We start from the raw sequence: 247,150 nt of genomic DNA, 5'->3' as shown, positions 1-247,150 counted from the left end.
CCCCAAGCTATCTAAAATCTAGGCTTGATTAAAGTCTTTGCTATTGATACTGACACCAGAGGCCCAGAGTTTAGGAGTTTGGGGAAGGAAGAATTTGCTTTGACTGACACCTCCAAATTAACCAGTTAGCAATTGACTAATGTTGTGATCATAAGAGTGACTCTAGTTAAACTGAGCTCTTTCCATGTGATGCCTCCCACCCTGCTGTGATCCACCAGCACCCCCTGGACAGATGCTGAAACATCTGCCCGGGGCTTGCCAGTCTTCAGAACGGCGAGACAGGGGGGTCTCTTCTTATCCAGTTTCCTGTTACAGCAACAAAAATGGCCTAAGACAACAAGTCTCTTCTCACCGTGTCACAAGCCTTTCCACCTTAATTTTCCCATCACTTCTTTCTTTCATGCCTCTTTATTGCTTATGGCTCATGCAGAAACTGTAGGAGGTATGCAGTTAGATATTTGGTTATTTTGGTAGAAAATAAATGACATTTTTAGATTCTTCAGTTAGAGAAATTAAAATAAAATAAGTATTTATTCTGATGAATCTCTTGGATGTCCATTTTTCTGAGAAAAAAAAAAGAATTGCCAAATTTTCCAAAGTAATCCAAAGATTAAGAAGACTGTATTTGCTTTATAAGGAGGAACAATAAAATAATGGTTAAAATAGGTATCTACATATCCTAATTATTCAATGTAAAATTAAATTTCTTAAATTGATGCATATGCTATCATACAAATGAAATCTCATTTTAAAAATAATTTTTATTTTAAAATTATTACTTTGTATGTCTGGATGTTCTGTTTTCATGCATGTCTGTGCACCATGAACATGCAGTGCTCTTGAAAGCAAGATGGAGGAAGTGTATCCCCTGGGACTGGAGTTATATGTAGATGTAACCAACCATCTTATTAAATAAGAAACACAGAAACAATGTAAAAGAGAAAGCCAAGAGGTTAGAGCTCAGAGCTAAAATCTCACCCTTCCTCCTGCTGTGTCCCAGCTTCCCAAAAGAGAGCTATTTCCTGGTCTGTCAGTCGTTTCCAAGTCATTCTGCCTTCTCATTGGTTGTAAACCCAAACACGTGACTGCCTCGTCACTGTATGTACAGCCCTCTAGGTCTTAAAGGCATATGTCTCCAATGCTGGCTGTATCCCTGAACACACAGAGATCTATGGGATTAAAGGCGTGTGCCACCACTGGCATGCTCTTTCAATGGCTCTAATAGCTCTGACCCCCGGGTAACTTTATTTATTAACATACAATTAAAATCATGTTTCAGTACAGATAGAATACCACTATAGGCCAATGAGTAACTCGCCAATGTTTCAAATAGATGAATATGGCTATTAAATATAATTATTTATTGTACAGTAAAATATGGTTTTCAAGGAATGAAGTTGGTTCTTTGTTTGTTTGTTTGTTTGTATGTTTTTCAAGACAGGGTTTGTCTGTGTAGTTTTGGTGCCTGTCCTGGATCTCACTCTGTAGACCAGGCTGGCCTCAAACTCACAGAGATTCATCTGGCTCTGCCTCCCAAGTGCTGGGATTAAATGTGTGTACTACCACCACCCAGCTAAAGTTGGCTCTTAACATCACTGCTTTCTTCCAGCTCCTCAGAGTCAGGGTAGACAAACTGCACTCACTTCTGAACTTGTTACACTGTCGAGGCCCTTTAAGGGAAAACTCCTGCTCAAGAATAGAACCTCTGACGTGCCTGGAGACCTAAAATTCCAGCAATTTCGATATCACACAAAGTTTTCATGCCTTTAAAAAAAAAAAAAAAAAAGCAGAATTTAAGAGTAGTTCCAGCATCACAGGAAAACTGAGAGGAAAGTACTGAGACTTTTTACATTTGCTGTCCTTCCCAGATCCATTTCCCTAAGGTCAACATCCTATAGTGAGAAGCACACATGCTCAGTGTAGGAATAAATTTGACTCTGTTATGAAACTGAGCCAGTCTGATTCCTGGCAATGTGACTTCTGTGGGTCTGGAAAGATGGACAGGCACTGGTGTCCAGTTTTCCACACAACTAGCCTCACTGCCTAAGCATCCCTGGGCTTTCAGTGGTATGTCTCCCTAACCCAGGCCAGGAGTCTGGCTCTGCCTATGCCTGTCCTGGGCTTCCTGACTCCCAGAACCGCTGCAGGCCTGGGATAAGAGGAAGACCAGAGGTCCTTATCCCTGGGCTAGAGTTCAGTCTGTTCTCATCCCTGCACCAGGCTACATTCTGTCCTTATCATCCCTGGCCAGGCACAATCTGTCCTTATTATCACTGGGCCAGGCTGCACTCTGATGCCGGAAGAGGTCTATTATCTCTGGCTCAGAGTTCTGGGGTTATAAAAAGAGGCCCCCTCTTAGGGGAGGGTTGAAAGACCTTGTGGCCTTAGTAAGGTCTGCTTTGTTAACAGTTTCTAAGTCGGAGGTCAGAGCTCTGAAGAGAAAAAAAACACAAAGTAAACCAGGAAACAGAAAGTCAATCTCCAGATGGCACCATCCTGGCTGCCAAGGACGCTGGCCCTGTTCCAGCAGGATTTTATGGTCTGGATGTTGGAAGAGAGGGGGAGTGGAAGGCAGGGGGATCAGGGAGGAAGGAGAAGGGAGAGAGGGAAAGAAATAGAAAGGGGGAGAAAGAAGGACAGAGGGGGGAATAGAAGGGGGAGAAAGATGAGAGGCAGAAGTGGGTGGACAGAGTGAGGCAGGGAGAGGCATCAGCATTTGAAGTTGTTAGGTGGGTTTATGGAGATCGAGATAAGCTACTGCCCAGATTAAAAACCTTCCAGGCCTTTATTTTAAGCTGCCAGGCTTTTGTATCAGGTCAAGAGGATGAGGAAGAAGCTGTGATCTAGGAAGGTGACCTTCTTATTACTTAGTTATGGCTCCTTTTCCTATCTGTTTGCCTATTTGAAATATATCTAACTGCTACTCCTTCAATATTACTTCTAAAATTTATGTACAGGCCTGGAGAGACAGCTCAGTGGTTAAGAGCACTTGTGGTTCTTGCAGTAGACCAAGGTTCTTTTCCCACCACCCACGTGTCAACTCACAAGTGCCAGTAACTCCAGTTTGGGCCCGTCCAACACCTCTTCTGGTCTCCTCAGGCATCAGGCATGCATGTGGTGCCCACATGCAGGTAAAACACTCATATATACAAAATAAGAATAAATAAACCTAAATAAAAAGATCTTAAGATGTTATGTACTTATGCTTTTTAAAACAATTATTTATTGATTCCTTGGGGATATCACATCATGCACCCCAATCCCAGTCACCTCTCTGTCCCTCCATATCTATCCCTCACCACTGCAGCATCCCTCCCCTGGAAAAAAAAAAAACAAAAAACAAAAAACAAAAACCTTCCCAAAATGAATTAAAACCAAAACAAAGCAAACGAACAACAACAACAAAAACCCACCTTGCTCCTCCATCTTTCCCATCTCTCCAACACCTCTTCATTTGTTCGAGTGGCATTGGGAGCTGTGGTAAGTCAGGCGTTCTACCCATTTGTCCAGTCAGCCACACCTGCAAAAGTTCATTGCAATGAGTCATTGGTCTGGTTCAAGGCCTCTAGCACTGCATCATCACTGGACCCTCACAAAGATTCCTTTCAGATTTCCTGCTATTGATACCCTTGAGTCATGGAGATCCTGAGGCTATCGTTCTGCATTACCAGTCCTTTCTTCATGCAATCCAGCAAGAAATAGATGGGGTAGATGTTAGGGTGAGCCAACCCAAGGCCCAGGATGTGGGTCTGGGTAGTAGCTGAGCTGGTCAGTCTGGGCTACTGAGACCACTTCCCCCCTCAGGCAGGGGACAGAGCCAGCTCTCCTATGCCCACAACATCAGGGCCAGCTCTCCCACACCCTTGGTGAGGAGTGGGGCCACTCTTCAAAGTGTAGGGGCCAGCTCTCCCATGAGGAGCTGGGTCAGCGCCCCTACTGTAGTGTACAGAAAGGTGCAGGGCCAGCTACCCTAGGGCCAGTGAAGGGAGGGACCGGCTCAGCATGGCCCCCAGATTTCAACATGTATGGTTCCTATTACTCACTGTGGTAACATGAACCATAGACATCAACAAAGACTCCAGTTGCAGCAGGATCACAAACCCAGACGTGGCCCTTGGCAGCAGCCCTGGCCTGGATGACACCACGATCCTGGGTGATAGGCACGACTTTGGTGGTGGCACAGTCCTCAGACACCAGCACAGCCACAGATGGCAGCCTAGACCCTGGGCATCTGTGTGGCCTTTGGTGGAAACTTGGGCCATGGACATCAAAACAGACTCTGGCTGTGGTAGGACCACAGACCCAGACATGGTCTCCAACAACAGCTCAGGCTCAGATGTAACCATGGCACCAAGTAGTAGCACAGGCCACACAGATAAGCATGGCCCCTGTGGCAGCATGGCCCCCAGACACCAATACGGCCCCAGGTGGCAGCCCAGACCCCTGGAGTTGGCATGGCCTTCGGTGGTATCAGGAGCCACGGACATCAACACAGACCCTGGCTGCAGTAGGGCTAAGGACCTAGATGGTCCTCGGCTGGGATGTCACCATGGCCTTCGGTGTCAGCGCAGGCCACTCAGATCTATATGCCCCCAAGCTCCAGCATGACCCTCAGACCCTCCCCTGGCCTCAGGTAACTGCCCAGACCCCACGTATTTGCATGGCCTTTGTATTAACAGAAGCCGTGAACATCACAGATCCTGGCTGTGGTAGAGCCACAAACTCAGACATGGTCCTCAGTCATATCCAGGGCATGGCCTCAGTGGTAGCACATGCTACTCAGATCAGCACGGCACCAGGTGGGTGACTAGAACCCAGGCATTCAGTGGTTACTGAAGTTGTGGACATCAACACAGATCCTGGCTACTGCAGGGCCATGGACCCAGACATGGCCCTTGACAGTAGCTCAGGCCTGGATGTCATCATGTCCTCTGATGACAGCATAGGCCACTCAGATCAGCATGGTCCTGGAGGTGGTGTGGCGCTTGGACACCAAAATGGCAACAGGTAGTGACCCAGACCCTGGGCATCCTTGTGGCCTTTGGTGGATATATGGGCCCAGATGTCAACGTAGTCCAGAGTGGCAAGCAGGCCACCCACGACAGCCTGTTCCTCACCTGCTGCTAGCCGCAGGAAAGTGTAATGGAATTCAGCTACTGTCACAAGCTACTACTTGGAAAAGTCAAGGACTTCTCCAAAGGTCAAGCCATGGCTTAGGAAGTCTCGGTGATAAATGTATTTATCTAAAATGTCTATCAGGCACCCAAGATCAAACGAAACAACACCTGTCTCCTAGGCCAGGCAGATAGCTTTATTTCTTATAGGGTGAGACCCTCCTTTCTTATACAACCTTACTATTAGACCCCTAACTTCTTACCTAACCACTTCTAGGAATGCAGACTGAGCACATAGGTCCCCTTTTTCATATACTAACCGGTCATTAGCACTCAGCTGACCTCCTCTTTTACCACTCCCAGTTTGGGTTGTAAAAGAAAGCCTGGTGGTCACCACCTGAGGAAAATTCTTACTTGCCTTTATGACCCCATAAGAATTCAAGCCTGGTGAACTTGCTCTGCCAGAGGATTGCTATTGCTTGGGTTTATAACTGGATTCTTGGGGATACTTGAGGAGAACAAAGAGAATAAGGAGACCAGAGGAAGAGAGAGAGAGGCAAAAAGAAAACTTAGATGGGGAAGAACTAGATTGAAGGGCTAGAAGAGAGTACTAGAGGAACAAGATGGAAGATGAGGAAGAGCCAAATGGGGAAGAACAAGGTGAGAAAGAAGGAGATGGGAGAGGAGCTGAGATGGGAAGGAACTAGATGGACGAGAACCTATATGGGGCAGAACTATATGAAGGAATTAAGATGGAACTTAGAGGGGACCACAGATAAATGTAGAGAGAAATCAGGCAAGAAGGAAGCTAGACATGAGAGCAGAATAGAAGCTATGCAGAGAGAGAACTGACTCAGAAGAATAACGTGTGTAGACTAAAGAATTTCGTGTGTGTAGATTCATTTCCTATCCTCAAAGGTTAATTATCAGCTGGTTGCAGATTCTTCCCGGACCCTGGGAGGGGACTATGGAGGGGCTGGACCCCCTTGGGTCCTCGTTCCTCACCATCTTCACTTCTGCAGATCTGCCTCATTCCACAGCACATGAATCGTTCTGTTTCTCTGTCTCCCATTCCTCCATCATCTGTTTGCTCATTACAATGGCACCTTCCTTGCGACGCCCTTAGAACTAAGGGTTGGAGAAATGACTTGTCCGTGAATGGCTAGATTCACAGCCAAAAGGACAAGAATTATGACTAAAAAGTCAAATTGGTTACAGAGTCTTTCCATCATGAGTTCCTGAAGATGAAGAAATGAAGGAGGACCAAAACCAGGCAACTTCATTAGTTAAAGACACCAATCAAAGATTGCCTTCAGCCTAGAGGAAAAGATGGTGTCGGGTTACTATTAATACCTCCTGTGCTCTAAAACCTCAGGAGATAACCTCTTATGTTCTTGTTTTGTACCTCAAACTTGTGCTGACATCTGAGGAAATAACTGCTTGTGAACAGACTTTCTTGTCAGACTTCCTTTTGGAACCACCAGCTCCCAATAATGACATAGAGACTTATTATTAATTATGAAAGTCTGGCTCTTACAACTTAACCCATTTCTATCAATCTTCATTCTACCACGTGGCTTTTTACCTCTTCATCATTCTGTGTGTCCAACTCCCTCCTCATCTCGCTGGCATCTCCTCCTTTCTTGCTCTCAGCGTTCCTCTCTCTCCCCAGAAATCCTGACTATTCTCTCCCACCTAGCTATTGGCTGTTCAGGTGCCTTAGGCAGGTGAGGCAAAACACAGACACATTTTCACACAGTGTAAACAAATATCCTGCAATATATTTGGACATCAGAAAATCTGGGTGACACACATCTCCAACTACATTGACAGTTGAGTACCCCAAATAACTGTGTTCAAAACCTCTCTGACTGCATTTCTATTAACTCATATTTTGATAGTATACATAATACATTTATATTTACTATTTTACACTACTGTATTGATTATATATTATTATGTTTTATACACTTAATATATTAAATTTTTAGTATTTTTTTAACAACCTTGGCTGGCCTGGAGCTCCCTATGTAGACCAGGCTAGCTGTGGACTCATAGAGATCCACCTGTCATAGACGCCCCAGTTATAGGATCAGCGTCATGTACTACCATACCCATCACCCAAATATTTTATTCTAGTATTTAAAAATTTTCTGAGATGTTTACAATTTTCCTTGCCATATGTTTCTAAATGATAAAAATAATGCTAAATTTCTTATTCTTGAGGATGATGATATTTCGTTGCTACATTTCTGGGGTATCTGCATTCTAAATCCAAACTCTTCAAGCCTGCGATTCCATCTCTGGAGCACTGTGACGCCCTCTTCTGACCCCTGGAGGCACCTGCACTCATAGGCACAGACCCATACATAGCCAGTCCCACTCACATACATATAATTAAATATAATACAAAGAAAATCTTAGAAAAACTCCAACTTTGCTTCATAAACTGGTCCTGAAATTCTTTTTGGCATCAAAGCTATGAACTAGGTTTGGCTTGAGTCAAAGATCCCTGAAAACCTAGAGCAGAGATTCTCAACCTGTGGGTTGTGACCCCTTTGCGGGGTCAAAGGACCAATTTGGGGGGGGGCACATATCCTGCACATCAATATTTGCATTCTGATTCATAACAATAACAAAATTACAGTAGCAATGAAATAAATTTATGATTGGGGGTCACCACAGCATGAACAACTGTGTTAAAAGGACGCAGCATTAAAAAGGTTGAGAACCCCTGCTCTGCATTTCTTTCACTGCTGAGGGTGGCAGTGGGAGGTATCTGTCCCCACACCACCAACAAAAACATCTCCAGATTGGAGTCTGTCCTATGAGACAGCCTGAATCCATGGTCCTGGGTCTTGGCCTCTCATAATTGGCTTCAGAATAAATGATCTCTTATTCCCAGAGAGGCGAGAAGTGTGTTCACTTCAGCTCTCTCCGTCCCGACTCCGTCTCCTAGAGATTCAGTCTCTGGATCCTTAGCACACAGAATCCTCTGACCTGGCCCTGGTGCCCCTTCTTAAGCGATAATCTCAAAACTCAAACTGGTAGCAACATGGGGCTCTCACCTATCCAAAAGATCACTGCCTGGCTGTGTGGATAGCACACGGAAGGACTGGTAATTCAGAAGGAGGAGCGAACTGCAATAGCACCCAGGCAGGGCCAACCTTCCCCTGAACGGTATTTCTTCAGGAAGGACAGGTATTGTAGAAGGAGGAGCGAACTGCAATAGCACCCAGGCGGGGCCAACCGTCCCCTGGAGGGTATTTCTTCCTCTCAGCTGCTAAGTGTCTATCTTCCTGTGGCTGGAACAGTGTCTAGGCTCCGAGATGTGTACTGCAGAGACTGCAGAGGCTTCTGTGGGCATGCTCAGTACCACAGACCGCCTGGAGGAGGGTATGTATTTAATGCATATTTGAACCGCACTACGAGAGCGGGGAGGTGCTTCCCCAGGGACGGGACCGTACCGGGGAGGGCAGAGGAGCTGAACCTCAAGCCTGTCACAGTGGTTCGCTGCAGAACCAGAAAACGCAGAGAGGAATTTAGCTAAGAGGTTGTTACATTAGTTATTCCATTGGAGCATATAATAATTAAATAGTTCTCGCACAAGAGAAATGAGCAGTGGATTACCTTACAAAAGCCGGCGCCATGGCTTTTTTTCTTTGTACTTAGTGTTCTAGTGCACTCGTTTCCCTGGTAAAATACACTCCGGTGAATTGCACCAAGTCCCTGTGGAACAGGCCTGCTCTACAGGTCTCATAGCAAAGGCAAATTCAAACAATATCTTTGCAAAGTGCATAATGACAGAAGTTGCCTGGGAAGCTGGGGTTTTTGTTTTGCAGATCCACTGTAAAGAAAAAAGGAATGCAAGGAGGAGGCATGGGGCGGGAGGCTGACCCCACCCAGGACTAAATCCTTTGCATTTTGAACTCATTGTAAATTATGGAGAGAGAATATAATAGGATTTTCTACTTCAGTCTTCAGAAAGGAAGCAAGATGGTGTTTTCTTGCATTTTGAAAATGTCTATGTTTCATTATATTTCATTCTTTTCCTTCTTCCCTGTTCCTTCACCTTAATATTGTTCATTTAGGGAAAGAATATTGGATTTTGAGAAAACAAGACTGATATTTACCAAAACACAAAATTCATGACAAATGTTAACGCTTATTACTTACACCAAGTATTCTTCTAACTGAAATTATTACTGTTATTATTAATATTAACTATTGATGTTGCTGCTACAGTCTGCTGTTGTTGATTGATTCTTTGAGAAAGTCTCATACTATATCCCAAGCTGGCTGTTAATTCCTGCTCCCTTTGCCCCAGCAGGTTTGACTTTTGAAACCAGATACTTACCCAATGGGAACATACAGCTGTTGTATAACTGAAGGCATTTGAAACTCCACTCTGTTGAAACCATAAGTGGTTCTGTGAGTGAAGCAACTTTTTTTTCTTTCAAGACAGGGTTTTTCTGTGTAGCCCTGGCTGTTCTGGATGTCATTCTGTAGACCAGGCTGACCTCAAAGTCAGATGTCCACCAGCCTACCTCTGCCCAAAGGCTTGAGCAACCACCACCTGGCATTTTTTTCAAATAAAGCTAAAAATCAGATCAGCAATATTTCACTTTTTTTGAGAGAACATTTCTAATATTGCTTCCTAATAAAGATGTGAAAGTTATGTTCTAAATGTGCTGCTGGAGGCATTTGAAATTAGAAGGAGATACAAATGTATACACTATGGGAAAAGTAGAAGAAAAAACTACCATTTATGTATCAAAATGAAAAAGACATTATCAGAACTTACACCGATGTAAATACAGAGAATTTTCAGTAAATCTTGCTGTTAATAACGTATAAGAAATGTCTGGTATGGCATCCTGTTGGAACCCAGGTGATTAGATGCTTAAAGTTTCTTCAAGAAGACATATCAGGTATTGTTCTTTAACACAATCCCAAACTCTTCATTTTGGTTCTTTTTCTTTTTTCTTTTCTTTCTTCTTCTTTTTTAAATTGACATTTTACAATTAACACACCCTTTTATTGTTTCATTAAGGAGACTGACTACATTAGAAACTCCCTCAACTGTTTTCAGAAACACTATACATTATAGTGAACTCTTTCCTACTGTGCTTTGATACCAGAGTTGATAATATCTTTATAGCAAATATTGCCTCCTTCCTCTCTACTCTCCCAAACCGGTAAGAGATATTTATACCTGAGTGTGTAATGTAACACTATTCACAGTAACCTGCACATGGAACCCACCTGCATCTTGCAGTGAATAAATGGGGAAAATTGTGATACATACTATAAGAGAGGATGAGACAATGTCTTTTGTGATAACATGGGTAGATCTGGGTGACACACTGAGTAAAGTTAATCAGACATTGAAAGTCTAACTCTGCTCATCAGTTAGAGGAATTAGCTAGGGGTATATATTATTTAATCAGAACTTGGAAGAGGTTCTAAGCACGATGCTAAACTCAGAAATCATAGGTAAGCCTTGATATTTCAAATTTGAAGGTGTTTAGACATCTGATATGTTTTAAGAAGTAATCTTAAGGATGGGGTGATGGGAGGAACAGAAAGTTGATGAAAATCAATTTTTCACATGCAGACAAGTTTTGGAGCTGGGTAGTGAGCACATGAGAATTTAGAGAATTTAGCATATTGTTTTCTGTATTTTTGTATAGGCTTGCAATTCCCTATAGTAAATGCTTTGTTTTTAAATGTTAAAAAATAGAAGAGAAGAGAAGAAAACATGAGGACTTATAGATGAATGGACCTTCAGGAGACCAGTAAAACAAATGGGCCATTATTGGGAACATTAAAAGATGCTTTGATATCATCTTAGTAGAAATTTAAAAAAATGGAAATCATGATAATTGAGTTTCTAAAGACATTTTTATCTAATATAAACAACAAAAAAATGAAGGTTGAGAACTTCATATGTAGTCAAAATCCAAAGGTCATTGTATAATGCTTACAATCCTGTAGTCCTAAGTATTGTCTTTCTTACTAGTTTAAGCATAAACTCTCTTCTGACTTGGAGATATATGAAAATGAGCAAATATAGTGGTTAAAGTCAGTGGAAACTTTTTTTTTTAAGTATAGTTTATATTCAGTAAAATTCATTCACTTGGTGTACATTTCTGAGTTTTGAAAACATATACTCATAATGTCTCCATCACAGTGAAATATAGACCTGTAGCTCCAACCAAATTCCTCTGAGGCCCATTGCAGATTCTTCCTGGACACTTGCTTCCTCTTTTCCCAAACCATGGCCACCCCTGACCTGACATTTCCTTTTCGAGAAGCTGTTCACATAGATTCCTACAGTCTGGTAGTTATCCACATGTAACACTTGTGTGTCAAATACAAATAGTTGGTCTTAGATTTCTGTTCCAAGCATCATTGGTCCATGAATAGTTCTGGATTCAGAAATATAAAAGCAGCTCAAGCCGGGTGGTGGTGGCGCACGCCTTTAATCCCAGCATTCGGGAGGCAGAGCCAGGCGGATCTCTGTGAGTTCGAGGCCAGACTAGGCTACCAAGTGAGTTCCAGGAAAGGCACAAAGCTACACAGAGAAACCCTGTCTCGAAAAACCAAAAAAAAAAAAAAAAAAAAAAAAAAAAAAAAGCAGCTCAAAATATATCTTTTATTTTGCAGAAGATTAAGAAAAGCTAATGGGAAAACTTGTGGATTAGACTGGCTCAAGCAGAAACAATTTAGTGACAGATGGAGCTACTGGGGGAAAAAGAAAGAAAAAAGAAAACAAAACCCATAACTCTGTGATCAGATTCTCAAGATAGGCTCAGGACAGTTGTTTTTGTAGCTCACTGCTCTAGAACTGTTGATGACCTAAACCTAAGAAACATTTGGACAGTGTGAGAGATGGTCAGGGGCAAGCAGATGCTCCAATTTTTCCTTTTGAATGTCCTACCCGCAGTGCTCAGTAATACTGATTTACATTGTCAAAGTTGGAGGATATTTGGCTTGTTGCAAGATGTGAATTAAATTTTTTTTTCATTTTTTTTTTACAAGAATCTCCAGAGTTACTGTCAATATTCACATGTAGATTTTATTTTTTAGTGGAAACATGGGTTTTCATTTCTCTTGTGGGAATATGTGGGTAGCAGGGCCAGGGCATATAGTAAGTGTATTCTCATTTTAACAAACTGATGATGTTTTCAACTGTCTTTTCTCAAACCTGGCAACACTGAGCATATTTAATGCACGATCTTTGTTAGCCAGTGTTCAAGTATTTGACTCACTTTTATTCTTTCTCTCTTTCTCTTTTTTAAAACCGATGAATTCTCAGAACTCTTGGGATACAACTTCTTTTTAATCTATGTCTTCCAAAAAATTGTTTTTCAAATTCCCTTTGCAGGACTCAGAGAAGAGGTTTTCTTAATAAGGTCCAAACCCAAGTGTTCCATTTTCTATAAGGTATCGATAAGTATATTGGTATTATACCTGAGACATTTCTATTCAAGACTTGTTCACAGAGATTTTTCTTTTCTCTTTTCCTCAGATAGTTTTATAGTCCTAGGCTTCATGCTTGGATAACATTTTATAGGAGGTAGGAGAAGTGAGCTTTTAGCACATGGATACAGATTGTCTAGGTGTATAGGCAGAAGGCGCACACAGGAAGAAGTAAGAGTGGAACAGCATTCAGTGTGCACAAAGATCAGCCTTTTGGGTCGATGGCATGCAGCAACCTCTGTTGCAGGAAGTTTTCCTGTGTCCAGCCTGTCGGTGTTCTGGGACAAATCTTTCCCACTTTCATCCCCCAAGTAAACATACAGAGGCTTATATTAATTATAACTGCATGGTCATGGCTCAAGCTTTTAACTAGCTAGCTCTATATCTTAAATTAGCCCATAACTATTAATCTATGTATTACCACATGTTCCGTGGCTTTACCTGCGTCCCATCACATGTTGCTCCTAGGGCAGCTCACTGGCGTCTTTCCCCGCCTTCTTCTTGGCTCGCTCTTTGAATTTCCGGCCTACTTCTAAACTGCCTTGCCATAGGCCAAATGGCTTTATTTATCAACCATTCAGAGCAACACCTATTCGCAGCATAGAGAAAGACATTCCCCCATCAAACCTCATCTCCCCAAATATGTCCAACTCAGTTAAATGTCAGGCCCACGTGTTTACTTTTTCTCAAGTTGTTTTATTTTTTTCTCTGTTTTTTTTGGTTTATGCACCTACACTTTGGCCAAAACAGTACTTTTTATGTCTTTGTTTCTGTCACTCTGTGATTAGGTGGTGTCAATTCTGCAAATTTAGCTTCTTCTTCTTCTTCTTCTTTTTTTTTTCTAAACTGCTCAGCTAGACTAATTCTTTTGCATTTTCATGCAATTTGAAAGTTATCTTTTCCTGGAGAGAGATGGCACATGCTTAAAAGCATTGGCTGCTCTTACAGAGGACCCAGGTTTAGCCACAGCCACTCATAACTGTCTGTAATTCCAGTTCCAACACCCTTTTCTGGTCTCCTTGTAGATCAAACATGCACACCCTGCTCAGACATGTAATGAGTCTTTCTTGGTTCCTCCAGCTCCCAAATAATGACACAGAGTCTTCTTATTAATTGTGAAAGCTTGGCATTACCTTAGGCTTGTTTTAACTAGCTCTTTTTACTTAAGTTTACCCATTTCTATTAATCTATGTTTTGCCTTGTAGCTTTTTACCTTTCTTTCATTCTGTAGGTCCAACTCTCTCAGTGTCTTGTTGGCATCTTGATTTCTTCTCCTCTTCCTTTCTCTCCTCAGCAATCCTACCTATCTCTCCTAAATAGCTACTGGCCATTCAGCTCTTTAGTAAAACAATCAGAATGCCCCTTAGCAAAGACACATCTTCACAGTGTACAAATATTCTACAACACAGACATATATGCAGACAGATCAACCATATGCATAAAATAAAAATAAGTTTAAAATGAATAAAATAAATAAATGTCTTATTTATTTCTTTGAAATGCCCTAAATGTGTTGGGAAGAGTTCCTTCAGTTCCTAACTTGTTGAGAGTTTTGTTATTTTGGACTAATATTAATTTTTTTTCACAAGATTTTGAAAAAAATTGTTAAAATGCTCCCATATTTCATCCATTAATTATGTCAATATGTTCCATTACATGTATGTGTGTGTGTTCATTAATTTATTTACTTACTAGGTTCTTTGAAACTGATCCTTATGTAGTCCAGGTTGGCCTCAACCTCCTTATGTAGTCAAGGCTGGCCTTGAACTCCTGACTCTCCAGCTTCTGCCTCTTTAACACTGGAAATGCACAAGTGTACCAACATGTCTGTCTCTTTGACTGGAGCAGGAGATACACAGGCAGTCATGAGCTGCTGCATGTAGGAGCTGGGAGCCAAACTTGGGTCCTCTAGAAGAACAACAACTGTTCTTAACTTCTCAGCCAGCTCTCCAGTCACTTGTTGATCCCTCAGTCCTAGCCAGTCTGTTCTTATGTAACGAGAACAATGGGTGTTTTTTTTTTTGTTGTTGATTCTTTTTTATCCTAATCTTCACTCTTTCTGTTTCTTGCTCCTTCATTGGCTCTTGGTTCAATAACTGCAAGACTCCTTGGCAACAATTCTGTTTCCCTTTCTTCTAGTGAGAGATAAAGATCATTTATAGACCAAGAAATTCTGTGAAGGGCATTTGCAACAGGGGACTACAAGCCAGACCTACAGGTGATTCTGGGCAAATTTATCTTTTTCCCTAAAAGGTTCTTGAGATTGATGTTCTGATATTCATATTTTACAGGTGAAAAGCTCCAAGTACAATGTCTCAGGATCATCTCTCCTGAGTCCCCTGCTAAGCTTTACTGCTGCTATACAGTGATCGCCGTCCTCACTGCAGCTGTAATTGCACTGTCTGTTGCATTGTCAGGTGAGTGACTCATCTCCAGATTCTGCAGTGTTCTGTCCACATCCACATTGTCACTTAGACTTACTGACCACTGTGAGCCAGGCACTGTGGGGAGGGCTGGGGAGAAAACTCACTGGAAATTACTGTTCTCTGGGAACTTGGGGTCTAGCAGGAAGATGCAGTGAAGGAACAGCACAGGCTGTGGTGTGCACAGGAGGCCAGGATCAGCATCCCTGGGAAGATGGCATTCAGCAACCTCTAGACAGATGCAGGAGACATATGTCCACCTGGGGGAACTATTCAAGGTGGAGAACAAGGAGAGCAATACCTAAAGGAGGAACCTTAAGGAAGTATGAGAACAGAGAAGAGTAATATGGCCAGGAAGATACAGCACCTCTCGCCATTACCCATGGTTTTAGTTACCGTGTTCAACTGTATTTTGAAAGTATTTAATGAAAGGTTTTTGAAATGATCAATTAAAGGATTTTAGTACCACACTCTTCAGAATACTGTTAGAGGTCTTGTACTGTCACCATCTGTGGGGTGGCCTCTTTCCCTCTATTGGCCATCAGGTTGAGAAGGGCAAGATTGAGAAGAGGTGACAGAAAGTTTTGTATGCAGCCCATGGGCATGGATGAAGGGAGGCCTCCCAGAGACAGACTTGGGGGAATCAGCTCAACTTATTCCAGAGTATAAGGAATATATAGGACTTGGGAACCTGGAGACAAACCCTAATTTGTGTGAAGTGACATTCTACTATCACAAGGCTTGGCATGTGGCAGTAGGGTTCTATATCAGAACTCCTAGCATAAATCTTCTTAGCAGGGATCTGTATCAAGGGTCAAGCTAAAGATGAAGCAAGCATCTGGTTTTAGAGACAGCTTTCAGACAAGGTCCGTCCTCCAGGCCCCAGGACACCCTTCAGACAAGGTCAGGTAGAGAGCAGGAAGTTCTGTTGGAGGGGGAGGGAGTTCTATATTGTTGAGCTTGTAGAGAAAGATGCTAGGCTATGGCAGACTGTGCTCTCTAACAAGCCAGCAATGTATTCCAAGATATGAACAATCCCTTAGTGCAACACATCCACACTGTGTATACAACCTTCCCAATAGTCCTCCTGTTACCTCAATTATCAGTCTGACTGTCCAAGTCGGTGTCCATACAGAGTGCTTGTTGCTCTAGCAACTCCTACTGCAGTGAACAATCATAAAGCACAAAAAGTGATGATATAGAAATTCACTTCCTGGGAGCTCTATTTTCTGTGAGCACCCAGAGAGATTGGGGCACAGCCCCTAGATGGGATGTTTTTAGATAAAGGACCATCATGTTAAGGAGAGGATTTCCACAGATCAGTTAGGAAAACTACAGTCAAATTCACACCTCACAGCTGAGCTTAGTAGGCTATGCCAATTCTTGTTATAATTCATTTTATTGTCCAAATTCTAGTAAAGAAAGAACAAATCTCAATCAAAAATACCTGTGCTGCTTGCCCAAGAGATTGGATTGGATTTTGGAGTAAATGTTTTTATTTTTCTGAAAATACAAGTAATTGGACATTCAGCCAGACCTTGTGCATGGAACTGGAGGCCCAGCTAGCTCGATTTGACAGCCTGGAGGAGCTGGTAAGAAAGGACTGGGAATTGGTTTGTTCTTTGTTCTGTTGAATGTGTATTGCCTTGAGGTAGAGTGGTTAAAGATGAGGCACGAGGATGGATCCCACCCCACACAGATGGAGACATGGGGAACATGTGAGTGTGTGTCATTTGCTGATGGTGACACTTCTGATTGGAGCCCTGAGGCAGACATTCAAGAAACATTCTCTCATGTAGTGCTCATAGTCAATGTGGAATCCCAGATATGCCATTTTACTGAGATACCTGGTGGTCTCATGAGCATTTTGCTCCAAGCCACCATATGTTGCATCCTGAAGGTGATAACTGTTAATAACGGCAAGGAGAGGCTTAACCAGAAACTACCCCAACCACGGAGGGATCTGCCATTAAAATCGGTACTTTAACTCAAATGAGGTACTTATGAATTATAGCTGTCAACTGGATCCACTGAGACCTGAGGGCTATTATAGCTCCCAAGTCTGTGTCCCTCAGTTACACCCTTCTGTCATCTAAAGAGGAAGCCGTAGGGTGGGGACACTCAAGGGTCATCTGAAACAGAGACACATGTATATTCGCTTTGCATGTTTTATGACAGAATTTCCTGAAGAGATACAAAGGGACTTTTGACTACTGGATTGGCCTGCGCAGGAACTCACCAGAGCACTCTTGGCGATGGACAGACAACACTGAATATAACAGCTCGTATGTTTTAAAATCACTTTTCCTTCTACCATGTTCATGTGTTGTGTTTGCGTGAGCTGTGGTTATGAAAGATGAAGGCTGTGGCATGTGAAGCCAATGATACTGCCTCGGAGGTATATTCGGCATCATTTTTAAAACCTTTACTTAGTGTGATTTTACTCAAAATCTTTATCATGATGATGGCATATGAGGTAGCTATTGTCTGCTCCTGCACTATTTTAAAATGTTTTGTTGTTGATAAATGCCCTGTTTGGAATGTAGACAGAATCTCAGATGGTCAATGAGGGCTCTGAAACCTCAGGAAGCCACTGCAGAAGTGCTAGCCTGAGGCTCATCAGTCCACTGTGTGCATGGGTGCACCAGTTCACAGAAGCAGAAACTCTAAGGACATCGGAAACCTCCTCTGAAGTCTTGTAATCAGAGCGCACCCAGACAGTTCTTGGATGTGAGCATAGCTGTTTTGAACGGAGCCATTATACTGGAATGGTAGATCACAGACTCAGTCTTGTCCATCATTAAAGCCCTTTCAGCATTTTACTAAGAAGTGGGTTTCCCCATATGTAAAATGCTTCAAAACAGAATTGAAAATCACCCTTAGTGAGGCCACCCATGGCTGTAGTTTATTTGAACGTGGCAGCAAGCACCAGTCCAATGCTTTGTACACGCAGTTCAGGGTTCAATATGGACAAATGACAAAGGTGTGGTGTTCGAATCACCCCTGAGAATGTAAAAGTCACTAGGTGTAAATCTCTGCAGATGATTCCTCCTGGGCTCTGCCTTCCTTTGATTCATATTACAAGCAGTGGAGACAGGCAAGATTTCATTGCGGGGGCGAATGCAGTTCTGCGCTCTACAGATTTACTGTTATGGATTTATTTTCAGGGTTCCCATCCGAGGAGTGGAAGAATATGCTTACCTGAACAACAATGGCATCAGCAGTGCCCGGGTCTATGCAGAGAGGAGATGTATCTGTAGCAAGCCCAACAACTAAACACTTCAGTGCCGAATCCCTTTTTCTTCTTTCTAGTCTTTGCCAAGAGGTGATTTGTAACCTGCCATCTACAGTTGGTGCTCCATCCCCTATTTGCCAACATCGCTATCAAAAATTCTCCATATCATAAATGAAAACCACCATGGTGACACCCACCTTTATTGCCAGGAAGCAATGGCAGGAAGCAGAAAGGTATATAAGGCATGAGGACCAGAAACTAGGTCTTGTTAAGCTTTTAGGCTTCTAGCAGCAGTTCAGCTGAGATCCATTCAGATGATGACACAGAGGCTTCCAGTTTGAGGAAACAAGATCAGCTAAGAAGTTATTGAGGTGAGGTTAGCTGTGGCTTGTTCTGTTTCTCTGATCTTCCAGTGCTCATCCCAATATCTGGATCCAGGTTTGTTTTCATTAATAAGACATTTTAAGATTCATGCTACATCTAGCACCCAACTTGCTACTTGCCTGTGGCTTTGTGGGCCCCAGATCAGACCCGAGCTACACATTGCCAGTTGTGGTGGCATACTCTAGTGGGATTTGCTGAAGGAAGCAGAGGCAGGAGGATCCTGAGTTTGAGGACAGCCTAGGAGGCTTTCTGAGGAGAAGCTGCAGCCAGGCTGATCTACAAACAATGGTGGCGGGACCATGGCTTCTGTTCTGAGCTACAAGCTGCTTCTCATCGTGTTGATGCAGCAGTTTACCTCTGCTTGTTCAGAGAACAATTGCCAGGCCCATTGTGTTACAAGAAAGCATCCACAAAGGTCAGTTTGGAGAATTTTGGTGAGGCAAATGGTGGGGAGAAATTGCTGTGAAGATATTCTCTTCTAGAGAAGAACTTTGTGGTTCTGAGAGACAGACATTTATCAGACTGTGATTACTCCAAACCACAGAGGAGGCACACACACACACACACACAAAAAAAAAAAAAAAAAAAAAAAAATCTACAGGGAAACATGACCACACCTAACAGCAACTTTGAAATCTTCAAAAGGATGATGGGATCCCACAATGATGATTCCACATGGATTATCATTAAAGCCATTAAGCAGATTAACACCACTGAAAGATCTGCTTTGGACTACAAATTGCTCAGGACAATTTTGAGATGGCTAACTGAGATGAGTCAGCCTCACTACTCTAATAAGGACTTGAGATAAGCCTTGCGATTTTGCATTATTCAGAGACCGGACAACAAATGATACAGCTACCTGTCTCAGGTTAAGACTTGACAATATACCAAATTTTCTTTTCAGGGTCCTCTAAAGATGCCTTCACCCCCAGGCAGCAAGAACTAATTTTAAGAAAACTATGTCCACATTCCCAAGAGGTGAAGTGGGCAGTTTTTGGTAATTTGATTTATGGATATTGTCATTACTTATGATGGTTGATTACAAGTTGTTAGTTTTGTTTTAAAGACTTATTTATTTATTATGTATACAGTGTTCTGCCTGCATGTATGCCTGCATGACAGAAGAGGGCACCAGATCTCATTATAGATGGTTGTGAGCCACCATGTGGTAGCTGGAAATTGAACTCAGGACCTTTGGAAGAGCAGCCAGTGATCTTAACCACTGAGCCATCTCTCCAGCCCACAAGTTGTTAATTGTTAATAGTTAAAAAAAAAAAAAAAAAGCTAAACAAAGAAAATTAGATTCAGGGTTCTTGTTTAAAAAAAAAAAGAAAGAAAAAGAAAAAAGACACAGATGAAAAGGTATATTTTTTAAAAGGGAAGATATAGAAATCATTATTTCTTATCTTATTACCTTTATCTTTATCTTCATCTTTATCTTATTAGATAAAAGGTAGACTTTTGAATCTACTCAGAAAAGAAAAAAGAGAGAATATGGATATGATAAGATAAAAGGTAGATTATTGAATATACTTTTAAAAAGGAACTACTTGTTTTAAATAGGATAAGAAATGAAAATTTTTGCCCGAATTTGTCAAATATTAGTGGACAGGACATTGTTAATGATATAATGGAGTTTTTTGTCTAAATCTGTCAATTGTGAATGGACTAGACATTGTTAATGTAATTCTTGACTGTATATATGGTATATATATTCTTGTATATAATATAACTTTTTTTAATTTTAAACAAAAAAGGGGAAATATGGTATATATATTCTTTTATCTGTTATAACTTTTTTATTTTTTTATTTTTTATTTATTTATTTATTTATTTTTTTGGTTTTTCGAGACAGGGTTTCTCTATGTAGCTTTGCGCCTTTCCTGGAACTCACTTGGTAGCCCAGGCTGGCCTCGAACTCATAGAGATCCGCCTGACTCTGCCTCCCAAGTGCTGGGGTTAAAGGCGTGCGCCACCACCGCCCGGCATAACTTTTTTTATTTTAAACAAAAAAGGGGATATGTGGCCGTTCTTGAAACAGTTTCTAATGGCTTTTGTGCACAACTATTTCATTCAAAAGGCAATGAACATATTCTGTATGTTTTTCCTAAACATCATCTTCAGGGCCTGGGGAGATGGCCCCATCATTGAAGTGCTTGCCACATAAGTGTGAGGCCATGAATCACATTCTTCAGAACTGACATAAGAAAGCTGGGCCTGGTGACATGAGCTTGGAAACTCAGTCCCAGGAAGGCAGAGTGTGGGCCCCATGGGCCCTGGCCCCCGACTATGAGTGGCTGCCGCCTTGCTTGCTGACCTTGATCAGATGTCCTCCCTATTCAGATTCCCTGCCGGTATCCACCCTTCTGAATGCTTAAGGAAAGTTCCTTGTTTGTGTATCCTGCATATTGGGCGTTAACAACTTAGATAAAAGAATGTAGAACATTGGGTCTGGAATGTAGACCATTGGCAGCGAACTTCTGCCCTCCGGGGGTTCCTCCATTTGTGTTGTAAGCCTGTATTTAAGGTTTCTTCCCTCTTTCAATAAATGGCATTCGGCATTCAGTCATGGCGAATGACTCACTGTCTCTTGTCTCTATTTTTAATCCGCAGCCCTTCGCTCCGACATGGTAAACGGGTATTGGTAATGCGGGCGTTACCGCTACAGCAGAGACCGGTGGACCCTTGGGATTTGCTGGCCAATTAGCCTAGCTTAACCTGTGAGCTCTAGATTCAGTGAGAGAACCTGTCTAAAAAAAAAAAAATAATAATTAAGGAAGTTACATGTCTTTATCCTTACCTACAGAGGACAAGATATTGAACATGGTTCCAGGATGGGTCAACCTGTGCTAGGTACTTTATTATTTCTTTTTCTTTTTTCTTTCTTTCTCCCCCTGCCCTGCCCCTGATTACAGATAATAGGCAGGGTCTGGCTGTTGCTTCCTAGTGAAGCAAAGTCAGCATGCAGGGTGATGCAGTCTAACTGCGGACTCTTATCCTTTGGAATTTCAAAGAGGAAGGGAAAAAAAAAAAACAGGAAAAAAATCCTCTAATGTTGCTCTCAGCCTCAACCACTCCTTCCCATTTTTGGAAGGGTATTTAGAATTAGTTAGAGATCCAGATTCCTCATTGCTTATACTTTTATTTCTCTTTTGCCACAAGCTCTTCAGAGAAACGAAACACAAAGAGCACGAAAAGTCCTTGGCTGGATGAAGCAGTTGGTCTGTTTCAAATCCCGAGGCTGCCTCAAAACAAAACCAACCAAGCAAAACCCTAACCCCTCAGAACTCCAGGACTCTGGCTGAATGGGGAGTTTGGGGGGAGTCCTATTTCCTTCCTTCCTTCCTTCCTTCCTTCCTTCCTTCCTTCCTTCCTTCCTTCCTTCCTTCCTTCCTTCCTTTCTTTCTTTCTTTCTTTCTTTCTTTCTTTCTTTCAGATTTATGTGCATGTGTGCATGGTAACAGATCCTCTGGGACTGATGTTATAGGCAGTCATGAGTTACCCAGTGTGGGGCCTGGTGATAGAACTCTGGTAAATTCTCCTAACTGCTGAGCCACCATCTCTCCAGCCCAGAAAGTCCTAGTTCCAAAAAAGTAATTTGTGGTCGGAAGATGAACGTTCCTAATAAATCATAAAGAAACACTCGCTACTGTATTTGCGTATATTAAATAAAGAGTGGGCAGTTTTCTTCTGTAACTGTAACCAAGGCAGAAAATATAACTGAGTTACCATTTTATTTTTTAAAAAAGAGATGGGCAAGGGAGATGGTTCGGGGCTTTAAAGCTTTTGCCACATAAGCCTAACCACCTGACCTCGATCCCAGGAACCTAAGGAAGCAGTAGAGAACTGGCTCCTGTGACCACATGACCTCTGACATATGCTGTGGCGTGGATGTGGCCCCCATCAGTAGTAAGTAAACTAATTTTTAATGGGCCAATGGATAACTCGCCAATGTTTCAAATAGGTGAATATGGCTATTAGATATAATTATTTATTGTACAATAAAATATGTTTTTCAAGGAATAAAGTTGGCTCTTTGTTTGTTTGCTTGTTTTTCAAGACAGGGTTTCTCTGTGAAGTTTTGGTGCCTGTCCTGGAACTCACTCTGTAGCCCAGGCTGGCCTCGAACTCACAGAGATCCACCTGGCTCTGCCTCCCAAGTGCTGGGATTAAATGTGTGTACCACCACCACTGTCGAGGCCCTTTAATGGAAAACTCCTGCTCAAGAATAGAACCTCTGACGTGCCTGGAGACCTAAAATTCCAGCAATTTCGATATCACACAAAGTTTTCATGCCTTTAAAAAAAAAAAAAAAAGCAGAATTTAAGAGTAGTTCCAGCATCACAGGAAAACTGAGAGGAAAGTACTGAGACTTTTTACATTTGCTGTCCTTCCCAGATCCATTTCCCTAAGGTCAACATCCTATAGTGAGAAGCACACATGCTCAGTTTAGGAATAAATATTGACTATGTTATGAACCTGAGCCAGTCTGATTCCTGGCAATGTGACTTCTGTGGGTCTGGAAAGATGGACAAGCACTGGTGTCCAGTTTTCCACACAACTAGCCTCACTGCCTAAGCATCCCTGGGCTTCCAGTGGTATGTCTCCCTAACCCAGGCCAGGAGTCTGGCTCTGCCTATGCCTGTCCTGGGCTTCCTGACTCCCAGAACTGCTGGAGGCCTGGGATAAGAGGAGGACCAGAGGTCCTTATCCCTGGGCTAGAGTTCAGTCTGTTCTCATCCCTGCACCAGGCTACATTCTGTCCTTATCATCCCTGGCCAGGCACAATCTGTCCTTATTATCACTGGGAGAGGCTACACTCTGATGCCGGAAGAGGTCTATTATCTCTGGCTCAGAGTTCACAGGTTATAGAAAGAGGCCTCCAGCGAGGGGAGGGTTGAAAGTCCTTGGGGCCTTAGTAAGGTCTGCTTTTGTTAACAGTTTCATTTCTAAGTCAGAGCTCTGAAGAGAAACTAAACACAAAGTAAACCAGTAAACAGAAAGTCAATCTCCAGATGGCGCCAAGGACACTGGCCCTGTTCCAGCAGGAATTTATGGTCTGGATGTTGGAAGAGAGAGGGAGTGGAAGGCAGGGGGATCAGGGAGGAAGGAGAAGGGAGAGAGGGAAAGAAATAGAAAGGGGGAGAAAGAAGGACAGAGGGGGGAATAGAAGGGGGAGAAAGATGAGAGGCAGAAGTGGGTGGACAGAGTGAGGCAGGGAGAGGCATCAGCATTTGAAGTTGTTAGGTGGGTTTATGGAGATCGAGATAAGCTACTGCCCAGATTAAAAACCTTCCAGGCCTTTATTTTAAGCTGCCAGGCTTTTGTATCAGGTCAAAAGGATGAGGAAGAAGCTGTGATCTTGGAAGGTGACCTTCTTATTACTTAGTTATGGCTCCTTTTCCTATCTGTTTGCCTATTTGAAATATATCTAACTACTGCTCCTTCAATATTACTTCTAAAATTTATGTACAGGCCTGGAGAGACAGCTCAGTGGTTAAGAGCACTTGTGGTTCTTGCAGTAGACCAAGGTTCTATCCCCACCCCCACGTGTCAAATCACAACTGCCAGTAACTCCAGTTTGGGGCCCTCCAACACCTCTTCTGGTCTCCTCAGGCATCAGGCATGCATGTGGTGCCCACATGCAGGTAAAACACTCATATATACAAAATAAGAATAAATAAACCTAAATAAAAAGATCTTGAGATGTTATGTACTTATACTTTTTATAACAATTATTTATTGATTCCTTGGGGATTTCACATCATGCACCCCAATCCCAATCACCTCTCTGTCCCTCCATATCTATCCCTCACCACTGCAGCATCCCTCCCCTGAAAAAAAAAAAAAAAACCTTCCCAAAATGAATTAAAACCAAAACAAAGCAAACGAACAACAACAAAAACCCACCTTGCTCCTCCATCTTTCCCATCTCTCCAACACCTCTTCATTTGTTCAAGTGGCATTGGGAGCTGTGGTAAGTCAGGCGTTCTACCCATTTGTCCAGTCAGCCACACCTGCAAAAGTTCATTGCAATGAGTCATTGGTCTGGTTCAAGGCCTCTAGCACTCCATCATCACTGGACCATCACAAAAATTCCTTTCAGATTTCCTGCTATTGATACCCTGATTCATGGAGATCCTGAGGCAATCTCTCCGCAGGACCAGTCCCTTCTTCATGCAATCCAGCAAGAAATAGATGGGGTAGATGTTAGGGTGAGCCAACCCAAGGCCCAGGATGTGGGTCTGGGTAGTAGCTGAGCTGGTCAGTCTGGGCTTCTAGGACCACTTCCCCCCTCAGGCAGGGGACAGAGCCAGCTCTCCTATACCCACAACATCAGGGCCAGCTCTCCCACACCCTTGGTGAGGAGTGGGGCCACTCTTCAAAGTGTAGGGGCCAGCTCTCCCATGAGGAGCTGGGTCAGCGCCCCTACTGTAGTGTACAGAAAGGTGCAGGGCCAGCTACCCTAGGGCCAGTGAAGGGAGGGACCGGCTCAGCATGGCCCTCAGATTTCAACATGTATGGTTCCTATTACTCACTGTGGTCACATGGATCATGGACATCAATAAAGACTCCATTTGCAGCAGGATCACAAACCCAGACGTATCCCTTGGCAACAGCCCTGGCCTGGATGACACCATGACCCTGGGTGATAGGCACGACTTTGGTGGTGGCACAGTCCTCAGACACCAGCACAGCCACAGATGGCAGCCTAGACCCTGGGCATCTGTGTGGCCTTTGGTGGAAACTTGGGCCATGGACATCAAAACAGACTCTGGCTTTGGTTAGACCACAGACCCAGACATGGTCCCCAACAACAGCTCAGGCTCAGATGTCACCATGGCACCAAGTAGCATCCCAGGCCACTCAGATAAGCATGGCCCCTGTGGCAGCATGGTCCCCAGACACCAATACGGGCCCAGGTGGCAGCCCAGACCCCTGAAGTTGGCATGGCCTTCAGTGGTATCAGGAGCCACGGACATCAACACAGACCCTGGCTGCAGTAGGGCTACAGACCTAGATGGTCCTAGGCTGGGATGTCACCATGGCCTTAGGTGTCAACGCAGGCAACTCAGATCTATATGGCCCCAAGCTCCAGCGTGACCCTCAGACCCTCCACTGGCCTCAGGTAACTGCCCAGACCCCACGTATTTGCATGGCCTTCGTATTAACAGAAGCCGTGAACATCAACACAGATCCTGGCTGTGGTAGAGCCACAAACTCAGACATGGTCCTCAGTCATATCCAGGGCATGGCCTCAGTGGTAGTACATGCTACTCAGATCAGCATGGCTCTCAGACACCAGCATGGCACCAGGTGGGTGACTAGACCCTAGGCATTCAGTGGTTACTGAAGTTGTGAACATCAACACAGACCCTGGCTACTGTAGGGCCATGGACCCAGACATGGCCTTTGACAGTAGCTCAGGCCTGGATGCCGTCAGGTCCTCTGATGACAGCATGGTTCTGGATATATATATATATATATATATATATATATATATATATATATATAACATATATATTAGCTGGTTCCTAAAATGATTTTCTTGTGTGCTTCCAAGAACTCCTAACAGTGTATTTATCTAAAATGTCTATCAGGCACCCAAGACCAAATGAAACAACACCTGTCTCCTAGGTAAGGCGGATAGCGTTATTTCTTATAGGGTAAGACCCTCCTTTCTTATACAACCTTACTATTAGACCCCTAACTTCTTACCTAACCACTTCTAGGAATGCAGACTGAGGACATAGATCCCCTTTTTGACATACTAACCGGTCATTAGCACTCAGTAGACCTCCTCTTTTACCACTCCCATTTTAGGTTGTAAAAGAAAGCCTGGTGGTCACCACCTGAGGAAAATTCTTACTTGCCTTTATGACCCCGTAAGAATTCAAGCCTGGTCACCTGCCAGAGGATTGCTATTGCTTGGGTTTATAACTGGATTCTTGGGGAGACTTGAGGAGAACAAAGAGAATAAGGAGACCAGAGGAGAAGAGAGAGAAGCAAAAAGAGAACTTAGATGGGGAAGAACTAGATTGAAGGGCTAGAAGAGAGTACTAGAGGAACAAGATGAAAGATGAGGAAGAGCCAGATGGGGAAGAACAAGGTGAGAAAGAAGGAGATGGGAGAGGAGCTGAGATGGGAAGGAACTAGATGGATGAGAACCTACATGGGGAAGAACTAGATGAAGGAATTAAGATGGAACTTAGAGGGGACCACAGATAAATGTAGAGAGAAATCAGGCAAGAAGGAAGCTAGACATGAGAGCAGAATAGAAGCTATGTAGAGAGAGAACTGACTCAGAAGAATAAAGTGTGTAGACTAAAGAGTTTCGTGTGTGTAGATTCATTTCCTATCCCCAAAGATTAATTGTCGGCGCCATGGGCCCTGGCCCCCGACTGGGAGTGGCTGCGGCCTTGCTTGCTTGACCTTGATCAGAATTCCTCCCTATTCGGATTCCCTGCCGGTATCCACCCTTCTGAATGCTTAAGGGAAGTTCCTTGTGTCCTCCCTATTCGGATTCCCTGCCGGTATCCACCCTTCTGAATGCTTGAGGGAAGTTCCTTGTTGTGTATCCTGCATTTTGGGCATTAACTAACATTGAGTCTGGAATGTAGACCATTGACAGCGAACTTCTGCCCTCCGGGGGTTCCTCCATTTGTGCTGTAAGCCTGTACGTATTTAAGGTTTCTTCCCTCTTTCAATAAACGGCATTCGACATCCAAACGTACGAATGACTCGCTGTCTTTTGTCTCTATTTTTTAATCCGCAGCCCTTCGCTCAGACGTGGTGAACGGTTAGCGGTGACGCGGGTGTTACCGCTACAAATGGAGGTCCCACCAAGATCTGAGAAAGAAAGGACCAGCTGACGGACACTCTTGGAAGGCCGGCCGGCATTTTACAGGTAAGAGTGGATTGATATGGGTGCAATTAGCTCACAGTCAGTTAAATGGACTGTCGAAGCAGGAAGGCACCAAAATTAAGAAAGGGCAAGACAGCTAAAGATTTTAAATGAAAAAGGAAATCTTCCCAATAGAGAGGAGGGAAGGAAAGGAAGTTTCCCGTTAGAAAAGGGAGAAAAAATTTTAATCAAGAAAAAAGGATTTTCCCGGTAAAAAGGGGAAAAATTTTTGAAACTAGGCCTAAAGATTTGGGCCCTGTAGAGGAAGGAAGAAGGAAAGAGAGAAGCCTCTTCCCAGTGGTAATGGAGGATGTAAGGATTTTTTCCAGTTGTAGAGTTTTCAGGATAGCTGAAACTCTGAGCTCTTTCTTCCCGCCAGTGCAGAGCGGCAGCATCTGAATTACAAAGAATCGACAGGTAGGCCTCTGCTGCTGCCTGAACAGCAAGAGAGCCCAGAGCTTAAAGTTTTGCTGTCTGTTTGCTTAATTTGGGTTCAAATGTTTTTTATTTTTCCCTCAGAGTGGGAATAATTCAATATTTAGGATCCCTTCGTGGGAAATGTTTTTCTGTTTTTCCCTTATGGTGGAAATAACTCGTTATTAGATAGTCCCTTCATGGGAGTAGAAAGTTTAAACATGAGTTTGTGTGTGCGGGGCGCGCCCAGCGGCTGTGGTGGACAAAGGTGTGCATGAGATAGCCTGAAGCAGCGGGCGGACAGATACACAGGTACACGCCGGTGGGAGGAAGGGCCGTGATGGAGTGCGGCCCAGGCAGGCGCTGGCAATAGAGCCTGAGCAGTGGGCAGAGCAAAGCTAAGCTACAGCCTCAGCTCTCGCCAAGTGAGCAGAGGCCTAGAAGGAACTAGCACTAAAAATTTTAAACCGGGCCTAACTTCTGGTGAAAAATGGTTTCGGTCAGGACATCGAATGCTAAGTCAATGCTGTTTGAAAAGAGGATGTTCTGTTCTTTTGGTTGTCTTGATGAATGTTTGGATAAATGTTTGGATTTTCATGGTAGATAAACTAGAGAAACAAAATTCATAATTTTAAACTATATATTAGATGTGCTCTTGTCTGTTGATCATTACTGAAAATTTGGCTCTGCAATTTAAGTTGCTTTCTAAAAATTCTTGGTTTAGTTCTATAAAAATATAACACCTAAAATGAATTGGGTTATCAGCTTATTAAATAATGTTGCTAAGATAAACCCATAAATGATAATCTCTTACTGATAAAGAGGTTACAAAATTATTTTTCCAGTAAATAAAATACAGGTAAATTGTTTGGTCCACATTGTTAATAATTGGCTATTTGTGCTAATGTGTTACTTGAAATCTATAAAAAAGAATCTTTTTAAGATTTTATAAAAATACTCAAGAGTATTACCTAAAGTTTACCTTTTCAAATCCTATAGAGATTGTATTTAATGCTTTTATAATTGGCATATGTAATAAGGACCATGGAAACAGAAGCTGGTGATAGAATTGCTCAATTATTATTGCTTTCATATTTTAAATTCAAAATGGCACCGATATATAGAACTGGAGGCTTTGGAAGTACAGGGATAAAGGTGTTTTAACAAACAGTTATCAATGATAAACAGCCTAAATTAAAAATAAAATTATATGGGATTGAGATTGAAAGATTATTGGATTCTGGTGCTAGATATATCTATAATTTCACAAGAATCCTGAGATCCCAATTGGCCCCTTAAAAAATTCTACCTCTAACCAAAAGGTATCGGCACAGCTCAGACGCCATTACAGAGCAGGCTACTTTTAAATTGGAAGGATGAGGAAGGTCATGCAGGAACTTTTCAACCATTTGTGCTACCTGACATTCCAGTGAACTTGTGGGGACGGGATGTGTTGGATGGCATGGGAGCGGTGCTTACTACACAGCCTGTACAACAGATGCTAAAGAGTCAGGGCTACTGCCCGGGCAAAGGCTTAGGAAAAATGTTGCAAGGAGACCCGCTCCCTGCGGCAGACAAAAACTGTGTCACTAGGGGTCCTGGCGATACTAGAGGATTAGGATCTTTTCCATAGGGGTCACTGCACAGCAGCCTTCAATAATACAACCGATAAAAATCACTTGGAAGAGTGATGACCCTGTATGGGTGGAGCAGTGGCCCCTTGCTAAGGAAAAATTGGAGGCTGCGTATGCATTGGTTAAGGAGCAGTTAGATGCTGGACATATCATTCCTTCCACTTCACCTTGGAACTCACCTATATTTGTTATTAAAAAGAAATCAGGAAAATGGAGGCTGTTACAGGATCTTAGAGCTGTAAATAAAACCATGCTTCTCATGGGAGCAACACAGCCTGGCTTGCCTGCCCCTGTGGCAATTCCTAAGCATTGGCATTTAATTGTGGTTGACTTGAGGGATTGTTTCTTCACCATTCCTTTGCATCCCGAGGACAGTCCTCGCTTTGCTTTCAGTGTTCCTTCAGAAAATCTTAAGGAACCTTATCAGAGATCAGTGGGTGGTATTGCCTCAAGGAATGGCCAATAGCCCTACTATATGTCAAATTTATGTGTCTTTGGCCCTAGCTCCAGTTCGAAAAGCTTTTCCAGGTGTTTATATAATTCTCTATATGGATGATATATTAATGGCTGCTAAAGATAAAAAACTTGTTTTTGATGCCTTTTCTTATTTACAAGAGGTTCTTAGCTTGGCTAATTTACAGATAGCCCCAGAAAAGGTACAGGTATCTTTTCCCTATCATTATTTAGGTCATGAATTGTTATGCACGGGCATACGCCCACAAAAGATTACTCTGCGTATGGATCAGCTACGCACACTTAATGATTTCCAAACCTTTCTGGGAGATATTCAATGGCTTCGGCCCACTTTAAAAATTCCAACAGGTCAGCTTCGCGCCTTGTATGATGTCTTAAAGGGCGACCCTGACCCTTCATCTCCCTGTAAATTAACAGCTGAAGGACGTGTAGCCCTACAACGTGTGCAAGAGGCCCTGGAACAGGCTCACGTACAGTATATAGATCTTAATTCTCCCTTATTGTATTTGATATTTTGTTTTACTCATTCACCTACTGGAGTGTTTTGGCAAACAGGTCCTATTTTATGGGTACATTCCCCAGCTTCTCCAGCAAAAATCATCACTCCTTATCCACAGGCTGTCGCTCAGATTATATTTAAAGGAATCAAGATCAGTGTTCAAACTTTTGGTAACGAGCCAGATATTGTGGTGACCCCATACACCCAGTCTCAAGTAGCATGGTTGCAAGCTAATGATAATGATTGGGCCATATTGACATGCCCCATGCAGGGTCAGTTTGATACTCACTACCCCTCCAATGATGTGTGTCAATTTTTTAAATTGCATCCTGTTATATTTCCCAAGATAGTACAAATGACTCCTATTCCTCAGGCCCGTGTGGTATTTACTGATGGCACTTCACGTGGTTTTGCTGTGGTGGTTTCTGGTAACATAGTAAAGAGAATAAAAGTCCAGGGCACTTCTGCCCAGGTGGCAGAGGTACAGGCACTGTTGCTTGCTTTACAGATGTTTTCTGATGAGAGTGTAAATATTTATACTGATAGTCAATATGTGGCACATGCCATTATGCCTTTGGAAACAACAGCCTACATACCATCCATTTCTTCCATTCATGAATACTTATTGCAAGTGCAAGGACTTATATGGTCTCGCTCACATAACCTTTATGTGGGCCATATTAGAGCTCATACTCAATTGCCTGGACCTCTAAGTAAAGGTAATCAGAGGGCTGACGCCATTACTCGTATGGCTGTCACATTAGTCTGTTCTGCCTTTGATAAGGCTACTCAGTTGCATCAGCGTTATCATCTTAATGCTGGATCTCTCCGTTATCATACAGGCATAACCCGGGAACAAGCCATCCAGATAGTTAAATCATGCCCTATTTGTGTGGAATTTTTACCTGTTCCTCATTTGGGAGTCAATCCTCGAGGACTTTTACCTAATCATGTGTGGCAGATGGACGTCACACACGTGCCTTCCTTTGGAAAATTACAATATGTCCATGTGTCTATTGATACATATTCTTCTCTAATTTTTGCTTCTGTCCATTCAGGGGAAAAGGTTAAGGATGTAAAAAATCATTGTTTTCATGCTTTTGCTTACATGGGAGTGCCAAAATGCATAAAAACTGATAATGGTCCCGCCTACAGTAGTACGGGATTTTCAAAATTCTGCCAAGATTTTTCTATTGTTAATAAGACTGGTATTCCTTATAATCCTCAAGGGCAGGCTATAGTAGAACGCTGCCATCGTACCTTAAAAACTTATATTGCTAAAGTAAAAAAGGGGGAGTTAGGGGCTCATCTTTCCTCTCCACATTCTATTCTTTCCCTTGTTTTATATATTTTAAATTTTTTATCCGTTGATTCTGCTGGAGTATCTGCTGCAGATAAGCACTGGAGGGCTCCTGTTGCAAATCATCCTCTGGTGCGATGGAAAGTTCTTTCTACTGGCACTTGGAGGGAACCCAATCCGGTGTTGGTGTGGGCCCGGGGATCTGTTTGTGTCTTTCCACAGGACAATGAAGTTCCTCTTTGGATTCCTGAACGCTGTGTGCGCCCTGTGGCTGCTGCTGAATCCCAACATGGCAGAGACCTATTGGGCCTTCGTAAAAAACTCTCCCCTTCTGATGCCGATGGGGATTGAGAGCCCAATACGGCCAGCCTTGGCAAACATTATTCTAAGCCTAGGAACTGTAGCCATGTGGTTGGATTCCTCAGAAGGTAATGTATGGTAACTTTTTTCAAAAAACATTGAGAATGTACCACACCTTAGAGATTAAGGATAACTCTGAAGGTCAATGAACTTCAGTTGTAAACAGTAGCATACCAGCTAAGCCTTTTTCGCATTTTGCAACCCCCCTCAAGATGGTGCAGTACCTACTTTTCAGGAATGGCTCTGTGCAACATTTATTTGCCTCCTGAAATTCATCTAGCCTTTTTTGAAGATACCTCAAAATTTGTGAGCCTGAATGTGGCCATTATTGAGGCCATTAGTTCTACTCCTTGTTTGCTGTTTTTGTTTTCTGTTTTCTTTATGTTTCTCAGTTGTTCTCTTGCAGACCTGCCAGCCTAAGTAGTGCTGGGATCAAGAAAAATGGGCCTTGGTGGTTCGTGTTCCTGGAGCCATGTCCATGCCAGTGGACCGTGGCAGCTAGACACAGATGATGCTCACATGCTCCAGAAGGGACTCTGACATCGCTGTTGCCGTTGTTGCTGTTATAGCAGTGGTGGTCACTGCTGCTATTGTTTCTGGGATTGCTATTTCATAATTTGTTACTACAGCTAGCACAATGGAGACCCTGGCAGCAAAAGTAGCTACCACAGTTAGTTAATCTTTCTTCTTATTGGGCATGACAAATTTAATTCCACTTTTATACATTATAATTGGCTTTGTAAGTTGTAAAAAATTATTAAAACTCAAGTTCCATTTGCTTATGGGATACCACCTTACAAGGACTCCTATTTACAGTAAGGCTCGTTTAAGAAGGGAATGGTTCAATTGCCTTTAGCCTCTTGGCTATGGGTGGGTTCGGACTTCTGTTGGTCTTTTCTGTGTCGCACAGATTGCAAGCCCAGTGCCACTTTGAGATCTTTGGCAGCAGTCACTCTACAGCTCACATGGTTGAGTCTGTATGATAATGAGTATTCAGAGACGGGTAATGCTTGGGCGGCTGCCACCAACCTAAGACAGAGCATTTGTGTGGCCTGGGCAAGTGTCTCTATGATGGGTAAGGTGGTCTGCTGGTCCCACGCAACCTAAGTCAGAAGCTCATTTAATAAAAAGGGGGGAACTGTGGGCGCCATGGGCCCTGGCCCCCGACTGGGAGTGGCTGCGGCCTTGCTTGCTTGACCTTGATCAGAATTCCTCCCTATTCGGATTCCCTGCCGGTATCCACCCTTCTGAATGCTTAAGGGAAGTTCCTTGTGTCCTCCCTATTCGGATTCCCTGCCGGTATCCACCCTTCTGAATGCTTGAGGGAAGTTCCTTGTTGTGTATCCTGCATTTTGGGCATTAACTAACATTGAGTCTGGAATGTAGACCATTGACAGCGAACTTCTGCCCTCCGGGGGTTCCTCCATTTGTGCTGTAAGCCTGTACGTATTTAAGGTTTCTTCCCTCTTTCAATAAACGGCATTCGACATCCAAACGTACGAATGACTCGCTGTCTTTTGTCTCTATTTTTTAATCCGCAGCCCTTCGCTCAGACGTGGTGAACGGTTAGCGGTGACGCGGGCGTTACCGCTACAATTAATTATCAGCTGGTTGCAGATTCTTCCCGGACCCTGGGAGGGGACTATGGAGGGGCTGGACCCCCTTGGGTCCTCGTTCCTCACCACCTTCACTTCTGCAGATCTGCCTCTTTCCACAGCACATGAATCATTCCGTTTCTCTGTCTCCCATTCCTCCATCATCTGTTTGCTCATTACAATGGCACCTACCTTGCGACCCCCTTAGAGCTAAGGGTTGGAGAAATGACTTGTCCGTGAATGGCTAGATTCACAGCCAAAAGGACAAGAATTATGACTAAAGATTCAAATTGGTTACAGAGTCTTTCCATCATGAGTTCCTGAAGATGAAGAAATGAAGGAGGACCAAAACCAGGCAACTTCATTAGTTAAAGACACCAATCAAAGACTGCCTTCAGCCTAGAGGAAAAGATGGTGTCGGGTTACTTTTAATACCTCCTGTGCTCTAAAACCTCAGGAGATAACCTCTTATGTTCTTGTTTTGTACCTCAAACTTGTGCTGACATCTGAGGAAATAACTGCTTGTGAACAGACTTTCTTGTCAGACTTCCTTTTGGAACCACCAGCTCCCAATAATGACATAGAGACTTATTATTAATTATGAAAGTCTGGGTCTTACAACTTAACCCATTTCTATCAATCTTCATTCTACCACGTGGCTTTTTACCTCTTCACCATTCTGTGTGTCCAACTCCCTCCTCATCTCGCTGGCATCTCTTCCTTTCTTGCTCTCAGCGTTCCTCTCTCTCCCCAGAAATCCTGACTATTCTCTCCCACCTAGCTATTGGCTGTTCAGGTGCCTTAGGCAGGTGAGGCAAAACACAGACACATTTTCACACAGTGTAAACAAATATCCTGCAATATATTTGGACATCAGAAAATCTGGGTGACACTCATCTCCAACTACAGTTGAGTACCCCAAATAACTGTGTTCAAAACCTCTCTGAAGGCATTTCTATTAACTCATATTTTGATAGTATACATTTATATTTAATATTCTACACTACTGTATTGATTATATATTATATTTTATATAATTAATATATTAAATTTTTAGTATTTTTTTAACTTAACCTTGGCTGGCCTGGAGCTCCCTATGTAGACCAGGCTAGCCGTAAACTCATAGAGATCCACCTGTCATAGACCCCCCAGTTATAGGATCAGCGTCATGTACTACCATACCCATCACCCACATATTTTTTTTTTTTTTTTTTTTTTTTTTTTGGGTTTTTCGAGACAGGGTTTCTCTGTGTAGCTTTGCGCCTTTCCTGGAACTCACTTGGTAGCCCAGGCTGGCCTCGAACTCACAAAGATCCGCCTGCCTCTGCCTCCCGAGTGCTGGGATTAAAGGCGTGCGCCACCACCGCCCGGCAACACATATTTTTATTTTAAAATTTTTCTGAGATGTTTACAATTTCCTTGGCATATGTTTCTAAATGATAAAAATAATGCTAAATTTCTTATTCTTGAGGATGATGATATTCCGTTGCTACATTTTGGGGTATCTGCATTCTAAATCCAAACTCTTCAAGCCTGCGATTCCATCTCTGGAGCACTGTGACACCCTCTTCTGACCCCTGGAGGCACCTGCACTCACAGGCACAGACCCATAGCCAGTCCCACTCACATATATATAATTAAATATAATACAAATAAATCTTAGAAAAAATCCAGCTCTGCTTCATAAACTGTCTGGTCCTGAAATTCTTTTTGGCATCAAAGCTATGAACCTAGGTTTGGCTTGAGTCAAAGATCCCTGAAAATCTAGAGCAGAGATTCTCAACCTGTGGGTTGTGACCCCTTTGGGGGGTCGAACGGCCATTTCAGGGGCGTGCACATATCCTGCATATCAATATTTGCATTCTGATTCATAACAATAACAAAATTACAGTAGCAATGAAATAATTTTATGGTTGGGGGTCACCACAGCATGAACAACTGTGTTAAAAGGACGCAGCATTAAAAAGGTTGAGAACCCCTGCTCTAGAGGCATTTCTTTCACTGCTGAGGGTGGCAGTGGGAGGTATCTGTCCCCACACCACCAACAAAAACATCTCCAGATTGGAGCCTGTCGTATGAGACAGCCTGAATCCATGGTCCTGGGTCCTGGTCTCTCATAATTGGCTTCAGAATAAACGTCTCTTATTCCCAGAGAGGCGAGAAGTGTGTTCACTTCAGCTCTCTCAGTCCCGACTCTGTCTCCTAGAGATTCAGTCTCTGGATCCTTAGTACACAGAATCTTCTGACCTGGCCCTGGTGCCCCTTCTTAAGCGATAGTCTCAAAACTCAGACTGGTAGCAACATGGGGCTCTCACCTATCCAAAAGATCACTGCCTGGCTGTGTGGATAGCACACGGAAGGACTGGTAATTCAGAAGGAGGAGCGAACTGCAATAGCACCCAGGCGGGGCCAACCGTCCTCTGAACGGTATTTCTTCCTCTCAGCTGCTAAGTTTCTGTCTTCCTGTGGCTGGAACAGTGTCTAGGCTCCGAGATGTGTACTGCAGAGACTGCAGAGGCTTCTGTGGGCATGCTCAGTACCACAGACCGCCTGAAGGAGGGTATGTATTTAATGCATATTTGAACCGCACTATGCGAGCGGAGAGGTGCTTCGCCAGGGACGGGACCGGACCGGGGAGGGCAGAGGAGCTGAACCTCAAGCCTGTCACAGTGGTTCGCTGCAGAACCAGAAAACGCAGACAGGAATTTAGCTAAGAGGTTGTTACATTAGTTATTCCATTGGAGCATATAATACTTAAATAGTTCTCGCACAAGACAAAAGAGCACTGGATTGATTACCTTACAAAAGCCGGCGCCACGGCTTTTTTTCTTTGTGCTTAGCGTTCTAGTGCACTCGTTTCCCTGGGCTCTGGTAAAATACAGTCCGGTGAATTGCACCAAGTCCCTGTGGAACACGCCTGCTCTACAGGTCTCATAGCAAAGGCAAATTCAAACAATAGCTTTGCAAAGTGCATAATGACAGAAGTTGCCTGGGAAGCTGGGGTTTTTGTTTTGCAGATCCACTGTAAAGAAAAAAAGGAATGCAAGGACAAGGCATTGTGGGGCGTTTACCCACCACCCCCACAGCTTCCCAGAGTTTTCTTTAGTGCGATCAGCAGGAAACATTAGATAGAAGGATTTATAGCAGAGAATATCGTGGAGATAAACAGATAGAAAATAAAGGACAGCCTCGAGAGGGCCTGGAACCTATTCCAACGGGCCCGACTGTCTCTGGTCCAGGGTTTTTATAGAGACGCCAAGGGGTGGAGCAAAAGACCTCCTCCCCCAGCACAGCCAAGTGCAGGCCATCTCAGACACCTGCACTCAGGCCCGTGGTCCTGATCATCCTCTATTCGGACCTGCTGGGTAAAGCCACGAGGAACCCCAGAACGGGCTCCCACAGGTCCCCCCTTCTTAATATATAAAAAAAAGTAACTATTAATGGCTTACAGCAATCTCCATAGCTGTTACACCTCCCAGTATGGGAGTAGAGGATGATATAGATGGCATTTCTCTTTTGAATTAGGTCCAAGGTGACTACAGCAGTTTTAGCTGCCTCAAGCCCTTTCTAAACCAAAACTCGGTGACTACAAACTTAAAGAATCCCTTAGCTTCATCATTACCATTAACAGGTTAACATAAATATTGCTATACATAGTCACAATTCTCTCAATCTTACAACTCAAAGCAAACTCTTAACAGAACCATTTGAATTAGCATATATGGTGCTATATATAGTTAACAATTTTCTCTGTCTTACAACTTTAACTCAATCATTTGAATTTTCTTGTTAACAGAACATAGGAAAAACCTCGATGTATTCACATCAAACTTAAATATTTCCTTAACTCCACAAAACCAGAGTGCATTAATATCAATAGGTTTCTGCGAACATAATTCAATCTCATGACTCCTCCCTTTCTTTATAATTTTTTAAACAAAGTCTCAAACCTAGTTAGAGGAACCCAAACTTATCTGTTTAAACAGTTCCATTTGTAACACAAAACCAGTTCCATAAGTAATTCCATTTTTACATAAACAGTTCCACAAAACAACTCATAAATCACCAGTTAATAAAGCATATACGCATACACAAAATTGCATCATAATTCTAAGTAGAAATACATTTCTTCATTTAAACAGTTCCATTTTTAACCCAATTCCAGAAAACCGTTCCTAGGTCACTACTCAAAACTGTCCCATTGCAATGAAATCTCTATTGTTTATTTCATTTAAGTCTTAAAATTCAAATGATAAATTCTGGTACTAGCCTTCCAAATATGAGAAATCCATAACCAAAATCTTTTTGTAATTTTATCTCATTTTTAAATTCAAAAAGTTCAAACAAGAAAAATTCTGGTATCAGGCTTTCACTTCCAAATATGAAGAGACGTTTTTCAACCAAAACTTTTTGCAGTTAATAATTTTTGTTCAAATAAGCATCTCTGCAACTTTTGTTCTCACAGACAGACCTTTTTAGTTATAGTAAGATTTTAAACCACACCGTTTTTGCTGTTAGCTCAGGTTTTTCTGTGCTGCATTGATATTCCACGGATCTCAGCTGCGGATGCCTTGTGCTGGTTCTGGTGTGCACCATTCTTAGCTTCTTAGCGGCTTCTGGAGCTTTTGAAACCATTCAGACTGCCTACTTTGCAGTCTACTAGGACACTATTCTCCTGTGTCTCAGGGGTTTTCACCATATACATTAATAGACTCACACTTAACATTTACACTTTTTCACAAACTCACATATAATATTTTTTGCCTTGCAAAGCATTTAGACTCATATTCAACATTTACATGTTTTTACAAACTCACATACAACATATTAACATCTACTTATTTATACTTTAAGGAAACTATAGAACTACTTTAGCAAATATATTTCTTATTAGTTCTTATATACTTATATTCATTCCATCTTATTTCTTATTTAAACTTACAACTAGCATCTTACAAGCTTATTACTACATGTCTTAAGACTACCTTAGATACTTCTTACAAGCTTATATTCTTAAAGGAACTCTATAAATCTATTTTACGAATTTATATAGGCTACCATTAGCATATATCTAACTTAGCAAAACACCTAAGATTTCTTAACACAGATCTAACAAGACAGAATTTTTACAAACTCACATATCTTATTTTCGTCTTTCTACTTCTTACTCTTAATTATTATCACCATCTCTATCAGAAAGATTCTCTTAACTAGACAGGAAGTACGTACATCATTCCTAAAGTTTAGTGTTTATAGTCAGCTTTGCTATAAAGCACTGGGATTTAGTGAGTGTTGTCATTATAGTGTTGTGATAGTTGTTGCTAGGGGATTGTAACATTCTCGGGACAAAGCCACACTCCAAAGTTGCCAGTTCTCTCAGCCGTTCCGGACCGCCAGAGATGCACTGTCAGCGGTAAACGGTTTTTAACTAGAGGCTGTCCCTTCACTCAAATTCATAATAGCTCCCCTAAGAACTTCAATTCAAACAAATGTTTCTATCACAGCAGTACTTTTGGTTTGCTCTGAAAAACTTTATGCTGAGGGTGAAATTACTGTATTTAGCTGCTGTAAAGCTCTTCGCCAACTGCACAGCTATTAGGCGATATAAGGTAGTTTTCTAAAGGAGCTAGTAAAGCCAAAAGTGGCACAGCTCTAACTCTGTTTCCTCACTGTTTGCATTAACCAGTGACAAAACCTCAGAAGCACTAATCGAGCCACTTTTATTTTGGTTCCTTTATAGGAAATGTCATAGGAGCTGACCCTCCTTAGTTCCACGCTCCTTACACCAAATGCTCCGGTAACCACCGAGCTTCATTCTCCTCTTGTGAAAAAACACAAACATGTCCTCGACCCCATATTAACACAGGATCGGGACCCTTCCATAATCCCGAGCAGGGATCTTTCCATTTCACTTGAGTTTCAGGATTTAGTATTTTCACTTCATTAGCTTTAACTCCTGATGTTATTAGCAGTGGTGATATTTAGCATTGATTTCTTATAAGGAACTTTCAGGTAAAGCAACTCTTTTGTAAGACAGCTAGATTTTCTGAAGTTTGTTTCCCATCTATAAAGCAGTCATTTCTTTTCTGAATGCCTGTTTCCTTGTCTCATTATTAGATTTGCAAAGGAATTACTCATTGCAGGCAGTTTGTTCAAAAGGCAAAGAACTTTTAATTTCAACATAAGTTTCTTCATATCTAAGACAATGTTCAGTGTATAAACTGTTTTCCCTTGTTTTAAGGATTTTAAAGTGCCTTGTTTGCTCTTAAAGGTAGCTTTTTGTCATCCAACTGCCATAAAAACTTTGCACAGCTATTAGGGTAAATAAGGCATTTTACCAAGAGCCCCAAACCATGAAGCACCTAGTTCCCTATCCTTTCAATTTTTCATTGGAACTGACACTTAAACTCTTAGACGATTTTCCTAATTCTTTTAAAAGCTGTATTTTAAGTTTACCATGAACATATTTTCGAGCTGACAAAAGTGTTTTAGGGCAATTCCGCCATCTTTAGTGGAAAAACTACCTTTCTCAGAATGCATTTCCCTTATATCAGTCCCTAATAATATCAGTCCCTTATATCAGTCCTTTATATCATTTCCCTTATATCAGTCCATAATAATATCAGTTCCATATCAGTCCCTTACATATCAGTTTCCTTATATCAGTCATTTCCCATAGTTCTTTTTGGGTCTGAGAGTCAACTGGTTCTCTTTTACTAGACTTGCTTACAAATTCTTGCCCGGGAGATTTGAACCAAGTTTTTTGCTTTTGCAATGGGAGACTTGAACAAGCATTTTATATTTTCAGCTATGGGACATTGGGAGGTTTCTGGTCTCTCAGCTGGCTTCAACAGGTGTCTCTCCTTCATTTGACTCTGGCCCCAAATCAGAACCGCACCTGCCTCATTAGCGCGCATTGAGGCTGGCATTTCTGATAGCAACTTTCCTCAGGGCTTGTGTTTGTTTTAGCCAGTCAGTGAAAAACAAAATCATTTACAACAGCTTTTCCATAGCTCCTTCAGAGATTTTCTCCCACTGATTTATCTCATTTTGCTTGTTCCTTCCCCCCAGATGCAGAGCTTCAGGTATCTATCTGCGGCTCTGTTCCTCTGCTAGCTGCCTTTGGAAGAAGGGGCTTTTTTTCTCCCCCCGAATCTGCCTCAAACTCTAGGAGCTTTTTCAGGTCACATATTTTCTGGGGAGGATTATGTCCCGTCTCTGTTTCTTCAGAGTCTTTCTCCCAGACAGTTCCCAGTTTGGTCTCAATTTATCCCCTCTACCCCGGAAACAGTTTCCAACACTAGAGTGGCGGCTTTCCCTGCTACTGAAGGTAGGGGCTTTTTGTCCGTTTCTATTTTTCAGGGTCTGAGGTTTGTGTTCATAAATCAAGCTTAGCAAGGGAGGTTTTCGACATCTCTAAACTCCCATTAGGACAGGTGTTTTGCCTCATCAGGCCTTCACCTGGCCCAGTCCCCCAGTGGGTTGTCTTTGCTTGTCTGGGCGCTCAAGGACAGAGCTTATGCCAAAGGCAATCACCCCTCGGGGCTATACTCCCTCATCTCATCAGGAGTCAGTTGAAACAAAGCTTTTGTCTCAAAGAGGTGCTTTCTCTGACAGAAAAGAAAGCTTTACTCCTGGGTAGTTCTGTTCTGCCCTGGCTGGGCTCTTTCCCCTTTCTGACTCGGCAGCACGACTGCTTCAGACCCAGTTCAGCTTTACTGTTTTCCCAGAAAGGTCCTTTCTCTAATAGGTAAGCTTTTTCTCAGATTTCTTTTTGTAGTTGTGGACCTATCAATCCGGGACTTGTAGGAAAGTGGACAACTGTGCCGTTCTCACCGACTTTAGCTTTGTTTGTTCATTAGCCATCTTCCCCTGGGTCCTGCACCTTCCTGCCTCAGCTCCGTGCTCCAGGAAGTTTACCACTGCAGGAACCCTAGTATCCCCGAAATGCACTCTGACTCAGAGACACTGGCCAGTCGCCTCTGGGTTTTTGTTCAGAAGCAAGGATACAATGCTAACAGTTTGCATGCTTCAGGGGATCTTTGCATTAGGACGATTAGGAGAACCTTTTCATTCTGAAACGCTCACTCAGAACCTTTGCTGCCTCAGCTCGGCTCTAACTGAAAAGCTTGGCTTTTTTGCTTTTCTCAGGTAGTTTCCTGCCTTTTTGGGCTCTCTGTAGCTCTTTACCCACACTCTTCCAAGCGTTTTCCTCAGGGTATTCTGACCCACTGCCTTTTACTAGCTTGAAGAGAGAGCTTAGAAGGGGTTTTTAGAAACTTGTTCCTGCCTCCTGCATTGCAGGGAGGATTGTTAGAGCTTGAAAGAACTTAGAGAGGTTTTGCTGTCTTAAGTTTGTTGTTTTCCCTTAGAGCTAATCACAGGTGGTCCCCATACTAATATCTTCAGGTGATTCTACTCTGCTCTTTCTGAGAGAGGTTAGAGTCTTTAGTTTTTAAGTTTAAGAGAGAAAGATTAAGGCTTTTTAGAGAGATTTTTCCCCCCAAATTTTCCAAGAAAAGCTTTATAGCTTAAGAGAAAGATTTCTTTCCCCCCAGGAGAAAGACCAACTTTTCCCAAAACTTCCCAACTTTAAACTTTGACTTCTTACACCCCCATTTTTGCCTCAGGGAGAAATTACTTTCTCCTGCCGCTTGGACTTAGCATTTCAGCTGTCCCCAGGTCAAAAGCTTCCATAGGAAACTTTTTCTTCCCCATAAGCTCAAAGAAGAGCTTTTTTACTACCCATAAAGCCCAAAGAAAGATTTTTTTCCCCAGTTTGCTTTCAAAGCCCCCAAAGTTAGAAAATTGAAGTTTTTCTGTCTAGTTGCCTTGCTTATTTTTTCCTACACAATCTTACACTTCTAAGTTTTTCCTAAACTATATTACTACCCTATAACTTACTTATTTTTCACAGATAGAATTTGAGAAAGGGATAGAAGATAGAAAATTTTGACAGAAGAGAATTTTGCTGCAGCATCGGACATCCTTTCAGTCCGCTTTCCTTTTCTCTTGAGGATAAAACCCCTGCCTCACCAAAATATATATATATATATTATATATATATATATATATATATATATATATATATATATATATATATATATATATTTTTCATAACACCGGCATGCCTTTCCACTGGCAGGGCTGACTCAGCACTTTCACCAAAAACTCTGTAATAAAACTATTATTTTCCTTTATCTTTAGTCCCTATTACTTTGTCTTTAGTCCCTGTTCATTTGTCTTTAGTCCCCCCCCCTTTTTTTCCTTTTTTTCTTTAGTCCCTTTTTTTCTTTAGTCCCTTTTTTTTCCTTTTTCTCTAGTCCCTTTTTTTCCTTTTTCTTTAGTCCCTTTTTTTCTTTAGTCCCTTTTTTCTTTAGTCCCTGTTCACGGCGCCATTCTGTGGGGCATTTACCCACCACCCCCACAGCTTCCCAGAGTTTTCTTGAGTGCGATCAGCAGGAAACATTAGATAGAAGGATTTATAGCAGAGAATATCGTGGAGAGAAACATATAGAAAATAAAGGATAGCCTTGAGAGGGCCTGGAACCTATTCCAATGGGCCCCAACTGTCTCTGGTCCAGGGTTTTTATAGAGACGCCAAGGGGTGGAGCAAAAGACCTCCTCCCCCAGCACAGCCAAGTGCAGACCATCTCAGACACCTGCACTCAGGCCCGTGGTCCTGATCATCCTCTATTCGGACCTGCTGGGTAAAGCCACGAGGAACCCCAGAACTGGCTCCCACAAGGCATGGGGCGGGAGGCTGACCCCACCCAGGACTAAATCCTTTGAATTTTGAACTCATTGTAAATTATGGAGAGAGAATATAATAGGATTTTCTACTTTAGTCTTCAGAAAGGAAGCAAGATGGTGTTTTCTTGCATTTTGAAAATGTCTATGTTTCATTATATTTCATTCTTTTTCCTTCTTCCCTATTCCTTAACCTTATTTTTTTTTCATTTAGGGAAAGAATATTGGATTTTGAGAAAACAAGACTGATATTTACCAAAATACAAAATTCATGACAAATGTTAACGCTTATTACTTACACCAAGTGTTCTTCTAACTGAAATTATTACTGTTATTATTAATATTAACTATTGATGTTGCTGCTACAGTCTGTTGTTGATGATTGATTCTTTGAGAAAGTCTCATACTATATCCCAAGCTGGCTGTTAATTCCTGCTCCCTTTGCCCCAGCAGGTTTGACTTTTGAAACCAGATACTTACCCAATGGGAACATACAGCTGTTGTATAACTGAAGGCATTTGAAACTCCACTCTGTTGAAACCATAAGTGGTTCTGTGAGTGAAGCAACTTTTTTTTTCTGTCAAGACAGGGTTTCTCTGTGTAGCCCTGGCTGTTCTGGACCTCATTCTGTAGACCAGGCTGACCTCAAAGTCAGATGTCCACCAGCCTACCTCTGCCTCCTGAGTGCTGGGATTAAGGGCTTGAGCAACCACCACCTGGCAATTTTTTCAAATAAAGCTCAAAATCAGATCAGCAATATTTCATTTCTTTTTTTTTGAGAGATCATTTCTAATATTGCTTCCTAATAAAGATGTGAAAGTTATATTCTAAATGTGCTGTGGGAGGCATTTGAATTTAGAAGGAGAAACAAATGTATACACTATGGGAAAAGTGGAAGAAAAAAATTACCATTTATGTATCAAAATGAAAAAGACAGTATCAGAACTTACACCGCTGTAAATACAGAGGATTCTCGGTAAATCTTGCTGTTAATAACGTACAAGAAATGTCTGGTATGGCATCCTGTTGGAACCCAGGTGATTAGATGCTTAAAGTTTCTTCAAGAAGACGTATCAGGTATTGTTCTTTAACACAATCCCAAACTCTTCATTTTGGTTCTTTTTCTTTTTTCTTTTCTTTCTTCTTCTTTTTTAAATTGACATTTTACAATTAGCACACCCTTTTATTGTTTCATTAAAGAGACTGACTACATTAGAAACTCTCTCAGCTGTTTTCAGAAACACTATTCATTATAGTGAACTCTTTCCTACTGTGCTTTGATACCAGAGTTGATGATCTCTTTATAGCAAATATTGCCTCCTTCCTCTCTACTCTCCCAAATCGGTAAGAGATATTTATACCTGAGTGTGTAATGTAACACTATTCACAGTAACCTGCACATGGAACCCACCTGCATCTTGCAGTGAATAAATGGGGAGAATTGTGTTACATACTATAAGAGAGGATGAGCCAATGTCTTTTGTGATAACATGGGTAGATCTGGGTGACACATTGAGTAAAATTAATCAGACACTGAAAGTCTAACTCTGCTCATCAGTTAGAGGAATTATCTAGGAGTATATATTATTTAATCAGAATTTGGAAGAGGTTCTAAGCACGATGCTAAACTCAGAAATCATAGGTAAGCCTTGATATTTCAAATTTGAAGGTGTTTAGACATCTGATATGTTTTAAGAAGTAATCTTAAGGATGGGGTGATGGGAGGAACAGAAAGTTGATGAAAATCAATTTCTCACATGCAGACAAGTTTTGGAGCTGGGTAGTGAGCACATGAGAATTTAGAGAATTTAGCATATTGTTTTCTGTATTTTTGTATAGGCTTGCAATTCCCTACAGTCAGTGCTTTGTTTTTAAATGTCAAAATATAGAAGAGAAGAGAAGAAAACATGAGGACTTATAGATGAATGGACCTTCAGGAGACCAGTAAAACAAATGGGTCATTATTGGGGACATTAAAAGATGCTTTGATATCACCTTAGTAGAAATAAAAAAATGGAAATCATGATAATTGAGTTCCTAAAGACATTTTTATCTAATATAAACAACAAAAAAATGAAGGTTGAGAACTTCATATGTAGTCAAAATCCAAAGGTCATTGTATAATGCTTAAAATCCTGTAGTCCTAAGTATTGTCTTTCTTACTAGTTTAAGCATAAACTCTCTTCTGACTTGGAGATATATGAAAATGAGCAAATATAGTGGTTAAAGTCAGTGGAAACTTCTTTTTAAAGTATAGTTTATATTCAGTAAAGTCCATTCACTAGGTGTACATTTCTGAGTTTTGAAAACATATACTCATAATGTCTCCATCACAGTGAAAGATAGACCTGTAACTCCACCCAAATTTCTCTGAGGCCCATTGCAGATTCTTCCCGGACACTGGCTTCCTCTTTTCCCAAACCATGGCCACCCCTGACCTGACATTTCCTTTTCCAGAAGCTGTTCACATAGATTCCTACAGTCTGGTAGTCATCCACATGTGACGCTTGTGTGTCAAATACAAATAGTTGGTCTTAGATTTCTGTTCCAAGCATCATTGGTCCATGAATAGTTCTGGATTCAGAAATATAAAAGCAGCTCAAAATATATCTTTTATTTTGCAGAAGATTAAGAAAAGCTAATGGGAAAACTTGTGGATTAGATTAGCTCAAGCAGAAACAATTTAGTGACAGATGGAGCTACTGGGGGAAAAAGAAAGAAAAAAGAAAACAAAACCCATAACTCTGTGATCAGATTCTCAAGATAGGCTCAGGACAGCTGTTTTTGTAGCTCACTGCTCTAGAACTGTTGATGACCTAAGCCTAAGAAACATTTGGACAGTGTGAGAGATGGTCAGGGGCAAGCATATACTCCAATTTTTCCTTTTGAATGCCCTACCCACACTGCTCAGTAATACTGATTTACATTGTCAAAGTTGGATGATATTTGGCTTGTTGCAAGATGTGAATTAAAAATTTTTTTTTTCATTTTTTTTTTACAAGAATCTCCAGAGTTACTGTCAATATTCACATGTAGATTTTATTTTTTAGTGGAAACATGGGTTTTCATTTCTCTTGTGGGAATATGTGGGTAGCAGGGCCAGGGCATATAGTAAGTGTATTCTCATTTTAACAAACTGATGATGTTTTCAACTGTCTTTTCTCAAACCTGGCAACACTGAGCATATTTAATGCACGATCTTTGTTAGCCAGTGTTCAAGTATTTGACTCACTTTTATTCTTTCTCTCTTTCTCTTTTTTAAAACCGATGAATTCTCAGAACTCTTGGGATACAACTTCTTTTTAATCTATGTCTTCCAAAAAATTGTTTTTCAAATTCTTTTGCAGGACTCAGAGAAGACGTTTTCTTAATTAGGCCCAAATCCAAGTGTTCCATTTTCTATAAGGTATCGATAAGTATATTGGTATTATACCTGAGACATTTCTATTCAAGACTAGTTCACAGAGATTTTTCTTTTCTCTTTTCCTCAGATAGTTTTATAGTCCTAAGCTTCATGCTTGGATAACATTTTATAGGAGGTAGGAGAAGTGAGCTTTTAGCACATGGATACAGATTGTCTAGGTGTATAGGCAGAAGGCGCACACAGGAAGATGTAAGAGTGGAACAGCATTTAGTGTGCACAAAGATCAGCCTTCTGGGACGATGGCATGCAGCAACCTCTGTTGCAGGAAGTTTTCCTGTGTCCCAGCCTGCCGGTGTTCTGGGACAAATCTTTCCCACTTGCGTCCCCCAAGTAAACATACAGAGGCTTATATTAATTATAACTGCATGGTCATGGCTCAAGCTTTTAACTAGCTAGCTCTATATCTTAAATTAGCCCATAACTATTAATCTATGTATTACCACATGTTCCGTGGCTTTACCTGCGTCCCATCACATGTTGCTCCTAGGGCAGCTCACTGGCGTCTTTCCCCGCCTTCTTCTTGGCTCTCTCTTTGAATTTCCCGCCTACTTCTAAACTGCCTTGCCATAGGCCAACCGGCTTTATTTATCAACCATTCAGAGCAACACCTATTCGCAACATAGAGAAAGACATTCCCCCATCAAACCTCATCTCCCCAAATATGTCCACCTCAGTTAAATGTCAGGCCCACGTGTTTGACTTTTTTCTCAAGTTGTTTTATTTTTTTGTCTGTTTTTTTGGTTTATGCACCTACACTTTGGCCAAAGCAGTACTTTTTATGTCTTTGTTTCTGTCACTCTGTGATTAGGTGGTGTCAATTTTGCAAATTTAGCTTCTTTTTTTTTTTTTTCTAAACTGCTCAGCTAGACTAATTCTTTTGCATTTTCATGCAATTTGAAAGTTATCTTTTCTTGGAGAGAGATAGCACATGCTTAAAAGCATTGGCTGCTCTTACAGAGGACCCAGGTTTAGCCACAGCCACTCATAACTGTCTGTAATTCCAGTTCCAACACCCTTTTCTGGCCTCCTTGTAGATCAAACATGCACACCATGCTCAGACATGTAATGAGTCTTTCTTTGTTCCTCCAGCTCCCAAATAATGACACAGAGTCTTATTAACTGTGAAAGCTTAGCATTACCTTAGGCTTGTTTTTAACTAGCTCTTTTTACTTAAGTTTACCCATTTCTATTAATATATGTTTTGCCTTGTAGCTTTTTACCTTTCTTTCATTCTGTAGGTCCAACTCTCTCAGTGTCTTGTTGGCATCTTGATTTCTTCTTCTCTTTCTTTCTCTCCTCAGAAATCCTACCTATCTCTCCTAAATAGCTATTGGCCATTCAGCTCTTTATTAAACCAATCAGAATGTCCCTTAGCAAAGACACATCTTCACAGTGTACAAATATTCTGCAACACAGACATATATGCAGACAGATCAACCATATGCATAAAATAAAAATAAGTTTAAAATGAATAAAATAAATAAATGTCTTATTTATTTCTTTGAAATGCCCTAAATGTGTTGGGAAGAGTTCCTTCAGTTCCTAACTTGTTGAGAGTTTTTGTTATTTTGGACTAATATTAATTTTTTTTCACAAGATTTTGAAAAAATTGTTAAAATGCTCCCATATTTCGTCCATTAATTATGTCAATATGTTTCATTACATGTATGTGTGTGTTCATTAATTTATTTACTTACTAGGTTCTTTGAAACTGATCCTTATGTAGTCATAGAGGTTGAGTTGGCCTCAACCTCCTTATGTAGTCAAGGCTGGCCTTGTACTCCTGACTCTCCAGCTTCTGCCTCTTTAACAGTGGAAATAGACAAGTGTACCAACATGTCTGTCTCTTTGACTGGAGCAGGAGATACACAGGCAGTCATGAGCTGCTGCATGTAGGAGCTGGGAGCCAAACTTGGGTCCTCTAGAAGAGCAACAACTGTTCTTAACTTCTCAGCCAGCTCTCCAGTCTCTTGTTGATCCCTCAGTCCTAGCCAGTCTGTTCTTATGGAACGAGAACAATGGGTGGTTTTTTTGTTGTTGATTCTTTTTTATCCTAATCCTGACTCTTTCTGTTTCTTGCTCCTTCATTGGCCCTTGGTTCAATAACTGCAAGATTCCTTGGCAACAATTCTGTTTCCCTTTCTTCTAGTGAGAGATAAAGATCATTTATAGACCAAGAAAGTCTGTGAAGGGCATTTGCAACAGGGGACTACAAGCCAGACCTACAGGTGATTCTGGGCAAATTTATCTTTTTCCCTAAAAGGTTCTTGAGATTGATGTTCTGATATTTATATTTTCAGGTAAAAAGCTCCAAGGAAAATGTCTCAGGATCATCTCCCCCGAGTCCCCTGCTAAGCTCTATTGCTGCTATACAGTGATCGCCGTCCTCACTGCAGCTGTAATTGCACTGTCTGTTGCATTGTCAGGTGAGTGACTCATCTCCAGATTCTGCAGTGTTCTGTCCACATCCACATTGTCACTTAGACTTACTGACCACTGTGAGCCAGGCACTGTGGGGAGGGCTGGGAAGAAAACTCACTGGAAATTCCTGTTCTCTGGGAACTTGGGGTCTAGCAGGAAGATGCAGTGAAGGAACAGCACAGGCTATGGTGTGCACAGGAGGCCAGGATCAGCATCCCTGGGAAGATGGCATTCAGCAACCTCTAGACAGATGCAGGAGACATATGTCCACCTGGGGGAACTATTCAAGGTGGAGAACAAGGAGAGCAATACCTAAAGGAGGAACCTTAAGGAAGTATGAGGACAGAGAAGAGTAATATGGCCAGGAAGATACAGCACCTCTCGCCATTACCCATGGTTTTAGTTACCGTGTTCAACTGTATTTTGAAAGTATTCAATGAAAGGTTTTTGAAGTGATCAATTAAAGGATTTTAGTACCACACTCTTCAGAATAGTGTTAGAGGTCTTGTACTGACACCATCTGTGGGTTGGCCTCTTTCCCTCTCAGCCTATTGGCCATCAGGTTGAGAAGGGAAAGATTGAGAAGGGGTGACAGAAAGTTTTGTATGCAGCCCATGGGCATGGATGAAGGGAGGCCTCCCAGAGACAGACTTAGGTGAATCAGCTCAACTTATTCCAGAGTATAAGGAATATATAGGATTGGGGAACCTGGGGACAAACCCTAATTTGTATTAAGTGACACAATACTATCACAAGGCTTGGCATGTGGCAGTAGGGTCCTATAGCAGAACTCCTAGCATAAATCTTCTTAGCAGGCATCTGTATCAAGGGTCAAGCTAAAGAGGAATCAGCCATCTGGTTTTAGAGACAGCTTTCAGACAAGGTCAGTCCTCCAGGCCCTGGGACACCCTCCAGACAAGGTCAGGTAGAGAGCAGGAAGTTCTGTTGGAGGGGGAGGGAGTTCTATATTGTTGAGCTTGTAGAGAAAGGTGCTAGGCTATGGCAGACTGTGCTCTCTAACAGGCCAGCAATGTATTCCAAGACATGAACAATCCCTTAGTGCAACACATCCACACTGTGTATACAACCTTCCCAATAGTCCTCCTGTTTCCTCAATTATCAGTCTGACTGTCAAAGTTGGTGTCCATACAGAGTGCTTGTTGCTCTAGCAACTCCTACTGCAGTGAACAATCATAAAGCACAAAAAGTGATGATATAGAAATTCACTTCCTGGGAGCTCTATTTTCTGTGAGCACCCAGAGAGATTGGGGCACAGCCCCTAGATGGGATGTTTTTAGATAAAGGACCATCATGTTAAGGAGAGGATTTCCACAGATCAGTTAGGAAAACTACAGTCAAATTCACACCTCACAGCTGAGCTTAGTAGGCGATGCCAATTCTTGTTATAATTCGTTTTATTGTCCAAATTCTAGTAAAGAAAGAACAAGTCTCAATCAAAAATACCTGTGCTGCTTGCCCAAGAGATTGGATTGGATTTGGGAGTAAATGTTTTTATTTTTCTGAAAATACAAGTAATTGGACATTCAGCCAGACCTTCTGCATGGAACGGGAGGCCCAGCTAGCTCGATTTGACAGCCTGGAGGAGCTGGTAAGAAAGGACTGGGAATTGGTTTGTTGTTTGTTCTGTTGAATGTGTATTGATTTGAGGTAGAGTGGTTAAAGATGAGGCACGAGGAAGGATCCCACCCCACATAGATGGAGACATGGGGAACATGTGAGTGTGTGCCATTTGCTGATGGTGACACTTCTGATTGGAGCCCTGAGACAGACATTCAAGAAACATTCTCTCATGTAGTGCTCATAGTCAATGTGGAATCCCAGATATGCCATTTTACTGAGATACCTGGTGGTCTCATGAGCATTTTGCTCCAAGCCACCATATGTTGCATCCTGAAGGTGATAACTGTTAATAACGGCAAGGAGAGGCTTAACCAGAAACTACCCCAACCACGGAGGGATCTGCCATTAAAATCGGTACTTTAACTCAAATCAGGTACTTATAGCTGTCAACTGGATCCACTGAGACCTGAGGGCTATTATAGCTCCCAAGTCTGTGTCCCTCAGTTACACCCTTCTGTCATCTAAAGAGGAAGCTGTAGGGTGGGGACACTCAAGGGTCATCTGAAACAGAGACACACATATATTCGCTTTGCATGTTTTATAACAGAATTTCCTGAAGAGATACAAAGGGACTTTTGACTACTGGATTGGCCTGCGCAGGAACTCACCAGAGCACCCTTGGAGATGGACAGACAACACTGAATATAACAGCTTGTATGTTTTAAAACTACTTTTCCTTCTACCGTGTTCATGTGTTGTGTTTGCGTGAGCTGTGGTTATGAAAGATGAAGGCTGTGGCATGTGAAGCCAATGGTACTGCCTTGGAGGTATATTTGGCATCATTTTTAAAACCTTTACTTAGTGTGATTTTACTCAAAATCTTTATCATGATGATGGCATATGAGGTAGCTCTTGTCTGCTCCTTCACCAATTTAAAATTTTTTGTTGTTGATAAATGCCCTGTTTGGAATGTAGACAGAATCTCAGATGGTCAATGAGGGCTCTGAAACCTCTAGAAGCCACTGTAGAAGTGTTAGCCTGAGGCTCATCAGTCCACTGTGTGCATGGCTGCACCGGTTCACAGAAGCAGAGACTCTAAGAACATTGGAAACCTCCTCTGACGTCTTGTAATCAGAGTGCACCCAAGACAGTTCTTGGATGTGAGTATAGCTGTTTTGAATGGAGCCATTATACTGGAATGGTAGATCACAGACTCAGTCTTGTCCATCATTAAAGCCCTTTCAGCAATTTACTAAGAAGTGGGTTTCCCCATATGTAAAATGCTTCAAAACAGAATTGAAAATCATCCTCAGGGAGGCCACCCATGGCTGTAGTTTATTTGAACGTGGCAGCAAGCACCAGTCCAATGCTTTGTACACACAGTTCAGTGTTTTCCCTTACCACACCTTCTGCATACTCCAGAAGTAAGGGGCATTCTGTTGCCATTGTTCCTTGAAGAAAAATTGTTTCTAGGAATGACCTATCTATAGTCCCTTTTCAAATGTCCTTGCTTTCCACATCCAAAACATCTAACATTTCTCAAACCTTTTGAAATTGCTTCTCCTACCCACGTATCATCATGCTCATCAGCCTCAACATTAACTGTGTCTCTAATCCAATCTTCCATAGGTGCAGATCTTGCCCTTAATGGCCTGATTATTCTTTTGCATGCTGCATTCGCATTCTCAAAGGCCAAAGATTCAATTATTGCCTTACCAGCTTCTGAATCCGAGACCATTCTCCTTACTGCTGAAGCCAGTCTTTGTAAAAAATCTGTAAAAGACTCTTTTGGGCCTTGCCTCACCTTTGTAAATGACTCAGATTTTTTTCCTGGTTCCTCAACTCTGTCCCATGCATTGAAGGCTGCCGTTCGACATAAAATTAGGGTTTGGACATCATATAAACATTGTGTTTGTACTGAAGCATATTGGCCTTCTCCAATAAGCTGATCCTGGCAAACTTGTATTCCTTTATCCCTCCATAGTTTTTCTATGTTTTTAGCCTCCTCCTTAAACCAGGTCAGAAATTGAAGTCTCTGGCTGGGTTCCAGAACACCTTGTGCAAGGTCCTGCCAGTCCTGTGGTACAATCCTATTATATGTTGACCAAGAGTTTAACATTTGCTTTACATATGGGGAATGCATGCCATAAGATACTATTGCCTCCTTAAACCTTTTTAAATCCAACATTTCAACTGGAGCCCAAATATTTTGTGTAGCCATTTGATCAGGCATCTGCTGTATGGTTACAGGATAAATTAAGGGTGACTGTGTGGAAACAGGCTTTCTTTCTGTAACCTTATGATCCAGACTTGAAACAACTTCACTGTTAATTTCTTCTGTCTGAATTTTTACAGGTTTAACAAGTTCTTCTAAAGCTGTTATCCTGGCACTTAAATTGACTATCTTTTTAAATATTAAAATGAGGATTAGCATAGTGATAAACTGCATAATTCCACCAATACTAATCTTCTCATATAGTTGTTCCATTGTCAGACTGCTTAAAATTTCTAACAAAAACCAATTTTCTTCCAATGTACACATAAAACCCATTTTTTTTAAATGTGGAAAAAAAATTCTCTTTTAGATAGTTTCCTTTAACATATCTGATATGTTATGACTTACCAAATCTGCGTAGAACAGTAGAAATCCAAGGGGATTTTCAAAACAGCCACCTAGTGTCCGAGGTGTAAATCCAGAGAGAGAGATAGAGAGAGAGAGAGGAAAGAGAGAGAGAGAACGCACAAGAAAGCATAGCCGGCTAAAGCTTAAATCCAGCCACGAGTTCCCTCTTGTGCCGAGTCAAGGCTTGGGTCTGGCTTCCTTAAGCTCCAACCACGTGCGTTGGCTTTACAGGCAGGGCCCTGTTCAGCAGGGCAGGTCTGAGTTGTTTGTAGCACCAGCTTTAAGGAAGCAGCTCAGTTAATCGGGCCTGAGGCCAAGCAGACCTAGGCCCAGGCTAGGAAGCCAACCACTCAGACTAGGAAGCCTACAGCCCGGCCTGCCGCCCTTGCGGGAAAGCAGACCTGCCGCCAAGCCAAGCGGTTTTTAATGGATTCTTGTCACATTGGGCGCCAGATGTAGATGTAACCAATAGTCTTATTAAATAAGAAACAGAAACAATGTAAAAGAGAAAGCCAAGAGGTCAGAGCTCAGAGCTAAAATCTTATCCTTCCTCCTGCTGTGTCCCAGCTTCCCGAAAGAGAGCTATTTCCTTGTCTGTCAGTCATTTCCAAGTCATTCTGCCTTCTCATTGGTTGTAAACCCAAACACGTGACTGCCTCGTCACTGTCTGTATTTACAGCCCTCTAGGTCTTAAAGGCATATGTCTCGAATGCTGGCTGTATCCCTGAACACACAGAAATCTATGGGATTAAAGGCGTGTGCCACCACCGCCATGCTCTTTCTATGGCTCTAATAGCTCTGACCCCCGGGCAACTTTATTTATTAACATACAATCAAAATCACATTTCAGTACAATTAGAATACTACCACAGTTATACATGATTGCAAGCTTCAATGTGGGTACTGGGAACACACCTCGATCTGCTGCCAGAGCATTCAATACTACTAACCACAACAATCACAAAATCTCAATATTATTACCTGCCAGAAATAAGTATTATATTGTTGATAATAACTTTCCAATATATGAATCATCAAAGAATAATTCAATTTGCGAAAATTTTTAGGAAATAAGTCACCTAGGAAAACCTTACAGAGAAAAACAGCACTGTGTGTCAATGGTTAACTACAGTGAAGTTTGGAAAGGGCCTGAAATTGTTAAGAGCATGCAGCTGCCGGGCGGTGGTGGCACACGCCTTTAATCCCAGCACTCGGGAGGCAGAGGCAAGCGGATCTCTGTGAGTTCGAGGCCAGCCTGGGCTACCAAGTGAGTTCCAGGAAAAGGCGCAAAGCTACGCAGAGAAACCCTGTCTCGAAAAACCAAAAACAAAACAAAACAAAACAAAACAAAACAAAACAAAAAAAAAAAAAAGAGCATGCAGCTAAGCAGATGTGAGCAGATGTGAGCAGGATGGGGGCGGGGTCGTGCACACAGTCCTTTTTCTAGTCAGGTACATCCTTCCCAGTGTGATGGAGAGAAGGGGACTATGGCTGTGTCTTGATTGCTGTGTCTCCTGATGTTACAATGCTCCGTTTAAAGCTACAGTTGGGGGGCTGGAGAGATGGCTCAGTGGTTAGGAGCACTGGCTGCTCTTCCAGAGGTTCTGAGTTCAATTCCCAGCAACCACATGGTGACTCACAACCATCTGCAATGAGATCTGGTGCCCTCTTCTGGTCTGCAGGCAAACATGCAGCCAGAACACTGTATACATAATAAATAAATAAATATTAAAAATAAAAAAAATAAAGCTACAGTTGGGCACCTGTAGAAACTAAGAAACTAAGGCACCAGGGGACTTTCCCAATGACCATACATGTCACCAGTGAGTATGGTAATAAGCAGGGAAGTAACCCTGTGGGGACACCTTGGCCCTGGAACAATTTTCTTTAGGAGAGAGGAAGTTCCCAAGAGGTGAACTTAACAATGACATCATATCTTTTTTTAGAGCATAGGTAAAAGTTTGCGTGTGTGTTTGCGTGTGTGTGTGTGTGTGTGTGTGTGTATGTGTGTGTGTGTGTGTGTGTGTGTATCTGAGTAAAAAAATGCATATCCTGTTCAATGGAAAGTGCTGCCTCAAGGATAAAAAACAGCCCAACTGTATGCCAATATTATGAGTTTCAGGCCTTAGGTCCTCTATTAAGTGGCCCCTCTATCATATTTATTCATTACATGGATTATATTTTGCTTGTCCAGTATGATTCTAACCAATTAGAGGAAGACTTTCAATGGTCTCTGACCATTTTAAACAATATCTGCCTTAAACAATTTTGTCTACAGTGGAAAATTACTAGGATTCTTTATAATCCCCAATGTCAATCTGCTGTGGAGACAGCGCAAAACAACTCCAAGAACAAATTGATAAGTAGAGAGGGTCTGAATAAGGCTCACCCTCAACATCTTATTGATGTGGCCTTATTTACTTTACATTTTTTTTTTGAAACAGATGACAGTGGAAATACTGCAATTCATTAACATTGGGCACCTTCGTCAAGGCCTGTGAAGTTACCTCTGGTGACTTGGAAAGATGTAATAACAGGTAAATGATAATCACCAGCCCTGTTACTTATCAATGGGAGAGTCTTGCTTGTAACTTTCCAGAAAATAGCACATCTGGAGCACATCTGGAGCACATCTGGATCCCTGCCCAGCTAAATAGACTCTGGAGAGCTGATATGAGTGATGAAGAAAATAAAATTGAGCAGCTGAAAGAGAAGGCAGCAGGCACCTATCCTGCTCAGGTGTTGGCTTACTGCACTAAGTCCAAGTCATGCCAACGCTGACATTTATTGGGCATTGATACCTAACATCTGGGGTGGAGATCAGAAGATCTTGCCCTCAGCTCTTTGCAAATGGCTCTAACCTGTTTCCTCATAAATGTCCTAGAAGAGAAGATTCTAAAATTTGAAGTGGCATCATCCCCATGACCAGATGCCCTCTTTGTTCTCACAATCCGTCTAATCTATTTGCCTATGTTGTTATCTCTCAGTCTACTTCACAATCAGGAGGCTCTGCTCACAGGAAAGCAACATGATACAGAGGTGGGAACTGTAGGAGACAAGGCAGCCATGCCCAGGGAGCCAGCCTACCTGTCACACTGGGCTTTTAAATAAGACCCATGGCACACCACGCTCTTGAGTATCCCCAAAATTCTGAACACTGAATTCTGAAACAGTGTGAGTAGCTAGTAGCTGGCCAGTTGACAAAGCTGCACTCTATATGTCTCCTTTTATGTGCTTCTTCAACATAAAAACCACAGTGGCATGTGTGCTCACCGTCTAATCTGAGGTAATGTGCTAACCAATCACAGTTCACAGGCTTCCACTATATAAGTAGTTGTTCAGGTATAGTAAAGCAGAGGCTGTTCCCTGAAACTGTCTTCCGAGGGGTTCATCTCTGGGCCCTGTTCTGACCCACTGGCATTTCAGTCTTGGGGGGGGGGGACACTTGGGTAATGACAGCAAGAAAACATCTGTAATCCCAGTGTGGCCCTGTGAGGAAAAGGGAGTGAGGGGCTGCTCAATTTTCAGGTGGTCCTGGGCTGGTTAGTTGGGCTAATGGAGCAGTAAAAAGATATTGTATCCAACAAGGTTGAAAGGTGAGAGGACTCATGCCCACAGTTGTCCTCTGACCTCCACAGCCACATGTGTGCTCTAGTACACGTGTGTCTATACTCAAGACTCAAGAACAAACACACACATATCCACTCCCACATCCACTCTTCACACACACACACACACACACACACACACACACACACACACACACTACATTTGTGGTATTAAATTACTAAGTTTGTTTTGGCCGTTGGGAATAGTTTTAACCAGACTATTCGCTATCAGAAAGTTCACTGAGCTGTACATGGCCCTGCAATGATTTTCACCTAGGTCAGAGGGGGAATACCTCCCTGCTGGCCTAGCAAAAACACTTCCATGACTGATGCTAAGAATGCAGCCTGTGATTCCAAAACATAAGCCTCAAAGGCTGTGCTTGGTGCAAAAGTCAAGGCTGTGATTGATCTAAACAAAGTGCTGGGACTGGTCAGAAACCAATGACCAGGGCTGGTCCAAAGGTCGTTTCTCCAGCTACTCAGGGGGCGGAGCTGAGGCCAAAGAAGGACAAAGGGATGTAAGGAGAGAGAAAAAAGAAACTGCAGGTCCTTGTGGGAAGAGTCCCAGAAAGCTGCCTAGTACTCATGAACAAGGATCTGAGACCTGGAGTTGAAAGCTGTAATGCAGGCCTCTGCTAAGGACTAAAGAAGGGTCCAAAGTCCTGGAGACTGAGGTCTGCACAAGGAATGAGCACTTGAGGGCGCCAGCTGCTGCTGATTCCCAGACAGCTGCTGTGACTCACCTCTGCAAATAAGAAATGTAAGAACTTCTTACCACCCAGGTGGAGGAAAGAACCCTCAGGCAGCTGATCACTGACATTTCTACACACAATGTGCACAATGTGTAATTACAAGAATAACTTTCTTGGCAAGAATAACTTCCTTGGGGACTCTGCATAGATATGGCTCTGACATTCCTTTACCATAAACCACATCAAAATCTGGGGAAAACAATCTGAAAGTTGATGAAGAATTTACATTAGAATAAACATTTTAGGGTAAATAAAATATACTCATATGGAAAGTTCTTCACACTCCAATAACTTAGAGACAGCTTCAATAAAAGCACACCCATAGCAGCTCAAAATAAGATAATAAAGCACAATGGTGGAGGAATAAATGAGCCTTCAGTGGTTAGCAGAGACATGAAAGACAATAAAGACTAGAGAAAGGAGGACTCCATTGGAAATGGTGAATACGAAGTTGATCCTGGTAGCCAAGTTAAAGCAGTGAGAAGGGTAATTGTTGAAAGAATTAAGAGGTCTTGGGAATGTAAAGTTGATATTCCTGAAAAACAGACAGCGGGAAAAGAAGCTGAACTTAAATATAGCAAACTTTCTGGAAATGACAAGCAAGTCTGAGCAATCCATGGCACCCCCACAGCCTAATGAAGTTCTTTACTTTCTGTATAAGGAATAAGTGAGTTGAGACCAGTGGAAACATCAGACATGATTCAGACTTTATCACAGTCACCCCAATGGCTAGAAATAAAAGTCTCATGTGTTTCCTCTCTGGGGAGTCAGTGAGCAAGCCATGTTCTTATCCTGTCCAGGTCTCAGACTCATGTATTAGTGAAGTCATCACTTCCTATAAAGAACTTACTAACTACTGTGCAATGAAACTTACACAGCACTTTGAACCTCCTACAAACCCTGACTGTCTGATTAGAACTTCAGTGATAGTGGAGAGCAGGGATATTGCAGGTCCAGAGCCCCATTACAATTTATCTTTAAAGTGATATCCACTCACTGCCCGCCTCTGTGTCTGACTTGTCTTACTTGTAGCTGACAGGTGAAGCATGTTTGGAAAGTGTTAGACTCCTAGCTTCCACTGACCAAAACCTGAAGAATGTCACCAGGTAGCATGTGAGACCTATAGCAGAGGTTTCCCCATATTGCTGTAACCTGCCCATCTGAAGTTTCCACCATATTTGAAATGTATCTTGATTTGTGGCATTTTTTGTTCTGTTAGTATAAAAACTTCAGATCATGGAGTTTGGGGTAACTTGAATCTGTGCTACTGGGCCACGGACATTCATGTTTGGCTCCAGAATAAACTATCTTTCACCCCTTTTAGGGGAGAGCTATGTTTTTCATACTGACAAATGTATAGTCAAAACTATCTCAGGAGAGGGCACAGCATTCTATACAATGACAGAAGCTATAGGTTTTCCACTAGGGCTACAGATGGTTCTTGATAGTGAAATTTAAGCAGAACATGACCAATAGGGACAAAACACACCTGATATAAAGATGTGAAAGCATAAAAATGGTTAGGGTGTTAATGTGACAGGCAGAAAGAAGGAGGGAAGGAAAACAGGAAAGAAGGGAGGGAGAGAGACTAGCAGGGAGAGAGGGACTGGAAGGGAGGGACATTAAGGTAGGAGATGGATTGAAAAGATGTAAATTAAAACTTGTTTGTAAAATGAGAATGTTGCCTGCATGTGTGTCTGTGCATGACTTGGGTGTCTGATGCCTATGGAGGCCAGAAGAGGGCATCAGACCCCCTGGAACTCGGGTTACAGATGGTTGTGGGGTGCTATGTGTGTGCTGGGAATCCAATCTAGGTTCTTTGGAAGAGCCGCTTGTGCTCTGAATCACTGAGCCATCCCTCCAGCTCCTATGTATGGGATTTATCCAACCATCTCCTGTTGAACACTTGGGCTCCTTCCATATTTTGGCTTTGTGAGCATTCTACCTTGGACAGTGGTGTGGAACTACAGTATAAAAGCAGACATTACCTTCCTGGCCTCTGGTGTCTAGTGAGGACTTTCTTGCTGCCACTTACATGGTAGAAAGGGATGTAAAGGCAGAGGGATGAATGCTCTGTTCCCACTTAGCAGGACTCAGTAAAATGACAAAAAGATCCTGAAGTTGCTTCAACCCTTTTATAAAGTTCTAATCCATCTGTGAGTCATAACTAAATCACTTCCCCAAAGGCCTCATATCTTTTAAATGTTTTATCAATTTTTTATGTTCGATAATATGCTTGAATATAATTAGTCACCGTGAGCACGTTCACCTTTTCCTCCCTTTTCTTATCCCCCTTTATTCCCACTGACCCCTTGTTCTTCCACATTTCCCCCCACCTACCTTTATTTCCCTCCATTCCTCTCTTATTTTCTCCCTCCCTTATTTTCCTTCTTTCCTTCCCCTTCCCAGTTCCCTTGCGAACATATGTGCTCATGATTACAATGGCCATGCCATGTCCAGCGGACAGCATCCCACCTATCACTTAGCTCTTACAGCCCGACCCTCTGAATATATTCCACTGCATTCTCTTGACGTTGGAGTAGACGACATGGATGTCTTGTTTGAGGCTGGGCACTCCGCACTTATTCTCAGCACTTGGACCGTCTAAGGTTGCTCTGACTCACTAAATCTACTGGCAGATGCAGCTCTGTGCTGCCTCAGGCCTGCCCAAAGGCCTCTCTTGAGTGGCCTTTAATTGCCTACACTAGGCAGTTTAGGTTGAACTAATAACACTAGGAAGTAGCAGCGGGGACAACTGAGAGCAGGGTTGATGGCTAAAGCCACGGAGATGCAAGAGGCAGGGAAGCTGAGTGTAGTCAGGCCCCACTGTGGACAGAGGAAAGCAGCTGCTGCTTGACAGCTGAAGAAGAAGCAGCTGATGAGTTTTCTAGCAGCCAGGGCAGGAGGGAGAAGGGGAAAGAGGACAAAGTGGGTGGAGCTGAGGCCGAAGAAGGACAAGGGGCTGTAAGGAGAGTAGAAAAAACAAACTGCAGGTCCTTGTTGTGGGAAGAGTGGGGAGAGCTACCGAGTCTTCATGACAAGGGCCTCAGACCTGGGGCTGAGAGCTGTAGCTCCAGCAGAGATGGGGAAGTGTGATATGGTCTCAACGTGTTGGTGACATTGATGTTGGGTTTGATGCTGAGCATTCAGCACTCACTTATTCTCAGTATTTGAACCATCTATGAGTCACGACTTTGACCAACACCCATTCCCTAAAGATACTTGTCTGAACAAGGCTGAAAGGTGACTCTTCCAAAGAGATAAAATAAATACTTAGAAGGCAGTTTCTCTACATGTCCATTTGGCAAAATCTCAGTAGTAGATTCCTCCATAGAGGCCTCCTCGTCTCTCATAACTACACCATGGGATCCAATCATGATTAATTTCAGATGGGATGAAACTTCAATATTTATGGTCATATAACAAGAAGTAGGGCTGTAGCTACCATGCCAATCTATTCTCTTTCTTTCTTCTTTTCCCTCCTTCTCTCCTTCCTTCTTTCTCTCCATCCCTCCCTTCTTTTTTTTTTTCCTTTTTTGATGATTTACCACAGTTTTCTACAGTGGTGGTACCATTTTGCTTTTCCCCACCTCAGTGAATAATGGTTTCAATTTCCCCACAGTTAACAGTCCTTCATTTTCTTAGTGGGGAAGACGATTTCTTAGTGTAGTCATCCAATGGATAAGTGGTGATGTCTCATTGCTCCCCCCACCAACCCCTGGCATGTCCCCCTCTGAAGGTTCTTCTGGATCTTCCAGTCACATGGTTTGCATTGAGCTGTGCCTTTCAGGTTTTCTAGATGAACAGACACAATGCTCCTTTAGCATGTAGTTGAGATGCAAAGATTGGAAAGTGTGATAAGGTCTCAGGGTTTTGGAGACCTTGTGCTTTTGACTTTGAACTCCAGTGTTTCTTTACTTATTCCCTCCCATCTTATGTGGGAGCAGATGGGTAGCTCCAGCAGCTGAAGATGGGTATTCCTCTTCCCCATAGAAGGCCAGAGTCAACTCAAGTTGCCTTTCCTTCTCTGTATGTATTGTATTACAGTATAGTATAGTATAGTATAGTATAGTATCTAGATATATAGTATATATGCATATATATTATATTAACTAGAGTATGTATTTTCTAACTCCTGCTCTTCTGTTCTGAGTTCTTAGGGTTTTGTTGTTGTTATCTGTTTATCTATCTGTCTATCTATCTATCAATCATCTATCTATTTATTTTAGACAACACTTTTGTTAAGAGCAGAGTGTTCAGCCTTATATTTTATAAATTGTTTTTCCTCTCTCCTATTGTGATTATAAGAAGATTGTTTTGTGATATTTCCTGTGAGGATGTAGTCAAGTTTCTGGAGGCCAGTCCCATAGGTTGTGGATGCCTTCCAACTGGCTCTTGCAAGTGTTGTAACTATCAAGTTAACCACACTGAGCCCATAGTACATTCTTAATTACAGCTAAGGTTTTATGGCTCTGTCTTGGCTCTAACTGTGGGAGAACAGGTCCAAAATGAGCTTCCATGAGCTATATGGCTTCCTGCTACCCCTCCTCTGTCTCTCCAGTACGTCTTTGTCTTGTGTCCTCTCCTCTCTTAAATGGCCTAGAAGAGCTGTTTGGTTTCCAGATGGTTCACCTTGGTGTTTGTTGTGAGGATGAAGTCAAAAATTCCAAGCTCCTTCATGAAGAACTGGAAATGTTTCCCGACTTCAGAATTCAGACTTTCTTTGAATCCCATGGTATCATCTGTTGTATAACAATTCCAGAAATAGAAAGATATGTAGGGAAAGAGATGAAGAACGACAGCACCTCATTACACTTTGCCAGTGCCTGACCAGAAAAGTCACATGCACCTGGGGAAGCTTCTAGCTAACTTCATGAAGGTCAGTCTTTGTTATGGAGAACCAGCCTGCCTCCATCTTGGGCTTAAAAGTCATCTGATAGAAAAGACAAAGTAGGTTCATTCTTGTTTGTGGTTAAACCTCTGTTCTTCAAGGATTGGGCTATGCCTCATCTGTAACCTTAACTACAAATGGTTCTGTACTGCCTGTTCCAGGAATGGCAACCATGTCTTTGTTTCAGTTATGTTGTTTATAATTATCTTGAAACAATTGTTTCAAAAGGTTATATGACCACCTCCTGTTATGACTATCTCTTGTTATGATTACCTTGGTATGCCCCCACCTTGCAACCATGCCTTGGTATCAAGAGGTCATTAGGACTAACTTGTTAGTTCTGCTCCTGTATCCCCATCTATTTTGTCTGCCACATCCCTTATAGTAGGAAGCTCCCTACCCCTGAGCTATAAAAGCCTTGTCTTTCTCATGTCCAAGGCTGACCTCCTCAAACCCCACCTTAGCGGGAGGCAGCCCTTGAACATGAATACAAAATCTTACTTTATTTAACTGCTTGCTTTAATGAATTTGGCCATGATGAATTAAGTCAGTGGTCTTTCTCCCCCATCTTCAGGATTAACAATTACTCTTCCTTACAAAGAGATTTTAAATATTTAGTGTCATCAGGAACAAAAACATCTGACTCCTGAAATTTGTCATCTGGTCTTTTAATCTATGGACTCTTTCCTCTCTGCCTTCCTGTCAGGGTCTTGTCTATCTTCACTTTTATGACTTGTGATTGCAGTCCTTACAGCATGTACTGACCTTAGACTGAGATAGGAAGAGATAGTCAGGCACCGTATGAGTCATAATCCCAGAAAAAATATTAAAAATAATGGCAGTGTCTATGTACAGACCTAGGTTCCTACCTAACTCAAGGTTTTCAGAGGAGGCAGACATGGCCCAGGCTGTGTGAAAAATGATTTGAAGTCAACTGAGAATCAGAAGAGGTGAAGTTGGTGCAGGTTTTGGCTTTGCCATATTGGGTAAGCTTCATAAAGCTGCAGCCTCAAGAAATACTGATATTTTGGGTTGGAAGAACAGAATCCAATTTGAACTGGGAGCTGACTTGAGTTTCATTTTTTTTGTAAACAAATGATCCAGTATTCTTGGGCATTTCAAAGCATCTGTTCTCTTAACCCTTCCTTTTCATGCACTGCATACTTACAATGTGTTTAAATGCACAACTTTGAACTTGGTTAAAAAAAAATGAAACTGTTTCCCATGTATTCCATGACATCTCACTTCTTAATAGGATTTTGAGGTTATTCATGCTGTTGCCTTGCATGAATGGGTTCTTCTTCAGTGATGTGTGGTATGCAAACCATGTAACTAGAACATAGTGTGTTTCTATTCTGCTATTAATGAATATCTAGTTTTCTGATTTGGCTGTTAGAAATAATACTAGTATGTCCATTTTTCACATGTCCATTGTGCACATGTAAACAAATAACATTGCTATAGCATGGTTTGGTTACGCTTAACATTAATAATATGCCAAAGTTTTACAACATAGCTAGGTTTGATTATGTTTAACATTAATAAATATGCCAAAGTCTTACAACATAGTTACAAATATTTATTCTTCCATCAGATGTAACATGTCACCTCTGAAAATTTATATAGTGGTCTTTTTTATCCAAAGTAATAGGTATGTAATGGTCTCTAGAGCTTTTTTCTTGCTTTCTATTAAAAAAAAGCAAGGCAAAGTACACATGAAATGTCATTACGTTGTTGGTGTAGCAGGACCTTACTCTCTATTATCACTGTCCATCCTATTAGGGGAATATAGCACAGTACGTTTCTCTAGAACTCTACATAAATTACACTTCCCTGTATGAACTATATGCTCATTCCTCTCTTATCTGTTGTACTTAGTTCTTTGTTGCACTCTATCACACTGCTGACAGGAATGTTGTATCATTCCAATTTACTTATCATAAATCATAACTCAATGAGACCTCTCATACGGATCTGTTCCTGTTCTCTTTGTGGAGCACCCACAGAGGAATGAAGTCATTCATTCCAGGATAGATCCCTGCATAGGTCATGGCTGTCTAGCTCTGTGTTCCCTTTACCACCATTTCAGCAGCTCCCTCATTTTTCTAATGAACATCACAATTACTGAATATTATCAGAACGGACAAATCTAGAAATTCTGTCCAGCCTGAGTGTGGTGGCTTACATCTTTACTGACAGCACTTAGGAGGCAGAGGCAAGCTTATCTCTGTGAGTTTGAAGCCAGCCTGGCCTACATAGTGAGACTCTTTTTGAAATAAATAAATAAATAAATAAATAAATAAATAAATAAATAAATAAATAAATAAATAAATGCATGCTTTCTCCAATTAATAACAACAATTTTCATCAAAGCAGTGTTTTTCTTAAGGAATCGGTGATAAGTGCAGGATATTTTCAAGTTCTAAAGTATTTACCAGTTTCATTTATCATGTTTAAGTTAAAGTCCACTTAATGTCATTTCACAATTGCCTAATGCCGATGGCGACGTCAAAGGAGCAGCAGATGGCAACTGACTTCAGGATGTTGACCCATCAGGAAACAAAACCCTGATGGGAAAATGGGCATGGAGAGATCCCCACTGCTCTTAAGGCAGTATGATCATCTCTTGGAAATATCCCATGTTACTGGTCATTTTTTTTTTTTTTTGGCTGTAAGCTTAGCCTTTAACGGCTGAGCCATCTCTCCAGCCTAGCTACTGGGCATTTTTACCCGTGGATTATTATGAGAATGAATTCCTCCTAAGCTGTACTGTTTAACTGAAACAATGATTGTATACAATAATAGTGTTAGTTTAAATAGGATTTTGATGATTGAGGGTCTTTAATAAATATAGTAAGGGATTATGATAGAGGTCAGTTTAGTGGAAAATTTAATATAGGTTAATATAGGTAAATATAGGATAAAATATTGTCCCTGCCTCTGATAAACCAGAGGCTGCAGAGGATGAAACATAAAACAAAGAAGTGTCACACAGCTAGAACACATGAGTTTCTATTGAGGAGCCTTATAGACTGTGGCTTAGGTTAATGATGAAGAAAAACAACTGAGTCCCAGCAGTCCAGCCAGATCTAATTCTTTTAATCTTAATATTGGGAGATGTGTTCACAGGTTTTTAAGTTCATCATAGCTGAAATGAAGCTTGGAAAATAAGTTAGTTAGACTAAGATGCTTTCGTTAAATACCTTTGAGGTGGCAAACCCAAGAAGAGAATCTAAAGTTTAGAAAGGCACATAATTCAGTGAGGGACTCGTAAAGGTCAGGGAATAAGAATAAAGTAGCCCAATTATTATTAGTTGATGTACCTTTCTTGCTAGAATGTTTTGGTGACCAAAGGTGATGATTAATTCCTTGTGCCCATTTCTACCCTCAGCTTCCTGATAGAAAAAAAACTGTTGATGAGTGGGTATGCACCCAAGGATTTAAAATAGATCTGATTTTTTTTAACATATCCAAAAGTTTAGATTTGTGATTCTTCTAAGATTTCTTATAAGATTACCTTTTGAGATAAATAATAAGATGATTTGTAGAGGTGGTTGTCTGTGCTTCACCCCTAAAGCACCACCCCTAGTAGGCAGCAGGTAACTGCTAGGTACCTGTCCCTGCCCAGGGCGTGGCTGAGACTGAACCTCTTAAGAACGGAAATGTTTATGTGCTCACTTTCTTGGCTATGCAGTGATCCTGGATGCTGGATACTGGACTGCAGACAAGTCAGAGTTCTCCAGAGAACCTCGTTGGACTGCACCTCACTTCTCCTGGATCCCTTAACCGACCCCTTCGATTGCTGTAAGTTGACTCAAAACTTTTTTGACTATCAGATAAATTACTTGGAATTGCCTCATTAATTGCCACTATAATGATTAGTCCTTTTTTTGTAACCACAAAATACAGACTACCAGAAAAAGAACTGGCTGAGAAAAATACTTTTGCTTGCTCACCCTCTGTTAATCAAAAGCAGGTTGTTTGGACATGAATCTATGTGGGTTTGGGGACAACTTGCTTTACACCTGTAAGATGTAAAATGTTTAATTATGTAAAGAATATGGAAAAATGCTGGTTTTTACTTGTATTCATTGTAGTCATTCACTTGAAAAGTAGAATGTAACCATATTGTAATCTTTATACTGCTTGAAAGATTTTTCTGAGGTATATAAGCTGTAAAGGAAAAAATAAAGAGAGTTAGATGGGAAACATCCAGGATGAGAGAAGGAAATCACTAGGAAAAATAAGAGAGAGAATACGGAAGAATAATGAAGAAAATGTCAGAAGGAAACCATGAAGAAAGTATATGAGTGTCTTCCTCTTACCCCCTCAGATAAAAAAAAGTCTTAGTAAGCCAACTCTGTGGATTCCCTTTGAGCCCTGTGCTGTTGGAGGTTGATCCTCATAGAGGCGGTACCTAGGGCCAGGAACAGGGATACTGAATTAGTAATCAAGAAGACTGTCTGTGGGAGAAAGACAGCTCTTCTTGGAGACTGTCCAAAAAGAAGATGCATTCCTTTAATGATTGCCACACATAAGATCTCCCTCATGGTGCTGTATGCCCTTGGCTAATGACTGCCAAATAAAGAAGGGTTAGTAACCTAGTAGTTCCCTAGTTTCCCTTACATTTTTTCCCTTCTGTTTGTCTTTCCCTCAAGATGGTCAAGGAGAGTCTAAAGAAAAACAATTCTTCATTGACATTATTAAACATACACTTAAGGAAAAAGGAATCGAGACCAGCATTGGTCAACTGACTGATTTTCTTACGTTTGTACAGTCAGACCCTCGTTTCCAGACTGGGTGACTTTAGATGTAGAAATTTGGAACACAGTAGGGAGAGATATTAAGAACTGGTATACAGAGAAAAAGGAAAGAGGGATAGGACATGCCTCCTTTAGCATTTTCTAATTGTAGTGTGCTTAGACTAGTCCTCAAGGTGACCATAGCCTACTCTAATTCTGTTTCTCCAAGAAATAGAAAACTGTGCTGAGAGATCACATGTTCAGGACTGATAAGGAGTAGTTAATGAATTACCCAGACAGGCTGGGCTAAGCTTGTAAAATATTTTATTAGGAGCAACAACATACAGAACACAAAGTCCTTTTTCTTCCACAGTTTCAAGTTCCAAACGTCTTCCTGGATTCAGTTGAGTCTTTTCCTCTTGGCTCATAGATGAAGGCTGCAAAGGCTGAAGAGGCTTCCATGGGCATGCTAGAGACAGACTTCACTATACCAGACTGCCTGCAAGATGTAGAAATAGGTATGTATTTTAATGCAACCTAATTCAAACTAAAAGATAGAGGAGATAAACCAGGGACCCTCAGAGGAGCTGAACCCCCAGCCTGTTAGCCTGTCACAGTGGGTCTCTGTAGAAGTGGACATGCATGAAGGCCTCTGTTACAGTAATTATTCTAAAAGAAAATATACTCAAACATTTCTGAGCAAGAAAAATGAACAATAAATTAATTACAAAATTCTAAGACATAGTTTTTGTTTGGTTGATTGCTTGCTTGGTTGGTTGGGTTGCATTTGTTTGTTTAATTTGTTTTTGGTGTATGTGGCCTATCTTAGGGACCTCTGGGGACAGCTGGCTGAGGATCATTTAACCAGCATAAGACATGGGCATGTGTAAGCATGAGCTTCAGTTTCCCTTTCCATCATTTTCCTCAGGGCTGAGTAATGTTGGTTTACTTTGTCACAAGCTCAGGAATATTTGAGCTGTTGCAAAATACACGGTTAACTCACAAAGTTGCTGTAAATACAGACAGGCTTGTATGTAAAGAGGAATTTCCCAAGATCCAGACCATGAGGTAAAGGTAGTCTCACTGTAACAAAATGTTAAACTGTTTTTCAACTATTTTCCCCTGAATTTTGGCAATATTAAGCACAGTTAATGCATGTATTTACTACATAAGCACCATTTTATTCCATATTTTGGCTCATTTTTCTTTTTAAAAATCAATGTATGTTTATAGTGTGTGTGTACATGCACTGTAGAGCAGGGAAGGTAGACAATTCTTAGGTGGGGAAAGGATGAAAACTCTTCTGCATATGAGATTTAGACAGTGGGTTTTCATGGTAAGACTCACACCTCATCCTGTGCATTATAATAGACTCAGAATGGATCACAGACCCAAACATGAAGCCTAGAACTTAAATCTATTTGAAAAAAAAAATGAAAAAACATCTTTATGAATGAGAGCTTTGTTTCAGGCAAAGATTTCTTGGTTGCAATACCAAAAGCTTTATCTACACACCAGAAAAATAACTGGGATTTAGTGCAATGAACACTCTGCTCTGGTCCCTAAAAAAGGATAAAAAGATAAACAATGTGTGGGAGCCCATTCTCGGGTTCCTCGTGGCTTTACCCAGCAGGTCCGAATAGAGGATGATCAGGACCATGGGCCTGAGTGCAGGTGTCTGAGATGGTCTGCACTTGGCTGTGCTGGGGGAGGAGGTCTTTTGTTCCACCCCTTGGTGTCTCTATAAAAACCCTGCGCCAGAGCTAGTCGGGGCCCGTTGAAATAGGTTCCAGGCCCTCTCAAGGCTATCCTTTATTTTCTGTCTGTTTATCTCTGCAAGAGTCTCCTCTATAAATCCTTCTATCTAATATTTCCTGCTGATTGCACTCAAGAAAACTCTGGGGAACTGTGGGGGTGGTGGGTAAATGCCCCACAACAATGGACTGTCAGGGTCCCTCCACCCTGCCGTGTGTGTGTGTGTGTGTGTGTGTGTGTGTGTGTGTCCGTGTCTGTGTCTCTGTCTGTCTGTCTTTTATCTCTATGAGGCTTGACTGTTATTTTTTATTCTTGTCCCACTGTCCTGGCTAGGACTCCCAGAGTCACACTAGAATGATGAGCAGACACTCTTACCTTTTTCTTGGTCTTTATCTGCCCTTATAGCCTCTTGAGATTGATGTTCTGATATTTATATTTTCAGGTAAAAAGCTCCAAGAAAAATGTCTCAGGATCGTCTCCCCTGAGTCCCCTGCTAAACTCTACTGCTGCTATACAGTGATCGCCGTCCTCACTGCAGCTGTAATTGCACTGTCTGTTGCATTGTCAGGTGAGTGACTCATCTCTAGATTCTGCAGCGTTCTGTCCACGTCCACGTTGTCACTTAGACTTACTGACCACTGTGAGCCAGGCACTGTGGGAAGGGCTGGGGAGAAAACTCACTGGAAATTCCTGTTCTCTGGGAACGTGGGGTCTAGCAGGAAGATGCAGTGAAGGATCAGCACAGGCTGTGGTGTACACAGGAGGCCAGGCTTAGCATCCCTGGGAAGATGGCATTCAGCAACCTCTAGACAGAGATGCAGGAGACACATGTCCTCCTGGGAGATCTATTCAACACAGAGAACAAGGGAGAAAACTTGCAAAGAGACTCTCAGAGAGATTGCTACAGCTAAGGGAAGTGAGAACAGTGAAGAGTAATGTGGTTGGGGAAGATACAGAACCCCACCCCCAGACCCATGGTTTCAGTTGATATCTTCAGCCATGTTCTGAAAATATTAAATAGAAAGTTCCAGAATATGTGATTTCTAAGCTTTTAGCTGTAGACAGCCAAGGGCTGTAGGAGTATACAGCAGGTAACAACTAGTATTCAACAGGTTGACCTCTCAGACAAAAAATTCTCTGATGGGGAGCCCTACTTGGCAAAGCCAAGGGTCATTGACTGAATTTTCTGTCTGTATTTTTTCTCATATGCCACTTCACTTATTTTGTGTTCATCTCATGTAAGTATTTCATCTTTGGGCACATATATAGCTATGGGTCATCAGGAAGATGATTTCTGCTTAAGCTGTATAATTATGATGAATAGAAATAATACTAGGATATTTTTCATAAACTCAGACTAACATAGGAAAATCTCAGCTACAAAGACAGCCTTTTACACATTTTCAAAGACCTTAGAGCAAATCTAAAATAGACTAAGCTGCCCTTGCAGAGAATACTCAAGAGCAAGTTTCAAGTGTCTGCTTAACCAAAGTCAGGCTGACAACATTAAGATGTAACATTCCTGCAGCATTTGGCTTTCTGCACGCACACCCAATGATAGAAAACTCAAGGCTCAGCCAACTAATTGTTTCATTGCTTAGGTCCTTAGGTTCAATGTCACTCTCTGTCTGGGAACCCTAACCACTCAGGCTATGTGCATGGCCAAGTGTTACTCACTGGCCAGTCGGTGTGACCTACCTGGCCTGAAAGAAACTGTGTCATATATCATGTGTTATGAGGATGGGTTGGACCCTAAAAATGTAACATATAATTGTCCTGAGTTTGGCTGTGAGAGGGGACTGTGTACAGAGCTGCTGTGTAAAGAGCCTTGAAGAGAAGTGTGTGTGTGTGTGTGTGTGTGTGTGTGTGTGTGTGTGTGTGTGTGTGAAGAAGAGCTGTGTGAGCAAGAAGTGTGAGAGGTATAAGAAGTGTGAAGAGAAAGATGTGGCTGTATGGTGAGAGAGCTGATAGATGAGATGTATAGCTAAGTAGAAGAAGTACATGGCTGTGTGGAGAATGTAACTGTGTAGAGAGGGATGTAGCTGTGTGGAAATAGATTTTCAGAGGGAAGTTTTTTTTTAAGAGGAAGTAAAAGAGGAAGTTGCCATCAGAAAGTATATTTCCTTATTTTCCCCTTAGATAGAAACTGGTCCTCGCAGCATTTGTGGGTTGTTTGGTTTTTTTTCATACCCTGGTGCTGCCTATGGGCTGGCTCTCCAGTTAGCTCTAGTAGACTGTTCTGAATACTGTGATAGAATCTTGTACAGCTTTGCTGCCACAGCTGGAGCAAATGTTCCATGATATCAATATATATATATATATATGATATATGATATCTCATGATATATATATATATAGATAGAGAGAGAAAGTTTCTCTATGGATCCTGGCTGTCCTGGAACTCACTATGTAGACTAGGCTGGCCTTGAACTTGGGGATCCATCTGCCTCTGACTCCCAAGTGCTGGGATCAAAGGTGTGCACCACCACCACTCAATATTGTCTGATGAAATCAATTTTAGTCACCCCAAAGAATAATACACACATCTTAAGAGGAAAAACATTGACAACAAGTCTTAGTCAATGTAACCTAAACTATTATGTAGCTCTGAAAAGAGTCAGATAAATAGAAATCATAGTCGTCCTCACTGCCCATTGCATTTGAACCTGTCACTGAAGCCTCATGGTACTGGGTATAAGAACTGGGAACAGCTATAACAAATTCCCCTTGACTAAATATAATTGGTGGTCATTTCTGATATTTAGCATTTCTAATCAAATCACTTGTTTCTAAGACTCACTAGATCATTGAGACAGCAACATATTCATTCTGTACTGCTTAAAAAAAAGTTGAAGTTATGAAGGAAAAGTGTCTGTTGTTCTTCTAAGCTGTCCTCTGAAACCTTGCTGCATTCAGACCTTCTTATGCACACATGCACACGCACACACACATATACACACAAATAAACACACACATACATGTACCCACATAGACATACACACACACTTTATTATAATAGACTTACGAATGAAAACATCACAGGGCTCCATTAGCATAACCACTCAACACTTGTCAAGTCCCAAACCCTGTTGAACTTTCACATGGTTAGAACAGCCATGCTGAAGCCATGGAGCTTTGGTCCTGGTTTTTGAATCTCACTGTCAATCACATTATTAAGTACTTATCCACCACAGAAAAAGAAAACTGGCGGAGTTGAAACTAGAAATACTTATTATTCTCTTTATGAACTTTTTCATGACTTATGGGCCCCTTGCTGCATCCTCTCCTTCTTCTTCACCTTATAATACTTCCTGTTCTCCTTTGTACATGTTATACCATGCCTATACTCACAGCTGTTTACACTGTACATCACATACTGGGATTGCATGTGAGGGAGTACATGGAGTCTCTTTCTTTCTGAGTTTGGGTGACCTCACTTACTATTAAACTTTCCCTGTCCACCAACTTTCCTACAAATTTTATTTTTCATTTACCGCTGAATAACATTCTGTTTTGTACATGTAACACATTTTTATTTTCTGTTCATCAGTTGATGGACATCTAGGTCAGGTCCATTTCCTAACTATTGTAAATAGGGAAGCAATAAACATGGTTGTACAAGTTTCTCTGGGGTAGGAGATAGAATTCTCTTCTTAGATACTCAAGAGTAGCAGAACTGAGCTACACAACGGGTATATTTTTATATTTTCCAAGGATCCTCCAAACCTGTTGTATCAGTTTGTACTCACACCAGCAGTAAATAAGTGTGCATCCCTACTTCTGCACATTCTTCTAAACGGGCTGGCCTCAGACTCGCAGTGATCTGCCTGGCCCTGCCTCCCAAGTACTGGGATTAAAGTCAAGCATCACCACTGGCCAGCATTGTTGTCAGATTTCTTAATGATAGCCTTCTGGCTGGCTCTAACAAGACCCAGGATATGTTTGTGTACATTTAATGTGTGTCTGATAGAATTATAGGATGCCCATGATCAAAATTTTGGTACTAAAATACCATTTTTCCCATGGCATGGTTTGCAGGCTGGCATTTCTTGATAGTAAAATCCAGACAAGTAGGGAGTTTTCTTTCTTTAGTCAAGAGAAAAGCAGGATGCGAAAGGAGTATGGGAAAGGAAGCTGTAGAATTCCAGGAATCAGGAGCAGTCATAAGGGACAGATGGCCTAAAAATGATTTCCTTGCAGGGTATGGTGTCTTTAGTCCAGCACTGAGGAGGCACAGCCAGAAGGATTACTACAAGCTCCAGACAAGTACAGTCCACATAGTGAGATCCAGGCCTGGCAGGGGACACAGCGAGATTCTATCTCAAAACACAAAATACAAGTAAGAAAGTAAAGCATTTCCTCAGAGCCCACTGGGAAACTCTGGGATAGGGACCATCATGCTAAGAGGGGTCTCCTAGGGATCAGTTATGGAAGTATAGTCCAAGCACACACCTCACAACTGAGACTTGGATAGGTAGCCAAAGGAACCAGACGTGGAAATGTGTGTTTATTATATTACATGGTACTGTCTGTATTTTAGTGAAACCATCCATTGAGAGCCCTGGATCTTACTATGCCACCTGCCCAAGAAACTGGATTGGATTTGGAAGTAAATGTTTTTATTTTTCTGAAGACATGAGAAACTGGACATCCAGCCAGACCTCCTGCATGGCAGAAGGGGCCCATCTAGCGCTATTTGAGAGCCTGGAGGAGCTGGTAAGAAAGGATCAGGAATTGGTTTGATGTTTGTTCCATTGAGTGTGTATTCCCTTGAGAGAGAGAGATTAAAGCAGAAGCATGAGGAAGAACCCCACCCCAGTCAGATGGGGCACATGGGGCACATGGGGAGCACATTAGTGCATGCCATTTGCTGGTGTTATTGCTTCTAGCTGGAGCCTTGAGACACTGCAGAGACACGTTCTCATGTAGTGCTCATACTAAAACCTGTAAGGCCAGACATACTGAGATACCTTGTGGTCATGTAAGTTTTCCTCCAAGCATTCATATGTTGTATACTGAATGTGGCATCTGTTAAAAATTTCCAGGACATTTTTCATCAGGAACTTTCCAAGCCACAGTGGCAAGGGTGGTCAGCAATATATTTTGGATTATGGGTGTAAAATGCATCCACTGCTGAGGATCACTATGCCTCAAAATTGATGACCCTCAAAAGCTGCCATCCCTAGAGGAGGCTATAGGACAGAGAGACTCAAGAGTCATCTGAAGCTGAGAGACACATGAATTTGCTTTCCATGTTTTATGACAGAATTTCCTGAAGAGATACACGGGGAATTCTGACCACTGGATCGACCTGCACAGAGAGTCACCAGAGCACCCTTGGTGGATAGAAAATACCAAATATAACAACTTGTATGTTTTCAGAACACTCTTTTTTTTCTACTGTGATCATTTGTTGTGAAGAGTGTGAATTGTGTCTGTAAGAGATGAATGACTGTGCCATGTGACAGCAACTGTATTGGAAAGGAAGAAATATAAACCTTCTAAGTGGAAGTGTGCCTCAGAGGTAGAGTGTGTGCTTACATGGAGAGCCAATCCCCAGAAACTCCACATACCTTCAAATTTAAATCTATTGCATGTTCTCCCATTTATTGGCCATCATTTTCAAAGCTTTTACTTAGTGTGATTTCACTCAAAATCTTTAGCATGTTGATGGCACCTAGGGTAGATGTTGTTTGCTCCATCCCAAGTCAAATTTTTCCTTGATGATAGACACCCTTGTGAGAAGTAGACAGAAGCTAGGATGGGCAGTGAGGGCTCTGAAACCCCAGGAAGCCACTGCAGAACAACTGGAGTAAGACTTGTCAGACAGCTGTTTGCACAGCTGTTCCTGTTCACAGAAGCAGAGACTCCAGGAGCATTGGGAACCTCCTCTCAAGTCTCATCATCAAAGAGCACTGAGACAGCTCCTGGATGTGAGATAGCTGTTATGAGTGGAACAATAAAACACAGGCCAAGTCACATCCATCATGAAAGATCTTTCAGTAATTTACTACGGAATGGGTTTTCCCCATAGTTTTATACATGTGTAAAATGCTTCAAGATAGAACTGAAAATAACCCTCAGTGAAGCCACCCATGGACTGTTGCAGTCCATTTGAACATGACATCATGAACCAGTCAAATATGACATCAAGCACCTGTCAAACACCTTTACAAACATTACAAGACTCAACATAGACAAATGACAAAGGTATGGTGTTCAAGTCGAACCCTGAGCATGTAAAAGATTCTAGGCAAGAAACTAGTTCTGGTGTTTGAATGTAATATGGCTTGTGTGAAAATTTTTTTGTTTGTTTTTTGCTTTAGGGTTCTCATCCAAGGAGGAGGAGAATATGCCTACCTGAATGAAAGCGGGATCAGCGGTGCCAGGGACTACATGCATAAGAAGTGGATTTGCAGCAAATCCAACAGATACACTTTACAGTGCCCAGAAATTTTAAATCCAGGCTAGGGAATGTGCCAAAGCATGCATGAGAAACAGATGCTTTGTGACCTGTTATCTACAGTTGCTGCTCTACACCTAATCTGCTAAAATCATCAAAATCCATCTATAATATTGGTTGACACCAAAGATGAAAACTCATTTAGAGGATCATAAATACAGGATATTGGAAGAACACAGATGATTCTAAATTAAATAGGTGATTGGGTATGAGTTAGTATTCTTATCTTAAACCTAAAGTACAATCATAGTGAGCTCCACTTTTATGTCCAGATATGAATTTTTTCATTGGTTGTTGTATTGAATGTGTAGAACCTAAAAGTGTGGGTTGACTGAGCCCATGGAAATGATTCAATAATCACAAGAAAGATGATAATTGGTATGTAGTCTCCAAATATTATTGTAAACATGGTCATCATTTTTTTTTACAAAATTCAATGACCAATATGAAATGAGATCTAGACAGAATCACATTCTGTGATCTAATACCACTGTCAAAATGTTTTTAAACTTTATTTCTCAGTGTTCATTTTTAATTAAAATAGACTAAGAATATTTTATAAGCAAATGTCATTTTAGTTTCCTAATTTAGCTTTTCTAAGAGTTTCATAATGAGAATGTCATTTGAATTTTATTCTTTATTAGGCTCTTTTTAGATCAGGAGACAGTTAATTACTGAACCTCCTGCAAAGCATTTGATGCCTAATCTTGCAATCATTTACACATTTTTAAGTTTCAGGAACAAAATATTTTAATTTTTTTGATCATATGCTATACTGTACTGATGAGTCCCAAAAAGGACGAAATAACAGGTCACAAGCATCTCTTCCATTAACTCTGTCTTCTTACTTTATTGGCATATAGATTAAACCTTCTCATGCATGCTAGGCAAACACTGTACTACTGATATTTACCACCATTCCTTTTTATAAATTTTTTCTTGTAACAAGGTTGCTATGGAATCCCTAAATGGCTGGAATTGGAACTATGTATCACCACATAGAACATATCTTTACCCTTTATTGAAGTATTTGTTCAGGCCCAGTTATATGGTTCTGAAGCTAAAGGCACCAGCCACTAAGACTGATAACCTGAGTTCAACACCTGGATCCACATGTTGGAAGCAGAAAACATTACACAGCAAGTTTGTCCTATGACCTACAAACTTGTATTGTACATATACACACCCACAAATAATGAAATGAAATAAAAAAATAATGTTCATTTCTCTGTAGTAGACTGCACTTATTTTGAGTCTGTACTTTATTTTTCTATTGTTTTTTCTTTCTTTCTTTTGTTTTGTTTTTCAAGACAGTATTTCTCTGTGTATCCTTGGTTGTCCTGGACCTTCTTTGTAGACCATTTTGTCTTGAACTCAGAGATCTGCCTACCTCTGCCTCTCAAGTGCTGGGTTTATAGGCATATGCCACCACCACTGTGCTTAGTCTGGATACATTTCAGGAGACATACAAAGCAACCTTTTGGAGATTGAAAGCATATCTCAAATTTATAACTAGCAGTAAATAGAAAGATGATAGAAAACATTGAGTGCATAAGGATTAACATTAAATTTATATGTATGAACTAACTACTTTAAATGCACAGAATAGAATGGTCAATTGAGGCTCAGCCCACACAAAGAACTACAGGCAATTAAGAAATGTTGAGGGGGAAGAGGACACCATTAGATTATCCAGTGCCAAATTATCTGCCCTGAAAACATACATACAAGTAACATTATACTAACAAAGTATATATTATATATATACTTTTATATAATATAATATACATTATATATATTCATATATATAATGAAAAATAGGCCAATAATTTGAAAGAGAACAAGAAGGTGCATATATAAGAGGGTTTAGAGGGAGTATAGGGAAGGTGGAAATGTAATTATATTATAATCTCAAAAGAGTTTAAAAGTTTATTTGAATTGTAATTGTAATGTTTTAATTAATTTTCAATATTTATTTATTTTTCCTTTATTTTATTGAAAATAGATTTTTTTCATGCAATATATTCTAAATATGGTTTCCTTCCCCAAACTGCTTCCAAATCCTCCCTATCTTCCCACTCACTTACATCCACACCATTCCTTTCTCCCTTTCTCATTAGAACACAAGAATATTGAATTTTTTTTTTTTTTTTTTTTTTTTTTTTTTTTTTTTGGTTTTTCGAGACAGGGTTTCTCTGTGTAGCTTTGCGCCTTTCCTGGAACTCACAGAGATCCGCCTGCCTCTGCCTCCCGAGTGCTGGGATCAAAGGCGTGCGCCACCACCACCCGGCGAAAATATTTTAATTAAATTTAATTTAATAATAGAAAATTTAAAAACAAGCCAAAATAGGATAAAGCAAAGAAACAAAAAAAGAACCAAGAAAACAAGACACATACAGACACAGAGGTACACATTTGCACACACATAAATTCCATAAAAACACAAAATTAGAAACCCATAATATATAACTGAAACATCTGTAAGCATAAAAAAATTTCTAGGCAAACCAATATGAGACAAAAATACTTTGAGTTTGTTTGTATAGGCCATCTCCTGCTGGGCATAGGTCATAGCCATAGATGTGATTTATGTACACAGTAAGACCAATGGAGAAAAACAGTTTTTCATTTGCAAGTGGCTATCAATTAGAGATAGCTTCTGGATTATGGATGGGAGCTAATGTTCACGTCTACTCTCAGGGCTGAGGCCCCCATATGACCTGGACCTGTAAAGGCCCTGTGCATGCTGCTCCAGTCTCTCTGAGCTCCAGTTCTGTTGTATCTAGAAGTTCTTGTTTCTTTGGTGTCTTCCATCCCCACTGGCTCTTACAATCTTTCTGCCTCATATTCTACAGAGTTCATGGAGCCTTCAGAGAAGATATTTTATGAAGACGTTCCATTTAGGGATAAGTGTTCCAAGGTCCCTCACTGTCTGAACATTGTTCAGTTGAGTCTCTGTATTTGTTCCCATTTACAGCAGGGTGAATCTTTTCTGATGATGGCTGAAAAAGACACTGATCTATGAGTATAGCAGAGTGTTACTAGTAGTCATTTTATTGCTGTGTTCCTTTAGCAACGTAGCAGTATTTGGTTTTTTCTTAGGTTCATGACCTGTCTGATCTCAGGTTCTTGACCACCTGATGTCTCAGGCATGGGTTCCAGCTCATGGAGTAGGCCTTAAATCCAATAAGATAGTGGTTGGTTACTCACACAACTTTTATAGCACTATTGAACCAGTTTATGTTCGTTACCATTGTAGACCAAAGGGTTAGTATCTGGGTTGGTATTCACCTTTCTTCCAAGGCAGTGTACATAGTACCTTCCATTATTCATGAACACTAGTCAGTAGGGGTGAAGGCTCTAGATAGGCACCAGTTATAATTTCATATTCATTGAGTTATATAGGCATTGTCTTTAGCAACTGGGCCTTAAAATCAGTTTCTGGAGAGCAACCAATAGTCTTAGTAACAGTATGAGTTGTTTAGGAGTTTTCCACTGGGCCTCTTTGGCTAAAAACTTGAATAGATGTAAACTATTCTCAACATTGGAGATTCATTTGGTGGCTTGGGATGTCTATTTGGGTCTTAGCCTTCCCTGTTGTTTGATTATTCAATTTAGATTTATTTCATATTTGTACATATTTTAAGAAGCTTCTACTGTGACAGACTTCCATGCAATCCCTCAAATGGCCTTCCCAGTAACCCCTTACTTACTCCCCTCCTGGTTTGATCTTCCCTTATAGTCCCAGCACCCCCATCTATCTATAAGTATCTATTCTGTTTCCTTTTCTAGGAAGATTTTTCCCTCCCCTCTGCTCCTTTACTAACCTCAGTGGTTATAGGGATTATAACCTGCTTATTAAGGACTTAACAGCCAACATCCATATAAATGAATCCATACCATATTTGTCTTTTGGGGTCTGGAGTTATGCTGTGGAATAATCCTTCTGTACATTGTGTGGATGTATGTCACTATGATTGTTTTAATAAACAAACTGACTGGCCAATAGCTGAATGGGATAAATTAGGCAGGAAAGCCAAACTGAGAATGATGGGATGAGGAAGGGTGGAGTCAGAGAGGATGTCTGCCAGAGGCAAAACAAGCAGGATGTGTAGAAAATGAGGTAACAAGCCATGGGACATGTGGTAGAATTTAGATAAGAAGTATGGGTTAATTTAAAGTGTAAGAGTTAGCTAGTAACAAGCCTGAGCTATCAACCAAACATTTGTAATTAATATAAGTCTCTGTGTCACTTATTTAGGAGCAGGCAGCCAGGACAGGAAAACTCTGCCTACAGGGTTAGATCACTCAGGATAATTTTTTTCTAGCTCCATCCATTTACCTGACAACTTCATTATTTTTCTTTTTTAAATAGCTGAATAATATTTCATGCATAACTGTACCAGTTTTTCTCATCTATTTTCTGTTGATGGACATCTAGGCTGTTTCTAATTTCTGCCTATTATGAATAGAGCAGCAATGAATATGGTTGAGCAGGTGTCTCTGTTGTAGAATGTAGACTCTATTGAGTATATGCACAGGTGTAATATAGGTGGATCTCAATGTAGATTGATTACCAGATTCCTTAGGAACCACCACACTGATTTCTTTAATGGCTATCCAAGCTTCCACTCACACCAGCAATGAATGAGTGTTTCCTTTAGACCCACATCTTCACCAACATGAGCTGTTGTTTGCTTACTGATCTTGGCCAATCTGACTGTTGTAAAATCAAAATCTCTAGTTTTGATTTGTATTTCCATGATGATTAAAGATATTGACCATTTCATTAAAGGTTTCCCAGCCATTTATGTTTCTTCTTTTGAGAACTCCATGGTTAGATATGTGTGCCATTCAAATTGGGTTATTCATTTTATTGATGTCCTGTCTTTCAAGTTCTTTATGTATTTTAAATATTAACACTCTATTAGACATGTAGTTGCTGAAAAAATATAAAAATCCCTTCTGTAGGCTGCCATTTTGTCTAAATGATGGTGTCCTTTATTGTGCAGAGACTTCTCGGTGTTGTGGGGTGCTATTTACTAATTATTTATCTTTGTTCCTTTGCTAACAGTGTACTGTTCAGAAAGTCTTTTCCTGTGCCAGTGAGTACAAGGCTATTCCCCACTTTCTTTCCTATATGTTCAGTGTATCTGGTTTTGTTGAGGTCTTTGATTCATTTGGAGCTGAGTTTTGTGCAGGGTGATAATTATGAATGTATTTGCATTTCTCTACATGCAGACATTCAGTTTGACCATCAGTATTTGTTGAGGATGCTGGCTTTTTTTCTAGTGTGTATTTACAGTTTCTTTATAAAAACAATCAGGTGTCTGGGGACTGGAGAGATGACGCATTGGTTAAGAGCACCAGCTGTTCTTCCAGAGGACCTAGGTTCAATTCCCAGCACCACGAACAGCTCACATCTGTTTATAATTCCACTGCCAGGGGATCTGACATCCTCACACAGACACACATGTAGGCAAGACACCAATGTAAATAAAAATAAATCATTTTTAAAAATCAGGTGTCCAAAAGTGTGTGGACTTATGTCTCTGTCATCAATTTGATTTTGTGATACATGTTTGAGGTTTTTTGGGTTGTTGTGGGTTTTTTTTTTTTTGCCATTGTGTATTACTATTGTTCTATAATACAATTTGAAGTTGCAGATAGTGATACCTGCAGCAATTGTTGTTCAGCATAGTTTAACCATCCTGGGTTTTTTGTACTTCCATATGAAGCTGAAGATTGTCCTTTCAAGATCTATGAAGAATTGTGTTGGAATTTTGATAAGTATTACATGGAATCTGTATATTGCTTTATGTAGGATGGCCATTTTTACTATATTAATTCTAGCAATCCATAAGCATAGGAGATCTTTCCATCTCCTGATTCCTCTTCAATTTCTTTTTCAGTGTCTTAAAGTTTTTATCATTAGTCTTTCACTTGCTTGATTAGAGTTACCCCAAGACATTTTAAAATTTTTAAGGGTATTATGAAAGGTGGTATTTTCCATATTTCTTTTTCATGCCATTTGTAGTTTGTATATAGGAGGACTACTAATTTTTGTGAGTTAATTTTGCATCCTGCTACTGCTGAAAGAGTTTATCATCTATAGGAGTTCCCCAGTGTAATTTTTAGACTCACCATATATATATATATATATATATATATGTATATATATATATATATATATATATATATATATATATATAAAATCATATAATTTGCAAATAAAGATATATTGATCTCTTCTTTCCAGTATATAGCCCCTTGATTTCCTTCTGTTGTCTTATTGCTCTAGTCGGGCCTTCAAGTACTATACTGAATAGGTATGGAGATAGTGAATAACCTTATATTGTTCCTGATTTTAGTGGAAATTCTTTGAATTTCCCTCCATTTAGGTTGATGTTGGATGTGGGCTTGCTGTAAACTGCCTTTATTATTTTGAAGTATATCCCTTGAACTCAAACACTCTCCAGGACTTTCATCATGAAGGGGCATTGGATTTGTCAATAGCCTTTTATTCATCTAATGAGATGATCATGTGATTTTTTTTCTTTTAGTCTGTTTATCAAGTGGATGACATCAATTTTCGTATGTCAAAACACCCCTGTGTCTCTGGGATAAAACCTACTTGATTATGGCGGATGATCTCTTTGATGTGTTCTTTGGACTTTAGGTGGTTTGGGTATCAGGGTAATTGTGGCCTTGTAAAAAGAACTGCACAATGTCCCTTCTGCTTCTATTTTATGGGATTATTTGAGAAGTATTAGAATTAATTCTTCTTAAAAGTTATGGAGGCCCACAAATTTTCCTAGTGAAATCTGAGCTTGCTTTACCCAGCAGAGCTGCATTAGAGGATTGCTTGACCATGTGCATGGTTTCTAGGTGATTGGAAGGGTCTATACTTGGCTGAGTTGGGGGAGGTCTTTGCTCCACCCCTTGGCATTCCTATAAATAGCCCTTTAGAGGAGACAGAAGAGGCCAGTGGATATGAATCCAGGCCCACCTGAGGCATCCTGTGTTTCTATCTGTTTCTCTCCCCTCTATCCCTCTATCTAATATCTCTTACCCCTCACTTCTCAAGAATACCCTGGTGTAAAAATGTGGGAGCCAGACTCCCAGCTGGGCTCCAACAGATGGCATTGAGAACAGGGAACAGGGACTTGGTGAAAGGAGTGTCAGGGGGCATCACAGGTTTAAGGAGACATGCCTGATAAGGAATTAAAATATAAAGGTGATGGTATTTTATTCTCTGGAGTGAAAGCTAGTCAAAGTTAAGAATGAGTGAGGCTGCAGTGAAGATTTCTATCTAGATTTCTTTCTTTTTTTCTCTCTCTTAATTTCTATCTATAAAAATGAAGAAAAATGTAAGTTAGAACATAGGAATATAGTATAAGAAAAAATTTAGAGTAAGAATAGAATTAGGAATATTGGGTAAAAAGAAACTTATGGTAAGGTAGAATAAGATAAATAGCAAAACAAAGGAACTATGTCCTTGATTTCCAACTATGGGACTATGAACACAAACTCCTGAGAGGGAATATGGATATGATAAGATTAAAAAGGTAGATTATTGAATCTATTTTTAAAAAGGAACTACTTGTTTTAAATATTTTCCTTGGATTGGATTTTTGTATATTACATATAAATTTGTGTTGAACTCACCAAAATAAGATAAATAATGAATTTTTTTTGTCTCAATCTGTCAAATGTTAATGGACTGGACATTGCATATATATAGTAGTTTTTTGTCTGAATCTGCCAAATGTTAATGGACTAGATATTGTTAATGTAATTCTTGACTGTATATATTGTATATGCTTATTATATATACTTTTTCTTATATTAATTATAACTTTTTTATTTTAAACAAAAAAGGGAGAAATGTTGTTGAGATATTGTGCACACCAATAAACTTATCTGGGAATCAAAGAACAGAACAGTCACAATATTAAACATAGAAGATAGGCAGTGATAGCACATGCCTTTAATCCTAGCATTCTGGAGGCAGAAATCCATCAGATCTCTGTGAGTTCAAGGCCACACTGGAAACAAACAGGCATGGTAACACACTGTGGTGATATTTTATTTGTGCTGTAATGTGATTTTATTTGTGTGTTAATAAATAAATTTGCCTGGAGACCAGAGGTCATAGCCATTAAGCAAAAGTCTGGCAGTGGTAGCACATGCCCTTAATCTGATCACATGGCAGACAGAGTCTCTGTGTGTTCAAGGACAGAGCCAAGCATGGTGACATGAGCCTTTAATCCCAGTACCAACCATAGAGACCTGGAAGTCTGTATAGATAGGCAGTTATGAGGAAGTCCTGTGGTTGGGTTTAGAGCCAATGAGAAGGCAGAACAGAAAGACAATAAAAAGACAGGACTAAGGAAGAAGGTCTCTCTCTTAGGGGAAGCGACGGCAGTGGGTGGTAAGCTAAAGGGAGTCATGGCTCTTGCTCTGATCTCTTAGGCTTTAACTCTGTATTTGGCCCTGTGTGTCTTACTAAGAACATTTAGAATTTCATCTACAGCACACACTTTTAATCCCAGTACCAACCATAGAGTTCTGGAGGCCTGTACAGACAGGAAGTGACAGAGCTCACCAGGAAGAGGAAGTGATGTAGCTAGACAGAAAGCAAATCAGGTGGCAGAGCAGCAAGGCATATAAGCCTGGGTAGACAGGAAGTCACTCTCTTTAGAAGCTGCAGAGTTGGTGAGGTGAGGTTAGCTCATGGTTTGTCCTATTCCTCTGATCTTTCTCTCAGGCTTTAACCCAAATTTCTGGCTCTGTGTTTTTTATTTATTAAGACCATTTAGAAATTCATCTACACATACATGATAGAACAAGCATGAGACAGCACAGGTGTGAGTTCTCCTCCAGTACAAACAATTCAAAAGATGTACACTTGGTTAAGCCATTAATGAAAGCAAGCTAGGTAGTCTCTGGGTCTGGATATATACACTTGACTGCCTTTCCTGGCATTATCCCAATGTGTATGACTACAATAATCTGCATGGGGGAAATAAGTCAGGAATATCTTGGTGACATTAAACAGGCACCCTTCCCATGGAGATCCTCCAGGGTGAGCTTAGGTTAGTCTCGTTTATAGTTGTTAGGGTTGGAAGTGGAACGTAAGTTCCATTCCCAACATAGTCTGGTGGCCTGGGATCCAGGCACAGCCAGCAGTCCTGATGTATGTCCATTAGGAATGGTTAAGGAAATGACATACTTTCTAGCATCCCAAACACTGAGGGCCTGGCTTGCACTGCCTTCTGGACGTGTATCTTTGAGATTACCAAAGGAATTCCTGGGAAAATTGGAGTTTTGTGACTTGTCATCATAGAGGGCTTATTCCAGTGGTAACAACATGAGTTGGATTGGGCAAATAAGCTGGATGACTCCAGGCACAGGTTCCTTTTAGGTAGTAAATTTGCTGACTGGGTCTGGACCATTTAAGTATAACCTGACTTCTCAGATTCTACCAGTTTCCCAATAATGATCCTTGGCTTCCTGATAGGCCCTAACCTTTATGGATATGGAATTGAAATGCCTGTGGCCACAGGAAGGTGATGATGGTTTCCTTTCTAAGACTGTAGAGGGCTGGAGGTGTCCCCAATAGGACTGTTTCACAATGCCATCCAGCACAGTGGCATTCACCTTGCTTGTGGCAGCTGGAGAGTCGGGGATGGAGAATCAGCCAGTAAGCACAGTACTCGATAAACCGGAGCCCTTTCTCTTCGCCAGTGGACCCACAGCCCCAGGCATATGCTCCTCCACAGAAGGCCTCTGTGTACAATGTTTTACATAAAGCTACCTGGAAGGCAAATTGGGTCTCTGTGGATAGGTTGGCTATGAGCAGGTTCTAGTATTTCTAGAATAAGCTCTTAAGGAATTTGAAGTTTCTATTGATCCACACACACTTGGCCTGGGCACACATTCTTGTGACTCCAATATAGGGGTGGCCCCCAGATGAGTGAGCAGGGAGTTTATAAAGACAAAACCCACGAGTTCAGCACTTTCCCTTGGTGTAGCTGTGGTGGCCGCTGGCAAGCATGGCCGGATATTAACTATTAATAACAATAGGGCACGGTGGTGTCCCCGTGGTGTTTCTGTTTGACTGGGGGGCAGACACCTTATAGAGATAGAAGCAGAACAATGCAGATCAGCAAACCTTGCTCTAAGTGCTGTACATTCCTGAGGGTCACGCTGACCTAAGGCGGAGTCAGGATTTAGCAAATACGTTTTTGTCACTTCAGTCTGGCAGCTCCAGAGCTGCGCAGAGTGGAGGGTGAAACGGTCACAGCCACAGTGACAAGGCTGGGAGCAGCCGGGCCCAGGCCCTGCCTGAGACAGGAGCTGAAGCTGCTCAAGTCCACCTTTCTCCTCAGCCACAGGCACTTCCACGTTGCCAGCACCTTCCTGGACAAGCTGAGCTGCAAGCTCCTGTTGGTCAGAGTGAGGTTGGAGAGCAGAGTGGTGTGGTGGTATTGTGTTCCCCAAAATATTGTGTACTCTAATAAATTTATCTGGGGTCAGAGAACAGACAGCCACTAGATACAAAGGCTAGAAAATGGTGGCACTCACACCTTTAATCCTAGCATCCCAGAGATAGAAATCCCTCTGGATCTCTGTGAGTTCAAGGCCACATTGGAAATAGCCAAGCATGGTGACATACGCCTTTAATCCCAGAAAGCCAGCCTTTAATCCCAGGGAGTGGTGGTAGCAAAAAGATATATAAGGCTTGAGGACCAGAAACTAGAAGATTTTGGCTGGTTAAGCATTTGGCCTGGTTAAGCTTCAGGCTTTTGAGCAGTAATTCAGCTGAGACCCATTCCGGATGAGGACTCAGAGGCCTCCAGTCTGAGGAGACAAGACCAGCTGAGGATCCGGCGAGGTGAGATAGCTGTGGCTTGTTCTGTCTCTCTGATCTACCAGCATGGACCCCAATAACTGGCCTCGGGTTTGATTTTATTAATAAGAACTTTTAAGATTCATGCTACAGAGTGGAGAGAGAGAGCTCATGGACTGCATCTCCATTCACGAGATTCTGTGCTCACGAACCTTGTCCATATCCACTGCAACATCACATGGACTGCATCTCTGCTCTCAGGAAATCTGTGTGGTTGGACCCTGTCTGGTCCATAATCACTGAAACATCACAGAATCATAACTCGCTGTGCCCTTCATCTGGTTGGTGGAGTCTGATGACCCTAATTTGGCTGCTATCATGGAGAGACTTTGTTGGGTTATCTTCTGGCAGCAGGTTGGTTGGGCTGATTGCCGAAGTTTTACAGAATAGGATACAGGCTGGGCCAGGAGAAATGCCTGATAATGAGGTATTTGGATGTTGTAAATGCCACTCTCTGGGGTTCCCCTTGTCAGGTCCAAAGGAACCTGGGCACAAATGTCTGTCTGTGATGCCTCTCAACATACCAAAGCATGTGCTGGCCTCTAGGCTCTCTCAGCAAGGCCCTGATACAGAGTCCATGCTGCCATCATGGCTCTTCTTACTTCATCTCACCCCATGGGCCTCCCTTCGCTTCCCCAGCTTCTCATTCCCATATAGCCCTGTCATGTCTGTCATGCACCCTCTTGGCTCTTGGATCTATCTTTGCTCTCTGCCCACCCCCACTCTCTTCCTCTCTCACTCTTCTGTCCCCGCTCTTCTCTTCTCATAGCCTGATTCAGTCTACTGATCATCATGTTCAGTCTATACTTTCTCTCCCTGCTCTGGACTCTTCCAGAGGTCTCTGGCTGTACTCTCCCTCATACCTACAATAAAATCCTTCTCATCCACACCTTGGAGCAGTCATGTCCTCATTTCATCCAAACCCCTTTCCACCTGTTACCATTCCTCCTGACTTGATCTCCACAGCACACCGGACATGCATGTTCCCCTACAACATCACAGGCATGCTCTCCCTTTGCCTTTGCTGGTCTAGCTTCCTAGAAGACAGACTAATCTCTCAGATACTCAGCTTTTATCTCTGGCATCTTTCAGGGCGGAAGTCCAGGATCATCTCTCAGTAAGGCCAGTCATGATTACTCTGCTTGACATGATGCCACCTCTAATGGCAAAAAAAAATTAATATCCATTTAAATATTTTTCTTGCTAGCATTCAACATCACACAGTCTCTGAGTCAGGTGTTCATGTCTCTGACTGCACAGCAACACCACTATAGAAACTACCAAGTCAAAGAAAAGGACAGTCTCATCTGTTCACAGCTGAGTCCTCATCATCCAGAGCAGTGATTGACACATGTTAGGTGCTTATTGCTGAATTAATGAATGAGCTCTGTACACATTTCATCTATCCTAACATCAAAGCAAACTTTTGGTCATTTGTCCACAAAGCAGGTCACTGCCCACGTCCTTTTTCTGTGTTTGTTTGTTTGTTTGTTCACTGAGAGATCTACTCACTACACTGTGAATTACCCACAGTTTGAGCTGTTTAGCTAATGGATCCAGGCAGTTTCATTTCTTTCACTACTGGGTCAGTGTTTTCTCTTCACAGGCTTTGCTCTGGCTTTATTCTACTGCTTGTGTCCTTCTGGTCTCTGTTCAAGCTCATGGTATGTGGGATAATAATCATAATGAGGGAATCATGGATAGCACTGTTGAGGAAATCTCATTGTCTTTCTCAATCTTCATTTTCTTACATCTATTTCAACAAGGCCTTTCCCATCCTTTTGCTAGGAATGACCACAAGGAAAAGAAAAACATGCTTCTTCCTATCGTGCTGGCTCACTGGAATCCCAGCAGGGTCACAGCCTCAGTTTCCCCTGACCCTGATGTGAAGATGATAATGAAGCAGATTTGATGACTCTAAGATGTTTTCCTGGTTTTAACTTTTATACTTTAATAGTTCCTAACTGAAAGTGCTTTAATATTGATAATCACATAGTTTTCACAACATAGGACAAATGTTAAAGTGAAAATACAGCAATGATGTCAGTAAATTCAGTTAGGCCACAGAATACAATCTATCTCATGACAGTTTTAGCCAAGTTTTCTTCCTCAGTTTCCAGTCCCTTTTCATACTCCCTCATGTCATGTTACCCTTTGAGTATTACCTCAGTCTTGCACATTTCTTTCACTCCAATTACTAAACTCTCTGGCAGAGGAGAGGGCTGGTTTACCCAATGCTGACTGCTAGGGGTGCAACTGCAGTAGAGCTGAGTCAAAGTGTTTGTTCTGAACCTGGACCTGGACTGGGCAACTATTACAGCAAGTCTGCAGTGTCTCCAAAAACACGTTTCTGCTTGTATATGTGAAATATTATTTCTTCAGAGTCTTGTAACTAAGGCTGAATAGGAGAAGCCCTGTTCATGTTTCATGAAAACCACTTGAATAAAATGGCAATGTGTAAGCTTTTCTCTCTGACGTTGTAGTTATTTTCAGGCAAGCTGTCCTGCACTAGTCAACACTAACAGAACCACTGCTTCAAGGCAATAGTTTTTAATGAGTGTGTGTGTGTGTCTGTGTGTGTGTGTCTGTGTGTGTGTGTGTGTGTAACTATGTGTGTATGAATGTGTGTGTGAGTATGTGAGTAGAAGAGCATGTGTAGGAGACTGCAGGTGTGTGTGCATGGGTGTAATTGCAGGCGTGTGCCTGTGTGTGACTGCAGGGGTATGCAAAGCCACACTAGATGTAGAGATCAAAGAACAACTTTCAGGAGGTGATTCTCTTTCCACCAAAGGTATTGGGAACTGAACTCTGGGTGTCCGGTTTGTGCAGCAAGTGCTTTTATCTGATATGTCATTTCATCATCCCAAAGCAGTCATTTAAAGCTATAATCTAACAAGAGACACTTAATTCTAGAATATATTCAAATGCCCAAAGGAAAAGTAAAGACACTTACTTTGGGGAAGAGATTGGATGCTTACACACTGGGATCCCAAATGTCTTTACATGGACTCTTGATGTGTCCATTGTAGACTGCAGATGGGAACTGTGAACAGTGACAAGTTCTGTGAGACAAAATGAACAAAAGGAAATCTGCTGTGGACATTCTGCTGTCTGAGCGCTCCACACTTGTAGCTGAGGGTTTCTCCATAGTCAATGAACTTTGGTCCATTAAGCTTACACAATTTACACATTCTCAGCTTTCAAAGAGAAGATGTAACATGTGATCTACTCTGGATTTTTTGTTCTTTATTTAATCATCTGAGTTACTCTCTCAGGACCAGGGTAAATAAAGCACTTAATCTTGAAGTTAAAATTTGAAGGCTCATTCTCCCACCAAACTCACAGAAATTATTCTGTGCCACATTGTGAAAATAAAAATTAATATGTGAAAGTCCAGGTTTCGATAAGATGTGAACTGAAGCTATAAAATCCTCCTAAAACATACATGTTATAAAGGAAGCTGTGAAATGTGGAAATAAGGACAAGAATGTGGGGGAAAACATGACTGACACAATAGGAAAATCAGTGAGGAGGGAAACACACACACACACACACACACACACACACACACACACACACACACACACACCTCAGCTTTACCCTGAAGGTCCACATGAATATAACAACATCCACCAGAGTGAAAGGATTCCATCCTTTAGCTACAGAGCGTGGAGTGCTTAGGTCTGTGGGATGTGCTAACTACTCCAAGGATTTTCAGACATAGATCCTTAGGGCAAGAACTACAAATTCCAAGTTACAGATTCTCACATTACAAAGAAGTAGAAGAGGAAAAGCAAAGATTTTCTTGTAGTTGCTTTCTGTGGTCAAAGTGGAAATGTACCAGGCTCTCACAACCACATGACAGTGGCAGCATTATATTGGTTATAATTTCCAGAGGACAGGAAGTGTGCACCTACAACATGGTGCTCAAAATCATCCCCCAAGACCATGATTATTGCAAAGTTAATGGAAGCCTATAGAAGGGTCTCACAACACACTTAATACTCAGTGGAACCCCTCAGCTGTCACTGTTTGATGAAAGTCATTTCATTAATGCCAGTCCCCAGTTCTGCCTCATGCTTCATCTAAACCTAAGTTTGCAAGATTTTTCAAGAGTTGTCTGTCTTAAGTTATTCTATACATTTCAAGAAAAATGATCAAATCTAGCATATAGAAATTTCTGTGTATGTTTTATAGGAGTCTCGAGTTTTATTATATGTAAAAATCACCTGAAAATTTGTTAACAATACATATTCCTGCCTCGTGAGCCCCTTCCTTTGTCAAGATGGTACAGCCTTACATAGGGAAATGTGAGAATAAACATTCCAGGTATTAAGTTCATTTGTGGAGCACACTTGAATAAACAATCCTGCAGCCAATGAAAGCTGTGGAGATGAATTAGAAATATCAGTAGAGTGAAGAGAAGTCTGATGCTCTAAGCAGAAGATTCAGATGATGCTATGAGGACACTGAACTTCAGCTGTAAGTTCTGAAGCCGTCTGTGGTTACCAGGAATCCACCATAGCTCTGCTAAGAATGGCAGATTTGAGGTGAGATAGTTTGTGGTAAAGATGATTACAAATGCCTCTGTGCGACAAATGGTGAATTCATGCAGGCCAGCAGTGTGGTTAGCATGGTGAAAGCCGGGAGAGCAGGCAGCACATATGCCCCTGGGGTCATGCCCAGAATCATGCAGCTAACTGTCCATTGGCCTTGCCAAAAATGGGTCAGGGTCTTCAGGGCCTTGCCACGAGGAGAGCCGTTAATGCCATTCTCAGGCCTTGTTCCCCAAAGAAGTCACATGGCTCCTGCCATGTTCCCTCCAGGCCAACGTGCTTACACACTTTGTCTCTATCTCATGGGGCTGTCTCGGGAGGTTTGGAACCTTTGGTAAGCAGCTCCTAGGTAGAGAGAGCTGATTGCTGCAGGTGGGGGCTGAGGTTCATACTCCAGCATCGGGTCCAGCTCTCTGCATCCTGGTTGGGGTCAGGCAATAAGCCCTTGCTGGACAGTCCTGTCACCGCAGGCTGGTCCAGTGCTTCTGCTAAGGTCCCCATACCGTGATGGACTGTCTTCTTGGATCTGTGAGCCAGAATGAATCCTCCCAAATGTTCCTCTGTCAGTCAGGTGGTCTCAGGGAGAAGAAAATTAACCCAAACAGTGTCTTACTCTACCATGTCACTGACACTGAATCCCTCTTTTAATTTTTTTGGTTAACACTTAAATACTTTTTATTTCCTTAATATTACTGGATTTAATACATGACATCATATTTACTAATGGTTTCATTTCAGTCCATAGAATCATTTCGTCATTTTCTGTGTCAAGTAAAAGCCATGTGTGCTATTGAATGGACTAGTCCAGTCCAGGCTGGGGAAAGAGCCAACAGGGCTTGGGTCTACACTGCTGTGCTTGTTTTCTATGGATTTAAGGCCAAGCTTTCCCAATTACTTATTCTGGGAACTTGGATGAAATTTTTAAAATACTTTTAATGTGTTTATTAATTGGTCCTAGATGGAGGTAACAGTGATCTGTGGAGAGTGTAGTGGTATTTGCAGTAAGATGAGCAATGTATGCCAGGGCAGGCCAGTCTCTGACAAGCTCAATTTTATGTTATACTGTCTACTTTAGTTAGTCAGAGCAAAATACAAATTGGACTATGCACACAAAATGTATGTGGCATACTTCAGTCATTCTAAACCTGTTATTTCCTTCAAGTAATTTATGAGGTGATTATAAAATCAGTTACTTCGAGTTTTACACAGGAAGCACTTGTGTCAGGGAATAAAGCCTGCTCTGACCATCAGTGACATGATTATTGATGGTATGATATGGATTCAGGTGGTTACACACACCCAGCCCTGGCCACAGAAACCCTGAAGCTCACCTGTAAGGGGCTCCCTGGAAATTAATCTACCCAGCTCCAGTCCACAAGCCCCTTATTAATTAATTTTGGTTTTCTGAGATAGATCAAACTCCATATCCCAAACTGATTTCCAATTCACAGCAATCCTCCTGCTTCAGTCTCCCAAGGGCTATAATTATGGGTGCGAACCATCATGTCCAGCTCTACTTATTTAATTAACCTTATGTTTACTATTTTTATTAATTAAATTTATTCATTTATTTTACATCCTGATAATACTTCTCTCCCCTCCTCTTCTCCTATTCCCTCCTACCTCCCCCCAGTTCACACCTTCTCTGTTTCTGTTCAGAAAGGGGCAATCATGCCATGGGTATCAAAAAAGTTTTGCATATCAAGTTGTAGTAGAACTAACCTCCTCCCCTTGTATTAAGGCTGGACAAGGCAACCCAGTATGAGGAATAGGTTCCCCAAAACCCAGCCAAAGCATTGGGGACAACCCCTATGTTTCCACTGCTAGGAATCCCACAAGTACACCAAGCCATACAATTGTCACACATATGTAGAGGGACTAAGTTGGTCCCATGCAGATCCCCTGGCTGTCATTCAAGACTCTGTGAGCTCCTATGGGCCCAGGTTAGTTGTTTCTGTGGGTTTCCTTGCGATGTGCTTGACGCCTCTGGCTTGTACAATCCTTCTTCTGTCTCTTCAGCAGGATTCCCTGAGCTGTACCCAATGTTTACATGTGGGTCTCTGCACATGTTTATATCACTTACTGGATGTAGGCTCTCTGATGACAATTGGGATAGTCACCAATCTATGTGTACAGCAGAATATCATCAGCCATCATTACATTGATATTTTTTTCCTCCAATCATGTTTGGTTCTATCCTAGGTCTCTGGGTCATTCAGCTTCTGGATACTGGAATTCCAGGCAATGTCAGGGGTCAGTTCACTCTCATGGTATTGGGCCTGAGGCTGACCAATCAATGGATGGCCACTCCCACAATCTCCAAGCCACCCTTAACTCCTCCCCACACAGCACATTCCATAGGCAGGACAGACTGTAGGTCAAAGGTTGTATGGCTGGGCAGCATCCCAATCCCTCCAATGGAAGTTCCATCTGGTCACAGGAAATAGCCAGTTCAGGCTATGCACCCACCATTGCTAGTAGTCTTAGGTGGAGTCATCCTTGTAGATTCCTGAGAGATTCCCTTGTGCCAGGTTTGTACCTGACCCCAAAATGCACTTCCCACCACATTTCAGTAATCTTTTTTAGTACTCTCCCCCTCCATCCACCCTGCAAACCCATCCCTCATGTTCTCATCTTCACCCGCCCACAGTTCACTCACCAGATCTCTTCTATTTATTTTTCCCTGGGAGATCCAATTTTCCCAACTTGGGCCCTCCTTGTTACCCAGCCTCTCTGGATCTGTGGATTATACCCTGGTTATCCTTTGCTTTATAGCTAATATTCACTTATAACTGAGTACTGTGTTTGTTTTTCTGGGTCTGTATTACCTCACTCAGGATGATTTTTTCCAGTTCCATTTATTTGCCTGAAAATTTCATGATGTCCTTGTTTTTAACAGCTGAGTAATACTCCAGTGTGTGAATATACCACATTGCCTTTATCCATTCTTTGGTTTAGGGGCATCTAGGTTGTTTCCAGATTCTGTCTATTAAAAATAACACTGCTATGAACATAGTTGAGCAAGTGTCCTTGTGATATGACTGAACACCTTTTGGGTATATGCCCAATAGTGGTACGGCTGGGTCTTGAGGTAGATCAATTTCCAGTTTTCTGTAAAACCACCATTTTTATTTCCAAAGTGGCTATACAAGTTTGCACTCCTACCAGCAGTGGAGGAGTGTTCCCCTTACTCCACATCCTCTCCAGAATAAGCTGTCATTTGTAGTTTTGATCTTAGCCATTCTGACAGGTGTAAGGTAGACTCTCAGTCATTTTGATTTGCATTTCTTCAATGGCTAAGGATGTTGAACATTTCTTAAAATGTATCTCAGCCATTTGAGATTTTCCTATTGAGAATTCTCTGTTTAGATCCATATCCAATTTTTAAATTGGATTATTTGGTATTTTATGTCCAATTCCTTGAGTGTTTATATATTTTACAGATCTGCCCTCTGTCAGATGTGAGGCTGCTGAAAATATTGTTCCATTTTGTAGACTGCTGTTTTATCCTATTGATGGCGTCCTTTATCTTACAGAACTTGTTAGTTTCATGAGGTTCCATTTATTAATTGCCAATCTTAGTGTCAGTGCTACTGGTGTTCTGTTCAGGAACAATGCAATCTCATCAAAATTCCAACACGATTCTATACAGATCTTGAAAGAACAATACTCAACTTCATTTGGAAAAACAAAAAACCCAGAGTAGCTAAAACAATCCTGTACAATAATGTAGAAGTATTACTCTCCCTGATTTCAAGCTCTATTATTGAGCTATAGTAATAAAAGAAGCATAGTACTGACATAAGAACAGACAGGTGAATCTATGGAATCAAATCTAAGACCCAGATGTAAATGCACACACGTATGGACACCTGATTTTTTACAGAAGCCAAAATTATACAATGGAAAAAAGAGAGCATCTTCAACAAATGGTGCTGACATAACTGGATGTTGGCATGTAGAAATGCAAATAGATAGAAATCTATCACCCTACACAAAACTCAAGTCCAAGTGCATCAAAGACCTCAATATAAATTCAATTAATATGAACCTGATAGAAGAGAAAGTGGGAAATAGCACTGTAGTCCAAACTGAGTTCATTCTAGCTGTCTTCTTGCTTTGACCTCTTAACTGCTAAGATTCTTACTTTATTTTATTTTTTGCAAAATGTATATTATTATCTCTAAGAAGTAAGAATGGGAATCCTTTCTTCAAACCTTCTTTCTTTTATACATCTGAAGTTATATTGATTTTTTTCTTGTTTTTACCTCCTAACCAAAGCTTTTCCCCCTCCCTTCTTCCCAGCCATGTTCCCAAGCTCCTGCCCCATCTACTCCTCCTCCACTATTTCTCTTCAGACACAGGTGGTCATTCCATGGATATCAGCTAGGGAGGTTAACAAGGAGGATTCAAGATATGGATGCATGAAGCTCACCATGAAGGGGAAATAGAATAGACATTGTCAGTGGATGGGGGAGGGTTCTAGAAGGAGGAATGGGGATAGGAACAGGAGGGATCTGGTGGGGGAAGGATGGAAGGAACGAGTACCAGGAGGGACAACAATCAGGGGGCATCTGTGGGATGAGCCAGGAGCCTCTGCAAAAACTGTCACATGTTCCTGGGGAAGCTTTTAGCTAACTTCAGGAGGATCAGTCTTTACCATGAAGAACCAACATTCCTTGCACTTGGAACCCATCTTATAGTAAAGACAAACTAGGTTCGTTTCTGTTTATGATTAAACCTCTGTTTTTCAATGTGCCCCACCTATAACTGTAACTATAAATAGTTCTGTACTGTCTGGTCCAGGTATGGCAACCATGTCTTTGTTTCAGTAAGTTGTTTATAACCATCTCGCAGCCCTACTTTTGTTTCAAAAGGTTATATGACCACCTATTGTTATAACAACCTCTTGTTATGATTACCTTGTTATGCCCACCTGCAACTATGCCTTGGTATCAAGAGGTCATTAGGACTAACTTATTAGTTCTGCTCCTGTAACCCCATTTGTTTTGCCTACCACATCCCTTATGGTAGGAAGCCCCTACCCCTGAGCTATAAAAGCCTTTTCTTTCTCACATCCATGACTGACCTCCTCAAACCCTGCCTTAGGTTGAGGCAGCCCATGTACACGAATTCAAAACCTTGCTTTATTTAATTGCTTGCTTTAGTGAATTTAGCCATGATAAGTTGGGTCAGTGGTCTTTCTCTCCCATCTTTGGGATTAACAATTACTCTCCCTTGCAAAGAGATTTTAAATATTTAGTGTCATCAGGAGCAAAAACATCTGACTCTAGAAGTTTATCATCTTGCCCTTTAATCTATGACCTGTTGAATCTATGAAAAGATAGTCTGGGTCACAGTCCCAGAAAAAAAAAAAAACATTAAAAATGATGACAGTGACTATGTACTGAGCTGGGTTCTTATATGGGTTACTAACTGACCCAAGATTTTCAGAGGAGGCAGATGCCACAGAAGCTGTGTGAAAAATTAGTAATTTTGAAGTCAACTGAGAGTCAGAGGAGGTGTGTAGCAAGAATCTTAAAAGTTCTTATTAATAAAAACAAACTGGAGCCAGATATTGGGGTGAACACTGAAAGATCAAAGAGACAGAACAAGCCACAGCTAACCTCAACTCTGCCAACTTCTCAGCCAATCCTGTTTTCATGAATCTTCAGACTGAAAGCTTCTGAGTCCTCACCTGAATTGATCTCAGCTGAACTGCTGCTAAAAGCCTAAAAGCTTAATAGTTCCTGGTTTTCATACCTTATATACCTTTCTGCTTCCTGCCACCACTTCCTGGGATTAAAGGCATGTATCACCATGCCTGGCTGTTTCCAGTGTGACTTTGAACTCACTGGAATCTCTGCTATTTGGATCTCTCTCTGCCTCTGGAATGCTAGGATTAAAGGTATGTGTGCCACCATTTTCTGGCCTCTATGTCTGTCTAGTGGCTGTTCTGTTCTCTGACCCCCAGATAATTTATTAGGGTGCACAATATATTGGGGAACACAATATCACCATAGAGGTGAAATTGGTGCAGGTTTTGGCTTTGCCATATTGGGTAAGCTTGGTAAAGCTGCACCCTCAAGAAACACTGGTACTTTGGGTTGGAAGAACAGAGTACATTTCAAGCTCTCTTGAGTATCATTTATCCTAAACAAGTGCTCCAGTGTTCTTGGGATGACATACTTAACTAAGCCACCCACTGTTTTCAGAACATCTATTCTCTTTGCTCCTCCTTTTCCTACACTGTATTCTAATGCTGTGTTTAAATGCATGGTTTCGAAATTGATAAAAATGAAACTGTTTCCCATGTAGTCCATGACATCTCACTTATTAGGATTTGAGGATATTCATGTTGTTGCCTTGCATGCATGGGTTCTTCTTGAGTGATGCCTGGTATGCACACCACATAAATACAGCACAGTGTGTTTCTATGTTCTATTGATATTAATGAACATCTAAGTTTCTGTTTTGGCTGTTAGAAATAATACTAGTATGTCTATTTTGTACATGCCCTTTGTGCACATGTAATCAAATAAAATTGCTATAGCATGGTTTGATTATGCTTAACATTAATAACTATTCCAAAGTTTTACTTACAATATAGTTACAAGTATTTATTCTTCCATTAGCTGTAATACATCACTCCTAAAAATTTATATACCACTCATTTTTTAGCAAGAATAATATGTTTACTGATCTTTTTTCTTGCTCTCTATTAAAAAAAAAAAAGAAAAAAACAAGGCAAAGTACACATGCAATGTTCTTATATTGCTGGGTGTAGCAGGACATTGCCCTCTGTTATCACTGCCCATCCCATTAGGAAAATATAGCACAATACTCTTCTCTAGTACACTGCCTGTATTACACTTTCCAACATGCACTGCCTGTTCATTCCTCTCTTATCGGTTGTACTTAGTTCTTTCTTGCACTCTATCACACCGATGACGTGTATCCTTTCACTTTACTTATCATAATAATGCCACGAGACCTCTCATTCAGATCTGTTCCTGTTCTCTTTGTGGCGCACCCACTGAGAAATGAAGCCGCTGATTCCAGGATAGGTCATGGCTGTCTAGCACTGTGTTCCCTTTACCACCCTTTCAGCAGCATCCTCATCCTTCTAACAAATGTCACAATTACTGAATATTATCAGAATAGCCAAATCTCAAGATTCTATAAGTAAACATGTTCTAAAATTAAAATATTTAGCCTGAGTGAGGTGGCTTACATCTTGACTGATGTCACTTAGAAGGCAGAGGCAAGCTGATCTCTGTGAGCTTGAAGCAAACTTGGTCTATAGTGAGTTCGAGGCTAGCCAGAGCTACACAGATAGACTCTTTTCGAAAGAGTGAATAAATAATAAATAAATAAATAAATAAATAAATAAATACTCTCTAAAATTAATAACAATTTTAATCAAAGCACTATTTTTCTTAAAGAATCGGTGATAAGGATATTTTCAAATTCTAAAGTATTATTAGTTTCACTTACCCTGTTTAAAGTATACTTAATATCATTTCAAAAAAGAAACATAAAACTATATGCTAAGAGGTGGCTTGTTCAGGACTGATAAGGAGTAGCTGATAAATCACCCAAACAGGCTGGGCTTTATTATGAGCAATGACATACAGAACACAGGCTCTCTCTCCTCTACAGTTTCAAGTTCCAAACCTGAATTCAGTTGAGTCTTTTCCTCTTGGCTCACAGATAAAGGCTGCAAAGGATGAGGAGGCTTCCATGGGCATGTTAGAAACAGACTTCACTACACCAGACTGCCTGCAAGAGGTAGAAATAGGTATGTATTTTAATGCCATTTGATTCAAACTAAAAGACAGAGGAGAGATTCACCAGGGACCCTCAGAGGAGCTGAACCCCCTGCCTGTTATCCTGTCACAGTGGGTCTCAGATGCATGGAGGCCTCTGTTACATTAGTTACTCTAGCAGAGTACGTAACCGTCAAATATTTCTGGGCAAGAGAAATGAACAATAAATTAATTACAAAAGACTACGACGTGGGTTTTTGCTCACTTGATTGCTTGCGTGGTTGGTTGAATTGCATTTGTTTGTTTAATTTGTTTTTGGTGTATGTGGCCTATCTTAGGGACCTCTGGAGACAGCTGGCTGAGGATCATTTAATCAACATAAGATATGGATAGTTGTAAGCATGAGCTCCAGTTTTCCTTTTTCCATCATTTTCCCTGGTGTTGAGTAATGTTGGTTTACTTTGTCACAAGCTCAAGAATATTTGAACTGTTGCAAAATACACGGTTAACTCACAAAGTTGCTGTAAATACAGACAGGCTTTCTATGTAAAGAGCAATTTCCCTAGATCCAGGCCATGAGATAAAGGTAGTCTCATTGTAATGAAATGTTAAACTGTTTTTAACTATTTTTCCCATAATTTTCACAATATTAAGCATACTTAATGCATGTATTTACTACATAAATATCATTTTATTCCATATTTTGGCTCATTTTTCTTTTTAAAAATCAATGTGTTTTTATAGTGTGTGTGCACAGTATTGTAGACTGGGGAAGGTGGACAATTCTTAAATAGAGAAAGGATAAAAACTCATGCATATGATGCTTAGACAGTGGGTTTTCATAAGACTCACACCTCATCCTGTGCACCATAACAGACTCAGAATGGATCACAGACCCAAACACGAAGCCTAGAACTTGAATCTATTTGAAGAAAATATGAAAAACATCTTTATGAATGAGAGCAAAGATTTTCTTGGTTATAATACCAAAAGCTTTATCTATGTACCAGAAAAAAATAAATTGGATTTAGTGCAATGAACACTCTGCTCTGATCATTAAAAAGGGGGGGAAAAAGTTAAACAGTGGACTGGTAGTGTTTCCCTTCCCCCTCCCCACATCTGTCTGTCTGTCTGTCTGTCTGTCTATCTGTCTGTCTCTCTCTCACAAGAAATTGTACCTACATTGTACTGAGAGTTTTTAAAACCCAGTGTTTCATTAGATGTATAATTGTGTGTTTGGCAGTGCTGTGAACTTCTATCCTCATACAATTTTTTTGCATTTGACAATTGCTGGTGTATGAAAATGAAAATTATTTTCTGAATTGACATATTTTCCTGCAACATTGTAAATTTGCTCGTTACTTTTAGAGCCCTTTCAATAGACTTCTTAGAAATTTTATACATATATATATATATCCATGTCATCTGAATACCAACAATTTTATCTCTATGAGACTTGACTGTTATTTCTTATTTCCTGCCCTGTTGTCCTAACTAGGACCCCCAGAGTCACACTAGAATGATCAACAGACACCATTACCTTTTGCTCAGTCACCTTTACCTGCCCTTGCAGGTTCTTGAGATTGATGTTACAATATTTATATTTTCAGATAAAAAGCTCCAAGATATATGTCTCAGGATGGTCTCCCCTGAGTCTCCTGCTAAGCTTTACTGCAGCTATGCATTGAACATCATCCTCACTGCAGCTGTAATTGCACTGTCTGTTGCATTGTCAGGTGAGTGACTCATCTCCAGATTCTGCAGCGTTCTGTCCACATCCACGTTGTCACTTAGGCTTACTGACCACTGTGAGCCACGCACTGTGGGGAGGGCTGGAGAGAAAACTCACTGGAAATTCCTGTTCTCTGGGAACTTGGGGTCTAGCAGGAAGATGCAGTGAAGGAACAGCACAGGCTGTGGTGTGCACAGGAGGCCAGGATCAGCATCCCTGGGAAGATGGCATTCAGCAACCTCTAGAGAGAGATGTAGGAGACATATGTCCACCTGGGAGACCAATGGCAAGCAAAGAACAAAGACAAGAGAGTAAAGGAGAAACCTCCTGGAGGCTGCTGCAGCTAAGGGAAGTGAGGGGAGTGAAGAGTAATATGGTTGGGGAAGGTACAGAACCCCCTGTAACTCTTGGTTTCAGGAAATTTCCTCAACCACTGTCTGAAAATACTAAATAGAAAGTGTTAGAAATATGTCATTCCTAAGCTTTTAGTTGTGGACTGTTCAGAATTACTCACAGCTTTTTGTCATAGCTCGAGTATATGTTTTATAATATTGTTTTATAAAATCAACCATGTCAGAAAATAATACACAGGCCTAAACATGGACAAACATTTGCCAAATGTCTTAGCGTAACCTGAAAAGAGTCAGATACAAAGAATTACAGTCACCCTCACTGCCCATTTCATTTGTCCCTTTCACTGGAGTCTGGTGGTACTGGGTATAAGAACTGGGAACAGCTACAACAAATTCTGTACAACTAAAAATTAGTGTGGGGGCCATTTCTGGTATTTAATCTCTCTTACAAAATCAGTTGTTTTTAGGATTTAGAGACTTGTTGAAAGAATAGTGCAAACCTTTTATTTATTTATTTATTTATTTATTTATTTATTTATTTATTTATTTATTTATTTATTTATTGGTTTTTCAAGACAGGGTTTCTCTGTGTAGCTTTGCTCCTTTTCTTGGAACTCACTTGGTAGCCCAGGCTGACCTCCAACTCACGGAGATCTGCCTGTCTCTGCCTCCCAAGTGCTGGGATTAAAGGTGTGCACCACCACTGCCCGGTTTTAGTGCAAACCTTCTAATCTGTCAAAGGAAGAAAAAGCTGAAGGTATGACAGAAAAGTGTCTGTTATTCTTCTAAGCTGTCCTCTGAAATTCAGAGCTTCTTATACACCATTCTGAGTGGCTCTAAGAAAAGCCAGCATGTGTATGTACATGATGTATATGTATATGTATATGTATATGTATATGTATATGTATATGTATATGTATATGTGTATGTCATTGCTTTGAGATACTGTGAAGATGACTCAGGCCTTGTATCTGCTCTGTGCTCTCTCCTTAATCCTTGTTGTCAGAGGTGTTGTTTGTTTAGGAAACTGGAACTTAGACCCAGCTTGAAAAATGTAGGAAATTTAGACCTCTCAGTCCTAAGGCACTCATAGCCTAGAAATGATTTCCTCAAAGGGTATGGTGTCTTTAGTCCCACCACTCAGGAGACACAGCCAGGAGGATTACTACAAGCTCCAGACAAGCGTAGTCTATACAGTGAGATCCAGGTCAGGCAGGGGACATAGGGAGATTCTATCTCAGAACACAAAATACAAAGAAGAAAAACAAAGCATTTCCTCAGAGCTCACTGGAAAGACCTGGATTGGGCACCATCATGCTAGGATGGGTCTCCTAGTGATAAATTAGTAGAGCTACAATACAAGCACACACCTCATAACTGAGACTTGCATGGCTAGCCAAGGAGACGAGACATGGAAATGTTTCTTTATCATATTTCATTGCACTGTCTGCTTTTTAGTGAGAACAGAAAAACCAGTCATTTCAACTCTTGGACCTTGCTATCCCACTTGTCCAAGTGGCTGGATTGGACTTGGAAACAAATGTTTTCATTTTTCTGAAGACATGAGAAATTGGACATTCAGCCAGACCTCCTGCATGGCACTAGGGGCCCAACTAGCTCAATTTGACAGCCTGGAAGAGCTGGTAAGAAAGGCTCAGGAATTAGTTTGTTGTTTTTCTGTTGAATGTGTATTGCCTTGTGACAGGGATCATAAAGCTGAAGCATGAGGAAGGATTTCACCCTTCCTATATGGGGGACATGGGGAACATGTGAGTGTATGCAGTTGTTGATGTTGTTGCATCTGACTGGAGCCCCGAGACTTTCCACAGACAAGCTCTCATGTAGTACTTGTAGTCAACCTGCATGGCCAGACAATCCACTGAGATGCATGCTAATCATGGAAGTCTTTATCCAAGCTGGCAGGTATTACAAACTGAATGTGGCAACTGTTAATGACTGGAAGGCCAGGCTTAATAAGGGATGATTCTAGCCATAGAGGAATGAGTGGTCGTCAGTATACTTCAGCTTATAGATCTAAAATGCATCCACTGGGAACTGAAGGTTATGATGGCTCCAAAGTCGATGGTCCTCAGTTACAACCTGCTGCTTTCCAGAAAGGAGGCTGTAGGGCAGAGAGACTCAAGGGCCATTTTAAACAGAGAGACACATGCACTTGCTTTTCATGTTTTATGACAGAATTTCCTGAAGAGATATGTGGGTAATTCTTTCTCCTGGATCGACCTCCAGAGAGAGTCAACACAACACCCTTGGAAGTGGACAGACAACACTGAGTACAATAACTTGTACGTCTTCAGACCACTTTTCTTTCTACTATGTTCATGTGTTGTGATGTGTGAATTGTGACTATGAGAGATAAAAGTCAGTGTCATGTGAAGCCAATTGTTCTGGAAAGCAAGAAACATAAACCCTTGGTCTTGAAGTTGGCTCTGAGGCAGGGTGTGTGCTTATGTGCAAGAGTCAATCCCCAGCAAGCTCCACACCCCAACAAATTTAAATCTGTTGGGTGCTCTCCTATTTATTTACTGTCATCATCAGAGCATTTACCTTGTACAATTTGACATCTTTAACATGATGATGGTATCAGGGGTAATCTTTTCAGCTCCATCACTAATATAAAACATTTCCTACTGAGAAATGTCCTTGTTGGCTGTCTACAGAGCTGCAGATGGGCAGTGAGGCCTCTGAAATCCCAGGAAGCCATGGCAGAACTGCTGGGGTAGGACTTGTCAGTCCACTGTTTGCACAGCTGCATCTGTCCCAGAAGCAGAGACTCCAGGGACATTGGGAACTTCCTCTAAAGTCTTATCATCAAAGAGGACCCCAGGCATCTCTTGGATATGAATACAGCTAGCCAATTTGAATGGAGCCATTCACTGAAATGATAAAACACAGACCCACTCATTTCCATCATTAAAGCCTTTTCAGCAATTTACTGAGAAGTGGGTTTTCCCTACTTGAATACACATGTAAAATACATGTAAGAAATAATTTAGTATCACCCTCAGTGAGGCAAACCTTGATAGCAGATCTTTTGAACATGGTAGCAAACATCTGTTAAATACCCTATATACACATTACAGGTCAATATGAATCAATGACAACAGGGTAATGTTCAAGTTGAACCCTAAGATGGAAAAGACATTAGGTGAAAAAACAGTGTTGGTAATTCCTCAAAGAGTCTGCCTTTCTTTGATTCATACAACAAATAAGCATTAGAGGTGGGTAAGATTTCATTGCAGGAGTGAAGGCAGTGCTAGCCTCTGTAGAAATTTTATTTTTTGTTTTAGGGTTCCTGTCGAAGGAGAAGAAAAACATGCCTACCTGACTGGTAGTGGGATCAGCAGTAGTAGGGACTACCTAAAGAGACATTGGGTTTGTAGCAAGTCCAACAGCTATACTTCACAGTATTCAGGGCCCAGTAGTTTTTAATCTAAGGTAGGGAAAGTGTCAAAGCATTTGTGAGAAATCTGTTAGATGTTGCTTATGTTTGATGCTCCATTCTTGATCTGCTAATACCATTATCAAAATCAATTCATAATGTGTGGTGATGCCAAGAATGAAAACTATCTTAGACGACTATACTTACAGGTGCTTGGGAGACCATAAATGATTCTAAATTAAATAAGTATTCATGTATGAGTTGGTATTCATATCTTAAACCTCAAGTACAAGTACAACCTAACAGTATTAGTGACCCCTGCTTTTATGACCACATGTGAACTTTTTTTTCATTACTTCCTCTTTTGAATGCCTGGAATCTTAAAAAGTGAAGGACAAGTGAAAACATGGAAATAATTCAGTAATCACAGGAAAGATGATAATTGGTCTGTGGCCTCCAAATATTTTTAGAGACAGTCAACATTTTTTTTTTTTTTTACAAAATTCAATGACAAACATGAAGGGAGATCTAGACAAGATTAAAACCAATGCCATACATTCTTGAATTTAATTCATTAGGAACATTGTCAAAATATTTTTAGACTTTACTTCTCAGGGCTTTAATAAACTTTAAGTTCATGGAGGAAGAGAAGAAAGATTGCAAAATGAACTCCACCAGAAGGAGTTTCTATAAGCTCTAAGTGGGAGCTGAGAGGCAAGAGAGAAGGCCAGGAGGGCATAGAGGAGCTGTGAGACTTTCAGATAGAGATGGGAGACAGGAGGAACAAGGTTTCAAAGACCCAGAAGTGCTTAAGGATGCTACAGGATTTAGCAGGCAGCTACTAAGATGAAGAGGCAAGGAAACAGGAAGTGTTCCAATGGAGGGAGAGGAGCAAGTGTCTTAATAACTAGAGTGTAGCCATTGTGGTGGGGCACTGGGGGGCATAGCAGGCAGGAGGAGACAGAGAGGACACTTACTAAGTAGGTGAAGAGAGGTGGATGGTTAAACCAGATAGAGAGAAGAAACAGCTGGAGGCAGACACTAGAATTTGGAACCAAATATGATGGGCAGAAGAAGCTGGCAGAAACAAATGATCCCTATGCTCCTTAAGAGAGTCAAATCAGCAACTTGAACCAAATCAGAATCTTGGTTAAGAGTGGCCTAGTCTCCATGGTAGTTGAAAGGCATGGGTGAGAGCTGTTCAGCCTGTTGATTAGTGGTTCAGGCTGGGAGGGCCCATTGAAGCTTATAGAGGTTGATTACCACAGGTTGAAGGGGAACCACTGCTGAGCTGATTAAATTGGAGATCCTGAGTCAAGTAGTAGCTTCCATTGGGGTTTTTAACCACAAGTATGGGCGAAGAAGTGAGGGGCACAGAAGAGTCTTAAGAGGTCAGAGATAAGAGACTTAAGTCCCCTAAGACTTTGGAGAGAGAGTGGATATTGAGCCTAGGTGATATAATTAGTAGGGTTTTGCAGTTGGGTAACAAGAGGGGAATGATGTTTGGCCATAGAGGGATTTGGGGTGTCCCATTCTCAGGGATCCACCTGGGAGGCCAGGAAAGGGAAAAGTGTGTCAGATTGTGTGGTTTTGAGAAGGAAATGGGGATGGTGGGGATCCTGTGGTCAAGCTGATGGGGAGCAAAAGAAATAGAAGCTCCCACTCTGGCTAATAAGTACCTTCCCAGCAAAGGGACAGGAGAGGTTAGTATTGCTAGGAAGGAGTGAGAAAAGGGGATACCCCTAAAAATACAAGTAAATGGTGGGGTTTGGTGAAGTTGGTAAGACATCTCCCTACCCTGACAATAGGGAAACAAGGAGAGGTGGGCAACCAAGACTCCATTGGGACTAATTAGGAAGCCCAGGTATCCAGAAGAAAGGAGATGGATCACTCTGATATTGTGATGACTACCTGAGGCTCCCTGTTGGAGGTGGTGGTTGTCAGGCCAAGAGAGCCTGGGGCCCTCAGTCATCCATGGCCAGACCTAGGAGTTGGGCTGGAGGGTGATCTGGGCCTGATATACCCATACCACAAATGACATGAGCCTAATGTCCCTCTTGATGGCACTGTGGGATGGTCTGAACATTTTATGAGGGTTTTGGGAGACCCAGGCCCAATGACCCTCCTGACTGCATTTGAATCAGGGACCCAGAGGTTCTTAGGGCTTTTGGAAGCAAGAGGGGAGCTGCTATGCCTGGATGAAAGGCCTTACATAGTATCAGGTGTTTTTGTTTGGGGACCTTCTTCATCTCTCCCGTGGTACACCTTGAAGGCCAACACTAAGACTTCTGCCTGCGGAGTTAGGGACCCCCTTTCAGGATGCTTAAGTTTGTCCTAATGTCAGGGGAACTCTGGAAGAAGAAGTGGCACTTTCAGAGCAGGCTTACAGAGATAGGCCAGATAGCAAGTTGTCTGGACTTTGTCTGCATGTGCTCTGGCTTGTTCCCACATTCTCCTGCATTCAGGGAGAAAGTTGTTGGTGAAAATTATACAATGGAATTCTTCAATAAAGGTGGAAGAATTGGCAGTATAGAACTACAATCCTTTTTTGTTTGAAAGTGTACACTTAATAAATAGGGGATATGTGGCTTGAACAAGCTGTTCACCCAGGCATCCTCCCATAATGCAGGAACCCATGGCTGGATTAGGCCAGATAGGAGAAGACTCATTAGTATGATCATAATTTGTGAAGGAATCATCTGGTTTGGACTTTATAGCTAGGAGGATTTGCTTTTCTTCAGTTGACTTACACCATGTGGTCAATTTTAATCAAGATGGGAGTAAAGTCACATGGCAAAATCCATCCTTTCCAAACCAAGCAATGATGGTTGTCAGCCATGTGGCTACCTCTATCCCAGTGAGAGGACAGCAGCTAAGATGGCGGAAAGCCACGTTTCCTTTAAGATTACCTACATATAGATTTTTAACTATCAATCTTGGTGTACTAGTTTTAAATTAACCCATTTCTTACAGATTTTTAATCATACCTATATGCTTATAAATTTTGAAGTGCAGAAAGTTTACACAATAATCTTACAAATCTTTTTTTTCGAGCCTGTAACAGTATATATTCATCTTACATGAGTTTTGAAAGAATACAATTACATTTATATGTAAGGAAAATCACAAGTAGAAATGAAAATTATTTCCAAGCTTGAGTAGGCAGAATACTTCTATATTATCAAGCACTAACTGTCCTGTATGATTTACAATTTCTTTTCATTTTTTATTAAGAAATTTTCTACTCCACATACCACCCACAGATTCCCCCCTCCTCCCTCCTCCCTCCTTCCACCTCCCAACCCTGTCTCCCAAGCCACCCCACATCCCCATATCCCCCAAATCAAGGTCTCCCATGGGCAGTCAGCAGAGCCTGGAACACTGAGCCTAGGCAAGTCCAAGCCCCTTCCCACTGCACCAAGGCTGTGCAAGGCATCATACCATAGCCACTGGATTCCCAGAAGCTTGCCCATGCACCAGGGACAACTGATCCCCCTGCCTGGGTGCCCCTGTAGTGGGTAGCCATTCTAGCTTTGACCTGGAAGTTCCAACCCCCATTGAGGCTTTGGTAATGGTCACGCCTACAAGGTGGGGCTGAGAGAGGACACTGAAGACCTGAGATCCGGATGCAGGGGCTCTCTTGGTTCCTGGACCCTGGAAGCTGGAGGCAGACAGAGCAGAGTTCTCCAGAGAACACCGCCGGACTGTGCTACACCTTTCCCAGACCATGTAAACTATCCCTTCACTTGTAAGTTACCCCACAAAATAAACTTCCCTTTTAACTACATGGTGTAGCCTTAATAATTTCACCAATATGCCCCTCAAACAGTTTGAGCCAAATAACCATCTTCCATATCCAGAGGGCCTAGCCCAGTCCCATGGGGGCTCCACAACCACCAGTCCACAGTTCATGGGCTTCAACCAGTTTGGCCAGTCATCTCTGCACGTCTTCTCATCATGATCTCGATGTTGCCCTCTTGCAGAATCCCTCCTCTCTCTCATCAGTTGGATTCCCAGAGCTCAGCCTGGTGCCTGAGTCACTGGACAAAGGCTCTATGATGACAGCTAGGTTATTCTCTAGACCAGTCACCAGAGTAGACACGTCCAGGCACCCTCTGTACCATTGCCAGCAGACCAAAGTAGGGTCATCCTCGTGGATTCCTGAGAGCCTCTCCAGCACCCTGCCTCTTCCTATTCCCATGATGTCCTCATCTATCATGGTATCTCCCTCCCTGCCTTACCACTCTGTCCCTGTTCCAGCTTGACCCTCCCATTTCCCTATGTTCTCATCCCCCACTCCTCGCCCTCTGCCACCCACCCACACCCAGTCTGCTCAAGTAGATCTCATCCACTTCTCCTTCGCAGGGTCATCCATGTGTCCCTCCTAGGGTCTTTCCCTGTTAGCTGACCTCTCTGGAGTTGTGGGTTGCAGTTTGGCCATCCCTTTTCTCATATCTAGTATCCACTTATGAGTGAGTACATACTATGTTTGTCCTTCTGAGTCTGGGTTACCTCACTCAAGATGATATTTTCTAGTTCCATCCATTTGCCTGGAAAATTCATGATATCATTGTTTTTTAATGCTGAGTAGTACTCTATTGTGTGTATATGTCACATTTTTCCTTATCCATTCTTCAGTTGAGGGGCATCTAAGTTGTTTCCAGGTTCTGGCTATTACGAATAATGCTGGTATGAACATAGTTGAGCATGTGTCCTTGTGGCAGGGTTGAGCATTCCTTGGGTATATGCCCAAGAGTGGTATAGCTGGGCCTTGAGGAAGACTCATTCCCAATTCTCTGAGAAACTGCCATACTAATTTCCAGAGTGGCTGTACAAGTTTGCATTCCCACCAACAGTGGAGGAGTGTTCCCATTGCTCCACATCCTCTCCAACATAAGCTGTCTTCAGTATTTTTCATCTTAGCCATTCTGACAGGTGTAAGATGGTATCTCAGAGTTGTTTTGATTTGCATTTCCCTGATGACTAAGGATTTTGAGCAATTCCTTAAATGTCTTTCAACCATTTGAGATTCTTCTGCTGAGAATTCTCTGTTAAGCTCTGTAGCCAATTTTTTAATTGGATTGTTCAGTATTTTGAAGTCTAGCTTTTTGAGTTCTTATATATTTTGGATATCAGCCCTCTGTTAGATGTGGGGTTGGTGAAGATCTTTTCCCATTCTGTAGGCTGTGATTGTCTTATTGACCGTGTCCTTTGCTCTACAAAAGCTTTTCAGTTTCAGGTGGTCCCATTTATTAATTATTGCTCTGAGTGTCTGTGCTACTGGTGTTATATTTAGGAAGTGGTCTCCTGTGCCAATGTGTTCCAGACTACTTCCTACTTTCTACTCTATCAAGTTCAGTGTAGCTGGATTTATGTTGAGGTCTTTGATTCACCTGGACTTAAGTTTTGTGCATGGCAACAGATATGGATCTATTTACAATCTTCTGCATGTTGACATCCAGTTATGCCAGCACCATTTGTTGAAGATGCTTTCTTTTTTGCCATGGTACAGTTTTGGCTTCTTTGTCAAAAATCATATGTTCATAGGTGTGTGGATTAATGTCAGAGTCTTCAATTCGATTCCATTAGTCCATATGTCAGTTTTTATGCCAGTACCAAGCTGTTTTTATTACTATAGCTCTATAGTAGAGCTTGAGGTCAGGGATCATGATGCCTCCAGAGGTTGCTTTATTATACAGGATTCTTTTAGATATTCTAGGTTTTTTGTTTTTCTATATAAAGTTAAGTATGGTTCTTTCCAAGTCTGTGAAGAATTGTGTTGGGGTTTTGATGGAGATTGCATTGAATCTTTAGGCTGCTTTTGGTAAGATTGCCATTTTTACTATGTTAATCCTACCTATCCATGAACATGGGAGATCTTTCCATTTTCTGATATCTTCTTTGATTTCTTTCTTTAGAGACTTAAAGTTCTTATCACATACTTAGTTAGAGTTACTCCAAGGTATTTTATAATATTTGGGGCTATTGTAAAGGGTAGGTGATGTTTCTCTGATTTCTTTTTCAGCCCATTTGTCATTTGTATATAGGAGGACTACTAATTTTTTTGAGCTAATCTTGTATCCTGCCACCTTACTGAAGGAATTTATCAGCTGTAGGTGTTCCCTGGTAGAATTTTTGGGGTCACTTATGTATACTATCATATCATCTACAAATAGTGAAATTTTGACTTATTCCTTTCCAATTTGTATCCCCTTGATCACGTTATGTTGTTTTATTGCTCTGTCTAGAACTTCAAGTACTATATTGAATAAGCATGGGGAGAGTGGACGGACTTGTCTTGTCTTGATTTTAGTGGAATCACTTTGAGTTTATCTCCATTTAATTTGATGTTGGCTGTTGGCTTGCTATAAATTGCCTTTATTATGTTTAGGTATGTTCCTTTTATTCCTGATCTCTCTAGAACTTTTATTATGAAGGGGTGTTGGATTTTGTCAAAGGTTTTTTCAGCATCCAATGAGATGATCATGGTTTTTTTTTTCTTTCATTTTGTTTATATGGTATATTACATTGACAGATTTTCATATGTTGAACCATTCTTGCATCCATGGGATGAAGCCTACTTGGTCATGGTGGATAATTTTTTGATGTGTTCCTGGATTCTGTTAGCCAGTATTTTATTATTTTTGCATCAATGTTCATGAGGGAGATTGGTCTGTAATTCTCCTTCTTTGTTCCATCTTTGTGTAGTTTGGGTATCAGGGCAACTGTAGCCTCATAAAAAGAATTTGGTAATGTTCCTTCTGTTTCTATTGTGTGGAACAATTTGAAGAGTACTGGTATTAGCTCTTCTTTAAAAATCTGGTAGAATTCTGTGTTGAAACCATCTGGTCCTGGGCTTTTTTTTTTTTTTTTTTTTTGGTTGGGAGACTTTTAATGACCGTTTCTATTTCTTTAGGGGTTACTGGACTATTTAAATAGCTTATCTGGTCTTGATTTAACTTTGGTATGGGATACCTATCCAGAAAATCATTCATTTCTTTCAGATTTTCCAATTTTATGGAGTACAGGTTTTTGAAGTATGACCTGATGTTTCTCTGGATTTCCTCATTGTCTGTTGCTATGTCTCCCTTTTTATTTCTGATTTTATGAATTTGGATGCCTTCTCTCTCTGCTTTTTGGTTAATTTGGATAAGGGCTTGTCTATCTTGTTGATTTTCTCAAAGAACCAACTCTTTATTTTATTGATTCTTTGTATTGTTTTCTTTGTTTCTATTTTATTGATTTCAGTCCTCAATTTGATTATTTCCTGGTGTCTGTTTCTCCTGAGTGAGTTTGCTTCTTCTTGTTCTAAAGCTTTCAGTTGTGCTGTTAAGTCACTAGTGTGACCTATCTGCAGGAGGTCTGCACCAACTGGCCTGAAACTAGGACTGCAATTGGTGCTGGTGTTGGGGCACAGGGTTGTGCTCCTGGGCCCAAAGCCTAGGGGCTGGGTGTTTAAGTATGAGGATAAAGACTCACCTCTTAGTCCAGTCAGGTGCTGGTGGGCTCTGTCTCAGGGCTAATCTTACAAATCTTGAGATAAGATTTATAGCTTAGCAAAAGCTTCAGAGAGTTAAACCAAAATCAAAAGAGTATCAGATGAGTAGCAATAGTACCCATTAGGACTGGTCAGTCCCTTTATTTTGTTTTGCTCTCCTTTCTCTGTTACATACCCAGGTGGCTCACCTGATATGGAACAGAGATTTTGGAAGAGACCTTCAAAAAGCATGCATGGGTCTAGAGAAAGGGAAGTCATACTCCAACTTCAGAGCCGGCTTTTAATTGAAGTGGGATAGTGTTGGGAGAATTCCTACAGAGCTACAGCTGGTTTGATTCAGGAGTGTTAGTACATAGCTTTAGTCTGCCTTTTGTCTCCTGGTATTTATTCTCTATGTGAATCTTGTCTGAGAATTTTCTGAAGGTGCAAAGCCTATGCAAATATGGTTGAGAAAGAACCTGGAACCTCACAGGTATTCTTTGGCTGAGAATTTGAATTTGGCATCATCCCTTTGGGAAGCTTAGATGAGAAGTTTTGGGTATGAAGATTAACTTGCCAAAGGGTGTAAATTGGAGAAAAATAAAAGGCTTATTTGCTAAGATACAGTGGACCAGTTTGTAGAGGTGGATCCCCCCTAAAGCTGGGAAAGGCTAAAACCATCCTTGAGGTTCTTCTGTCTCTTGATTCCATGGACCTACATGAACACCCACACCAGATATACAACATATTGATGTGCCAAAGTGGAACTTGAAGAAGAACAGAGGATCTGGATCTTAAAGACTGGAGGAAGTTGCTCTCAAGGTAAGAGGACTACAGGATTGGCAGGGTCATGGGAAACTTCCCATCTCAGGAGCAATGGTATATGCAGTTATTAAAATGCCTGTTAAAACCAGGCTGTGGTGGCGTATACCTTTAATCCCAGTACTCGGAAGGCAGAGGCAGGTGGATCTCTGTGAGTTCAAGGCTAGCCTGGTCTACAAAGCAAGTTCCAAAAAATGTGCAAAGCTACACAGAGAAACCCTGTCTCAAAAAAAAAAAAAAAAAAAGCCTGTTAAAAGGAAATGGAGTGAAAGTGCAGGAAAAACAGCTTACAGAGCTTTTGGTATTAATTAAATGGCATTGTCATTGGTTTCAAGCAACTCCTCATGTTCAATTAAAGCTGATGGTATGGAAGCAAGTGTTGAGAGATTTGAGGAGAGCTCATCAGAGGGGAGATCCCATACCATTAAAAATTTGGTCTTTATGTAATTTAATTTTAAATGTTCTGGATCCATTGCAAAGTAAGGAGTCATTTAAAGCTGGATCTGATGTAGAACAGGGAAACAAAAGGAAGTATGTTCTAGCTAGAAATTGTCAGTCAGCAGAGGAGAATGTTCCTTGGCAGGAAGATAAGAGTGCTGTTTTGGAGGAAAATGGAAGTGAGGAGAGCCAAGACATTGGAGATGACTTTGCTCCTCTTTCTTTGTATGAAATCGGTTTAGAAATAAAAAAGGCTGAAAGGTTAACTACACATTTAAAAATATAAGAGCTCCCAAGACAAAGAATAAAAAAAAAAAAAGGAAAAGGAAACTTCCTAACAGAGAAAAAGGGAAAAAGGAAATAAAAGAGGAAATCTTCCTAGTAGAAAAAGGAGAAGGAGAAATACTTAAAAGGAAAAATTTCTCTATAGAAAATAGGAAAGGGAAAGGAATTTTCCCAATAGAAAAAAGGGAAATGCTTAATTATGGACTTACAGTGCCACCTTATGATGGAATTGAGGAATGGTTGCCTAAGGTCATAAGGACACTCCCACAAATGTTCCTAGTCACTATGCAGCAAATTTCTGTAAATAATCAGTATCTTCAAGGTTACAGTCAGATTAACTGGAGATCTATGGACATGACAGATCTGAAAAGATTAAAAGAAGCAGTAGTAGCATATGGGATGCATTCACCCTATGTAAGACAGGTTTTAAATTATCGGGCTACTCAGAATAGAGTTATTCCACAAGATTGGAAGGACCTCATCGCAGCTATACTAGAAGCTAGTCCTCAATTACAATGGCTCACATGGTGGAGAGAGGAAGCAACAGCCATGGAACAGCATAATCAGACTAGAGGAGTAAATATAATAAGAGGCCACATGTTAGGAGAGGGTTAGATGCTGGTTTACAAAGGCAAGTACAGTTTGATGGTGCTACTATAGTGCAGTGTCATTTAATGGCTTTAGGGGCCTGTGATAAGGTTGGGAAACCAGAAAAAAATCTATCTCCTTCATAAAAATCACACCGAGTGAAGAAGTCTACACTGATGTGTTGCAAAGATTAATTTCAGCAGTGCATAGAGCAGTAGCTGATCCTGGTGTTAAAAAGGTTTTAATTGAGTCTTTGAGAATGCTAACACTGAAGGTCAAAATAAGGCCCTTGAATACTCAGGGAGAGGAATGGATTAAAGCTACTGCTGATATTGGATCCACAGAATACAATGCTAATATAATTGGATAAGCTTTAGCTAAAGGTCTTAGATCTCAGATTACAAGATGCTTTAATTGTGGAAAATTGGGACATATAAGGAAATATTGTTATTGTTCTGTTACTAAAAAGAATACCTCTTTGGAGGATGATCAGAATAGAAAGCCTCAACCCCCAGGAATTTGTAGGAGATATGGGAAAGGTAAACATTGGACTAATAAATACAGATCAAAAAGAGATATGCATGGTAATCTTTTACCATCTGGAAACTTGAGGAAGGATTTAGCGCAGGGCCCAGGAACAAACAACATGAGCTACCAATTTCCTGTCAGCAATGGATTAACTCATCCACAGAGCTATCAGGGGAACATAGACTTAGCATTGGAGATTTAATACATGCTACCTCAGGGAGTGCTGCTTTAGAATTGGCAGTGGGCAAATATATTACATTTTCTCCACAAATTCTTTGTTATAAGATAGTAACTGGGGTGTCTGGTCCCCTTTTCCAAGAAACGGTAGGAATAATTTGGGGAAGTAGAAGTTTAGCATCTCAAGGATTTACCATATACCCAGAAATTATAGATGAAGATTATCAGGGAGAAATTAAAATTATGGCATATGTAAAAAGGACTATGCAAATAGAAGCTGGTGATAGAATTGTTCAATTGCTATTACCCTCATATTTTAAAGGCAAAATAGCTCCTATATGTAGAACAAGAGGCTTTGGAAGTACTGGAAAAAAGGTATTTTGGCAAATGGTCATCAATGACAAAAGACCTAAACCAAAAGTAAAACTAAATGGGATTGAGAATGAAGGATCATTGCATTCTGGTGCTGATGTATCTATAATTTCACAAGAATCATGGGATCCCACCTGGCCTTTACAACAAGTCCCCACTCAATTTGTAGTCCTTGGAATCTTATCTCGAGTAAAACAGAGTGTAGAGTGGATTAAATGTATAGGGCCTGAAAGACAAATAGGGATGTTAAAGACTTATGTTGCTAATATAGCCATGAATTTATGGGGGAGAGATTTGTTACAACAATGGGGAGCTTGAATTAATACTCCTGCAATTTTAGAAACAGCTCATAAAAAGATGTTTAAAATGGGATATATTCCTGGAAAGAACATCAGGAAGAATTATAGGGGAAGGTCAAAGGTTATGCAGGTTGCACAAAAGCAAAATAGGACAGGAACTGGCTATCCAAATTTGAAGTAGGGGCCACTGCTGGTAATTCAACTGCTCTGCCTTTAAAATGGCTGACTAAGAAGCCTGTGTGGGTGGAGCAGTGGCCCTTAAATAAAGAAAATTTGCAGGCACTTGAACAGCTAGTAAAAAAACAGGTAGAGGCTAAGCACATAGAGGAAGCTACCAGTCCCTGGAATTCTCCTGTGTCTGTAATAAACAAGAAATCTGGAAAATGGAAAATGTTTACTGATTTAAGAGTGATAAATAAGTTAATTCAACCTATGGGATCTGTACAGCCTGGAATTTCTTTACTTTCTTTATTATCTAAAGATTGGCCTATTATAGTTATTGATTTACAAGATTGCTTCTTTACTATTCAATTGCAAGAATAGGGTAGAGAAAATTTGCTTTTATAGTTCCTACTTATAATAATGCTCAACTAATAAGGCAATGTCATTAGAATGTCCTTCCCCAGGGAATGTTAAATAGCCTGACTTTATGGCAATGTTTTATACATCAACCACTAGAAATGGTTCATAGACAATCTCCTCAATCTATTATTTATTATTATATGGATGATATTTTATTGGATGCTTCTGATACAGAGATCTTAGAAAAATTGTTTAATGTGATACAGAAAATTTTTACCCTTTTGGAGATTACAGATTTCTTCTGAAAAAAAATACAAAGAGGAGATTCTCTTAGTTATTTAAGATTTAAATTAAATAAACAGAGAGTTCAGTTGCAAAAAGTATAGATTAGGAAAGATCAGTTGTACACTCTTAAGGATCTTCAAAAAATATTGGGTAATATTAATTGGTTGTTTCTTACCATTGGATTGTCTACTCAATTATTAAGTAATTTGTTTAAAAATTTGCAAGGTGACTCAGATTTAAACAGTCCAAGACAATTAACAACTGAGGCTGAAAGGGAATTAATCCAAGTATAACAAAAGTTACACAATGTGGTGATATATTGTGCACCCCAAAAAACTTATCTGGGGATCAGTGCCAAATGTAGCCTTAAGTTTTTTCAGGTCCTCCACCACCTCTTTGATCTATCAGGTTTTCACCCCAATATCTGACTCCTGAGTCTTTATTAGTAATAGAACAACTTAGATAAAAACAACAGATGCCTTTCCTGACCTTGGTTGACACAAGGAATGCACATAATGTACAGATATTTATGCAGGCAAAACACTCATACACATAAAACTTTAAAAATAAAAAAGGAAAGAAATCAAGGCAGTTCTAAACACATAATGGGAATACTCACTATTGTCCATGTGTCAACAATTCCTGAGCAAGTTTATATTTGCAACAGTTTCACTTCCTGGATGGTAATTGCCTTCCAGAAAAGAAATCATAGCATCAAATTATATGAAAATTAAAAAAACTAGAATAGTCAAAAATGATTCTGAAAAAGAAAGGTCGAATTCAGAGATCATTCTGTCTAATCTTATGACTTATGGGAACAGAAATAAAGACAGCTTGGTGCTAGCAAAAGAGTAGACACTAGAACAATAAAAAAAAAGACTCTAGAAGTTAAATCAAACACGTGTGGTCAACAGATATTTAACAGAGATGTATGGTTTTTAGACAGGGAAAGGATTGCTTCACTCCAGTATGTGCTACTGAAACAACCTGGTGTCTGTCTGCTAAGAACAAGACGTGAGATAGACTGTAGACCCAAGCACAAAGCTTAATATTGTAAATTCATTTAATTCCTTAAAAAGTGTAGGGAATGTTTGTGAACTTGTCTTGGACAAAAGTCGTCTTAGATTCAAGAGAAAAATCACTGTCTATATAACAGGAGATTGATGAATTAGATGTTGATGTGAATCTAATGCCTTTCTTTCAGAAAGGCAAAATTGTGCAACCACTATGAAGCAGTTTGTACAGGAACTGCACAATATGGTGATGTGCGCCCATCCTACCCACATATCCCCATACTGAAAGGAAAGCCTGCATTTAAGGTTCAAGAAAAAAGAAAAAGAAACTTTTGTTTTGTTTTGTTTTGTTTTTTGGTTTTTCAAGACAGGGTTTCTCTGTGTAGCTTTGCGCCTTTTCTGGAACTCACTTTGTAGACCAGGCCCCACCACTCGGCTGATAAAGAAACTTTTACATGTATATTTGTAGCCACTTTGAGGATCACTGTAAAAAAAAAAAAAAAAAAATGCAACATTTGCAATCATTCAGATGTCCCTAAGCTGATGACAATGTAAACAAATCTCTCAACAGAAAAAACAAGTTGGACCACAAGCCTGCACTTGCCTATTTCTCATACCACTTTACCAGGCCAAATGTCCCAAAGCTTCTGACTCAAAAGTCCCTAGACTAAACTTATCAGCATTTTTGAGCAAGCTTAAAAGCAGTGGCCACAGGAAACTGTCTCTTCGCAGCTTATTTGAAAGGAAACCCCAAATGCCATGACTTCCTTCCTCCTCTCACTTCTCAAGTTTCCTGCCAGCTTTTCTTAACTTCTTTGTGTAACATTTGATTATGTGGTACTTACACACTTCTGAATTGAGAACACTGCTCCTGTGCCAGTGGTGCTGTGGACAGTCTCTTAGAATCTAGCCAGCAGTGTGTCTGACATGCTATTGATAGACACTGCATTGTCTGAATGCAGAATGTAATACTGCGATGACGTGAAAGAAGTCAAATGTGAAGTCTCTGCTTCCGGGATCCATTTTGAGGCATTCTGGAAAAGTAAGTGTGTAAGGGCTAGGGATAGAGGTACAGAGTGTCTGTAACATGGAATAGGAAGTCAGAGTGGGTAGGTGTCAGAAGACATAGCCACAAGCTATTGCGGGCCAGGATGCAAATACAGCTTATAGCAATTGATAATTCAGATGTCAACCCACCATAAGAATGATTCTCAGATGGGGTACCCTTTCGAGAAGGCTCGCAGGCCACTGACTCTGAATACTGTTGTTTCCATCTGTAATTACTTGTGTAGTAACAGTGATATTTCCGCATTACCATTCATATTCATGAAATGTGTATATGTAATATCTTGACTGCATCTCAATCTTACCAGCACACATATATCTGTGGATAGTCAGGGGGATGACTTTTCATTAGCTGTACAATTTTAATATGTAGAAGATATACTAGGAGATGCTTCATAGCCAGATCTATTGTCCCACATGGACAGTAGACACTTAAAGCCTGCTTTGTTCCTTTTACTCAGACTAACTGAAGAAAAAAGCAATCTCTCCTCAGTCTAACACAAACTGCACACAATTAGCTCATTTTTACCTCAGAACAGGTTCAAACTAGACCAAAGGCCTTTGTAAATAGATGATATGTTTAAAACTTTGCAGTTATGCACAACGTCAGAGTTGCCGGTGTCTCACCAAGTTCACTACCTACACAAAGCGCCCTAAGAAAAACATGCCAATTCTTCACTTGCCAAGTCTGCTAACAATAGACCTACTTCTCAAAGTTTGTCACTGGGCACTGTGCCTTCCCACCCCGGTCTGGTCACAGTCTTAGTCCTGAAACCTGGAACCTTGTGTTGTCATGGTCAATGGCTCTGCACTTAATCGCTTGCCCTAGGAATGTGCTTTTGACCAATGAGAGGTAACTCTGGCAATTTTTCTATTGCTTCAAGCCTCCTGGAGAAGAAGACTTAGGCTACATGAAGAAGAAGCTAGAAGGAATTAGGATTAGAATAGGAATACAGAATCAGAGCTAAGAAATTATAGACAGAGTAAAAGAATTAGAATTAGGACAGAACAACAAAGAGACATGCTAAGGAGCAGACGTATGTAAGCTGACTCATTTTTTTGCCCTCAGATATCTTAGGTTTCCCCCACTTGCTGTAGCATCTTTTCTGGACCCTGAAGAGATCTAAGGGGCTGCCACCTGAAGAACCTCAATAGGTATGGGGGGGTCTATATTCTTTGTAAATTATTGTTTTAGATTTATTTTACGTGTATGAGTGTTTTGTCCGTATGTATGTGTATATGTGTATTACATGCATGCCTAGTGTTGGAGGGGGGGTGTTCTGAAAAATGTGTTGGATCCCTGGAATTGGAGTTAGGAATGGATATATGAGCCACTATATCGGTGTTGGGAATCAAACCAGGTCCTCTGCAAGAGCAATAAATGTTCTTAATGGTTGAGCCAACTCTCCAGCCCCTATATATCTTGATGAATAATGCATTATTAGATGTTTCAAATTCATTAAAATTTATTCCAAATGAATTAATTTTACTGAATGCAAATTACACTATTTAGAAAATTTCCATTGAATTTAACCATTGCGTTTTGCTTGGATTCACGCATCTAAAATACCAGGAAGCCTCTCCTATTAACAACGGAGAAGAAAGATATATAGTATTAGAAGGCTTAAACACTAAACTCTGGCCTTTGGATTTTGGGTCCACACAAAACTCTTGACCTCCATTCTTTCCAGTTATACAAAGATATAGAAAGTAGCATGATAATTCTCATGTGCTCATTTCCAGCTCCAGCACCTCTCAGCATGTGAACAATCTGGTTTCCCTTGGTTTCTATGCCTCATAGCTCCTCACATTCACTATAGAAAGTAAATCTTGGAAGATTTCTAAACTCCTTCATATTTTAAATACATAGACTTCCTTATGATTTCTAGTTTTGCATTGTGCTTAAAAAAAAAAAACTTTCCAAATCCAAGAAAATAATAAAAACTCTGGTCTGATTTTAGCTAGTTAGACATCATCCCATCCTCTCTTATTGGTACATATTATTCTATTATATACAGGAGTATGGATCAGAAAGAGAGATAGACAGAGAGTGTGTGAGAGTGATAATGTGATGCTACATACAAATAATGTGATATTAATAGAAGTAAATCAAATGGTGAGTGATTCTAAGTAATCTTGGGTTTTAGAGTGTGGAAGTAGAGAAAGTAATACTGTGTGTATCAAGAAGAAATAAAGTCAAGTTTTTAATTAGAAGCCTATTTTAATCTCAAACCATTCTAGGTTAATAATGGGAGCTGGGATGCAAAACAAATAGAGTAAAATATAAACAATAGCACTCTCAAATTTGAAAATGAATGTCATAATAAAATAATTTTATGCAAGAAGATAAAAATATGGGCCAGAAAATAGTCATTGGGGGTAAAAATCATATGCTTCTGGGCTAAAAATTCAAAGGAATGACCAACATGAGCAGAATGCTCACTGGGAAGCTACAAGCCCTCCTTCTCCACAGAGGCACTGCTTTAGGAACTGCCATAGAGAGGAGAGCACCCCTGTGGGAGGTTTGGAGAGTGGCTGGGAAGGTGCAGCCCCAGCCCTTTTTAAAACCAAGGAGATACATTACAGAGAAGGGGGTGGGCAGCTGGTGCAGCTCTCTCGTGCTTCATCCTGCAGAAGGTCTGGGGTGAAACTTCCCACACTATTGAGAGCCAGACCTATCCAAGGCTTTCTCAGAGCTGATGAAAGGAAAAGGGAACCTAGTTCTGTGTCCTGGCTCAGGGTTGAATGTGGCAAGGCCAGTCTGGAGCTGGGTCCAGGCCTCAAAGGAGTTTAAGTTTCAGTTTCTGAAAATGGGGCTTCTCTCCATACAAGACTGGAGTTAATCATCCCCAAGGCCACTGTGTGTTTGGTCTGTCATGCTTTCTAGAGTCTCCACATTCCCTTTGCGCATCTCTGTTTGATTAGCTTCCTACAGACTTAGTCTCATTGCATGACAGCTTTCTTCTGACTCTGTACCATTTCCTCCCTGGCAACAGTGTATGAGATGCTGTATTTCTTAATAAGCTCACTTGGTGTAAGACACAGCTTCTGCAAGACCTCCCAAGCTCACTTGTTCTGTTTTCTTTATCTCTGATCCCCTGGACCTTCCTTCTCAGGACCTGTCACTGAAGAATGACCTGCTGGTCAGGGTCACCACAGAGAGGCTCCTTCTTTTCAAAGAAATGAAACAATGGGCAGGAATGAGATTTTCTGGTTTGTTTGCTTGGGGATACCTGAGAACTATTTCTGTCTTGCCGTATTTGGATTGCCAAAGGGCATTTCCCCAGTTTGGAGCCCACAGGTAATAGAGTAAAGCAGCATGTTTGAGACACAGTTCACAGACAGACAGTACAGAAAAAGAAAGAGAGAGAAAGAGAAAAATAGGTTTGAAAAACACAATAAGGTCAATCTGATGAAAGTTTTTTTCAGATGAAGAGCCCATGCAAGCCTAAGAGAGGTGACTGGTTTTTCAGATGCCCAATTCACAGAAAAAGATCAATTTATGCTGACACAAAGAAACAGCAAAAGATTGTACACCAAAGAAAGGAAAGGAATACTTCTTAAACTAAAGCATCACAGATTTATCAGCTGCTTGGGACATAATTTAATTTCTTTTTTGGATATGTATATGGTATATGTGTGAATGTGGAGGCAAGATTTTGATATCAAGTGTTCTCTTTGATCATGATCTACTTTATTGACTGAGGCAGGGTCTCTTGAGAACCCAGAGCTCACTGATTCCATTAGTCTGGTTATCCAGCTTGTTCCAGTGGTCCCATGTCTCTACCTCCCACGCTCTAGGGTTGTAGATGGGCTACCATTCCTCAGGCACTTACAATGGCACTGAGGATCTGAAGTCTGATCTTACTGCTTACACAGCAGGTGATTGACACGCTGAGCCATCTCTCCAGTTCCTGGACAAAGAATGTTTAAAACTTGTCATAAAGATGTTCATGGACACCACAGAAAAACAACTGTAGAAGAGCAATGAATGGATAAATTATACCAATGAAGATGTAGAAACTATATATGGAACCAAATAGAAATTCTGTAATGAAAAATAAAATAATTGAACTAAAAAAAATGTTAGTTTCAAGCAATGATGGGGATGGGACGTTAGGAGAGAGAAGACATAGAGAATGGGTTAACCAAAACTGAGGATGCATGAGAAAGCCTTATGGAAACTCAGTAACTCACAAGCTAATTTAAAACTGATGTTTCTTTTAAAATAATTTGAACTGAGGAATCCTGCATGGGTGGCAATGCTGCTCCCAGAAGACATGGGTTATTAAACCAATATCTCAGGTCCAGATATGGGATATCCTATAAGATACTTGTATGGAAAACCCAGAGGTCCCCAAACACAGGCTATTGCCGTTGTTCTTGATTGGTTGTTCACCATTACTATAAGGCAGGACTCTATTTCTGAAAATAACACATGGTTTCAGGACATTAAAAAAAAAAATGGTCTTGAAGCTGGGCGGTGGTGGCGCACGCCTTTAATCCCAGCACTTGGGAGGCAGAAACAGGTGGATCTCTGTGAGTTCAAGGCCAGCCTGGTCTGCAGAGTGAGATCCAGGAAAGGTCCAAAGTTACACAGAGAAACCCTGTCTCGAAAAACCAAAATAAAATAAAATAAAATAAAATAAAATAAAATAAAATAAAAGTAAAATAGTCTTGAATTGACCAGGAAATCTCCAAGCTGCTGGTAAGCTTTCATAATGCTGGAAGGCACTGTGCATATTGCTGAAGGAGAAGCCAAAAATGGTTTTGCCCTAAAACACCAGTCAACCCCACAAGATGATCACTGGTACAATACTGGTATGAATGTTATGGGTGTGAACAACTAGTTTCCAATTGAATTTGAGTCCTCCTACTCCACGCAAGAGAATTCATGCCTGGTGTTATAAATAGGTTTTAACCCACGACTATGGAGGTTACGGACCCTAAGGAGGAACCCACTATCGTTGTTCTGGTAAATAGTCATGCTGTCAGACTACTTTCTAAATATCTGTGTTTTATCCATAGACTGCTGCTCTCAACCTTGATTATAACAGCTTCTTTTCTCAGTGGGCCTAGGCTAAGTGAGCAACGGGGGTTTATAAAGGCAAAAAACAGCAAATTCGGTGCTTTTGGGGAGCACCTGAGGAGGCTGTTGGCAAGCAAGTCAGAATATTAACTTTGAATAAGAATAGGGCACAGTTGTATTACCACAGTTTCTCTGTTTGATCTGGGAGCAAAACTCCTTGTAGTTACAGAAACAGAGCACAGTTTAGCAAAAGTTCATTTTAAGTACTGTATGTTGCTGAGGGTCAGGTTGACCTCAGTTTTACCCTGAAGTCAGTCAAGATTTATCAAATCTTCAATGCTTCAAGCTGACACCATGAAAGCTAAGTGGGGTTGGTGGTGAAGCAGCCGCAGCCACAGGGGCAAGGATGGTGGCAGCCAGGCCCAGGCCGAGGCTGAGACAACAGCTTAAAGTGCTCAAGTCTATATTTCACCCCAACCACTAGTGCTGGGGACCTTGCTCCAGGAGGGTTCAGGGACCTGGCATGGAGGTGTGGAATCAGCATCAAGAAGAGACTGTGACTGCCAGTTTTCATTCAAGCAAGCGGCCCTGAATAGTTTGATCCATCTTTATTTATACAGTTTCAATGGTTCGTATGAACTGTTTAACAACCCATTTTTTAAATTTAAGTTTCTAAAACTGGTTATAATTATTACCAGCTTGTCCTCTGTCTCTTCCCCTTCTGCTCCCCCCGCCCCATGGATAGCTGTTACCCTTTTGAACTATATCTCTATCATCAGAAGCGTAAGAGTTTGACAAACTACAGGAACTTTTCTAACTAGACACACCCACAGGTAGAACAGCATGCGCAGTAGGCAGTACATTCAGCTACAGTGTCACACAGGCTGAGAGACAGTTTTGTCTCTTGGGATTAATGTTTACATCTGGTAGTGTCTGGATTCTCATGATCAACTCACCAGCCAAAGCTGGTGTTTCCTACTGTTCTAACCCCTCTGGGGGGCATACCAGGATTTTACCTTTGTCCTATAGTCAACATAACCTGGAAACTTACTCTTAATAATTGGTACTGCTCATCTCTTGGCTCTATGTCTATTTCCCTTAACTTCTTAGGGTATTGGCATAGTTATTAGAAATGAGGTAGGGCAAGAGCAGCTCATGGACTGTAACTCCCCTCACAGGGTTCGTTGCCTGGAGACCCTGTCCACATTCACTGAAACATCACCATACCTTGCTGTGCCATCCATTTGGTCAGTGGAGTCTGATGACCCTAACTTGGCTGATATCTTGGAGAGTCTCTGTTGGGTTATATTCTGGCAGCAGGCTGGCTGGGCTGGTGGGTGAAGTTTTACAGAATCAGATACAGGCTAGGCCAGGAGAAATGCCTGATAATGCATTATTTGGGAGTGGTACATACACCTCTCTGGGTCCCCTTCAGAGTACAGGGTACATGGACAGATCCTGGCCCAGAGTCAGCCTGTCAGTTCCTTGTTCTAGCATGTCTGTAGCTGCACTGCCCACAAACAAGCCAACCGAGGTCCCAGTGCCTGGGCAAGTCCTCCTTTTTAATCTGTTCCATGGGATGAGGAGTCCTCCATCATCTTCCTCCTCTGTTTTGTTTTTTGAGAAAGAAAGAATGAGTCCCATGAGGATCTGCAGTCCCCAAGGACTAGAGGCAGAGAAGGATGACTAGCCCCCCCCACAGACGGTCTCCTCATATTTCTTTATTATGCTCTGTTACACTGTGACATGCATGCTGTATCCTTCTGAGATTCACTTATCTAGTGAGTCTGAGACCTGCCACAGCTACACAGTGAGAGCCTGTTTCCAACACAAATAAATAAACAAACACTTCCTAAAACTAAAAGCACCATGCCTTATTGAATGATACATTTTGCTGTTCTGATTATTTTGTTTACAGTACACTTCATTCCTTGTCTCATTGTGTGGTGTGAGCCAGTATTCTGCTAGAGAGGTGAAACTTAACAAGCCACCTGATGAACAGGGTGGAGTTACCAACAGACTTGTTTGGAACTGCCCAAGACTGAAAACCGTAATTCTTCCTCTCTAGTTTCAATTTTAGTCTTCCTGTAGATGAGACTCAGCTCAGAGATGCCTGGGGCAGCGGATACAAAGGATTCCACATGCATGCCAGAGACAGTGTCCATTGCCACAGACCTCTTTCAGGAGGAAGAAACGGGTATGTATTTGATGCAATATGAATCAAACTAAAAGGGCAGAGAGGAGCTTCACGAGGATCTCACAGAGGAGCTGAACCTTTTTCTTGTTAGCCTGTCATGGTGGGTCTCAGTAGAAGTGGAGGTACTTGGAGGCTTCTGTTATGTTAGTTACTCTGGCAAAGTATAAAACACTCAAGTATTTCTGGGCAAGAGAATTGAATAATTAATCCATTTCATGAGCCTAAAGCATATTTTTTAGGTTTTGTTTGATTCTTTTGTTGTGTGTGTGTACGTGGGCGCACACGTGAGTAGCTTGCTAGCCCACTCTCTATCTGGTGATTTGCACTCTGGTGAAGTACAAGAGGTTGCTGTAAAACATGCTTCTTATGTCCCAGAGTGAAGGAAACTCTAACAGCACATCTTTCAATGTGCACAGCTAAGGACCTTCCCTGTGGGACTGGGGCCTGTAGTTTGCAGATCCACAGTGGTTCAAAGGAAAGGTAGGGGGGGGGGTGTAATGGGCGTCTAAGCCCCCACTCCAGCAAATCCTCTGGCATTTCCAGTTTGTGGAAAATTATGGAAATGAATAATCTTGCAGGGTTTTTATTAAATTATCTTCTGTATTTGGAAACTGTCTATTTCATTATTTTATTTTATTACTTTTTTCTTCTTTCTTTACTTTAATTTTTGTTTGCTTGCTTGTTTGTTTTAGTGAAAGAATATGGGCTTCCTGGAAAATTGTTCATAATTACAAAAAAATATCAAGGTCATGAAGAATGTAGATGTTTTTCAGATAGGTCAAATAGTCCCGTAACTGAAACCGTTTTCATTCTCCACACAGAAGCACATACACACCCCATATTTCTGTGAGACACGTTAGCCCAGGCAGAGAATTTATCACACTGTTTGGGATTTTTTGTTGTTGTTGTTGTTGTTGTTGTTTGGATATGTGCAATATTTTCTATAATGAACATTTAGGGATTAATTTCAAAAAAGAAAAACAAGTAAGGAAAGCAAACAATAAAAGTCACATGTATAAGTAAATAAATAACTTTCAGAAGCAAAACACCCAAGTAGGTTTTGGGGGACTATTTAAAAGCAAAGTTGGATATTACATTATTGAAAAAGAAAGTCATTGTAGAAATCTTGATGCAATGAATTCAAAGGACATCTTTGTTTAATGTACAACTGGAAAGAAAGAGAGTTGAGAAGTTTCTATGGAGCCAAACTCCAAAGGACATTGTATATGCTGTCCCAGAAACTTTGGGGAACCCCACATTTAGCAAGCAGCTCCACGGGAGAGGCAGGTAGGTTCAGAGAAAGAGTGAAGGAGTCTGACTTTGGCCAGCATCCTAAAGAGATAGAGAATCAGGACATGGAGAAGCTAAGATCTTCTGATTTAGAACTCAGAAAAGCAAGCAAGCTTCACAGACTGCTTGACTGCAGCTCCACGTGTGACCAGAGTGGAGTTTCAGGGAAGCAAAAGCACATTATCTCAGTAAAATACTTCCTCCTGCCACCTCTTTAGCATGGCTTTGGGTGGATCAGCCTTCCTGAGGGGTGGTCTCTTCGCCAGGTGAGTGACAGGCCCAGCATGACTAATTCTTATGATAGGACACAATGGTATGTCATGTCTACCCAGGACAACAGATTCCATTCTTTTTGACAAAATGAAATAGGACTCAACCAAACATTGGTATCTTCAATGGCCTCAAACACTACTTTAACACTCCCTGCTCAAAAGACCCCCAAATAATTTAAGTTATGGGATAAACCTGAGGAATTGATACAACGTATTTCTGCTATGAGAATCTAAGGAACCATTTAAGCTATTTAGCAGACATATTTAATGTCAGTTACATCTTCAAGCACAGCACAAAGGCAGGGAGCTCACATAGGAGAAAAGAAACGAATTCAGTCACTTCTTGAACTCTGGACTGGAAAGAATCCTGTTTCAAGGAGAATTGGAATGGTTCACCATTGGGACCTCTGCTTCTAAATCTGTTTGGCCCCTTTCTGTCTCCTGTCCTCCTCAGCTTAAGCATCCAGTCCTCTCTCAGCCTTTTCCTTAGTGTAAACTGAGACTCCCTGATATCTTGGAATTTTCTAAAAATGAACAAAATATGGTGGTTAAAGTCAGTTGGAGTGTGGGTTTTTATTGGGGGGCGTTGATTTTTTTTTCCAGAGACAGGGTTTCTCTGTGTAGCCCTGGATGTCCTGGAACTCTTGTTGTAGACCAGGCTGGCCTTGAACTCACAGAGATCCTCCTGCCTCTGACTCCCAAGTACTAGTATTAAAGGCATGTGCAACCACTGCCCAGCCAGCTGGAGATTTTAAAAATGTAATTTACATTCATTAAAATTTATTCATTTGCTGTTTATTTCCAATAATTTTAAAAGCATATATAATCATGAAGTCTCCATCACAATCAGTCTATGGACCCAGACCCCACCCAAGTACCTGGTGCCCTTCTGGAGACACTCCTTTCCTCTGTACCCAGACTATGTCATCCTTGATTTTTCTGCTCTTACACACTTGCTTTTCAAGAATACCATGTAGCTGGATCCCCACAGTAGTAACTGTATTGGAGATTCACCAAAGTGAATTCAACAGCTTTGTGTCAATTCCTGAAAATAGTTTTCCTTCTTGGTTGTCTTGCATATTTCCTACAAACAGAGTTACTTATTTACTTCATGACCTTAGTGATTTTATAATGGATTGGTCTGTTTCAAGTCCTGATTATAGTTATAAATTTTATTTAAATATTAATAGACAGCATTCTACTTGGTCCAAATATGGTTCAGATGCACTTCACCATATACATAATTGTTCTACAGGAGGATGGATTATCCCTATTTTTGCTACTACATCATTTCATAAGTATATGCGACAAAAACATCTTAATAAGTTATTTGCTGCTACTAATTTTAAAAAAATTATTTTTTACTAGGCCCCTCCAGGCAGCCCCAGTTATCTCGGGTCTTGAAGCGTGTGTTGTTGCTCCCTTTGCTATATTAGCTGAAGGACATTAGGGTGATTCTTCAGTTACTACTCAGTCTTCCTTCTTTAATATGACTTGTAGGAATTGTGTTATTACTAATTGTACTAATAGTTCTTGGGGCCTGGTTTCTTTTGCTGTCGTTCATCGGCCTCCTAATGTTTTACTTCCTCCTAATGTTTTTACTGACTCTTACTCAGCTGTGGCATACTGATCCCGTAATGTGTGCTTTGGATCAATTATCTTCTGCTCTTTCACAATCTAAATGTTTTATTGCTGTTCTAATTCTTGGCATTACTGCTTTAATATCTCTTGTAGGTTCTGTGGTAGCCTCTACTACTGCATTAGTTCAACAAGTACATACTGCATATCATGTAAATTCTCTTTCCAAAAAAATGTGTCTTTGGCCTTGTTTACTCAGGAATATATAGATAAAGGATTAGTAGATAGAGTTATGTTTTGGAAGAGGCATTACTCCATATTGGAACCCAGATAGAAAACATCAAGGTTAGATGTGGCATGCCATTCTAATTACAAATGGGTCTGTGCTACTCCTTTGCCATATAATGGCTCTCAATACACTTAGAATCAGATTCAGGCTCATATTAGATGTATTTGGAGCAACACAGATGTAAATTTAGATATAAACACTTTACATGAAAAATATCTGCCATTTCATTTACAAATAACATCACCAGAAGAGATCACTTCCCGTCTTTTAAAGTCTATTACTAGTTACATCTCTTCTGGTTGTTTTTGGAAAAAATATATATATATATATATATATATATATATATATATATATATATATATATATATATATATAATTGTGTATACATATATAATTTTCATGCTGGCTGTAGTTATAATTTTGTTTTACTTTATCATAAGTACATCTTGTCAGGTTGAGAAAGTTTTTTCAATTCCTAATACACTGAGAGTTCTTACTGAGGATCTACATTGACTCTGTGCACATGCCTTGCTGATTTTTCTGAAATGCTCCTTATTATTTTCTTATTCTGTTAATGCACAGAATTTCATTTGGTTAGTTCATTATGATTAGAAAAACAAATGATAAAAGATGATTGATAGATAGATAGATAGATAGATAGATAGATAGATAGATAGATAGATAGATAGATGATAGGAAGACAGATAGGTAGGTAGAATAGAGTCAAATGTAGCCCCTCTTAGCCTTAAACTCACTATTTAGTAAAAACAGTCCTTGAACTCCTGACTCTCATGCCTCACCCTCTCATGTGTTAGAATCACAGTCCTGTGCCACCATACCTGGCACATTGATTTTGTTTCTTTTTTTCTTATTATTATGGTCCAATAAGTCCTACCCAGGTCTATTCTTATGGAACTAAACCTATGGGTAGTTTGTGTTGTTTATGATTTTTTTTCAACTTGACTTTCACTCTTTCAGTTTCTTGATCCTTCGTTGGTTCTTAGTTTATTAACTGGAAGACTCCATAGGAAAAATTATTTTTCCCTTTCCTCCAGTCTTCTGTAAGCCAAGGATATCATTTATGAACCAAGACCTTCCATGGAGGGCATTTGCAACAAGGAAGTACAAGCCAAACCTACAGATGATTCTGAGGTAGATTTATCTTTTTCCCTAAAAGGTTCTTGAGATTGATACTCTCATACTTATGTTTTCAGGTAAAAAGCTCCAAGTACAATGTCTCAGGATCGTCTCCCCCGAGTCCCCTGCTAAGCTCTACTGCTGTTATGCAGTGATCGCCGTCCTCGCTGCAGCTGTAATTGCACTGTCCGTTGCTTTGTCAGGTGAGTGACTCATCTCCAGGTTCTGCAGCGTTCTGTCCACATCCACGTTGTCACTTAAACTTACTGACCACTGTGAGCCAGGCACTGTGGGGAGGGCTGGAGAGAAAACTCACTGGAAATTCCTGTTCTCTGGGAATTTGGGGTCTAGCAGGAAGATGCAGTGAAGGAACAGCACAGGCTGTGGTGTGCACGGGAAGCCAGGCTTCCCTGGGAAGATAACAGCTAGTAACGTCTAGAGCAGTGGTTTTTAACCACTTCCTAGTGCTGTGAACCTTTAATACATTTCCTCATGTTGTAATAACTTGCAATCATAAAATTATTTTCATTGCTCCTTCATAACTGTAATTTTTCTACTGTTATGAGTCATAGTGTAAATATCCAATATTTCCAAAGGTTTAGACACATGTCCACCTGGGGGATCTATTCAAGGCAGAGAGCAAGGAGAGGAAAACTGGAACAGACTCACAAGGATGCTGCTGTAGCTAAAGAGAAGTGAGAATATGGTTAGGAACAGTACAGTAACCTCACCCTCCACATGACTTATGGTTTCAGTTAATGTCTACAACCATGGTCTGAAAATATTAAACAGAAAGTTCCAGAAATATGTGATTCCTAAGCTTTTAGCTGTAGATTGTTCTGCATAATGTGATAAAAACTAGAACAGCTTTGCTGCCATAGCTGGAGAAATATTTCATGATATTGTTCTATAAAATCACTTTAACCACATCAATGAATAATACACACATCTAAACAGGACAAACATTTGCCAACAAGTCTTAGTCAGTGTAAGCTAAACTATTACATAGCTCTGAAAAGAGTCAGGTAGAAGAAGTGACTCTCACTGCCTGTTGCATTTGTCCTTTTCACTGAAGTGTCGTGGTATTGGGTATGGGAACTTAGAACAGCTACAAAAAAAAAAAAAAAAACCTTCGCTAATGGGGGGAGTCATTTCTGATATTTAATATTTCTTATCAAGTCATATGTTTCCTGGAACTCACTAGACCTTTGAAAGAGCAGTGTGTTCATTCTTACCTGTTAAAGTAAAAAATAGGTAAAGTTATAAGATGTCTATTATTCTTCTAAACTGTCCTCTGAAACCTTGTGACATTAAGAGCTTCACACACACACACACACACACACACACACACACATACACACACACCACACACACACACACACACACACACATATATATGAATGTGTGTGTATACATACATACATAATCACCTAATTATAATAGACTCAGATGAATACATCACACAGCTCCATTAACACAGCCAATCCAACACTTGCCGAGTCGCACACTCAGGTATCTCACCTAACTGCCATACAGTTAGGCTAGCCACTCAGAAGCTGTGGAGATTCAGTTGTGGTTTTAGACTTTATATGTCAGTTAAATGAACTGTGGCAGAGTTTAATCTAGAAAAACAATTCTCTTTGTAACCCTTTTTCACAACTTATGTGCCCTTTGCTGCATCCTGTCCTTCCTCATCACCTTACATCACTCTACCTTGTTCTCCTTTCTAAAGTCTTACACCATGCTCACACTCAAATCTGTTTATACTGTACATCACAGGCTGGGACTGAATGTGACAGAGTACATGGGTCTCTTTCCTTCTAAATTTGGGTGGCCTCACTTAATATCATACTTTTCCAGTCCACCCACTTTCCTACAAAAATTTCATTTTTCTTTACGGCTGAAATATTATTCAATTTTGTTGTGTTCCATATTATTATGAATTCTTCAGTAGATGGGCATCCAGGCTAGGTCCATTTCCTTCTATTGTAAATAGGGCAGCAATAAAATGGATGTGCAAAACTCTCCATGGTAGGATGTGTTCTCTTCATATATATCGAGGAGTGGCATAGCTAAGTCACACAGCAGGTCTATTTTTAATTTCTTTGAGGAACTTGCACATTGGCTGTATCAATTTGTACTCCCACCAGCAGGAAATAAATTTCCTTATTTCTGCATATGGTTCTAACATCTGTTGTCATGTTTCTTCATAACAGCATCCTGACTGGCTCTAACAAGAGCCAGCATATGTTTATATATAAGCTTAATGGTTGTGGTAGAATTATAAGAAGGTCTTGGCCTAAGTTTTGGTATACAAGATCTATTTTGACCATATCATGTTTTGCAAACTGACATTTCTCTATAGTAAAATCCAGGCAAGTAAGGAGTTTTCTTTCTTTTGTCAAGAGAAAAGCTGGATATGAAGGAGGACTATAGGAAAGGAAGCTATAGAATTCCAGGAATCAGGAACAGTCCTAAGGGGCTGATGGCCTAGAAATGATTTCCTCACAGGGTATGGTATCTTTAGTCCTTACACTCAGGAGACACAGCCAGGAAGATTACTACAAGCTCTGGATAAGTGCAGGCCACATGAGATCCAGGCCAGGCAGGGTTCCGTCTCAAAACATATAATACAAAGAAGGAAAAAGAAAGCTGTTCCTCATAGTCCCACCGGAAGGCTCTGGATTGGTGATCCTCATACTAGGAGGGGTCTGCTAATGATCACTTACGCAAGTACAGTCCAAGAACACACCTCACTGGGATTTGGGTAGAGCCAAAGGGAATTGCTTCTTTATTATGTTTCATGGCACTGTCTGCATTTCAGAGAGACCAGTCAATAAGACCTGTGGGCCTTGCCATACCACCTGCCCAAGAGACTGGGTTGGATTTGGAAGTAAATGTTTTTATTTTTCTGAAGACTTGAGAAGCTGGACATTTAGCCAGACCTCCTGCATGGCACAAGAGGCCCATCTAGCTCGATTTGACAGCCTGGAGGAGCTGGTAAGAAAGGCTCAGGAATTGGTTTGTTGTTTGTTACACTGAGTGTGCAATTCCTTGAAATGGGGAGCTTAAGGCTGAAACACAAGGCAGGATCCTACCCTAGGCACTGGGGACATGGCAACAGTGTGTGCCGTCTGCTGATGTTATTGCTTCTGACTGGAACCCTGAGACATTCCAGAGACATGGTTCATGCAGTGTTCACAGTCAATATGTAACGTCAGGCATGCAGTCTACTGAGATACCTGATGGTCATGTAAGTCTTCATCCATGGTGGCAGGTGTTGCACACTGAAGGTGACAACTGTTAAGAGCTGCAAGAACAGGCTTAGCAAGGGACTTTCCCAGCCACAATCAGATGGGGAGTCATCAGTGTACTTGATTATGGACATAAATTACATCCACTGAGAACTGAGGGCACTTATGGCTCAAAGTCAATAACCCTCTGTTACATCTGCTGCTGTCCATAAAGAAGGCTGTAAGGCAGAGACTCAAAGGTCATCTGAAGCTGAGAGACACATGTCTTTGCTTTCTGTGTTTTATGACAGAATTTCCTGAAGAGACACAAGGGGGATTCTGACCACTGGATAGACCTGTACAGAGAGTCACCAGAGCACTCTTGGAGGTGGACAAACAACACTGAATATAACAACTTGTATGTTTGTAAACCACTTTTCCTCTACTGCATTCATGTATTGTGTTTATGTGAGTTATGACTATAAGAGAAGAAAGACTGAGTCATGTGAAGCCAACTGTGCCACAAAGGTAGAAAAATAAACCTTAAGTTGGAGGTGTGCCTCAGAGGTAGGCCATGTGCTTATATGTAATAGATAATCCCCAGGAAATCCCACATCCCTGCCAATTTAAATTCTTCTGTGTGTTTCCATTTATTGACCATTATTTTCAAAGCATTCACTTAGTGTGATTTCACTCAAGATCTTTAACATGATAATGGCATCTGGGGTAGATGTTGTCTGCTCATCACTAATTGAAATCTTTTCATTGATGACAGACACCCTTGTGAGATGTAGACAGAATCTAGGATGGGCAGTGAGGGCTCTGAAACCCCAAGAAGCCACTGCAGAACAGCTGGGGTAAAACTTGTCAGACAGCTGTTTGCACAGCTGCACCTGTCACAGAAGCAGAGACTCCAAACACACTGGGAACCTCCTCTCAAGTCTCATCATCAAAAAGCACCCCAGACAGCTCCTGGATGTGAGCATAGCTAGCCATTTTGAATGGAACCATTTCACTGGAACAGTAAAACACAGAGCCAGTCATGTCCATCATTAAATACCATTCAGAAATTTACTAAGAATTGGATTTTTCCCACTTTCATACATGTGCAAAAATACTTGAAGACAGAATTGAAAAATTCACCCTTGTGAGGCCACCCATGGCAGAAGTTCATTTGAACATAACATCAAGCACCAGTCCAATGCCTTTTACATACTTTATAAGGTCAATATGGAGGAATGACAAAGATGTGGTGCTCAAACTGAACCCCAAGCACGTAAAGGATGCTAGGTCTAACAAGTACAGGTGATTCCTCATGGACTCTGCCTTTCTTTGATTCTTATTACAAATAAGCAATGGAGATGGGCAAGATTACACTGCTGGACTGAGTCAGTATGAGCCTGTGCTGAATTTTGTTTGTTTGTTGTTTTAGGGTTCCTATCCGCGGAGAAGGAGAATGTGTCTACCTGAGTGACAATGGGATCAGCAGCGGCAGAGGCTACACATACAGGAAGTGGATTTGTAGCAAGCCTCAGCTATCCTTTACAAGGGCCAGTGGTTTTTAAATGCAGGGTAGGGAATGTGCCAAAGCATGCCTGAGAAACAGATGTGTGACCTGTTATCTACAGTTGCTACTCCACTCCTGATCTGCTAAAATCATCATCAAAATCCAATGATAATGTGTGTTGACAGCAAAGATGAAAACTCACTTAGAGGATTATACATGAGGGTTCTTGGGAAAGCATGGACGATTCTAAACTAAATCAGTGTTTGAGCAAGAACCTAAATTATAGTCATATCTGTATTAGTTAGCTCCACTTGTATGACCAGATATGAAATTTGTTTCTTTGGTCCTTGCTTTGAATGCAGGGGACCTTAAAATTCAAGGTGACTAAACCCATGGAAATGATTCAGTAATCACAAGAAAAGTGATAGTTGATCTGTGGACTCTAAGTATTTCTGTACGCATGGTTGATATTCTTTTGCAAAGTTCAATAACCAACACAAAGTGATATCTAGCCAGTATTGAAACCAATACTGTATACTCTGTGATTAACACATTGTGAACATTGTCAAAATGTTTTTACATGTTACTCCTCAGCACTCCTATTTTAATTACAGTGGACTAAGAGCGTGATCCAAGCAAAGGCCATTTTACTTTCTTAATTCAACTTTTTTTGAGACTTTCGTGCATGAGTATGTCATTTGAACTTTATTCTTTATTAGCTTCACTTAAAACTATCCTAGTTTGAAATGAAGCTAATGAAGAATAAGACAGTTAATTACTGGACATTTTAAAAAGCATTAGCTGCCTAATTTTGCAATCATTTACACACAGTTGAGTTTTAAGGACAAAATAATTTAATTTTTTGGTTATATGCTATACTGTACTGATGAGTCCTAAAAAGGACGAAATAAGAGGTCAAAGCATGTCTTCAGTCAATTCTATCTTCTTACTTTATTGACATATAGACTAAGCCTGATGATTTGAGTTCAACCTGGACCCACATGGCAGATGGAGAAAAATCCCACAAATTGTCCTATGGTGGTACACATACACACAAATAAATAGTTAGGTGTAATAAAAAATTTTAAGTTTACCTTTTATAGAGACTGTGCTTGTTATGTTTGTTTTTGCTGTTGTTGCTGTTGCTGCTGTTGCTTGGTTTTTGTTTTTGTTTTTGTTTTTGTTTTTGTTTTTGTTTTTTTTGAGACAGGATCTTACTGTGTAGCTCTGGCTGTCCTAGCTCTCACTATGTAGACCAGGCTGGCCTCAAACTCACAGAGGTCTGTCTGCCTCTGCCTCTCCAGTGCTTGGATTAAAGGTGTGGGTCACCATATCAGGCAATGACTATGCCTGTCTAGAGTCTGTATTTTTATTATTAGATAAATACAAGCATATCTCATTCAGGAAAATACTTTTCTCAGTGGTTCTTGTCCTACTTCATTTAGCTCTTTTGCTTTGCAGTCCATTTTGTTTCCAATAAACTAACAGAAAAGTCCTATGTGTAACTTATTCTTGTATTCTCAAGAACAGCACAGTGTGTCAAACACATGAATGTTCAAACCATATGCATAAGGAAGGCAGGGTCTCAGGACTGTGATTGTGAGGTTTCTCTATTGGGTTGTATTCAATTAAGTTCTTCATGCAGAAACCTACTTTTCTACAAAAAAAATCAGAAAAACAGATAACTTTATACTATTAAACTATGTATGGTTGTTGTGTGACAGACTTTTCTGGGGAGATTCAAGACACACATGTACTCACCTAAGATAGGGAGGGAATGACAGACCAAAGTACAGATATCATCAAACTCCAACTTGGTGAACTTATAGTTTTATTGGGATTATTTCTAGAAATATAGGTGAGGAGTGAGGAGTTTTGTCTAAGATCAGAATTGACACAGAGATGCTATATCACCAAAATCCACTCTAGCATGAATGACCCCTCATAAAAGCTGGAACCCTTGAACATAATGAACAGATTTCTGGCTTCTCTGCTTCTCCCAGGCAGCTGGGCTTGTCTGAGGGTGACTCTCAGCAGTCTCGTACTGCATATACATTCTTGAAGAGGAGGGGACTTGGAAATCTGGTCAGGTTGAGGGACCTCTTGAAACTATTTTGAGTGGTTTAACTTTTTGGTTTTTTTCAAGGTTGGAATGTTCTCAGAGGAAATTGTGACACTAGAAGATTAACTCAAAAAGGAATTTGATTGACACTGTGACCCTAGCTGGTATAATATTCATGTACAAACTGGCTTCTAAATCACATACCAAGAAAATTAGATTCTCCTATTTACAATCCAATACCTTGATAAATTTTGTAACTCTTATTGCAGGATTTCTTCATATGCAAAATGGGCCAAAGGAGGCAGCATTACAAGCTTATCCAAAATGTGTCTCACTAGGCTCTGTAAATCTGTAAGGCCTAGTTCATCCCCTGTTGAATTATGGAGATGAAAATGAAAATAGCAGTAGTCTTCACTAGACTGTAGCCTCTGACTGACACTGCTGTCACTTACAGGGGACAGCTGTTCAAGCCATCTCATAGTCACTGGAATTTACCACTAGTTGAAGGAAATTATAGTTGAGTTTTACTGTTTCCTGGCTGGTATTAACAGTACATATGCTTCTGTCATACAAGGCAACAGCAGTGAGCCACAGAACCCAGACATCCACACATTCACACTGTTTCCTGTGTCTAGCATTGTTTAGATGCAGTTATTGGACAAATTACAAAAGATATAAAAATTTATAATATAATGGTTTTAGGCTGAATGCATGCTTTTTATTTCAGCACCTGAGAGGCAGAACCACAAAGATGAGTTTGAGGCCCGCCTGGTCTACATAGTGAGTTCTAAGACAGCCAGGGCTATATAGGGAGACCCTGTCTCCAAAATAAAAACCACAGCAAACAAACAAACCTAGTTTTGTATTAGCATTCTGACTTAAAGGCAAAATCTCATGGATGGTCTGGAGATGTGGCTCAGTGGTTTAAAACACTGACTGCTCTTGCAGAGTACTCAGGTTTGGTTCCTAACACTCTGTAGGGGCCCATAACCATCCCTAACTCAAGTGTCAGGTGATCTAGTGCCCTCTTCTCACCTCTACAGGCACCAGGTATGCACATGATGCACATACATATCCAACAGGTAAACAATTATACACAAGAATATAAAATAAATAATTCTTAAAAATGTATAAGTAAGCTTAAAACAACAACAACATGAATGAATCTCTATTAGAGTTATGAAGACCAAAGGTTCAGAAGAGATCTTATTGGACTAAAATTTACAGCAGAGCCACATTCCTTTTGGAGGGTTAAGGGCAAACTCTTCCTTGACCTAACAGTCTCTAGAGACTACCTGCTTTCCATGGCCAGGGCCCTGTCCTCCATCTTCATAACCAATAGTGTAGCATCGTCAACTTTTTCTCTGGTGACCTGTCTTCTCTATTGAGGAACCCCATGATTAGGTTAGAACACCAGCTTGATTCAGAAAAATTCTTCATCTCAAGGTCTTTAATCACATCTGAAAAGTTGTTTTTCATATAAAGCACTCAGTACACAGGATGCAGGTGAGAACAAGTATGTCTGTGGGACCATCGCTCTTGTAACTACACATGTATGAATTTAAACAACCATCAGACTTCAAGGGTCATATCGAATGTGGTCGGCTTTTGCTCCAAAAGCTGTGACCTTTTGCCTCATAGTACACTTTCTTTTATGTTCCTCATTCATCTAGTCTCTCTACCATGTCAGGTTGTCAAAAGCAGAGGGTCCAAGGGCAGTGAGGCAGAGGTAACCTGGGCTGATAGTTTTCATGACATTTTGCTATTTTTGTATCTTTCCAACACAGTTTTTATGAGTCATCACTCACATATGTGTCCAGGACTTTTCTGTAATGTATGGACCCAAAAGTCAACTGTATCCCTTGAGAAACCACATTCAACTCACTAGTTCTCTAAGCTGAACTGGGATGTACCTGTTTCTTTCATTTGCAGCTGATCATTCTGTGTGCAAAAAATAGAAATAGACTCCTGGGAAAGGTCACCTCTCCGTTTAAGGTGAAATTGATCAAAAATGCATTTTTAAATGTCTATACCAAAAGAAATACTGAAGAAAATTCTTCAAGCAGAAGAAAATAATTCCACATAGAAATTCAGCAAATAAATAGGGGAAGAAGAAAGAGAATGAGAAGTAGCCATAGGAAGAATATTGTGAATCATGGTTTACTGTAAAAAACAACAATGAAGAATTACCATTGGTAAGAGGATGGAGATAGAAGACAGAAAACCAGGCAGTCGTGGGGATGGTAACAAGTCTCTTCATTCATATTTTAAGAAGGAGGAGAGAGAGAGAGAGAGAGAGAGAGAGAGAGAGAGAGAGAGAGAGAGAGAGAGAGAGGAGAGAGAGAGAATATGAAGAATGATCGAATGATTTCTGCCCCCTACTCCTAGTAACTGTCAATTGTTACTCCACAGTGAAGGGCGGAGCCTGGAGAGCTCCTCCCCAAAGTATCAGATATTATGCTGGATATATCTTATGCAGCCTTATGCAGTTAAACCCAGCTGATGTGAGTCCATAAGATCTATAGCCATGTCAAGCCTTTGGGGAGCCAGATACACCCAAGACTTTCTCAGAGGCCCTTATGACAGTACAAACAGAACTTGGGTTCTGTGTCCTTGTTCAAGAACACATTTGACAAGGCTTGTCTGATACCAGAGTCAATGCCTTGTAGGAGTCAAGGATGTTGTTTCTAGGGACCTGACATTTCCCCCTGAGCAATGGTTATCAGTCCTTAGGTAGCTGTGCTTGTGGTATCCTGTGTTCTCTTTGCTAACATTACCTGACTTAGCTCTCTACTGACCTTGACAAATTTTCCCCTTAAAATAGTAGATAAGCGGCCGGGCGGTGGTGGCGCACGCCTTTAATCCCAGCACTCGGGAGGCAGAGCCAGGCGGATCTCCGTGAGTTCGAGGCCAGCCTGGGCTACCAAGTGAGCTCCAGGAAAGGCGCAAAGCTATGCAGAGAAACCCTGTCTCGAAAAACAAAAAAAAAAAATAGTAGATAAGATATTATACTTCTTAATAAACTTGCTTGGAATAAGTTGGTTGGGCTGGAGAGATGGCTCAGTGGTTAGGAGCACTGGTTGTTCTTCCAGAGGAGTCGGGTTCAATTCCCAGCACCCACATAGCAGCTCACAACTGTCTGTAACTCCAGTAAGCACACACTACCAGACTCAGTTGTGTGTCATTGAAGTTATAGAACGAGTGCTTGCTGCAATGTTCATAAAACTACTGCCACTTAGGGTTTTGCTGAAGATGTTTTTAGCTTTCCAAACTTACTTATAAAAGTGTGAAACTTTAAAAAAATTTTTTTGTAAGTGCCTACAATAAATTCCTTTGACTGATGAAAATGACTAGGCCTTTTCAGTTAAATAATGGAACTCAAAATATCCCACCAAACCAGACACAGTGGAACATGTCTTTAATACCAACACTCAGGAGGAAGAGGCAGGTGGGTCCTTGATATCAAGGCCAGTGTGCTCATCATAGCAAGTTCAGGGACAACCATGGCTACAAAGAAACCTTGTCTTGAAAACAAGTGTCCAAAATATTTTGGGATTAAAATAAATTTTTATATAATAATTCTTGTCCTAAAAATAAAAATAACAGAAATAACAAAAGGTTTATAAAAGATAAGATTTAAAAACAACATATGTGTGATGAGTAAGATATTAAAGCTATACCTGCATACATTTAATATGCAAAAATTAAAAAATTAAAAGGCTCTACAAATGGGAAAATATAAGCAATTCTCTCTTTTACCTTTATGGTGTTCTTTGTAAAAGTGCTTGAGGAACCAAAACAAATTTGGGAAACAACACTAAAGGGCTATAATAATTATGAACATGAATAAAAGCCTTTAACAATTTTTATTTCTCAATTAAGATAACATATAATATTATTTGTTTAATTCGTTTTATTTTAGCATTTAAAGGGTTGGTCAATTTGAGAGCCAAGGTAAAAGCTTTAGAAAAACCTGTCAAAGGAATTATAGAGATATTCAGACCCAGACAGAAGAATTTAAAGGCAAATTTATCTCAACTATATTGAATAATACAGTTACAGAGAAACAGCCTTAGATTACCAGACAGCAGACTTTAATCTACCAGGTAACCTTACAGAGACTACCAAATGCTCATGTACAAGCTATCTGGACTCCAGTGGAAATGTTAGATTTAAGGAGATTTAAAGAAGCTATAGTATCATATGGCATGCATTCTCCATTTGTTAAGCAATGTTAAACTCGTGGTCAACTTGTAATAGAATTATCCCTCAAGACTAGACAGATTTGGGTACAGCTATCCTAGAGGCTGGGCCACAGTTAAAATGGACAATCTACTGGAAAGAGGAAGCTAAGACTATAGAACAATAATGTAGGCCTAGAGGTATGGAAATTTCCCAAGATCAACTTCTGTAAAAGGCAATTATACTGATATACAAAGACAATCTTTATATGATGACCACACCCTAATTCTATGCCAAATTGAATCCCTGAATGTATGGGACAGAATTGAAGAAGTAGCAAGGAAAATTGAGTCATTTATGAAGTTATACAGGGCCCCAGAGAATCCTTCATGGATTTCTTACAAAGGCTATCTTTAGCAGTAAATAGAATGTTATCAAATCTAGAAGCTAGACAGATAATAATTGAATCTTTGGCTTTTGAGAATGTGAATGCAGCAAGCACGAGAATAATCAGGCCATTAAAGGCAAGATCAGCACCCTTGGAGGATTGGATCAGGGACACAATTAATATTGAGTCTCATAACCATGATGGTATGTAGATAGGAGAGGTAATATCAAGAATGTTCAGAAAAAAATAATAATGTCAGATGCTTTAATCATGGTTAACCAGGTCATCTAAAGAGGGACTATAAATAGGGCATTTCCAGAAACAATGTTTCTTCAAGTAACAATAGCAACAGAATGCCCCTCCCTTCTGTATTATGCAGAAGATCTTCTAAAGGTAAACAATGCACTAGTGAATGAAGATCAACAAGGGACAGACAAGGTAATCTTTTGCCTCTGCCATCAGGAAACTCCCTGCGGAGCCTCCCACAGGCTCCCAAGGCAAATTCAGTTGAAAACTTTCTTAGCATCATAAAAGAAACCCCTTCTCAAAGTAATTAAATAGCCAAATGCCTACTGTAATAAACCAGACTGTTCAGGGTAATAGAACAGCTATAGCAAAGAAAACAGGAAATTCAGGAGAAACCATAAAGCAAATTTTATGGCAAACATCTATAAATGAACAAAGACCAAAACTAAAAATACAAATAAATGATGTTTTCTTGGAAGGTCTTATAGATACTGGTGCAGATGTCATGATAATTGCACCAGAATTTTGGCATCCAAATTGGCCTGTTCAGGAGGTAAATGTTCAGCTGTTAGGGATTGGAATATTATCTCAAGTGAAACAGAGCACAAGACGGTTTGATATATAGGGCCAGAAGGACAGAGAGGGAAATTAAAACTAATACAGCTAGGAATTTATGAGGCCATGATCTATTACAACAATGAAATACTCAGATTAACATTCCTCCAACCTCAGAAACAAACTATAAACTAACATATGTTTCTTAGAGAAATATTAGAGGTTATTATAAAAAATAGTCACTGGTCAGGCAGACTGTACAAAAACAGGGCACAACTGCTGATCCTTCAAAGACACCAACAGCTCTACCTTTAAAATGGTAAACAGATAAGTCTGCATGGGTTCAGCAATGGCCCTTAACAACAGAGGAACTGCAGGCTTTAGAAGACCTTGTACAAGAGCAGTTAAATGCTCAGCATATTGAAGAATCAACCAGCCCTTGAAATCCTCCTGTATTTGTTATTAAAAAGAAATCTGGTAAATAAAGAATGGTAACAGATCCAAGAGCAATTAACAAGGAAATTCAGCCAATGGGCTCTCTACAGTCTGGAACTCCTTTGCCTGTTTTGTTACCTAAAGGATGGCCTCTTATAGTTATCAATTTAAAAGACTGTTTCTTTTCTATACCCTTACAGGAAAAAGACAGAGAAAGATTTGCCTGCATGGTACCTACTTACAATAATTTTCAATGGGTTAAGAGATATCAATGGAAGATTCTCCCACAGGAAATGTTAAATAGCCCAACCCTGTGCCAATATTTTTTACAACAGCCATTGTAAGTAATACATAAACAATTTCCTAGACCTATAATTTATCATTGTATGGATTATATTTTACTACCTGACTGAAATGCAGGTACTTTAGAAAGAATGTTTGAAGAAGTAAAGAAAATTTTGCCTTGTTGGCAATACAAGTTGCTCCTGAAAAGATACAAAGAGGAGATTCATTTAATTATTTAGGATATGAAATAGTCTACAAAAAAATTAGACCCCCAAAAGGTACAAATTAGGAGAGATCAATTACACACTTTTAATGACTATCAAAGATTATTCAGAGTCATTTCCCAGTTATGGACTGTTGGGTTAAAAATGATGAACTGAGTAATTTGTTCAAAATCTTAGAATGTGACAAAGACTTAAATAGTCCAAGAGAATTATCAGCTGAAGTTGAGAGAGAATTGGCCTTGGTGGAAAAGAGTTATTAATGGAGAGTTATTCTTTATATATTAAGAAGGGTGTACCTGTTGGAGCCTATTTGTCCTAGTAGCTTTGAGTCATTAAAAGTCTGTAAACAATCTCTCCTAGTTTACACCTTTTGGAGTCTAATTCTTTGTAGACCTATTTTATATCCTAAATAATTAATAGAATCTCCTCTTTGTATCTTTTCAGGAGCAATTTGTAATCTCCAACAAGGCAAAATTTTCTTTACTCCTTCAAACATTCTAAATTATTTGTATTTGAATCATCAGATAGTAAAATATCATCCATGTAATGATAAATTATAGGTTTAGGAAATTGTTTATGTATTACTTCAATGGCTGTCATACGAAATATTGGCATAAGGTTGTGCTATTTAACATTGCCTGTGCCATTGAGCTCTCTTAACTGGCTGAGAATTATTATAAGTAGGCACCGTGATGGCAAATCTTTCTCTGTCTTTTTCCTGTATTAAGAAGAAACAGTCCTGTATTAAGAAGAAACAGTCTTTTTAATTGATAACTATAAGAGGCCATCCTTTAGGTAACAGAGTAGGCAAAGTAATTCCATATTCCAACCCATTGGCTGAATTACCTTGTTGATTGCTCTTAGGTCTGTTACCATTCTCCACTTACCAGATTTGTTTTTAATAATAAATACAGGAGAATTCCAAGGACTGGTTCATTCTTCAATATACTGAGCATTTAATTGCTCTTGTATCAGCTGTTCTAAGGCCTGTAGTTGCTCTGTTGTTAAAGGCCATTGCTGAGCCCATACATGCTTGTCTGTCAACCATTTTAAAGGTAGAACTGTTGTTATCTTTGAAAGATCAGTAGCTATTGTGACCTGTTCTTGAACAATGTAGATGGCCGGTGACTGTTCTTTTTAATATTTTCTAATATTTTTCTCAGAAACATTTGTTAGTTTGTTTCTGGGGTTGGAGGAACATGAATCTGAGTATTCTATTGTAATAGATCACGGCTCCATTAAATTCATAGCTATATTAGCCATATATGGCTTTAATTTTCTTCTCTGTCTTTCTGACCCTATATGTTCAATGCATCTTGCACTCTGTTTTACTTTAGATAATGTTCTAATTCCTAACAGTTGAACATTTTCCTCCTGAAGAGGCCAATTTGGATGCCAAGATTCTGGTACAATTATTGTTATGTCCAGACCTGTGTCTACAAGATCCTCCAAGAGAATGTCTTTTATTCATATTTTTAAATTTGGTCTTTGTTCATTTATAGAAGATTGCCAAAAAAAATTGCTTTATGGTTTTTCCTGAGTTTTCTGTTCTCTCTTCTATAGCTGTTCTATCACCTCAAGCAGTATGGTTTATTACAATAGGCATTTGTTTATTTGCTCTGAGAAGGGATTTCCTCTATGATGGCAGGAAAGGACTGACCTGAATTTGAATAGGTCCCTCGGGGAGTTTCCTGACAGCAACAGCAAAGGATTACTTTGTCTGTCCCTTGTTCATCTACATTCATTAGTCCAATGTTTGCCTTTACCACACCTTCTGCATAATCCAGAAAGTAGGAGCATTCTATTGCCATTGTTCCTTGAAGAAACATTGTTTCTAGGAATGCCCTGTTTATAGTCCCTTTTTAAGTGACCTTGTTCACTGCAATTAAAGCATATAACATTAATTTTTCTTCAGACCTCTTGAAATCACCTCTCCTATCCAAGTATCATCATGGTCATGACATTCAATATTAATTGTATCTCAGATCCATTCCTCCAAGGGTGCTGATCTTGCTTTAATGGCCTAATTACACTTTTGCATGCTGCATTAGTATGCTCAAAAGCCAGAGATTCAGTTATTATATGTCTAGCTTCTGAATTTGGTATCATTCTATTTACTGCTGAAGACAGCCTTTGCATGAAATCTGTGTATGGTGATACTTTATTTGTATTAAAATGTTATTTGTATGTTAATAAATAAAGTTGCCTGGGGATAGAGCTATTAGCAAGCCATAGGAAAACAGGGCAGTGGTGGCATATGCTTGTAATCCCAGCACTTGGTAGACAGAGCTAGGTAAGTCTCTGTGTGTTCAGGGATACAGCCAGTATCGGATACACATGCCTTTAATTTCAATACCAATCATAGAAAACCTGGAGGTCTATACAGACAGGCCGTGACGAGGTGGTCATGTGGTTGGATTTACAACCAATGAGAAGGCAGAACAGAAACACTATAAAAAGACAGACACACAGGAAGTAGCTCTGGTTCAGAGAGGTAGGACCACCACAGGAGGAAGAGTAAGGTTTTAGCTCTTAGCTCTGACCTCTTGGCTTTCTTCTTTGCATTGGTTCTGTGTTTCTTATTTAATAAGATGGTTGGTTACATCTACATTTGGCACCCAACATGGGGAGAATCCATTAAAAACCACTTGGCTTGGCTTGGCATCAGGTCCGGTTTCCTGCCTGGGCAGCCTGGCTCCGTAGCTCGGGCCCAGGTCTGACTGACCCGCAGCTTGAGCTACTTGCAACTGCTACAAACAACTCAGGCCTGCCCTGCCAAACAAGGCCCCTGCCTGTAAAGCCAAGGCTTGACTCGGCTCAAGTGGCTACACTTTCTTGCTCGCTCTCTCTCTCTCTCTCTCTCTCTCTCTCTCTCTCTCTCTCTGGATTCACACCTTGAACACCAGGTGGTTGTTTTGAAATTCCCTTGGATTTCTACTGTTCTACACAGACTTGGTAAGTCAATTAACATATCTATTTAAAAGAGATTTTTTTTTACATTAAAAAATGGGCTTTATGTGTACATTGAAAGAAAATTGGGCTTTGTTTGAAATTTTAGGCACTCTGACAATGGAACAACTACATGAGAAGATTAATATTGATCGAATTATTCAGTTTATTACTTTTCTTATCCTCATTTTACTATTTAAAAAGATAGTCAATTTAAGTGCCAGGATAAGTCTTAGAAAAACTTGTTAAACCTGTAAAAATAAATTATAGAGAACTTCAAATTCAGACAGAAGAAATTAACAGTGAAGTTGTTTCAAAATTGGATCATAAGGTTACAGAAAGAAAGCCAGTTTTCACACAGTCACCCTTAATTTATCCAGTAGCCATGCAGCAGCTACCTGGTGAAGAGAATGAATAAAAGACTTGGATTCCAATTGAAATGTTAGACTTATGAAGATTTAAGGAGGCAATAGCATCTTATGGCATGCATTCCCCATATGTAAAGCAAATGTTAAACACCTGGTCAACTTGTAATAGGATTCTACCAAAGGCCTGGAGGGATTTGGCACAGGCTGTTCTTGAACCTGAACAAAATCTCCAGTGGAAAATGTGGTTCAAAAATGAGGCTAAAAATATAGAAAAACAATGGAGGGGTAAAGGAATAAAAGTCTGCCAGGATCAGCTTATTGGAGAAGGCTAATATGCTTCAGTACAAACACAATGTTTATATGATGTCCAAACCCTAGTTCTATGTCTAACGGCAGCCTTGAATGCATGGGACAGAGTTGAGGAACCAGGAAAAAAAATTAATCATTTACAAAGGTTATGCAAGGCCCAAAAGAATCTTTCACAGATTTCTTACAAAGATTGACTTCAGCAGTACAGAGAATGGTCCCAAATTCAGAGGCTAGTCAGATAATAATTGAATCTTTAGCCTTTGAGAACGCAAATGCAGCATGCAATTTGAAAAAGAATAATCAAGCCATTAAAGGCAAGATCTGTACCTTTGGGAGATTTGGATTAGAGACATGGTTAATGTTGAGGCTTATGACCATAATGATATGTGGGTAGGAAAAGCAATTTCAAACGGTTTGAGAAATGTTAGATGTTTTGGATGTGGAAAGCAAGAACATTTGAAAAGGGACTGTAAACAGGTCATTTCTAGAAACAATGTTTCTTCAAGGAACACTGGCAACAGAATGCCCCTTCCTACTGGAGTATGCAGAAGGTATAGTAAGGGAAAACACTGGACCAACGAATGTAGATAAACAAGGGACAGACAGGGTAATCCTTAGCCTCGGGCTTTGGGAAACTCCCAGAGGGGCCTCAGGCAGGCCCCCACAGTAAATCCAGTTCAAACCTTTCCTGCAGTTGTAGAAAGCTACAACTTTCTACTACTCAAAGCAACTAAATAACCAAATGCCTATTGGAATAAATCATATTGGTCAAGATGATGAAACAGAGAGAATAGGAAATTCAGGAAAAAACATAAAGAAAAATTTTTGGCAAAATTCTATTAATGAACAAAGACCAAAATTAACAATAAAAATGAATGGTGTTTTGTTGTCTGGTCTGGTAGACACAGGAGTGGACATTATCATAATTGCACCAGAATTTTGGCATCCAACTTGGCCTCTTCAGGAGGTAAACAGTCAACTGTAAGAAATTGGGACATTATCTCGAGTGAAACAGAGTGCAAGATGGCTCAAATGTATAGGTCCAGAAGGAAAATTAAAACCATATATGGCTAACATAGCTATGAACCTGTGGTCGAGACTTATTACAATGGAATACTCAGATTAACATCCCTCCAATCTCAGAAACAAATTATAAAATAGTACATGTTTCTGAGAGAAATATTAGAAGATATTATTCTAATGAGTGCTCACCAGCTCTACCTTTAAAATGGTCAAGAGACAAGCCTGTATGGGTTCAGCAATGGCCTTTAACAACAGAGAAACTCCAGGCTTTAGAGAGCTGGTAGAAGAACAGTTAAATGCTCAGCATATTGAAGAATCAATCAGCCCTTGGAATTCTCCTGTATTTGTTATTAAAAAGAAATCTGGTAAATGGAGAATGGTAACAGACCTTAGAGCAATTAACAAAAAATTCAGCCAATGGGCTCTCTACAATCTGGAATTCCTTTGCCTACTCTGTTACCAAAAGGATGGCCTCTCATAGTTATTGATTTAAAAGACTGTTTCTTTTCAATACCCTTATAAGAAAAAGACAGAGAAAGATTTGCTTTCACAATGCCTACTTATAATAATTCTCAACCAGTTAAAAGATTTCAATGGAGGGTTCTCCCACAGGGAATATTGAATAGCCTAACTCTGTGCCAATATTTTGTACAACAGCCATTGGAAGTGGTACATAAAAAATTTCCTAAATCTATAATTTATCATTATATGGATGATATTTTATTAGCTGACTCAAATGCAGATACTTTAGAAAGAATGTCTGAAGAAGTAAAGAAAATTTTGCCTTTCTACGGATTACAAATTGCTCCTGAAAAAATACAAAGAGGAGATTCTATTAATTATTTAGGATATAAAATAGAGCTACAAAAAATTAGACCCCAAAAGGTGCAAATTAGGAGAGATCGACTACAGACTCTTAATGACTTTCAAAGATTATTTGGAGACATTTCTCATTTAAGAACTATTGTTGGGGTAAAAAATGATGAACTAAATAATTTGTTCAAAACCTTAGTGGTGACAAGGATTTAAATAGCCCAAGAGAATTATCACCTGAAGCTGAGAAAGAATTGGCCTTGGTAGAAAAGAAAGTACAGGAAGGGCAGGTAGATCATATTGATCCAAAGCTGGATTGCATTTTGGTTATTTTACCTTCTAGGCATTCCCCAACAGGAATATTAATGCAGAGGGAAGATATTATATTGAAATGGATATTTTTACCAAATAAAAAATTAAAAGCTTATGTGGAAAAAATCTCTGACTTGATTTGGAAAGGAAAATTGAGACTTCTTCAATTAGCAGGAATAGACCCAGCAGAAATTGTCATACCTTTAACTAAGGAGGACATTGAAAAATTATGGACAGAAAGTGAACCTTGACAAAAATCTTAGAGTAATTTTTTTGAGAGAAATTAACAGCAAATATCCCAAAAGTGATAGAATTGATCTTATAAAGAGAGTTGATTGGATCTTGCCTCTAATTGTGTGGAAAAAAACCCATATCTGGAGTTCATACATTTTATACAGATGCCAACAAACAAGGAAAGGCAGGTTACAAATCAGAAAATTTAAGTAAAGTGGTTCAAAGTCCTTATAATTCAGTTCAAAAATCAGAATTGAATGCTATTCTGTTGGTATTAATGGATTTTTCAGAACCCCTCAACATAGTAACTGACTCTCAATATGCTGAAAGGGTAGTATTACATATTGAGACTGCAGAATTTATCCCTGATGCTTCAGAACTAACTTCACTATTCATTCAATTACAAGATACAATCAGGAAAAGGAGTCATCCTTTATATATAACTCACATTCGATCCCATACTGGTCTGCCAGGCCCTCTAGCACAAGGCAATGATGAGATTGATAAATTATTGATAGGAAATGTGCTGGAGGCCTCAGGATTTCATTAAAAAAAATCATGTCAATAGTAAAGGTTTTAAAAAAAGGATTTTTCCATAACCTGGCATTAAGCCAAAGCAATAGTCAAGAAATGTCCTACTTGTTCCTTCTACAATCAAATGCCATTACCAGCAGGATGTAACCCAAAGGGTACTCAGAGGAATAAAATAAGACAGATGGACATGTTTCACTTTGCAGAATTTGGAAATTGAAATATGTACACCATACCATCGATACTTATTCAGGATTTCAATGGACAACTGCTTTGAGTTCTGAAAAAGCTGATTCTGTAATCACTCATTTGCCAGAAGTTATGGCCATCATGGGTATACCTGCACAAATTAAAACTGACAATGCTCCATCATATGTCTCTGTTAAAATGAAAGAGTTTTTTGCTTATTATAATATGAACCATATTACAGGTATACCACATAATCCTACAGGTCAAGCAGTTATAGAAAGATCAAACAGAACTCTAAAGGATATGCTAAATAAACAGAAAGGGGTAACAAAAACCCCCAGAAATAGACTACATAATGCTCTATTAACTTTGAATTTTCTGAATGCCAATGAGAAAGGAACAACAGCTGCAGAGAGACATTGGATAATAGAAAAGACTACAGAATTAAATCAGCCTATATACTTTAAGGATGTGCTAACCTCAGAATGGAAACCAGGATATGTGTTACATTGGGGATGAGGTTTTGCTTTTATTTCTACAGAAGATAAGCTGTGGGTACCATCAAAATTGATAAAGGTTCGATTTGATCAAGAGAGACCTCTTTATTAGAGGAGATGATAGTTCATCAATTAGCATGAACATCCAATTTAAACTAACTTATACCAATAACACATGCCTTTTCATTTAATCAGATAATAACTTGCCAAAAAGGAACATCCCCAAAAAACCTTGTGGAAAGGTTTTTGTTTTTGTCTTTTAGGAGAATGAAGGTTAAGGAATTTGAAGAACACTGGACAAATGAGACAACTGAAGAAAAGGGACAAATCATCTATCCCAAGGGCACCTGGGTATACATCTTCTAAAAAATTTTATGTCTTCCTAAATGTTTGTTTCTGTTTTTCTTTAAAGATGTAACACTATTGTTCTTCTAATAGTACCAGTTCAATTAAAATTTAAAGCTGACTTTGGAGTTGGAGAATGGCTCTCTCCTTCTTTAAACTCAAGTATGTTGTTAAAAGGAAAAATGCAAACTCCCTGTATCATGCCAGAAGAAAAGACCTATCTTCTGTTATGGGACAGGAGAAAAGCCAAATTAATTAAGGGACTATTCTATTACTAATCTCAACTCTTTGATTCTATTCTGAGTCTTTAAAATTTTCTTAAAGTATGAATTTTATATCAAATTTTACAAGATTTATATATATATATATACATTTTAAACTTTGTTAAGATATTATTGGTCATATAACGTACTAACTAATTCTAAAAAGAAAAAAGGCTTCAATTAGCTGCATATATATGTCTTTGTGTTTGAGTCTCTTATCAGTTTTCTGCAGGAAATCACGGCCAGGCCTAACATCAACTGAAGTCTCCAGGAAGAAGATGGGGCCCCACAACAACAACAATTCCACATGGACAATAACATCACTAAGCTGACAAACATCATCTACAGATCAGCTTTGAACTACAAAGTGCTCAGAGCAATTTTGAGAGAGCTAGCTGAGATGATCCAGTCTCAAAGACTACTTGAATAAGGATTTGAGATAAACCCTGAACTTTGGCATTATACACAGACTGGATAACGAAGGATATAGTTACCTTTCCTAGAATTTGACAATTAACCTAAATTTTTTCTTTTCAGGATAAAGATAACTTTGCCCATACCCAGCAGGAAGCAATTTCAAGAATACGATGCCCACATTCCCAAAGAGGTGGTGTGGAGTGGGTGGGTTTTTTTTTTTTTTTTTTATCTTTTAATGGTTTTTGGGTCTGGGATAATTTTTATGGATTAGGGGGGTTGGTTACAAGTTGTTGTCAAGGGTTAGGAAAAAGGCTAAGCAAAGGAGATTAGATTTAAGGTTCTTCTTTAAAAAAAAAGAAAGAAAAATGTAAATACTTTACATTGGATTGGATTGTTTGATATTGTATAAAAATTATATATATTGAAATTGATATTGTTAGAAATGCTATATGTATATTTCTAATTGTTCTTATACCATTCATTTAACAATGTAATGCAATTTTCTGATCCTTGAATGTTGTTATTACCAACTATTAGAATATAAAGAAATGAAAGTTAGTAGTTAGACATTATAATAGAACTTGTAGTCATATTAGGTATGTTTTCAAGATTGAATAGAAATATTTTAGATAAACAGGTTATCTTCAAACCCTTCAGAGATCTGCAGAATATGGCATTTAAAATGTTTTAATAACTTAGAAAATTTTTCTTTTTTGTCATAACTATGAGACATGTCGGCTCCTGGCAATACCAATCTACTTCAGAGAAAATATGGGCATTGAAAAAATTGCAATTCGAGTTAACTTTCATTGTCGCAAAAGTTAGCCACTGGACAACAAAGTATCTTCGAATCAACTGCTGACAAACAGGACAGACAGGACACAAAACAAAGGATTACTAATTCTTGCCAAAATAAGTGTGGTTATGGCTTTATCAAAAGGCATCTTCTGAGGCCAGGACAATATGGCTCCATCCCTGAAGTGGCCTTTGCAATCCAGAAAAGGCACAGTGCCCTTTTCTTCGAAGGCAGCTTAATAGGCAATGGGCCAATGGCTTCTGGTGTGCAATGGGACAGCAGCTGAAACAGTTATTCTTGAAGAGTAATTAAGCTCACGCCTCTCAATAGTAGAATGGCATTTAATTGAGGGATGTGGAGAAGAACGGGATGCTGAGATGAAGCCACATACACACATAGACAAGAAGAATGGACAGCTGAATTCAAAAAACATCAACAATTTCCAGAATTTAAAATCCTGAATTATTACATGACACTAGTGGAATTCAGGTGTTTCTGGTATATAGACTGCTCTCACCCAATGTGAGGTTGAACTGTTGACCTTGTGTACATTCTACTTCACAGATGAATCTGTCAGATACACTAAGCCTATAGGCTGAAGATGATGCCCCACACTGTGGAGAAACCTCAGATGACTGTCCAGGCAGCTGGCTGTTTCTGTCAACTCACAATTTTTTGGAAGTTGCTTGCATGTACTTCCTGTTTTTATTTTTGTTAGCTAATATTATTTCCTTCTTGGGTCTCTGAGGGAGTTGAAGGTTAGTTAGTTATAGTTGAAGATTAATTAGGATAGATTGTGAATTAGATACAATAGGATAGATAATGGAATTATTTTCTCTGAATTTGTCAAATACAAATGAACTAGGCATTGTTTAGGTATTTATTACTTGTATATATTGTACATAGTTATTGTACTTTTGTATATAGTTTTTCTTATGTTAGTTATAAGCTTTTTCCTTTTTTCTTTTTATTAAAATAGAAAAGGGGAAATATGGTGATATTTTATTTGTATTAAAATGTTATTTGTATGTTAATAAATAAAGTTGCCTGGGGATAGAGCTATTAGCAAGCCATAAGAAAACAGGGCAGTGGTGGCATATGCTTGTAATCCCAGCACTTGGTAGGCAGAGCTAGGTAAGTCTCTGTGTGTTCAGGGATACAGCCAGTATTGGATACACATGCCTTTAATCTCAATACCAATCATAGAAAACCTGGAGGTCTATACAGACAGGCCGTGATGAGGCGGTCATGTGGTTGGGTTTACAACCAATGAGAAGGCAGAACAGAAACACTATAAAAAGACAGACACACAGGAAGTAGCCTGGTTCAGAGAGGTAGGACCACCACAGGAGGAAGGGTAAGGTTTTAGCTCTTAGCTCTGACCTCTTGGCTTTCTTCTTTGCATTGGTTCTGTGTTTCTTATTTAATAAGATGGTTGGTTACATCTACATCTGTGAAGGTTACTTTTAGGCCCTATAAAACTTTTGTAAATGACTCAGTTTTCTTTCCTATTTCTTCAGTTCTGTTCCAAGCATTCATGGCTACCATTGGCCATAGAATTAGGGTGTGGTCATCATATAAAGATTGTCTTTGTATATCAGCATAATCACCTTCTCCAAGAAGTTGATCTTGGGAAATTTCCATACCTCTAGCTCTACATCATTGTTCTATAGTCTTAGCCTCCTCTTTCCACCAGTTTCTCCACTATAACTGTGGACTGGCCTCTAGGACAGCTGTAACCAAATCTTTCCTGTCCTAGGGAATAATTCTATTACCAGTTGACCACGAGTTTAATATCTGCTTTACAAATGGAGAATGAATACTATATGAGACAATATCTTCTTTAAATCTCCTCAAATCTAACATTTCTACTGGAGTCCAGTTAGCTCATATACAGCCTTGAGCATTTGGCAATTACTGTAAGGTTACTAGATAGATTAAGGTTGGTTGTTTGAAAATCTTAGGCTGTTTCTATGTAACTGTGTAATTCAATGCTGAGATAGGTTCACCTTTAAATTCTTCTGTATGGGTCTGAATTTCTCTATGATTTGTTTTAACAAGTTTTTCTAAAACATTTATCTTGGCACTCAAATTAATCAACCTTTTTAATGCTAAAACAAAAATTAACAAAAAAATATATTCATAATTGACATTATGTAAATCCCATCAACATTAATTATCCTCTCATTTAATTGTTCCATTTTTAGACTGCCTAAATTTCCTCCATTGTAAAAATGTTTCCCAGGAGAGTTTCAAAGCAGCTACCTAGTGTGGTAGCAGTCCAAGATGAGCTCACAACCTACCAGGAGAGAAGTCAAAGAGACTTCAGCCTACATGGGGTGGAGACTCCATCGAGCTGTGGGCCTGTAAGGCCATGGGTATAGTGGTATTCTATTTGTACTGAAATGTGATTTTAATTGTATGTTAATAAAGTTGCCCAGGGGTCAGAGCTATTAGAGCCATAGAAAGAGCGTGGCAGTGGTGGCACACGCCTTTAATCCCATAGATCTCTGTGTGTTCAGGGATATAGCCAGCATTGGAGACATACGCCTTTAAGACCTAGAGGGCTGTACTTACAGGCAGTGATGAGGCAGTCATGTGTTTGGGTTTACAACCAATGAGAAGGCAGAACAGAAAGACTATTTAAAGACATACACACAGGAAATAGGTCTCTTTCAGGGAGCTAGGAGCACCGCAGGAGGAAGGGTGAGATTTTAGCTCTGAGCTCTGACCTCTTGGCTTTCTCTTTTACATTGATTCTGTGTTTCTTATTTAAAAGACGGTTGGTTACATTTACACACAGGAAAGCGGCTTTTTTCATGAATATGTACCACAAATGTTGGGTTGCCAGATATTGGGGTAAAAATTGAGAGATCAGAGAAGCAGAAAGAAGCCAGCCACGTTCTTACCACTAGAAATCCTCAGAGCCACTTCCTGTATACCCACGCCTATATCCTTTCTGTACCCTGACATCTCAGTTCCTCTCTCCACCTAGCTACATCACTTTCTCTTTCTGCCCAGCTCTATCACTTTCTGTCTGTGTATACAGACCTCCAGATCTCTATGGTTAACTAGTGCTGGGAATAAAGGTGTATACTACCATGTCTGACTCTGTTCCCAGTGTGGCCTTGACCTCACAGAGACCCAGATGAATCTCTGCATCCTGAATGCTAGGATTAAAGGCATGTTCTACCATTGCCTGACTTCTTTTTTTTTTTTTTTTTGGTTTTTCGAGACAGGGTTTCTCTGTGTAGCTTTGCACCTTTCCTGGGACTCACTTGGTATCCCAGGCTGGCCTCGAACTCAGAGAGATCCGCCTGCCTCTGCCTCCCGAGTGCTGGGATTAAAGGCGTGCGCCACCACCGCCCGGCCCATTGCCTGACTTCTATGTTTAATATAGTGGCTGGCTTTTTCCTCTGATCTCCAAGTAAGCTTTATTTATTAGAGCACAAATAATATATCACCACAGTGACAAGAGACAGTTAATTTACTTTCTTCTGGTAGGTGTCATGGAAAAGCATTCCTACTAACATTTCTTTACTTGATTTCAAATCTAACACCCATGTGCAATGAATTTACCCATCCAGATGGTCTCAGTTCATCTTTGATAGCACCAGAAGGTTGGTACCAACACCATCCCAAGAGGTTGCATGCACATTGTCAATTATGGGAATATTCTCCTCTGGTTTGTGTTCTGATGTTGTCATGTCACTGTTACCAGGTGACAGTTTCTCCGCTATTCTTGTCTTCTCACAAAAGAATTTGCACAAGACACAGTTTGAGAAGAAGTTTTTTAAAAAAGCAAAGTAACTGAAAATGAATGTACACTCCAGAGCAAGATTGGAGCAGGCTGTCCTGAAGACTGAAGTAGCCCACTGAGCTCTGAATGGTAGAAATTACAAGGTTTCTTATGATTCCAATTCTATGATGTTATTGTTAAGTTCCCCTAGTGAGAACTTCCTCTATCCTGTATTAAAAAAATTGTTCCAGGGCCAAGATGACCCCAGGGTTTGCCCTTCCCTGATCATTAGCATATTCATTGGTGACATGTGTGGTCAGTGGGAAAGTCCCCTGGCGACTTAGTTTCTTATGTGGCATGAGGAGCCCCACTGCAGCTTCAAAGTGTCTAACCACAAAGGAACATTGCAACATCAGGAGACACAGCCTCCAGGTCACAGCTATCATCCCCTAGATTGTCTCCCCAGTCAGAGGGTACCTAAATAGAAAAAGGTGGGTGTGTCTGACCCTGCCTCCCACCTACTTCTATCTGCTTAGCTGCATGCTCTTAACAGTTGAAAATTTCACTGTTGTTAATGACTGACTTATAGTGCTGCTTTTCTCTGTAAGGTTTTCCTAGATTTTTATTTCCTAAGAATTTTCACAAAATAAATTATTCTTTAATGTTTGGTACATTTGAAAGTTATGATCAACAACAATATAAGTCCTTATTTCTGACAAGTAATAATATTGAGATTTTTGTGGTGGCTCTGCCATTAGTAGCATCAATTGCTCTTGCAGAGGACCAAGATTTGGTTCCAGCACCCACATGGCAGCTTGTAACATTTATAACTCCAGTCTCATACATGTAAGCAGAACATCATACACAGAAAATAATGATTTTCAATGTAAAAATTATTTGTAAATGACATTTTATTTGGATCACAGTATATGCTTCAATTTCAGTAATTAAAGTTGACATTGAGTAATTAGATGTCTATTTTAACAGGAACTGTATTATGCTGCCTTATAAAGTAAAGTCAATTTTATTCTTTTTATTACATTGGAAAATATGGCAATAATTTTTTAGAATAGCAGACATCTGAGCCAGATGATGGTGGCACATGCCTTTAATCCCAGCACTTGGGAATCAGAAGCAGGTGGATCTCTGTGAGTTTGAGGCAAGTCTGGTCTACAAAATGAGTTCCAGGCTAGCCAGAGCTGTTACATAGAGAAACCCTGTCTCAAAAGACCAAAAACAAAAAGAGAGAGAAAGAAAAATAGACATCCAAGATATTTATCAGAATACTTATTATTTTAATTTCTCTAAATGAAGAATTGAAAAGATGTCATTTATTTTATGCTAAAATAACCAAATATTTAGCTGCATACTTCCTACAGTTTATGCATGAGCCATAAGCTATAGAGAGGTGTGGAAGAAAGGTGTGATGAGAAAATTAAAATGGGAAGGTCTTTGGAAAGGTGGGAAGAGACAAATCCCTGTATTAGTCCATTTTTGTTGCCATCACAGGAAATTGAAGAAGAGACCCTCCTGTCTCATAGCTCTGGAGACTGACTAGCCCAGGGCCAAGCACCAGCATCTTCCCAGGTTCTTCTGGTACATCACCACAGGGTAGGAGGCATCACATGGACAGAGTTCAGTTTACCTAGAGTCACTCTCATTATCAGAACATTAGTCAATTATTAATTGTTTAATTTGGAGGTCTCAATCAAAACAAACTCTTTCCTTACCAAGCTCCTTAACTATGGGCCTCTGGTGTCAGGGTCAAGAGCAAAGACTTTTGATCTGTAGCCCAGATGTGAGATAGCTTGGGATGGGGGGTAGAGATGAGGACTTTGCAAACAATTTTCTGCAACCATCTTCAGATGACCTCATGCACAGACATCAACAAAGGCCACCCAAGGCTTCCAGTGCCCCCTGCTGGCCTGGGCCTCCATCTATAGAACATTCTCTTAGAATGGCCCATCCGTGTCTGTGTACATTCACATTTACAGAATAAAGAAATTGGAAGTGAGTGGTTTTAGAGTCCATGCTCTGTGCCTCTAACTACACTTGGGAGGGCTGATGGCATTGACAGTTCAATGCAGAGATCAGGTGTAGATGGTAAAGTAATAGAGATGAGATTTGAAATCAGGAATCAGGACCCAGGATTTCAATCATGCTTCAGCTTCTTTTGGCAGATCCAACGGTTGTCTGCAGAACAGAAGTCAGAAAATACTTCTGTCTGTGAGATGATCGCACAGCTGTTTTCTTCATCAGTGCCCATGATTCGTAATCTAAAGAGAAAAGAACAGCTGCTCCTAGAACTTAGAATTTTCTTACAATTATCACATTAGCCATTATTTTTCTTTGGACTTTTAAGGATTCTGTAGACTACATAGTGTTCAACCATAGTAAACACACAGTAACAAACATTATAAATGCACGTAAGCATTAAAGACACAGCTGATAGAAACCTCTAGAATTTTCAGTTTCGCCTTTCTGGAAAAGAATTCTTTCAGCAAGAATCTTTACAATAATGTGTAAAAAGGAGAAGGTTTGGGAATTGGAGGTGAAAACCTGGTTCTACTAGTAGCATGTGTAGCTAGAGTTTTCCTGCCTTGCCCACAGTCAGGACAAATCTCTGTCACCTGCCAGTCCCACAGCCGCTCAGACCCGACCAAGTAAACACAGAGACTTATATTGCTTACAAACTGTATGGCTGTACCAGGCTTCTTGCTAACTGTTCTTAAATCTTAAATTAATCCATTTCCATAAATCTATACCTTGCCACGTGTCTTGTGGCTTATCGGCATCTTCACATGTGGCTTGTCATGGTGGCGACTGGCAGTGTCTCTGACTCAGCCTTCCACTTCCCACAATTCTTCTCCTCCTTGTCCCGCCTATACTTCCTCCTGCCTGACTACTGGCCAATCAGTGTTTTATTTACTAACCAATCAGAGCAACACATTTGCCATACAGAACATCCCACAGCAAGCATGTCGTGTGATCATGGAGAAAGCATCTTCATTTTACTAAGCTACAGTTTCCTTAAATATAGAGTGTATTACCAGCTGATGTTTAGGGAAGCCATTGGGACATACATGAATGTATGACAACACTTACACAGAGTAGGTACTCAGTAAATGCATTCAACATACAGAGTGAACACAGTGGGCCTACAGAATAGGGTGTAGAGAAGAAAAGAACCTCAACTCATGGGGAAATGAATGGAGTTCCTACCTGTCTTATCCCAGAGCTGGTGGGTCTTTGCTTTATCACAACACTAGTCCCACATCCAAGGTTCCTGTGATCATTGTAGGTGGGAATAAGACCAGAAGTCAAGCACTAACACAGGCATCTTCTGGGGTGCTTACAGAGAAGGGGTGAGTTCAAGCCTAGCCTGTCTCTAACAGAGGATGCCACACATTAGGCAGTAGGCAGGGCTACCCCACAGCTGATCTTTGCCTCTGTTCATTTCTTCATAGATCCCCTTATCCCTGAGGAGAAAAATTGATGTAACCCTAGTGCGCAGCATGCTAATCAAACTATGAACGTCCCTCAACTACATTTTGTTTTTTCATCTTTTAGCTTCTTTCTTCAGTCTTCAAGATCCTTTTCTTCAAGCCAATTTGTTCAAATTAATGACTTCTTTTCAAAAAAAACCTTTGATGGATTCTCAGGGCTTCCCCAGCCAGGATTCTGGTGAGGGCTCTAACATTATCTCATGTAATGCCCAAAATAATCCTGCTTGTAAAATTTTTATTTTCCCCTGTTTTCCTTACCTGAAAACCAGGGCTCAGGGAGTTAAAATAAATATTTACTTTGTGTATGTGTATGTGTGTGTGAGAGAGGTGGAGGGGGGAGGGAGAGGGAGTTGGGGGAGGGAAAGAGAGAGGAAGGGTTAGAGCAAGTGAAGTCAGAGGATATCTTTTGGTGAGAGCCTCCCTTTCTACCTTGTTTCTACCACTGTGCTGTGCACTCCAGGCTCACTGACCCAGGTGCTTCTAGGTGATTCTCCTGTCTCCACCTCCCAGCTGTGATACAGATGTGTACTTCGGAACCCAGCTTTTTATATGGATTCTGTGGACTGAACTCAAACTGTGAGGTTCACAGAGCTAGAGCTTTTACCCAGAGCCATTTTTCTCAGCCCGGTTAAGACAAAAGCATAATGGCCCCCAAAGTCACCTGGTCACTGCTGTCTAATCAGAGCGTCCTTTCACCCAAGAGTAAAATCAACAGCAGCTGAGCTAAGTCCTCTGCCTGACATGGATTTCTTCACTTATCATCATAGTTTTACTATGAATCAAAATTAAGTAAGCATTTTACATCATAACACAATTAAGACACACACACACAAATAAAACCTTACAATGTAAGAAAATATTTTTAAACATCAATGTCTATACTGATTCTGCCCATAGAAATTCATTTCATGACACATAAAGGTGCAGCTTTGTTACCACGACTCTAACATGCTGCTGAAGAATTTCTGTGTAGGGGATGGAGAGATGGCTTAGCGGTTAAGAGTACTGACTACTCTCAAAAAGGACACATGTTCAAAGTCCAGCACTCAACAGGGCAGCTCACAACCATCAGTAACTACAGTTTCAGGAAATATAATGCCCTCTGTGAGCTCCTGCAATACATTGTACACATATATACACTCAGGCACACACACATAAAAGAAAAGGAAAAAATTTAAATGCTGTGCAAGTGTCAAAAGTATAAAAGTGAATAAAAACTATGTATTCCAGATAGATTTTTTAAAATATTTTATCTCCAACCCTAAGAAGTTAATCTATTTCTTGTCCTTTAAAACTCTATTGAAAATAAATAAATACACACACATACTCTATTATAAAGAGTTGATATCTACTTGTACATGAAAAAATTCAACCAATCTTGGAACTGTCTTTTTAGCCTATTCTGACCCTCTCAAGAATTTATAAACTTAATTAAAATTACAAAATTAAATTTTCAGTGAAATGTATGTGAATTGAATATTCAAATTAGCTCATTTAATACTTACAGATGAGGATTTAAAATAGAGCCATTTATCCACTTCCAGATCTTCTCTGCTGGTACATAATTTAGTCCAATAAAAAATTGCTGTCCTTTTCTCTTTGAGAAATCATGAATGAATCTCTATAATCAAAGCATAGTGGGAGGCTTAATCTACATTCTATTTACTCATGACTTACTTTCTTCTACTAACCTTCTAAAACACTATTACTCCTATTTGAAGTCCTTCCTAGCTCCCCACCAGCATAATTCTCTCTTCTTTGTGAAATTTGTCTTTCTATATTTGTACTTTTAATTGATTCATCCCACTATAGTCAGTTATTAAATCGTAAGTCCAATTAGTCTCTCAGATTATGAGGTATTTAAAATCCAAGTCTTAACTTCCTCAACATAGACAATTGGTTAAAGTCCAGAGATGTCAACATAGCTTAATGAAAGTGTTATGTTCTATTGAGCAATTTACCAGTTCTTCTTCATCTTCAATGAGTAGCAAAGTGGCTTCTTTCACAGAGCAATCAGCTAGACCTTCAGCCCAAGGCCCAGAAGTTTGAGACATAAATAAGCATTTACCCCGGTATGGATGCCAATGTCTCAGGCATGTTAGTATGGTTGATCTTCCTAGAGTAAAAAAGAAGAGACGTTCTATTTCTGCCCTGTTCTTGCTGCACCACAATAAACTACACACAGTAGTTGCTTTATTAGCACATGCTAGAACAAGGTTAATGCTGCCATATGTCAAGAAATCATAATTAATGACAAAGGATTAATTTTATGTTTTGTTTCTATTGATTAACATAGGACCAAGTAAACTGTTCGACATGTTCATTAAAATGACCAAATATTCTACTTTTTAACTTGATGTCTGCCTATTAGGGATTATGTGCACCAGCAGCTTGGGGCAGTATAGTCAGGTACCTAGGATCATTAGACATCAAGGCCACACAGTTTCAATGAAATTCCCAGCACCCACAATTATAAACTGTGTGACTCCATGAGTTCTTAACATTGTATGGTTGTTTTCTCAGACAAAACCATGATGATATAATGGTTCATGGAGGGTTGTATTGAAAGTTGACTGAGGAAACTCACAGTCTGTATCAAAAATCACCTCTTATTCTCAGGAAATTCAAGCCACATAATACCTGTTGATTTGGTCCTGTTCTCTTGAGCAGCCACACTGTATCTTTCTATTGGTGTTTTTTGCACTAAGAATCGCACTAACAAATAAGAAAACAAACAGAGAGAATTAAATGCTGAAACAGATGTTGGAATGTGTATTCTATTTCTCCATTGCAGGATAATTGATCACACTGTGAACCCCAAGGTTGAATTACTGAAATAAAATCAACCATAGGATCAAGTAACCAGTTGACTGGAAGGAACCATAGAGAGTGAAGGAAAGTCAGAGGGTTGGAGAGAGAGAGGCACAGGAAGTACAAGGGAAGGACATCTGGTTGGAAGAGATTTTGTTTCAGATGGAGTAGGAGAAACTATTTCTGGGACAACAGCTGTAGCAGGCTTTTTCTTTGGGTGCCAGCACACAAATAATGACATGGAGGCTTACTATTAATTATGAAAACTCAGCCTTAGCTTAGGTTTGTTCCTAACTAGATCTTATAACTTAAACTAACCCATATTTTTAAATCTATGTTTGTTTACATGGCTCAGTTACCTTTACTCTGTATTGCCCATCTTGCTTCCTCTGTGTCTGGCTAATGACTCTGCCTTTCTTCAACCCAAAGATCTCTCAGTCCCAAGAAGTCTTTCTTAACCTCTTTCAGCCTAGCTATTGACCATTCAGCTCTTTATTAAACCAACCACAATGACACATCTTCACAAAGTGTAAAGGAATATTTCACAATATTTCCCCTTTCTTGTCTAAATAAAAAGGAAAGATTTTTTTTACTCTAATATAATAAAACTATAAACAAATAAGAAAAATTATCAAGTAGGAATTAAATTCACAATGTCCAGTCCATTTGTATTTGGCATATTCAGAGAAAATACTCTTTTATCTATCTTATCTTAATGAATTTAAAGTTTTATATCAAAACAATTTTCTATCATAACTTGTATTACTATCTGAACACTGTCTTTTTAGACCTCAAAACATTTTCTTAAATAAACAATTTAAGCTTTCATGTCTCTCAACCTTATACATTTTATACCTCTTTTGTGAGTTTCTTTTTTTTTGAATTTAGTAACAAAGAAATCTGTAACTATAACTATCTCATCTTCAACTCCATCAGAGACCCAAGAAGGATATATTACCTTAGTAAACATGAAGTACAAACCAAGCAACTTCAAAAACTATAGAAATGATAGAAGCACCTGGATGCCTGGACAGTCACCCAATGTTCCCATTTAACATTGGGGCATTCATCTTTAGCCTACAGGCCTAGAATATCTGACAGACTTTTATATAAAGCAAGAATTTTTGAAAGACTGTCCTACCCTATCTTGGCAACGTTTGGCAGTTGCTTTCTTTTGTGTCCTGCTTATCCATTTTGTACAGTATACTGTCAATAGTCAAGGCAAGGGAAGTTTCTTGCCCAAGTGGCTAGTTTTTGCCTCAAAGACAGCAAACTCTGTATGAAGGTTCTTCTATGCCCATCATCCTTTTTGGAAGTAAATTGGTGTTACCAGGAGCAGATGTGTTTCACTGTCATGAAAAGCCTTATGTAATTAAAACATTTTAAATGCCATATTCCATACGTCTTTGAAGTGTTTGAAGATTACCTATCTATCTAAAATATATCATGAATAACCTTGAAAACATAACTAACATGACTATAAGTTTGATTGTTATATATGACTAATATTAACCTCTTTTTTAATTAACCTAAATACCTTTCAAGGACTAAAACTTGACATTTTTAAATGAACTGCATAGGTATAATACTTTAAACAAGAGTAGAAAATATATACAGTATAACTAAAATAACCTTAAATTTGTATCAACATACAAAAATCCATACCAATGTAACATATTTGAGACTAGTGGTTGTTCAAAAATAGACTAAACAATCTACCCTTGTATCCCATCATTTCTATAATATACCCCCCTTTTTCCTATCAAAAAGAGATCCCTGAATCTAATCTCCCTTGTTCAACTCTTTTCCTGATCATGACCAGTAACAACTTATAACCAACTCCCCTAAATGATGACAAACATTCATAACCCACTTATCAAAACCAACTCACCCCACCTCTTGGGAATGTAGGTGGTGTGTTCTCTAGACTGCTTCCTGATGTCTGAGGGCAATGGAAACTTTGGAGGACCCTGAGAAAACTAAGATGATGGTCAAGTTCTGGAAAAACTAGCCATAACATTTGTTGCCCAGTCTCTGTACAAAACAATATGTGTTTGTAGTACTGGCTAGAATACTCTGTGAGGCTGGGCCATCTCAACCAGCAGCATTGAAGCTGTTCTGGATGTAGAACTCTGAGGAAACCACAACAGAGGCGCTCTGAAAGGCTAGATCACCTGGGCCACCCCTTCACATTGTGTCTGGTCCCCTTGCTCTGAAAACACACAAACTTTCAAAGGTAACATACATATCTGCATAAACACAAGTATGGCATGTGTGTTGTACACAACCCACCGAAGATGATTTTTTGTTTTATGTTTGAGCAGGTCACCTATCTTGTAGTTTTTTAGGTCTATTTATTTATGTCTGTAGTTAGGATTTTCAGGGGGTCTCACTCAATCAAACCTGATTCTCTTTAACCTTGAATGAATCTACAGCCTTTCACTTTCTGTGGAAACAAAAGCCTAACCTTTTCTCCAAAGCAATACATTTTCTGACTTCCATTTTAAAGTTAAGGCATTCCTCAAATATATAGGCTGGTTTAATTCAGTAGTCCCTTCTACAGTCAAATGTCTCTCAGCAGCCATAAGTTTCTGTTTATTAGCTTTCAAAAATTTCAAAGTCAACAAAGCACCATATAAGATCCAAAGTCCCTGTGTTATAATATTTTTCATCCTTACATGGCTTATTTTTTTGTATTACTTTACTCTCCTTTTTTAAACTTTATTATTATGATTGTCTATATCAATTTTCTTTTCTTTCTTCCGCATCTAAGCACAGTTTTAAACATACTACACATTTTTAGAGGTTTTCTGTGTCTGGATCTGGCTGTACTAAGTGCCTGCAGCATTTTCTGACTGCATGGGACGAATCTTAACAGCTGTGTTAGCCATTGTGCAGCTCATTTTAGCACATGGTGCTGGCAGCTGGCTCTAGCCCATAGGAAACTGCTAGTAGCTTGTCTCTGTATGTTGCCAAGCCTACCCAAGAGACTGTCGTTACCAGGAAGCCACATTTGACTCTGAGTTCTGAACTTTTTTAAAGCATTCTCAAGCCTTATGTGGATATACGTGGCCAGATGCTATGTGCCATGTGTAGCAAGCTTTTTCTTTGAGCCACCAGCTCACAAATAATGACACTGAGACTTATTATTGATTATGAAACTTCTGCCATAGCTTAGACTTGTTCTTAAATGGTTCTTGTTGTTGTTGTTGTTTGTTTGTTCGTTTGTTGTTTTTTTCAAGACAGGTTTTCTCTGTGTAGCTTCGGCCTTTCCTAGAACTCACTCTGTAGCCCAGGCTGGCCTCAAACACTCACAGAGATCTGTCTGCCTCTGCCTCCCAAGTACAGGGATTAAAGGTGTGCACTACCACCGCCCAGCTTAAATGGTTCTCATAATTTAAAATAATCCATATTTTTTTATCTACCTTCTTCTTTGTGGCTCAGTTACCTCTACTCTGTACTGCCAATCCTGATTCCTCTGCATCTGGCTGGTGATTTTGCCTTTTTTCTTCCCTGGAACCTCTGTCCCCAGAAGTCCCACCTAATCTCTTCCTGCCTACCTATTGACCATTCAGCTCTTTATTAAACCAGTCACAGTGACACATCTTCACACAGTGTAAAGGAATATTCCACAACAAATAGAGAGAAGGAAAGTGAGCCAGCTGCTTTCTCTGCATCTCTGAGCTAGCAGATTTCACACCAGTGTCTGGCTCCTGAGTCTTTATTGATATAATAAAAAGATGAGACTTAATCCAAACAACATTTGCCTCCCTGCATGGAGGTGGCTGAGGCAATGGCAGAGCTGGGCAGTGGGGTGTGAAGGTTCCCCTGGGCCACAGCCTCAAAAGCAAGGCCACAGCTAGGAAGGTGTAGTCAGTAGCTGAGGCATTGGTAGGTTGAGGTATAGACACTGTGCTACAGATAATACAATATTTCTCACGTCAGGAAATCAAGTTATTTAAAAAAAAATCTGAACATATGGACTGAGGATAAAATATTAGCAAACTGAATTAAGGGACAAGTATGGAGGGAGACAGGATATATGAACAAGAAAAGCACAGAACACAGATTCAAACAGCTCTGAGGTTGCATGTGATCTGATTGACAAGTCAATCTGTGGTTATTGCTGAAACTCTCAGATTACTCACAATCACATCTGAGCTTGCTCATCTTCAATCACATTCACCCCAAGGGAAGGTTTAGAAAGCATGTAATAAGTTAAATATGGGGACCTTTTAGTTTTCTTCATTTCTTTCATATTTTTGTCACACACATAACTTATTTTTCTACAGTTTTAGATGCACATAAGACACACCCCATAATTTTTCTCAGGAAAATTAAGAAACATGAAAGAATTGTGAAGTTTCCACAGTGGACAAGGGATGTTGTCCTGTAACATTTGATGTTATTGACCTTTCCCTAGTCTCAAGGTGGCCAAATGCTGTGAAGAGGACTTAGTTTATGCAGGAAATTTTTGAAGCAAAGGCTCTTGCCTCACTTACCTAAGACACTGAGTCCAATCAGGCTCAAGAAAAGAAAGATCAGTCCAGCACAGCTGAGTTTCAGAGCCAACCGATGCCAGTGTGGGCACCGACAGGCATCTAGGAAGTGCAAAAAATACACTTGTTAAATCCACTTGAGTACAATTTGGATAAAAGTCTGAGGTGGTTTTGTCACTACACAGGACCTCCCTTAACTATAAGGACTCTTTCCAGCACTCCTAGTGGACTGACTGAAACTGGAAATAGTGCTACACTATGTGTGCACTGTAGTGGGTAGCCATTCCAGCTTGGATCTGGAAGTTCCAACCCCCATTGAGACTCTGGCAACTGTCACGCCTATGAGGCGGGGCCAGGGGAGGACCCTGGAGAGCTGGATGGGCCAGTGCTCTCTCTGTGTGCTCTCTCTGTGCCAGGACGCTGAATGGTGGAGGTTGACTGAGCAGAGCTCCAGAGAACACCGCTGGACTGCAATACACCTTCCCCAGACCCTGCGACTTACCTATTACTTAATTTGTGAGTTACGCCATTAAATAAATATCCTTTTTTTTCTTTCTTTTTTTTATTTATTTTACAATACTATTCAGTTCTACATAATAGCCACAGATTCCCTTGTTCTCTCCCTTCCTGCCCCCTCCCCTTCCCCCCAGCACACCCCCCATTTCCACCTCCTCCAGATCAAGGTCTCTCACAACTAAAAATAAATATCCTTTAAACTACGTGGAGTGGCCAAAATAATTTCTCCAATAGTGCACTGTTTTACACACACATACGCACACAGTTTTCCATCTTAACTAAGCCCATACTACATCTGGTGGCTATAACTTTCACAATTTCACCTGTGACAGTATAAACAAATTTTCAGCTAAATGGAGTACTTTGTACTATCACCTTTTAAAGGAATGCATTATGGCTTCTCTTTGGAATGACTGGGCTCTTGGTATTTCTACTTTTGCAATTTGGGGCCATCGCTGAGTGAGTGAGGGTGACTGGGACATAAGCACTGGTGACTAGTGAGTTACTTCTTGACCTAGACACTGTGAGATCTCATCATTGCTTTTAAATTCCAAAGCAAAGTATCTGGAACAAATCACTATTTAATGAAACAGTAGTTTTTCTTCCTTCTTTCTTCCTTCCTTCCTTCCTTCCTTCCTTCCTTCCTTCCTTCCTTCCTTCCTTTCTTTCTTTCTTTCTTTCTTTCTTTCTTTCTTTCTTGAGTGAATGCATGAGCTCCGCGCATATTTTATCTGTCCTACTCTCAAAGCAAACTTTTGGTCATTTGGCCACAAAGCAGGTCACTGCCCACTCCCTCTTTCTGTGTTTGTTTGTTTGTTCACTGAGAGATCTACTCACTAAGCTGTGAATTACCCACAGATTGAGCTGTTTAGCTAATGGGTCAAGGTGGTTTCATTTCTTTCACTACTGGGTCAGTGTTTTATCTACACTGGTTTTGCTCTGGCTTTATTCTACTGCTTGTGTCCTTCCAGTTCCCATTCAAGCTGATGGTTTGTAGAATAATAATCACAATGAGGGTAGACAAAGTTTTCAGTCTTTCAATTTGGGATCATAGATAGTAGTGTTGAGGAAATCTCATTGTCTTTCTCAACCTTCATTTTCTTACATCCATTTCAACAAGGCCTTTCCCATCCTTTTGCTAGGCATGACCACAAGGAAAAGAAAAGCATGCTTCTTCCTATCATGCTGGCTCACTGGAACCCCAGGAGGATCACAGCCTCACTTTCTCCTGACCCTGATGTGAAGAAGATAATGAAGCTGATTTGATGACGCTAAGATGTTTTCCTGGTTTTAACTTTTACAATTTAATAGTTTCTAACCAAAAGTCCTAAAACGTTGATAATCACAGTTTTCAAAATACAGGAATAGTGTCAAATTGAAAATGTTGCGGGCTGGAGAGATGGCTCAGAGGTTAAGAGCACTGACTGCTCTTCCAGAAGTCCTGAGTTCAATTCCCAGCACCCACATGGTGGCTCACAACCATCTGTAATGAGATCTGGCACCCTCTTCTGTGTACATAATAAATAAATAAATCTTTTTTTTTAAAAAAGAAAATGTTGCAATATTACTGATATTAGTAAGTTCAGTTAGGTCACAGAATGAAATATTATCTCATGACAATTTGACACATTTTCTACCTCAGTTTCTGGTCCCTTTTCATACTCCCTCATGCCATGTTACCCTTTGAGTATTACCTCAGTCTTGCACATTTCTTTCACTCCAATTACTGAATTCCCTGGCAGAGGAGAGGGCTGGTTTACCCAATGCTGACTGCCAGGGTTGCAACTGCAGTAGAGCTGAGTCAAAATGTTTGTTCTGAACCTGGATCTGGAATGTGCAAGCTATTACAGCAAGTCTTCAGTGTCTCTAAAAACACAATTCTGTTCATATATGGAAAATATTATTTATTCAGGGTCTTGTAACTGAGGCTGAATAGGAAAAGCTTCATTCATGTTCCATGAAGGCTACTTGAGTAAAATGTCAATGTGTAAGCTTTTTCTCTCTAAAGTTGCAGTTATCTGAAGGCAAGCTGTCCTACACTAGTCAACACTCACAGAACCATTGCTCTAGAGCAATAGTTTTTTAGTTAATTAATGTGTATGTGTGTGTGAGAGAGAGAGGGAGAGAAAGAGAGAGAGAGAGTATTGCTTGTGAGTGCATGAGTGTGAGTGTGTATGTGACTGCAGGTGTGTGTGTGTGTGTGTGTGTGTGTGTGTGTGTGTGTGTGTATGACTGCAGGTATATGTGTATATGAGTGTGTGTGTGTATGTATTGGTATGTGAGTGTGACTATAAGTGTATGCCTCACTGAGTATAGTTGCAGGTGTGTGTGTGTGTGTGTGTGTGTGTGTGTGTGTGTGTGTGTGTGACTGCAGGGGTATGCAATGCCACACTAGGTGTGGAAATCAGAGAACAACTTTCAGGAGGAGATTCTCTTTCTAACAAAGGTATTGGGAATTGAAATCTGGTTGTCAGGTTTGTGCAGCAAGTGCTTTTATCTGAGGAGTCATCTCACCATCCCAAAGCAGTCATTTAAAACTGAAATACAATGAGAATCTTAACTCTAGAAGATATCCACGTACTGAAAGGAGAAATAAAGGCACTTACCTGGGGGAAGAGATGGGGGTGATACATACTTATTCCCTGGAGTCTTAACTGTCTTTACGCTGCCATAGAATCTTGATGTGTCCATTGTAGATTCGAGATGTGAACTGTGAACAGTGACAAGTTCTGTGAGGCCAAATGAACAAAAGGAAGTCCACTGAACACTCTGTTCTCTGCATCCACACCCACCCCCACTTGTAGCTAAGGGTTTCTCCACAGTTACTGAACTTGGTGACCACTGTGATCACACAGTTCACACGTTATTATCTTTCAAACAGAAGATATAACATGTCATCTACTCTGAACTTTTTGTCCTTCTTTCTTTAATTGCCTGTTTTCAGTTACTTTCTCAGGGCACAAGCAATCAATACTGATTTAAAACTTGAGGAATCCTCCCCACCACACTCCCAGGAAATATGCTGTACCATGTTGTAAAAATAAAAATATGTGAAAGTCCCTGGTGCTATTTGACATGAATTGAAGCTATAAAATCCTCCTGAAATATTCATGCTGTGAAGGAAGCTGTGAAATGTGGAAATAAAAATGTGAGTGTGGAACTAAAAATTAATAATTAAAAAAACCCACGTGACTAACACAATAGGAAAAGCGATGAGGAGGCAGCCACACATGTCTTTCAGATTGTCCTGAAGGTCCATGCAGATGCAGTTAAGGATTTCATCTGTCAGAGCTACAGAGAGTGGAGGACACAGGTCTATGGGACGTGCTAACTCCTCCAAGGATTTTCAGGCCTAGAGCCTTAGACCAAGTACTACAAATTCCAAGCCAGACATTTTCATACCACAAGTGAAAAAGAAGAAAAATAAACATTTCCTTAAAGTCGCTTTCTGTGGTCAGAGTGGAATTGTACCAGGTGCTCACCATTTCATGACAGTGGCATCAGTCCGCTGGCTGTGAGTTCCAGGAGTCAGGTGTGTACTCACAGCATGGGCGTCACACCCACTCCCCAAGACTGATGATTATGAAGTGAGGGGAAGCATATGTGAGGGTCTCACATTGCACTTAAGACTCAGGAAACCTCCTCAGTTAGCATTCTTTGATGACAACCGTTTTACTCAATGCCAAGCATAGGGTTCTGCCTCATTCTTCAACCAAACCTAAGATTTCAACAAGTGTACAGGACTTTCCAGAGTTGTCTATCTCAAATTATTCTAGAAAAAATGATCAATTCTAGAAAATAGAAATTTCAATATATATTGTATAAGAGTCTCAGGTTTTATTATATATAATAATCACCTCAAAATTCGTTAATGATGCATGTTCCTGTCACATGAACTTCCTTTGTCAAGATAGTGTAACCTCACACAGGGAATATGTGAATAAACACTCCAAGGATTAAGTCTATTCATGTCACACACTTGAGTACGCAATCCTGCAGCCAATGAAAGCTGTCGGGAAGAATAAGAAATATCAGTAGAGTGAAGAGAAGTCTGATGCTCTGAGCAGAAGATTCAGATGAAGCTGTGAGGACACTGAACTTCAGCTGTAAGTTCTGAAGCCATCTGTGGTTACCAGGAATCCACCATAGCTGTGCTAAGAATGGCAGATTTGAGGTGAGAAGATCTCTACTAAAGATGCTTACAAATGCCTCTATGCCACAAAGTGTGAACTAAGTGGGAAAAAAACTGGAGATGAGCGTCATTTGTCCACATGAGTGTGAAGCAAACTGACCACTTGTCAGTTACAGAATATCAGGGGCAACACCAACTACCCTATAGTTATGTGGCCATCTTTGCACAGGTAAAAGTTAAAACCCTCCTGAGAATGCACTCTGTGCTAATGATGTCCTTTGATCACCCGATTGCCAGAATGATATTTTAGTATATTATTGGGATGTGCATGTATATATAATCAGAATTCAGAATTACCTTGATCTTGTCACAATAAAATAGATGGAGACAGACAGAGAACATGTGAGAGAGATTACAACATGATGTTACATACAAATAATGCGATACTACATCAAAGTAAGTCAAATGGTGAGTGGTTGTAAATACTCAGGGTTTTAGAGTGTGGAAATAGAGAAAGTAACACTGAGTGTCTCAAGAAGAAATAAAGACAAGTTTTTAACTAGAAGCCTCTTTTCATATCAGACCCTTCCAGGTTAGCAATGGAAGCTGGGATGTATAGAAAAGTGAGTAAAATATAAACAATAGAACTCTCAAATGTGAAAATGAATGTGATAATGTAATAATTTTATGCAAGAAGGTAAAAGTATGGGCCAGAAAGTAGTAATTATGAGGTGAGATCACAGGCTTCAGGCTAAAAACACAAAGGAATGACGACAGGAGCAGAATGGCTCACCAGGAAGCCACAGGCGTCCTCCTCCACAGAAGAACTGCTTTAGAGACCAGAGCACCTCTGTGGGAAGTTTGGGGACTATCTGGGAAGCTGCAGACCCAGCGTGCTTTAAAACCAAGGGGATACATTACAGAGAAGAGGGCAGGCAACTGATGAAGCTCTCTCACGCTTTTTCCTTCAGAAGATCTAGAAGGAAACATCTGACACTGTTGAAATACAGACCTACTTATATCTTAATTTGGGTTTTTATTGCTGTGAAGAGACACCATGACCACAGCAATTTTTACAGAGAAAACATTTAATTGTGGTGGCTCACTTACAGTTTCAGAGGCTTAGTCCCTTATCATCATGACAGGGATCATGGCAGCGTGCAGGCAGATGCAGTAGACAGGGAGCAGACAGTCCTACGTCTTGCAAGCAACACACAGTCAACTATAAGTCACACCAAGGGAAGCTTGAGCAAAACAGAACTCAAAGTCTGCCCCCGCAGTGACACACTTCCTCCCACAAAGCCGTACCTCCTAACAGTGCCACATCCTTTGCAGGCCATTTTCTTGTAAACCGTCACACTGCCAAAGGCTTTCTCAGAGGCCCTGATGAAAAGACAAAAGGAACCTAATTCTGTGTTGTTGCCTGGAGTGAGTTTGGCAAGACCAGTCTGGGGCTGGTGACAGGGCCTCAAAGGACTTAAGGTTTCAGTCACTGAGAACTTGGCTCTTCCCCTACAAAAGGCTGGAGTTATCGGCCCCTAACCCATTGTGTCCTTGGACTGTCATGCTCTTTCAACATTCCGTGCTCCCTTTGTGCATCACTGGTTATCTTCCTGCTGATTTCATCCCACTGTATGATAGCTTTCTTCTGACTCTGAGCCATTTATCCCCCAGGAATAGTGTCTAAGATGCTGTGTTTCTTAATAAGCTTGCTTGGAATAAGACAGCTTCTGCAAGACCTCCCAAGCTCACCTATTCTATCTTCTTTGTCTCTGATCTCGAAGACCTTCCTTCCCAGGACCTGTCACTGAAGAATGACCTGCTGATCAGGGTCACCACAGAGAGGCTCCTTCTTTTCAATGAAACAAAACAATGGGCATGAATGAGATTTTCTGGTTTGTTTGCTTGGGGATACCTGAGAACTCCTTCTGTCTTACCATACTTGAATTGTCAATAGGCATGCCCCCAGTTTGGAGCCCACAGATAATAGAGGAAAGCAGCATGTTTGAGACAAGGTTAATGGGCAGACAGTACAAAGAGAACGAGGCAAGAAACTAGGTTTGAAAAATAAAGTAACCTCAAACTGATGAAAATTTACCTCAAAGAGCCCATGCGAAGACTAAGAAAGATGGTACTGGCTTTTCAGATGCCCTAATCATAGAAAAAAATTAAATAGTGAGAGATGGTTCAACAAAAGAAAGGAAAAATACTTCTTAAACTAAAGCATCAAAAATGTATAAGCTGATTGTGACTTAATTTCATTCCTGTTTTTGCATGTGTGTAAGGGATGTGTGCATGTGTGTATGTCTGTTCACATGTGTGTAGGTGCACATTTATGGTACATGTGTGTGCATGTGGAAGCAAGTGTTTAATATCAGATGTCTTTGATCATGTTCTACTTTATTTACTGAGTCAGGGTCTCTTAACAAATGCAGAGCCCATTGATTCCATTATTCTAGTTAGCCAGCTTGTTCCAGCGGTCCCCTATCTCCACCTCACAAGCACTGGGGTTGTAGGTGAGTGGCCACACCTCCCAGTTATTTACACAGGTGCTGGGATTCTGAAGTCTGATCTTACTGCTTACACAGAAATGATTGACCTACTGAGGCATCTCTCCAGTTCCTGAACACAAAATCTTTAAAACTTGTCATAAAGATGTTCATTGACATCACAGAGAAACAACTGAAGGAAAGCAATGCATGGATGAATTATATCAATGAAGATATAGAAACTGTAAACAGAACCAAACAGAAATTCTGGAATGAAAAATAAAATAACTGAACTCAAAAATATGTTAGTTTAAGCAAGGGTGGAGCTAGGGGGCTGGAGGAGAAGAGAGGTAAAGAATGGGCTAACTAAAATTAAGAATGTATGAGAAAACCTTATTGAAGCCCAATAATTTGTAAGTATGGTAGTTGGAATGTAATTGTCCCCCATAACCCCATAATCTCATAGGGAGTGGCACTATTAGGAGGTGTGGCCTTGTTGGAGTGGGTGTGGCCTTGTTGGAGTGGGTGTGGCCTTGCTGGAGTGGGTGTGGCCTTGCTGGAGTGGGTGTGGCCTTGTTGGAGGAAGTGTATGACTGTGGGAGTGGGCTTCGAGGTTTCATATGCTCAAGATACAGCCCAGTGTGTGTCAGTCGACTTCCTTTTGCCTGCGAGATGTAGCACTCTCAGCTCCAGCACCATGTCTGTTGCCTGCACGCTGCCATGCTCCCCTTCCTTATCATAATGGACCAAACCTCTGAAACTGTAAGCAAGCCACCCTCAATTAAATGTCTTCTTTATAAGAGTTGCCATGCTCATGATGTCTCTTCACAGCAATAGTTAACCCTAAGACAGTAAGTCAATTTAAATTTGATATATTTTTTAAAGGAGTTTGAACTGAGTTATCCTGCATAGGTAGATAATGCTGCTCCGAGGAGACATGGATTACTAAACAAACATCTCAGTGCTAGGCATGGAATAGACTCTAATTTCTTGGTCAGGGAGACCCCAGAGGTCCCCAAACCAACACAGGCTACTGCCATTGTTCTTGATTGTCCACAATACCATTAGGTAAGATCCTGTTGCTGAAGATAACACATGATTACCACATAAATAAAACAATCTGTAATTGACCAGGAAACCTCCAAGCTCTGGTAAGCTTCCATGACGCTGGAAGGCACTGTTCAAGCTGCTGAGGGAGAAGTCATCAATGATCTTGCCCTCTATCAACCACCCACACTAGTTCAGTATTGACCACTAGTACAAATGCTGGTATGAAGGTTATGGGGGTAAACAACTGGTTCCAGAATAAGTTTGAGGTCTCCTACTCTACACGAGAGAATTCATGCTTGGTGCTGGAAATGTATTAAAACACATTTTGAATCTAATCGGCCCCCATAATCTCATAGGGAGTGGCACTATTAGGAGGTGTGCCTTTGTTGGAGTAGGTATGCCTTGTTAGAGAAAGTGTGTCACTGTGGGGGTGGGCTTTGAGGTTTCCTATACTCAAAATACTGCCCAGTGTCTGAGTCCATTTCCTGCGGCCTTCTGATCAGATGTAGCCAACACCATGTCTGCCTGTATGCTGCCATGCTCCCCTTCATACTGATAATGGACTGACCTACTGAACTGCCAGCCACCATGTTAATTAAATGTTTCCTTTATAAGAGTTGACCTGGTTATGGTATCTCTTCATAGCAATAGAAACCCTAACTAAGAAACATGGCTATGGAGATCATAGGCCCAACGTAAGAACCTATTGTTGTACTTTTGGTAAATGGTCATGTTGCCACACTACCTTCTAAATGTCTAGGTCTATCCCCATAGACTAATGATGCTCTCCATCTTGGTCCGTGAAACCTTTTTTGTTTTGGTTTTTTGGTGGGTTTTTTGGGGTTTTTTGTTTGTTTGTTTGTTTTTGTTTTTTTGTTTTTTGGTAGTCAGCAGTGATCAATGCAGGTATGAATGTAACTGCTCAAAGGGTTGAGAATAAGTAACTGTGAGTGCTTTGCCTTAAATGGGATGTCTATATTAATTCCCACACAGGGAATCCATGGAAGAAGCAGGTGAAAAAATGCAAAAGTATCCTAAAATTCGGTCTTCTGGATTTGACATGGTCATTGCACTTACAAACTCACAGCAGCTGTGGTTATCCACACAAAATCAAGCCAGCCAAAATTCCAGTATGGGACAAGCATGGTGGCACATGCCTTTAATCCTAGCACTTGGTAGGCAAGGACAGCATGTTCTCTGTAAGTTCAAGGCCAGCCTGGTCTAATTAGTGACTTCCAAGGCACCAGATTGCAGAGAGATACTTCCTAAAAAAAAAAAAAAAAAACAGCATGGTTGGGTGAGGGGCTCACAAGGCTCCACCCTTTCTGAGAAACTTCTGGTGGTTTATTGCTGTTAGGAAGGAGAGAGTCAGTTTTCTTGTGGGTGTGGCCACTGGTGAGTCCCTCATGCTCCTGTGATGGTCTCACACCTATGCATATACAGGCAGCATTAACAGAACTCAATGGGTTATAAATTTAAAAAGAAGAACAACAGCAAAGAAAAAGCCATACAGTTGGGAGAGGGTGTGTTGAAAAGGGGTCTGGGATGAGATAGAGAGGAATGATGGGGGGGGTGGATATGATCAAATGCATTATGTGCATCTATAGTTCTCAAAGAATGAAAACCTCCATGTCTGTCTCACACTGTCAGTCTCAGACATACAGACAAACTCGTTAGAACTGATGAAGTAATTTAACATTTGAGGATATAAAATTAAAATGCAGAAATCATTATCTTTCTGTACAGCATGCATCATTTAATAGCAATTTAAAAGGAAAATCTTTTAATTTCATTTCTAATATCATGAAACAGGTTGAAATATTTAGGAATGAAGCCAATTATAGACCTGAAGGACTTATACAGTGAAAATGGTAAAACAATGTTGGATGAAAGTTAGCAAACACTAATGAAATCTTGAGTTAGTGGACTGAATGGCAATATTATTGGGACTATCATATTACACAAAGTATCTATAGTTTCAAAGCAATCCTTATCAAAATCTTAATAAGATGTTTGAAGAAATAGAAAACAAAATCCTGAAATCTAAATGGAATCTCAGAGAGTTTAAAGACTAAAAACTGACTCAGAAGACACATGCTGCCTGATTTGAAAACATATTAATAATCTACTAGTAATCTATTAGTAATCAAAATGTGTGGTACTAGCATAGACACAAACAGAGCAAAGGAAAAGAGCACAGAACAGAGAACAGGAATAAAACATTGTGCGTATGTTCAAATTATCTTAGCAACTGATGCAATGGGGAAAATAGTCCCTTCAATGAACAGTGTTTAGAAAACTGGGAATCCACATACAAAGAATGAAGTGTGACTCTCATATTATATATACTATTATATGAAAAATTAACCCAAATGGATTAAACAGCTAAACACAAAGCCTAAAATTATAAAACCCCTACAAGCAAAGATAAATACCCATGACATTGCACTTGGTAATGGTGTGTGACAACAAAAGCGAAATAGACAAGTGAGTCCACATTAATCTAAAGAGTTTTAAAAACAAGGTAAAAGAAATATGAGTATGGCAGTTTGGATAAGAATGGACCACATATATTTGAGTGCTTAGTCCCTAGTTGGTGGAACTGTTTAAGAAGGATTAGGTGAGGACACAGCCAGTTCCCGGGAACCCCCACCCAACTCTGCCCCAGTTGCCAGCCAGCAGGGAAAACTCCTGTGGGAAGGCCTCCCCACCAAAAACCCCCATCAGACCCTGCAATCTACACATCATGCCCCAATACCCATCTGTCTGAGACCCCAGTTACTCCCTGAGGCACGGAAGCCAAACTACTAGCTCTCATTGGACCAAGAATAACTTCCTGAGGTACGGAAAGCAAACCTCCAGCTCTCATTGGACAAAGAGCTCTCATTGGACCAAGAGTAATTCCTGGAGACAGGGAATCCACCAGCCCTCATTAGACCAAGAGTGGCTTTCTGAGACATACAATCTGCCACCTCTCATTGGACCAAGAGAGGCTTCCTGAGATATAGAATCTGTCAGCTTTGACTGGACTAAGAGCCCTGATAAGACCTAGAGAGGCTCTGTGAGTCACAAAATCAACTAGCTTGGGTTGAGCCAAGAACAGCTCCCTGAGACACAGAATCTGCCAGCTCCAATTAGACCAAGAGCTAAGATTAGACCCCTGAGACACAGACACAGCAAACACAGAGTGGACCAATAGAAACTCACTCAGACACAGGCACCTCTTATACCTATTAGAAGAAGAGATGGGTAGGTATCAGTGCAAAAATACATACAACAACATAAAGAGCAATACAGCATCACTAGAACCTAGCCCTCCTCCAACAGCAAGACCTGAACATCACAAGGTAGAAGAAGCAGAAGAATGGGAACATTAAAAAAAAAGCTTCATTAAGATGCTAGAGGCCTTTCAAGAAAAAATGAAAAATTCCCTTAGAGAAATTGAGGAAAAGGCAAACAAAAATTGGAAGAAATCAATAAATCCCTTAAAGAAAGCCAAGAAAACCATGAAAAAGCAATTAAACATGTGAGGGAAACCGTTCAAGACCTGAAAAGTGAAATAGAAACAATGAAGAAGACACAAACAGAGGGAATGCTGAAAATAGAAAATCTGAGTAAATGAACAGGACACACAGATGCAAGCATAACCAACAGAATACAAGAGATGGAAGAGAGAATCTCTGGTGTAGTGGATACAAAGAGGAAATAGATTCATCAATCAAAGAAAATACCAAAGCCAAAATAGTTATAACACAAAATGTCCAGGAAATCTGGGACACCATGAAAAGGCTAAACCTAAGAATAATAGGGATAGAGGAAGGAGAAGAATGCCATCTCAAAGGCACAGAAAATATATTCAACAAGATCATAGAAGAAAACTTTCCCAACTTAAAGAAGGAAATACCTATGAAGATACAAGAAGCCTTGTATAGAACACCAAACAGACTAGACCCCAAAAAAAGTCCCCTTGCCACATAATAATTAAACAACTAAATATAGAGAATAAAGAAAAAATATTAAGAGCAGCAAAGGAAAAAGGCCAAGTGACTTATAAAAGCAAACCCATCAGAATAACACCTGATTTCTCAATGGAAATTTTGAAAACCAGAAGGACCTGGACAGATGTAATGCAGACACTAAGAAACCATGAATGCCAGCCTAGACTATTATACCCAACAAAACTTTCAATTACCATAGATGGAGTGAACAAGATATTCCAAGACAAAACAAGATTTAAACAATACCTATCCGCAAATCCATCCCTACAGAAAGCACTAGAAGGAAAATTCTAACCTGAGGAAATCAGATACACCCTCTAAAACACAGACAATAGATAACCCCAGAGCAGTAAATCCCAAAGAAGAGAAATACACACACACTACCACCAGAAGATAATGGGAATTAACAATCACTGCTCATTAATATCTCATAATATCAATGAATATAACTCACCTATAAAAAGACGCAGGCTAACAGAATGGGTATGAAAGCAGCACCCATCTTTCAGCTGCATACAAGAAACACACCTCAACTTCAAAGACAGACACTACCTCAGAATAAAAGGCTGGGAAAAGTCTTTCCAATCAAATGGTCTTAAGAAGCAAGCTGGTGTAGCTATCCTAATATGCAACAAAATAGACTTCAAACTAAAATCAATCAAAAGAGATCAAAAAGGACATTACATACTCATCACAGGAAAGATCCACCAAGATGAAGTTTTAATTCTGAATATTTATTCTCCAAACACAAGGGCACCCACATATGTAAAAGAAACATTACTAAAGATTAAACCACACATAAAACCCCACACATTAATAGTGGGAGACTTCAACACCCCACTCTCACCACTGGACAGATCTGCCAAATTGAAACTTAACAGAGAATTAAGGGGCTTAACTGATGTTATGACTCAAATTGACTTAATCAATATCTACAGGACATTCCACCCTAACAAAAAAGAATATACCTTCTTCTCAGCACCCAATGGAACCTTCTCTAAAATCAACCACATACTCACTCACAAAGCAAACCTCAACAGATATTAAAAAAAAAATTGGAATAACCTCCTGCATTCTATCAGACCATGATGGTTTAAAGTTAGATTTCAACAACAAAAATTACAGAAATCCTACAATCTCATGGAAACTGAATAATGCTCAACTGAATCACCAATGGGTCAAGGATGAAATAAAGAAAGAAATTAAAGACTTCCTAGAAATCAACAAAAATGAAGACACCACATACCCAAACCTATGGGACACTATGAAAGCAGTGCTAAGAGGAAAGTTCATAGTACTAAATGCCCACATAAAGAAGTTGGAGAAATCTCACACTAGTGGCTTAACAGCACACCTGAAAGCTCTAGAACAAGAAGAAGCAAAGTCACCAGGAGGAATAGACGCCAGGAAATAATCAAATTGAGAGCTGAAATCAATAAAATAGAAACAAAGAGAACAATACAAAGAATCAGTGAAACAAAGTGTTGGTTCTTTGAAAAAATCAACAAGATAGACAAACTCCTAGCCAAATTAACCAAAAGGCAAAGAGATCCAAAGATTTTATACTAATAGAACAAAAAAAATGCCATAAATCAAGACACATTTTAAGTATGGTGGAAACATCGGATGGACAGGTTACAGAAACATGGGGAAACCTCTGATATAGTTCTCACATGCTACCTGATGGAATTCTTCACATTGTGGTTGGTGGAAGCTAGGAGTCTGTTAACACTTTCCAAACATGTTTCACCTGTCAGCTACAAGTATGTCAAGTCAGACACATAGGTGGGCAGTGAGTAGATATCATTTTAAAAAAAAAAATGTAATTGGTCTCTGGACCTGCAATACCCCTTCCTCTCCATAATCACTTAAGTTCTAATCAGGCAATCAGGGTTTGTAGAAGGTTCAAAGTGCTGTGTAAGTTTCATTGCACAGTATTTAGTAAGTTCTTTACAGGAAGTGATGACTTCACTAATACATGAGTCTGAGACCTGGACAGGCATAAGAACATGGCTTGCTCACTGACTCCCCAGACAGGAAACACATGAGACTTTTTTTTCTAGCCATTGAGGTGACTGACAGAGTCCGAATCATGTCTGATGTTTCCACTGGTCTCAATTCACTCACTCCTTATACAGAAAATTAAGAACTTCATCAGGCTGTGGGGGTGCCATGGATTGCTCAGACTTATTTGTCATTTCCAGAAAGTTTGCTATATTTAAGTTCAGCTTCTTTTCCTGCTGTCTGTTCTTCAGGAATATCAACTTTACACTCCCAAGATCTCTTAACTCTTTCAACAATCACACTTCTCATTGCTTTAACTTGGCTGGCAGGATCAACTTCATGGTCCCCATTTCCAATGGAGTCCTCCTTTCTTTAGTCTTTATTGTCTTTCATGTCTCTACTAACCACTGAAGGCTCATTTATTCCTCCACCATTGAGCTTTATTATCTCAATTTAAGCTGCTATTGGTGTGCTTTTATTGAAGCTATCTCTAAGTTATTGGAGTGTGAACTTTCCATATGAGTATATTTTATTTATCCTAAAATGTTTATTCTAATGTAAATTCTTAATCAACTTTCAGATTTCTTTCCCCCCACATTCTGATGCAGTTTGTGGTAAAGGAATGTCAGAGCTGTATCTATGCAAAGTCCCCAAGCAATTTATTATTGTAATTACATGATGTGTGCATTGTGTGTGGAAATGTCAACAACCACCTGGTTGAGAGTTCTTTCCTCCACCTGCATAGACAAGAAGTTCTTCCATTTTTTTATGTAGATGTGAGCCACAGCAGCTGTCTGGGAATCATCAGGAAATGGTGACCTCAATTGTTCAGTCCTTGTACAGACCTCAATGATCATGACCCTCAGCCATCAAGAGTTCAGACCCCAGGGCTCTGGACCCTTAGCCCTTGGCAGCTCTCAATCCCAGGTCTGAAACCTTTGTTCATGAAGTGTTGGTAGCTCTTTTGGACTTTTCCATCAACAAGGACCTGTGGTTTCTCCACACCCTTTGTCCTCTTTGCTTTGCCCTTCTCCCCTTCTCCCACCTGCTCTGGTTGCTCTCAAACTGATCAACTTCTTCTTCTTCTTCTTCTTCTTCTTCTTCTTCTTCTTCTTCTTCTTCTTCTTCTTCTTCTTCTTCTTCTTCTTCTTCTTCTTCCTCAACTGTCCAGCAGCAGCTCCCTTGCTCTGTTCACAGCATGGCCTGCCTACACTCAGCTTCCCTGCCTTGATGTTCTGTGGCCTCAGCCATCACCTCTGCTCTCTGCTGTCCCTAATAGTACTTCCTTAGTGTCACCAGCTCAGCCTGAACTGCTCAGAGAAGGCAATAGAAGGCCACCACAGGGAAAGCCTTTTTGAGGACTGATGTTGCAACACCCAGGGAGGCAGCACTGGAGTGCATCCAGCAGACTTGGTGATACAGAGCAACCTTCCTGAGTAGCCTGAGAAAAAGCCTTTGGACTGTCATGGGTTTCTGACCAGTCACAGCACTTTGTTTAGATCAATCACAGCCTTGTCTCACCAATCACAGGATTTGAGTCTTACTATTTGAACCAATCATCATAGACTGAGCTCTTAGCATTAGTCATAGAAGTATTTTTGCTAGACTAGCCGGATACATATTTCCCTACTACCCTAGGTGAAAATGGTTGCAGTGGTATACACCCATAGGACTTGTTGAATGAGGCAGAGGCAGGAGGAACAGAAGTTCATGGACAGCTGTTAATCGCTCAGATTGAGAATAAGAGGACTACCACAATTTAAAGCCAAATTTGAAGCAACCTTTAGTTAAATACTAGCCAGGTGGATGGGCCAAAAATTGGCCCCAAATCAAATTTGCAACAACTTAAGTATTTCCATCAGGTCCAATCAGGGGCAAGCATATATCCTGACATACCTTTCAGCCTACATCCAATCAGGGGCAAGAGTACATCCTAATGTATTTCCTGCCTATGAACCTCCCACCCACATATGATCAAGCACATCCAGTGCAGATGGGTTCAACAAACTTGTTTAGGGGAGTGTAAACATGTGGCTTGTTATCTCTCATAAACAATAGCCTCCAGCATTTCAGGAACTCTCTGTCTTTGGATAAGGGGCTTGCAGATCAGAGACATTTTTGTTTCATGGATCTCTTAACTTTCCTCTGTAACTTCCTACTAAAACTAGGACATTGCTGTCAGGGCCAAAGGCTAGAATGCTAATCAAAGTCAAGGAGGGAATTTGGGCAATGAAGTATTCATCAGAAAAATCTGGTTCGCTGACCCAGCTATAGAGACAAGGAGCAATCACATTGGCTGGACTGGTCCACATCAGCTTTCAGCAAGTCTGAGGCTCACAGTCATTTGGAGCAGGTTATAGTAAGCAGCTGATGTTTGGATGTTGTCTGTCAGCCAAGTGGAAATCTTCTGAGAAAGATATAGACTAGGGACAGAAGTTAGATTTAGGAAGTTAAAGGAAAATCTTACATTTGTAACTTTCAAGCCCATTAATCCTAGTAGTTGGGTGAGAGGAGGAGCTCAAGGCCATGAGAGAGAAAGAGATCCCATACTCATGAATAGACAGGTAGGGAAACTTAGGCTGTACTTATCAGGAGTCCTTTTGACCTGTAAAAGGTGTATCTAAGTCTTAGGACTCCCTAGAGTCTCTGAAACTTAAATGAGTTTTTTTAGTTTACAAAAAGATATAAAAGGTCCACCAGCTCTGAAAGGACCAAGAAAGCCTTCATGAGTGGGGGGGGGGGGGGTCAAGATCATGATGGAGAGATCTACAGAGACAACTGAACCAAGCTCAAAGGAACTCACGAACTTTAGACTGACAGCTGTGGAACCTGCATGGGACCGGACTAGACCCTCTGCATATGGGAGCCAGTTATGTAGCTAGGACTCTTTGAGGGTTACCTGGGGCTAGGGACTTGCAGGCAGTAGTTGGAGCAGTCTTTAGTCTTTAATTGATTAGAAATCTGCTGGAATCAATGTATATTAAGGGCAAGAAATAAAGTTAAGGAGTCTAGTGGGGGGAATTTTTTCTTAAGTGTACATTCAAAACTTTTAAGTCAATGGTCCTGGCAGCTGAGAGAGAATTGCCCCAAATGGGGGGAAAAGTAAGAGGTCCCATTTCTCAGAAATAGGCAGGTGGGGAAACAATTGTTGATTGGCAATAATTCTTGGGAGTCCATTTTGACCTGGGAGATCCAAGTGGATCCAAGTCGATCTCCTGAAGCTTATAAGAACTTTTAATTTATTTATGTTTTTAGAGGCAAAAGTTCCAGATATGTAAGCATGTTAGCATTATCATTGTTTGCAATCTGTACTGAAATTCACACTGTAGAAAAGGCTGTAGATGTATGCCTTTGAGTCATAGTAAATGTTTGTGAACCTAAAAATTTTGGTTAAAAGCATTAACATTGTTTCTAGAAGACTGGATATAAATAGATTAGACAAATGTACTAGTACAATCAGAACCACTTTTAACTCTATATTTAGAAAATAACCAAAGGGAAATTTAAAATCTTGAGCTTATGACTATGATAATAAAAGTCAGTGTTTACCAGAGTTAGATTATTAGTTTATCAGAGCTTTATTGATTAATGTTGGAACTTTGAACCTTTGAAGTTTTAATATAACAATAGCATGGTGAAGGAGAGAAATCTGAAACATTTTTATAGTTCTTAGGCCATCTTTTTATACCCTCACAAATTATAGCCACATCCCTCAAAACACCTTTTCAGACCGTCACCACCCAAGCCTTCATGTCCTCAGACCTCTACAGCTTGTGTTTACATACTTTAAGTTACAGTTTTGACCTTAAAACATTTTTTAGAACCTTACAGCTTATGTTTTTGTATCTTTAGACCTTGTATAAGCTTTACACCATTTTTTTATCCAGTTGTTTACTGTGAGACGTAGGTGGTTGATTACTGAGCATTTATTGTAAAGCAAGTTACTTGAAATAAAGGAATAATACAAAGTTACTTTGAAACTTGTTTGGTGAATTTATCTCTTTTTGGGATCTGGTAGCAAAGCAAACTTTTTCTAGACCTAACAGTAGCTTTAGGGAAGTGAGGCCTGTGGCTTGACCTTTACATAAAAAGAGAACTGAGGAGACAGCTGAAGCCTTGTGAAAGGAACTGGGTGCTTGTTGCTCTTAAAAGTCAATCAATATCCTCGGATACCTGAAAAAAGACAAAGTATAACTGGAAATATCATCTAAATGGTCTATGTATCAATTAAAATGACAGAGGCCTAGACAGGTTACCCAGACTCCTGTGGTCTCCATTGCTTCATGAAGAGCAGTAGTTGTAGGTCTTACAGGACAGCGTTTAACCTTCACTGTCACACAGAGCAGCACAGGCCTTTGGTTGCCAGAACCAGGTCTGGGATTTGTTGTTTTGTTTTTTTTTTTTTTTCTGTAGAGGAGCACCTTAAAGAATTGACTTCACTTTGACCAGGCAAAGTAGGATGATCAACCCCAAAGTATCCACAGTTTGAGCAAAGCTCTGGCAACAGGTGAGGTATGGGGCAGTTGTGTCTATGGTGGAAGCTTAAACATTTTAAATGTCATATTTTGTAGGTCTCTGAATCATGTATCTGAATAGAAACTGTGGGGATTTTTTCTAATTGCTTGTTTTAGGCTTAACTTTAAAAACTTATACAGAGGGTTAAATGGGGCTTATTTTTAAAATTAATTACGTTAGTATTAGACATTACTATAAGTATAATTTTGAAAATTTTAAATAATTTGATCATGTATAAGGTGACTAACCACGTACTTATATATTTTTAATTATCCTTTACAGTTTATAATAAGTTAATAACTTTCAAAAGACCAAGATTTTGTGTTCCATCTCTGTTAGGATTAGCCTTTAAAAATAAATTTTTTTAAATTGAAGCTCTTCTAACATCAAAATAAAACTTTTAATCATAGTCCATAGAGAGATTGGCGACTTTACTAACCCTTTTACAGTGTACAGTGAATGAAAATGGGATCAGCAAAGAACCAAGAACAGCCACCCCTGGCTGAAAAGAGAAAAGGTTTACTCCGAACTGCCAAGGCTGTCTAAGCAAGGAGAAACGACAAGGGAAAGGTTTTTTGTTTTGTTTTGTTTTGTTTTTTTCTTTTTTTGGTTTAAATGAGAATTGGAGAATGTAAACAGCCCTTTAGGGAAAGTGAAGGAGTTCCAGGAAAGAGCTGAGAACAGCTATGAGGAAGCAGAGGATCTAAGTGTCATGGTGACAAAAATTTCAACCCCGGATGTCTCCAAACGGACTGAAAGACCTGTCAGAGAGAAATGTCCCAAAATCACAGAGAAAAGGTGTCCCTTTCCATGTGATAGGAGCCCAGTAGGGTGAGTGGAAGCTTCCTGGCATACCAGTATAGATTTCATAGTAAAAGTACACAATGCAGGAAATAGGAGGGGAGAGACAAGTGGTTAGAGCGGAAGGGGAGGAAACAGCTGGAGAGATGAATAAGGAAAATTGTCCCAAATGTTGGGGTTAAAGTAGGGGTAGAACATCATCTATTGGAATTTCCAGTTTAGTGTCAGGGGTCTGGCCTACCACAGAAGACACTGTCAGCCAGGATTCCTTTGTTAATTCTAGCCAAGTGGCCATTCCAAGAGATTTTCCCACACCCATAGCATTTTGTGAGTTAACTTTTTCTTTTCTCCCCCACCCTATGAATCACCCTGCTAGTGGACCAGATGCACAGCAGGAAATCCCATGGCCCCTTTTTATGTTTCTCAGGGGGTCGTGTGGAGTGATGTTCAGTCAGGCATTGCAGGGGGTGCCAATCAGAATTGGGATACTTTGCTGCCTCTTTCTTGGATTCTGTGTGCTTCCTCCATTGGAAACCAAAGGCAAACTTTCTGAATAAACTGTAAAAACTCCATGACTTGACTAGTAGAAACTTTTAAACCTTTCGCTTTAACCATATCCTTAATAATATAAGTATAAAGTAAACTTTTTTTTTTTTGAACCATGCTGTCCCATTTCTATTGGAACAGGGTACTCAGTTCTCAAGGTTTTTTGCTTACCTGTCCGTCCCTAAAACCAGGGCCTCTCCTGGTGGGTGTGCAGCACCCTTTAACAGGATCCTATTCCCTTCAATTCCAATACATACCGCCATCAGGTTTCTGTTCGGGGGCCACCCTGCCAGGGTCCAGCCTCAGCTCGGGTCCAGATCCCGCCTCGCGGAAGGAGCAGCAGCAGCACAAGGAAAAATTCTGACCACCAAGTGAATTGCCTCCAGGTGGCCCCAAACAATGCGAGCTATCGTTATTTAATACTTAAGCAGAGTTTTTCTTACCAGGGTTCATTACAGGTTTATTATTGGCTCCTATTTTTGACTTTTAAGAAATACATCATATTTTAAGGAATATATTGTAATTGTTATGAAAACCCCCATTATGGTGGTATTTTATTTGTACTGAAATGTGATTTTAATTGTATGTTAATAAATAAGTTGCCTGGGGGTCAGAGCTATTAGAGCCATAGCAAGAGCGTGGCGGTGGTGGCACACGCCTTTAATCCCAGCACTTAGTAGAAGAGCTAGATAGATCTCTGTGTGTTCAGGGATACAGCCAGCATTGGAGACACACGCCTTTAAGACCTGAAGGGCTATACTTACAGGCAGTGACGAGGCAGTCACATGTTTGGGTTTACAACCAATGAGAAGGCAGAACAGAAAGACTATATTAAAGATAAACACACAGGAAGTCTGTCTCTCTCTCTCTCTCTCTCTCTCTCTCTCTCTCTCTCTCTCTCTCTCTCTCAGAAGTAGGAGCACCGCGGGAGGAAGGGTAAGGTTTTAGCTCTGAGCTCTGACCTCTTGGCTTTCTCTTTTACATTGGTTCTGTGTTTCTTATTTAATAAGACAGTTGGTTACATCTACACCCTCATTGTTCCCCTTTATGCTTCCCAAAATACACTTTCCCACTCCCTACACAGCCTTATTCTAGACATACTGTTTAGCTTTTTTTTTTTTCAGGCTTAACTAAATATCGAGTTAGGCACATTCTGCTCTCACAGCACTTAAGTCACCTGGCTGCTACTACTTGTAGTTACCAAGTTAAAAAGTAATAGACTTGGGTAAAAGTAATAGACTTGCTTTAAGGACAACAATATTCAAACCCAAACAATTCTTTCATGTCTGCAAGATATGCTTTTATACAGTTCCCTTTTCTACAAGAGAGTCCCATGTCTTAATCTCTCTGTAAAAGGCAAACTTTGATAAGGAACTCTTTTCCCATCCCACTATACCATACTTCTTTTACCAATATAAGCTCCTGTGTATGATAAAGATGGATATATCCATCCCATATTTTACATTGCCTTTTCCCCCATTGGATCATACTAGACTCTATCATTGATTCTATATGCTTAGTTTCTATGGGATAATGCTCTTGCTGTTTTTTGTTGTTGTTGTTGTTTGTTTGTTTGTTTGTTTGTTTTGTTTTGTTTTGTTTTTCGAGAAAGGGTTTCTCTGTGTAGCTTTGTGCCTTTCCTGGAACTCACTTGGTAGCCCAGGCTGGCCTAGAACTCACAGAGATCCGCCTGGTTCTGCCTCCCGAGTGCTGGGATTAAAGACGTGTGCCACCACCGCCCGGCGGGATAATGCTCTTGTACACTGTAAAGATTTGTCACTCGTAGAAGAATTTCTAAATGGTCTTATTAAATAAAAAAACATGGAGCCAGAAATTGGGGTTAAAGCCTGAGAGAGATTAAAGGAATAGGAAGAGCCACCAGTCAACCTCACCTCACCAGCTCCACAGCTTCCAAATGAGAGATACTTCCTGTCTACCCACACCCATATGCCTTGCTGTTCTGCCCTCTGATTGGCTCTCTCTATCCAGCTACATCACTTTCTCTTCCTGCCTAGCTCTGTCACTTCCTGTCTATCTGTACAGACCTACAGACCTACAGACCTCCATGGTTAACTAGTGTTGGAATTTAAGGCATGTGCCACCACACCTGGCTCTGTTCCCAGTGTGGCCTTGAACTCATGGAGATCCAGACATATCCCTGTCTGCCAAGTGATAGGATTAAAGGCATGTGCTAACATTGCCTGACTTTTGTGTTTGCTTATAATGGCTTGGTTTTTCCTCTGATCTCCAGGCAAGCTTTATTTATTAAAGCACAAATGAAATATCAACACATTTCAGCACAAACAAAATATCACCACAGTCATTTGAATTGGTTTAATAAAATGCTGGTTGGTCAGTAGCCAAGCAGGAAGTATAGTTGGGGTGAGCAGACTAGAAGAATTCTGGGAAAAGGAAAGGCAGAGTCAGGAGTCGCCAGTCAGATGCAGAGGAAGCAAGATCAGAATGCCAGACTGAGAAAAGGTACCAAGCCACATGGCTAAACATAGATAAGAATTATGGGTTAATTTAAGAGAAAGAGCTGGTTAGTAATAAGCCTGAGCTAGTGGCCTATCACTTATAAGTACTATTAAACCTCTGAGTTAATTATTTGGGAAGCAGCTACCAAGTATTTGGGGGTTGTTAGCCGGACACAGAAACTTCCATCTACACTTAGCGTCTAGAGAACTTACTCTCAATAGTTGGCATTAAGTGTATTCTTGAGGCTTTTCCCCTCTTCTGTGTATGTACACATTCCTTACTCTCCTTTCCAGAACTGTGAGACATGGTTAATGTTCCAAGTGCTGTTTTCTCATATGTACTTGTCTCCATTGAGTCAGAAAAGTTCCCAAGACTAAGAGTTATAGTTAGTAATTCCAGATAAGAGATTTAAGAAGCATTAGCCCCCTGCTGAATCTTAGGGGGAAATATTTGAGAAAGAACAGAACTTCCACAGAAAATTACAACTGTTGCATGCATGACTGACAAAGTAAAACTAAACGCCTCCCAAAGAATCACCAATATAATGAGAGAAAAAAGAGCCTGCAAGTTGCACGTATTTTGCAAATTCATATGCTATCCTCACTGGTCCTTGCCAAGTGAGAGTCCATTTCCACAGGTTCCTTGCCCCTAGGAAACCCATTGGTCAGGTAGTCATATGCTGATCTGAGACTAGGCTACACAGCTCCTGATAGTTGCCTAACACAGATGGGTCTTGTTCAGTGATGTGTGGTATGCACATTACATTTTTTCTATTCCGCTATTAATGAGCATCTATGTTTCTGGGTTGCCTGTTAAAATTAATGCTAAGATGACCATTTTGTACAAGTCCCTCTGTGTACATGTAAACAAGTAAAATTACTACAACATGATTTGATAATACTTAACATTAATAGCTATGTCAAAGTCTTATCACATAGTTACAAACACTTATTCCATCAGCTGTAACATATCACTTCTAAAAAACTTATATACTGGTCTTTTTTAGCCAGAAGAATGGGCATTTAGTGGTCTCTATAGGGGTTTATTCTTGTTCTCTCTCTCTCTCTCTCTCTCTCTCTCTCTCTCTCTCTCTCTCTCTCTCTCTCTCTCTCAGAACAAACACCTGCATCATCATTACATTGTTGGGTGTAGCAAGACATTGCCCGCTATTATCACTGCTCATTCCATTAGGGTACTATAATACAATATGCTTTCCCTAATACACTGCGTAAATTACATTTCCCAGCATGCACTGCATGTTCATTCCTCTCTTATCTGTTGTACTTAGTTCTTTGTTGTACTCTATCACACCACTGATATGAAGGTTGTATCCTTCTAATAAATCACAACGCAATGAGACCTCTCATACAGGTCTGGTTCTATACTCTTTGTGGAGCACTCATTGAGGAGTGGAGTTGCTGATCCCTGTATAGGTCATGGCTCTGTAAATGTGTGTTCCCTTTATTTGCATTTCAGAGCTCCCTCATTCTTCTCCAAAATATCATAATTATTAAATATTATCAGACTAGCCACATCTAAAGGTTCTATGAGTAACAATGTTCCAAAATTAAAATATATGGTCTAAGTGTAGTGGTTTGCATTTTTAATGCTAGCACCTATGAGTCAAAGGCAAGCATATCTCTATGAGCTTGAGTTCAGCCTGGTCTGAGGCTAGCCAGAGCTACACGGTGAGAACCTATTTCAAAATAAATACTTTCTCCAATTAATAACAGCAACTTCTTCAAAGCAATATTTCTCTTGAAGAATCCATAATAAGTATGGAATATTTTCAAATTCTAGAGCATTTATCTGTTTTATTTATTGTGCTTAAAATCTGTTTAATTTCATGTCACAATCTCCTACTTTGTAATTCTGTTTCTTCCAGGAACAGATGACTATGTGCTGAAAAGTGACATGTTCATGACTGGTAAGGAGTGGTTAATGAATCTCCCATTTGAGATGAGCTTTCAAAGTGCTTATTAGGATCAACATACAGAAGACAAGGTTTTTTTTCTCTCTTCACCTCCCCAGAACGGTCTCAAGTTTCAAACCTCCTCTTGAATTCAGTTGAGTGTCTCCCTCTTAGCTCACAGATGAGTGCTGCAAAGATTGAAGAGGTTTCCATGGGCATGCTAAAGACAGACCTCACTACCCCACATAGCCTGCAAGAGATAGAAACAGGTATGTATTTTAATGCAACTTGATTCAAGCTAAAAGAGAAGAGATTCGCCAGGGACCCTCAGAAGTGTTGAACCCCTTGCCTGTTAGCCTGTTGTGGTGGATCTCTATAGATGTGAATATGCTTGGAGGCCTCTGTTATATTAGTTACTCTATCATAATACATGACACTTGAGTATTTCAGGGCAAGAGAAATGAACAATTAATTACAAGAGCCTAAGTCATAGTTTTTGTTTGCTTGGTTTGGGAGGTTTGTTTGTTTGTTTTTGTTGTTTTTTGTTTTTCACTTGTTTGGGTTTTTGTTTGTTTGTTTTTGGCGTGTGTGTGTGTGTGTGTGTGTGTGTGTGTGTGCGTGCGTGCGTGCGTGCGTGCGTGCGTGTGTGTTTCTGTAGCTTGCTTTCCCACTTTTATCTGGTAATTTGCATTCTGATGAGTTACAGGAAGTTGTTGTAAAACATGCTTCTTTGTGTCCCAGAGTGAAGGAAACTCTAAGAGCACAGCTTTCAGTGTGCACAGCTAAGGACTGTCCCTGTGGGGCTGGAGCCTGTAGTTTGCAGATCTTGTATAAACTGTGATTCAACATAAAGGTGGGGAGGGGAGGTGCAGTAAGAGGCTGAACACCCCCCCCCCCGCCCCATATCCTCTGGCAGTTTTGGTTTATGGTAATTTGTGGAAATGAAGAATCCTGTGAGATTTCTGTTTCAGTCTTAAAAAGGAAACTGTCTTCTGTATCTGGAAACTTTTATTTCCTCTGTCTTCTTCCATTGTTTTAATTTTTGTTTGTTTGCTTGTTTGGTTTAGTGAAAGAACACTGGTTTTCCTGGCAAACAGTGTTGACACTCACCAAAAAAGCATGGTCAAGAAGAACGTAGATTTTTTCAGATGAGCCAAATATTCCCATAACTGAAACCATTTTTGTTTGCTGCGCAGATACACATACACATCCCACAGTTCTGTGAGACAGATTAGGGCAAGTTGAGAATTTGTCTTATTGGTTTTTTTTTCCTATTTTTGCATATGCTTGAGAGTTTCCATAAGAAACATTAAGGGAAAGAAGGAAGAGGAGGAGGAGGAAGAGGAGAAGGAAGAAGACGACGACAATGACAAGGAGGAGAAAGGGAACAATGAAAGCCAAATATGCAAGTAAATAATTAATTAAATTTCAGAAGTGAAACACCCAAATGGGTCTTGGGGGGTATTTAAAGGAAAGGTTGGATACTACCTTATTGAAAAAGAAAGCCATCATGGAAACCTTGATGCACTGAACTCAAATGACATCTTTGTTTAATGTACAACTAGAAATAAAAAGGGATTGAGAAGTTTCTATGGAGCCAAACTCCAAAAGACATGTTATATGCTGTCCCAGAAATTTTGGAGAACTCCACATTTATCAAGTAGCAGTATGGAAAATCCGGGGAGGTTCAGAGAAAGAGCAAAAAAGGCCCAGCTTTGTCCAAAATCCAAAAGCAGTAGAGAATCAGAACACGGAGAAGCTAAGATCCTCTGATTTAGAGCTCAGAAAAGCCAGACTGCTTGGCTGCTGCTCCACAGGTGACCAGAGTGGAGTTTCAGGGAAGGAAAAGCACATTATCTCATTAAGGGAAGAATTTCCCTGCCACCTCTTTAGCTTTAGATGAACCAGCCTTCTTGAGGGGTGGTCTCTTGACCAGGTGAGTGACAGACCCAGCAGGACTAACTCTTATGATAGGACACAATGGTGTGTTATGTCTTTTCAGTACAAATAGATTCCACTCTTTTGTCAGGAGGAAATAGACTCAACAGAGCACTGATATCCTCAATGGTCTTAAAGGCTATTGTAACATTTCATGCTCAGGAGACCCAAAAGTCATTTAAGTTATGAGCTAAACCTGAGGAATTGATACAATGTATTTCTGCTAGGAAGGTCTAGGGATCCATTTTTAAAGCTGTTCAGCAGACATGCTTAGTATCATTTACACCCTCATACACAGCACCCAGGCAGGAGCTCACTTAGAAGAAAAAAAAATAGGAATTACTTCTGAAATCTGGACTGGAAAGAATCCAAGACATTTCCTGTTTCAAGGAGAATCGGAACTGCTCACCTTTGGGACCTCTGCTTCTAAATCGTCTTGCCCATTTCTTTCTCCTGTCCTCATCAGCTTCAGCATCCAGTTCTATGCCACAGTTTTTCCCTTAGTTTAAGCTGAGACTCCCTGTTATCTTGGAGTTTTGTGAAAATGAATAAAATGTGGTGATTAAAGTCAGCTGGTACTTTTTAAAATGTAATTTATATTCAATAAAGTTTATTCATTTGCTGTACATGTCCATGAAATTTGAGAATATGTATAATCATGTAGTCACCATCACAATTAAGATGCACAAAATTACTGTTGTGCCCTTATCTCCTTTGTGTGTTAATACCACAGATGCAAAGGAAAAGAACACTGACCAAATCATGGTGAAATTAATTAAAGCAAGCTTTTTTTTTTTTTTTTTTTTTTTTTTTTTTTTTTTTTTTTTTAGCACAGGCTGTCTCTACTTGAGGAGGGGTTCAATAAATCAGCATTGGACATGGAGATGATTCTGTATGGCAAACGTGTTTCTCTGATTGGTCAATAAATAAAACACTGATTGGCCAGTGGCTAGGCAGGAAGTATAGGCGGGACTAACAGAGAGGAGAACAGAAAGAACAGGAAGGCAGAAGGAGTCACTGCCAGCCACCGTCAGGACAAGCAGCATATGAAGATGCCAGTAAGCCACAAGCCGCATGGCAGGGTATAGATTTGTGGAAATGGATTAATTTAAGCTATAAGAACAGTTAGCAAGAGGCCTGCCACAGCCATACAGTTTGTAAGCAATATAAGTCTCTGTATTTACTTGGTTGGGTCTGAGCAGCTGTGGGACTGGCAGGTGAAAGAAATTTGTCCTGACTGTGGCCAGGCAGGAAAACTCTAGCTACAGGTTCAAAAAATCAGCATTGGATATGGACATGATTGTTGTGAGATAATCTTTTGTACACTGTCTTGGCCAAGGTACCTTCTGATTAGTTTAATAAAGAGCTGAATGGCCAGTAGCTAGGCAGGAGAGAATAAGCAGGACTTCCAGGGAAAGAGATGAACTGAGGATGAATCTAAGTTCAGGGAGATGCCAGTGAGACACAGAGGAAATTGGATATACAAAATAGAGGAAAGATTTAAACACACACACACACACACATAGATTAATAGAAACAGGTTAATTTAAGTTATAAGAATTAGCCTAAGCTAAAAGTCAACCTTCATAAATAGTAACAAGTCTCTGCATCATTATTTGGAGGCTGACAGTCCAAAGAAAATCTGATAAGAAAGACAAGCTACAGCAGATAAGCTTTTTTTTTTTTAATATATATATATAGTTCAAGAGTAAGGAATTTCCAAATAGAGGATTTGTCAAAGCAAATAAGCCAGGTTACAGAAGCCTATCAGAAGCATAACAAGGTGGTCATAATAACTTTTTTAAACAAAGGCATGATTGCTGTTTCCTGGGACAGGCAGTACAGAACCATTTATAGTTAAGGTTATAGGTGAGACATAGCCCGATCCTTGAGAAAGAGATTTAATCATAAATAGGAATGAAACTAGTTTGTCTTTATTGTAAGATGGCTTTTAAGACCAAGATGGAGGTAGGCTGATTTAATCAACCAACCTACGGCACCCTTGCCTTTTCTGCTCTTACACACTTGATTTTCAAGAATACCGTGTAGCTGGATCTCTGCAGAGGTAATGTAATGGAGACTCATCCACAGTGCATTTAAAGTGTGTGTCAAATACAAACACAGTTGGCCAGAGTAGAAGATTCCAAAGCAAAAGTGATGAGAGGCATGAGCTGTGATTTCAAAGTATGCATCTCAAAACCTAGTTAAAAAAAAAAAAAAAGTTTTACAAACAGGAAAGTGGTGGTTAAGAGTGTGAGCAGAAAGAGAACAGTTGGGTGGCTGTTGAAATTTCCCAGCAGAACACCACTGCTCTGTGGTCAGATTCTCCAAGTAAATGGCAAGGGGAATGGGTGGGCTTTTGTTGTTTTGGTTTAGGTGGTGATGGTGCTAGTGAGAAGAACTATTTTGACCATTCGATGTTTTGCAGGCTAGTGTTTCCCTATAGTAAAATCCAGACAGGTGAGTTTACTTTCTTTTGTCAAGAGAAAAGCAGGATGTGAAGGAGGATTGTGGAAAAGGAAACTGTAGGATTAGAGGAACCAGGAACAGTAGTACTAAGAGGCTGATAGCCTAGAAATTATTTTCTCACAAGATATGTATCTTTAGTCCCAGCACTCAGGAGGCACAGCCAGGAGGATTACTACAAGCTCCAGACAAGTGCAGTCTACATAGTGAGATCCAGGTCAGGCAGGGGGCACAGTGAGATTCTGTCTCAGAACACAAAACACAAAGAAGAAAAATAAAACATTTCCTCTGCTGTTTGGTTCAGTGCAGAATTCTACCAGAATTTCAAAGAAAAGCTAATACCAGTACTTCTCAAATTGTTCCACACAATAGAAATAGAAGGAACACTGCCAAACTCTTTTTATGAGGCTGCAGTTACCCTGATACCGAAACCATACAAAGATATAACAAAAAAAATAGAATTACAGATCAATTTCCCTCATAAACGTTAATGCAAAAATACTCAATAAAGTACTGGCAAACCAAATCTAAGAACACATTAAATAAATATATATCATCCACCATGATCAAGTAGGCTTCATCCCAGAGATGTAGGGATGATTCAACATATGAAAATCCATCAATGTAATCCACCATACAAATAAGCTTAAAGAAAGAAACACATGATCACCTCATTAGATGCTTTAAAAGCCTTTGACAAAATCCAACACGTTCATGATAAAAGTCTTGGCGAGATCAGGAATACAAGGAACATACCTAAACATAGTAAATGCAATATACAACAAGCTGCCAGCCAACATCAAATTAAATGGAGAGAAACTCGAAGTGATTCCACTAAAATCAAGAACAAGACAAGTCTGTCCACTCTCTCCATATCTATTCAATATAGTACTTGAAGTTCTAGCTAGAGCAATAAGACAACAAACGGAGATCAGGGGATACAAATTGGAAAGGAAGAATTCAAACTTTGCTATTTGCAGATGATATGATAGTATACATAAGTGACCCCAAAAATTCTACCAGGGAACTCCTCAGCTGATAAACACCTTCAGCAATGTAGCTGGAAGCAAAATTAATTCAAAATAAATCAGTAGCCATCCTATATACAAAATGATAAAAAAAAATTCAGAGAAGCATCACCGTTTACAATAGCCACAAATAATATAAAATATCTTGGGGGTAGCTTTAACCAAACAAGTGAAAGATCTATATGACAAGAGCTTTAAATCTTTGAAGAACGAAATTGGAAAGGATAACAGAAAATGGAAAGATCTCCCATGCTCATGAATCAGTAGGATTAACATAGTAAAAATAGCATAGTAAAAAAAAAACATAGTAAAAAAAAACAATCTACAGATTCAAAGCAATCCCCATCAAAATCCCAACACAATTCTTCACAGATTTTGAAAGAACAACACTCAACCTCATATGAAAAAAAAAAAAAACCAACCTCAGGATAGCTAAAACAATTATGTATAGTAAAGGAACTTCCAGAGGTATCACCATCCCTGACTTCAAGCTCTACTATAGAGCTATAGTAATAAAAACAGCAAGATATTGGCATGAAATCAGACAGGTAGATCAACAGAATCAAATCAAATCAAAGACCCTGATGTAAATCCACACATCTATGAACACCTGATTTTTAACAAAGAAGCCAAAATTATACAGTGGAAAAAAGAAATATCTTCAACAAATGGTGGTGGCATAACTGGATGTTGGTATGTAGAAAAATTAAAATAAATCCATATCTATCACACTGTACACAATTCAAGTCCAAGTGGTTCAAAGACCTCAACAAAAATCCAGTTACACTAAAGCTGATAGTCGAGAAAGAGGAAAGTAGATTTGAACATATTAGTACAGGAGATTACTTCCTGAACATAGCCAGTAGCACAAACACTGAAATCAACAATTAATAAAAAAAAAAAAAAATGGGGCCTCCTGAAACTGAAAAGCTTCTGTAAGGCAAAGGACACTGCCAGTAAGACAAAATGGCAGCCTACAGAATGGAAAAATACCTTCACCAATCCCTCATCTGACATAGGAATGATCTCCAAAATATATAAAGAACTCAAGAAACTAGACAACAAACCAAATAATCCAATTAAAAATGAGGTATAGATTTAAACAAAGTATTCTCAACAGAAGAATCTCTACTGGCCAAGAAACACATAAAGAATTGTTCAACATCCTTAGCCATCAGGGAAATGCAAATCAAAATGACTCTGAGATACCATCTTACACCTGTCAGAATGGCTAAGATCAAAAATACTAATGACAATCTATGTTGGAGAGGATATGGAGTAATGGGAACATGCTTCCATTGCTTGTGGGAGTGCAAACTTGGACAGCCACTTTGGAAATCAGTATGGCAGTTTCTCAGAAAATTGGGAATCAACCTACCTCAAGACCCAGCTGTACCAATCTTGGGCATAAACACAAGGATGCTCAGTCATACTCACAAGGTCCTTGCTCATATGTTCATAGCATTGTTATTCATAATATCCAGAACCTGAAAACAACCTAGATACCCCTCAATTGAAGAATGAATAAAGAAAATGTGGTACATTTACACAATGGAGTATTACTCGGCAGTTAAAAAAAAATGACATGAAATTTGTAGGCAAATGGATAGAACTAGAAAAAAAATCATCTTGAGTGAGGTAACCCAGACCCAGAAAGAAAGACAAACATAGTATGTACTCACTCATAAGTGGATATTTGTTAGCTGTGAAGTAAAGGATAACCAGGCTACAATCCACAGCCCAAAGAAGCTGGGTAACAAGAAGGACCCAAAAAGAGACACATGGATTTTCCTGGGAAGGGGAAATAGAAGAGATCTTCTGGGTAAACTGTGGGGGTGGGGAGGGGGAGTGGGGATGGAAGTATGGGAACATGAGGGATTGGGTGGTTTGGTGGTGGGAATGATGGAGAGAATAATGAAAGAGATATCTTGATGGGGGGAGCTTTTAGGGTTAGGGAGAAACCTGATGCCAAGGAAACTCCCAGGAATCCACAAGAATGACCCCAGCTAAGCCTCCTAGCAATAGGAGAGAGGGTGCCTGAACTGGTCTTCTCCTGTACTCAGATTGGTGACTACCCTAATTGTCATCAGAAAGCCTTCATCCAGTAACTGATGGAAGCAGATGCAGAGATCCACAGCCAAGCACTGGGCAGAGCTCAAGAGTCCTGTTGAAAAGAGAGAGGAAGAATTGTATGAACCAGGGGAGTCAAGTCCACGACAGGGGAACCCACAGAGAAAGCTGACCTGAGTTCATGGGAGCTCACCAACTCTGGACCGACAGCTAGGAACCCTGCTTGGGACCAATGTAGGCCCTCTGCATGTTCTGACAGTTGTGTAGCTTGGTCTGTTTGTGAGGCCCCTAGCAGAGGGATCAGGTCCTGTGCCTAGCACTTGAGCTAGCTTTTGGGAACCCAATGCCCATGCTGGATTGCCTCATGGAACCTTGATGTAGGGGGAGGAGCCTGGTCCTGCCTCAACTTGATGTGCCATGCTTTGTTGACTCCCATGGGAGTCCTGTCCCTTCTGAAGGAAGGAGGAGTGGATGAAGGGTGTAGAAGGGAGGAGGGAGGGGAAACTGGTTGGTGTGTAAGATAAATGAAAAAATAATAAGAAGAATAAAAAACAAATGAGAATTGACTCAAAGACAGCTACATCACCAAAGCCCAGATCAAGATTGGGGGGGGGGGCTCACAAAAGCTAGAAAACTGAGACACACTGCACAGCCTGCAGACAGCATATCAGGTTGGAGATTGTCTTAATTACTTTTCTATAGCTGTGAAGAAACAATGATCAAAGCAACTTATAAAAGAAAGTGTATTGCAAGCTAGCTTAAAATTTCAGATGGTGAGTCAATGACCATGGGGGGCTCATGAACCCCAACCCCAGTGACACCTCAAATAAGGCCACATTTCCTCCAACAAGGCCATATCTCTTAACCTTCTCCAAACAGTTTAACCAATTGCTGACCATGCATTCAAATATAAGAGCCTACAGGAGCCATTCCCATTCAAATTACCACAGTGTCCTTTCCAGGGGCTCAGTTGGTCTGTGCCTCGTCTATGCGATACTGCTGGTCTCTATGTCTCCCAGGCAGCCGGGCTTATGGAGGGTGACTCTCAGCAGTCACTTACTGCATATACACTCTGGGGGAGGAAGGGGACTAGTGAATCTGCTAATGTCAGAGACTTCCTGGAGCTGTTTTGAGTTGTTTAAAACATCCTTCCTTCCTAGTTTCCCTTCAGAAGAAATTGCATCACTACCACATTAACTCAATAGAGAAATTTGGCTGACATCGTGACCCTGGTTGGTATATTACTAATGTACAAACTCGCTTGTAAGTCGCACACCAACGAAGTATAGTTTACCCTATTTATAATCCAGTACCTAGAAAACTTTTGAAGCCTCTATCACAGAGCTTCTTCATATGTAAAATAGGTCAACAGATGGTAATATCACTGGCAAGTCTCAGTAGATGGTGAATGTCCTGCAATGTCACTATTGCATTTTGCAGATGAAAATGAAAGGAATAGTCTTCACTAGACTGTAACCTCGAAGTGAAACTGCTGCCACCCAGAGGTGACAGCTGTTCAAACCACTTTTTCATAGTCACTGGAGTTCACCACTAGTTGAAAAAAATGAAATTTGAGTTTTGCTGTTTCCTGGCTATAGGTAGACAATATGTATGCTCCTCTGTGCAAGGTAACAAAAGTGAACTGCAGCACCCAGACATCCTCATGGTTCCCTGTGGTCACCATTGTTTAGATGCAGTTATTGGATACATTTCAGGGGGTGTGTGTCTGTGTGTGTGTGTGTGTGTGTGTGTGTGTGTGTGTGTGTGTGTGCAGACACAGAGAGAGATGTATAAATGTTTTATAGTATATGAAATATAACATGTTTTATAGGCTAGGTGCGATAATAATAGTTTAATAGGCTGAGTGCAGTGGTGCATGCCTTTCCTCTCAGCACCTGAGAGGCAGAAGCAGAAAGATCTCTATGAGTTTGAGGCTAACCTGGTCTACATATCGAGTTCTAGGCCAGCCAAGGCTACATAGTGAGATCCTTTCTCCAAAAGAAAGAACACAGCAACAAAACAAACCAAGTTTTATACTAGTGCTCTAACTTAAAAGTAAAATCCCAGTGAGGGCCAGGAGGGATGGCTCAGCAGTTAAGAGCACTGGCTGCACTTGCAGAGGACGCAGATTTGGTTTCCAACACTTCATGGAGACCCACAACCATCTCTAACTCAAGATCCAGGGCATCTGGTACCCTCTTCTGACCTATGCAGGTGCCAGGTGTGTACATGGTACACATACATACATGAAGGCAAACACTCATACACAATAAAATGAAATAAATAAATCTTTAAAATGCATAAATAAGCTTAGAACAGCAACAACATGAATCTCTATTATAGGTCTGAAGGCCAGAAGTTCAGAAGAGATCTTATTGGACCAACATTTACAGTAGGGCCTTGTTCCTTTTGGAGGGTTAAGGGCAAACTCTTCCTAAAGACTGCCTGCCTTCCATGGCAAGGGCCCTGTCCTCCATCTTCAGAACCAATAGTGTAGCATCTTCAACTTTTTCTCTCATGTCCTGTCTTCTCTATTGAGAAACCCCATGATTAGGTTAGAACAGAGAGATTTAAAAGCATCTCTGTGTCTCAAGGTCTTTACTTCACTCACATCTGAAGAGGACATTTCACTGTGTAAGGCACTCGGTACACAGGATGGGAATGAGGACAAGTATGTCTTTGGGAACATCACTCTTGTAACTACACATGTATGAATTTAAACAACCATGAGGCTTCAAGGGTCAGATTGAATGTGGTCAGTTTTTGCTCCAAAAGCTACGGCCTTTGCCTCATAAAACACTGTCCTTTATGCTCCTCATTCGTCCAGTCTCTGTACCATGTCAAGTTGTCAAAAGCAAAATGTCCAAGAACAGTGAGGCAGAGTAAATTGTGGATAATAATTTTCATGATGTTTTGTTATTTGTTGTATCTTTTCAACACAGTTTTTGTGAATCATCACTCAAATATGTGTCCAGGACTTTTCTATAGTGCATGGACCCAAGAATCAACCTTGTCCCTTGAACAACCACGGTAAACTCTCTGGTCCACTAACCTGAACCGGGGTGTGCTTGTTTCTTTAGTTCACAGCTACCCACTCTATCAGGGAAGAATAGAAACAGACTTCTGGGGAAGACGTTGCCTCACTGTTTAAGGTGAAATTGATGGGAAATGTGTTTTCTTTTGGGAGGTTGTAAGTATGATTCAGCTTTATGAATAGGAAGAGATAGAAACCATTCAGTGCATAAGCATTAACCTTAAATTTGTATGTAAACACTAACTACTTTAAATGCACAGAACAGAATGGCGAATTGAGGCTCTACCCCACACAAAGAACTACAGGCAATCAAGTAATGCCTAGGGGAAAGAGCACACCAGTTGTTTATCCAGTGCCAAAGAAAACACACATGCAAGTAACATTATACAGACTGAGGACGTTCTCTTTAGAAATATGTGTATGCTTGCATGCAATAACAATTAATGCAAAATAGGTGTTAATTTGAAAGACAGCAAAGAGGGCTTAAAGGGAGTATTAGGAAAGGAGAAATGTAAGTATAATCTCAAAAACTTAAGTTTATTTGAATTGTAATTGGTTTAACCATTTTATTTTCATTTTTATTTATTTATTTGATTTATCTTTATTGAAAGTGAATTTTTTATTCAGTATATTCTAATTTCAGTTTCCTTCCTGCCCCAACTCTTTCCAGATCCTTCCATCTCCTACCCACCCAAATCCATAGCTTTCTTTCTCTCTCTCATTAGAAAACAAACAGGAATATAAAAAAAAAAAATAAATGAATTTAATAAGGTAAAACATAAAAAAACAAGACAGAATAGGATAAAACAAAGAGAAAAACTAAAAACACAAGAAATGAGTACAGATGCAGAAACACACATTTGCATACATAGGAATCTCATAAAAACACAAAATCAGAAACCATAACAAATAACCAAAAGACCTGTAAGTTTAAAAAAACTTTATACAGGCCAACTACTATCAGACAAAAACACCTCGTAAAATACTTGGAGGTTCTTTTGTGTGGGCCATCTACTGCTGGGCATGGGTACTAGCCTTAAGTGTGGTCTCTGTGTGCCCTGTAAGACTCCAATGGAGAAAAATAATATTACTTTTGTGAGTGGATATAAAATTAGAAATAGCTTCTAGATTGGGGATGGGACCTTGTGTCCACTTCCCCTCTCTGCACTGGCTCCCCATCCTGGCTTAGACTTATGTATGCCTTTGCATGATGCTACAGTCTCTAAGCTCATATGTGCATCAGTACTGTGGACTCCAGAAGGTCTTGTTTCCTTGGTGTCTTCCATTCCCACTGGCTCTTACACTCTTTTTGCGCCCTCTTCTACAGTGTTGACTGAGCCTCAAGGGGAGGGGTTTGATGGAGACATTCCACTTAGGGTTGAGTGTTCCACAGTCTCTCTGTCTCTAAACACTATTCAGTTTTGAATCTCTGTATTTGTTCTATTTACCACACAGGGTTAGTCTTCTATGATAATGCTTGAGTAAGACACTGATCTATGAGTACAGTAGGGTGTCATTAGGAGACATTTTATTGCTGTGTTCCTTTAGCAAAACAATGGTATCTGTTTTTCCTCTAGGTCCATGGCCTAACTAATCTCAAAGTTTTGGCCACCTGAACTTGGGTTCCATCTCATGGAGTTGGCCTTAAATTCAACTCCTTAAATTCAACTGGATATTGGTTCATTACTCATACAACTTTGTGGCATTATTACACCAGTTTATCTTGCAGGCTGGTCACCATTGTTGATCCAAGGGTTTGTATCTGAGTTGGTGTTCATCTGTCTTCTCTGGTAGCATGGATAGTTTTAAGAGGCCAACTCCCACCTTTTAAAGGGTTTCTATGAGGAGGAGAGAGGGATAAGAAAATATCAGATAGAAAGATTGACATTGACAATGAGAAGAAAGACAGAAACACAGGATAGCTTAGGGAGGACCTGGGTCAATACCCAATGGCCCCTTCTGCCTCTTCAAAAGGGCTTTTTATAATAATGCCAAGGGGTGGGGCAATAGATCTCCCCCTTGCTAAATCAAAACACACTGCACAGTCAAGTGCAGCCCCTTCTTAACACCTGGTAACATCACCCGTGGTCAAATCATTCCCCTATGCAGCCCTGCTGGGTAAAGCAAGCTCCAATCTCACTAGGAAACTTTTGTCAGTCTCCACAGATAGTACTAGTCCATTTAGGTAAAGGCTGCAGGTAGGCACCAGCTGTACCTCTCTATGTTCAGTGAGTTATGTAGGTGTTGTCCTCAACAATTGGGCCTTACCGTCAGTTTGTAGAGAGCAACCAATAACCTTAGCTATAGACTGAGTTATTTGGGAGTTTTCCAGTTTGACCAACAACTTGATTAGACATTATTGATGAAATTATTAAGGCCACTCCACATAGTTAAAAGGGAGGTTTATTTTGTGGGGTAACTTACAAGTAAAGGGATAGTTTACAGGGTCTGGGAAAGGCATGGCTCAGTCCAGCTGTGTTCTCTGGAGAACTATGTTCAGTCTACCTCCAGTGTCCAGGGTCCAGGAACCAAAAGAACCCACGCATCTGGATCTCAGGTCTTCAGGGCCCTCTCTTGGCCCCGCCTTATAGGCATGACAGTTACCAAAGAATCAATGGGGGTTGGAACTTCCAGATCAAAGCTGGAATGGCTACCCACTACAAGATGTAACTCACTGGAGGTTCATTTGGTGACAGATGTCTAGTTGGGGCTTAGCCTCTCCCATGATTTGTTTATTCCATTTAGATTTCTTTCATAAATAAATATATTTTAAGAAGCTTCTACTATAACAGGCTTCCATACAGCCCTTCAAATAGCCCTTGGTTTTATCTGTTCCACCCCATAATCCCTTCCTTACTCCTCACTTCCATTCCCTCTCCCAGTTTGATCTTCCCAATACAGTCCACACTCCACTGTCCATCTATAAAGCATGTATTCTAATTCTCTTTCCTAGGAAAAAAGTTTCCCTCTCCTATAGTCCCTTACTCTACACCTGGCCTTTGTAGTTATGTGGAATGTAACCTGCTTATTGAGAACTTTACAGCTAATACCCAATGTAAGTGACTACATACCATATTTGTCTTTTGGGGTCTGGGTCACCTCATTCAGGAAAATTTTCTTTTTCTAGCTCCATCCATTTACCAGTGAATTTCATGGTTTTTCTTTTTTTAATAGCTGAGTAATATTCTGTTGTGTAAATATACCACATTTTCCTGACCCAATTGTCTGTTGATGCACACCTAGGATATTTCCAATTTCTGGCTGTGATTAATAGAGCAGCAATAAACATGGTTGAGAAGTGTCTCTCTTGTAGGATGTAGTCTTTTGAGTATATTCCAAAGAATGGTATATCTGAATTTTGGAGTAAATCTATTCCCAGATTGTCAAGGATCTGCCACATTGATCTCCCACTAACAACGGATGAGTGCTCACTTACGCCACATCCTCACCAGCATGAGCTGTTATTTCTTTTATTGATCTTGGTGATTCTGTTGTAAAAGAATCTTAGTGTAGTTTCCATTTGCATTACCCTGATAACTAAGGATATTGAATGTTCCTTTAAATGTTTCTCAGCCATTTGTGTTCATCTTTTGAAACTCTCTGGTTAGATATATACAACATTTTTAATTGGGTTATTTATTTGCTGTCCTGTTTTTCAAGTCCTATATATATTTTAAATATTAGCAATGTGTAGATGGAGGTATTTTACTCTTTTGGAGGGCCTGCCACCCAGCTCCCAAAATAATCATACATCGAGGCTTATTCTTAGTTATGAATGCCTGGCCTTAGCTTGGCTTAGTTTCTAGCCAGCTTTCCTTAAATTAATCCATTTATCTTTTGCCTCTGGGCTTTTCCCATTCTCTAACTTCTGTATACCTTACTCTTACTCCATGGCTTGCTGTGTAGCTGGGTGGCCGGCCACCAGAGTACTTCTCTGGCTCTGAGATCTCAGCTCTCTCTTCCCAGTTTTCTCCTTCCACATACACTCTCTGCCTGCCAGCCCCGCCTATCCTTTCTCCTGCCTCACTATTGGTCATTCAGTTCTTTATTAGACCATCAGGTGTTTTAGAGAGGCACAGTAACATGTTTACAGAGTTAAACAAATGCAACATAAGTAAAAGTAACACACACTTAAAATAATATTCTACTACATTTTTCCTTTTGTCTAAATAAAAATAAAGGTTTTAATTTTAACATAGTATAACTATATACAATAAAAACAGTTACCAAGTAAGAAATAATTTACAATATTCAGTCCATTTGTAGTTAGCATATTCAAAGAAAATAATGTATTACCTATCCTATTTTAGTTAATCCAAAGTTTTATATCTAACTTATTTTTTATCATAACAAAGAAAAATTGCAACTCTAACTACCTAGTCTTCAACTCCATCAAAGGCCCAGAAGAATGAAATATTATCTAACAACAGAGACATTTGGCTGCCTGGACACTCACCCAAAGTTCCTTTGCAACACTGGGGCATACAACTTCAGCCTACAGGCCTAGAGTATCTGGCAGACTTTTCTGTGAAGCAGAAATTTTGGACTGTCCTGCCTTGTTTGTGCAAAGTTCATCAGATACTTTCCTCCGTGTCCTGCAGAATGTCTGGCAGACTCTTCTGTGAAGCAGGAATCTCTAAGGACTGTTCTCCTTGTTTGGGCAAAGTTCAACAGTCACTTTTCCTATGTGTCCTGTATGTCCAGTCTGCACAGCACATTGTCAGCAGTCAAAGGCAAGAACAGTTTCTTTACCTAACCATTGTGGCTAGACTTGCCACAATGAAAGCAAACTTCATAAGGAGTTTCTTCAATGCCCATCATCTTCTCTGAAGTAAATTGGTACTACCACAAACAGATTTGTCTCATTGTCCTGAAAAACCCTAAGTTAACAAAACAGTTTAAATGCCACACTCTATAGGTCTTTGAAAGGTTTGAAGACCATCTTTCTATCTATCTAAAATATATGTCTATATGATCTGGAAAGCATACGTAACATATCTATAAATTTGAATGTTATAAATGACAAACCACTAACCTATTTTTCCTGATTATCCTATATAGTTTATAATAACAGCTTTCAAAAACTAGAATTTCACCCTACATTTTTACATAAACTGCATATGTACAATACCTTAAGCAAAAATAGAAACATATATACACTATGATATAACAAAAATAACCTTCAGTTTGTATCAATGTACAAAAATCCTTTAAGCAAGAGTAGAAACGTACATACAGTGTAACAAAAATAACTTTAAATTTGAGTCAATATTCTACACTCCCCTAAATGATAACAAACATCCATAACCCACAAAATAATAAGAGACCACCAACCCCATCATTTGGGAATGTGGGCATAGTATTCTCCATACTTCTTCCCACTGTCTGTGAATGAAGTATCTTTAGGGTCCCAAAGAGAAAATTTGAGATAATGACCAAGTACTGGGAAGACCAGCAGTAACTTTTGCTGATAGATATCACCTGTCAATTGTCAGGAGGTCTTGCCTGATCAAACCTGATCCATATTAACCCTGAAGGAATCCACAGCCTCTCATCTCCTATAGGAACAAAACTACAAAGTATTTTTGATTTCCATTTGGCAAATATATTTTTGACTTCTTTTTTAAAGTTAAGGCATTTCTAAAATATCTAGATTGGTTCAATTTAGCAGTCCAGTTCACAATCCCATGTGTCCTAGCAGCTGTCTTTTGTTTCTCAACAGTCAAACAATTGAAAATCAACACATAGAGGATTGCGACAACCTGTGTATTTCCCATCTTACGTGGCATTTTTCTTTTATATTACTTTTACTCTCTCTTTAAAGACTTTATTAATATTTTTAAACTATTTCTTTCTATGACCATCCATACCGTTTCTTAAGCCTACACACATTGTAAAACACACTGGAACTCGATGAGAGTTTTTCTGTCGGAATCTCTTCTACTGCATATCTTTCAGCCTTTTTTGACTGCACAAGCAAACTTTTAAACTGATAAGGTACACCTGGATTCTCTGTGTGCCCGTGGCTCTCAGCTGCCTCGGCCTGCTTCTTGGGTCAGGAAAGCCAAGCACATGGTGCTGCTTTTAGGAGGTTTGTCTGACAGGAACTGCATCCAAGCTCCCTAGAGCTCTGCACTGCTGATGCTCGCACTGCAGCAGGCGTTTTTACTTAGTTACTTGGGTTTTTTCTCCTGCTTCACATACTGGCTGCTCAAGAGCTTACTGACCAGCAGAAACTGTCTTGGTGAAAATCTTAAAGGAGTTGTTTCTCCAACTGCCTTCTCCTCTTCTTACTGAGAATATGGTTCTTTCTTTCTCTCTCTCTCTCTCTCTCTCTCTCTCTCTCTCTCTCTCTCTCTCTCTCTCTCTCTCTCTCTCTCTGGTGTCAAGGCCCAGCCCAGTGTTGGGGTTCAGCCCCTACCTACCAAAGGGTCCCTTGATAGGGAAAGGGAGGAATTGCTGGATAGGAAATACAGAAGAGGAAGAAAAAAGATAGAGATACAGAATAACTGCAGAAGGGCCCTGAGTCAATACCCAGCAGCCTCAACTTTATTTCTAATGGGCTCTTTATATGCTATCAAGGGGAGAGGAAAAAGACCTCCCCCTTTCAAGATCAAAGCACAGGCCAGGCAGTGGTGGTACACACCTTTAATCCCAGCACTCAGGAGGCAGAGCCAGGCAGATCTCTGTGAGTTCAAGGCCAGTCTGGTCTACAGAGCAAGATCCAAGACAGGCACCAAAACTACACAGAGAAACCCTGTCTCGAAAAACAACAACAACAAAAATCAGAGCACAACATACAACCAAGTGTAGACCCTTCAAAACACCTGGTAACCATGCCCCCACAGCAAAACATCTTGTTGTCAAGCCTTTATGTATAAGACACCTGATAACCATCCTTTGCACCTTATTATGTAGCCTTGGAGAATAACATAAACTCTGATTCAGTGATTTGGAAACAAACCACAAGCTGGGATTTTGTGGGCTCTGACATCCTGGGTTAATTGATATTATGCAAATCGTACTTATTTACAAAAATCTTGGTCACATCCAGGAACTTCTTGTTAACCCATTTGGAACCAAGTCACTAGGGAGAGAATGCTCTCCCCATGATTTGGGAAATTCTACAGGACTTTTGGGTTTAATTGAGATGTCCTGAGAACTAAAAGTCTTGCTCCATAAACAATTATTCTCCCTGCGTCTCTGCTCCCTGCATCTGACTGCATGCAATCTCCACTCTCATTTCAGCCTCCACCTTCACCGCTCCCACCCACCCTCCCACTCCGGGTGGTCCACGGAACTGAAGCAGGTATCCTGCTGATGCTTGCCTCTTACAACTAAAGTCATTCTCACCAAGACATCAAGATCTTCCCCTTTAACATTTTAAAATAACCTTTCCCCCCTCTTCCTCCCATGAAACATCTGTTTTTGGTCTCTTTCCTGCACCTAATTTATCTCATGGTGCATTATGAATGATTTATAAGATTGCCAACTTCCCTGTACATTTATAATAAGAGCTTTCATTTTCATACTAAAACCACTTCAATTCAAACATTATTTTTTAGGCTAAATCTAGCAATAATAAAATATAAAGTTCTAAGTTTATACAGACAACTAACTTATACTATGCACTGTTAGAATAGATTTACTTAAACTTTAACCTATTAAACATAATTAAATAATATAACTTAATGTCTAGTCAGTCATCTACCCCTCACCCTATGGGATTTGGTACAACAGATGGGTATATGGCTGATGTCTTCTAATGAACTAGTATCACCTCAAATGTTACAGATGGAAATGAACACTGAAAAGGGCCTTGGGTAAACTCGCCCAGGATAAAATTGAGCCCATTATTCCAAAGATTAAAAATGACGGATCAGACATAGGATATCAAAATTTAACACAGGGGCCACTGTCCCTTTAACTACTGATCCCATTAACTGGAAGTCTAATGCTCCCCTCTGGGTGGAACAGTGGCCTTTACCCTGTGAAAAGAATCAGGTAGTTGCCTGTCTGGTAGAGGAACAAATTCAAAAGGGTCACATTGAGCCTTCCACCAGCCCTTAGAACACTCCAATTTTTCTTATTAAACAAAATCAGGCAAATAAGGATTGTTACAAGATCTTAGAAAATTAAATGAAATCATGGAGCCTATGGGCACTTTACAACCTGGTCTGCCATCCCTAATGGCCACAATATAATAGTTATAGGCTTACAAGATGGTTTCTTTACCCTACCATTACATCCCCAAGATGGTCAGGCTTTTGCCTTTAGCCTGCCTTCACCAACTTTTCAGAGACCTTCTCAGAGATATCAATGGAAAACTTTACCTCAAGAGAGCAGGACAAGCCTGACTTTATGTCAGAAGTTTCTAAATACAGCTCTCTTGCAAGTTCTTAAATAGTACTCTGCTTATCTTGTTCATTATGTGGATGATATATTGATTTCTCATGCTGATAGACTTTATGTACAGAAGGTGTTACAATTCCTAGTTCAACAGTTAACTTTATATGGACTTCAGGTGGCCCCTGAAAAAAATCAATTTCAGCCTCCATTTCCTATTTGGGACATGTTATTCACACAGACTTCATTTCTCTACAACCTTTTCAATTAGGGACTGACCATTTAAAAACTTTAAATGATTTTCAAAAACTGCTTGGAGAAATTAATTAGATTTGTCCTTATCTGGATATACCCACAGCCAAATTCAAATCTTTATTCAATATTCTCCAAGGTGACCCTAATCCTAAGTCATCATGAAAGTTAACACCTGAAGCTCAAACTTCCTTGGCTCTTATAGAAGAAAAACTTAATTCTCAGAGACTTCTTCATGTAGATTATACTAACCCATGGAGTCTTGTTGTACTACCCACTGAATATATCCCCACTGCCTGTTTGTGGCAGAAAGAGCCACTGGAATTATAACATTTGCCAGCAACCCATAAAAAAAATTGTAACTGCCTTATCCCCTTTGGTTGCCTCATTACTAAGTAAAGGAAGAAAATGGAATACAGAATTGTTTGGGCAAGATGTTCATGACATAATAATCCTTACACAGCTAAACAACATAACATTTTGTCTTATGAGTCTGTAGAATGGCAATTTTCTGATATCAATTACCTGACCATTATGTGTTAAAACTCATATTAGTACATCCTGCTTTATTTCCTTATAGAACTAAATCAGCTCCACTTCCTCCTCCAGCTGCCTTTTCTTCACTGATGGCTCACCCTCACGTCAAGATGCATTGATTTTCATTGGTCAAAAAGAGTCCTGTCCTACACAGGAAACCTCTGCATAGGGACTGGAATTAATAACAGTGATTAATGGTTTTGAAAGACCTTGTAATTTATGTACTGATTCTCAATACATGGTCAGATTGTTTCCTTACCTAGAATCTGCATCACTCCCAATCTAGCCAATAGCCTCAACTATTAACTGTTACAGATAACTTTTACTTAAATCATAACCTATTAAAAAGAAACAATTTAATACTTAATATATTACAAATGATTATATTCTTATTATATTATATTATATGTATAATATATATTATATTATATTCAAAACTATATCTCTAAACATGCTAAATATTAATATAAATAATTCCTTGCTTACCCCCTGACATTTAAAATGTTTAAACTTTTCACAATAAAGGAAACTGTGCCTTGTTTTGATTTCTATCAGGGCTCTACTTTAATTATGAATACTTTAGACTCAATAGCCTTCCTTTGTCTGATAAAAAGGTGGTGTCTATTCCCCAAGTTACTCCTTTACACAAAAATCTCAGACCTAAATTTAACAGCTAAAGGCCCATATTGCTCCTACTCACAACTAAAATCTACTATCATTGCCTCCAATAAAGCTATGGTGAAATATGATAAACACCCTTCCTGAGGTTTCAGTTGCCTTCTCAACTTTTCTTATTAACTAAAAATCAGGCCACTGGCCTCACTTCCTTGTGTTAACGCCAAATCTGAGAACAAGTAGTTATGCTACCAGATTCCAAATAAAAAATAAATTTCCTATACAGGTTTCAAAATAAGTTATTGTCTTACATTGACTCCCCTCGATAATCAACCACCTGTGTTTCCTGACAAATTAAATATAAAGAAGATATTTTAGGATATAAAGTTTGTACAAACTATAACAGCTTGAGCTTTGAGTGTGAAAGTTTAACTAAGTCATAAAGGTCTGAGTAAATGATTTTGGGGTTCAAAATAAGGACTGAGATATAAAAGCTAAAATTATAGAAGTGAAGGAAAATGAATGATATGAGGTATACACTACACTATTCATCTAGCACTACTACTATTATCTTAGCCACAGGCTTGTTTTGTTGTTTTGGGTTGTTTTTTTACTATGCACTTAAAGATGCTTCCAATTATGTTGGGGGAGTCTGTCTAATCTATACACATCCAGTTTTTCTGGATACAGAAAATGCTTTTACCAAAATCATTTTTAGTTTTCAAAACTCTTATTATGACTCAAACTATGCCTCTTTGCCTCTTCTACAACATGGATTTCAAAACAAATCATAAATAATAATAATGCTAACATATCTGACATTTTTGCCTCTTAAAAAGGGTCTTATAACCCTCAGGAAATCAACTTGGATCCATTATCACAGATCAAAATAAAATCAGATAAATATTACTTATCAACAGTTTGTTTTCCCACCTGCCTAACTTGGGGAGGGGCGGGGCAGATTGGGGGCTGTCCTCTCTCACCGTGGCCCTGGAATGCCCTTCTCTCATCTGCAAAAATGTACAATTAAAAATTCCAAATGTACAACTAAATCATAAGTTTCCTCTTTAAATTACCTTGACTTCACATTGTGCCATTAATATATATTTGTCACCAGATTTCTAAACAATTAAAAATTTACAAATTGCTCCATCTGCCCTCTGACCTCCAGCTCAATATACCAGAGGGCCATGCTGCACCCTCCCAATGCAGACTGCTCCAAAGCTGCCTGTATGTCTATCAGAGCCTGGAAAATGAATGAAACAATCTACTCTTCCCAGGTTTCCACTCCATTCCAGATTGTGAGCCCAACACAGTTTTGCCCCCATATCAAAAGGAAGTAACCATGAGTAATTTCTATACCCCTGTCACTTACCCTTTTTCTATATTGAACTCTGTAGCTGCAAGTTTCTCTGTCCTGCCTGATCCTGCCAAACCTTGTGTTCCTCTGGCCTGGTGGTCCCACAGCCACTTATAAAATAATCACTCAGAAGCTTATATCAATTGTAACTGCTTCGCCATTAGCTCAGGCTCATTACTGACTAGCTCTTACACATAAATTAACCCATAATTCCTATCTATGTTTAGCCATGTAGCTTAGTACCTTTTCTCAGTTCTGCCTTGTCATCTTGCTTCTTCTGGGTCAGGCTGGCAACTCCTAACTCCTTTTCCTCTTCCCAGAATTCTTCTCATCCTCTCACCCTGCCTGTACTTCCTGTCTGGTTACTGGCTAATCAGCATTGTATTTATCAACCAATCAGAACAACACATACACAGCATACAAAACAACATCCCACAGCACTTCCCCTCTTCTGTCTAATCAAAAAGGGAAGGTTTTAACTTTAATATGGTAAAATTACATATAATAGAATAGTTATCAAGCAAGAATTAGAGTTACAATATCTAGTCTATTTATATTTGGCAAATTCAAAGAAAATATTCTATTTATCCTATATTTCTGAGTATAAGGTTTTATATCTAATTTATCTTTTATCTTTCCTTTTATAAAGGAAAGGAAAACTATAATTGTAACTATCTAGTCTTCAACTACATCAAAGACCTCAGAAGGATATAATATTACCTAAGTAAACAGGAAGAGCATTGTAAGCAACTTCCAAAAATCTAAAATGACAGAGACACCTGGCTACCTGGACAGTTACCCAAAGTTCCTCTGTAACGTTGGGATATCCATCTTCAGCCAACAGGACTAGAGTTTTTTAGTCGCTTCTCCCTGTGTCCTGTAGAATATTTGGCAGTCTCCTATGTGAAGCAGGAACCTGAAGGACCATTTCACCTTCTTTTAGCAAATTCAGTGGTCATTTTCCCATGGGTCTTGCACTTCAAGTCAATACAACATTTTGTCAAGCAGTTCAGGCAAGAAAAGTTTCTTACCCAATTGGCTATTTTTGCCAAAAAGAAGATAAACTCCATATGGAGTATTTTTGATGCCCATCCTCTTCTCTGAAGTAAATTGGTGCTGCCAGGAGCATACATGTCTCGTTGTCCAGAAAGTATAAGTTTTTTAAAACATTTAAAATGCCATATTCTGTAGGTCTTTGAAGTGTTTGAAGATTACATATCTAATTAAAATATATTTTATATACCTAAAAAACTTAATTAACAAAACTATAAATTTGATTATCCTAGATGACTATTAATCTGTATTTCTTAATTATCCATTACAATTTAAATGAGTTACATAAACATAATACCTTAAATGAGAGTAGAAATATATATACAGTATAACAAAATTAACTTTAAATTTGTAATAAGCTAATGTGTATAGCAATTTAAAACAAGTTGTTGCTCCTTAAAAGTAGGTTCAATAATCTACCCTTTTATCCTATCATATGTATAATATCATCCCTTTTCTTCTTTAGAAAGAGATTGTATTTATAATCAGTCTGCTTTAAATAAAAACAAACATTTATAAACAATTTTTTCGGAATATGAGCATAGCTTCTCATACTAGTTCCTGCTGGTTGAGGGCACTGGCAATCTAATGGGGATCCTGAAAAAATTAAGAATTAAGGTCAAGTCCTGACAGGACTAGTCTGTGGGGCTGCATCGTCTGAGCCAGTTGCCTTGAAGCCGTTTTGGATGTTGGATCATTTGGGCCATGGTGTCATCAGAGACCTTTCAGGGGATCTTTGATGATCAAACCATATTAGCCTGGAAGCAATCCATAGGTTTTAATCTTCTGTGGAAACCAAAGCAACATAACCTTAGATCCAAGTTTTAAAGTCAAGATAACTTTAAAATATACTTTTTGGTTTAACTGAGAAGCCTTTTCAATCAATTGTCTCTCTCCAGTAAATATACCAAAAACATAATCCGGATTCTCTGTGTAATCTTCATCTTTACGTGGTTTAACATTTATATTACTTTTACTGTCTCTTTAAAGACTTATTTTTTAAAACTATTTCTTAATATAACTGTCTATACTCCTTTTCCTCTCTCTTCCAAGCCTATGAATATTTTTACACATAATGTAAATCATCTAGAGGTTCATTTCATCTGAATCTGTCTTTTTGTGAATCTATTGTTTAAGCTGCAGCATGACTAGGCCTGAAATGGCAGCTTTGGCTGCTGGCTCCACCCACCTCAGCTTTCCAACAAGGCGGAACTATGTTTACTGCCAGCTCAGGGGGAACCATGCAGTGGATCTAGGCTTCCATCCATCAGTGTGTAGCCCCAAAACCTTTTCTTTCTTTTCTTATTTTTCTTTTTTTTTTTCCTTTCTTTTTATTTATTTATTTTTTTGTATGTTTTTTTTTGTCTGTACTGGCAAAAGCTATTTCAACCATGCACCATGCTGCATGGCTTGCAGACGCCACTTCATACAGTGGCAGGAATCTGCAATGCTGTACTGAAACCCATACACTGTGAATCCACGATAGTAGCTCAAGTCCACATGCTACAGTATCTCTGTATGTTGGTGTCTCTATATCTCAATCCGCATGAGACTTGAAGTAAAAAGCTGGTTTTTGGCTCCATTATTCTGTTTTTAGAAGCCCTTTTTAAACTCTTTTAGGCCTTATGGAAATTCAAGAGCCCCAAATTGGTATACCAAATGTAGCTGAAAGTTTCTCCATCCTACCTGGTCCCACTAGACCCCATATTCCTCTGGTCTGGTGGTCCCACAGCTGCTTATAAAATAATCACTCAGAAGCTTATATCAATTGTAACTGCTCAGCCATTAGCTCAGGCTTATTACTGACTAGCTCTTACACCTAAATTAACCCATAATTCTTATTTATGTTTTGCCATGTGGCTTTGTACCTTTTCTCAGTTCTGCCTTGTCATCTTGCTTCCTCTGGATCAGGCTGGCAACTCCTGACTCCTTTCCTCTTCCCAGTATTCTCCTAGGCTGCTAGCCCCACCTATACTTCCTGCCTGGCTACTGGCCAATCAGAGTTTTATTTATCAACATTATAAATGTGTTATTTATGCAACACATTCACAACATACACAACAACATCCCACAGCAGAACTCTCCAGCCCAGGAGCTGGACTCTCTTTAAAAAATGTTCTATTACTAACTGTATAAATTGTGCCCATGATCCTGAAATGTATATACTATCAAACAATCTCCATACGCACTTCTGACAATTGTTCTGATATGTAAATCTTGCTATGTATACAATGAGACCAGTTGGTACTGCTCTCTCAGAGCTAAAATGGTTTATAATTGCTTTGGTTACAAGTTTAAGATATAAGACAACTTCACCTACAGCTTTTGTCCTACAGATGTACACCACTAATTCAGGTATACTCTTTATCCAAAAATGCTTCATTAAAATACAGACTAATCAAATTAATACAATTATTCAAAGATTAATGTTCTAAACTAAACTATTCTGTTTTGATAACTCATAATCATAATATTTAGACACACTTAACCACATCATATCATGCTAACTAATGATAGATTTTTATATTACTCCTCTGCCTTACTATAGATCAAAGGTATTCTGAGACCATATGCAACTATACCTACAGGGTGTTTACACTAGTTCTCAGCTTACCATCAGTATAGATAATTGATTATTAATTATAAATATGAACTATTGATTCATTATAAATATTGGTCATTAATAAAAAAGTTGATTACATGTCTATTGATTATTGATTCTTATTAATTTCAATATCATTACAATATTACTTATCATTCTTCAAATCATCTTTAGACTTTTAATTTATCCACATACTCACTGCCCTAAGAGAGATTTACATGCTTCCTTTTTATTAAATGAAAAAGGGGGAGGTGTTGGAGGCCGTGCGGGTATATAGCAGGTGAAAACTAGTGTTCAGCAGGTCTACCCACCAGACTGACTCCTTCATGGGAAGCCCCACTTGGCGAGGCCATGGGATCAATGACTGTAAATGACTGGTTGCTTCTGTCTGTAATTTTTCTCATGTGCCACTATATCTCTTTCCTAAAAACAGTTACGGATATTCTCCCCAATGCTTGTGTATTTATCTTGTGAATAAATTCCATCTACTGGGCACACACACAGTTGTGGATGGTCTGGAAGTTGATTTCTACTGAAGATGTATAATTTTGATGAAGAGAATATCCTAGGATATGCTTTATAACTAGATCTATTGCCCCACAAGGACTGTAAGACACTTAAAAGCCTGCTTTGTTCCTTAAACTCAGACTAACATAAGAAAACAACAATTTCACCCCAGTCTATGATAAGCTAAATACATTTCACTGATTTGAAACCTCAGAGCAGTTTCAAACTAGACTGAATATTTCTGTAAATAAATCATAACTTAAAAACTTTACAGATACGCACAAGGTCAGAGTTGCAGATGTCTAACCAAGGTTTTCTTTTCTTTCTTTTCTTTCTTTTTTTTTTCTTGGTTTATTAAGACAGGGATTCTCTGTGTAGCCTGGGGGCCTGTCCTGAAACTCACTCTATAGACCAAGCTAGCCTCGAACTCACAGATATCTGCCTGCCTCTGCCTCCCAAGTGCTGGTTATTAACACAAAGACTCAAATATTATGTCAATTCTTCACTTGCCAAGTCTAGCCGATAAAGACCTGACTCCCTGTGCAGATCTCTCAGCAGCCTGTCTCACCACTGTGCCCCTAGTCTCAGGTCACAGTTGATACACAAGGAGCCTTGGAACATTGAGTTGCCATGGTGAATGGATCTACCCCTTATTGTTTACTCAAGGATGCACTATGACCTTCAAAGGTAGCCTTGTAACTCTTTGTTATTGAAAAAAGCCTCCTGAAAAATATGTATATAGCTGTGCAGAACAGAAGAGAACTAGAAAGAATTAGAACTTAGAAGGAATTAGAACTAAGAAGAATTAGAGCTGTAAAGAAAATTAGAGCTGAAGAATAAAGAGCATGACCTGACAAGATCGTATGTGAAGTTATAGAAATCTTTCTATCTTCACTCTTGAAAAGTCTGAGTTACTCTAGGTAGTGGCTTAGTAGCTGGATTCAAAGGCAGCTAAAATCAACATGGCCTCAGGCAGCAACAAGAACCACAGACACCTACATGGGCCCCAGTGGCAGGATGGACCACAGATATCAACATAGCCTCAGGCTGCAGCATAAATCATAGATGGCCTGTGATCTGTGTTACATCCACACAGCCTCTGGATGTAACACAGATCACAGACATCAACATGGCCTTCAGCAGCAGCATGGACAATGAACATCAACATGGCCTCAGACAGCAGACAAGGTCAATGGACATCCACTTGTCTTCTGGAAGAAGTATGGACCAAGAATATCAATATGGTCTAAGGCTGAATCATGGATCAGGGACACCGACATGGTCTCTATTGGCAACACAGACCACAGACATCAAACAAGGCCTCTGGTGGTAGCTCAGACCAGGGGCACCAACATGGGCTCCAATGGCAACAGGGACAATGGGCATCAACAAAGACCTCCAGCAGTAGCAAAATCCACTGACTTCAGCATGGCCCCAGGTAGCATCATGAACAAGGGATGCCAACATGGCTTGATGTCAACTGTGACAGCACAGACCATGGACCAAACCATGAATATCAACATGGCCTCCAGTGGTAGCACAGACCACAGAGGTCAACAGGGTTCCTACTGGTAACAGGAGCAATGCTAATCAACATGGCCCCCAGAAGCATCTCAGACTGTGAACAGGAGCACAGCCTCAGGGGGCAGCACAGACTAGAACATCGACACAGCTCCAGGCGAGAGCACAGACCAGGGACGTCCGATTGGTCTCCAGTAACAACATGCTCCATGGGTATCAACACAGCCTGAAACGGCAGACAGAACCATGACTCCAGAAGAGCCCCAGCTGTAGCATGGACCACGTAAAGCACCATGGAGTCTGGCGGCAGCACACACCATGGAGATTTTCTGAGAAGGCCCAATCCAGAAAATGAACCATTCTCCATCTTGGATATCCCAACGTTGCTCAGATTCAGGGGGGTCGTGGAGCTGGGTAGTGCATTGTGGGCAGAGGTGGCAAGAGATCCAGGCTGCTGTTTACCACCCTGCTAGCACCAGGTTTCCTGAGGAGGCCCAATCCAGAAAATGAACTGTTCTCCATCACAGATCCTGATGTTCCTCAGAGCCTGGGTGATCGTAGACTATCACTAGGACTGGTCTGGGATATCCTGTGGTTGCCCAGAGACAGGGTGATCTTTTGGCTGGGCAGGGTATCTGAGGCAGGACCCACTCGAGCTCCAGGCACATCTCTCTGTCCTTGGTGAAGGTCATCCTGCTGACTTATTGGGTATGACCATCATACCTGTGTCCCGTGGGCAGCTCCACAGCAGTGTTGTCTCCAGTTGGAACCAAGAACCCACCCTACAAACCAACCTCTTGAATCAGTCTTCAAACATTTTTTAAAGGTTCTGACAGCAGATATTCCAGACATGCGAGAGCACATTTACTGAAGATACAACCATTCTCTCTGACACTTTTCCCTGACTTTCTAACAGAAGGACATCACTCTTGCTTTGGCTTGGGTTGCTGAGGCTGTGGCATTGGAGTGTGAGGCTCCTCCTTGGTGGTTGCAGACCAGTGATGTGGCCTGGTGCAGGATACCCAGAGCTGTGGTGGAAGGGTGCAGGAGGATGCCTCCCCTCTAGCCCTCTACAGCAGCCATGTATGCTGCAGCCATCTTGGCTCAATATTGTCCTCCCCTCATTTTTTTAAGGTCTCAGTGATTCAAAGGAAAAACTAATGGAAAAAATCATATCTGGTCATAAAAGAGGAGGTCACTAATGCTGACAGGATTGCTATTCACATTTAAGATATGAGTACCAACTCATATCAAAGCACTGAAATTAATTTAGAATCTCTCAAAGACACCCAAACACTCATAAGTATAGATGTCTATGATGGTTTTCATCTTGGATATCACCACGGATTATGAATTGACTTTGATAATTTTAGAAGATAAAGAAATGAGTCAGTGACTATAGATAACATGTTACAGGTCTCTCATGATATCTTTGACACAAGCTATGAAACTTCTGGGCACAATAAAGTTTAGCTCTTGGGCTTGCTACAAATACACTTCCTAGTTGTGTGGTTCCTGCCACTGCTGATCCCTCTGTCACTCAGGTAGGCATGTTCTCCTTCTCCTCGGATGGGAACCCTAAAACAAAAAAGACAAAATTTCTGCAGAGTCTGCCATTGCATTCACTCCTGCAATGATAGCTCACTCGTCTCCACTGCTTATTTATAACATGGATCACACAAAGGCAGAGTCCAGGAGGAATCACCAGCACGAGATTTACACCTAGTGATTTTTGCATTCTCAGGGTTCGATGTGATGACCAGACCTTTGACATTCATCCATGTTGAACCCTGTACTGTGTCTACAAAGCATTGGACTGGTGCTTGCTGCCATGTTCAAATGAACTTCAGCCATGGGTAGCACCACAAGGTGATCATCAATTCTATCTTGAAGTATTTTTCACATGTATAAAAGTGGGAGGAAATGCACCACTTAGTAAATTGCTGAAAGGTCTTTAATGATGGACATGACTGGGGCTCTATTTCACTGTTCCAGTGAAATGGGTCTGTTCAAATGGCTATGCTCACATCCAGGAGCTGTCTGGGGTGCTCTTTGATGATGAGACTTCAGAGGAGGTTCCCAAAGCCCCTGGAGTCTCTGCTTCTGTGACAGGTGCAGCTGTGCAAACAGCTGTCTGACAAGTCCCAGCTGTTCTGCAGTGGCTTCCTGGGGTTTCAGAGCCCTTAGGAGCCATCAGCAGTTCTGCCTACATCCCACAAGGGCAGTCATCAGCAAGGAAAGATTTTCAAGTGCCATAGAGCAAAACATCTACCCCAGGTGCCACCATCATCCTTAAGATTTGGAGTAAAACAACACTAAGTAAATCCAATGGATTTAAATTTGTCCAGATGTGGAGTTCACTGGAGATTGACTGTGGCATGTACCACCAACCTATCCCCCAAGGCACACCTCCAGCCTAAAGGTTTATGTTTCCAGTACAACTGGCTCCACATGACACTGCCTTTCATTTCTCATAACCACAACTCACACACATCACAACACAAGAAAAGAGGTCTGAAAACATACAAGTCGTTATATTTAGTGTTGTCTGTCCACGTCCATGGGTGTTGTGTTGACTCTCTGTGCAGGCCAATCCAGTAGGCAGAATCATTCTTGTGTCCATTTAGGAAATCCTGTCATAATACACAGGAAGCAAATACATGTGTCTCTCAGCTTCAGATGACCATGGAGTCTCTGCCCTACAGCCTCCTCTCAGGATGGCAGCAGGTTTGAACTCAGGATAATCGACTAAATAGCCCTCAGTTCTCAGTGGATGCATTTTACTACCGTAATCCATAGTACACTGCCACCACCCACCCTTCTGAGCAAGTCCCTTGTTAAGCCTGTATTCGCAATTATTAATAGTTGTCACCTTAAGTATGCAACACCTGCCAGCTTTTACAAAGACTGACAGGACCACCATGTCTCTCAGTCAAATATATGTCTGGCCATGCAGGTTGACTATTAGCATTACAGGACAGAATATCTTTGGAATGTCCTCAGGGCTACAGACAGATGTGTTACCATCACAAATGGACCATACTAACATGTGCCCCATGTCCCTCAATGCCTAGGGTGGGAACCTTCCTCATGCCTCAGCTTTAAGCTCTCTATCTCAAGGCAATAGACATTCAACAGAACAAACAACAAACCAAGTCCTGATAATTTCTTACCAGCTCCTTCAGGCTGTCAAATTTAGCTAGATGGGCCTTTAGATTCATGCAGGAGGTCTGGCTGGATGTCCAGTTACTTGTGACTTCAGAAAAATAAAAACATTTACTTCCAAATTCAATCCAGTCTCTTGAGCAATTGGCATGACCAGCTTCAGGGTTTGTAGTACCTGTTTTTTCCTTTCTCACTAAAATATACAAAATGCAGTGACATGTCATAAATAAACATTTCCATGAATTTTCTCTTCAGCTAACCACCCAATCTCAGTTGAGGTGTGTGTTTGGACTATAGCTTTCAATACTGATCACTAAGAGACTCCTCCTAGCATGGTCATCTCCCATCAAGAGCCTTCATGTGGCACTCTACAGAAATGTCTTTCTTTTCTTCTTTGTACTTATAGTTTGGGGACAGAATCTATGTCCTCCTGCCTGGTTCAGATCTCACTCTGTGGACTGTACTTGTCTGGATTTTGTAATATTCCTGCTGGCTGTACCTCTTGAGTGCAGGGACTAAAGAATCCAATACCTTGCACAAAATCATAGGTTCTTAAAACATTAGGACTGTTCCTGATTGCTGGAATCCTACAGGCTCCTTTCTTATAATCCTCCTTCACATCCTCCTTTTGTAATGAGAAAATAAAGAAAACTCCCTCCTTCTCTGGATTTAACTATGGATAAAATACAAACAAGCAAAACATGACATGGTCAAAATGGTTTTTTGATTCCAAAACTTTGATCAAGGACTTAATGTTATCATATACACACACATTAAATCCATATGAAAATATACTGGCATCATTAGAGGCTGTCAGAATGGCAATCATCAAGAAATCTCACAACAGATGTCAGAGCTCTGGGCAGAAATTGGGACACTTATTCACTGGAGAAAGTATAACTTATACATCCAGTATGGAATCTCCTTTAAAAATTACAATTAGTCCTTTTGTGATGAAGCTATGCCAAACCTGGGCAAATATCAAGAGAACACTACATCATAACACAGAGATACTTACACATCCATGCTTATTAATAGCTCCCCTATTTACAATAGTAACAAAATGAACCTGACCAAGATGTCCATCAACTGATTAACAGATCATGAAAATGAATTACATGTACAAACACAATGTTATTTGGACATAAAGAAAAATGAAAGTTGCAGCAAAGTGGAGGACCTAGAAAATATAATATTAAATAAGGTCACACAAACTCAGAAAAGACCCCATGCACTCCCCCATATACTTATCCTAGTCTATAATGTACAGTGTAAACAGCTGTGAGTGTGGGCATAGTGTAACATGAAGAACAAGGAAGAGTAGTGTAAGGTGAAGAGGAAGGACAGGATGCAGCAAAGGACACATAAGCTATGAATAGAGTTGTAAAGAGCATTATTTTTCTAGTTTCAACTTTGCTGGTGTTTTTTTTTCTAGTTTGTGGCTGGTAAGTGTATAAAAATGTAAATACAGCGAAAGTCTAAAACCATGACCAAAGTTCCTTGGCTTCAGGTTGTCTATTCTAACTGTGTGGAAGTTCAGTGAGATAGATAGAATTTGGGACTTGGCAAGTGTTGGAATGGTTATGTTGTGTGTGTGTGTGTGTGTGTGTGTGTGTGTGTGTGTGTGTGTGTGTGTGTATGTGTGTGCGTGCTGTGGGATGGTCTGTATGTCAAATTGCTCTGATTGGTCAATAAATAAAACACTGATTGACCAGTGGCCAGGCAGGAAGTAGGTGGGACAAGGAGAGAGGAGAATTCTGGGAAGCAGAAGGCTGAGGGGAGAGACACTGCCAGCTGCCACCATGACCAACAGCATGTGAAGACACTGGTAAGCCACCAGCCACGTGGCAAGGTATAGATTTATGGAAATGGATTAATTTAAGCTACAAGAAGAGTTAGCAAGAAGCCTGCCACGGCCATACAGTTTGTAAGCAATATAAGTCTCTGTGTTTAGTTGGTTGGGTCTGAGCGGCTGTGGGACTGGCAGGTGACAAAGATTTGTCCTGACTGTTGGCAAGGCACGAAAACTCTAGCTACAAATGGTGCCCAGCATGGGGCTTCCACCTAAAACCTGAAAAAAGACTCTAAAATGGAACTAAAAACAGCTTCCTAATTGTCTCTCTCAAATGAGCAGCAGCTGCCGGTTTGAGTTACTGGCAGGTTCCTGGCGTGTGCGCTCGACCTGCAGTATGGCAAGAATGAGGCCGCTGCAAGTGGCACATTAAGTTGCATGGTGGATTTGGCCTTTGCTAGTACAAAACAAAAAGAGGTTTCTGGGCTACACGCTGCTTTGATAAGAAGCATAGACCCACTATTTCTGAGAATTGATGGCTCCCAAAGCTGGTGGAAAACGTATGTACCACCGCCATGTTGGGAAGCTGAAGTGGGCAGAGCCAGCAGCCACAGCGCCTTTTCAGTCTTAGAATGGTGCAGTTTAAAACAATAGGCTCAAGGTAATATAAAACATAAGCCACATAAAGATGGCTACCACACAGAGAATCTGGATTATGTTCTCTTTGATATTCGTAACTAAAGAAAAACATTTGATCATAAAAGCTGTTGAGTTAAGCCAAAATGTATATTTTAAAGGTGCCTTGACTTCAAAATTTGGATGTAAGGATAGGTTGCTTTGAAAAAGAGGCTCTGCTTTTGTTTCTACAGAAAGCCAGAGGCTATGGATTTGTTCCAGATTAAGATACATCAGGTTTGACCAGCCAAGACCCCCTGAAAGGTCTCCGATGACACCATGGCCCAGATGATCCAACATCCAGAATGGTTTGAAAGCAACTGGCTCAGACAATACAGCCTCATGGACTATTCCATGATCCTAAAATTTTCTTTGTGTCCCCATAGATACAGCGCCCCCCTCCAGCAGGAAGTAGTAAGAGAAGCTACGCCCAAATTCCCAAATATACCAAGCTGGCTTTGGAGATGTGTAAAAGTTAAAACCTTCCTTTTTAAAAAAAGAAAAGGGGAAGTGCTGTGGGATGGTCTATATGTCAAATTGCTCTGATTGGTCAATAAATAAAACAGTGATTGGCCAGTGGCCAGGTAGGAAGTAGGTAGGACAAGGAGAGAGAAGAATTCTGGGAAGCAGAAGGCTGAGGGGAGAGACACAGCCAGCTGCCGCCATGACCAACAACATGTGAAGACACTGGTAAGCCACCAGCCACGTGGCAAGGTATAGATTTATGGAAATGGATTAATTTAAACTATAAAAAGAGTTAACAAGAAGCCTGCCATGGCCATACAGTTTGTAAGCAATATAAGTCTCTATGTTTACTTGGTTGGGTCTGAGCAACTGTGGGACTGGCGGGTGACAAAGATTTGTCCTGACTGTGGACAAGACAAAAAAACTCTAGCTACATGTGCTTGTGTAAGAGGCCCTAAATGTGCGTGTGCGTGTGTGTATGTGTATGTGTGTGTGTGTGTGTGTGTGTGTGTGTGTGTAAGAAGCCCTAAATGTGAGTGTGTGTGTGTGTGTGTGTGTGTGTGTGTGTGTGTGTGTGTGTGTGTTTGTAAGAAACCCTGAATGCAGCAAATTTTCAGAGGGCTGCTTAGAAAAATAATAGATATTTTTCTTTCATAACTTTGTCTTTTTCTTCCTTTAACAGATAAGAATGAATGTATGGCTCCTTTGAAGGGCTATTGAGCCTACAAACAAGTGATTTGATAGGAAATAAATGCTAGAAATCACAAACACACACACACACACACACACACACACACACACACTTATTTTTAGTGTAGGGCAATTTATTGTAGCTGTTTCCTGTTTTTATATGCAGTACCATGAGGCTTTAATGAAAGGGACAAATGCAACAAAAAAATGAAGGTGACTGTATCTTCTCTTTATCTGACTCTTTTCACAGCTACATAACAGTTTAGGTTACACTGACTAAGTCTTCTTGGCAAATGTTTGTCCAAGTTTAGACTTGTATATTATTCATTGACATGGTTAAAGTTGATTTTATAAAATAATATCATGAATGATTTACTCTAGCTATGGCAGGAAAGTTATACATGTTTAATCACATTATTCAGAATAGTCTAACAATGAAAGCTTGAGAATTACCTATTTCTGGAACATTCTATTTAATATTTTCAGACCATGGTTGAAGATATTAATTGAAACCATGAGTCATGGTTGGGGTGGGGGTTCGGTACCTTCCCCAACTACATTGCTCTTCACTCCCCTCACTTCCCTTAGCTGCAGCAGCCTCCTTGAGGCTACTCCTTTACTTTCTTGTCTTTGTTCTTTGCTTGCCATTGGTCTCCCAGGTGGACACATATCTCCAGCATCTCTCTCTAGAGGTTACTGAATGTCATCTTCCCAGGGATGCTGAGCCTGGCCTCCTGTGCACACCACAGCCTGTGCTGATCCTTCACTGCATCTTCCTGCTAGACTCCAAGTTCCCAGAGAACAGGAATTTCCAGTGAGTTTTCTCTCCAGCCCTTCCCACAGTGCCTGGCTCACAGTGATCATAAGTAAAAGTGACAGCGTGGATGCGGACAGAACACTGCAGAACCTGGACATGAGTCACTCACCTGACAGTGAAAAAACTAAGGGCAACACAACTGCAGCTACAACAACCATAAAGATGATGAAGATGATCCCTGCCCGGCACCAGAGACGCTTAACAGAGTCGATGATTCTGTGAAATTTTCCTTGGAGCTTTTCACCTGTAAAATATGAATATAAGAATGCGAACTTCTTAAGAAAAACGAAAGAAACTGACCACAAAAACCCACTTTACAATTGCCCACCAGTACCTGAAAGGAAACTGCAAACCCCTTTCAGAGAAGGTCCTGGTCCGTAACGGATGCCACGGTGGAAAGAAGACTAGAGTGGGTGGAAACAGAACCTTGACCAGGGTCTTCCAGTTCCTGAACTAAGGGTGAATCATCAAAGAGCAACAAACAAAAGGAGTGAGGAGCAGTGGGAAGCAACAACAACAGTCAGCTGGATTTCTCTCCATAAAGTGTTCTGGTTAGAAGGAGGAACAGACACATTAGGGGAAAATCAGTGTAATTAGACCTATGAACAAACTAAGAAAAGAGGAAAAATAGAAATATCTCAATAAACACACCAAAAGTGTGTGAAAATTAGGAATCAGAGGAACTTCCTCAACCCTACAAAAGTTATCCATTACAAACAAAACAATAAATCGAACTGCAGTCTGCTTGATTCCCAAGAGCACAGTTGAGAAAGCTTTCCCAGTAATCAGGAGCAGGAGTAGGATGTCTGCTCACTACTCCAGGATGACTTTTCACAGGAGGGTCTCACCAGGGCAAAGAAATAGGGTCATGTGGCTGGAGAATGGCTCAGCAGTTAAGACCATTTATCTTCCATAGGACACAGGTTCAATTCCTAGCACCTACAAGGTAGCTTTCAACTGTGCACAACTCTAGTTCCAGGAGACCCATCACCCTCTTCTGGCTTCTATAGTCACCAGGACACATATGATGAGCAAGTGTGTGGATAAAACAGCCATATACATAAAATAAGTGTCTTAAGAAAGAAAGTTTGCACTTCTTGAAAACACATGAAAGTGTTTCTCTTCACAGATGACATGGTTCTAGCTGCATAAAAATTCTAACAACTCAGCCGGGCGTTGGTGGCGCACGCCTTTAATCCCAGCACTTGGGAGGCAGAGCCAGGCGGATCTCTGTGAGTTCGAGGCCAGCCTGGGCTACCAAGTGAACTCCAGGAAAGGCGCAAAGCTACACAGAGAAACCCTGTCTCGAAAAACCAAAAAAAAAAAAAAAAAAAAAAAAAAAAATTCTAACAACTCTACAAAAGACTACTAAACGTAAAAATTGAATTTACAAAGCTGTAAGACACAATGTCAGCATGGCAGAGTCAGCTGCATATTACTGTCAGAAGGAAGTTAAGGTCTAAGACAGCACCATTTACAGTAATGCCAAAAACCATAAATTTATATATCTTTTTTAAAAAGTTCATAATCAGCATAACAAATACTACATGTAAAATTATGAAGAAATCAGGACAGAGCTGGAGAGTTGGCTCAGTGGTTAAGAGCACTTGTTGCTCTTGTAGAGGACCTGGTGTGATTCCAGCACCCACATAGTAGCTTACAACCATCCATAATTCCAGTTTCAGAAATCTGACACCCTTTCCTGATTATAGTCAGATCTAGGAATGCAAGTGATGCTAGATATTTATGCAGGCAAAATGTTCATATACATAAAATTTTTTAAATTAAAAAAAAGAAATCAAGGCAGATCTAAACACATAATTGTTGAAGGATATTTGTTCACACAGACACTCCAAGACTGCCAATAAATTGTAACACTGAATCATGGGCAGAGCTAGTGACTAGCTGACCAGAATTAGCCATGGACCTTTTGTAGGACCCAAGATACATACATACATATATATATATATATATATATATATATATATATATATATATATATATTGGATTGGGGAAGGCAAGAGACAGGAGGTCATTGGTCTCTTCTCCACTGCTTCTCTGATCAATCAGGTTTTTACCCCATTACTTGACTCCCTTATTTTATTCAATAAAAGAACAATATAAATAAATGCTTCACATAATAAACTGGAACACTCAATACTGCTCATATGTCAACAATTTCTTAGCAAGTTTATAGGTGCAACAGTTTCACTTCCTGGGGAATGATTACCTTCAGAAAAAATGAAATTCATAGCACCAAAGTATATGAAAGGTACTATGAAAACTAAAAAGAAACGAAGAGTCCAAAATGATTCTGAAAAAGGGTCGAATTCAGAGATCATTCTGCCTAATCTCTTGACTTATGGGAACAGGAATAAATAAATAACACTACAGCCTTGTGATAGGAAAAGAACAGACACTGGAAGATACAGCAGAAAAAAAGACTCCAGAAGTTACATCGAACACACATGGTCAACACATATTTAACAGAGATGTATGGTTTGTAGACTAGGGAAGGATGGCATCACTCCAATATGTGCTACTGAAACAACCTGGTGTCTGTCTGCTAAAAACAAGACATGAGAAAGACTGTAGACCCAAGCACAAACCTTGATATTGTGAAGTCATTTGATTCCTTATAAAGTGAGAGAAATGTCTCTGAACTTGTCTTGGGCAAAAATCATCTTAGATTCAAGAGAAAATTGACTGTCTATATAACAGGAGGTTGATGAATTCGATGTTGATATGACTCTAACACCCTTCTTTTAGAAAGGCAAAATTGTGCAACTACTATGAAGCTATTTGTGCAGAAACTGCACAATATGGTAGTATGCCCGCATCCTGCCCACATATCCCCATACTGAAAGGAAAGCCCAATTTAATTTTCAAGAAAAAGAAACTTTTAAGTGTATATTTGTAGCAGCTTTAAGGATCACTATAAAAAAAAAAAAAAAAAAAAAAAAAAAAAAAAAAACGCAACATTTGCAATCATCCAAAAGTCCTGAAGCTGATGACAAGTTAAACAAACTCTCAAACAGAGGAAATAAGTTAGAACACAAGCCTGCACTTGCCATTTTCTCATACAACTTTACCAGGCATTGTCCCAAGGCTGCTGATTCAAAAGTCTCTAAATTAAACTTATCAGCAAACTTAAGCAAGTTTAATGGCAGTGAGCCACAGGAAGCTGTCTCCTTCTTGCTTATTTGAAAAGAAACCCAAACTGCCACGACACACTTCCTCTTCTCACTTCTCTACAAGCTTCCTGCCAGATTTTCTTAACTTCTTTGTGTAACATTTGACTATGTGGTGCCTGCACACTTGTGAATTCAGAGCACTGCTCCTGTGCCAGTGGTGCTGTGGACTGTCTCTTAGAATCTAGCCAGCGGTGTGTCTAAACACTATTGATAGACACTGCACTGTCTGAAGAGCAATGCTGCATGGACGTGAAAGAAGTCAAATGTGAAGTCTCTGCTTCAGGGATCCATTTTTGTGGCATTCTGGAAAAGTAAGTGTGTAAGGGCTGGGGACAGAGGTACAGAGTGTCTGCAACAGGGAATGGGGAAGTTGGAGTGGGGTAAGGGGCAGGGAGTCTATATCCTTTGTAAACTATTGTCTTAGATCTATTTTATGTGTATGAGTGTTTTGTCTGTGTGTATGTGTATATGTGTACTACATGCATGCCTAGTGTCGGGGGGTTCTGAGAAGTGTGTTAGATCCCTGGAATTGGAGTTAGGGGTGAGTGTGTGAGCCACCATATAGATGCTGGGAATCAAAGCCAGTCCTCTGTAAGAGCAATAAATGCTCTTAATGGTTGAGCCAACTCTCCAGCCCCTATATATCTTGATGAAGAATGCATGATTATGTTTTCCAACGTGATGAAGATGTACATCAAGTGAGTTAATTTTACTGAACGCAAATTATATGTTTTACAAAGTCCCCTGACTTTAAGCATTGCCTTTTGCTCAGTTTTACACTTCTAAAATACCAGGAAGCCTCACCCATTAACAATGGAGGAGAGGATATGTAGGATTGGAAGGCTTTAAGCACTAAACTGTGGCCTCTGGAGTTTGGGTCCACACAAAACACTTGACCTTCATTCTTTCCAGTTATACAAAGGTATGGAATGTAGCATGATAATTTTCATGTGCTCATTTCCAGCCCCAGCTCTTCTCAGCATGTGAGCAATCTGGTTTCCCTGGGTTCTACTCCTCATAGCTCCTCAAACTCCCTACAGAAAGTAAATCTTGGGACATTTCTAAACTCCTCCATATTTTGAATACATAAACTTCCTTATGATTTCTAGTTTTGCATCGTACTTAAAAAAAAAAATGTTCCCAAATCCAAGAAAATAATATAAATTCCTGTCTGATTTTAACTAGTTCTTTCAAACTAACAAGCAGTGTTAAGCTTCTATGCCTGACTAATTCCTCTCAACATGTCAACCAGATTCACCCATGTTGTCACTAAAGAGGACATCCTCTCTTATTGGTGTGTAGTATTCCATTATATATGGGAGTTGATAAGTTTGGGATTCTCAGTTATTGGATATCCTCCACCACTGAGGCAATAAGCCAATCAAGCCGAATTAATAAATCCAGGTTTATTCTGAACAGAGCAAAGCATCTCCCTAGTGGCTGTAGGGTAGCCTGTAGGTGTGGTCTTTGGTCATCTCCAGGGGGGACTGACTTTGGCGGGCTTGCTGAGGAGAGGTGGCCCCTACTTGGCGGGCTTTCTGAGTGGGCAGGGTCTGGAAAGGGAGGAGTAGGACCAAAGCATGGAATGCTCCACCACCCCCAAGCTGGAGATTCCCCAATAGGAATATGGATCACAATTTTCCCCATTTATTCACTGATATAAGCAGATGTGTTCCATGGTCTCGCTGTTGTGAAGAGGTTACAATACACAATCGAGTACAAATATCTCTTGAGGGAGGTGGAGAGGAAGTAGACAGTATTTACTATAAAGTGGTATCTGTCTGGTGTTTAAAGGCACAGTAGGATGAGTATAGATCACCATAACATACAATGCTTCTAAAAATAGCTGAGAGGGTTTCAATATATTCGCCATAATGAAACAAGGAATGTGTGTTAATTTTAATGTGCCAATCAAAATACACATCCTACTCTGTGTTGGAATTCCCAGCCACGCCTTGAGCTAGATGACCGCACATGCACAGTTCAGTAGCCAAACTGTGTGATCACACCATCTGCTCATGTGTGGTGAGCTCTGTAAGCCCATATTAGCATGAGCAGGGGAATCCATAAGAAGTGGGACACAGACCCCTCCTCCTCTTCTTCCTTCTCTCTCTCTCTCTCTCTCTCTCTCTCTCTCTCTCTCTGTCTCTCTCTCTCTCTCTCTCTCTCTCTCTCTCTCTCTCTCTCTCTCTCTCTCTCTCTCTCTCTCTCTCTCTCTCTCTCTCCTCCCTCTCTCTCTGTCTCTGTCTCTGTCTCTCTCTCTCTCTGTCTCTCTCTCTCTCTCTCTGTCTCTCCCCCTGTGTCTCTTCCTGGTCACGCTATCTTCTGTCCCTCCCCTGTCCCTTCTAATAAAACTCAGCTCTGATAAAGGATTTGTCGTGACTCATGTCTTTTCCTAGTGTAGGGAGCCAACATTCAAAGATGGCGCTGGCTTCCTGGTAGCCTAGCTGTAAACAACTCCATATTTGGCTATGCTCTCAGGACTACATGTCCTGTGACCTGCGCATGCGCGGGTATGGTAAGCAACCTTATGTCCTCAGCCTATCCCGTGGCTCCCCGTGCTTGCATTCTGGTGGGACCCAATCACAGTATGGCACGTTTGCCTGATTCCCTATATAAGCAGCTGCAATTTAGTTTTCCGGGCCCCTCACTTCCGGCTCTCCCTTAACCAAGAGGCGTTCCAATAAAGTATGATCTGAGAAGAATCCTCAAGTGGTGGTCGTTCTTACTCGCTGGCCGAGGAGCGTGCCGCATCCTAGCATAGTAAAAGCACCTCCTTAAAACCAACACTCTGGCCCTGAGCTGTTGGGATTGGTTCATCAGCAGGGCCCCCACTGGCAGGAAAAAAACCTTGCCGGGTTTGGTTTAAGCCGCCCTGGGCTTTGTCTCGGCCTCGAAGGTGATGAAGAAGGCCGCCATCTTGGGGGTTCACCATCTGTATTGCTTAGTCACGGCTCTCTTACGGCCTTCACGGCATTTTTCTCTAACCTCTGCTCCCTCAGAAATACTTGCTTACCAGAGAAACAGGAGTACTATTCATGAGCTCTCTCTTCTGGTATTAGTCAGATAAAGTGAAACTGTTGAGAGAGGCTGCAGTGGATCCCAGACAGCTGAGTCCACAGACAGCAGCTACGGCAACTTTCTCCTAAGTCAGTTTGTTTAAGGACGTTGCCCACTGCTGTGAGGACTTGCCCGCCGCCGTTTTCAACCCACAGAAAAGTCTGGAGAAGGAAGGAAATCTTTACTTTGGTAACTTTTCCAAGCACAGTAAGTGCTCTGACTTACAGGAGGAGTATGTGACTTGCAGGCACCTGGAGGGCCGAGCCACAACTCAAAATCAGGGGCAGCAGAGGACGCGGACACCTCTGGCTCTCCCCTAAGCAGGGTGGGTTCTTCAGTCTGTTTAAGGGTCCTGGGTAGCTGTGGAGGAGGGGCACTTTAGGTGTGCACTGGATGGCCCAGATAGGGCCCAGGGATTCCAGGGAGGCCTGGTTAGATTGCCTTCCTCTTCACTTTGTCCCCCAGCTCCCAGACTGTGTTTCCCACCACCACAGCAGGGGGCTGTCCACCTAGAGGAACTTGGCCTGATCTCCTGAGGCTGACACTAACTAGACCCCTGAGCTAACAATAATTGTGAACTCTGTTTTTCAAGAACTATTCTATTCCTAAACAAAAATATGAAAGTGGGGGTGGAGCCATGGCTCAGAGGTGGAGAGTACTTGCTGCCCTTGGAGAAAGAGGATCAATTCATTTCCAGCACCCACATGGTGGCTCACAATTGTCTAAGTCCAGTTCCAGGGAATTCAACACCTTCTTCTGACCTCTGTGAGCATCAGGCATGCATGTGGTGCACTAACAGGCAGGCAAAACTCCCACACACATAAAATAAAATAAAACTTTAAAAAATTAACAGGAAATGGATTTAAAGAATGAGTTATAAACGTTTTTCAAATTGAGAGGATACAGTTTTAAAGTAGAAGTCTCCAATGTCATTTTCCCACCATTTACCAAAAAGTAAAACTGCAGATGGATTTGAGGGTGGGATTGATCTCCCATTCCCACCCTACTGAAAAACTTGGCATATAACAATAGGAACAGTAGGATTGAGATTGTTCCTTGATACCACAGAATCATTTAAGGCCAGGAATATATGGGTGCCCTAAGGGAGGGGGAGAATTTCTGACAGCCCTGAAGTCTGGGGGAAAGGCGCACATGAGGAGGAGAGCAGGAGGGACAGAGGACATGGGCTGTGGGAGTCAGGAATGGAGGTGGAGGGGAGGTTGGAAGAGGGGCACTTTAGGTGTGCACTGGATAGAGCCATGTGTCTGAGCATGTCCAAGGTCCTCCCACCAATCCTCTAGGAATCCGGATGCCTTCTTTGATTTAGAAACTCAGAAGGGCTGTTTATCTCTCTCCCTGAGGTAGCTGGGTTCTCAGAATCAAGTATGAATGTGGGCCGGGCAGCGGCAAGTGTCTCTAAGACTACAGGGAAATGTAATCTGATGGGCGGCTATTTCAATCCTAACTCCTAAAACATTTCGCTACAGTTCTTTTAATTACTGTGGGTGAGATAAGTGTAAAGCCCAGCCTCACTCTGGCGGGAAGCAGCAGAGTGAACATTCCAGATGCCGGAGAAGAGTGCACTAACAAGTTTACTGTTGGTTCCTCTTTCTCCAAATGTATTTAAGTAATATACACCATGATAGAATAATACAGAATTGCAATGGTGCTTCCTGCCCACCCTATAGCTCTCCACCCCTCCACCCCCACCACCTCTCCATCCCCGCTCCCCAGCCTCTACTGATCTCTAGAGACCCCTGTGGCAGCCTAACAGGGGAAGATTCTGTTCCCCTAGTGAAGCTCCCTCCCCCTTAAACTTAGTTAACCTTTCATTAAATACATACGGTTTTCTCCCTCGCCAGCTGGAAAGGTGGAGTCTGCAGTTAACATTCTCATGAAGGCTTTGCCGCAATTGTCTTTCTGCTGATGCAAACCTCGAATGAATGAAGAAGTTTGCAAACACAAGGTTTTCAAACCACTTGACTTGGAGGCTCCGCCCAACTTGCCAGTGATTTGTTGTTGCCTGATTCATCAATCCTTAATATATCCACCCTTTCAGCAAATAAAATCTGCTTCTGGGAGAAAGAGAGTTAATATGTGACAGGAAATGTGGTGTACCGGAAAGTAAATAAACGGAACTGAGAATTGTTTTAGATTTTGATAATGCAAAATGCTTTTGAATTACAGCAACTTCACACACTTTTCTCCTCCGCCAAGGTGGGATGACAGGGGGTGTTTCACTGTCCTGCGGAAATCAACCTAAAAGCAAAAGAACTGCAAAAGTGGGAAATGTAATTGCCAGTCTTTTTCAAGCCTTGTGAGAATGGAAGTTTCTGGAAAGTAACAGAAACTTCCACAGAACCTTCTACATCGTTGACTGCCTAGTAATCAGTGACCATAGAGGGTTTGAAAACCTGTAAGTTCAGAGCCATCTTTAACCCTCTTTAAAAAATTATTTTACCTTATGCATATTAGTGTTTTCTGGGCATATATGTGTGTGCACCTTGTACACGCCTGGTACTCATGGAGGTCAAAGAGGGCATCAGATCTCCTGGACCTAACTGAGCCACCTCTCCAGCCCTCCATCTTTAGCCCTCTCAATACCTGTTTGTTGCTTTTCTCTGTCCCTGACCTTTATGACCATCAGGTAACTCAGAAGACTAGCTTTCCTTGGAATATATTAACAGACAGACAGCTCCCACAAACCCAAGGGCTAAGAACATCATCAGGTACCATCTGACCCCTGGGAACAAAGGTCCCCCCACTTTGCTGTAAGCCCCTCTCTGATGTTTCCACCAAAGTGCTTGAAGTGTCTTTATGTATGGCTTCCTTTGTTCTATGACTATAAAGACTCCACTACCACCTTGGAATTTGGGGTAATGTAAATCTTGTTCCTGGGCCATGGTCACTCATTTTGTTTCTATACTAAACTCTTAACCCCTTTGAGGTGAGAGTTGTGATTCTGCAGACAATGGACAGTGACTCTCTGGGAACAGGATAGGAGAGCACATTGTCTCTGTAGGAAAAGTTAGGTAGAGAAGAGGTAGACTAGATACCAGCTAGCTGAGACTGCTTTATTGGAATAAAGAGGGGCCCACTCTTTCCATGGCATGAAGAATGAGCACATTTATAGAACGGGGGGGGGGGCCTTGGGGTGTGTGTGTGTGTGTGTGTGTGTGTGTGTGTGTGTGTCTGTGTCTGTGTCTGTGTGTCTGTGTGCACCAGAAAACTGCAGCTGTGTTTGTGGTCTGATTGGGAGCAGGTGATTGTCTTCACTACCCAGGCACATTGTTTCTGCAGGTGGAGCTGAACAGTCACTCTGGGGCTAAGCAATTCTTTATGGATGGGGCTACAGCCTAACACATCCTGACTCAATTCCTTGTGACCTGAGTCTCTTACTCTAAATATCCCAACTCTGGTATGGTGGGGGAAAAAATGGTTGAGAGGAGTTGTCCTTTGGAAAAGCTGCTGGTGGGTCCCAAAGGTGGAATTGGCATGTTGAGGATGAAAAGGGGTCTATCCAGAAAATGTTGTCTGTCTTTCTCTGTGTTTGACTCTTTCTAATAATTGACTAGCATTTCCCCTTACTAGGCAGGGTTGATTTGCATCAAGTAGCAAATCTTTGCCTACAAAGGCTAGCCTTTAAAAAAAAATAATAGTAATATTTTTAAAATTAAAAAAAAATAATATCCTGTCAGTGGAGGAGGCAGGTGAGCAACTTCAGAGATAGAAGATCAGAGTCTGATTAGAATAGGGAATATAGGTAAATCATGGTATCAGCCATCAAAGGGACAGGACTTGTGGGGAAGGAGTGTGTTGGCTTATTAAGAGTCAATTAAAGGAGCCAGAAAAGGTGAAAAGAGAGAGGCAAACCAGACCTTTACATAAGACCATGTTTATATTGGTAGAAACATAGTGAGGGGGTCATCTCAGATCTCACTCACATGATATATCCCATGCCTTGTGGGTATATGAGCAAATGTCCACACCATGAGCGTGGAGGAGAGAAAATTCCTACTTGAAGAAACTGTCTTCAACCTTTATGGGGGCAGAAATGACATCCATAGTTCAGAAGCTGAGACTTTCAGTAGGAAACTATCCAAGTGTCTTGTGTGTGGACAGCTGTGGGGAAGGAGTGTCTTGAGTGACAATGTTGGCCCTGGAGATGGTGTTTTTGTTCTTAGAGCAGAGTTAGGATAAGACAGGGCAGTCTGGTGGGCCCTTTGGTCAGCCTGGATTTTTGAGAAGAGAATGGAATCATTTGTCTTTGACAATGGACTCAAGAATGGCTGCTTGGGAAGGGGAACTGCTTCATTTCGGTATCCAAAGGGAGTTCATAATTGACGTTTTCTTTTTGGTGGGAAACCCCTTTCTCTGCATAGCAAGGTGTTGCATGGACTATGTTGTTGATGTATTGGAAACCAGTGTGTGTATTGGCGATAAAAATGGAAGAAAGCAAGTGTGAGAGCCCAGGTGAGGACAGTTATTGCTGCCCTTGGGAAGCTGTGTGAGGAGTAGGGATTTGTCTTCTGCTAAGTGTGGGCTTGGGGGAGCAGTGGGGTTCTGCCAGTGCCCATGTCAGAGGAGCTACAGTCAGCAAGGGAGCTTGTGGAGTTCTGTTCATCTAATAGCAAAGCTAAACCCTGGAGAGGCAAAGCCCTGGGCTCTGAGGAGGAAGCTGGGAAGGGAGAGAGAGATTGTTCCCAGAATGCCCCCTGCTTCTGCCTGCTGCAGCCATGTGCCTGCTGCATTTGGCATGGTGTGATGAAACCCCACTGCTCACTGGACATTTACCTGCAGATCACAATGAGGATGATTTTCATAAAAGCAATGATGATTAGGTCAATGATTTAATTGTGCTTTCTGGGATAGCCTAAAACATATCGATGGTTAAGACAGGAAAGATGATTAGGGAAGTGGTTTAGGTTATTTGGCCAATTGCTTCAATAAAAGATTAAAAAAACTTTATTTTATACTAAAAGTTACCTTTCTCTTCATTAGATGTGAGAGCTGAAGAGGATTTAAAATGAGAACAAGGAAGTTTTGTGTATTCTAGACCCATGAATTCTGCCTGTGGAAAAACGGGCTGATGATCAAAGAAAAAAACTATGTCTCTATACCCAAGGTTAGACCTGAGTTTCTTAGTCATGTAATTTACAGAATTAATCACAGGCCCCAGTATTCACCTTGAAAAAGCCAAGTTGTGAAAGGAAATTAAATGACCCTATTGTGTAAAGAATGATAAATGGTTAGCTGACCACTCCTTTATAGTGTCTCTGGAGTGTAAACAGGAAAGGAACCTGTACACTAACAGCACAAACAGCTGCCTGCCAGTACAAAAGGAACTGACTGAAAAAACACTTAGCTTGCTTAAACCTTTGTCAACCAGTAATAAAAGAATCACCTCTTTGGGGTGAAGATGTTAGGGTGGGAAAATTAATACAAACAAAATGTGTAACTACTTGTGGGCTTTAAGAAAAACAGGTAACTTGTGATCATAATGTAATTTCTTCCTATGTAAGATTTTAATTTGTTTTTGGAAAAATATGTAACTTATACTTATGAAGTAACCTTTTCTTTCATAGAAATTTTTGTCTTAGGGGGCTGGAGAGATGGCTCAGAGGTTGAGAGCACTGGCTCCTCTTCCAGAAGTCCTGAGTTCAATTCCTAGCAAGCCCATGGTGACTCACAACCATCTATAATGGATCTGATGCCCTCTTCTGGCATACATGCAGGGAAAAAAGTTTGTCTTAGAAGGTGTAACAGGAATAAGAGAAAAATAAAAATAGAAGGAGGAAGAATGAGGAAAGATGTAAAGGGACCATCCGGGAAGAGGTAACAGGAAAAACATCTGAAAGAAGTAGAAGGGGAACAACTGTGAAGAATAAGAAAAGGGAAACAGCAAGGGACAGAACAGGAAGAAAAGAACACAGAGTGTGAAGAAAGACCAACAGAGGGAAACAGCAGGAGGAACTGAGCTTTGGCCCTCAGGTAAAGTCCCCGTGTGGGTGAGTCAGTGCAATGGTTTGCCCATCCATGTCCTCTCTCCAGTGTCTCTGACCTCCTGGGAGTCTGCTGCAGCTGGACCCCTCCACAGCAGGGTTCCCTTGAAGTGCAGCACATCCTGCTGTGGAAGGGTCTGTTTTAGGCTGTGCCCATCTGTCAACAACCTGGGGCTTCTTCAGGGGGTGATCAAATTCATGGGCAAAAGGGTTAGAAGGAGGTCAAGTGTCTCAAAGCAAGAGTGAAGGAGATCAGAGGATGTGGGGGGTTATGGAGAGGTGGTGTGGGGTTGATAGTGAGCATGGCTCCAATATGAGGCTGTGATGTTAGTAAGTTAGATATTAGTAAGTCTGGAGAAGCTGTACTCTGGATGGAGGGAGAGTCGGGAAATCTCAGTGGTTGATGAGGCCCTTGAGTGAGTGTAGTGAGGATGTGCAGGGGACTGTGAAGTGAGATTTTTTTCGCGCTTCAGAAAAAGCAGTGCCATTGTGGCCATGGTCTAGGGGCAAAGTGGCCAGCCTACGCTGACTATGTCTAGTTGTTTAGAGACACAGTCCATTGGATACGTGACCCCTCTCAACTTTTGGCAAAGTATTTTGAGGGCTCATCCTTGGTTAGCATGTGAAAAGAGATAGAAGGGCTTGCATGGGTCCAGAAAGGCTAGTGTAGGATCCAGAGAATAGACTGAAGTATGTTTATGGGGGAAGGAGGGATTGAAGGGGAGAGAGACTCCTCTAGGGGCCCCTTCATGCCATACTAAAGAAGCTGATACCCCTTGTGCAGAGAAATTAAAGAGTTTGGTATCATAAGAAGCTCACATTTGGTTTGTGGGGTGGGGAAGGCAAGGAGTTCCTCTAACCTGGCTCTGGGCAAACTTCTCCCTCTTGTGAGACTGACAGGCCCAGATAGGTGACTGATGGTTGGAGGATCTGGGCCTTGTGTCTGGAAATCATATAGCCATAAGAAACCAGGTAAGAAGGGTGATGGAACCAGCTTGTGGTGGCACATGCCTTTCATCCCAGCACTCCAGAAGCAGAGGCAGATGGATCTCTGTGAGTCTCAAAAAAAAAAAAAGTCTTGGGGTGCTGGAGAAATGCCTTGCTCATGGGCCACAATGATGGTGCTAGAGGAAGTTGGACACACAGAGATTAGATTGGATACAGAAATCAGGCCAGATGATGTCAGCACATAAACAGCTCATGGACAAAATAATGAGTATAGGGTGCCTGAATGTGCCATAGGGTGACTTTTAAAAGGAATGGTTGGTTCCTTCCACCCCCTCCTAGTGTTCTGCAGTTTTCTGCTTTAAAAGATGCTCACTGCTGAATAACAAATGGATTCCTGCTTGACTTGACTGCCCGCTGTTTATGATTGTCTCAGGGACAAAAGGGAGGCTAGGGACCAGCCAGGAGCATCACCCTATGTGGCCCTGCAGAGGGACCTGTGTGACCTGGATAATGACCAGCCTTGTGCCTAGGGATGAGGATTGGGGGAAGCAACCTATACTGAGGCTTATCTGTCAAGGAAGGGCCACAAGGGACTCTGCCCCCAGGCCGCTGGGCTAGGTCCCCCAAGCCTTTTGGGTCAACCTGGCTCCAGGGGCTAATAGGCCCCTAGAATGGTACCCATGAGATGTCAAAGATCTTAAAGGGTTCCCTAAGGCAGTGGCTAAGGTCGGCCCAAATTCTCCTTGGCCCAGACTCTGTTGCAGGACATTGCCTGCCACCTGTGTGTCCCTAAGAACTGGCCATCCTCACTAGCTCTCAGTTCATCAAATGGTGTGCCTTTTTAAAAGAGGAATGCAGGGTGGGGGCAGGGGCCAACCAACAAGCCCATCCCACGATTCTAATAACCTAGGCTCTGTTGGCGGGGACAGGAGAGGGGTACTCCACTGGAGTACAGCAAGCCATGATACCCTGCCCATATCGGGATCAAGTGAGACAAGCAGGGCTTAATGCCTGGTACAAATTGGATGAAGGGCCTACCTAGTCCCCTATAGCATGGATGAGGCAAAAACCTGGTGAGCCTTTGCCAGACTTTATAGACCGGGTCCAGCAGAGCTTTCATCACAAGCTACTGGCAGAAGACCTCCAAGATAAGTTTGTAAAGTTGCTGGTTTGGGAGGGAATGAATACAGACCACCACACAGCCTGCATGGGGCTGAGGGAACGCTCCCTAAGCAAATGGGTAGTGGCCTCCCAGGGTGTAATATGGCCTATTTCACATAAAACTCTATATATAATTGTAGTTGTTATATGTTCTAGCTTTCACCTGGAAGAACTACCCCCATTGAGGCTTCGGTAACTGTCACGTCCACAAGGTGGGGCTGAGACAGGAGCCCTTAAGACCTGAGATCCGGATATGCCAGCTCTTTTGGTTCCTGGATCCTGGACAGTGGAGGTAGTCTGAGCAGAGTTTTCCAGAGAACACGGCTGGACTGCACTACACCTTTCCCAGATCCTGTAACCTATCCCTTTACTTGTAAGTTACCCCACAAAATAAACCTCCCTCTTAACTATGTGGAATTGCCTGAATACTACAACTAATATGTGGCACCCAACATGGGGCCCGAACCCATGACCCAGAGATTAAAATAGATAAGTATTAGATTATGGTAGATTATTGTATATACTAGTAAACAAATTTAGTAAAATAGCAGCCTTAGATAATTTGTACTTTTATGGATTCTTGTATATTGGTACAAATTTAAACTATTTTTATATTCCTGTTTAAGATAATTTGGATATTGATACAAATACAGAACAATATTTGTTGTAATATACATATATTTCTACTCTTATTTGAAATATTTTGTAAATTTACAACATCTGTCATACTGTATGTATGTTCTACCTCTGTTTAGGACATTTTGTATATTGATATATATTTAGGATTATTGTCATATTGCAGAACTGCACTATACATTCCTACCTCTGTTAAAGATATTTTGTATATTGTCACAATTTTGAAGTCATCATCCTTTACCACACATTTGCTTACAGACTGTTTACCTTGTTTACATGAAGCCTTAGTCCTTAGGTTATTTTGGTAGATAAGACTTATAGATTTATAGTCACCTATGCTTGTCATCTCTATAGTTATGTTAGTTAGGTTATCCAGATTTACAGATACATAGGTCAGATGGACAGGTAATCTTCAAACACTTCATTGACCTAGAGATTATGTCATATAAATAACTTAGAATTTTGTTGACACAAGCACAATTGCTCCTGGCAGCACCAATTTGATCCCGAGAGAAGGTTGGGCTTCTAAGACATTTCCATTTGTAAGTTTGTCTTCTTGGCACAAAATGGCCTATTGGGCAAAGAACTGCCCTTGCCTTGACTGCTGACAGTATGAATGCTGTCCTTTCTGGACAAGCAGGACACAAGGAAAAGTGACTACTGAACTCTGCTAAGACAGGGTAATGGTCTTTCAAAACTCCTGCTTCTGAAAATGGTTTGTCAGATACTCTAGGCCTATAGCCAATTTGAATGCACCAACAATGCTATAAACATTAGGTGACTGTCCAGGCTGCCAGCTGTCTCGGTCTACTCTTGCAAGACTCCCAAAAGTTGCTTGCATCCATCTTCCATTTCTCAGGTATCATTTTATTCCTTCTCAGGTCTTTGATAGGGTTTAAGACTAGCAGTTATATTTACAACTTTATATATATTTGGAATGATCTTTGTAACCTGCCATTTACCTATGCTCCAGACTTCTCTGGATTTTAGAATGTGTCTCTTGTTTGATATTGTTCGTGTTGGTTGTTGTTCCATCTTATCTAGGTCATTATCCCTTATTCCTCCTGGACAATATTTGATAATCATTCCTATTGTAAAAAGTCTTGTATTAGGTTGGAACCTTCTTAATTAGAAAAAGGAGGAGTTGTAGTGGGTAGCTGTTCCAGCTATGACCTGGAAGTACTACCCCCATTGAGGCTTCAGTAACTGTCATGCCTACAAGGCAGAACCAAGATAGAAACCCTAAAGACCTGAGATCCAGATGTGCCGGTTCTCTTGGTTCCTGGATCCTGGAAGCTGGAGGTATACTGAGCAGAGATTTCCAGAGAACACTGCTGGATTGGGCTACACCTTTTCTGGACCCTGTAACCTATCCCTTTGCTTTTAATTTACCCCACAAAATAAACCTCCCTTTTAACTACATGGAGTTGCCTTAATAGTACAAGCAATATATAATCTTTAGCATGGCCAGTCAATATCATATGTATACTATCAGAGGAGTGTCTTTCCTACTCCCTGATAAAAGGTTTCTTCATTGATAAGAATTAAAGTGCAATACAGTCATTAAACATAACTATCATTTGGATTAGTCCTTGTTGTTAGCCCAAAGCCTCAGCTTAATGAGTTAATGTCCTGTCCTGATGTCTCCCCACATTATTTGCTTACTCTTCCCCTTGAGACATCTCCTCTTAATAGATCTGTCATTCATCTTCAGAGATGTCAATCTTCTGGTGGTCTCTACATGTCCTGGTTGAATGTTTTAGATGTTTCCTTTCTCCAGTGGTCTCTGGATGTCCTGGTCAGATGCATCAGATCAGGAGCCTTCAGGGACTTTGTTCATATTCTGAAAAGACTCAAGCGTCCCCTCACCTCAATGTTAGAATGTCAGGCTCTTTCTTTTTCCTTAACATTTACTTTCACTTGTGCCTCCTTTGGGGCAAATGCTTTTGGGCAGAAGAAATAGCATTATATTTTAAAATGAAATTCCTAAAAATAAATTAAAGTTAATCGTGGTAAGTATGACTACATTTCCTTACATGCAGACACTCAGTTTGACCAGCACTATTTTTTGAAGGTGCTGTCTTTTTTTTTTCTAATGCATATGTATGGCTTCTTTATTAAAAAAAAAAAAAATCACGTGTCCATAGATTTGTGGACTTATGTCTCTGTATTCAATGCAATGCTGATGACCAAATGTGTCTGTTTTTACACCAATACCATGCTGTTTTTCTTACTATAGCTCTGTAGCACAATTTGAGATCCCAAATGGGGATGCCTACAGCAGTTCTTTTGTTGTTCAGGATTGTTTTAGCTATCGTGGGTATTTTTGTGTTTACATATGAGCCTGAGAACTGTCCTTTCAAGACTTGTGAAGAATTGTGTTGGGATTTTGTTGAGGAGTGCATTGAATCTGTAAATTGCTTCATGTAGAACAGCCATTTTCACTATATTAATCCTACCAATCTGTGAGCATGCAAGATCTTTCCATCTTCTGATATTTTCAATTTCTTTTTTTTTTTTTTTGGTTTTTCGAGACAGGGTTTCTCTGTGTAACTTTGCGCCTTTTCCTGGAACTCACTTGGTTGTCCAGGCTGGCCTCGAACTCACAGAGATCAGCCTGGCTCTGCCTCCCGAGTGCTGGGATTCAAGGCGTGGGCCGCCACCGCCACCGCCGCCGCCGCCGCCGCCGCCGCCGCCGCCGCCGCCGCCGCCGCCGCTGCCGCCACCACCCGGCCCTAGTAGAATTTTTAAGATCATTTATGTATACTATCATATCATCTGCAACTAAAGATATGTTTACTTCTTCCTTGCCTATTTGTATCCCTTGGTTGCTGCAGTTGTCTTTATTGTTCTAGCTAAGAGGTCAAGTACTTTATTGACTAGGTATGGAAAGAGTAGACATCCTTTCTTGTTCTTGATTTTAGTGTAAATGCTTTGAGTTGTGCTCCATTCAGATTGATGCTGGCTGTGGGCTAGCTGTAAACTGCCCTTGTTGTGTTGACATATGTCCCTGGTAGCCATAGTCTCTCCAGGATTTTATCATGAAAGGATATTGGATTTGTTCCAAAGGCCTTTTCTTCATCTAATGAGATGATTAGGTGGTTTTTGTTTTTCAGTCTGAATATCTAGTAGATGACATTTATTGAGTTATGTATGTTGAATGATCCCTGCATCTCTGGGATGAAGCCGACTTGATCATGGCAGATGATCTTTTTGATGTGCTCTTGGGATTCTATTTGCAAGTATTTTACTGAGCCTCTTTGCATCTCTGTTCATAAGGGAAATTGGTCTGCAATACTTTTTTTTGATGGATCTTTATCTAGTTTAGGTATCAGGGTAATTGTGGCCTCATAAACAGAATGAGGCAATGTTCTTTCTGTTTCTATTTTGTGGGATAATTTGAGGAATATTGGCATTAATTTTTCTATAAAAATATGGTACAATTCTCTTCTGAACTCATCTGGCCCGGAACTTTTTGTTGTTGTTGTTGTTGGTGGTGGTGGTGGTGGTGGTGGTTTTTTTGTTTTTGTTTTTGGTTTTTGGTTTTTGAGGGTTTTTTGGAATAGTAAAGCATTAATTACTGCTTCTATTTTACTACAGGTTGTAGGCCTATTTAAATGTTTGTCTGATCTTGATTTAACTTTGGTAGGTGATATACATCAACAAGTTTATCCATTTCTTTTATGTTTTCTAATTTGATGGACTACAGATTTCTGAAGTTTGTCCTTATTAGTCTGGATTTCTTCATTGTCTCTTATTATATCACCCTATTAGTTTCTAATTTTATTACTTGGAATTTCTCTGTGTGTCTTTTAGTTTGGGGTAAGAGTTTATGGATCTTACTGATTTTCTCAAAGAACCACCTCTGATTCTTCGCATGATTTTTTTGTTCGTCTCTATTTTATTGATACTAGCCCTGAGTCTGATTATTTCTTTCCATCTGCTTGCCAAGCATTATAAGGTATCCAGCAGAGAAGAACATTCAAAGACAGATTCAAGCAAACAGAAAGTCTTTATTATCCATCCAGCAACTAAACTGGTTGTTCAGGACCCTAGTACAGTCCCAAGTCTTTCTCAGAATGAGCTTCTGAGCACAAAAAATAAAATAAAATAAAATAAATGCTGGGTTGACAACATCATTTAGTATTTAGTAAGAATAGTTAGCCAGAAGCAAACTACAGAAGCCAAAAACCAAGACTAGTACATTTAGAGACTTTCCTAGAACCATGGACTTTGATGGATTGTACATTCTCATTTTGGCAGGTATTGCTGCCTATATGTTGGGTTCCAAGGCTTGAATGGAACTTCTCTCATGGTGTCACTTGTGCTAATGTTTGGTGACCTACTAAGTTCTGGGGTCCTGTTTCATTTACCATAGATCCCCTGGATATATGGGCCTTAGTCAAATCATGGATTCACCTGGGTGCAGAGAATTATTTTGTCTCCTTGGCACCATGTTTCAACAGAATTTATTCTGTGTTATACAGCTGAATAGACAGTTGAGTAAACAGGGTCCTACAATGAGAGATGGGAGCAAAAGGAGTAGCTGCCACAATGGCCTTAAGTAGCCCAGGAGAACAAAGTTTGGTAACAGTTCTTAGATTCTTGATGTTTCTTTCCTTTCTCTTCCCTGAATGTTATTTCTGACCATAGCTAAACTTTCTCTAATTATCAGATTGGCATACAAACAAGTAAAAAATCTCACAGGCATGACCTCCATTTCTAGATTGCAGTTCATTCCAAATTCAGTCAAGTTGACAACCAAGAATAGCCATTGAAGGCTTCCAACAGAAGGTGTGGCCCAGATTAGAGGTGGGTTTTCACAACTCAAATGACCTGGATTAAAGGCTTCCTACCTCAGTGATCCAGATTAGAAATGAATCTTCCTACTCCAAATTAAGCAAAATTCCCTCACAGTTGTGCTCTCCATTTTTGGAGTTTTACTTAATTCCAGATATAGTCAAGTTGACAACCAAGAATAGCCATCACATAGGCTGAACAGATTTAGAAGCAGAAATCCCAAAGGTGGAAAATTCCAATTCTTTTTGGGTAGAAGTAGGAAACTTTGTTTCTGTCCTATTCAGAAATGCCAGAAGGAGCTCTGGTTTCTTATATCTTAGAGGTACTCCCTGCCTGTTTACTGTGCATGAGTTTCTAACTGACACTAAACTAAGCATGTCTGCTGAACAGTTTTAAAAATTTCCTAGCAGAAATACACTGTATCAATTCCTCAGGGTTAGCCCATAATTTAAATGACTTTTGGGTCTAGTGAGCAGGGAATGTTACAGTAGCCTTTGAGGCCATGGAAGATTGACACTGTGCTCTATTTCCTCCTGGAAAAAGAATGGCATCTGCCTCTTTTCCTGCATAGACATGACACACCATTGTGTCCTGTCATAAGAGTCCCTGCTGGGCCTGTCACTCACCTGGCCAAGAGACCACCCCTCAGGAAGGCTGGTTCATCTAAAGCCATGCTAAAGAGGTGGCAGGAGGAAGATTTCTTTAGGGAGCCACTGTGTTTTTCCTTCCCTGAAACTCCACTCTGTGGTCACCTGTGGAGCAGCAGCCAGCAGTCTGTGAAGCTCACTGGCTTTTCTGAGTTCTAAATCAGAAGATCTTAGTTTCACCATGTTCTGAATCCCTTTCTCTTTAAGATCCTGGCCAAAGCCAGACTCTTTCCCTTTTTCTCTGAACCCACCTGGCTGCTTGCTGTCGCTCCTTATTGATGATCTTCATGGTTGAGTAAGTGTGGTCAACTAACTTAACAGGCCTTTTCTCCTCTTCTCCATGTCACTTTCCATCGCAAGACACCCCCTGTGGTCAACTAACTTAAC

General features: G+C 40.5%; 6 protein-coding genes and 1 long non-coding RNA gene across 15 annotated transcripts; 4 read left to right on the top strand and 3 right to left on the bottom strand.

Annotated features, from left to right (window-relative positions):
* The first annotated feature begins 8,369 nt into the window (after nucleotides 1–8,369).
* LOC143266755 (C-type lectin domain family 2 member D11-like) lies at nucleotides 8,370–19,352 on the top strand. The gene is made up of 5 exons (XM_076566033.1): nucleotides 8,370–8,510; nucleotides 14,891–15,016; nucleotides 16,439–16,614; nucleotides 17,201–17,307; nucleotides 18,190–19,352. Exons 1-5 carry the CDS (start codon nucleotides 8,444–8,446, stop codon nucleotides 18,296–18,298), a joined length of 585 nt encoding a protein of 194 aa, XP_076422148.1. The 5' UTR covers nucleotides 8,370–8,443; the 3' UTR covers nucleotides 18,299–19,352.
* Nucleotides 19,353–22,359: 3,007 nt separating this feature from the next.
* LOC143272130 (uncharacterized) lies at nucleotides 22,360–36,263 on the bottom strand. Of its 2 annotated transcripts, XR_013049566.1 has the most exons (4): nucleotides 36,141–36,263; nucleotides 24,555–24,661; nucleotides 24,207–24,300; nucleotides 22,360–22,940 (listed from the first exon to the last, which is right to left on the bottom strand). It is a non-coding gene; the product is annotated as an uncharacterized LOC143272130 (long non-coding RNA). The 2 variants fall into 2 exon arrangements; XR_013049565.1 differs by having other exon boundaries at nucleotides 24,207–24,661.
* Nucleotides 36,250–136,061, top strand: LOC102914220 (C-type lectin domain family 2 member D11-like). Of its 4 annotated transcripts, XM_076566025.1 has the most exons (7): nucleotides 118,189–118,408; nucleotides 119,501–119,586; nucleotides 125,529–125,657; nucleotides 130,301–130,426; nucleotides 133,048–133,223; nucleotides 133,768–133,874; nucleotides 134,889–136,061. In XM_076566025.1, exons 3-7 carry the CDS (start codon nucleotides 125,552–125,554, stop codon nucleotides 135,019–135,021), a joined length of 648 nt encoding a protein of 215 aa, XP_076422140.1. In that variant the 5' UTR covers nucleotides 118,189–118,408; nucleotides 119,501–119,586; nucleotides 125,529–125,551; the 3' UTR covers nucleotides 135,022–136,061. The 4 variants fall into 4 exon arrangements, with proteins under 4 accessions (XP_076422142.1, XP_076422141.1, XP_076422140.1 ...); XM_076566026.1 differs by lacking the exons at nucleotides 118,189–118,408; nucleotides 119,501–119,586; nucleotides 125,529–125,657 and adding an exon at nucleotides 36,258–36,385; XM_006997682.4 differs by lacking the exons at nucleotides 118,189–118,408; nucleotides 119,501–119,586 and having other exon boundaries at nucleotides 125,251–125,657.
* LOC102919994 (C-type lectin domain family 2 member E-like) lies at nucleotides 66,391–77,058 on the top strand. 2 transcript variants are annotated; one of them, XM_015990698.3, is made up of 6 exons: nucleotides 66,391–66,679; nucleotides 67,991–68,135; nucleotides 69,815–69,940; nucleotides 73,913–74,088; nucleotides 74,639–74,742; nucleotides 75,699–77,058. In XM_015990698.3, exons 2-6 carry the CDS (start codon nucleotides 68,048–68,050, stop codon nucleotides 75,841–75,843), a joined length of 639 nt encoding a protein of 212 aa, XP_015846184.1. In that variant the 5' UTR covers nucleotides 66,391–66,679; nucleotides 67,991–68,047; the 3' UTR covers nucleotides 75,844–77,058. The 2 variants fall into 2 exon arrangements, with proteins under 2 accessions (XP_015846184.1, XP_076422143.1); XM_076566028.1 differs by having other exon boundaries at nucleotides 66,548–66,679; nucleotides 68,048–68,135.
* LOC121828187 (C-type lectin domain family 2 member E-like) lies at nucleotides 99,026–104,610 on the top strand. Its single transcript, XM_042274400.1, has 5 exons — nucleotides 99,026–99,107; nucleotides 100,686–100,811; nucleotides 102,619–102,803; nucleotides 103,357–103,463; nucleotides 104,469–104,610. Exons 1-5 carry the CDS (start codon nucleotides 99,050–99,052, stop codon nucleotides 104,608–104,610), a joined length of 618 nt encoding a protein of 205 aa, XP_042130334.1. The 5' UTR covers nucleotides 99,026–99,049.
* A 20,957-nt stretch (nucleotides 136,062–157,018) lies between the features above and the next one.
* On the bottom strand, nucleotides 157,019–172,828 carry LOC102920618 (killer cell lectin-like receptor subfamily B member 1F). Of its 4 annotated transcripts, XM_076568051.1 has the most exons (8): nucleotides 172,700–172,828; nucleotides 170,064–170,167; nucleotides 166,945–167,043; nucleotides 162,272–162,346; nucleotides 161,593–161,747; nucleotides 161,137–161,252; nucleotides 159,348–159,411; nucleotides 157,019–158,401 (listed from the first exon to the last, which is right to left on the bottom strand). In XM_076568051.1, the coding sequence occupies exons 2-8, from the start codon at nucleotides 170,146–170,148 to the stop codon at nucleotides 158,381–158,383; spliced, it is 615 nt and encodes a 204-aa protein (XP_076424166.1). In that variant the 5' UTR covers nucleotides 170,149–170,167; nucleotides 172,700–172,828; the 3' UTR covers nucleotides 157,019–158,380. The 4 variants fall into 4 exon arrangements, with proteins under 4 accessions (XP_076424166.1, XP_006997745.1, XP_076424167.1 ...); XM_006997683.4 differs by lacking the exon at nucleotides 159,348–159,411; XM_076568052.1 differs by lacking the exon at nucleotides 159,348–159,411 and having other exon boundaries at nucleotides 157,019–158,318.
* Nucleotides 172,829–208,424: 35,596 nt separating this feature from the next.
* Nucleotides 208,425–234,583, bottom strand: LOC121828139 (C-type lectin domain family 2 member E-like). The gene is made up of 5 exons (XM_076566032.1): nucleotides 234,414–234,583; nucleotides 226,425–226,559; nucleotides 221,885–222,069; nucleotides 221,238–221,344; nucleotides 208,425–220,289 (listed from the first exon to the last, which is right to left on the bottom strand). Exons 1-5 carry the CDS (start codon nucleotides 234,463–234,465, stop codon nucleotides 220,181–220,183), a joined length of 588 nt encoding a protein of 195 aa, XP_076422147.1. The 5' UTR covers nucleotides 234,466–234,583; the 3' UTR covers nucleotides 208,425–220,180.
* Between the last annotated feature and the right edge of the window lie 12,567 nt (nucleotides 234,584–247,150).

This window comes from Peromyscus maniculatus, chromosome 3 (genome assembly GCF_049852395.1).
Source record: "Peromyscus maniculatus bairdii isolate BWxNUB_F1_BW_parent chromosome 3, HU_Pman_BW_mat_3.1, whole genome shotgun sequence".
Lineage (NCBI taxonomy): Eukaryota > Metazoa > Chordata > Mammalia > Rodentia > Cricetidae > Peromyscus > Peromyscus maniculatus.
The sequence above is the reverse complement of the archived record's forward strand: the minus strand, read 5'-3'. Positions and strand labels throughout refer to the sequence as shown.

Bases quoted from the DNA above. Each gene is read 5' to 3' on its own strand.
- LOC102919994 (XM_015990698.3), top strand. From the start codon at position 68,048: ATGAAGGCTGCAAAGGCTGAAGAGGCTTCCATGGGCATGCTAGAGACA. The intron at 68,136-69,814 runs GTATGTATTTTA...TTATATTTTCAG, and splicing joins CCTGCAAGATGTAGAAATAG to GTAAAAAGCTCCAAGAAAAA. The intron at 74,089-74,638 runs GTAAGAAAGGAT...GTTTTATGACAG, and splicing joins TTGAGAGCCTGGAGGAGCTG to AATTTCCTGAAGAGATACAC.
- LOC143266755 (XM_076566033.1), top strand. From the start codon at position 8,444: ATGTGTACTGCAGAGACTGCAGAGGCTTCTGTGGGCATGCTCAGTACC. The intron at 15,017-16,438 runs GTGAGTGACTCA...TCCAAATTCTAG, and splicing joins ACTGTCTGTTGCATTGTCAG to TAAAGAAAGAACAAATCTCA. The intron at 16,615-17,200 runs GTAAGAAAGGAC...GTTTTATGACAG, and splicing joins TTGACAGCCTGGAGGAGCTG to AATTTCCTGAAGAGATACAA.
- LOC121828139 (XM_076566032.1), bottom strand. From the start codon at position 234,465: ATGAGAATGTTAACTGCAGACTCCACCTTTCCAGCTGGCGAGGGAGAA. The intron at 222,070-226,424 runs GTGAGTGACTCA...TGTATATTTTAG, and splicing joins CTTAGTTTTTTCACTGTCAG to TGAGAAAGGAAAAAACAGGT. The intron at 221,345-221,884 runs GTAAGAAATTAT...GTATTATGACAG, and splicing joins TTGACAGCCTGAAGGAGCTG to GATTTCCTAAATGGACACAA.
- LOC102920618 (XM_006997683.4), bottom strand. From the start codon at position 170,148: ATGGACACATCAAGATTCTATGGCAGCGTAAAGACAGTTAAGACTCCA. The intron at 167,044-170,063 runs GTAAGTGCCTTT...TGCACTTCCTAG, and splicing joins ACCCCCATCTCTTCCCCCAG to ATGCCTGTCGGTGCCCACAC. The intron at 161,748-162,271 runs GTATTATGTGGC...TTTTTACTCTAG, and splicing joins GAACAGGACCAAATCAACAG to GAAGATCAACCATACTAACA.
- LOC121828187 (XM_042274400.1), top strand. From the start codon at position 99,050: ATGGGCATGTTAGAAACAGACTTCACTACACCAGACTGCCTGCAAGAG. The intron at 100,812-102,618 runs GTGAGTGACTCA...TCTGCTTTTTAG, and splicing joins ACTGTCTGTTGCATTGTCAG to TGAGAACAGAAAAACCAGTC. The intron at 102,804-103,356 runs GTAAGAAAGGCT...GTTTTATGACAG, and splicing joins TTGACAGCCTGGAAGAGCTG to AATTTCCTGAAGAGATATGT.
- LOC102914220 (XM_076566025.1), top strand. From the start codon at position 125,552: ATGAGACTCAGCTCAGAGATGCCTGGGGCAGCGGATACAAAGGATTCC. The intron at 125,658-130,300 runs GTATGTATTTGA...TTATGTTTTCAG, and splicing joins CTTTCAGGAGGAAGAAACGG to GTAAAAAGCTCCAAGTACAA. The intron at 133,224-133,767 runs GTAAGAAAGGCT...GTTTTATGACAG, and splicing joins TTGACAGCCTGGAGGAGCTG to AATTTCCTGAAGAGACACAA.